We start from the raw sequence: 240,339 nt of genomic DNA, 5'->3' as shown, positions 1-240,339 counted from the left end.
CAGTACGGGGGTTAGTGCAAAGTCATCGCCATACAACGAACGCTCCCAAGCGATGGGGGGAAATGGAGGTTGATGACTAACAAACGGTGGAGAAGGAATGGTATATTGTAGCCTCCGGCAGGGTAGAATCGAATGCCAACAAATCATGGTAATTGAATTAGGTTGGCCAGGTTTCTTTCCTCATCAATTTGACTGACTTGTACAGGAGGGGTATGTGTGTGTGTGTGTTACACCGTACATTTGTTGAAGGGGAATGTCTTTTCTGGGTGGTTAAGGCGTGTGTTAAATCGTTTATTTCTATACGCTATACCTGTTTTGCATGTTAAGAAGAAGAAAGTAGCTATCTATTCCTGAAGTAATGGTAATGTCAAAAAGTAGCTGTAAATTTGATACACTCAAACACATTTTATATAAAATATCATAAAATATTACATAAAATTTGAATTATGGTAAAAATATTAACTTCTGCTTGTTTTGTGCATGGTATTATATTTATCTATATTTTTTTAATTTATTCATTGGTTTATCAAGCACTTATTGGCGATAGTGATATAATTGGCCTGCTTTATGGCTTAAGCGAGATTAAAATATCAGTTGTAGGTGAATGATGATTGAATTAAGGTTTTGATGAGGATTACAGTGCAAAGTATTGAATAACTCCGTTATCGATGGTTTATGAACATTTTGACGCTTTTTCCATTAAAAATCATAACTTTTATTTCGTTTATCCTGGTCACGGCACCAACAAACGTAAAGCTTGCTAAGCTCCATGAAAGAACTTAAGAAATTCAAACAATAATTGAATGATGTGTTTAACAAAATTGCTTTAGATTCTCCGACTCAAACTGATTCAAACTGTTTACATCCAAATTTGTGCACGCTAAAGTGCCCGTGAATGCTGCACGCACTCACATCTACTTCCCGTGCGCTGTAACTGTTCTGACATTTTGACGTGCTAATCTGTTGCTTGCACCGTGTCCATTCCAATTCCAATCGATTTGCACGCCTTCGGCGTCACAAGATCGATGGTTCCCGCGACACCTTTTGATATTGATATGACACGTGTAGATGCAGCATGCGCCACGACACACCAACGCTTCGGTCTCACGCTTCACAACAACACCAGAACGCCAGAAAACCCCGATTCGGGTCCAAGGGGGAGGAACCATCTTGTGATGTCTTCCTCTCGGTTTCGTGTGGGATGTTCCGTGAGCGCATGTATCATAAATATTAATAAACGAAACCGTACCGTCGTGCTCCGTTATCGACCGAAGCAACGGCGCGTGAATCACTCGCCACGGTCGCGTAAAGAATGCAGCCCCAGGTTCGGCGTTCCGATCGATCGGTTTGCGTCGATTCCCTGGCGCTGCAGCACTGCACATTCCTCCCTTCCAGCCTTGTTGTGTGCGCGTGTGCGCTTGTTGTTCGACATTTTTACTGCACAATGCGCTCGCATGCAAATTGCATTGCACGCTACGGAGATCCACATCCGCGAACGTATGCCACACTTTTTCACACTTGCCCGAATGGGGGGCGCGTTGGCAAGGGGTTGGTTGGGGCCGAGATTTGCATATTTATTGTTGCCTGTGACGTTGCCGTACAACGTCCTGGAACGGGGGGCGCTGAGCCATGATCCGACCGAATCAACCCAGAACCCTTCGTCTTCGTCCCGGAAAAGGCTGGCGCTTAACAACTTAACAACGCCACACGACGACACGACCACGGCGTAAGGTAAAGGGGACACGAACGAATTCGACAAAACACACCGCCGCGATGCTAATTCACAAACCAACAGGCGTTTAGACGGGGAGGGGAGGAAGGATGGAAAAACGATTTACCCCACCGGTTCCACCCCTTTTTCTGGCGAGGGCCGACCATTACCGACACTTTTGCGGAAACCATTTAGTTCCATAAATTCTGCATAAATGCATTAGATCGGGCTTTGTGGATCAATTTCTAGCACTGGCGAAAATAAATAATCATTATTTACTGCACAACCCCTCCCTCCCAACACCACAATGCGTGTGTCGTTTCTCGCTTCTCTACGAGTGGCCATGGCCACGGGAACCGGACTGAAGTCAAACGTTCGCCGCCAAGGCTCAAGCAAATGGAATAGGGGTTTTTGCGTGCGCTTTTGAAGATGCATAAAATAATCATAAACCGACACAAATCTGTATCGCGCGTGACGTATGTGCACCAGTCAACCCCCCCCCCCCCCCCCCCCAAACGGCTCAATTAAGAAGAATCACAAAAGCGAGAGATAGAGAGAGTCACGCAGTGAACGAACGGCTTGATAAAGCGATAAACCCAGTCAAACGCCAGTGATTGCTGACTAGTTTCCCGGGTGTGTGTGTGTGTGTATGATTTTCGGAAACCATTCCAGGATTAGCGTGTTTGTTGTCGTTGTCCCCGGGAGCGCGCGCGTTGGCACGCATGGCCCGACGGGATAATGGTGTAATTTATCGTGTGTTTTCCGAAACCGTGCCGAAAGTGCCGAAAATAATCAACATCAACAGCTCTAAGCGAGTGGCAAATCCGCTGGGCCGGCTTATGGGTGGCAGTTTGCATTTAGTTTCCCTATTTTTTGCATCTTGCATAAAGTGGTACGCCATTGTATGCATAATAATGCAGTACTTGCTACAGTGATACTTACTGCGAAAGGATATTTACTTCCAGCGCATGCATTTCACGCTGCAATGGAGGATTTCAGGGTGATTCGGTACGGTGTTAATGGGGATGTATTAATTATGATGAAGAGATAATAATATAAGATAAATATTATTAATGATTGTGAATAACAATACAAAGTTCCTTGAAATATGATGTTAACCTTTCAGATTAACGGTTTTAAATCATACTTGAAATCATCAATTGTTTAAATTCGGGTATGTTTTATATTTCTTTTCTAAATTGGTTTTAAATACTGTGAAATATATTCACTGAAGTACTGGATTGTGATATAAGTTAGTATAAATTTGATGAAAAGCGTGCACCTTAATCGCCGGGCTGTTTGCAACTGTGTATTCGTTTGTGCCATAGTTCATTACAAAATTCATTACAAAGTTCATTCGTGTAGTTCGAGCAGTTCATTTCATGCAGTCCAAATTAGTCAAGCAGTTTTATCTATATCCTATGGTTAGGTTCCTTCTAATTCATTTGTGTTTTGTTATTTGAATTCATATTCGAAATATTGACTGTATAAACTCAAAATCCAATATATACTTAAAAGCTGTTAATTTTATTCTATGCAATTTTATTAACTTTTTTGTAGCTAAAAGTAACGTATTAATTTAAGTTTACATTATATACTTATTTAGAAAGTGTGAGCAAAATGCCAACTAAAATAACAATAAAACACTGTATAACCGTCTAATAATACGTGACATGGGAAAGATGGAATGTTTCATGTAAAGAATAAGCCTGGCCGATTTTTCCTTAAATTCTTAGTACTGTGCAATGAGAGAAAGCGAAATTAAATATTTTAATGCTACATGCAATGCAACTGAACACTTAATTCAGAATGTAATTCAATAAATAAAACAGCATGCTTTCTTGAAGAAATGGTTTACTTTACATATTATAGATATAAAAACGAATATAAATATGTTGAAAATGTAACTATACAGATATCTTGTTTGACTGTCACTATTAACGTAAAACGATTCCACCTTTTACATGCCAACCGATACCCTACGGTAACCGATTAACAACGAAACACCGCCATCCAGCGCACGGTAACGACCATCAAAATAAAGCTCGTTAACTGTACTATTAACCAGAGCACCATACAGAGCTGGATTTGCCCATAACACCCATAACTAATTCATGCACGCGAACCCATTTCGCAAAAGCCCCGAGACCCAATACGCTATCCCAAGACATTTGATGAATGTGACCACTTTGCTAGCCCTCCCCAATCCCAGTCCAGGTGGGTAGATTTATGCGCTGCAAAACGCACCCAACTGTGCTCAATGGTAGCTTCAGCGGAAAGACGTTCAATTGGAGAATATCCTTTGCTGCATGGGCGCACTGGCAAGTCTCGGACTTCTGGAGGCAAACACGTTTGCATTACGATAAAAGCGGTTCAGTTGCAGGCAGCGCAGTGCAGCCGGTTCTCGATCACGTGCCACCATAAAGAAGTCGTATGTGAGCTACCGACCAGAAGTACGGTGCCGTTTTGTACCGTGCACCATACAGCCATTCCGCAAAAACGGGAGGAAAAGGTTTATTTGTAAGTTTAAGAGATTCTTGTTCACTGCACTGGCCAAAGGGAGGGATTTCTGTGAAGGTATGTTCGTTTGCAAGGCAGTGGAAAAGTAAAGCAAAGTAGTACGATATCACTGTGAAAGCACTGCCCTCAGAATGTATGTAAATTTGTGGCCGGAGGCGTATTGGCGTCGTTTGGCACAACCTAAATCTTGCCCGGGCGCATCGTTATGATTGTGGTTTACAATGCCGGACCACGTATTGCAAGGTTTTTTTTTCATGCAATAAGAATGCAACTGTATGAAAGTTGCATTTGGAGCTTTATCCAATCGAATTCATTTCTCCCCAAAACTCTTTAAAACGTTAAATTGTACCAAAAACATCAAACCAAATCCCACACTTTGCTCACTTACTCTTCAAACCCCACTGCTAGCAATCGCCACAATCAACTCTTTCCCTCCCAAAAAAACAACAACCTGGAATGATGAACGACACCCCATCACCATATCTCAATCGACTTCGGATGAAGAAGTCCTCCCCATTGGAACGATCTCTTCCTCCTACGATGGTCACCGCCGGTCCAGCGTCACACGAGCAAGGAAGATGGATGGTTTCGTAGAATCGAATGGAAAGATTTCTCGCCGCACCGGGTTCCTTCTCAACAGGACAGGCTGCGCTGCGCTTTTCGTGTGGGTCTGCGTATGACTTCATCAGTAGCCAGCAACCAAGCGCCGGGAAAAAGCTGCGAAGAAGGGACACACGATTGGGGAGACAATCAAAATGTGACAAAATAAAATGAAATCACAGCACATTGGCGGTGGGAATGGGTTGCTTTTTTTCTTTGGCATGAAGACGTTAAGTCGTTGTTCAGGTTTGAGAAACGTGTAAAAATAGATTTTTTTTTTTTTGAAATTTACAAACAGGTTGATATCTTGAGGCAAAAATATTCGATGAAAAGAGAAGTAATCTCATAAAATATGAAATTTATTTTTATTATTATGATAACGACATTGCATTCCTGCACAATTTTTGTTATTATTTATGCTTTCATCAAATCGAAATTGCTTCGCTAATTTGTATTACATTCCAATTCCTTTTCCACCAACCAAACAAATGAAGCTTGTTCTTTTCGTCATTTTTATTTCAAAGGCAATAACAATCTCCCTTAAAAAAAGCAAACATCAAGGTCTGTGCAAAGCCTCCACCACAAACGCTCATCGACAAATCATCTCTCTCTCGTCCTACGCATCGCAATAAAAAACAATGTACCTTTTCCTTCCTTTTCACAAAACGCGACCGCTCATGTTCTCATTTTGTAGCGTCCAAATCGTCCAACATATTGCAGCGCCTTCCATGCCCGTTGCCAAGGGTAACTCAAAAACGCTCCACCTAATGCCACTGTAGCCCGAAAAAAAACAGCATCCATGTCTTCCTCCCCGGTTGTACCTGCCGAGAAGATTGATGATCGAGATCGAGGCGGCTGCTGCAATTGGGCGGCAGATTGTATTTGGCCGCATGTTTCGCAACGGACAAGATTTATATCCCAGCTCGTTCTGCTGTTCGATTAATTTAATTGTGTTTATTAAATTATTTCCCAGGGCCGGGGCTTTCCATTTGCACGGGCACACGATCGGAAACCGATCGCGTTGGCCGAGCCTTTTCGCTGTAAAACACAAGGCTACAAGGTTCGGTTTCGTCGTCCCACCCGATTGGTGGAATAAAGTTATTAACATTTTAAACCCGCACGCATCAACCACTGCAGTTGCGTACGCGTAGTTGCCGCGCTCTTCGAGAAAGAAGGGCAAAACGCACACCTCTCTCTCTCTCTCTCACACACACACAACGACACGGGAGGCGTGATCGGGTGTGATTAATTTATGGTGCGTAATTGAATCATTCATACGCGATCACGGCCGGCAAGCAAATGTGGCGACAATTTGCGCGAGTCCGCCTACGCAACCGAGTCCGCATGCCACCACGCGGGTGGCGCAGCACATTCTTCTTTGGCGTGAAGTGCGGCACCATAATTGGTTTCGTTGCTTCTTATTTTGTCTAAATTTAATAACCTAACTTATGGAACGTTGGCCACGTAATCGGGGGTCGGAGGTTGGGGAAACGATATTGTCGCAGCGATTAATCATACGCGCATCGTGCGCGTTATTTATTGAGAACGCCGGCGTGGCCGTTTAATTTTGTGCTTATTGGAGGGTGTAAGTCTTGGTTATTTTATGTTTTCTTGTCTTGGGGTTAACGCAGTTGTTCTTTATGCGCGGCTAGTTAGGTTGACAGAAAATGTCATGCAATTAAAATTCAATTCAAACTACAAATCTATCTAAAAACACGACTACAAATAAGATTCTTCCACACAGAACAAGCTACAGAAGGTTCAATTCGACTAGAAAAGTAACGTCACACCTTTTTCTTTTTATCCGTCACTTTCACAAAGCAACACCAACTAAAACCTTTCTAACACACGTGTCTTCTGAGTGGACATCCCGTTCGGAGGCGACGCCAAAAGCCAAACTGCCGCAACAAAACTCCAGACCACGGCAGACTGCCCCGCCAAGAATGCCTGCACAATAATTGTCAATCATCTATTTTTAATGAAGTCGTTTATGTTTACGCGCGGCACAAGTTAAAATATTAATGAAGTCCTATTCTCCCGACATCGGCATGATGTTGACGCACTTCGGTTTCGGCCGTTAAAGACTCACTGTCGCCGCGTTTGATGTAGCGGTGCTGCTGCTGTTACGGCTGCTTGTTCACTGTTGCAGCATGCGTATGCGGTCTTCTAAGCTGTCTGGTTTTTTACGAGCCTCAACGATGCGGCCGCAACAAACTTGTTGTGACGCGGGTACTATTGATGAGCCCGGCACAAACATGATGCCCGGAGGTTCACCTTACACACTGCGAGCACGTTGTAAGTTAGTTGTTCGTCGCCGCGAGGTTTTTCATTCTATATTTTGCTCCCCATTTTTTCCGCTTTTTTCTTGTTGTCATTCCTTTCTGTGCACAATTTTATGATCGATGATACCGGCCAGCTCATGTTGGCGTTCGCCCGTAACCGCTCGTTGCAGCATCGCCTACTGTTCCCCAACACGAACCTAGTCGAGGAATGATAGTTGTTTCTTGTCAGACTCCGCACCGTTAATCGAACAAACTGATGAGCCGTTTTTTAGTAGCTCTCTTTCTCTGTAAACGAAGTAGGCGAAGCAGTACCGATGCGGGCTGTCCAAAAATAATTTACGTCACCCGATCTGGTGCGTGTTGCGGGTATCAACGCTATTTCTGAGGATCCACCCTGTGCCATGTTTGGCGGGAAACTAATTTGGTTTAAATTGGATCAGTAAATCATGAAAGGAAAAGTGTGCGTGAGCAGCAGTCGTATGAGTCATGTGTGTGTGTTCAGTCACGTGGACACGCATCGCAACGCATTCTGGTAGTTGGTTAAGCCTCGTACCGTGCCATTTGCCCGGTGGAGTGACTTAAGATATTCTTAATCAAAATAAAAAATGAAATATGTTCTTATTTTCCGGCACCATTGGTTGAAGTTTTGTTTTTTTAATGATGGTTCTCTAACTAGTAGTTCTTTTGATAACGAGACTGTTTGATAATATTTCAATTTAGTTCACTTTTATTTTATCTTTATAATTCACAATTCTCTTTGCCTGAACCGCGTGCTTCGCTTTTTATCTTACGTCTAACGCACACATACATTGTCCTCGCTATCGGTCTGACGCGTACACCTGTCCTATTGATCTCGCTGTCATAGCATCCAGCGAGGATGATCGATGTGCGTCTATAGCGGTCGGTGCACTACTCACCGATTACATCTAACATACTCCCCGCATTGAAATAGGTATTTCAATCATCAATGGGAAGAACGCATAATTCTGATACTGCTCGCTTATATTCTCCCTTTGCTGTTTTAACTGTAACCACTCTGACAATACCATCTGCTCCAGAATGTAACTGTATTATTCTACCTAATGGCCACTGAAATGTAGGACAATTGGTTTCCTTTAGCAATACTAATGCTCCTTGTGTAATTGTTACTTCATTTTTCCACTTTGACCTATTCTGAAGCTCAGGAAGATATTCGACAGTCCATCTCTTCCAAAATTGCTGTACCATTGTTTGCACAAGTTGCCATCTAGACAGTCTGGATAATTTTAAATCTAAATATGATGGTTCAGCTGCTGTTTGCATTGCTCGCCCTATCAAAAAATGTGCGGGTGTTAAGGCTGTTAAATCGCAAGGATCGTTAGAACAAGGAGATAAAGGCCTTGAATTGAGTACTGCTTCTATCTGAATAAGAGTCGTATTCAGTTCCTCATAGGACAATCGATGGCCCCCTACGACGCGAGTAAGGTGATGTTTCACTTGTTTTACACCAGCTTCCCAAATCCCGCCGAAATGAGGACTCCTCGGAGGAATAAATGACCATTCTATTCCTCGGCTGGTACACTCGTAAACGATTCTCTTAGCATTTTCTTCCTCAGCAAACATCTTAGCCAGTTCTTCCAACTCGTTGTGCGCTCCAACGAAGTTTGTTGCGTTATCTGAAAAGATTCTAAGAGGAAGGCCTCTACGGCTTATAAAACGACGCAGGGCCGCCAAAAATGCATCGGTTGATAGGTCGGAAACTAGCTCAATGTGTATTGCACGAGTAATCATGCACACAAACAAACACACATAAGTCTTTATAATCGATGGCTTTCTTCCAGTAGCACTAGATTTGATTAGAAATGGTCCAGCAAAATCTACACCAGTTTGATGAAACACTGGGGCTGGTTGTACCCGGTAGGACGGTAAATCACCCATCAACTGCTCAATGGTGGTAGGGTTTGCTCGGAAACAAGTAACACACTTCGCAATCACTTTCCTAATAGTAGATTTTACTCTTAGCGGCCAGAACCGTTGACGAACCACTGCTAACAATCCCTTTTGTCCTTGGTGTAGGTTCGTTTCATGTAAATGTCGCACAAGAATCTCCACAAACCTATGGTTTGCTGGTAACAGCATCTGATGTCTACTATCATACGGAATAAATGCACTTTTCAACCGTCCTCCAACCCTCAATAACTTATCCACTGGATCAATAAATGGTCTCAAGCTCAATAGTTCATGTTTCGTATTACCATTTTCTAACGCTCGAAAAACACTCGCAAATGATTCACGTTGAATACACCGCACTATTACCTTCAAACTGTCCTCTAAATCTGCACTTGTTGGTAAATCTTTCTTAAAGTCGCTTCCTTTAGACACTCTGTGTTTCGCAAAACGCACTATATACACCATCATTCGTAATAGTCTTTTATAGTCACTGGTAAATTCAAAATTCAACCTAACTCCTTTCATATTTGCAGCAATCAACGTCACCTTGCCCTTTAACTCAGGAACCTCAAAATCATTTTCTGGATTCACACGCATTTCAACTACACTCTTTGTTCTTAAGAAGGAGGGCCCATACCACCACCCTTCATTAGTCAACAATCGTTTGGGGGTTTCACCACGCGAAATTATATCAGCAGGATTATTTTTCGAAGTTATATAACGCCATGTAAAGTCCTTTGTAAACCCCTGAATTTCTCTAACACGATTCGCTACGTAGGTTTGTAATTGTTCTGGAGGGTGACGTATCCACGCTTCTACAATTTGTGAGTCTGTCCACAAATACACTTTGTTAAATGACACATCAATTGCTTCTATCACTTTTACAACCAATCTAGCTAGTAACTGTGCAGCAAGTAGCTCTGCACGTGGTGTTGTGATAGCCTTTCGTTTTTCTATTTTAGTTGGCAATAGGCGCGATTTGCTACATATTAGATTCGTTGTAACACTATCATCGTCATTGATGCATCGACTATAAACACAAGCTCCGTACGCATTGTCAGAAGCGTCCGCAAACCCATGGAGCTCAATCACCTTAGTATTAATCGCAAAAATCCAGCGTGGCACTTTCAAATGGTTCAAATGAAACAGTTCATTACGAAGGCAAATCCACTTATTAATCATAACTTGCGGCACTATCTCATCCCACCCAGTTCTAAGCTCACTTACTTCTCGAAGTATTAATTTTGCCAACGTTATAACAGGGCCTACCAGTCCTAGCACATCATAGATTTTAGCGACTTCACTCAATATTTTACGTCTCGTATTCGCTTCTTGCTGACTGCAAGTAACGTCAAATGAATACCAATCTTTATCAGGATTCCACACTACGCCAAGCGTTTTCACTAAGATTGGTGAGCTTTTATCTATCACCTCTAATTTGAAGCCCCGATCTCCTTCCGCGATATTTTCTAACACTTCTCTACTATTTGAACACCACTTGTGCGCGCCAAAACAAGCCTTTGCTAGAATCTTTTCTAAGTCTCTCTGTAGCTTGCATGCACGATCTAAATCATTTTCACCAGCGATTATATCATCAACGTATGTATTTTGTTCCAGCACCCTTGCTGCTTCTGGGAACTCATCTTTATGATCTAATGCTGTCTGCAGCAATGACATAGTTGCTTGAAAGGGGGATGGTGTCAAGCCATATGTTACTGTTTCCAATTCGTAAACGTCAATTGGATCTTCAGCGCAATATCGCCAAAGAATTCTTTGAAATCGAGTATCTGGTGAAAGCACTCGAATTTGCCGATACATTTTGGGTATATCAGCAGTTATGGCATATCGAAAACTTCTCGAACTCAATAATATTGTAAATAGTTCTCTTTGAACCGTCGGCCCTTTCCGTAAAATATTATTAAGTGCTATACCATTCGACGTAGCTGCTGATCCATCGAAAACTACTCTTAGCTTCGTGGTTGTGCTCGACGGCTTCAGCACATAATGATGTGGTATGTAATAGGCATCACTCGCATCGCCTTCTTCATGTTTCGAAATTTTTCTCATATGACCCAATTCTGTATATTCACGCATGAATATTGAATATTGTTCTCTAAGTTCTGGTTGTTTAGCTAGGCGTCTTTCTATTGTACTTAGCCTCTTCATGGCTATCTCTTTTGAATCACCTAACTTCTCACAATTGGGTTTGAATGGAAGGCGAACCCAAAATCTTCCATCAGCGTCTCGACGATGTGTCTCATTAAAGTGTGCTACAGTTTCATCGTCGTCTCGTGTTTGAACGTATTCATCACATGTTTCTATCTTATAGAAATTTGTAAGTATATCAGCTAGTGTATCGTTATTCGTTAAACAGAATGTTTGCGCTATTACTTGGACATTAGTATTAATGACTCCTCCAGCTATCCATCCAAGCGATGTTTTGGTTAGTATAGGAAGACTCTTTCCCATCTCAAACTGATTAGGCTTAACCAGATTCCAAAACCATTCTGATCCGATCAATATATCTACCTTTCCTCTCATGTTAAAGGTAGGATCAGCTAGCTCGATATCGGTAGGAATATTCCATTCAGAAATATCAAATGATCTTTCAGGCAATTCGTTCGTGATCTTAGGAGTGATGAGCACATCAATATTCAACATACATTTTTCTATGCGTGATGCTATGTTTATATTCATATCTTGTAAAATACGCACTTCATTTCCATTAAAGCCACTTACTACGCAGTCAATATTTCTTCTTTTTTGTGTCATAATATTTGCCATTCTAGTCGTGATGAAATTAAGTTGCGATCCTGAATCCAAAAGGGCTCTACATGCAAATCGGTTTCCCGAATCATCGTAAATATCAACCATAGCAGTGGATAATAAAATTTGCCCCTTCGATTTTGGAACAGTGCTCGCACTAAGAATTGTTTGTACATGTTCTTCACTTCTACTAATTCCTTCTTTTATAACATTATCTTGTCTCTGTTCCTTTTCTTGGGACACGACTAGGCAATTGGGTCGTTCAATCGTTCTATCAAATGGCTGTTTTCTTAGATCTGTTATGTGCAAAAATGTGTGGTGGCGTTTGTGACATAGGTGACAATTTTGCACTGCCTTGCATTGTGGTACTCTGTGCCCCTTTTGTAAGCAGTTGAAACACAGGCCCAACGATTTAACCGCACCTAATCTTTCCATTACGCTCATCGATTTGAAATTAGTGCAATTTGACGTATTATGTGTGCCTTGACAAATGCCACAAACTTTAACTGAGTTCTCAACAACGCCAACTGTCAATGCTTTAGATGCTTCACGTCTCTCATATCTGGCTACTATTGGTCTTTCTGGAAGTGGTTTTGCCATAAACAACGCTGAGCTTTGATCATCGATAAACTTCAGAAATATGTCCAACTTCATCACATTATCACCTTCTTCGGCTTGCTTAAGACACCACAGCTGCTTTGTTTCAGGATCTAGCTTCTCTATAAGAATATGTATTAGCCAAATATCCCGTCCTTCTTGCTTCATAGCTGCCAGTGCTCGTAGCACTTCGTCGGAAATATCATGCAATGATCGTAAGCCGCTTGCCGATGGTTTAATAATTGCCGGTTGCTTCATGAATCGATCGATATGTTTCACAGCTGCCTCTAAAGGTTTTTCGTACCTCTGCTTTAGTTTCTCTAGAGCTGGCTCATAATTGCCGTCTTCGATCTTTAAGTGCGAAATTAAGGCAGCTGCTTCGCCGGTTAGATTTGTCTTCAAGAAGTACAATCTTTGTGCATTGTGTAGCGATGCGTTTTGATGAATAGCAGTTTCGAACAAATCATAAAAGGATGCCCATTTGAGTATATCACCATCGAACGTGGGTAAATTCATCCGCGGCAGTCTTACATCGATTCTTGGGGTTGTATCTGCTACCGAAGTTGATTCGGCATGTGGATTAAATGAACACGACAGCAATCTTAACAATTCTGTTTGCTGCTCAGCTAACAATTTGATGGCGCCTGCACCATTTTGTTCGTTGCCTTCATTTTGTTCCGACGTTTTGTCTTCGGCAGCTCCCCTAAAACGATTATCAATTTTTAGTAAAGCGGTTCGCATATTTGATGTAATTTCATCGAATGTAATTTGATGATCCACAATATCCTTTCGATGCTGCTCGTTTTCGCACTCATCCACAATCGCTTCTTGCAATTCCACATACTGCGTGGACAGGTCGTTGACTCTCTTCAAGCACACAGCAATGCTTACACTGTCGTATTCGCTCGCCACCACTTCCTCGACCTTTGTCTTGAGCAGCTGTACTCGTGCATCTATCAGTGATCGTTTAATCAATAAACGCTCCATATTACGGGCTGATATTTACTTTTCGTTGTAATTTATCACTTATTGCATCTTATCCGGTTCGAAGGACCATAAATGTTTGATAATATTTCAATTTAGTTCACTTTTATTTTATCTTTATAATTCACAATTCTCTTTGCCTGAACCGCGTGCTTCACTTTTTATCTTACGTCTAACGCACACATACATTGTCCTCGCTATCGGTCTGACGCGTACACCTGTCCTATTGATCTCGCTGTCATAGCATCCAGCGAGGATGATCGATGTGCGTCTATAGCGGTCGGTGCACTACTCACCGATTACATCTAACAGAGACTAAGATGCCATTTTTATGAAAGATTTATGTTGTCTATTTTCAACAAAAATACTCTCCATTGAGCTCGAAACTCCTCATCCCAAAGTATTCTTCAGATCGGAGACAGAACAGGATTTAATCTAAACTCTTTGAGATAGCGTCAACTCCAGCTGCAGACTTCTATCCGGGTTGGCAAACAATTCACCATTCAAACAATTCCACCTTGATTGGTTCCAAACCCCAAGCTCCTATGTCGTTTCTAGCATTCGGCAGAGCAAAAGAAACCATTGTCCAGCCGCATCAAAAGGATCGTTCCAGCCCAGATTCATTACGACCAAACGCCCAACTACACAGAGCCCCATTAATCACACCTTCAATTACGTACAAGCGGCGCGTTAAGATTGTAGATTTTAATTAACAGGCTGGCTCTTTGAGCTCCCGACCTGGCCTTCGTTCGTTGCACTTTGTCGCATAAGTCGCTTCAAGAGTCAACCGACACCGACCAGTCCCAACATTTGCGTTGCCTCAACAGCTCCAGACGCTTCATTCTCTTCTCCAGTGCTCGGCTCCGTCCAACTGTACCATTCCTAGCATTAGCTTCCTACTCCTGCAGGTTGTTTCATTTGCCGTAGGAAAGCACATTACCACCGTAAGCAGTGCGAACAAATCGTTCCACTCCAGCACCTGTTGTTAGAGTGTGACCTCGTCGTTCACTCATTCCGCTCAGAGAACGAGATGCTTCCCACCTTCAAACCGGGCTTGTGATGCGGCAATCCAATAAAATTATCTCGCTATAATAAATTAGCCCATATAAATTGCTTCCATTCGATCGGGGTGAGCAACTGAGACCGGATCCGGAACCCGGGTCCCCATCACCCACACACACACACAATTTCCCAAAAGAAAACGGACCCCCAGGGCGCAATGAGACACACCATTAACGACGACGACGACGACGGCGACGGGCCGGGCACGAAATCGAAACCAAACAAATCGATCTCATTTGAATCGGGGGATTGGGAAAGTTTTAAAATAGGATTTTCAATTGATTAATTTCAGCGCCCGGAAACGGAAATGAGCTGCTCCCGGTTTCTATTCCCAACCCTGGTGGAACTATTGTTCTACTGGGCCGTGGATGGAATGGACGAGGGGTTCGCCTTCCTGCTTCAAATTCGATCTAAAGCGACCGACTGGCAACTGGCTAAAAGGTGCAAAAATCGATCGTCGTGGAGGACGCTGCCTCGGGGTCGGGTCGGGCTTTGCTTGGGATGAAATGAATGAGTTTCCGGTCAGGCTTCCACAGCACAGCACCCACCGAACGGGTAGCTGGGTCCCTGAACTGAATTAGCTTCGGTTATCGGGTATGCGGAAAGCCAATCCGTATTCAAGTCGACCAAGTCCTGGGTGCCGGAAAAAGGATCAAACTTTCTCTCGGTTTGTCAGTGCCGCATTATACGCCGTTTTATCCCCGACTTTACCCCGAGCAGCAGCATGGCCAATGATTTATGCCCGTGGTCAAAAAGTAATGCTATGATAATTTTTGCAGCCCCAATCGGTTTTGGCAAACGGGGGAAACCGTATGCGGAGCAGCTGCACCGGGTCTGGCAGAGTCGAATGCAGAAACAATTGCATAATTGCACAATGATTAAAGTTTGCCTGTGCCCCTGTGCGCTGTGTACTCGCACCGATGGTATTGGAAGAATGAAGGTATAGGTTGGGGGGAGTTTATTTTATTGTCCTAACCAGCAGACCACGTGGTGAGAGGAATATGTTCGAATGCAGCTTTCCACTGGGTTGCAGTGCTCAAACTTTACCCATTAATAACTGTGACCAGCCTAATGATAGATCAACAAAACTTTTGGGCCGGATAAAAGTTGCAGCACGGTAAGAGCGGAAACTTTGCTGGTGCCCTTTTCTGCTGCAATATTGTATAGCTTGCCGTGGAGGATGAACTTCGGGGCATTGCAAAGTCTTGGGCGTAAAAGGTTGGAAAGTCAACACACAACGCATTGTTATCGTGGGTCGTTTGCTGGGTGAATACAATTTCGAAGGGCTTTTATAGACATCAATGTTTGGTGAACATCTTGGTAAAACGCTTCCATTTACGAAAGATTTCTGAACGACGTTTGATTTAAGAATAAGACTCAAATTGTACAATTGACATTGGAATTGAAGATCATTTTTATGTGTTTATAACATTCCAAAAGATCCGGATATACCTCAAGGTTTAGTTTTTTCTTGGTAATACCTAACATTCTTGTTAGGACCACTTATCAACATTCAAGGTTCCTAATATTCTTCATACTTATCCTGTTAATGTGCTTAGTCGATGTTGCCGTCGTCTTCAGTTTGAGAAGATGACCAGAGCTTGATCAGAGGATCTGTCCTTCTCAAACATCAACAACTGGTTCAATTTTAGGACCATGTTTAGCCTTTCATCTCTTTTGACCAGGATCATTTTTAACAGCTGCTGGAACTAACAATATCGATGCTACTACTGAATACACCATTCCATAATGCAAACGCACCGAATGGCTTCTGAATAATAGTGCCTAAACCTAAACTCACACCGCACGAAGAATACATCATCCAACCGCACAGGACATTAATGCACACCACAGTAACCTCAAACATCGACCATGCGAATGTACCTCAACTTTACGCTACTTACTATCACCAGTAAAGTTGACCAAAAAAAATGCCCATACATAATTATAATAAATAACCTCTGCCCTTCCAAACCGAGCTCCATTTGCGTGTCTCTAACACCGTACGCGCAAAACCCCCAAGAGTACCCAATCGCCGCCCCAGGTTCTTGGACGGAAAAGTTTCACTCTTCGCTAACTCCTGACTAACTGCCGTAACAAGCCTGCTCCGAGGGGAATCGTCCACTTCACTGTGCGACAATCACCGGAAGCACCGGTACTGCTTTTATGTGCAGTACCCCTTATTGCCACGGCGTGTGGAATATTGTGTCGCTCTGACCTGGCCTAGAATGGGCATTCCAGGGGTGTGTGTGTGTGTGCTCAGGACATTGCGGTAGCGAAGCAGTGTAAAGTGGTTGTAGTTCTGGTTAAACTTAACCATATCCCACTGCCACTACCGGCGGGATAGATTCGCCAGCGCTTTTTGCTTTCTTGCAAAGAGCCTCAAAAATAGGGGTTTTTGGACGATGGTAGTAGTAGCAGTGGGTGTCAATTTCGGGTAAGTTTTATTTTTTAAAGCACCGTGAGCAAAAGTTACCCTGGTGCTTCTGCAAACTCTATTCAACGGTGGTACGACACTGCTAGTACTTTACAGTCACCCAAAACTTGTGCCCGTAGTCCTGCGGGTGGGGTTTTTTGGGGCCCTTTTTTGGAGCTAGTTTGCGTTCTTTTTCCTGGACGCCTCCTTGCAGCCATATCTCAGAATGTGCACAAGTTTATCAAACTTTACTGCCATTCGTGCAGAAAGTGAAGCCTTTTTTGGGTGGGAGTGCACTGGTAACTCGCTCTCTCTACCAAAAAGCGCCCACAGTGCCCTCGGTTCGTGGTCGTAACTCTTGCACTGGCTGTGGTGGCGGCGGTTGGGGTTTGCTCGAGTACTTTCAACAAGTTTAGCGCTTGCGAAAAATCAGCATAAACTGACAAGGCGAGCGAGTGTGGGGGCATTTTAAGAGGCACCAAATTTAACTTCACAAAAATGGTATCACTCTTCCTCGGGAGATGTTAAGGTAAATATGAAACAATATTCCACATACCCTCATGATGCACATTTCTTCATTTTAAGCATATACATGCCCGAGGGGATGAAGATGTCTTCTTGTAAGACTTGTTCAGTTTGCCTGCTAGCTTCGTCATGTTTCCAGGCAGTGTGCTCCAGACAGTCAAGCATTGTCAATTGTTTCCTGTCTGGCTCGTGCGTTCTGGGCTGTAAGACATGTCAATAGGTGAGCAAGAGCTGACATGAGATATTATGTTCTTTTTTTCGCTTTTCCAGCTCGTAAACGGTTACATGTTACAACTGGTTGTCGGGAGCTGACATGGTACTTTTAGCGAGACACAATTTGCCACTTGCCCTGTAGCGGGAAAAGGGAAAAAGCTTTCCTTCTAACTGTTGCACATGTCACATTCACATTGTTCAGTGTAAAGTTACTTTAGCCTTTAGGGTCAACATTTTCCACATATTTCTTACTCCTTAGGAAAGCTGATTGCACAATAAATCTTGTGCAGCTAATACTAAGCTTAAAAAAGACACAACACCGCGTTCGATTGCCCTTGAAAGCTTATCGGAATCGAATCAGAACGCTGTTGAAACTTACAAAGCTTTACCTAACCAGTACCAAGCAAAAATGTCCCACTTTTTACGTTCGGAAAACAGAAGCGCCACGTATGAATCAAAGCAAATAATTTCTTTCGCATCTCTCAGCTCAACTTTTCTCCATGCAGCATGCAGGGAAGGGTAAAGAATTTATTTGCTTTTACCACCAGCTTCACCGTCAGCAACAACTACATCAACAGCAGGGGAAAGAAGCAAAAAACAAGCCTTCCTTCGTTCGGTTAGCGCGATACTTGCTTTATTACTTGCTAAACTTCGATTTACAGCAGCGCTAAAGTCCGCAAACGTCCCCTGACGGAAACTTTTCTTCCCACCCCGACATCCAAGAGTACCAAGAGCTTGAGGAAAAAGCGCAGGAACAGGCGCAGGTACTATTTTCTCCAACACTTTCTCGTACGCGATACCACCAGTAAACTTGCAGTGAACTTGGTGAATTTGGTTTCGTTTGCTTATTTCTTTTTTTTCTTCTCTCCTGTTGAGAATCGTCACGATAACTCGTTTACACAAGTTCCACAAGCCCAGGAGTGCTAAAAGCGATGCCTTTCCACTTCTCAACCCGAGTTGACGAAAACCTGGAAAATCCTTTTTGCAAAACGGTTCAAAAAAAAACTAAACTCACGCAAAGATTACGCCAAAATTCATCGTGAAGGGTCGTTTTTTTTTTTAATAGAAATGGTAGTTTTGTAATTTACTGCCATCGGAAACCTGTCAGCACCAGATTCGTGGACCGGTTCTTACAGAAGCAGATCTGCTCCATTTTTTTTCTTTTTCTAGTGGCTCACGATCACTTTTTAAATTGTTCGCATTGAAACGGCGATTGGCGAAAGCACGTCGCCTTCCTGTGATTACGCTTTCATGGGACGGGCGAAAAAACGATTAAACTTTCAGTTATTACTAATTTAGTTTGAGACTTTAAGAAGTCCCTTTTCACTTCAAACTAATATAAATTTTTGTTAAACAGATTGGTTCTACTGGATAAATATCCAAAATTAGATAACATACCTTAAGAACCACGGCGGCACTATCCTTCTCCTATTGCGAACGAGCCATACGACTGCAACAGAAAATCCCTTTAATAAACCTACACTCCCGGATTATTATTCTTCATTTTCAAATTATTTAAACGACAAACCCACGAAAGCCTTAATGTTCAGCGTTCTAAATTGTATTCAATATTACGCATTATTCAATTTACAATTACACCATTGTTTCACAACCATTGCCGCGTACAGCGTGTTCCCCATGCTCGTATCTCCCCTGATGAGACTTAAATTAAGGCACCATGCATGTGAATATCTAAATTCCATAACCAAACCCCTCCACCGCTCGGTTAAATGCATAATTCATACCACTGCAAATGCACAACACTACACTATCGAAAGTTTGCACCATTAATCATGATGCACCTCGGGTTTGTGTGTGTTTCGAATTTAAATATTCATAACTGTGCCACCAAAAGCGGCGAATCCGCAGGTTGGTGCGCATCTTTCAGCACGTGGTGTACCGGGGGTTGGGGGGTTAAAAGTGCAGTGGAAAAAGCGCCATCATGCCAAACAAACTTATCCCTTAATGGTGCCATTAAGGTGCCGTTTCGATTAGCGGGCAAAGCGGTGGAAGCATAAATTAACCTCGAAATCGCAAAGCAACCCACGTGTGTCGAGTGGCGAATTTTTGGCTTTAATTTCACCTCGAGAATGGCACACCCTAGCCACGATAACATTGAATGGCCGGCAAACGGTTGTAATTAGCACCCGGGAGGATAGCGACGGTCGGGTTGATGTAAACCCCGAACCCCGATGTGTCGTTTGCATGTTTTCAATTATCTTTAGCACCAGACAACAACCCCGTGGTGTGAAAGTGGAGCGTCACGCACATCTTAAGCAACATTCTGCTTGCCCAAAATATTTCGTGTAGGCGTTAGCATCGCCCCATTTGCTTTGCGAAGAAGGTATGTTTTTTGCTTCGGACATTCACATTTCGCTTCCTCCTGCGGCGGCCATTTATCACACTGCTGGCGACCTGTCGATACTCTTCCGATTTGTCATTTATTTATTGTTTCCGATTTGTGCTACACACGAACATTCGGCATTAACGGCACGAACTCACTGTCGTGGGTGTTTGCTGTGACGGGCGAGGCGAGATATTGAGGATGAGTATTTACCCCGTCGCCCTAGTGATATGACGCGCTTTGAGTGCGTTCCTCAGCATTTGCACCAAATAATCTCGGACGGATTAGGGAACGTGCCCCGGGGTCAGCCCGGGCCGCCAGTCGGCCGTTAATCGAGCTGACTGTCAAACAGAAATGCTCCACAAAAGCAGATTTAATTTAAGACGCCGACTGCACCGACTGAGCGGATTGGTGAAGATATTAAACCGATTATTAAACCGAACTGCACCTTTCTAAGCGCACACCGTGACTTGGTGGTGGTCGCGGACCCGTTAGATGAAGTCGTAATGCAACCACCTTCACACATCGCTGCATCGACACAAAACGCACGCGCTTGTGCTTCTAATCTTAAGACCAGGCTCTTTTCCTACATATGCCATTGATTTCCCTGCTTCCCTCCTTGTGGGTAGTTTGCATCGCTCTACAAGCAACCCAAGTGACGATCGTGTGAAGGAATTCGAATGACTTAATTCCTGGCAACAGCGCCGACCGAGCATCCTAACGGGTATTGGGGATGGATTTTTACACGGATTAGGCGATAGAGCGAAGGAAAAAGGGAGGGGGAAAAAAGCAAACAGAACTGCGGCGCTTGCGGGGTGACATTTATTAAGTTTAATACTCCACAACGATCGTAACACTGACAGCGCACTGCAACTACGGCTATCGTGGTGCGTTTCTTACGCTTTTCTTAACCCAGCGTTAGGGTGTTAGGGCAGCTTTTAAAGCTGGCAGCTGAGCCGAAGGCGCCCATGCCGGACCGACCGAGTGTTTGTGTTTGTTCGGTTTAATGGGATTATTTTTTATTGCCAGCCCTCAACCAGCTCCCTTCGCTTCGTTTGCCAAGAACGCTTGGTGTCACGACGCGTGGTTAACGATTATTGCTACATGCAAATGTTTTGCGTAATTGTAGCAATAGTTTACAGTCGCGCTAGGTTTGTCTCAACGTTCCCGACATTGTGGCAGTGTTACGCAAAGATGGCTTAGAACTGTGCTCTTATATTGAATTTTAAGATTGATAAAAAATGAATAATTTTCATACAATATTATGCTTCGAAATGACTTCTTCAAAGCGATACTTCAGAGAAATTAAATTACAAAAAAAAGTAAAGATTCATCAAAGTGCTCTTTCATTCGAATTAAAATGTAATCCTTTTCAGAGAATCAAACAAAAACTTCTAACCGACAACCCAATTCTGCATACTTTAATTTTTATATTAATATTTTCCAACATGAAAAACAATGATCAACAAGGATTACAACTATATTTTTCTTAACTAAGAAATCAACAGTTTCTTTGACTTTCCATACAATAAATTTGTTACGTTGTAGTTATCATCATTTACTACAATTCAAATATATTTCAGCTCATGCTTTTTGCAGCTACATTTATTTAAAATGCTACTTAAACCATTTTAATACAAAATTTGCCTTAATAATAAGCTTATAAATACATAATTCTATAAAGTGTCTTAGAGCCACTGATCCACCGAATTCGCATTGGCTTAGCGCAACCGATTTTGTTGTTAAACTGCAATAAAACCAAAGGATTTGTACACACAACCCCAGAGGTGTAGCGCCCGAAGATCGATAAATTGTGCAGCTTTATCGTGGTGCCGTAGTTTCAAAAACTTTAATTTATTAACCTCGATTATTTGCTCCCTTTCCAAACTACGTACAGCAAATAGAGACACAGTGTACTGATGCGAAAAAAAGCAGCGTAAATTTGTTTGCTTTGCTTCTTCTTCTTCTTCTTCTTCCTTTTTGCTTTGCTTCAACTTAACAAGCTTTACAAGCTGTAGAGTGTAATTGAAAGCAGCATCCAAAGCTAGAAGTAGGGTCTTATTGATTTTGTTTCTCTCTTCACTGCTCTCGATCCTCTACATCCACTCATCGTAAAGTGATCAGACCGCCATAATCTGCTCTTGTTGTGAAGCTTATGCCAGCGCAACAACATGCCCGAGCAAAGCGGCGGACACATTCACCAGCACAACCAAATAAACGAAAAACAAAAAAAAAACAACGATGAAAACAAACAAAGCTACAGCAGCAGAAAGTTATCCCTTCGTGCGAGCCGAGCGCAAAACACGGGCTCGAATAATGCCGCACGTCAAGGATTTGTGATACGACCGTGGAAAACTGGTGATAGCAAAAAAAAAGGTAGGGAAAACGGGGACGCAAAACTTTCCCCACCGATCGCAACGGGTTGGCGGAGGAGTGAAATTGTGAAAACTGCACCCGGATAACACGGCAGGCAAGCCTTCCGGTCGTCACTTTACTGGGAGGTTTTGCAAATTTTCACCTCCACTGTGTTGCCCCCTGTGTACCCTGTTTGGTAAATGAAAAAGTTAAACCGATGCCCTGGCACTGGCACTGCACTGGCTTATCGGAATCGGCTCGGTGTGTGCAGTGTGGCAAAACTTGTTTCGTCCGGGCCGCCGGGCTGCCTCCAGGCCACGTGTGCCGGCATTAAATAATGTCGTCCCTAAAATGGGCGAGTTTATTTGTGTATCTGATTGAAAATTAGATACAGCCGGGCACGTACATGGCAGCAGTGCAGCGGCACGGCCCGTTGCTGCCCCGAAGCACGTCCACGTCCACGGTTTACTTTCCCACATGCACACACACATGCACACAGAGCCACAGTGTACGTAAATGCTAGCCTGTTGTTGTTGCCACGATCATGTTGCTGTCGGGTGCCCCGTCCAGAGGCAAGTTTGCCCAGAATCCACTTGCTGCATGGCTGCACTCGTCTAACTTTTCCCGATCTCGATTCAATCGATGTGACCCGCTTCTTCGCCACGATGCACCCGAGCGGTCGTTGCAAGTAAAACTGTCCAGAAATGGAACCATTCGATTCTTTCTTGCTTCTTTTTGCTTGCTTTGCTGCTCTGTTCACTTGCCATAGCGAATGCCTGTGCGGAAGGGAGTGATTTTCTTACAGACAATGTACAATGCTATGCAAAAATGTGCTGCAAGGTGATGAAAAATGCAGCATCGGTGCTGCTTGCAGCGAGCAATTTCAATGTTCGGTGGTAAATAATTGAGCTGAGTTACTGCTCAATTGCAACCGCACAGCACAATGCTCACAGGAGACCAGCATGAGGGTGAATTGGGATAGAAATTAAGTTCGCTACTACCGGTACACGTTGAGCCTTCGACAGGACAGGTGAAATCTTGTTGATGGTTAAGAAATTGTTTTTCCTTTCGGGAATTTGTACCAGTTTTCTTTTGGTTCTACAGTTACAGTTTCAGCACCCTACAACATGTCATGCTATAGCTGCTACAGTGATCTCTTAAGTATACATCAAGCATTATAATTCATATAGCACTTTTTTAAAGTCCTTCTACAATAGTAAAACATTTTTCCCCCAGAAATTAGGGGAAAAAACTCTTAAGTGTGTTATTTTTATGATTTTGATCAATAATATGCCTTTATTATTTAAATGTCTGATATGGGGGTATGATTTGTTTGACATTTGTTCCAATATTGTCTGTTTTAACCTCTTTAAAAAAATCGAAAGAACCTATCTAAGGCATGAAATGGGCTTGAAATCCCCATTAAAACTTCCATATTAAGTAGTTTGGTTTCCATACTAACTCTATCTGTGTTTATGCAGCCGCTTTACATTAGATTTGAACTCACGACCAGTAGCGTGTGTAGCCTGCCATTTAACAATGCCTCTATGAGACTGCCATTGCTGACCTTACACTAAAGCTGCATTTAAATAATGTAAGCGACTGGAAAGACACCAAAGGAACACTAATTTACGTGTATTATTTTGTACTTAATCGCAGTAATAACGTGAAATGAAATCTGTTTTATTCATTTTGACATTTCTGTACATGGATATACTTTCCGTTCTATTTATTCGCATTATTTTCAATGTGATTTAAAAGCATCAATAGCCAATGCATCACCTTTCCCGGCAGGCACTGTGTGGTACGATTTTCCCAAAAGCGGACGATTTGTGGTTTTTGCTCCCAATTTGCACGCCATTCTTCCCCGGCAGCCGTTACAACGCGACGACCGTGACGGGGTTGCACCGGCATCGCCTTCCCAACACTGCGATTCATCACCCGCGTGTAAGAAATCTTGAGCTGTAGAAGCCAATGGAACGAGAAAAGAAAAGAAAACCCAACGTACAAACAGTCGTTCCCGCCAATTTAAACGTATGTGCATACATAATGCTCGATAATCAGTGAAGCATGCCCTCGGAATTCTGGAGCAAATCGAGTAAACACACACACACGCTCGCGCACGCGTGCACATTTACGTACTTTTACAATGCTAAACACCCTTCCCAGCGTTGTCAGCTGCTTACAGATGCCCCGCAGATGAAGCCCACTGGAAAGGATCTCTCCCGCAGCTCTTCTTCGGGATCGCGTGGACGTTGCTACTGCAGTGTGCCGAGATTGAATCGGGCTTGCGATCGCGAACTGCCTCTGCACACACACACGTCATGCAATTAATGTATGTGCATTTAAATCAGTATAATCTTATTTCTTTTTCCACCAAGGACAGTGATCGGTACAGCAGGACGGCCCGGCAAGCAGGAGGGTGCATCTTCACGATCGTCCGTGAGCGCACTGCTTAATGTCCCCGGGAGCTGCCCGTTTATGGTGCTGGTCGGGCTGGTGCCCGATTTTAATCTGTCCCCTTTTGCCATCGCCTTGCGCCCCCCCATCCGACGGAATGTAGCGGATAACCTTTACAGTAGCGTGCGTGCACTTGTTCGCTGCGCCCCAATCCAATGCGCCCAAAAAGGGGCAGGGCAAATAAACAAATAGTGCTCCAGAACTGGAACTGCACAAAATGCGCCTGTTAAGGCCAGGGCCAGGGCTGGACGCAAGGCCGCCTCGGCGACTGCAAATTTATTGAACTCTAAACGAAGTCAAATTAATTCAAATTTATTCCCCCCGAGTGTGCACTTCAGGCGTAACGCTCGCAGCCTCCAAAGTGCCCGGATCGGTTCCGCAAAAGGCGTACATTCCGGTTCCGGTAGTTGTGCCCACGGTGCGAGCTAAAAAGCTCGCGACGCTCCTTTGGTAGCATTCTTCGTAGCGTTTTCTTCTGCTGCTTCTTCTTCTTGGTCGGCAGTATCAAGATACACAGACTGCAAACGAAGCACAAAACAGAAGCTGCTTGGGATGCAAAATGCGCAGCGGGAATCGTTCGCGACATTCCGATGCATTAGCGAGACGGGTTTGCTCATTCGCGGATAAGGATCGCGGTACGATGAGTGCACAGAGTGCAAAAAAGAGCGATTGTCGGGGTGATTCAGAAGTGTTTTCAGCTTAATAAGGTGTTGTTGAGGTTTTACTATAAAAATAAGAGTTACCATTAATATAAACAAAATAACTACCGAAGGAAATTTATCAATTTCATCTATATCTACCTATTTCTCAGCGCTATAAATTCCACTGTAAAGCCCAACGCCGTGATGCTTCACCCCTCCCAGGGAATGGCATAGACCGTCGTGATTGGATTGGACACCCATCGACCGACCCCAGTGGGTGGCAGGTCGTAATAGTGCCACCGTCAGCAGCATTTCCATCTTCCCGCTAACGAATCGACTCAAGCAAGACTCAAGCGATCACTACACCGCACCGAGTTGAGCACCATCGTAAGATAATCGCATAAAGGCAGCGGCAGGCAATGGAGGAACCAAATCGACATTCGATTGAATTAATGCGCACAAATCGAAGACATCGCATCGCCGCCCGCGTTCGACGGCTGATCGCTGCTGATCCAGCGCGAGCTAAAACCCAACTTGGAGGGATGGTTCCGCCGCTCCAACCCGTCAGTCAGGGGCGTAGCTGCAGTTAATAGTCGGTGAAGGACTGCTGGGCTTTTTGTTTCTCCTTCATCCTCAACCCTCGCTCACCCGCTGATCGCTGTGTTTGTTTAATTTGCATTGAAAGCAAACCTCTGGGCTTGGCTGATTGGGCTGTTGTCCTGTCAGTTAAAACAAAAACGCGACTGATACGAGCAGGTACGCGGGCGCGCAGGATGCAATCGGAATTGCATTTAAGATTGGTTGGTGGAAGGGTGGAATGCAATCACGCTCAACTCGAACCCCGTACACGGTGTCACAGAAAGAACGCACGAAGCAAACCCTCCTCGCCCCCCCCCCCCCTCCCATTTTCCCATTTCCATATTTGGTGCGTATCAACGGAGTGTGGCGAGTGCGTTTGGCAGCCACGAGCGGGGTGGACACGGATAATCGCAAACATTTAACGTAAATTGGTTCCGATGCGATCGACATGATAGAGAGCGCGCAAAGCGAGGGAGAAAAAGGCGTTTATCAAATTGTGAATAATTGCAGCCCGCGCACAACAACCGTGGCCCGCTGACAAGTGGCTTCCCGGTTGTCGGTTCCACCAACACCACCACACGCAAGTCCATATAAAGCGTTCTCTGCGGTCAGCGTTGGTGTTAGCAATCAAAAGGCGGGGTGTTGCGGCGGAAGATGCATATCTATTGGCAGAGGAATATTTACTTTGGCATAAATGGGTGCCCCACAACGCTGCTCGACAGACGGATCGCCGCGCAGAGGATCGATTTGATCAGAGCAAGAGATGTTTGCATTGATAAAAGTGGAAGGCTGATCGTCTGTGAAAGTGATTTATGGGAATGGTGCTATTCTTGGAAATAAGAACAAAACCTATTGCTTCATTCATTTCTTGGGTTAATTCAGTTAATTCTTATGAAATAACTGACAGTCTGCTTATTTTAAATTTATTCTTTCATCTATCAAGTAGAACCAATTAGTCGATTTTCATTTTTGGTGTTATCTACCAAAAAATAATTTTATTGACGTTAAACTAATCAAAAAATAATGTAAAAATGAAAAAAAAATTGTTAAAACTTAACGACAAGATCACAAAAACAAAATGAAAATATAATAAAAGAAAAACAAATACATAGAATAGTAAAAATTAAAGAACAAAATGTTTTATACTAGAATACCATAACGAATATTCAAAATATTAAAAACTAGAACAATTTTAATTGGTAGTTCTATACTTCTTTGCCCTTTAGATTCAACTAAACAATCTTAAAATGTGTGATTGTGAGACAAATTAATGAAAAACAATTCAACCAAAACTAGAAATATCACACCAAAAGACATCAGCGACAATAAAAACTGAAAGTATCTGCAGCTACGAGAAAAGGATTAGTTAGTATTCTAGAAATTATATAAAACGGTTAACACAAACCTAATGCAAACCAAAAATGCAAATCAATATGCAAATAAAATGAAAGAAACGTGGTACCGGTCGATTGATAGACTTCCAAACTCTCTTTGAAAACAAATTTTAATGAACGATAAATCATTTAGATTAAATGACCATGCATGGTTCATATAAATGCAAAAAAAATCATTTCAGAGATGAATATTTACAGTCGTCTGTTTTTTAGCTTTTTAGCTTTATTCTCGTAAGCTATCGGAAAAACTGATTTGTCAAGAACTAAAATTCAAACAAAAATATAAAGCAATAACTGATCCAAATTGCACTTTTTGTGGAAACAAAGACAGTTATGATCACAAAAGTTAAAACGTGCAAACAAATTGAAAAATACTGGCGGATGTTTTCAGATTGGTAACGTGGCATAACATAAGGCTCTCTACATTCATTGAAATGTTAGTACCTGATATAAAAAACTTGAATTCAACCAAACGTGTGAAGGTTATGAGTCTATTCGTAAATTATATAGCACTTATAGAAAACAAACAGATACAACTTTTATATAAATAAAAATTTCATAGAACATGTAGAAAACAAACAGAACTCAGATAAACTTGAACTTAAAGCTTTGATAGGATAAGTAGTAGATAAGAACACTCTTTTCTATTCTTTTAATAACAAAAAAAGGACACCATTTAAACCACAAGCACTATTCTATTAAAATCCGTAAGTTTTTTAATTATTTTATTAGCTTTTTTAAACGAAAAAAAAATTCATTTTTATACATTCCATTTAATATCTTTCTAAAATAGCAGCATGTCTTTTCAAGTCATAAAGTGTCTAAGCCACCCAATTATGCCAAGGATCGTCTTAATACAAAAGCTTCTTTGGCATTAAAATTTCATTTCTGAATTTCCCACAAAACATTCCGTCAGCCTGCTGATTAGTTAAGCATGCAGCACGACGCTCTGCAGCCGGGTTTTGATTTATCGAATGCATCGCTAAACTATCGATTACATTGTACCGCGAATCACCCGCGAAGCGCACCGGCGGGGATTCCAATTTTCGAGATGAAATATTTGACACCATTACCAGGAGGGCGGGCGAGCAGTCAGTTCGGTTGTTCGAGGGAAAACATAATCAGTCCAATATTAATTTATTCCCCCTCCACCACCACAAAACCATTCTTCGCCGGCACCGTCAAGCTAATGTGCTGCGGCCACATGAAGAAGCTAAATGCTATTGAAAAAAGGTTAAATTAATCTTCACCGAGTCGGAGGGTGGCAGCGACCGGACGGACGGACGAAGATGTTTCACAAAGCATAAAACGAACATTTACAAATGACCCCGCACAGAGCGATAAATCTACAAGCTTTCGGGTCGTGGTGGGGCTTTCTCGTTCGTTCGCCCGGCCCGGCGTTGGCCGAGCTTGGCTGCATTTCCTTTAACGGTGCGCGATGCACAGCGCCACAAATAAAGGCCGATGTCAAGTGAGCGTTGCGTTTGGAGCGAGGCGATGATTATTTATCTAAAACCTAATTCTGACCTCAATCCACGATCCGTCGAGGTAACACGAAAAAGCATTCCCCGCACACGAGTAAGCTCTCGCCAGCCAGCGAACGTTCTTGTTATATTAGATTTATTTTAAATTCCACCTCACACCGTTTCCGGCTCTTCGCAGCGGGGCCCTCAAATCGGTGCAGTTTTTGGCAGCGCACAGTGTCCGTGTTCCGTGTGTGTGTTGTTGGCGTGCTCACAGCATGAAACTCGAACATCGCGTAGCAAGAAACGCATCCATCGTTGCACCGAAAAAAAAAACACAAAAACGTTGACGCTGGTTATTTATAATATATTTCAATGAATTTCGAATGAGTTTTTAAACAATTTATAACAAAGCATAAATCATAATGAAGAAGCGTAGCCCTTTTGCCCGCGGCAATCCGATCGCGAACGCCAAACGCTTGGACAAAGAGGGGACGCTCGCACTCGCACGGGGCCAAGATCCCGAGCCACTTCACCACGATTGAGAAGAAGCTTCCTCTTTTATTACCGAAATTCGAAAAAGAAAGGAAAGAAAAAAACATATCCCGAAAGGGCAGAGTGGCTCCAAACGAAGCGTTCATCATTCGCACAACGGGGCCCAATTTTGTGGCTCTACCCTTTGGGGAGTAGTTTTGAAAACAGAGATGCTGGCGCTCTTTTTTTTTTTGTTCGCTCCTCCTTGGCGTTGAATGAATATTTTCTCTAAAAACACTCACACAGAAAAAAAGCGTCCCACCCCATATGTAGACCCCGACTGCTACTAGAGCCGTTACAATAAAAAGTTGTTAAACCTTTCACACGACTCACACACACACACACGTGGCACTGTCACGAACTCTTGGCGGTGGTGTTACTGCACCGACACGCAACATGGTGCAGCAGTGCATGCCCGCTCGCTGCATTGTTTCCCTTTCCACACGTTCACGTTTTTTCGAGCCCGCTCGGGATCGTTTTCCAAACGAAACTAAAAAACCCCATGGAAGGAAAAACTTTTGTTGCGGTAAGTTTGCGACAACTTTATTTGGAGTGAAACGTGTTGCAGAATTGTTCGCGTGTTTTTTTCGGGATGTGCAACCGTGCGTGCGTGTTGAGTCGCCACCACGTTTTGATAAATTTATTCGACAAAGGATATGTTATTCGTGTTTAATTTTAATCGTATGGCTTGATAAAACCTGTTTAGCCCGATAATCGATCGAATGTGATAGCAACTGTAGTTATGTTTTAATTTAGTTTGCTTTTGTAACGAAGAAAACCATTTGCTTGTGCTTTTTCTATCTTTTATTTTTGGTTTTTGCGAATCCCAAGCGTAAAATACATGGTTTTCCAGGGGTTCTCATAGTTGTGGGACACTTCCATTACTCTTTCCTATTGGAAATGAACTTTATATGATGGAAATTGGCATCCTTTTTGGACAGGATCATTGGCAATTCCTACTGGATTTGTCCAGCAAGGGTGCTATAGAGTCCACTTCCCAATACCTTAAGTTCATTTCACGCAACAAAGAGTCAATAAAGTGTCCCACAGCTATTAGAACTCCTGGAAAACCCTGTAATGAAATTTGAAGTAATTCTACTATTTACAGTACACTTTTATATTCCTTTTCAAATGGTTACTTCTTTTGAGTGTGTTTTGGCCTATTGTTTTTAAACCTATTTTCTTCTTCTTGTCATTTTCTATTCTAATGAATTTTTTTATCAATTTCGCTCTTCATGCTCAATTTTATTATTGGTTTGCATTTACTGCTCTTGTTTGCATTTACATTTATGTTTTCCTATTAACTTTTTGCTCTTATTTTTAGTAAAAGGTATTTACTTTGTTTAATGAAATTAATCTCTTGTTAGCTCCTTTAGAGTGATTATTTTTTTATTCTATCTTTTCATCTTATCACTTTCTTATCACAGCAGCAATAAGTCTTAGCCGTTCTTGAGCAATCAACTGAAAATGTGTTTGCTAAGTAATTTCACATATCTTGGAATGCATACACCTCAAACAGTACCTCCAGTTTAGTAGAATCGATTCACCTCCTCCGCGTGCAAAAAGTCCAAATGTATTAAAATGTCAAAAAATAAAGAACCGGAAACGATTCACCCAGCAATCCGGATAAGACACTACACCGAAGCCACTTATCTGTCCGTGCCCTGCTCCAATACGTCATCTCACACTGCAAATAATGAAGTCATACCTGCCCGTTCCCCTGGTTCAAAATCCCGCGGGATAGCTTCCGGTTCTGGGGGAAAGTACGTTTCTGCCCCTGATCGTGCTCCTGTCAAATCGCACGCACCCGCGCACAAACACACCGGCCAAGATAGATTGGACTAAATTTTATTCATTGCCAACACGTCGCTCATCCCGCGAGCGCGAGGGACGCGTGTATACGAAATGAATTTTAATTTAACCATCAATTACCTCTCGATCCCAGGGCAGGGAATAGTAGGGCTTCCATGTCGGCCTGCCCGTACCAGTGGAAGCCAATTTTCCATTGTGCTCCTGAGGTTTTCCGCAGCCCTAGTCTGCAGCGTTCGACGGCGGAGCATGTTTCTGCGCTGCGGAACAAGAAACACGAACCAGCGGAGCCGGGGCGGAGTGAAAGGGATGTCGATTATGACGGGCGGGACATCTCCCTTCGCTGGTGGGGCAGCAGAATAAATTCAGAATCGTAGATTAATGCCGAACAAACGTGAAACGTGGTTTACGCGAATGATTACCGACGAGGGAAATGGGACGAAAAAGGAGATAGAAAATGAAAGAGAGTAGGAACAAATGGCAAAAAGTGGTATGATCCACTAACCTTCCGGCATATTATCGCAGCGGATGGAATACCTTCCACTTTCCCTGTCCTTGTCCTTCGCTTTCGTCTCACCGCGATGAGAAAAAATTATGCAAACAAGCACTCAGGAGCTCCATTTGCATACTTTATTACGTAACAACAGTATCAGGTATCATGGATGCCGTGTGACTATTGAAATGATACCAGGGGGAGGTCGTTCACAGTTGCCTTTAAAAGCGAGACAGTTTTTCTTCCCTCCTCCCCCACGGAGCAAGGGGAAATCTGTGACATTTACCACCACCGGAGCGGAGAGTGTACTAAAAAAGGGGTAAAACTACACACAGAGAATAGCAAATGAGAAATTAAGATGTTTATCTCGATGCTGAAAATTAACTCTTTTTCCACCCGTGTCCCTAACCCGTCGTGCCCTCTGAACCCGGTTGCCTTTTTCCGGAAAATTTGTGCTCGTTTTTGGGCTGCCATGCTTGTGTTGGGGAATTCGTTATGTTTTTTTTTGTTTTTTGTTTCCCGCCTCCTCCTGAGCAAGCAAAGGGAGCCAAGGATTCGTAACGAATGGCGGTTCCGCATGTTTGCCGACTATTAATAAAGATTACCCTACCGTACGCCCCCGGTTTCGGGAAGGCCACCGTTAAGACATTAAGCTTTACAAGCATACATACATGTAAATTCCTTCACGCCGGGACATACGCCGTTTCCATGGGAAGTTAAACTTTTGCTTTCTGTCGCTTTTGTTTGTACTCGGGGTTTTTTCCCGTCCCCCCCCCCCCCCCCCCAAGCGCAGGGAACGAACGAGCCCACTCGAGACGTCACGCTAGCAGCTCGCTTTCCACATTAGCAGTTCGGCCGGGCAGGCCGGGTTGCGTTTTAAAAGTTAGGGTTAAAATTAAGCATTTTTCATCCGGCACTCGTAAGTTGAATTAAATTGAGTCTCAAGCGTACACCCCCAAGTGGTGACAGCGGGCTAGGTTGGGAGGGGTGAATGGGTAGTTTTTCGGACCAGACTGCTACCTGCTTCTCCTCTGTGATCCCTAACAATCCCCGGTGCTAAAGCGGAAAATTCAAAGGAAAAATGGGACTGGTTGTAGTAATAGGTGTAATGGCTAGTCGAGGGGAAATGAGGCGTCTGAATAAGTGCAATAATTACGTCTGAAGGCGTGTTTATTTTTTCAATTTGTACATTCTAGCCTAGCAAGGGTTCTGGCCCGCAGTATTCGAAACCAATTTGGAATTCCATTGGATGTGAGTATAATAAAAAAAAAAACGGCATCATAATAGGGTGTAGAGTTAACGGATTGTACACTGTTTGTTTTAAAAAGAGAAAATTTAAAATATTTCTTATTGAGAAGTCCACACCGATTCGAGAAAACTAATCCACCGATCAAAGGGATAAAATGTCATCAAGTTTTTTCATCATTTGTATGATAATCTCTTACCAAAGATAGGAGGCTTGACCTTTATTTCTTCTTATCATCCCATACAAACCCCGCAGAAATACAATTTAAAATAATTAAACTTCGCGAATCGACATTCTTGAATATGCAAAACCCTGCCAGGAATTTTTGTAGTAGAACCAACCGATAGCTTTTGGATCGTTTATATTCTCATACACCCCATTCAGATGTGATTGCATACACTTGTTATACCACCATGCTCCTTTGTATACGGTAGCACAGTCATCAGTTGGGTGAATATCATTTTCCCGATCCTTGGTGGAGAACTTCATGTCTCTATGATATTTCAATGCATCTGTTGCCGTTCCGCTGTACGATCCTAGCTTCTTTAACGGATATTGCTCCTCTTCACTGCCGATCTCGAACTCATCATACCGTGCATAAATGTACTTTCCATCGAAATCTTTCAGCTCCACCAGCAGCTCATGCTTTCGCGCCGCGGTAATCCGATGCAACTTCTCCAAGCCGAGCCAGAACTCTCCATCCATGCTCCCGAACCCATCGCGATACTCAGTCCAGTTACGATAAAAGTCCACCGATCCATCAAAACGATACTGGAACACTAGCCATCCCCCTCCGAGAGTAGTCTGGTCACAGTAGCCCACGAATGGATAATCATTTTCGGTTGCCTGTATGATGTACTTGCCAGAATGCTTTGACTGCTCCTGCACGCACGATCGAGACGAGACATTCCGGTATAGTATGCCTGGATTCACCTGAAGCATAGCTAGATCTTTTTTAGTTGCAAGCACTGTGATCTCCTTCCTTATCTCCTCATGCTTAGCGCAAGCCGTCAGCTGAGAGATAACTTTACTTGACTGAGTTTGTAGTGCAATGTGATTTTCGACCATCGTTTGATTCAACTGATTTATAACCGAAAGTAATCTTTCCAACATCTCTCGATCTTGCCTCCTGGTGAGCTCCATCTCGTTTAGTTTGGTCTGAAGAATCTCCAGCCGCGTGTCCAAAATTTCGTACATAAATCCCGATATTGGTGATTCCGTAACATTGTGTTTTAGACCGCGCACTTTTGTCACAATCAAAAATAACGACACAAAATATATGGTCACTCTAAATGCCTCCATACTCAACACACAGCTATACGTTCGATGGTTTAACTATGCTGCACAAATGCTGATGCAGCGTGCTTTTATAGTGGTTTGCCAAGCTTATCAGTATTGGCACGTTATACTCCAATTCTTTGATTGCTTTAAGATTTTTTGCTCTCTGTTTTACTTCGTTCACTGCACGCCAGTATGAAACTGGTAACATAATGCTGATAAAGCGTGGCGTAAGTCACAGTAACATTCAGCAAGCAAGTTTGCTGGTAAATTGTTTTGAGTGCGATTTTTATTTGCTTTTTTTATATTTACCGAATGTGTGCAAAATTTCTAAATGTTTGCAATATTCACATGACTGTCTAATGGATATTATATCTGCACAAAACCAAATACAGATATCGGTTTTTAAATTAAATGGTAATAAACGCAATGATGCTATTCCGTTCTGCCAGTACACTTTATATTTCATATCAGATTTGCTCAATCGAGTAGTGAACATCCTCAAAAATCCTGTAAATAATTTCGAACGCTTCAAAAATTGTGCACAGAATGATCATTACCGGTGCAGTAGCGCTATCAATGTCGAGGTTAAAGTTCTATCTATGATTCAACAAAGTCCTGGGAATTCCTAAATGATACGAGTGGAATGAAATAATGTAGAGCCATATTAATAATAACCATGCCGTTGCTTACCACCCAATTCGTTATCGCCAGTGAGCTGCCTGACGTCCTGCAAGGCAATGGTTTGCTAATGACTTTTATGTAGGATATGCCATCTCAGCCACGTGTTAGGGAATGGATTAAGGAATTTCACACCGTGTTGCTTTCATCAAAACACAGTAGAAATGGAACCTGACGTGATGAAACGAAAAGTTATGCTTATATTCAATGTGGTTATTCTATATCGCCAATGTGTATTGCAACAATGTGTTGGTATTGCAACAACCAACTGCAAATTTTCGTCTACACCCACCTATGGGACTTTCATCCCCTACAACCTTTTCTGCGACACAAAATACGCGATCACCGCAATCGCCGAACCGAACAATCCTGTCGGCACACACTCCACGAGCCTCATCCACACCGCAAACGAACTAATTAGTGCTTGTGTGCGTGCACATTCTGCTCCACCGAATCCTGCACTAATCTCTAACGTCACGCACACACACACGCATATTTATCAAACGAGGACGGTACTTGAACACAAGAACACGGAATCCGGCTCACCTATGATTAAAAGTGATTGCTCTCACCTGAATATTGCTCCTCCATCAACGAATGAATGCGCTCATGTTCTTACCAATAGCAAAATAAGCTTTCACACAAATGATCACGAATCCGTAACAAATCATGAGCAGAACGATCAAAACAATGCCGATCCAACACTCACACAAATACGTGGCGCTAATGTCAATCCAGCAGGGTTTGCCTCCACTATTTTTCGACAAAATTATTCTTGCATATCTGAGCTTTCCGTGTATTACCAAAACACCCGAGGTCTACGGACAAAACTCTCGAGTTTCTTCAGTGCATCTTCAAGCTGTTCTTTTGATATCATCGCGATCGTAGAAACCTGGCTCAAGGATGACATTGCCTCGTCTGCACTCTTCGATGACCGATATGATGTTTTCCGAATGGACCGTAACTCCTCAAATAGCCAGAAAACCCGAGGGGGAGGGGTACTGATTGCGGCTAAAACCATGCATCGTCCCTCAGTAATCACTGTTGCGAGCTCATCAACCGAAAGTATCTGGATCCGCATGCGTGTTGGCACTTCATTCGTAATAATCGGTACCGTTTACGTTCCACCGATTCTTAGTAATAATACCGAATATGTTGCTGCTTACTGTTCATCTTTTATGGAAATTTCTGAGAAATATCCACAAGACTCGATCCTCGTGTTGGGAGACTTCAATCAACCAGGCCTTTCTTGGCTATTTGACACTTACGGTTCTCTACATGTCAACATTCCGAGATCCCGTGTATCCCCAGCCTACTCCCAACTGCTTGATACTCTCAGCTTTGTGGGACTATCTCAGGTCAATAATAATGTAAACAATCATGGGTCTTTACTTGATCTTATATTCGTGAGCCCGCGTATAATTGAGAATGGTATGAGAATTTTCCGTTCCATAGATTGTTTAACTGAGGAAGACCGATATCATCCGAGCTTGCTGGTCAATATTACACTTCCATCAACAACCCAGACTGCTACGGAAGTCACTGGATCGAACAGCCTGAGACATCTCGATTTTAGAAAAGTTGATTTCCCAAAAATGGTTGACGCTTTTGCCAATACTGACTGGTCATTCCTTAATTCTGATAGCAATCCCACCTTATCAATCGATTCGGCAATCGACTCCTTTCAAATCAAGGTTGGTCTAGTCCTTCACAAATGCTGCCCTACTCTACAAGAGCGCGCAGCTTCCGGTCCCCCGTGGGGCAATAGAGAATTAAAAAGACTTAAATCTGCGAAAAATAGAGCTTTGCATTGTCTCGTAATGTCTAATCTTCACTCCGACAGACTATTGTTTAACACTGTTAGTGGCAACTATAGAAGATTCAATAGGCATCTGTATAGAATCTATATCAACAAACTTCAACGAAGTATATCCACCGATCCGACTAAAATATTTTCATTCGTTAACCGTAAGAGGAAAAATGCAAAAATCCCGTCAGTAATGTCACTAGACACCGAGAAAGCCTCAAGTGAACTTGAAATCAGTCAGCTCTTTGCCAAAAAATTTAGTTCAGTTTTCGACCTTCAATCTTCGTCACCAATTAATATTGCAACTGCCCTGCAGCACACACCCGCGGATGTTCTAGATATGTCTATAAATGATATTGTCATCACAAATGAATCGGTAGAAAATGCAATCAAACAAATTAAACCCTCATTTATCCCGGACGGGATTCCAGCAATAGTCTTACAGAAGTGCTCAACTTATCTTTCAGAGCCACTGGTCCATCTGTTTAAGCTTTCTCTGCACAGTTCTACATATCCTACTATGTGGAAGTCTTCGTGGATGACACCCGTTCATAAAAAAGGTCCGAGACATGTTATATCTAATTATCGTGGCGTAACTTCCCTATGTGCATCAGCAAAAATACTCGAAATTCTTGTCCAGCGTTAGTCAGGGGTGGCGAATTATATCAGTCCAAGCCAGCATGGATTTGTTCCCAAACGATCGGTGTCGACCAATCTCGTTCAATTCGTGTCTGAATGCCTTACGGCAATGGACGGCAAGTCACAGATTGATGCAATTTATACTGATTTCATGTCAGCATTTGATCGGATTAACCATGACATACTCCTTGCGAAACTGAGCCGGCTTGGCTTTCATAATAATCTAGTCATATGGTTAAAATCATATTTAAACCAAAGATCATACTGTGTTAAAATCAATAAGTGCTTGTCCAACGTGTTCGTTAGTTCGTCCGGTGTACCACAGGGAAGTAACATTGGCCCAGTATTGTTTATCCTATTTATTAATGATGTTGTATTTGCGCTCCCAAATCAATGTTTGCTTATGTATGCGGACGATATCAAGATTTATGCGACCATTAGAAATGATTCGGACAGCTCGACACTCCAGCACAGCCTAGACGAATTTAGCAATTGGTGCTCTGCGAACTCGCTATCCTTGTGTGTCAATAAGTGTTGCGTGATTAGTTTTACTCGTAAAAAAGACCCTATCAAGCGAGACTATAACCTTGACTCGTGTTTAATCCCACGTAACATAGAAACTAAGGACCTCGGCACTATTCTTGACTCATCACTCTCCTTCCGTCAACAATATTCGTACGTCATCGACAAAGCATATCGGCAGCTTGGTTTTATTCATCGTCTGACATCTGATTTTAATGACCCTTTCTGTTTAAAGCAACTGTTCGTCGCCTTAGTCCGATCCGTACTTGAATTTAATGTTGTAACATGGTCTCCACAAACTAACAACTGGTCCACACGAATTGAGCGATTTCAGAAAAAAATCACAAAAATAGCTATAAGAACCTTACGGTGGAACATGGACCAGCCTCTAACCTATCAAACTAGACGGCTTCTTCTAAGATTGCAGTCCTTAGAGAGACGTAGGGAGGTAGCACAAGCAGTTTTTGTAGCAAAATTAATAAAAGGCGAAATTGATGCTCCCGAGCTTCTCCTTAAAATAAATTTGTACGCCCCTGACCACGCACTTCGTCCTCGAAATTTTCTGATCAAAATAGACCGGGCCCGTACTTCCAGAGGAGCTCATGATCCAATTATTTCAATGTGTAAAGCTTTCAATAAGTTCTACTGCTTTTTTGACTTCAACATTACAGTTGCCACGTTTAAATGTTCATGTCTGTTTTCAAATATATAGCAAGTAAGGTTATTTTTAAGTATTACTTTATTTTAATATTGCAAAGGCCCCTGCGCGCGCCACGCAATTATCTTATCTTCAATATAAATAATTCAACTTTGTAAATAAATCTAGATATGATTGCTTACAAGTTGTACGAATCAATTAGAATAAATTACAATATGTCAAAATAGTTCACAGCGAGATTGTAACATGGTGATTAGCATTAATGAATTTTGTTCATCGTAAATATCTCATCAATAAATATAATACTTCTAAATTTTTGTCAAATGTCGCCATGCATTGTCATCAAAGGTTTGAAAATCACTTGTTTCAGAATGTATGTTTAGGCTACCAGTAACTAAATTTCGCGAATCGACATTCTTGAGTATGCATAGCTCTTCCAGGAACAATCGTAAATGTGCCAGGTAATATATTTTCGTTTATTTATATTGCCATGCCCTCCATTCAGATTGGATTGAAAAAACCCTTTGAACCGCCATGCTCCCTGGGCAGATTCAGTGCCTGTGTTATTTTTTTCTTATTTGTTAGATTTGTTTGTTTTATTTTTTAATAAATTTATTTGATTATAATTCTTGTGATTATTTATTGATTAATTTTAGGTGTTTTTAAATGAAAATGAGTCTTTGAACAAACTAGAATAAAGTATCAAGTGGAATGAATTTGATAATGAGCTGGAAAATGAGTTGATCGGGTTTTAACGGTTTCATCGGACAACAGGTTACTGTTCATAGAAAAAAAAAATATTGGAAACCCTTCGCTCCAGAAGCTTCAATCACATGCCACAGTTATTATACTTCGCGAATCGACATTCTGGAGTATGCAAAACCCTGCCAGGAATATTTATAATAGTACCAACCGATGGATCTTTCATTCTTTGCATTTTCATATATCCCATTCAGATTTGAATGTTCACACGCTCTATACCACCATGCTCCTTTGTACAGGGTAGCACAGTTGTGCTTGGGGTGAACATCATTTTCCCGATCCTTGGTTGAGAATTTCATGCCAAGGTGATGACTTAATGAATCTCCTGCGCTTCCACTGTACGATCCTAGCTTTTTTAACGGATATTGCTCCTCTTCACTGCCGATCTCGAACTCATCATACCGTGCATAAATGTACTTTCCATCAAAATCTTTCAGCTCCACCATCAGCTCATGCTTTCGTGCTGTAGTAATCCGGTGCAACTTCTCCAAGCCGAGCCAGAACTCTCCATCCATGCTTCCAAACCCATTGCGGTACTCTGTCCAGTTGCGCCAAAAGTCCACTGATCCGTCGTACCGATACTGAAACACAAGCCAGCCTCCTCCGAGAGTTGTTTGATCGCAGTATCCCAGGAATGGTTTGTCGTTTGCGGTTGGTTGTATCAAGTACTCTCCTGTTTGATTTGATGGTTCCTCCTTGCACGATCGAGCCGATACACTCCGAAAATATAAGCCCGGATTCAGCGTCAGCAAAGCAAGATCTTCCTTCGATGCAAGTACTTGAAGCTGTTTCCTCATTTGATCGTGATTAACTTTGGCTATTTGCTCAATGAGCATTTCATTCGACTTCATCAGCAACGCGATGAGGTTATCAACCATTGCTAGATTGAACTGATTCATAAACCTTTCCAGCAACACACGATCATGCTTCCTGTTGGTCTCCATCTGGTCCAGTGTGTACTGAATATTTGCCAATCTGGTTTCCAATAGTTCATACGCAAATTCGGATATTGCGTTGTCGTTCACAATTTGATCGCCACCTCGAACTTTCGCCATGATAAGCATCAGCCACACAAAATAAATGTGCACTTTATATGTTTCCATGACCACACTTCTCACCAATAACTGTGATTTAATATAATGAAACATTGCATTGGCTGTTGCAGCTGCTTTTATAGTGCTCTAGCAGCGTGCAAGGTTATCAGCATTATTTTGTGTTGAGCCAGAGCGCCTTGTAAAATTAGCTTATTTCATCTCGTTCGTTGCGTGCCGATACGAAACTGCAAAAAACATACTGATATAGAATTATTCACCACACATATTTCTGTAGCACGAGCTTAACATATCTTCTATTACTCACTTCATTCGCCTGGATTATATTATCTACTCCCAGAGTATGCAAACAAAACTGAATGATAAAAAATTGGTCGTATTTACTGCAACCCGTTAATGGTAATGGATACACATATGCTCAAACTCATCATGTAAGGTTCAGTAAATATGTACATTGGCAGTTGGGTTGTCCATCAATAAGGTACAGATTAGGCACTGTAGTCTAGAGAAAAAAAAACATAGATTTGTAATAAACATTTTAAATAAAGTCTCAAAGGAAATAATCGCAAAATCCTCCAATAGTTAAAGATGACCCCGCTCAACCAATCCATCCTTGTTTCCTCACCGATTTCCATGCCTAAATGGTATCAGCAGCTGCTAACACGCGCAGCACGATTCCACTTCAAACCCAAGCAGCAGATCGTTAACACCATCGGCTTCTGCCATCTTCAGAGTCGCCCGTACCCACCATTCAGGCAATTACCATTTTGCACCGATACGGCTTCTGCTCACTGCTCGTGGCAAGCTTTCCGTTTCATTATAATGCAACCCAGCTCGTGCCAGCACTCGTGGTGTGAATTTAATCATTTACAATCGCGCCAACGATTGCAACACGCCTGCACTATCCAACCCATTACACTCCCTGTTTTAAGCTGGTGGATGGTTTCTGTGGGTATTTTGTTGTTTCTTGTGTGCCACTCTCATTGCCTCCGTGACTTAATTCGTGACGTACGGGTAAATGAATGCGTGAGGCTTCATCTCACACCTCAGCGCCTACCTGGGGCGCATTCCTTACCATTTGCCTTATTTTCTGGCCGCTGGCCAGGAGTACAGGAAAGCAAACGTTTTCTTTTGCCCTGGCAAACGGTAGGTCGTGCCCACGAGGCTTCCCGTGAGAGCCAAACAGCGCAAAACCGTTCCACCAACCAAACGTGCCCGACCAGCTCGTTTAAAGCACGCGCTTTCCCCTTTAGGACTTGTGCGGGGGGAGGGGGAGGCATCCAGCATCCTGCCATCGGACGTCGATGCCCGCCGGGTTAACAGCAAACACCGAAACGGGTCGGGTCGGAGTGAAAGAATTATAATTAATTGTGGCAGCAGCGATGATGAATGGTGTCTGGAGTAATTAAGAGTAATGAGGTGTCTGACTGCGTTTTTTTCTTCTTTTTTCTGTATCGAGCGAGTTTGGAACAAGGACAGAAGGTGTTGAATCCCAGAAGCCCATAACGCTCGCAACCACGGGTGCAGTTCCTGAAGGAAACAATCCCACCCGCGCTCCTTTTCCAATGGAATCGGATGCATTTACTAGCTCGGTAAACCAGTCCCGCGCAAACGTTTATGGGGTCGCGACGTAATGCAACGAAAAAAAAACAATACGGAAGCTTACATCGCAGAAGTTTGCCTTAAGGCTGGATGCTTCGAGCGGTCCGCGCGCAAATGCATCTCCGCCCGCCTAATGAGGCCGGAAAGATGGAAATCCTGTTCGCAACGCTTCTTTTTGTTGCTGCGAGGAAGATTCGCTCGAATCAAAGCACCGAATGTGATGCATAATTGCAGGATGCAATGCGCTTATGCATGCGCTCATCTCCATTCATGATTCGCCACGCTATTTTAACCGTGAGGGCGAACTCAAACGATGGCAGATGCTTACATTCGTAACGACTAGACAACAGTACTCAGGATGTGGAAGGAATGAGTTGAAGAAAAAATAATATAAATATAATGAGAAACGGCGATGCTGTGTTTGCTTTATCAGGTAAGCAAAAAGCTTTTACTTGAACTAGTATTTCCTGAATATGTACTAAATATTAAATGACTACAATCAACGTTACGAGATCAACTTTCGTGTTTTATTTCATTTATTCTACGGTACAACCTATTCAAATATTCAATTTTTGGTTTACTGTCAGCATTTTTGCCGTAGAATTAGTATCTATTATTGCAATAGCAAATTCATACAATCATAACGATTGTCCTATCGCACCGGGTGCATCGAACCTACTCCCTAATTTTCCTTCACTACCATAAGTACAACCACTCACACCAGCAGGTCCTGCACCTTGTAGGAAAACTATTTCTACCAGCCCAGAATGTGATAGCGTAATCATAATTTTAATATCAGTCCCTTTCATCAGTTTACAGCCGGCGTCTCTATCGCTGCTGACTTGGCATTCTTACGGAAACCATATATTTTTGCTCCACTGGCCATTGTTGCTAGCAGTAGTGAAGCGAAGAAAAAATACCCATCTTTAATAAGACACACTTATGCCGTTCGTTATCGATTTGGGATCGGTATAGAAGTAACAACAGCAATGCTCTAACATACACCCACCCTTCTCTGATAAGAAGATGCTGAGTGGAACAGTTTTGTATATTTTCTTTTTATTTCCTTTCTATTATCAAAAAAAAACAGGATGAAAAGGATACGTCGTAGAGGCAGAATTTCCCGTACGATGTTTTTCCCCTTTCCCCAATGTTCGAACCACCTTACAATGACGCATCTCATGTTTTCTTCGGAGTTCTGTAAGAAGGGCGGGGAATATTGGAGAGGCCGCTTTCGTTCGTTAGCGGCCTGCTTCCGGATGTATCGTTTCATGGGATAACCCCATGAGATGTTTGCTTTGGAATGGAAACATAAAGAATGCATTCTCTAAAATTTGTAATGCATCAACTTGAGTGCATATTATGATACTCATTCTAGAAGCAACCATACACAAATTCACAGAACAATTTAGCTCATTTTTTCATAAATTTTAAATGGTATTAACTATGATATAAGTTATCATTTCATACCACTAGCTATTACTCTCGTTATAGTAAAAAGTGCTTTGATCTATCTTTTTTTGAAAAAGCCGAGTAATCTCTCTCCACACCAATGGTCGTTTTTCACCGGAATCGTCGTAATTGGAGACCGGAAATGGTTTCGAAACACCAAGGAAATAGACTGCCCGATCCGACTTATAGCCTCGGCTCAATCCACCGATTGGTTGGTTGGATGGCAAAAAAAGGGGTGAAAGATGAAAGTGCAACAACGACCCGGCGAAAAACGTGCTCAATTAGCCCGAGGAATCGAAGTAAAAGGCCGTGCTGGATTTGAATCAATCGGTAAAATGCTAGCGAAAAGGCCAACGCAGCCACGTTCACGAATTCCAGATAAATATTTCCTACCCTTGGGAGGAATTTTAACTACACAACGGAAGTAAGCAGAGGAGCAAAAAGGAGGATTCAACTACACACCCGCAATTCCCGGCGGATGGTAAGGGTTTTTGGGCTGCCGAGCTGCTCCTTGCTCCTTAGGGAACAGCTCGCGTCATAACTCAACGGTGTGCCGGGTCATAGATCAACGCCGCAAAAGACACTCTCGGAAGATATGACACATTCTTGTGATTAAAACCACTTGCCCATATATATGCTTGATGGTAGAGGTATTCTTGTAAAGTTATATGACATCTAGGGTGGTCCATAGATTACGTAACGCAAAATAAAGATATTTTTTTCCTCCGATAAGCATATTTAATAAAGTTTACAGCACCTCAACTTAGTTCAATGTCCTCCTAAATAAATGTTATTTTAATGATGATAAATTTCTGCATTAAAAGATTATCTGAACCATCAAAGCTGTTGTCGACAGAAATGTGATCGACACATTTTTACATTTTTGAGTTAATTTATTATGTGTTTTTCTAATTATTTTTTTTGTGATAAATTTACCACTGACTTTTAACATAGTTTTGATGAAAAAAAGATCATTTATACCAATATATTTCAATCAAAATATGAACCTTTATAAACATTAATATGTAGTTGAACAAACTATGCTATGTGTTACGTTTGTCACCTTATCTCTGCATGCAGTCAACCCTTCTCCCTCATTGTAAGCGTTACAGAGTTTATGGATGGCCCCCTAAGTAGAATGAAGGATTGAAAATATTCTTTAAAAAAAATGGTCCCAATTCTATTACGCGCGTGAGCACCTGATTTATAGCATGTCGAATGATTTCACCGGAAGAATTATTGCATATTTTAGGATATTATCCAGCACCAACGGAGGAAACCTGAACTGAAAAATGTTCTTGAAAAATTCAAAAATCTATAAAACAGTTGCCAACTATTGTCGTTGAATAACACTAAAGCAAAATTTCCAATTCTAACCAACCCTTTTGTTCTCTTTTAACTACACACTCTTTGCGCTAAGTACCCGCATTGCAACGAACCCGCTACGAGATTACACAGAACCATTGCGCTGTGATAATTTATTTTCTCACCACACTCGCCGTGTCACTCAATGATTACTTCCACTCGCATGACACTTGGCTGGCGTAATTTCCGAGCTCATATTTTTCGCTTTATAGCCAACCTATTACTATCATCAACCATCTCAGAAAGAGTGACCCGCAGAGGTTTTACGGGTCACCTTTTCCATCCCCTGTGTATGTGGAGAGTCAGCCGACCTTCGGGCAAAACTAAACGAATTGCACCAAAACCGGTGGCCGACGAAAGAAAACATAAAAAAACCAGAACGACACACTCATAGTCCATGTTCTACTGCTCGTTACAACCACCAGAACCAGACCCAACGCCGGCACTCGGTGATAAATGGCACGAGTGTAAGAATGGGAGCTGTTTTCTGTGCACACCCGTTCGTTCGACTCGGTGCCATCTAATACGGATGCAATTTTGCAGCAGAACGGCGCGCGGTGCTGGATGAAGATAGCCCGAGCGATTACCGGACTCGAGGCTGTCGGGCGGATGAAGGTCAGCGGGCGCAATCGTACCTTTCCGGAACGGAATGAAATAAATTATGACAAACTAATACTTTCGATATTAATGACTTGTCAGACACGGCAGCTAAGCTGCGGGTGATGGGTGATGATCAAGTACTGGGTCTTTCTGGTTTTTTTCCCTTTCGTCGGCGAATTTCTCAAGCACTCGCGTTTGCCCCTATCTGCCGAGTGTTAAGAAACGTTCGTCTGCGGGATTAAACTGTGCTCTGTGAGGAGCAAAAAAACGGATTGAACCTACGTTGATTTGATTCGTTCGTACAGCGCCGCGTTACTGTAAGAGCAACATTACATTCAGCCTTCGCACACATGTATAGCTGTGTGAGATGATGATAAAAATTCCAACTGCAGCTGCATTCCTCACGACACGACCACTCTCACCCACTGATTACACTAAGCTGCACAGTTGCACATCACCGGACAAATTGTCGTCCATATTTCACTTCCGCCGTACAAATCATTGTATTTTTGACGCCTCACAGTGCCAAATTTATTGTATCTTGTGCAGCATTTTTCGCCCGAAACGGGTCGTTCCCGCTGCTGTTTTCCCTGCTTTCGGTTGTTTCGCAATGCAAAGGGAGCGTAACCACGATACCACGGTGTGCACGAATTTGTCAAACCCGTTCGCGCGGCGCAAATAGTTTAGAAATGGGGAGGTGGCCAGCGTGTGAAAATCGTGTACATTTGCTATTTACGTGTGGGTAAGCATGATGCTTGTTTTGCTCTTGCTTGGAATCTTTTTTCTGTTCGAAAAAGCTTACATATGAATGTGAAAATGAAGGTTGCAAAGGGAAGGGACCGAATTTATGGAAATATCAGATTATAGGAGAAGTTAAAAAAAACATACACACACGCATAGAGTCACAAGTTTACAAATCACGTTTTCTCGACCATTAGTGCGGCACCCGGAAGCGCTTCTGTTCGGTCACTGCGCGCACTTCAACGTACGTTTTGCAATGGACAAGCGTTGCAGCTGAAGGAGAACTGCAAAACAATAAAATACTGTTTTTGATTAATCTACCATTTGTTTTCCAATGAACAAAAACCTGTTACCATTTACAAGTGAGATGAAAAAAAATCAGTAATGTGATAATGTTCTGCATCACTGCACGGATGAAATGCAACACGGGTGCAATAGGGCCTGTATGCTGCTGTAAAGGGGAGCGTCAACCAAACTGGCAGCTTGTCATCGAGCGAACCAATCCTGACACATTTATGCAGCGGAAAGCAGCGTGTGTAATTAACTAGCAAAGCGGAATTCAACAAAGAAAAAAACTACACAAGCCGTTTCAATTCCACCCACGGTTCACAGATGCACGGATACAAAATATATTTAATTAAAATTGCCCACTAATAAGTTTCGGAATCGGATGGTGCATTCTTTTTTTTTTGTATTTTTGCTTTCATATCCGATCCTCGGAACCGATTGGATTGCATTGAATGGGTTGAATGGAAATGGGGGGAAACAGGGTGAAATAAAATATGCTGCTTCCGACACACGACTGATTAATGTAAATGAAACGTTAAACGTTTATCCAAGCGGCTATTTTGAATTGTTTACAGCTGGACGTGTATGTGCTTTTGTAATACCTACACAATGATTAATTACATGTAACTTTAATTGTATTCAATTACTAGAAGAAAAATATAAAAACATCGTTCGATAACTGTTTCACTTTGATGTTTTATAATATTTTACGCATATCATTTGCTTTGTGTTGTAATTCATCGATGTATATGTACAGTAGTTTCATATAAATCCATCTATGGTTCTGAGGTCATCCTTTCAGTTCAATTTTCACCGCTTTTCTTACGAAAATAGTGTACAACAACGCAACTATATTACAATGCTGAAATCAAGAGGAGCCTATAAATTACGTAACAATTTGCCAAATTTTTATTCTTTATTGCATTCATCGTCGCTTCTCACTTAAAAACTCTTTAATATCTTAATAAAAATATTTATTCCACATACGAGTTTTTTCTCACAGATCTCAAATTTGAATCCTCTCCGTTTCCCCGTGCAGGGCATTACGTAATATATGGATGATCCTGTAAACACAGAATACCGCAGAAAAATACACAACAAATAACGTGTAAACATCGCACATACTCAGCTTTGAGCATCCGCTTTAGAAACTAAAACTCTCTCCAGCAACACATCTACATATTGATTTTTCCTACCCTGCTACCACCATTCACAATAAGCCCCTTCACACGGCACAGGCACCATTATCAGCGAACTCAAAATACCATAACCACTTTAGGGGGATGGCGAGGGTGTCAAAGCCTTGAGTGCCACCGAACAGCCGTCCCAAACGGCCACAAAAGGGAAATGCAAAATTTGTTTTCCCTTCAAATCTCACACCTTTTGACCGACGGGGGTTAGCATCCGGTCCGCCTAAACACGAGCTCGTTTACAGCCTCTCGGAGAGGGAGCCTCGAGGCGGAAATGGACACTGGCCATACTATTCAGAAGAAACCAGAAGGCTGAGGGCGGCTAAATTTGTATGTATGTTTGACTGCTGTTGGGAGATGGGAAAAGGAAGAGAAAGGGACACCCTCACGGAGTCGGGAAAGCCATTAGGGGCAACCATCACATTTAGCATCGTTTGATGATGGTGTGAATGTACCATAGAGAAGAGCGAATATAATATGCGAAAGAGAGAGAGGCATTTTTTGTCAATGCCGTGTTATTGTTTGACGTAATCTGACGTTAAGAGCATAATTTATAATTTTCTTGTAAAGTAATATCTGTGCATATTGATCTCTCAACAGTGAGTTAATGTTTTATGCATGAGCTTTCACTTGCTTTCAAGACGTAAGTGAAATCTTTGACTCCTTTCCCCACATTTGTTATCAACCACCAATCAACTTACCCCCATTTGCAAAGCGAATCGTTTTGATTGCCTTCTCGTTTACTACCGATATCGAACGCTATTGATATTAGTAGTACACTCTTACACACACACGATTGGACCGATCGGTGACATTCGCTCAAGAAAGCCCCGACACGAGCCCCCAGAACACCCGCCGGCTAACCAATGTTCATTTGCCGCTCTGTTAGGAATCACTTACACCGTAGCTCGCCCTCCGGGAAAACACCACAACCAAGCGGTTGGTAGACTGCAGCAAGCTAGAAATGGGTCGCAACATCAGGGACACAAACAGACCGGCAGCGGCAGATCATGCCTCGGGTGTGCATTTGTTTGAAATACGATAGTCACACCAGTTGTTCGCCGTCCCGCAGGACCTATCCACCGTGGCACCGACGACCTAAACAACGAAGGAAAATGCTACTTTTACACCGCCTCACCAATTTTCTTTGCCGAATGCGTCCTGCTCTCGGTGCTTACCGTTTGTAGACGCTTTTTTTATTTGTCATTCCTGCATCTCACCCAATAAAAACAGGCATAGACACCCACAACACACATTGGGGGATTGAAATCTGACTCTGACTCCGAGTTGGATGGTGGTTGATGTGAAAATGAGATTCCATTTTTACAATTCCCCCACATACACAACTTGTGGTCTAGTGAACCTGTGAAGGGCCACACGGCCACATTACACTCGTCTATGTGATGCACGAATCTCGGAAGCAATTTCGGGGGAGGGTTCGAGGGTTGAAATGCAAATGGTGTACATTTTCCTTTTTTTATCCTCCTTCCCGACGCAAAAAAAGGCATAATAGCTCCTGTTCCTAAGAGCTGCCAAGTGTGGAGGGCTTAAAAAAATATGTAAATGAGCTCTGGATGTGTGTGGGTGTGCAGGAATCCGCTCGTTTTTTTTAAATGGCAAGGGAAAACCGGAGCTCAGCTTTGTGCAATTTGAGGGGAATCCCCCGTAACGCGAAAACGAGTAGGTAAAAACATGTGTTAAGCATCCGTGTTTATTGATTTTTAATACCGTGTGTCCTTTTCCCCGCTCGCTTCTAATATTCAACAGCCACAGCACAGCTCTCAAAGGGAATATGATTTCACATGGTTATTGGACACTTTTTTCTATTTTTTTCATTCCAGAAAAAAAACTGTCACCAAAAGACACTCCCGAAGTTAGGAAGAGAGCAACTGTGAAAGGGAAAGGATGTTATAAGATAAACTTTCACGATAAGTGTGGAGATGCAGACACCGTGCACATCGACACAGTAAGCTGATTGCGGTGCATCTTCACACCAGACACACACACACACGTACAGGTAGCTGACTGGCTGGCTCCTTCTGCGTCTAGGAAACTGATTCTGATATGTAAATTGGAAACGAGAACCAATAAACGATCCAGAAAGCCAGCAAAAAAAACATACACGTCAACAAACTCTTACCGAGGGAACGCGTGCGGGCTGGGCCGTGTCTGTCGATTCCCGAGGCCAACATCAGGACACCCGGGGAAGGGTGCTGTGTGCTTTACATAATTTCTTGCCTGATTTGACATTTCGATCTGCTAAGCGGTGGTAATTGGGTTTTTACATCGATCGGTATAATCGCGCTTTCCCTTGGAGAAGGAGCATCCCAACAGGATGCACATGACATTTGAGAAAGGAGGATGCTTTGCAAGGGGGAGTGTAAAAGTGGCGGATGCAATTATGGTCACATTTCGAAGGGGATCTTTCTTGATGGGGAAATTAACAGAGCGTATTAAAATGATACCATTATTCATTTTGTTATATCAATTTTTAAAAATGTCAGACGTTACAGACGCAGCTGAGCTTTTAGTTTAGTATTCAGCTTGGAAATATCTATAAAATCAAGGTATCGTTATCCAGAAAGTGATAAAAATCATTGTAAAAAAAAAGGTAACATAGGAACGGATTTTATCATTTATTTCTGTTTATATTTCTTTTTCTGCTTTGGAGATTTTCAAATAAGAAAGTTTACCAAGTCTTGTACAATCCAATGCTATTCTCATGACGTTGCAAGACCGTAAGCATGACAAGTAAACGTGTATAACCAGGCTTGTTAACAAATTATCTAGTATGTATCTTGATTTTTATTGTAAGGAATGAATTTAATATTATCAGGTCGTTAAAACCTTAACTTAATGATCATTTCAGCTACTAAAGCGTATTTATTTGTAAATTTATCAATGACTACACATTATATTATTGTATAATATTAAATGAGATTTCTGTACGGAAGAGAGCCTTGTCTTCTTATTACTAAGCCCCCTTTCCCAACATCTTGATTCTTCAAAATCTTTTGACGAGCAGTTGCTTGCTTCCTGCAAATTAAAACATTTCTGAATGTATTGCAATCTCTCGTTCGTAGAGGTATTTTAACGACACAAAGGAATTTCAACCGCTACAAATCATTGCACTCGCACTAAATTAAACGTTGGAACGCCCTTCCCTGGGCGTCAAATCAACCCTACTCATTCCTAGCATTTCCCGTAAGCAATAGAAAAAACTGCACCGTCCATCATTTTCCTTCCGATAAGAAAGCGGGCAAGCTTATCGCTGCTCGTTACCAATGATTTTATGACACCCGGGGATACCCTTCCCCCGTGGCCGACTGACCGCCTGAAAGTCCCGGTCTTTATCCCGACAAACTCGCACGCACCGCACACGACACGCTGTGTCGACCGGAAGAAATTAAAGAGTACAATGACCGACGCTAAAATGTTGCCCAGCGTTTTGCCTCCCCAGTTGGAGGTTTGAAATACCGGCTTCCTGGGGAGATGGGGAAGATTCCCTATTACAGAGGGTGAAAAGGTACCAGCTACGCTACCATATCAACCTAAAGTTTTCCCTCCCCGTAAAGTTTGACTGGCAATGCTGGGAGGGTTGGTGGTCATTTGGGAATTCTTATCATACGGCGTTCCAGCCGCACCCTTTAGTTGGTATTGTAAAACATGCAAGATTAGAAAGTGTGATAGTGACAGCAGACTAAGGCTAATAGGGAAAGCACGGCACAGAGTGTAAGTGGAAAACGCCAAAACTTTCGGGAAGTGGAATCCTGCGTTTTCATTTACCTTGTGTTGACACAATGTTGTGAATTCACCCCAAAATATGAAAAGGAAAGGAACGAATGAATGTATTTTGTGGTTACAGCAGTCCACCAAACGAGTAGGCAAATGGAAAGCCAAGTACATCAAACACACGCTTCCCCTTCTACGAGAAAGCCATTAATTACCTTGATATGGCACACGGTTCATGGCTTATTTGAAAAGAAAAGCCTCACGCTAATCAAAAGAGGGAAACTCAAAGCTGAAGGTCCGTTTTTTGCGCGCAATATGCGCCAGTTTTCTTCGTCACTTCGCGTACCGGCGTACAAATATTGAAAGTGAATATAATTATCGATGTAAAAGGACCATTTTCATGCCACGGACCGCAACCCTCCAGCAGCAACAACGGTAGTCATGCTACGGCTCATGAACGCCGCGACGAACGAAAGTGCCACCTCATGACCGCACTTTGGTGCCTTTGGTGGGTTTTTTTCCTTCCTGTTTTGACTTTTTTGCCCCACTTCCCCGGTGCGTTCCAATTACCAATCTAATGGAGCATATTTTAGCAGGGAAATTACTTTCTCCAGCACTGCTACCACCACTTCGTGCCTCCGGGTGGACACTGATTCTAATGGTTGGCGCTGCTGCTGCATTGAAGCCCCCTGGATGGCGTCCCTTCCAGCTCCAGCTTTGCAGCTTGAGCTGGAGGTTTAGTGTAAAGTTTTCCCCTGCAGGAATCGTTAATCTCAAACAGTCAAGGGTGGCAGGGAATGGCCATGCGTCATGGATTAGGGTAAACATAATGAGGGCATAGTTTTTTTTTTGCCTTTTTTGTTCCGCATTCCATCGTGGGTAGTGTTTATGAGTTTGCTTGTTTTTATTTCCAGTTTTCACGCTTCATTGTGGGATGGTGCTGGGAAAGCGGAACGAAAACCGCTCACACAAACTCGATTAATTTCCGGGGCAGAAAAAGTTACATCACACGATGATTTGTTGTTCTTTTTAACTATATTTTAACGTTTTCACTTTGCTTTCAAAGCGAAATGAAAAGTGTCTGATGAAATAAATAGAGATAAAAAATAACCTTAAATTGTTGTTGACGAGAATTGTGAAAAATACATCAAAATTCTTTGCTAAATGTTGCTTTTCAAATATTTCAATTTTCTACATTACACCAATACAAATTACCTTTCCCGGTACACCACACAATCTCTGTTACCTGCGAGAGGCTCACTGCTTCCAGCTGCTTCCTTGCATGAATCATTCATCATAAGCACTCTGTCACGCACGTGATATTATCGATAACAGCGAGCCTGGCAGGTCTCTTGTCTTAATTAAATGTTTATCTCCTTTCAACACTACCGACTACATCGACAAACCCGTGCCTACGGCCGGTATTTTCCGAGCCTTTGCCCCAGTACGCACACGGTACACGCCAGTCAGCCATAAATCAACCGACAAGATTGTCCGCAATCATTTTAAACTTTCCACCCATGCACACCACCGTATGATGAATATTCTGTACGCTGCCAGTGGAGCTCACACCTTCCTGCGCTGGTGGAAATGGAACAGGCAGAAACCGAAAAAGCCGAAACATTTCCGCTCGAAGGCAATCATCGTCCAGCAGCGCTGAAACTCCGAGGCTTCGGCGACGTTTCTCCACAGTTGCGTTGCATTCCGTCCGACAAGGACGGAGACGTTGTCTCTCTCGCCATCCAACCCCAAGTCCGCCAGTGTCGTGAAATTTGAGAGCGAAGTAATTAATAGCATTCCCCCGGTTCTTAATCGCCATTAATAATGCACGTAATCTAAACGTGACATCATTCCCGGGAAAGGATTAATACGTGAAGCTTCCCTCTCCACCGATCGCCCTGGAAGCAACGACACCCGAGCGCGCATTTTACGAACGATTATTTATCTTGTTCCGGTGTACCCCGGACAGAAGGGAGGGCTTCTTCACGCCGACTGCAGCCTGCATGGAGCCTGCCCAAAAAGGTGCCAGTAAAGGAGCTGACGGAAGCAGCGCGTAATGAAGCGGCAAGATGAAATTAGTTTCGGTTCATTTGAATGCCAGCCAATGTTCTTCTCCGCTGGGCAAGCCGGGTTTGTGTTCCGTGTTCCGTGTGGCAAGCGCGTTCTTCGTGATGTCATAGTTTGGGGCCGGAGGTAGCTGACAACCTCATCATGATTTCTTGCTATCGTCATCTCCATCTTTGGGAAGGGTTATACGGCACGAAGACTGTTTGTGTTTGTGTTCTTATGTGTGTGTCCTTAGAGAGGAAGTAAGGAAAAGTTAGTTTCTCGTCCCAACGGGACCTGCAACACCAAACCAGTATATCCGGTGAACCTTCCAAACAATCTTCCTATCTGATGGATATTCTTACCTTTGGAATCGATCCATTACAAACGACCAAGCCACGAAAGGTCAAGGAACACCAATCAGACCCAAAGTGGTGTTTATATTGTTAAGATTGATGATTGCAAATCAGGTAAAATTCTACTCTCTATGGCTTTGCGATTTGATGAAGGATGACATTCTCAAGAGAAGTATAACTTATTAATGTATTCTTCAATATTTTCACTGAATCTTCAATACACACCTTATGTTAAAATACTCAAAAATTACATCTTATTGTCTTCTGAATGATTAAATAGAAAATATTTATTAAGGCTCTTGGTTAGTACATTACTCCACCAACCGCAAACGCCCTTTCTATAGCCATTGAATCACGCGTTTGATTAATTTGCCCCACTCAGAGAAAGAAATGCAAGCGATAACACTCAATACACCAATTCGGCGGAAGTTTCTTTCCGCCTTTATCAATAAAATGATAAATCCAACCGCTAAAGTATCTGGTCACAAAGCATGCCACAAGAAACGAGAGGTGGGAAGGAAAGCTAAACAATACATCTTGTTGACGTCGGTACGCTCATCATCCGCTGAGTTCTTGAAGATATCAGAGGGCGAAAAAGATCTACAAAGATGAAACATTGCACACAAACACAGAAAAAAAAGATCATTTGTTTAGGCTGCGGCACAATTGTAACCCCTAGTCCATATCTTGTATCTTTTTCCCTTTCGATAGCGTTATGGATTGGCGCTAAGCTAAAAGCTATTCTTCTTGCACAGACAACTCTTGGTGGAAAAGCATTGTGGAAGAAGGAACTCCGCTGCATCCTTGAGTTGTTCCCCAGTACTTTCACCCAGAATCGTTGACGAACGAGTATCACGAATAAGAAATGGACTAATCATTAATTTTGATTTCTCATTCTTACCATCCTATTGTGTGGAATATGTTTTGCGCAAAGGGGCATCATTATTGACGCATACAGAGACGGTAGGCGGTGCTTCTTTCTTCCTACAAGTGGAAGGAAAAACTTCCCATCCAAGCACGCCGCTGCGAGTGGTGCCGTTTTAATGGAAGTGTGGGCTCGTGCTAGACTTGTTTGTGTGTGTGTTGCAATATCTGAAGGATTGTTATGATGGATGCCAGATAAAACACTTGATACACTTCACCGGCCCGGTTCCTCATGGGAGTTTCCCGGGGGACAACTTCCGGGTGCGCGCGAGCACTGGTGGCTTTGAGGCTTGAGGGATTGAGGACGAAATACCATTAGTCATTCGGATTCGTAGGTGAATCCGATGCCATATTGGTCCATAGAGGGGGAGGAGGAGGGAGAACTAGGTCCCAGGGTTGGCGCCGGGGTGTCGAAAAGCATCACCACTCGTGACCGGATGGATAACATCCCAGATGACTCGGTGGAATTCGAACCGACAGTGAGCGAAGCTTTCATATTTGACTTTTGCGTTGTTTGCGATTCGTTGCGTGGCGTGTGAATGGACGTTCGTTTTTAAATAATTGATTGATGTTTGAGTTTTTCGCCCCGACTCTGGGTTGATTTGGTTTTATCGCTAACTATTGGAGGGGAAGTTTTACTTTCTCTTTTCCAGAAACGTTGGCATATCGATGGGTCGAGCAATGGATGCAAAAATCGAAAAAAATGTCGGTTGAAATCGTTTGGAATTCTTTTGAATTTGAATAAAACTGTCACACACTATAGTTACACAAGTTTTACTGTAGGATCTTCAGAATTTTGTGAATTCGGTGGGAAATAAGGAGTTATTCTTCAACGTTCTACAAAGCAACAATAATCAATTACAATTACTTCTAGATCCATCTGCTAAAAACACTTATCCTGAAGAGTTAAGCTTAATAAATCATTTATTGTAAAACAAACATACGCTCAAATGTAAATAAAGTCAATTGTTTTCTCCGTACTCCATCGAAACCGATTACAAAATTCTGTTATTTTTTAGATTTTACTTTGTTTATTTTTCATTTCGAGACAAAAAACAAACTCTGTAGACAATCTCAAGTGCTTGATCGCTCTGACATTGACACTCCTTGTAATAATGCTCTACCTCTTCCTATTTCCCTCTTCAAAAATCAACCCCATAAAGCATCTACCTCGCGTTATGAATCAACCCCGAAATCAGCAACCGGAACAAGGACACACACAAAAAAAATACAACATACTGATTCGCAATTTTCCGTGTCAACGATCCGCGGCACTCGCTCAGTACACAAAAGCCCTCTGTTCGGCGTCTTCAGGATTTGCTCCCAGACGGCAGGAAAGGAAAGGAAAAAAATCACTCCGTGAAATACATCACAAGCGAGACGAACTTGGCAAGTACAAAGAACAAAAAAAAACAGTACAGCTCCGTGACGATCTCATCACTCACGCGGGGCGCTAGATTCCACCGAGACACCAGGCTCCTAGAAATTCAACCATTTACAATTCAAAGCGCGACGCAAAGCGCCCAGCACCAGCACGAACGGACAGGACGCGTCCCTAGGAGGGATGGAATGTAAGAGCTGGTGGGGAACAATTGCTCCCGCACAAGAACCCACGACCGGGGCACAAACGGGGGACTTTCGCTTTCATTGTTCAAACATCATTCCGCGTAGCACAATATTTATGAATTCCAATGCCCTGCGGGCAACCTCCGGCCCTGCGAGAATCTGTCGGTGAACAAATGACACGCGGGAGCCAGGCCCCAGCGTGGCGAATCTTTGCACGGGATGCCGAGAGCTGGTGACAATACAGCATGCTAGAGAGCGAAAGAGAGAGTGGAAAAAAGAATACATCAACATGTCTCATGGCTCCGGATGAGCGAGGAAGTCCTAGGCATCAGCGCCGACAGGAAGCGGAAGCAACGCTACAACGAACGCCACTGCTCGGAAGGCACCCCGCCACTCGTTCGGGAGATGATGAATTCGATTCCTGTTAGTGTGTGTGGCTGTGTGTGTTTCGTGAAGCTGTCGTAATCGCCTCCGGGTGATCGAGGGTTGCTGTGCCACGATGCCGAGAATGATGGCACAAACCGGGATCGTGTACATCGACTTCCGGCCCATGGACGTCTACCACTGTGGCGAGGACCCCCTGTACGAGAACAATACACACCACCGTCTGTCCCATCTTCCACACCAACCTTCTCCATCAAAACTTCTAAGGCCACGTCGAAGAAGTAAACAGCGTGTACAGGAATTGCCAGACTTCCTTACCTTTTAATTTCTCCCAGCCGGCACCGGGTCGTCTCGACCAGCAAATCAGCTACCCCGGGAAGAAGAATGGTGCCAAATCGTACCGATTTGTGCGCGACGCGGCAGAATCAAACTTTAAACACGCATCCCATCAGGCTCCTCGTGCCGGGCGCCGGCATTGCGGCAGGGCAACAACAGGCAACAAGGGAAGGCTGGTGCTCCATTCTGCCGCGAACGGCAAACGAGCTAAGCCATTGTACTTGCTTGCACCAACCAAATCCCGTACGCTTACAAAACCCCTTAAGGGCTTTTTGGGGAACTTACCCAGTCATGAATCATTTCGACAAGGCACTAGAGCCTCCGCCCTTCCAACGGTAGGAAAACTTGTATCCTTTTGCTACTGCTGGTGGTACAAAGATACAAATTTGCCAGCACGCCCTAAAACCATGAACAAAAAAAGAACTCTCCCTTTGCCTTATGATTCCTGGGGAAGGATTTCCCTCTTCTCGTCCTTCCTGTGTGTGTATATATAGTTTCAAGTCCTTAAGATTTCTACCCCCAAATCCCCTCAACTTTCTTCGCCACTCTGGAGCACAAGCAAAAGGTAAGCCGAAAGGTGCAGATTGGAGGGTGAACGGAAAGCCACAGGCGGTCCCGCCCACAACCCATATCTCATGAATATGTAATCAAAACTCGTAAGAAAAGTCGTTGCATATCATCATCGTTTTTGGCCGCAACCTGTAAAACGGGGGATGGGGGTCGATTTTTCCCTTTTCAAGAAATGGCAGATTTGCTTTTTTTCCATTTGGGGGAGTTGTGTAGCTTCTTTTTTCTGGTCTTCTTCTTCACAAGCAATCACTCCAAGGATCGCTCCCGCACAAGCACCCTTTTCAACATATGGATTAAAAGCGGCAAGTAAAGTGGCGCCAAACCCTTAGCTTGGAGTGAAGTAAGTGTGAATTCATCATTCAACGGTTTCGCTTACGGGCGATTCCCTGGAAAAAACGGCACTGGAGAGGGAGGGAGGAAGAAAAGCTTCCCGGGAAAGTGGCCCTATGCGGGGTTTTTTTTATTACCTCATTCAACCACCTCCAAAACCCCCCCGCTGGTTCTCGGTTTAATTGGGGGGATTTTTATGATCTCGCCACGATTTGCTTCACAGATTGTTTTACACCATCGCCACAGCGCAGCAGGGCAATCTGGCGACAAGGGAAGTAGGAAGTCATCATAAAAACCCCAGGTTCAAAGATGTTTATCGAATATGCTTTGTTGGAAACAGATTTATTGGTCGCGGTTTAGACGGTACGGTTTCCGATAATACACAACCATGGAAACAATTGTGGCATTATTGTATGTGCGCTAGGGGTTGTTGTTTTAATTATCAGATAATACGAAACAAAACACGCTTCTAGCGCTACTTATATTCATCACAGCAAGCGGCAAAACAATGGCCAAGTAATGGTAATGTTTAACGGTACGCGCAATACGATGCTGTAAAAGTCTACCATAAATACATTAATAATAGGAAGCAATTTGGCAAAGCACTGATAGGTAAAAGGGGAACTGTTTCCGGTTTTGTTTAGATCAGTGCGTTTCATTTAATAGCTCTATTGTTAGAAGTTTGCAAACTTTACGAAAAAAAGGGCACAATTGAAGGGAGTAGAAGAGACTTATTCAGGGCCAATGTTCTAAAATATACATTCATTCGCTATAGAATGCATAGCATTGTTTTCCTTACTTATCTACTGAAAAATATTTACAAACACTTTACTTCTACTTGTGAAAATTTGCTTCTCTACTGAGACAAAACAGACTTCTGCAATAAGTTAACAGAAAAGTTTTTGTTTCAACTTTATAAAATCTCTTTTTGAATATGCAGACAGATATTACAGTCGTAAATTAACCGTTGATTAACGATTATATCAATTGCGAACACTTTTTGGTAATTTACATCGTAGTAAGAAAACTTTAATTCTTACTAGATAAGCAGATAAGAGTCTCAAAACATGTTTAATGGGATAATAATTTTCTAAAGAGAGATTCCTGAAGGTCTAAGTGGAATTTTCAGAGCCTATGACATGATTTTATAAACAAAACAATAATCTTCTTATTAATTAGTTTATTTATTTTTATTTACGTATTTATTTATTGTTGTTCGTTGTCTCTTTTCGTTCTCATCCGCTCCCTGACGTGCTCCCGTAACCTGCGTAACGCGTGATCATATACAATTGTATTTAGTGACAAATCGGGAATCCAATAAAAAATGGTCTACCCACGAGGTAGCCAAAACTGGTTGTTAACAACATGCCCGTCATGGGTTCAAGTCCCGAATAGACCGTGCCCCCATACGTAGGGCTGACTATCCTGCTATGGTAACAATAAGTCACTGAAAGCCAAGCAAGCTCACTTCACTAGTGGGTAAAGCAGGCCTTGACCGACAGCGGTTGTTGTGCCAAAGAAGAAGAAGAAGATTTATTTATTGAGTTGTTTATGTATTTAAATTGTATTACTTTTTCATAATCACACTACAATTTGTCAATTCGTCATCTGTAACTTATCTATTTCAATGTCAGTATACAATTGTATGCGCTGATTACCACTCCCAGTTACACATCTCGGCAGCAGATTTAATTTGGTAACTTATTTAAATCCTATCACTGTACCGTGATTACTTACGGCACACCATTCAATTCACCGGCTGCATTGATCATAATCAAATCCGCTTCATGTTTCCATCCAACACAACCACACTCCAAAGTCGCACATTACAAATTCAAATACATTTCACCGCTTCATTAAAACAAGCGAGCCGATCCATCCCGCGGAAGGGTACCGTTTTGGAGATTAAAATTTAATTTTCTCACCCAACACACACACATGCTAGCTGCGCTAAGTCTAATGAATTAAATTCGCCCGTCTACCTTCACTAATCACAGCGATGCCATGCACACATTCTACCCAGCAGCGTGTGCATTAGCAAATAGAGTCGAATCCTTCGCCGTCACTCGCAAAGACGCTCACGGCGACTCAAGATGAAAGTAGTCTCGCAGCCGACTGCTCACTTCTCGGGCTGGCAAATCCATCGCCTGCTTGGAGCACAAAACCACCAATGCGCCCTGATCAAAAGCGTGGCCACGCCAAAATCCCGTCGCTGGAACGATGGGCCAGATGCGATTCCATCGCACCTGCAGCAATTGCAATGCACGTGCGTCCCGTGATGCAAATAAGCAAAGGAAGATAACAAAAAAAAACACACACACTCAGCTAAAGCACGACAATTTGCTGTGGTTTCGCAATCTGACGCCCGTTTGAAGTTTGAAGCAGAATGATGATTTATCTCCCACCGAATGAGGTCACATTAACTTCCTGTGCAGCAGAGTGGAGCAGGAGATGTCCGCTGGCATTCAGCTTCCGCCTGCAGGGAGATCTTTGCAGCTTGGAAGTCGTAGCACGCGCTGTGTGGAACCCATTGCCCAAGTAAGTAAACCCTATGGAGGTTAAATTAACTGCCAACCCGGTTCCGTAACCGACGGGAGTCTTCATCCAGGAAAAGCATTCCAGCCGGGGCGGATAATCTCCTTCAACAGCGAGCATTAGAGCCGTACGGGTTCGCTTTATCCCCAACGCAAGAAGTCGGCAAAGATGGCTTCCCCTTTTGTGGCCCTGTGTTGCGGTTCCTTCCGGGTTGCCGGAGTGTGCGAATGTGCACATGCTTTCGTAATTAGTAATTACCAGCAACAGATTCTATTTAAATTCTTAATGAAACTTTTAAACGAAAGCTATCAAGGAGAGCCATTTCGAGAAAATATTGCTATTTAGATAATGCCCGGGCGCAGAACTTGCCACTTTGCCGAACGATGATCGCAACCCTCTTCTTTTAGCTTTGCTACTAAACACACCCACACACACATACACTTACTCGCACACATTTGTCCCTTTTATTTTTGTGAATATGAACCAATTCCACTGCGACGTGCGAGTACACCAAAATGGCTTTTCCCACCGTCTTTACCCTTCCATCGCTGCGCAATCCTTTAGGGCGTAACTTTTCGACAAACTCACCCAGCAATGGTTAACACCCGTTCCTCCTCTCCCCCCCCATCCCCCCTTGCAACGACCATAATGGCACTGCACAGAGAAGACCCACAGGCGCTTCATTTAACTTTAGCACCCGACCGAAAAGGGCGTTAGTTTCTGCCAGCTTCTGCCAGTTTGCATCCAAGCGTAACGCATCGGTTTTATCCCGTCGTCAAATTAGCGTGCCGCGTCGGAATGGAACCATCGACCGAAAGACGGGGTAAGCGTGGAGATTTGTAAGGTAAAACCCGACGACAGAACTTTACGGCAATAAAACAAACGGCACACGGACCGACAGGGTACCGTTGTCATTTCGTGTGAACTTTGGCCCCGCGGGATGACGAGCGACTCATCATTCTGGGCATAACGGGAGGGAGGGAGACCTAAAGTGACGATGCAAAATGCAAAAAAAAACATACACAAGTTCGCTGTGTAGTGTAATTATGGACAGATGCTTTAGCAGTTTGGCAGTTAAAGCGGCGGTTAGGGTGTGCTTTTGACTTTTGCAATTTCAAAAAGACGAATGACTGTTGAAAAATGTTTGAGTTAGTCGGGTTGGGGAAATAGGGTTTTAATGTTTAGCAGTAGTCGAGGTTTTTTTTTGTCCATGAAGAGATACATATTTGGTTTTTTTTAATTGAATCTGAGTCAATATCAAATTGTTCGTTTAAAAGCTCCCAAAAAGGTCAATTTAGTGAAGCGAGTTTGCATACTTTCAGGGGGTTTGATTACGGGTTGCCATTTAGCAGCAAATTGGTTATGCAGGCTTATATAGTATGCAATTTACTGCACAAAACGCTTGCAAGCACGCACCTCATAATGTGTTTGGAGAATCCTTTTAGTCATTAATAGTTTCTTTGCCATTCTCCCCTTTTCTGCCATGCCTGCCGGGTAATAACGCATGATACGGTACAAATTGCAACACGCAGATACGTAATTTACAATACGCCAACAGTTGGTATTTAATTTTAATATCCCCCATCGGTACACAATTCAAAATATTACAATCATATCCGATGATCGACGAGCCGTGTGTCAACAGCCTCGCCACTGCCCGCCCATAAAACTCTTAACCCAATGGGTGCGCAATGGACACCGCTTGATCGCGACCACCCCCCGGGGGTAGGCAAACTGGCCGATAAAACACATCGACTGATTTATCGGTTCAATTTGTTTTTCACGCCTTTGACACTCACAGCGCAAGTGCGTCCGCGTGCGTACGGGACACACCCTGGCTGTAGTTGGATGGCGCCTTCCGGCGACAATAATCCCACCACCAATCCCGCCGACCGTAGTGTCGGTTATGCTCGATTAAATGCGCACAGCCTGAGCTATTTGATTGCTTTTTACCTTCACCCACGGAGTTTTTTCCTTCTTGCTGCTGCTGTTGCTGCTGCTGCACTGCTGTCGGTTTATCTTCTGACGGCGAAGGAGAAATAAGCAAAAAATGCACAACGAACATACCGATCATCACGCCCATCTGAGACAAGGGTGAAAAATTTGAATTTATGATAGCGACAAATGTGCAATCGGACGTGTTTTATTAGCGCGAAATGCTTTTCCATTTGGCACGATTGGTTTCTGCTTTTTTTGTTGGCTTTGTGCTACTGATCGGTGTAAGAATTTATTTACATAAGTGATGTATTGCCGTGTGCAGCACTATAGTGTTCGATTGTGGACATGATATCAGCTCCCTTTCGTTTTATAAACTATTTCTTTTCAATGTTCAACCTTATTTTATACAATTTTTCTTTCAACAACCAACAAAAAAACAGTCTCACATGTTTCCAAATTCTCCCTCCGCAAAGGAAAAAAGGATTCAACCCCTGCTGATTCTTGTCGAGACAAGTCACCGTAAAGAACCATCTCCACCCCGTTAAAACAAGGAATCCTTGTACGTATTTTCACCGATCCGTGATCAACCCCCGCCGCTTGTTCCCCCCTCCCAAATTCTTGTAAGCATCAGCGTAAGTGGATTTTGGCGCCTTGTTTTCCAGATCATTAAATGAATTTGTTTATGCTGTTTGCTCTTGCATGAACGAACCCCGTCCTGGGTCCTGGGCATGTGTGTGCAGACGTGATACGTGGAGCGAGCAGACTAGCCCGACTACTCGTAAAAAGGGGTTGCACGGTACTATAAACTAAGAAGCCGAGAGAAAGAGAGTGGAGGTTGGGGTGATTCTTCTACGACAGGATTCAAGGACCGACGCGTCAGATGTCGCTATTTGTCGATATAGTTTACTTGCGGCTCATCCCCATTTCATGATGCGGTGTCGTGCTGATACATCCGTGAACAGGATGAGTCAACTGAAGGGGATGTAGGTTTTTGTTTTTTTTTGTCAGTGCCACATGTTACATGATAGAGATTTAGTCGAAGAAAAATACAGCAAACTGTTTGCAGCTATTTTGCTTATATTGATATTCATTTTATTGACATAACAGCTGCAGAATCACGTAGTTTTGTTTGAAAATGATTTTTTTAGCTAAATTTATTGGGTTATTTGTTGCTTTTTTATGTAAAAAATACTTTCAAATCTATTATAATACTAGAAATTTTCATGTTTATTAGTAAATCCTTTTTATTTTTCTATTATTTCTTCACATTTCCGTAATTGTTTTAGTGTGATTATTATAGGATGTCAATCAATTCTTTTCGATAGCAAAAACCAAACAATTGTCCTGTAGAATCCAAATTCATACAGCTTGTTAGCGTTAATCAAAATTTGCTTCACTTATTTCAAGCAAACAAAACCATTCTAACCACATTTTTCCATCCCAATCGTTCGTTACCCTTATCAACACTTCTCGAAATTCTCCAATTTAAATAAAATAATTTGCCGCTCAAATAACACATCAAAACCACCAGCCCGAAAGCGCCCGAATCATTGAATTGTCCTCAAGAAGTCGTATTGACTGATCCTCTCCAGACGAATCCTCTGCTATTTGCTCTTGTGCCATCCATAGAGCAGACGCGTTCGAAAATACTATTTTCCCAACACTTCCCGAGCGGATATAACGATCAACCACCCGGCAACTCACCGGCACCAGCCGCAACCACAAACAACCAAACCGCCAAACCAGCATAATCGGACAATTGGTTTGAGGGGGGGGGGAGAGGGAAATTACGAATCGAAACTACCGGTAAGCTTAAGCCTTAACATTCTCAAGCATAAGGTACGAACGTGCTGCTGGGCTGACATCAACCTTCAGGGGTCCTCCGGGGAGAACCTTCACTGGCACAACTGAGCTGCACACACAAAGACACACACAAAGGAAGTCCCTCCCCACGTTCGCCATAAGCCAAAAAGAAGAAATGGGTGTGCAGTGTACAGCTGTATCGTTTGCATTTGCATTTTGGCCTTCCCTCACCGCGCACTGTGCGGACGTTCGAACATAAATGTTTCAAATGGTTTCGCTCCATCCCGGGGGCGAGAAATTGCCCGGACAGTACATGCAGGTTATAATAGTTTTCATTCAATCCGACAAGGCTAGCGAGCGACAACGATCGCCACACAACGCCCCCCGCTGGAAAAGGGGTTTCCTATCGAAACAATTCGGTTGTGCCCGTTGTGACGGAAAGTCCGACTTTCTATACGGCTCGGCTTGGAGGCGGGTTGTTGCATGTTTGTATAATCCGTTTGTTGAAAATATTTCACCACGAGAACGTGGATGCTTTTTCCGGTGTTAGATTCGTGCGATGGGGCACTCGGTCTCGGTCCCGTTCCGGGAGTGGAGAAATTGAATTCGAAACCACGAAACCTTCCGGGTTGCCTCTCGAGACGGAAGAGAAGTGTTGGGGAATGGTTTAATTTTTCAACCGTATACCGGGCTCTACTTTAACATGGAGTTAAAGCTGATGACATTAAACATGCCAAGGTGTGTTGCAAGGTGCTTGAAACACTTGGAAGGGCTTAAGGGTTTTGTTAGAGGAGAATTCCCTTGCTAGGATGTAAAAAAGAAATAGACTAGACTTCTGTCCATTTAGAGCTCTTGACTATGTGCAATATACAACTTTGCTAAAATTTACGAAAAATTAGGCTTTTAATGATTGAATACAAGCAACATATTCATTAAGAAGTCCCAATGAAATGTTAAACTGAATATTTAAAAAAGATTGCATACCTTCAGGCGTTCTGCACTGAACAAGAAAAACATAATACAAAATGTTGCAACAAAAAGCGACTGTTTACAAATGGTAATTTTGAATGAGAAATAGAAAAACCCAACAAAATACACCAAACAACCAATCTGATATGTATAACAACATCGAGCTCTCCCTAACGTTTCAACGTTACACCCAACCGCAGCTGAAATTATCCCTTTTGCGGGGCATTATCGCAAACAGGACAACAGTTTCACGTCCGCCTTAATCAAACCGAGCCTCGCCGGCAATCATCTTGCCTAATAAAACACGATACGAATCAGACGGCAGCAACACGGAACCCGACGGAAGCGCAGCGCCCTAGAAGATAGGAAGTTTTCCATCCCCAGGTTTCGGCGTTTCCCCATTTGCCATTTGATGTGATTTGGACACCTTTCGGGCGCGTTTTCGACGCTGCAAAACGTCATCCCTCATAATACCTTGGAATTTGAACGTCAACTTGACGAGCGGGGGGGGGAGCGATAGACGCAGCGTGGTGAAAGCAAAAACAGAACACGCAAGAATGAAGGAAAAGCTAACGGTCGTCGCAGCATCCTGTACCTTCACGGTCGATGCAAAAGGATACGCATCTCGTGATAAGCAAAAGCGTGTGTATGTGTGTGTGTGTGTGTGTGTGTGGGGGGGGGGAGACGGAGTGGAGAGGGATTTTGATACGACGCATTCATTCATTTCCTTTTCTATCCGTCCATCCCCGTGCCACCCGCAATTTGCCCAGGAGATTATGTTCGTAAATCCTTCCGCTAGAGTGACACTTTAATCGCCGCGCCGTTTCAGTATCGAATGAGTGAACCAGGGCAGGGCCGGAGTGATATGGGTCCAGACAGATTACTCACATACCCTCCCTACCCTTCCCAGAATCAAACAACCGTGCAAAAAGAACGTAACGTCTGACAGAGCGCGTATATTGTGGGGAAGAAAGGTCGCAAAAAGTAAACGGAATTGTGGTTTGTTTTCATATGCAGTTCCTATTGTGTGTGACTCTGTGTGTGTTTTTCCCCACACAAAAGAATATTAAAACGCCTTCCTTAAACGCATCCCGCTTGTTGTCACTTCATTCGGAACCAAGTGGGGTGGCGAAGAAAAAAAAATACAAAACAATAATAACATAAACTGAACATCCTTCCGCAATAGAACCTTCCCATAACTGCATTATAATCTCGCTGTATAGTGTCTTATTTACGGGGCCAACTCTTGTAAAAGTAATGAAATAATTCTTATGACCTGCAAGAGGTATTTTCATTACCTAAATTTTATTTCAGTACCCATGCTCAACCATGACCAGGGTCGCCAGGAAGGGAATGAAAAGAAAAAATTAACTTTTAGATCCTTTTTTTATCCCCCCCATTTTACATCTGTCTCCTTTGTTTCTCGGAACTACGTTATAATAATACGTAAAAAACCAAAAAAAACCCTGCAAAAACCCAAAAAAGCAAACCAACCGTCGGTGCCGCATTGAAACACGGTCGCCCCCACTGCAGGACCATTGGGGCTCGTTGAAGTGGAAAATTATACTTTTGATTTCTTTCCCCCTAAGCTGATGTTTTTCCTCATTTTTTCTTCTGTACGTGCGCCATCTTGCTTTGGTGTAGTACTTTGACTTTAGCCAATGGCCAGTAGAAGTTGGATGAGAGTAAGTTTTGCACCATTTCAGTAAAATTTACGTGAAAGTGAAAAAAGGAAAACTCAAATCTCCCTCCTACGGTCCTACCAGCTTTGACGCAGTTTGAACGCAGTGATTTTTGTGGTTAGTGTGCTTAGTGGACGTGTCCAGTTTTGCTCTCCCCCGCCTTATCGATATCATTTATACATCCCACAATATTAAATTTGTGCTTGAAGTCTTCTCCTTTCCTATGACGATGAGCAGACTAATCGGAGTACATATCCAAAAGTGCCTCCAGTACATGCCAGCCGAATGGTATTAGGCATCTCTCTCCCCAGGCATGTAAAAGCGTAACCAAATGTCAGCTCCCCAGAATCGTATCGTGTTGTGTTTGTTATGCAAATAATATTTTGTCATTTTTATGCGAGATTTAATATGATTTGCATTTTTCCGATTGCCGTATGGCGGCGCTCTTGGCCCTTCCATTTCCCTATCAGCACGAAATGATGCTGGCGAATCGTAATCAAAACCATCTGCTCCGTCTGAGTGCTCCATTCGAGTAGCCGGACGGTCGTCGGGATTAAACGATCTCCACCCACAAGCGCCCAAAAGTGGGGTAGAATGTAGAATCGTCAGAAATCTTTAAGCTCGATTTTCCTCGACATCGTCGCAACGGTGCACGAGCAAAGCTGAGGTTTTCCTTCCAGAATTTCGTCTCTCGCTTTCTCTCTGTGTGCGCGTCCACTCACACTCCGCACGCATCCATCCGAAAACTTGGAACCTTCGCTACCGCCCGCCATAAGCAAACCTTTTCCAGCTTTGTTCCTTTTTGCCGCAGCGGGAGCAAAGCGGAACCGTAACAACGTATAAAGTAAAAAAATAAAATAAATAAATACACCTCCAATACGCGTACGTACCCCAGCAGCGTACCCAACGGAAGATGAAAAAAAAACGAGCAGTCAAAATAAACGGTAAACATTTTACGTTAAATGTTCATAAACCGTTACGGACCTCGAACGCGCGCGCGGCTGATGTTTTATGGAGTGTTAGGACGGGACCGACCCGGCCTGCCACAAATCAGGAAAGCGAACCGTTCCGGATTAGGGTCTGATTTGATTGGCTCGCCTGTTTGCAAGGGACGACGGTCTCGAGGCGCATGGAAGAGAATGTGCACACAACAAAAACAGTCGCAAATCCAAGTGCCACTTCCGGTTTGAAGCACACAGCAGCAACAGAAAGAGCAACCATTTTCACCAGCCACCATTTAAACTGTAACATTTGGAGAGGGGGGACGTCTTTACGCACCACGTCTGGCACGTAATATTTGCATGTTTACTTATGATATTGAGACATCAAGCACTAGGGGAAGGAAGGATCATCAGACGTGGTGCTATTTTTATTGCTTTGCTGTTTTGTGCTCCACCGACAGCAACCGAGCATGATTGTTCAATCGAACGAAAACGTGTGCTGAAATGAAGCGATGCTGTTTGCTGAATATTAGACTCACGGCCATCAGACGGTCGTGATCGGTGTCGTGAAGCAGATAGGAACATTTTGGTTATCTGGGATATCATAGGAGGCTGATATCAACAATAATTTTCACAGGCATGATACTAATAAACTTAAGACACTTTTCAGAAGATAAAATAAAAAAAAAAACAATTTGAGGGTATCATTATCATCATTATCCACGAAGCAATGGAAAACTTACAGCTTGTGTCGAAATCAGATGGCAAGTATGATTGTCGACTAGTTTTTGGCTCCAAGAGACCTAACAGATATTCGAATAGAGGCTAAAGCATAAAGAAAATGCATCCCATTTGCATCATTTTCATTAGATGCACATCTGTTTTTTCTTCACAATTTGATTGTCTAGCTATTCCAATTCAGAGCTAGTTGATCCTACTCAACTTCTTAGCACCATCTGGTATTTTCCATTTAAACTATTCAAATACTAAGTGTTGATTGATGTTAGTTGTTGTTAGACTGTCCGTCAAACTAAATGTGGTCAATGTCGAGAACTCAACCATTGGGCATCGGACGTATCTAAAAACTTCAACAAAATCATCAAGAATATTGTAGGAATTAAACTTAAGTCACTATTGCCCAATATTTTAAGGTATTTTAGAGTAGTATAAAAGATTTCGTTGAGATCTTTATATTTGTACGTAATCTTGTAAAGAATTGAAAATGCCTAGTTGACCTTTTACTAAGATGATCTTAGCGGATCTTCTTCTTTTTGGCTCAACAAACCGTTGTCGGTCAAGATCTGTCTGTACCACTTGTGGAGTTGGCTTTCAATGACTTTTCGATTACTCCCTGTAGTCAAGTCCTACTGTAGCATATCTGCTATACAGAACATATTGTAATACACACTATCAGCCATAGACACATAGTAACACACTTTGGAAAGCCAAGTCACACCATTGTAACACATTCATTATAACACATTCAGTAAATCAGATCATACCATACACACCCGGAAGAGCTCAGGCCACACCGTTCATATAAAAACAATTGTGACACACTTAACAGAACCAACCGAAACGTACAACATAAGCAGGAACAGTTTATGCTTTATAACCCAAAGCAGGAACAGTAGAAGCATTAAACCCAAAACAGGAACTTAGTGACAAGAACCATCGTTCTTGTCAACAAAAGACAAACGTAACTAGCTGAGTGAAAACAATAACTTTCCAACATAAAACCCGGAACCAAATGTGCGAAACCCTTAACTTCATTTGAGTATAAATAAAACCAATTCCAACCGTGTCAAGTCAGATTCGTTCGGACTGTCAGGATAGGACTATGCCCATCCTACATCTATCGACTTCTCATTTAAAGAGTTTAGTTATGTCCCCCTTCCCAAGGTAAGGCTTCTAAACTTCAACGTTTCCAGTAAGAGAAACCTCCTAAAGGTTTCTATGATCGCCTGGACGATCAAGTGTCGAAAAGTCCGCTCGAACGAAGTTTTATTCCACCTCGGCTCATGTCAGCGAAACACTGACCTACCGCGACGGTACTCGAAGTACAGTTGTACGATCATCGCATTACATGGCGACCGTATCTATCGTCCGAACCCATTACATGGCGACCGTAACATTATCCAAACCCATTAAACTACGTATGGCGACAGGGTCTATTTGGGGCTTGAACCCATGACGGGCGTGTTGTTAAGACGTACAAGATGACGACTGTACCACGAGACAGCCTAAATGTACCATGAGACATATCTTAGCTGATCATTGTGGCAAATAAGTTATCAAGAAGCTTCCAAGAATTGAACTGAAGTCCCTATCACCCAGTTTTGTTCAGTAGACTTTGACAATGCCTAATCACCTTACACTTAGAAAATCTAAGAGGATCACAATGAGATCATCTGAATTTGAGAGGATCATTCTTCAGTAGCAAACGCCAGCCAAAATTGTGTGGAGTCCATGTTGGATATCATTTTTGAGTTATCCATCATTTGCGGGTATCGAGTGTGGTCAAATTCGAAGAAAGAGCAACTAATGTAGAAACACGGATAGAACTTTTACGGTAAAATTCTCTGGAGTGCAATGAAATTTCGATAGACGTCTTCAAATGAGACATCACTGAACATTCTGTAGCATTTACATGATACAGCTAATGTTACAATTTAAGAGGTTCTACATTCCCCGAAAAAAACGTTGTTGGTTTTAAAGCCATCATCTTGATTATTTAAATATGTCCAAAAGTAAATCCTATATATATATACAATGTTTGAAAAAAAAAGCAATCAAAACTCATATTCTTAAATGCAATCAATGTAAGACACTGAGTATCATTTGCCGCTGTACACATCATTAAACAAATGAAGCTAAAATGGAGCGAGAAGCGTACATAAAATATATCCCATTAAAACAATCCCTCAGGCCATGCAGCAACCAACATTCAAATGTAAGCGCTCAGTTTCCAATCAATTAGTTCTACGATCGAAATTCGCATTAAAAGAGTATTAAACAAACCATAATCTATCGTTGATAGAGTGAGTGTATGGCAAAAACGAAGAAAGAAAAAACAACCCGATTGGAATAACTTCCCTGCAAAAATCTGAATAAACTTCACGCTCCAATTGGCGCGCGGAAACTTTGGTACTGGTGCAAAACTGATGCTGGCATCGTATTTAGAGCGTAAAGCATTTAACCGTTTGCGAATCCTGCCCATTACACGCATGCCGGAAGCTCGTACATCTTTGCGTTAGTCACCGAAACTAGTCACCGCACCGCAGAGCCGGCACCACACAAACAAACAAATTATCGCAAACGCTTTCCGCTGCACCGAGTGTGTAATGTAACGATGGCACAAGCAGGACGACATCGCCCGTCGTTTGCATTGTGTGTGCGGGGATGAGCCAGTACCACCATAAATGCACTCTCGTTCATTCGCTCGCTCCCTGTCACATGTGTGCCATCATCATAACTTTACGGTTGGCTTTGTAACGATTTAGAGAGAGAGAGATAGCGAGAGAGAGAGAGCAAAAACCACACACAATCACCCAAACAGCCACCAGCTGCTGTGTGCCAAAGTTTAATTAAACCATTCCTAAAAGTTTCCAAAAGGACCCGCCTGGAGGGAAAGTTCGCCAGCCAAGAATTGCATGTTCCTTCCAGCTGCGCACTCCCTTCCCCACCCCACATGTACACACATATGGCCTCGAGTCAAGTTAGCACCTCCCACGATAGAGCGGAACGCTGTCAAGTTTACACTGTCATCATCATGCAATCGGGGATCGGTTTTTCTTTTGCAAAACCCTCCCCTCCCGGAACACTCTCTAATGGCCCCAAGGATGGCACTGGCAGATGAAATGTACGCCTTTCCGGCTGCAAAACGAGCTGCCGTTTCAGATCGGGAGCTAACTTTGCATAAAATGTTGCCTTCCGTTCCAATGTACACACATTCCAGCGGTGGCACTCTAGCAGGTGGGCCCCTGGCAAAACCCACATGCACACCACACACAGTGTGTGTGAGTGTGTGGATATGCTCAAATATCATAACTTATTAACGGCATAAAATATGAAATTGTCAAAAGCACTTAAACCCCGATAAGGGAACCGATCCTCTGAGCCGAGTGCCGAGTGCCTTCTTCGAGATCCTGTTGATGGCTTTTGAGTCGGGCGCCCCTTCCCATTCGCACCCTCCGTCCTGATTCATTATGGCAAATAATTAGAAGGAACAGAGCAGCAAGGGCTGCCAAAGGAGGGCGCATTATCACAGGCGACAGAATCGAATAAGGGGAATGCATGACAAAACGGTAGACCAGACTCGAAGCAATTTACCGAGTCTTGGAGACGAATCTCTTAAAAAGGCTGCACCTTCCCTCCCCTGTGTGCAAGCGCGTGGAAGGAGATCTGAAGGATCGGAAAGAAAAAGAGCTTTTATGCCTGCTCATGCTCCGAATGGCTGAATTAGTTAACTCAACCCTTCAGCAGTTTCAGCCCTGCTTTTTTGTGTGTTTGATCGATATAATAACTTAAATTAAATCTACAGCCATTAAGCTTTAGTACCCGGCACTAGTTTGGTATTAAAAATCCTTCCCCCCCCCCCCCTACCCTGCAGCCTTGCACCCACATTCCTTCCGCACGGCAGACAGGTGAGCGAAGTGAACCGACGAAGTACGTCATTTCTTGGCAAGCTTTTCATTCGATAGTAGCTCCGCGCGGCCCCGGAAGGCAAACTCTCTCCACAATCGTTCTTTACAGCTACATTAAGCGCTGCCCGGCATATGGATATGCATATTTATGAGAGGTGGAAAATGAACCAGGCAGCAAGGGTTGAGCGCGGGAGTTAGTTTTCCCTGCCCGGGACACATACTACACCATCATCGTAAGCGGGCGAGCTGGTAAGTAACCTGGAGTAACGCTTTGGAGCGCCGATGCAAGCATCCAGATGATGGATGAAATGGTGAAAGATGCGAACAGAGAGATTGCTTCTTTTCATTAAATATTGAAATTCAATGGTTTTGCAGCTGAAAGGCGAACGGTGCGGCTCCACTGCCGCTTGCATCCCCCGCAGCAGGATGGATGATCAAACGAGATTTCCGCTGGCTGGCAGCTGCCAGCTGAGATGGCTTTTAACACAAACGGCACAGTGGGCACGGCTGGATGTCTTAGGTGAAGAAATGGAGAGCAAAAAAAAAACACACCTCATTACTGCCGTGATGTTGGGAGCAATAAATTTAGAGAATTAATGCAGTCACCGCTAAATTATTAATTGCAGCATTAACCCTAAAGCCTTCGAACTAACTGGCAGCAACACTATCACTTTCAGCCCTTTACCCAACAAATCCATGGTGCTTTGACCAACGCGACCAATCTCCCGTGGCCTGCTGTGCACTTGTGGGAGGAGGAAAATGCGCTGCCACTCTTAAGCCCATAAATACACCGCCCCAACCGAGCCACAGTCTTTCACAGTCCATCTGGTGCTGGTTCCGACCGGAACCGTCATAAATAAAATCAGCATTTTATCAATATTTGTGCGATATGCATCTCATCCTGCCCGCTGGCCCGGAGGGGACCAAAGCCGAAGTAATTGAAAATTATTCCTCTGATCTGCTTCCCATGGTTTTTATCTCACTGCACCTGAGCGGGGCTGCATGCCCAAAGGGTAGTCTTCGTGTTTTTTGCCCTTAATTCTTTTTCAGCTTCAGTTCAGCACACAAAACCAGAACTGCGTTCCAACGGATACGTTCCATTTGCTTTGCCCATTCCGTGCGTTTCCCTTGGGGAGCGGTTCGAGGATTCCTACATCCTCATCCAATGGTTTGTGTGTGTATGTTTGAGTGTATTTCAAATGTACCGGGATAAGCAAAAACCAACCCCCATCAACCTAACATACCCGACTAAACACGGCCGGAGCACCGGAATGAAATCTCACCCGCCTTATTGCCGGAGGCTTTCTTCGTGGTTCCAAAAAACTCATTTCGACTAATTTCTCCCGGGAATGAGCTGTCCTTCTTCGCTGTGTTCTCTTCCCTGTTGTATACTTGCGCTCGTAGTACTTCTGCAACAGCAACAACCAAACAAAAAAACACACACACACATAAACACAAGCCAAAAACATTATTCCCATTAAACGAGTGACCCTATCGTTGCTCCCTTTCTCTCTATCTCTCCCCTTGAACTTCGGAATGTTCGTCATTTAAAGTTTTTGCTCCAATTGGTACAGGCAGGGAGAGGGGGAGGACGGTGGCTTTTGGCACCCGGGAGACCGACCCCGCCAAACCTTTGCATGCACAAGACAATGCGCCCCGAAGGCACGTTACTTTCGGACAGAGCAGGCCGCACTTCGGAACTGGAGCTTGGCTAGAAGTTTTGCCATTTGGTGGTGCCATTTGTGCTTGGGGGGAAGCAGACGATGCCCGGTACTAGCAAACCGACAGTTCCGGCCAGCCTGCCTCTGTCCGGCCAGGGTGCAATCGGCGCACAACTTCTTGACTTGGCACCGGGCAAGCACTGACGCCATGGCCGGACTCGGAAGAAGCACATCTTCCGAAGAGTTATGCAAATGTGTCAGACAATTTATGTTTATGAATAACATTATGATTCCGGTCCGGGGAAGATGAGAGAGAGAGGGGGAGAGAAAGCACAAGAAGGGAATGATCTCAACACAACAACGTTCGCTTGTGCCGTTTCGATTATTTATGATTAATTGTTCGGAATCACTTGGCAGCCTCGGTTTGGGGTTGTTGTGCGCTTTGCCACAGTTTGGCCAGTTAATGGACCATTTTCTAACAATTCGTCCAATGGGCCTTTTCGAAGATTGGACGATCGAGTGAGTAGGTGCAAATAACATACTTCTCTCTCATTCGCTCTGTTTATTGCTCTCTATTTTGCTGGTAAGTTATTTGGGATCTTTATAAAAGGCTTTCGAACCTCGCATGGACCACTCACCCCAGAAGTAGTAAATCATCACAAGCGGACAACAGGGCTGGCTCATTTTTCTAACCGCCACCGGTCTAACTCGTTTGGTAACAATACATTTTGAATAAGACAGTAAGGCTATGGGAAAATTTTGGGTAGCTCTTCAAAGTTAATTTCGGTATACATTTTTCACTTTCAAACAAATCACAGCTCAATCAACCGATCATAACTCAAGATCATAAGGTTTTGATAGCATCATTCAATGCATTACATCCACAATCGATTGATACCGTAATTGAAACACGTAAAGAAAATTGGTTATTTTTTATTTATTTATTGCATCCTAAATGGTAACTCTCTCAAACACTGATTGAGTTTTAATCAAATGGAGATAATAATTGAACTGACACGCATTAAATACATCAGTCAGTTTGGCTTCAAATGATTATGCATGCCATACAATATTTCTTACATTCCCGCGTATTTGTTTTTGGACAAATTGGACTAACTTCAACCTTACAATTGATAAGCTCTTCCCATTGGGTGGACTTAGGTGGACTCCGCATTGGAGGCTTGATTGATGTTTTTGCTTTTGCATGTTTCACATTTGTTTTAATCACAATATGCTATATGGTGCCTCAAGACGCTCTTTCAGCTGCAATTAATTGCACTGACCTTGACGTTTGGTGAAGCCAATGTTTTTATTTGCCCTGTTGCACAACTGATAAGCTTTTCTTTCTGTGTATTCTTTGCGATTTTTTCCCATCCCTAGGTTACTATAAAAACCAGCCGTTTGTGAAACGTTCCTCTGTGTTCTTTTGATAGAAGTTAAGTGATCGGTAGCAGTGCACCATGTTAAATACTAAAGTGATATTCTTCCCTCTGTTAGTAGTATTTCTTACACCAACAATCCACTGTTCCGAAGAAAATTGTAGTAATTCGTCCCTCACCGGCTTTGGGTACGAGATGATAACGGCAAAACTAGACCATATTCAGTGCAAACTAACCGCGATGGAGATTGCTATGAAAGAGGATCGGGAAAGTATCGAACAGAAGATATCTGGAGCTGTGAGCCAACTAGCGTCGAAGGAAGATCTAGCTCAGTTGAGGGTCAGTAAGCAAAGTCCCATTCGCTCGTGTAAGGCAGAGCCATCGAAACTATCTGGCAAGTATCTGATACAACCAACCGAAAATCATTACCCATTCGTGGGACATTGTGAACAAACACGTTTTGGAGGAGGTTGGTTAGTGATCCAGCATCGGTTTAACGGTTCGCTGGACTTTTATCGCAACTGGACCGAGTACCGGAATGGGTTTGGAAGTGTTGATGGAGAGTTTTGGCTCGGTTTGGAGCTCGTGCATTGGTTGACATCGGCTCGCTCCCACGAACTATTAGTGGAGTTGGAGGATTTCTCGCAAAACTACGCGTACGCACGATATAGTGAGTTTCAGATCGGCAGTGAGGCGGAACAATATCCACTAGCAAAACTGGGATCGTACACAGGAACAGCAGGAGATTCATTGGTAAACCAAAAGGAGATGAAGTTTTCAACCAAGGATCGAGACAATGACATTACAGAGAGAGAAAACTGCGCTACCGAGTACGAAGGAGCATGGTGGTACAAAGATTGTCACTATTCCAATTTGAATGGAGTTTATATGAATAGCGCTGACGCAAAATCTATGTGTTGGTTTCACTACAAAATATCTTTCCAGGGATTGGCATATTCCAGAATGCTGATACGCGAAACATAATCACAGTGTAATGTACAAATAACAGTTTGTATCAATAAAAGTCAGGAAAAAGTGTTAAAAAAAAAAGAAAAGTGGACAACTGCTCTTCTATTAGGGTCTCTTTTTGCTGAAAAATTTCTAAAATGTGCAATCTTCTAGGAAACATATACCATTCCATCTAAGAAGTTAAACGATCAACGTTTAAATACTGTGTCTCCTTTATTCAGATTAGCGACATCATCAAAATAGAGCAGAGACAACTAACCATGTAGTTGTAAAAGTCTATCACACTTTGCAGACGTGCGTTAGGCACTCCATTACACCGAAATCTGTAACAAACATCGTGAATCTGAACATACACCATTCTCTGTGTTTACTCCTGTAGGGAAAAAAACTGTCTCCCTAGCATTAAAAATCACCAAGTAAACAAGCTTCGAAAAAATGCCGTACAAAATGTCCTTCCTCATAACAAACGAATGAACAAAAAAAAAGATTCATGAAAGATATTTTCCATCCCCCTAACTCCTCTTCCAATAAAACCAACCCGTTTTCCGCCCAACTCCAAGCCTTCATCTCGCCGATGATCGAAGGACAGAAATATATCATCTTCGTACGCTTCTTCACACTCCAGCAAGCCGGAAGCATGCCGATATCCTTGAAAAGGAGGGAAAAAGGGCTATCAGTTCGCTTACATGATGCGTTTAGCCTTAACGAGTGTGGCTGTATCCTTTTGCCTGCTGCGTTGCTGATATGCCGTTCGCGAAACACTTTCGGGTGTGAACACATACACAAACGAGTCAACAACCATTTCCTGCTGTGCTTCCAAGTTTCCGGCCAAGGCAGAGTGGAATAAAAAAGATCCAAACTTCACAAGCCACCAACCCACTGTATCGGCTGTATCCTATCGAGGATAGGAGCGCAACCGCTCAATCCATAGATCATTGCATTGGAAGTTTTCGAGGACAAATTGTTTGCCCATCGAAGGCAGCACGACCAGTGTGAAACCCCTCTCGGGACCAAAGGTGGCTTTCGTGGCAGCATAAATAGTGAGTGACTTCCGAATCGGCAGCTCCTGCGCTCTTTTTTGTTTGCTTTCTTTCCAGGGTTTTTGAAGTCCATCATGTAGACACATAGGGTTTAGAAAATATCTAGCCTTATACTTGTGTTGTGCAAACGGTTTTCTTGGTTGTTGTGTGTGTATGTTTTTGCGTCATGTTTTTTGCATCCGTTTCGCATTTTCCCTCCCCCTTGTGCGCTTGTTTTTGTGTCACCATGAATCTTGAATACACCGAGTGGGCCCGGTAGCGCACATAAATCACATCGGTATAGATAAATTATGAGCGCGCACCCTTTCGATCTTTGAGTGGGGCCTGAAATATTGTTCCACCTAAACCATCCTAAAACACTCACGTGTGAGGGTTTGTAGAAAAAGAGAGGCCTTCATTTTTAAGCTTTTTTATTATTTTCGTGCTCTTAAGCATGCCGATAAACTTCACTCCAAGAGGTAGTCATAGATCAACAACTTTTCGAACAAAAACCAACTCGGGAGGATCGATACGGAAAATGATTTTCGCCATGGTAGAAAAATATTATGCAAATATCTGGAACCTTCATCAAACATGTAAAGGTAAGAAAAATGAAACTGTATAATGCACCGTAAGCAATGCAATCTCGTTACCGGTCCAACTTATTTCGTTGAATCTATTATGCTCACAGCGATAGAGTCTACTCTAAGCGAGTTGAGTTGCAACCAAGTAGAAATAACAAACGGACTGACACGCATTATTTCATTCACAGAAAGTGACTTTAAAAGATTATGCATGCCGTAAACATTAGCTTACTTCAAATGGGAATTCCCGCGTGATTATTGGACAAATTGGACCACCTATAACCTTAACCAATTGATAAGGTCTCTTCGTTGAGTGGGCCTTTTGGACTTGTTTGATGATTTTTACTTTTGCATGTAGTACATTTGTGTAAATCATAACAAGCGATATGAAACATTAGGACGCTCTTTAAGTTGCAAATAACTGCACTGGCCCTGGTGTTTTTTTTTTATTTGAGCTTTTTGTTTGCTTCTTTACACAACTGATAAGCTTTGCTTCCAATGCCTTGTTTCCTATTTTTCCTCTTCCCAAGGTACTATAAAATACCAGTCGTATTCTCCGTTCCTCAGTGTCATTCTGGTAGAAGTAAAGGTAACAGTTCAGCATGTGTGATCATCAAGTAATGTTCTACCTTCTATTACTAATATTTCTTACAACAAAAATCCACTGCTCAGACGAAAACTGTGCTAATTCGTCCCTCACCGGCTTTGGGTACGAGATGATAACAGCGAAACTGGACTACATTCAGTGCAAGCTGACCGCGATCGAGCTAGCTATGAAGGAGGATCGGAAGAGCTTCGACCAGAAGCTGTCTACAGCTGTCAGCCAACTGAGCGAAACGATTGGCCGCAATCTGACCGCACTGAGCACACAAACAAATAAAATGCTCACTGAGGAGACCGCCAACGCCAATCACGAACGGATGCGAGATGAGATTCAAATGCTTTTATCGAAGCAAGAGCTGGCTCCATTTATGGTTACTTCTGGCCTAAATCTTCACAGTGTTTCGTTTCAATCGTGCAAGAACAATCCATCGAAGCGATCGGGCAAGTATCTGATACAGCCTACTAAAAACGATGAGCCATTCATAGGATATTGCGAACAGTCTAGTTTCGGAGGAGGTTGGCTTGTGTTCCAGTATCGTTTTAATGGATCGGTGGACTTTGATCGCAACTGGGATGAGTATCGGAACGGGTTTGGAAGCCTCGATGGAGAGTTTTGGCTCGGCTTGGAACACTTGCATCGTATTACGCAGGCACGACAACACGAGCTGTTGGTTGAGATGAAAGATTTCGATGGAAACTATTTTTACGCACTGCATAGCGAGTTCGAAATAGGCAGCGAGGCAGAGCAATATATGTTAAATAAGGTGAAATTGTCTTCAGGAACAGTAAAAGATGGATTAGAATATCATAAAGGGATGAAGTTTTCGACCAAGGATCGGGACAATGATGACTATCCCGATAAAAGCTGTGCTCCCATATACGGAGGAGCTTGGTGGTATAGTTGTGCTAACACTTCAAATCTAAATGGTCGTTATATGAATAGTACAAGTGGAAAATCTATAAGCTGGTATTTTTACAAATCTTCCTATTTGGGTTTAGCATACTCAAGAATGTTGGTTCGCGAAATTTAACGCGTTTTAATCAATAAAGTAAAATAAACATGCATCCATTCCAAGCTCAGTTTAATTTCCAGAACCAGTTAACAGTTGCATATGTTTGGTGTATTATCGATGCATCTTCATTCTTCGTCTGGTGACTCGCCGGAACGCTGTGCGTTATGATAAGGCATCAACTTATGAATTCATAGACGTGATCGCACTACTAAAATAAAAAAAACTACTATAAGCAACACATTTATGGAAGAGAGTCTATTCAATGTTACAATAAACCTCACTGACCCTGCCAATAAAAACAGCACACTAAACGACTGATAAGGCAGACCGCATTATTTTTGCATACGTTATCGCACTTTTTTAGACCGCATCCAAACGTTTCATGCATAGAGCAGAACGCAGATGACCAATCAGATAATTTACTCGCTATGATGTGCTGAAAGCCAAGTCGTGGGAATCAGTTGCTGTCTTGAGAATTTCAATGCCACCAGACCTACAAAGCGGCACTATAAAAGGAAGCCACATGCGCCATTGCTCAGCATCATTCCATTGTGATAATTGGTTCTAAATGACCATCAACGTTTATTCAGTGTTTTTCTGCCTTGTGGTAGTTTTGTTTTCAACACCAAAAGTGCACGGTATCGAGCAAAATGATTCACATTCATCCCTCACCGGCTTTGGATACGAGGTCATTACAGCCAAGCTGGAATACCTCCAGTACAAACTGATCGCAATGGAGCTCGCGATGAAGGAGGATCGAGAGACTATCGAGCAGAAGCTGACCCATCAGGAGACTCTTATGGATGAACTATTGTGGACCATCGACCAGAAGCAGTCGGAAGTTACGGGGGCCATAAGCCAACTGAGTCAAGCGATCGGTCACAATCTAACCGCACTGAAGACACAGTCGCATAAAATGCTCTCGCAACAGGAGGCCTGCGCCAACCACGAACAAATGCGGAACGAGATCCAAATGCTAGTGTCAAAGGAAGATCGAGGTCAATTCAAGGTCAATTTTTGGTCTACATCGACGAAAACCCCCGTTCGCTCGTGCAAAGAAGAGCCATCGAAGCAATCGGGCAAGTATCTGATACAACCGACCGAAAACGATGAACCATTCATGGGGTACTGCGATCAAACGACTTTCGGAGGAGGCTGGCTAGTGATTCAGCATCGGTTTAACGGATCGCTGGACTTTTATCGAAACTGGACCGAGTACCGGAATAGATTCGGAAGTGTTGATGGAGAGTTTTGGCTCGGTTTGGAGCGTTTGCATTGGTTGACTTCAGCACGCTCCCACGAACTATTAGTGGAGTTGAAAGATTTCTCCGGGAACTATATTTACGCACGCTATAGTGAGTTTGCGATTGGCAGTGAGGCGGAACAATATCCACTAGCAAAACTGGGATCGTACACAGGAACAGCAGGAGATTCATTACATCACCACAAAGGGATGAAGTTCTCCACCAAGGATCGGGACAATGATAGTACAGGTGGAAACTGCGCTACCGAGTACGAGGGAGCATGGTGGTACAAAGAGTGTCACTACTCAAATCTGAATGGAGTTTATATGGATAAAGTGGATCCAAAAGCTATATGTTGGTACCATTACAAATCTTCTTACCAGGGATTGGCATATTCCAGAATGTTGATGCGTGAAACATAATCATAACATCAAATTTACACGAATAAAATTAAAAATCTGGTTATCTGCATTCGCTACTTCCAATATCCAAACTATCACATATGCATTTATAACGTGTGCTGCTATACTGGTTCTTCTGTCGAGATCTATTTTAAGATAAATTTCAAGAAGATCTCGAGTTTGATAATTCATCTAACTTCCAATTCTCGCAGGATATCATGCACGAGGTCGCAGGGTTTGAAACGGTTGCTTATAATATGGGCTCTACTTTTGTTAAAAATAATCTGTTTTGTTACGCGATGCTTTATATCATGTTGCCTGATTATTTCTTAGCTCGTCTTAGATCATTTATATGCTCATACTTTATAAAATAAAATCTGCGTGTGCATCAATTCATACAGCCACCGAATGCTACACATCCATCGTCGTTAGTGTGACCCCATGAACCGCTCAGACTTCACCGTGTTCCATTACTATATGGTTCAATTGTGTAAATGATGTAGTAATTTGGGTACCAAAAATAGCATTTCGTTACTTTTTTTCGTCCCCCTTTGCAACAATCCCTTGCTGCCAGTCTAGCTTCAGTACCTCATACAATAAACGGCCAATAAAATCAGAAAAATCAACCCAATCAAACTACTGTGCTGTGGTTCCGTCACAAAACGACACCTATTCCCGCCCTCCCCAAGGATCGTGCTAAGTTCATGCATCAAGCACGTGAGCATACGCTAACCGTAACACCGATTCCGAACCAAAGCTGGCACAGCTTCGTACGCGAGTGCCAATCAAAACCTTTCCCTGCTGCTGCTGCTGCTCCATCTTGCCCACCTAATGCAGTCGGTGCAAATGTTTACCCTGTCGACTCACGTCGACACACTGTCCCCGGGGTTCGGGGGAAAATGGTTGCGCTTCCAGCCTCGAATACGCGAACAACGTGATGTACTACTGCTTGCCAAACATAGTCACACGAAACTTTTGATGCACCACTACCCAGGCACCGTATGTGTGTGTGTGTTGAAATCGTTTAGCTCCCCCTTCTCAGCTTGCCAATGTGTTTTCGTGACAGCAAGCTCTAAAATCCCCAGCGTCCCGTCTTCTGATACCGCCTTATTTCAGAGGATGACAGCAGAAGGAGAGTCCCTGAAACACTTCACATGCGGGTTAAGCGGTGCCCGGTGTCTTTTGCTTCTTAAAACGAGCTTCGTGCAAATGATCCTCAAAAGAACGCATCGCACACTGCTAGCTTCTTTGTGAACTTATTTGACGAACGTGACTATTAGACAATTTTATTTGTGTACGTTGGTGCCGCACCACCACCATCACTCGCTCGCTGCGTCGTCTTGCGTCGTCAAAATTGGCCCACAGGCGTCATCTTCATCCGCACGTCCGTCCGTTCCCCGGGATGTACGAATGTTTCAATGCACTAAAACAAAAAAAAAAAACTTCTATCACTTCCCACCCTTGCGACAAGAAGCTGTACGCAATTGGAACTGATATATCTCCACAAACAGACAGACTCACACACATGGGAAGCACTGACTGCATCATGTTCGTGTCATGGATGTCCTCCTTATGCTGCTCCTTATGCCTTGCCAGTCGCAGTCGCTGCATTGCTGCCTACGGCGTATGGCAGTGTTGCAGGGTTTTGGATACACCCCCCCCCCCCCCCCTTAAAAAGTTTTCATGGATGCACAATATTTGGCAAGCATGCCGCTGGTGCCGTTTTGCAGTGAGGTGAACTTTTCCCGAGCGCCATTCTTCGGGGCAAAGAAGCGGCTCTGCTGGCTGGCACGACGGTACGATTCCACTGGTTCGCTGGTAACGATTGGCTCCGGGCGGTGTTTGCCTGGAAAAGTTTTAATGGTCATGTAGTGTGAATGGTACCGAATGAGGGAAGGCATTTACCGACAAAGTGTACAAACATTTTTGCGATCTGCAAGAAGGATAGTGCCATATGCAGGGGTTTGATTTGCAGCGATGATATCGTTTCTAGTTATAAGAGTCTGTTAACTTCAAATGGAGGCTATTTAGATGGATAGATATTTGGTTTTTCTTACATTTATATTTGGCACTGTACATCCTCTAATGATAATTAAACTATATCCAAGGTATATGCTTAATGCATTAAGATATCAAAGATATCAATCTTACTTGAATTTTGGGTAAAACTGAATTGTTTTTTTTACACATAGCGTATTAGACACGTTCGATATGCTTCAAAATCTGTAACTACGTATTTTGAAATACAATGCTAAGAACCGCATTACAAATGAGCAGAATATTCGACTGTACAAAACTGTTCAAATGTTAATTAAATGATCCAATATTTATAGTTTACAACCAAACATTCATCCAATAAAACTTCCCTTTCTCTCTATTTTTATAATTTACTCTTCCCCTACAATATCCTCGTTTGCGCAATCGAATGAACAATCTTTTGCTGCAAATAAACGGCTCCAGTTTTTCATTTACCCATCTATTCAAGGAATCATAAATTTAGCTTCTAATGCGACTGATAACAATCATCCAGCACGCATCATCCACCGTGAAGCCATAACGAACGAACGAAGACCTCCGCCCATGCACCTATTACGAATCATTTCACGTCCGACTGTCGTCAACCCAATTTCCCCAAATCTTTGGCACACAGCACACAAAATGCTGTTGGGGAAAAATCACCAATCGCACCCAAAACCAAGATCAGAAATAAATGCATCGCACCAATACGCAACGCGATGACCAATCAAGAATTTCGACGACTTGTGACCAGTCGCCCTTTTACTCATGACTACTTCCCCAAATGATTCCACCGAATGCCGCACTCGGTTTTGGGGATCTTTTGCTGTTCCCCAGCGTTTCTTGCGTATTGCCATTTATGGGAAAGTGTCTACCGGTCACTCAGTATCTCAGTATCTGTTTCAGTATCTCTCTCTTTCTCTCTCCCTAAGCCGGTAAACGAGAACATTAAACGGTTCGGCGCTCAGTAACTGGCGCCAAATGTGTTCACCCACCCATTTCGATTTCCTCCCCCCCAGTAAGGCTACTGCAGAATCATGATTAACTTTTACTCTCGCTCCGTTGAGCTGATGCTGTACCCGGTCCAGGGCCGATGCTGGTTCGAGTCTATCTTTATTGGAGTCAATAAATTTAATTTGCTATAGCTATTTCCGGTTTACGAGCGCAGGATACTGCTGCCAGTACGGTAGCAAACGGTCACTCCTCCGTTGGTAAGGAGGCCAAGCTGGCACGCACTTGCAAACGTTCCGACTAAGCATCCGAGGCAGCAGGCCCCCTAGAGTACGTAGGCTACCGAAAGTAGGTACCGTTAACCGAGAACAAAACAGGACATAAATTAACGGAATAATTTATCCAACTACACTCCTCGGTGCTCGAATAAAGAAAAATTGCCCGGCCCGCACCACTGCCCGTGATGAGTGAGTGATGCTGGCAGACGGATCGTTTCCACGCTCGATCGTTTCATGTGCGTGGAGTAGTAGCCGTACTGTCTGTTAGGATGGATTCGTCTGGTGTTAAACGATGCAGAGAGCGGCAGTGCAGTGAGATAGGTTGTAGGAAATTTGCTAGAATTAATTCAATTTCATTACAGTACTGTTTGATACCGTACAGGGAAATTCTTTGTTATGGTGCTTTTTTTTGGAATGATAGTATCTGTTCAAGGATGTTCCCTGATGCACTCTTTAGCATCTAGGAACAGTAAATGAACTCAAAATAAGATAAGAAAAGCGATCAACTTCAAGAATCATAATGTTAAACAAAAACGTGGAGTTTTTAGGGCTTTGTTTTACTCCAATTCCAATATTCTGAGCATCTATCGTACTTATGTCTATAGCTTTTTATATTCTTGTCTGTTTCAATGTTTCTAAATCTCTAGTCTTATTAGACCTCGACAGCAAAAAATAAACTGTGATAGCTGATAGATCTCGACATTTTCTTATGTCTGAAAGCTCTCAGAATGTCCTACAAATGTCCTACTCACAACTAATATGATCATCCTTCTTTCTCCCTATTGTTTTAAGGTATAATGGGTACCTCAAATAAATGTTCCTGTCTAACTGGGTATACACAGATTCCCTAAATGGACTTACACGGTCTTACTCCTAGCTACGCGACACAATTTTGGACTAAAATAGTGAATTTATTACTTAATTTTTCTCTCCATCAAAAAATCAATAACCGCTATAATTTGCAACTTTGTACATGCGTCCTCAACAAATCAATGACCCTGAAGAACCCCATTTTCCCTTCACCGTAGCATGCCAGGGCTGCGTTTTTCAAACCGCACTAAATTATTCGTCCCGGATACAACTCTTCCCAATCACCTCCAACGTTCCTATGCTAGACTTTTGCTTTTGCTCACTGACCGATATTGGAATCGCGGACGAATCGCTTTCTTTGCAATTAATCAGCAAAGCAATCCAAACCTCCACCATCGGTACAGGTTACGGAGAACAAATACAAGGCTTACTCGCACACAAAACCCAACGGCACCGACATACTAGGCAAATGGCAAATTGCTTCAAATTTACGAACGACATTCCACCGTACAAGCGGAACGCAACAAGCGAAATTTTGTTGTTTTCATGTAGCGTGAATCTATGTGCCAGTCGTGCGATTTAGCGCCAACCCAATGGCTAAACGGTACCGACTGGTAACCGTTTCTTCACGTGCCAACCAACCATCCATTGCGGTGTTACACGAACAGCTGCTTTTGGATAACAATCAAACAATTATCTGGCACAGCAATATTCACTTGCTTGGTTGGGTACACGGTACAAGGTGGTTTTATTTTTAACTGTAAGGTGTTTTGTGTACCCACAGTAGGGCTAGACTAGTTATTTCTAGGTAAGCAAAGGTTATAAATGTAAAATATAACATTTTTTAGAAATTCAGACATAATTAATCTCTTTAAGGCCATATTTAAGTGTCTAAAAACACCAATAAAAAAGAAAAAAAACATGTCTTATCCGTATCTTGAGATGAATTTTTTTTTACTTCTCATCATTCATCACTCCCTCCCAAAACCGCGATTGATGGTGAAAAATTTGCCAGACGAATATGGGCTCAAACACCGCAAACCGATTTAGCCCAATTTTCTTCCCATTTCCATATCAATTTCCAGCAGACGGGCAGAAAAATCAGAAGCAGCAAAAGCCCAAACCCAGTAAGACCGCTCAAGACAAAATCTGTTCCTCCTTGCCCGTTCCGAAAGGTCCGGAAATTTGGGCAATAAATTTCCCTGCTCCATCAAGCGGACACAATTGATGGATAAAAAGCTATCCATCCCGAGGACAGTGCGGTGAAAAAAGTTGGTAAAAACGGTAAAAAAGCAATAGTAGAAATGGGAAGGAATGGGCGCAAAGCGGGCCAGCGGAATGCGTGTGGAGGTGCAAAAAATGAATGATGAGCTGATCGGTTTCGGTCCGTTCTTTAGCCTTCCAGCGCTCATAAATTAATTTTCAATCGTCACATCACTCACTCACACAAACACACTGTGGAAAAGCGATCGTGAATTTGCATAAAAATTAAGGTCATCCTTTGTGAATTCGAAGCGGACTGGGATATTAGGATGAAGTTTTATTCCACGGGTTTTTTATTTTCCTTTTTTTTTCTCTCCATTTCGGAAGTCCTTTTTCATTCCTCTGCCGGCGATAATGACTTCCATTTCGATGGAGAGAAGCTTAGCCAAACAATCGAAACTGGTGCTGCGGTGGTTGGGGCAATTTTCTAAAAATGCCATTATGCATCCTCGTTGCTACCGGTCCATCAATCCATCAAATATGTTCGGTGATTGATAATAAAAAAAAACCTCAATTTTTCCGAATAATGAAAAAACGGCTGGAAAAAAACTTAAATGCAGTAAAATTTGCGGATAAAAAAAAACCGTTCTTTTCTGAGTTTGCTTCGTGCAATAGGGTAATTGAAATGTGCAGAAACGCGCCAAGAATGACTGAAGAAGGATTTTGGGAATGGAAAATTAGTTTTTTATGTCTTTTTTAATCCATTATTAAAACATAATTATCCATCCTTCTGCAGCCAGAGACTATGGTAACCCATTTCATAGAAACCCTTTATGAAATATGCTGCTTCACGTTTAGAATGAAAATAGCTTACCAGGAGAAGAACATGTCATTCAACGACACTAAATTATTATCCAAAGGTTTCATTAGTTTTTAAAATCCAACGTGAAACGCTATTGAAGTATAAACTACGAAAAGGTTTTCCACTGATGGACGTCATCTACGATATAATGGACTTCCCAAAAACTGCACAAACGCTATTAAATCTTGTCCGAACAAAGCAATACAAACGCTCAATACCCTGCTAATCGGAGCTAATTTAAACTCAACCGAAAAACATGAAAACAGCAATCCTGACCAACAACAGTCACCAACTCATCCAAAACCATCAACAACAATCATATCTTTTACTACGAATCATTTCACAAATCGAAAGAACGTCCATTGTGATTGTGGTTCATCCTGGTGCAGGCCTTTCGCAACTCCTGCTCCTGCCTCAAAATTGCCCCATAAATCGTCAACTTTCACCCGACGAAGCGTAAAATTGCCAATACTCTAAACTTTTGCCCATCGCTCATTTAGCCGGCTATTGTCCGGCACAGACCGGGCCTTGCTGGGTTACTCTTGAGCAAAAGATTCGTTCAAGTCAAACCTCAGAAGCGACTATGTGTCAAGCCCCTTCCGTTTGACGGTTTCCCAATCGCGGAAACTTTTTAGCTCTCCCCCGCAAAAACCATTACCGATCGATGGACCCATTCGGGTTGGGCTTTCTTATTCTTTAAGCGCAATGACAGAGCCAGGGATTTAGCGCTGCCGATAGAGCAACTTTTAGCTAAATTTGATTTCCAACATGTCCCACAATGTATCATTTATGGTTTTTGGTGTGCCTTTTGCACGGCTGAACACGAAGAACCGAAAGGGACTTGTTTGTAAGCAACAATGGTGCTCAAGACATCCATTGCAGGACCTTTTTCTTGCTGAAACAAAATTCAGACTGTCTGGCTTGCTATTCTTTCTGAAAATAGCCAGACAAGCGTAACATGACTAACGGAGCAAGTTACGAGACAGGGCTGCAACTACTGTAAACATATCAACAACAAACAAGGACGATGCCATTCACTTTGCAGACTATTTATATACTGGAAAGCGAATTTTCAGAACATGATATCTTTTAATATTTCTAACAATAAATTTATGAGACGATGTTGATATTAGATTTTTGCAACTGTAATTCGAATTGAGGAAAGTCTTAACTTTTTTAAATCGTACGACAAAACGCCAACTTTTCGCATCCCAGGCCTCGATCGTAAATCACACGACACCCAACCCGCCCGGCATGATTGTATTTAATTATACACCACAGAACCAATTTCGCCGTGCAGGTAAAAAAGAGCTAAAACCAGCGTCCGAAAGTTTGCTGGAGAACCGTGAAGGCACACATCATCGACGGTGTGCACTCTGACCGCTTGCAAACCCGGGGAAAAGCGTTAGAAGTCAATAAAACTCAATCAAAGAGTAAACGTGTGTAAAATAATTCAATCTGCGCCAAGCACCTTTCGTTCGCTTGGGGGCGAGCGAAAAGTATCAGCCAAGTTATCGCAAACCGATCGCCGAGCTGGAACGATCCGAAAAACTGGGAGCGATGGTCACCCTTGGAGCTTCTGCTAAACAGTTGCACCAGAAAAAAAGGAGCCGAAGCAGCACAACAACAACAACAACAAAAACACATCATCTGCCATCACGTCGTCGCTTTTGCTCGTTTTCACATCCAGCCTCAGCGCAAGGACGTGTGGCGGGGGAAAGTTTCCTTTCCCTTCCTCCCCCATAGAGTGCATGATCGGTGATGGTCGCTGGTCGTGCTATTGACTCGCCGGTAAAACTTTCTTTCGTTCGCTCGGTAAAAGTTCAGCCTCGTCCCAACCACGCGCCCACACGCGAAAGTATCGCTGGTGGTTCACTATCATAAGAACCTGCAGCCGCAGTGGGGTTTTTGCTACACTCTGGTGTGCGATCCAGCAAGGGGCCGGATGCTTCTATTGGCATTTCGTGACCGAATGTTTGAATTGTGGTTATGTGGAAGCGTATATTTAGCTGCACGAACGTAAAGGCACGTGTATCGAGAGAAGGCATCGTTCGCTTTGCTTCTTTTTGCCCCATTTTACAATAGCTCTAGCAGCAGCTGGCGGGAAAGGATGTCTTTCTTTGTGCTATCTACGCATTGCATACTTTCAGGCGCATTTTGGTTCAGTTTCACCAAGCGGTGTGGGGGATGGAATAAATTCACCACTTTTGAAAACGAATTCAGCCGAGATTGAACTGAACGCTTCTATGCGGTAGGGATGATTGATGATTTGATAAACTGTATGCATACGTATGATGGGCAAGATTTGTGACACAAGAAACATTTCAATTTATTGCTAATCAATTCATCGTAAATCACGATTTCGGATACACCAATCGAAAATACCACACTCGCTCTTGTGGATACCTTTCAACCACATCAATTACAACCGCAACGGCTGCTTTCGAACTAATACCACAAAACTCTACTAACTTCAAGGATTGCGCACACAAGCACACAAGCCAGGATCAGCAGGCTCTATCGGTAATCGGTTAAGAAGATGAATGTATCGTCTGCTTTTCAGCCAAAGCTTCCAAATTTTACCCCGCCTTAACCGCAGATACATCATCCCTTTGTTTCACTCAAATCAGCAGACAAATTGTTTGTAAGTGTTTGTTTGATTTTGCTCTTAAAAGATCAATTATCGCTTTCTGTGCTAACAGCGTGCTTGTGTCCCCTAAGGATGAGTGTGGTTAATGGTGTTCAGTCACAAATTCAGTCAAAATTCGTACAAGATTCTAGAATGTACATTGGTATTATGTTCGTTTAAGTTCTAATGTCAATACTTTATTTCATGCAGCGAATAAAGCATTGTAAATTCAAGTTGGAATTGAATTGATTTATCCAACCAACCACATTTCATTACATACCTTTAGGCGCAAATCATGTATACCTACAAAATTAAAAAAATAAATAATTTTTCCATAACACTTCTTCAACTAACTCAACCATCGACCCAATGACCTTAAACGGGAGAATGTTCAAAGTATTTTCTACCCATTTATACATCTCACATGCAATGCTATCTGAACAGCTGCAGTAGCAATTGCGTCATGATCATGATGATAGCTTTACCCAAACAAATAGACATTTAACTTGCATCTCGTACAAAACACACCCAAAAGAGAAGAAAAAAATGTACAAAAACAGCAACCGAACAAAGTGTCTACTAACATTAAAAATAAGAACCCCTCTTTGTTCGAAGGCAAAGGAAGCATGGGAGAGCGTCAGTGCGGAGAAGCTGCACCAGTAAACAAATAATCTCGCAACGGCTTCCAACTAGCCTGCGGAAGTGCAAATGTTTCTTCCTAATGGTCACACCATACACAAAGGATACTAGCGCGCACCCCTCCAGAACAGCACAGAGAGCAGGGGAAAAAAATAGCAGCAGTGGACCGATTCCAATCCACACGGGTAAGTAAGAACACACACGGGAACCATTTTTATGATGCCAAAAAATGATGCTGCCCTAGGAAATGCGATGCCTTGGCACAGACAGAAACAGGGAGAGAAAGAGAGTCTAGAAAAGGGGGAAAGAAAATATATCGCACATAAAGCTGTGGAGCAGTAAAAGCAACGGAATAGCTGCACAGCATACACACTCACACATTCCCGTAGAAAGCATCAAGGGATGGAAACACTGGCGGACCATGATGCTGCCAGACGCGTTGCAGCAGTGGCATGGAATCGGGACTCGGGCATTCTTTCCCGACACCATCCCATTGCGCTGGACGTCATAGTTCATGTTGGATGAATTTATGAAACGAACCAGTCACCAGCCGGGGAACGGGGAAAAAAAGTTAAAGTTTGATTCTTTTAAACAGCACCAGAGCAAGCAAAAAGCTTCATGAAACATTCGTCCTCTGTTGCATATATAGCAAAGTTTGATATTGCAATTTTTTTTCTTATTATACGTCATCTCTAATGCGTGTTTTATGTTTAGCGAAACCTATTTTCGTGTTGATGATTAAAATTTTACTACAAACAGCTAGCGACGCACAGCGTTGCGTTCCTAAATTGAGCATCCTGCCTGGCGCCACATTTGGCGACCATCCAGAGGCAGTAAATGCAATTCGCCATTGCAGTTCCCGTACTGTCCGCAGCATATCGTTGCGGAATATCTTTTTTAAGGGGGCTCTAACCCTCCAAAAAAAAAATCCAAAGTGCATCCCGTGTGATGCGTGTCCGAATTGTGTACTTCTCTAGTGTTCCATTCCCCGTTGCAAAGTTATGTCCTAAAAATGGCGCAGTAATGATCATCGGGCTGTCAAGCGCCTTTCCAATGCACCAATCGAGGTAATCAAATGTGCACTGGATTCCGTTTTTTTGGAAAAACATTTGAAATTGGATTTCGTAAAAGGATGGGAGAAAACGTACCGATCGATTATGCCCATTTCCTGGTTGCACCTTTACGATGTCACAAATCTAAAATAATCTTATTTTAATGTACCACTCGTTCAACATTTTCTTGACAATCCGGTTACATGTTCTCTGTCAAATATAAGTTATTTCAATCGCACAAAAAAAAGGGATCCTGCCCCCAAAATACGTCGAACTCGTTACACCAGCGACAAACTGCAGCCCCGGAATGGAACTTTTTCTTCCGACACGTTCCTGCTTAATTTAACAAAGCGAACGAAACGATCCAGCGTATGCCAGCAGCAGAAGCAAACGCTCTCTGCACCATATGCACCACCAAAGGCAACGTTCGCCGAAAACTCACCGTACTTCCTTTCTGGGGCGGTTTTCCCGTTTGGCGTAGTTGTTTGCGTAGTTTCGTAAACCGCCGCGCCAGAAACAATCGACAATCCGGCAGTACGGGCGGAAATTCAAAGTCAAAGTTTTAATTTTGTTTGCACAGCCGGGACGCACCCAGTGCCGCTTTGTACCGCCGTGCAATATGTTCGGTTTTATTTCCTGCTTTTGCTCCGTTTTATTTTCTTTTAGTCTCTGTTCTACTGGCCTGTGTGTCTGTATCTGTGGGGTTCCCTTTGTAGTTTTTTTATGTTTTTTATTCAACTTTTCTTTCACATACAATTGTAAAATATTTTACTTGCAAAAAAACGACTTTTAAAGCGCCTCAAAAAGCTTCACAGGGGTAGAAAGTTTATGATTTTTAAGATAAACATCTGTACCTCAGCAAGCAAGGCTTATCGACAGGAAGAATTATTTTCCAACAGTCTCCAGCTGTAAGGATGCTCAATCAGTTCCGTACAGCACCTTTTCCTAAACTGTCATACCAGCCACAACCGGGAGGAAAAATCAGAAGGAGAAAACTTCTCAGCCCCAGAAACAATGGCGAGTCAACGAATCTCGTATCTGCGTAGCCCAGAGTAGTCGCCCGCACAATATCTATGCAAATTTGTTAATTAAAATTCTAATTAACTTCATAAATAATTATACCACCACTTCATCAAAGTTGTAATTAAATTATATGTACTGTTCACGTTTGACTCTTTATGTTTTGCATTTTTTTTTTCGTCTCCTTATTGCTCCGTGTCTACCCTCACTGTTCTCGGCAATTGCTTCAGCGGTAATTGACTAGCGGAAGCGCAACGAAAGAGTTTTTCCATTCTTCCATTCTTGCCGGTGCGTGTACAGCTCGAAACAGGAAGAAGCTAGCCGCAGCCATTTTCCTCACTATTCGGTGCGTGCGGTACGCTTTCTGACACTCCCTTTTCCCCGTCAGCATGTCCAGAAATTCCGCATGCACTTTGAAGGTGAATGGTGAAAATCTCACCACGCGCCATTCAGCGCAAAGTACACAACAACCGTTTTCTGCCGCTGACTGGTGAATTGGCACAACAGTGGAGAAGGAAAAATTTATGCTTAAAGCGTCCCGTGTTTACTCAACCAAGATTTGAAGGCCATAGCCAATGAAGAAGGCGAAGGACAGGCACACGAATAAAACGACGTCTGCCGTACAATAAACTTCAGCCACCACTCAGCCTCAAACCATCCAGAGATTGAGCCGCTTTTCTCTTCGTGTGTACAAAGGCTGGTCTCGATCGGTGTCTTCGGTGTTCAGTCAATTCACAGTGTGGGGAGGAGAAAACGTGAGTACGTTGCTTGCGATTGCCCTCAGAGCATCCGAGAGCAAAACCACCTGCAACGAACCTCGCGCACTATCTTCACCACACAACACCGCACCGCTGAGGCGAAACAATGATAAAGAAATGCAAACTCCTGCACCTACCACCTGCACCCCCCACCAGAAGCAGGGCAAGGCTGCGTTTCGCGAAGGTGCGAATGATAAGGGAGAAAGTTTTAACAGGTTTAGTGGTTTCTTCATTGAGGCGTTAATTAAATTAAGCTCCGATTATCACGATTATCTGCCGTAGTGAGCGCCGCGCCGTCCCATGCTGCCGCCGTTGCTTGGAAGAAAGAAAAGGGATCCCTTCTGTTGCAGCCTGCTGGTGTGCTTAGCCTTTTTCGCTCCACCACAGCTCACCTTTTGGGTTGGCACAAGTCAATTGTTGTGGTGTTGCTTTTTTTTATTTATTTTATTTGCTTCTTTTTCTTCCGACAAGGCAAGTGCTCGCTTGCCACCCCGCCGAGCGCAAGAACGTTTGCTGGGCAGGTGTATTAGCAGGTAATCGTGGGGAAAACTTCTCGTGCAGAAAGGAACGGAAAAGAACAGCACAGGGCAGCCCTAATTAGGATATTGCGTTCTTCAGGTACGGCGGGGTTTACTTTGGAGATTCTCATCGATTGGGTGTATGTTGGAATCTGTATTGTAGTGGAATTTTGTAATATTATAAAGGCCTTTATTTCGACAGGCAAAATAAAACGGTTAAAGAATTACTTTTTGTGGCAATTCCGCATTAAATATTAGCAAAAAATCTGAACAAGGTATCTTACCGTTAAAAAATTGAAAATGTACATAATGCACTTTAATTCCTTACTTTCAAATAAATAGTTTGACAAAAAACAATCCCAATGGAATAAAGTGTTATCAATCATTTCAGCTAGCTTTTGTGGCTCTAACACACTTCTCTTAAACACCGGGTTTAACACACTGCTCCAATTAGGATAGTTCTTATCGAATCGATAGGCATGGTGCTCCCCACCTCTTGACCAAACAATTGTAAAATGTGGTCTACCTGTCGTCCCAGTTGGCCGCATCATTGAAAACTTCCAGCTCAGGTACATCGGCACCGTAAGCTGCCTGGCAGATACCTGGCTTGCCATTTTGTGTGTTTGCCCCACGTGTTATCATCGTCCCAGCTCCCTTGATATTGAGCGAGCCCCCCAGAAAGCCCGACCCGGTAGCATTGCGCACGAAATGTGTTCCCATGTTTGTGAGCAGCTGCCGTGTGCAAATTACCGAAAACCACAGAAAACTTATCTAGCCGACTTTTCCACTTGGTGACATGGTTGTGGTTCCGTTTTTCTAACCCTCCTCCAGGCTCCACTTGGACAGCGTCAACCTCTCTGGGAGCTCTCACTCTCCCTCTCCCTGGTGATGTTGACCACCTTCAGCAAAAAGGCTACCTCCCAAACCATGTCCGATTGACCGCTTACTAATTCTCTAATTTGCTACGGTTACCGAAAAGGGACAACCCTTTTGGGTTAGTTTTTCTTATTTTCTTCCCATGGATCGACGACAACGTCGCACAGGAATGCTGCTTTTTTATTGTTTTTTACTGCTCATCGGTAAACTACAGCATTTAACTGACAAGCTTAACGAAGAGCTGGTGAACACTGGTGGTCTCACTACCCTTGCTTGGGAGAAGCTTTTTTCTCGACTTGTTTTGGTATTGTAACCCGACCTTCGACATTGACCGCAAGAGCAAATGGGGAATTATTGGATGCTAAAATGGCTGTCGGCAGGAAGTTTCGGTTGAAAACCACCCTTGAACACAACGGATGCTTCGGGTTAGTGTCGCAGAGGTAGATTGGTGTAATTAAAGTGGGTTGATAGTTTTACACAGATCTTACAACGTTAAAAAACTGTGGTTAAAACAAATCGATAAAAGTACACACTCCTTTCTGCAGCATGTTAAGACAAGCGCCACGTGCATTGCATACATTCCGGCGTTGTTGAGCAACCAATAAAAAAATGTTCGCCAAGCACTTCGCAAGCTTTTTGAAGGCATTTCTTTTCGGGCTCTGTTCCTATTTTTTGTCGGGTCAAAGTTACTGGCGATAGAAATAAATCTACCTATCATCTCCCAGCTTTCGAGCGCCGGAACGCTTGAAACTTTCATCATAAATTCCATCACATTCCTCCAGCCCTCTGATCAGCAAATTTGAAAATGTTTCGAACACTTGAGGCTACGAAGCTGCCTCTGCCACTTTTCTTTTTCATGCATCCAACAAAACACTGCTTACGCGGGTGCGGTTACGTCCAACCGCAATCTTTTGGCTTTTGCTTGTCTCGATTTCCGTGTGCCGGTGAAAGCCGCCCCGCGTTGGCGTGCGTTGGCGAAAATGGAAAATTATAAAACAATAAAGACAATAAATTAACGTGATTGTTCGCACACTCAGTGCGAAAGTTCCTCCCCGTAGCCCGTATGCGAAAGATACATGCACATCAGTGCCGCTTCGGAGCGAGCAGGGATTCGCAGCGTTCGGTAGCTGTCGGCAAAACGGCCGCCCGCCATCGACAGGGCCGCCATCAGCCATGCCCTGTGAGGACGCCTGTGCTGTGCCCCCTTTTCATTATAATGTTCACCGGCGGAGACAGTAAATTATGCAAATTTCTATATCCTTGCTGCCATCCCGGCTGGTGGCGTACCGATGGCAGCTACCAGCTACGTCACTGCAAAATGCTACCGGTTCGATATAATGTAGATGGCCCGGAGCGATGTGTACCGCTAGTGGTAGTGCCGTGCAGCATCGTGACGCTGCGTCACCTTTCGCTCGCTGTGTGCAACGGGGCGGGGCGGCAAAGTGCTTTCTTGCGGTAAAGTGATTGTATTTTCGGGAAACAATTTCCGTACAACCGTGCCACCAAAAACCATTTCCCTTTATGCCACGGGGGTTTGAATGGCATTCGGGACATTGTCGTTTAGCAGCGCGTACAGTGACGAGTGCAACAGTCGGTCACCCCTTTGCCAGGGTAGTGTGACAATCTCATATTGATTTTATATTAATTTTGTGAAATGCAAACATCAAACGAATCTTTCGGAAAAGGATTACGTTCGTGCTTCGCCGGTTAAGGATACAATTATCACAAACATCCTGCCAATGCCAGCTTAACGTACCACACTGTACCCTCAACCATGTGCCACGTTCAATCACGACATAAAGCCTTTGCTTTTCACATCTCTCGTCTCGTACAAAGTGAAAGTTTCCACACAACGAACCAACGGGTGAGGTCCTCAGAAAATTGTTTCCGAGGAAATTTTACCAATATCAGCGTGTGTATGTGTGGGCGCGCCCACCCATCAATACATATCTCACATGCACATGCTTCGCCTCACAATTCCGTCGGAATTTTCCCATTTTGTACCACGGCTGCGAAAACGGCCCCGAAGTTCAGGCTTCGACACACTTCTCCAATTAATCATCAGCAGCGAACTGGGAGTATCGGTGGTAGCGGTACTCCTTCCATACTCACCGGAACTCATTGTGTTGTTACCACCGCACCCCGCCTCGCCACCTAGAATAAAATGCATTGTTCGTGCTTTTAAAAATGTATGTTACCACATTTTTTAACCCTGCTTCATTGTTGGTGTGGTACTTTCTTTCGAGAAAAATTTCTGCCTGCCTTCCCTGCAAACGATTACTTCTTCATTCTGCACGCAAATTTGTGCAATTTTATTGCGCGACTGTGCTCTGCGGGCAAATTTCTTTCCGGAATTAATCACTAAACGGGCACTACTAAACAGAATGGCGGGAACAGAAGGGAGGAAGGAGTTTATCCATAAAGAACGTTCGGGTTCCGATAGACTGGGACGCTTTGTACCGTGATCGGTCGGGGCACTGCCGGTGGCCGCTGTGAGCGAGTTGCTGCGTCAAGCTTTTCAATTTCCCGATCAATCCATGGCCGGTAGGTGGTAAGGTTGGTGAACAGATGCGGCGCATGATTGATGTCGGTGGACCAGGTCAGCAGACCCTGGACGGTGCGCCGTAGTTTGCCATCTTCCAGGAGCTGATCGCATATCAGGGGAGAGCCGCTGTATTCCTGTAGAAAGTAGTAAATTGTTAGAATAGTTTGCATTTGGAAAACAAGACCAGAACAATCATTAAGCCATAAAAGATAAGTACATATTAACATGAAGTGTCGTTCAGAGTTAGTCTTTCATAACCAAAATACTTCATAGAAGTTCAAAACGTTTTTTTAATCCCTTAGCTGATTCAAAACTTAATGTAAAACTGCACTTTTTACAGAAATTAAATCATATTAGACTAAACCACAATACAACAACTATAATATCGCCTAGAGTGTAACAAGCTGCCAGAGTTTTGCAATAGAGGGCGCTATTACTGTTCAACTTATGAATGCATTAGCAAAACAAATAAATAAAAAAACTTGTTAAAAAATGTTTCTAAACAATTTCAAAACAACCTTTATAGATTAATAAGCTAAGAATACACGTTCCATATGAAATCGCACTGTCTTTCACGGGGCTTTAAATTGACCAATCGTCACTAACAATTGACCAGTTCATCACACACAGCCGCACGACCTCGTTGCGAGCGTACACTAAACCACACATTCGTGAGAGACCAAGAAAACCGCAAATGTCGAAAGCTGCATCGTCCAACTCTTTCCTTTGCGAGCGAGCCAAACCGCCAAACGACACAGTGCCCTCGAAACGAACCGTCCAACTAGCTCCCCCCAAAACACGGAAACATGGAAAATCCTTTACGCAAATGTGCCCGCACCCGCACCGTTGCCTGCCCGGGCGAAAGCAATCTACGCCATCGCCAAGCAACAGTGTTCCGATTGCTGCCGGTCCGTTTCGGGTTTCGGTCAAGTACACTTACCACATCTATGCTACGGTTTTTGGCCGCACCGTAGCCGGCGCACAGATTGCCATCGTGCTGCAGATACTCCCGATGCTCCGGCCGGCACTCGGTGGCCGGAAAAATGCTAATATTTGTCGTAACGTAATTAGTGCCATCGTTGGCCAGCCAGTCGTCCGCGCCAGTGCTGCCAGCTGCCGGTGGTGGTTGTGCGGCCGGTGCCGTGCTGCAGATTTGGATACACCGATGCACCGAACGGATTGTGCGAACCCAGGCAGTCCGGTATGACCATGTGTGTGTGTGTGTGTGTGTGTGATGCACCGGGAAACCATGGTGAGAAAACCGAGAAAAGATAGACGGTGCTAATTGAATAAACGACGTTCTTTCGATGAAATTATTTAATTCAGATTTTAGTCAAACACGAGCTGCAGCCACGGCAACCCCTCCGGGAGGAGTAAAGCGTTGACCAAAAGCCCGGTGGCGGTAGCCGGCGTTTCTCATTAGTGCTACGTACGGTGAGGTTTCCAACTTCCCGAATGTTTACATTTTACGAGGACAAAAGGATAAGATGGACGATTCGTTGGTTCGCTGGAGGTTAATTCATAATGAAACCGGAAGAGTGTTATTTAATCAAGAGAATAATTGTCACCAAACAAGCTGCAGTACATCACGGTTTTTTTTTTTTTTGGTTTTGTGGTTTTAAGAAGCTAAAGTCAACCACCAATGGATGGGCAATGGTTCAAATTGCTTGTGCAAATAACTCATCTCTAATGAGCATGGATTAAGATGTACATTGTATGATGGGACAAACATTCATTATGAATAACGTTTGACGTTACAATTTACCATAAAATTGGAGTAAAATAAATCTGAGGAACGATTAAGACGCGATAAATGCAGATATTTTTACTTATTTACTCATTAAAAATCTTCAAAAATTACTTTAAAAAATTAAAAAATTTAAAAAAAATACTTCATTAGATTTCAAATTTCAATAAAACAAAAAATAATGTTTTGTGTAAATAGCTTTACTAATTAAACTACTTTGTGCCCTAAACAATGTGCTATAAGAGAAAGCAGTTCTTATGACAGGCTAGAAAAGCATTGGATTTCTGTCATTTAGTGTTTAGTGTGTCATTATTATTACAAAAAATATGATTTCGATCACCAAATTTTAAATTTTACTGAAATAAAGGATTACATGCGCCTGCTTCGATATCTCTACTGCAATCCTTAAATACATTTTACTATTAAAGTATCTATACATTCACTTTGTATTCAAGAATGCCATGACTTGAGACGAGAAGCTTTTTGTTATCTCTTACAAAGAAAGTTTAAGTAAAGCTAGTAAAAAACCTCTTTCTTTGGCAGGAAACTTAAACAAACCTCAGTCGAAACCGTAATCCTCGCCCAATGTAAGACACAATCCCGGAACGTCCCGATTCCCTATTCCCCACAGCACCACAGCACCCCCTCCGGCGCTCTAATTGCAAAGTCAAACGAAAGCCCACCAGCGAAACGTTCCAATTTTCAAAACCGCAAAAACAAACGAAACGAAAAGGAAGGGAAAACTTTCCTGCTCAGCTCAGCCCTCCCCTGACCCTTTTGCGCGTAATGCCCTCGGTGCGATTACTTACGTGCTTGGAAGGTTCGTCTTCCGCAGCGACACGGTGTAGCAGGCGTGCTCCAGGGGGCTCCGGGAGCTGGCTGGCGGCGCGGCGGCACGGTCTATAATTGATGATAAGCAAATAGACGCCGGTGTCCGTTTCCGTTGCGCTCGGAAAAGTTGCGTCCTGGCAAGATTTGGTCGTGGTGCGTCACCACCAACGCCACTGCCGCCACCGCCACTGCTCCGTACGCTAACTGGCCGCGCTCGCAGCCCACCTGTCGAACCGATCGGTACGGGAGCTTCCGTTGGCGGAGCGTTCGGCGGTGGCTCGAGCAGCAACAGCAAAGCCTGCAATTGGTTAATAATTTATTTTTATTCTACCAGTAGTATCATTGGCAGTCGGGGGTGGGCTACAATTTGTGTTCTTTCTCATCGTAAATATCCCAACTGCCTATAAGAGTGTGTGCTGTGTGGGTGTGTGTTTGTGCGTGTGTACGTGTGCTCATCGAGTGAAAGGTTTTTAGTGCGGCATCCTGATCATCCTGAGAATGGGATGGAGCAGCATTCTGCATCCAATATTCATTAGCAGAAGCAGAACTGAGCTCAGCCTCGGTGTGCATCCGTAACCAGATGGTAGCGCTGCTGTACAGCAATCGGGTTGTACGTTTCAATTAATTTCATCTTTCACTTTCCGGAGCGGAAATGAAAGAACGCTTTTGTGCCCCTGCACTGATCCATCCTGCTACTTGCTCCGAGCGGAAGCGCCGCAAGGGGAGGCGTTCTTTCATCTCCACCCCAAACCTTCGCAAACGATTCACCCCATACGAGGATGCTGTCCCGGGTGTTTATTGATATTGCACTTCCGTTAACAACTTGTCATCACACCGAAACATTCTGCAGCTGCTAAAGACCACCACTGTCGGGACGGAACAGACGACACAATCACGCACGCACGCATGAGTTTGTTCCGCCGGGTACAAGTGGCGCACTCCTGTCCCCATACAAAATTGCAACAAACACCGCCAGCAGGACCGGTGAAAGATTTCTGATCCCACACACACAGAAGATCCCGAGGATTGCACTTCAGCCAAACCTGTCAACCGTCACAAGCCGTGTCAACAGAGCGAACCAAAGAGCGAAGCTAAAAGGGAAAACAGCATCGTGCTGCGATGGATGCTACGCAACACAGACACACACAAGTCCCAGCAAACATCAAAGGATGCCATCACATGCCACCACAGAAGGAAGTGGCACCCGGGTGGGTAAGGATCTGTTCAAAAAGAAACAATCATTTGTCAACTGGGTCGCCGACACGGGGTAGACATATGAGGTGAGTGCTGTTGCAGGAGGGGTTTTTGCAAGCTCCCCCACTGCCCGCTTTCCAACGCGCTCATCATTCAACATTCAGCACGTCCTTTTTCCCAATCGGAGGACGTCGGAGGACATACCCCGGATGACAACTACAATTCCATTCTGTAGCACTTTGTGTACGCATTGTTACCTACAACATTGTTCTCGAGCCGCTCGAAAGTGGTGGCAAATTTCTCCGGCAACAGTATCCTGCCCACGGGCCACCGCGTCGCTTCCTCGGGCCGCTCCGGTGCACGCTCGCTCCAGACGATCAGCTCTTCCGGTTGCTTGCTGAAAATTTAATTACAATTCCATGAATGTATCCACTACTGGTATCGTATGGTAAATAAATGTAGAGTATGTAAAATAAATCTGATTGGCTAAAGAGAGGGACGCCCGGATACGTGATTGTTGGGATGCAAGGGATCGCCTCGTCAGTACTGCACCCGATTGTTAGCAAAGCAAAGATGTGTTGTGTGTTACGGATTAAGCAAAGGGAAGGAGGGTGGACTGGGATTGGCCACGGTTGCCATGCCATGCTACTCAAACACAAATTATTTATTGTCCAATGGATGAGTGCAGCGGGAGGAGGAGGTGAGTATGTAATTACAAGCTTATGTCATGTTCTTTGTATGCGAAACGTTTAGCCGAACAACAGGATCTTTTGACATGCATTCTAATCGGCCAAATCTGGAGATAACGTACGAGAGCAGTTGGAAAATGCTTTGTTGGAATGGTATGTAAAAATCATACATATGAGATAAAAGTTACTACATTTCAATTGAAAAATGATGATTGAAGCTTCAAATAACTTTACAAATAACAAAAGAAACAATATTTAGACAGTAAATAACATATTTCATTAAAAAAATTTCCTCTTCGTATCTAAAGCATGCAGCCACGTTCAAACATCATCATGCCGATCTTTGATTAAGCATCGTTTGATCCTGATATGCTGTGGTAATCGTGCGCCTGCAAGGTAGGCTAAACACACAACACTCTGCACCTGCTGCTAATGAACGCTTTTAATGTGCTCTCAGATTGCATACCTTCGGGGCGGTGGAAGGATAGCAAAACTAGTAATGAGTGTGGTTTCATTTGTTTGCACACCATTATACGGCGATTGATCGTAGTTCAGTTATCTACCTGGTCGAAACGAAACATTTTCCTGGGAAAACGAATCTGAAATCAATTACCTACAGTCCGAAGTACTTTATTTTGATGGGGAAAACTAAATAAAGAACATTTCATTATGTACTCAATGCGAGCAAAAAAAAAGTACGAGAGATGTTTAATAAGATCAGTTATCGACTTAAAACGACTTAAAAATCCTTTTGCTTTTTTTCACACTACCCTTTGTTTATACCCTGCTTGGTGGATTTTAATCTAGCTACTTTCAATTTTCCCGTGACAAAGCCCCGGCAAAGTGCCGGTTGAAATATTGTCGGCATAATGATACTGATTACGAAGCGCGACCAACCCCATCGACTCATTTTTCGTTTCCCACGAGCGCACTCGCTGTCGCTTCGCACGCCGCAAAAACCCATCAATCCAACGCTCGAACGGCTCTCGAAACGGCAATATTCCCAAAATCACACAAACCTTGCCCGCGTCACTTCCACCCCCATACTGAAACCAGTCAGCGCAAACGCAAGCGACCGGAAACGGATGGAAACGCATCAGTGCGAAAAATCATTCCACCGAATGGAGCACAACAGGATGGCGTTCCGCGCAAACCCTCAACGAGCTGTTGGTGCGGAGAGAGAGAGAGCGAGAAAAAGGGAAGAAAAAATTTCTATATCTATATACAACAGAAACGATGTGAGATAAGGACTTAGCGCAATCATTATTCATCTCTCTATCCTCTAACCGGGAGCAGTACTAATGAGTAACGAGCTCGCAAGGTCGGTATGCCGCGCACCACGGTACCAGAAAGAAACGACGATGGTCCGTAGAAGCTGATCCCGGATCACTGCCGTGGTGGTGGTGGTGGTGGTGGTGGTGGTGGTGGTGGTACGAGTGAGAGACCCTCCACCAAAATGAAGACAAAAGACTACTAAATCGTAAGTAGCGAGTGCTTGGTGAGGGACAGAGAGCGAGCAAGGCAGCGGCGGTGAGATAATGGAAGGAAAACATCACAAAACGCGCGTCTAATCAGAAAAAGGATTTCCATAGCACCGGCACCGCAGTACCGTAGTCGTCGTTCGGTGAAAAACTCATTTCCTGACAGGCGAACCGAAACCTGGTTCCAACACTCACAGAGAGAAACACACAGACACACAACCAGAGTTTGGTTTCATTCCGGTTTTGCCAGAACAAATGAAGGAAACGAATCCTACAGCCACCGTTAAGCCGATGCCACGGATAACTTCACTCAGCACCGGGCGGCACAATCGGAAGAACCGGTCGGTCGCTTTTCCGGCAGTGTGTGCGAGTGACGAAAGCAACCGCCGCACAATGCCGCACTGGCTCGAAACCCAAGCAGCAGCAGCAACACGGCGAGGATTTGGGAGGGAAACAAGTATATTACTTTTAATCAATCATTAGTAAAAGCAGCTTTCATTTGTCTTCGGTTCGGCGGTTGGCGTGCTCCGGCGTGCTCTGTTTGCCCCTATTATATGCCGACAGTTGGCCGACAGCCCACCAAGCCTTACCACCGGACGAGTACCACGTGTGCGCTGCTCGAGGTGGCCGGTGGGGCCACACACAAACATTCGCCATTGCCACAAAAGCGTTAAACACGGCGCAAGCAAACAAACAACAACAAAGTCAACCACATGAAGGAGCGTTGCTGCCGGTCACCATCACCATTTTCGGAAATGAGAAGAAAAATGATGGATATAAATTTTCCTTTTAGAGGCAGCAAACCATTGTAACCAAACAAATGAAAATAAACATTCTGCTTCCAGGCCCCCTCTTTTGTCGCAGCCTCTAGTAGCGCCAGTGAAGTACGCATATCCTTTACGCCAAGCGAAATGAGTCCTGGCTTACAGAGAGCATGGGGGAGGTGACTGTACAAACAGTACAAACGGTCGACGGTCGCCGAGTTGCTTGTGGTCATTTTGTTTTCCTTTATATCACGTCTATTCTTTCTTTGCTTTTTTGTCCTTTTCCCCCGGTATCTTCCCCATTCACAAACACTCGGCTGACGGCTGACAGATTTGCACCGCACAACGGACCTCTCAGACGGATGAAAGCTGGCAACGGGAAAAAAGGATTCCATTTTTCTTCGCCAAGTCCCGCACTCCACATCCGCAAGGCCTCGTTTGTATCATGGATTTAGTGTTTGATGCGATTCTGTCACACGGTACATTCATTTCCAGTGCTACCAGAGCTCGACCAGACCGGGAAGCAGCGACGTTTGTGCGCTTTATGTAATTAATGCGCGTAAGTGGTGTTTGATGCTGTGTACGTGTGGCTCCCGCTTCTGTATGTTGCGCTTCACGATCCGCACAATTACAATCTATTCGCATCATTACTTGGAGGGGTGGACGAGAACTACATAGATTAACTGTGTAAGCGTCTGCAAGTGATTTGTCTTCGTAGTGTATGCGCGATTAAAATCACTTTTGGGTTGTTTTGCGTTCTCTGTACGCGGCGAATGAAACTCTAGGAACTGGTTGCCTGGTTTGGAAACAGTTTGAAGTCACTAGAACTTCTATATTCCACCTAGAAAGCTATTCCTGTAGGATTACCTATTGACTTCTTCATTTACGTCATTTGAGGATGTTGAAGATCGATTAGGCTTTGAGCATATAGATGTAACGATAATGTCCAAATCTATCTATCTATATATACAGTATCTATCTTTTAATGTAATACACATAGTGAAATCTCCCTAATCTGCAGTCTCTCCAAAATGAATTATTTCCTCGGTAGCTTCATTATATACAATTTTAACTGAATACCTGCGTAGGTAGATTTTTATTCAGCTGGATTTTTTTGTTTTGTTTTCCGGACTTTAATACTTCTTAAGCTGAAGCAACCAACGGCATTTCAAGTAAGGTTTTAATTCTTCAAAAGAAGTAATGTGTTAATATCCTAGTTTATTAGATACTCCTTTGGACCAAGTTAAGTAACATTCTCTGAAGATGTAGGTCACACTGAGCTGTAGGTTCCTTCAAGGCTAATTTTAAAAGAAACTTCACTGTAAATCTTTGGCACGACTAGTAGGGTGATATCAGGTAAAATCTTTAAGAAGAATTGTGGTATATTAGCTTAGAATTGTTTATTTAATACTCAGAACCTGCAAATCGTCTTATCCCAAGACTAACTACAGGGTGTATTAGATTACTTATCAGAAGTTATTAGCTATCCAATCAACTCCCTGCCTCATACGTTCCGATGTATTAAGTTCACTATGTCCACGAACTACTACACGATAACTCGGGACAGGTATCACTGAGCTGCGGTTGTATCACCTCATCATCACTCAGCTTCACCCATCGCAGTACGACTCTTTTATTATCATTTTGTATCAAACAAGATCTTTACTACATCCCGTTAGTACAAGAAAACTCTGGAAAGCGATTTATTAAAACAGTTTCAACTTCACCGCTGAAAGTCCCAACAACCTGTATATTACATTTTCCTGTTATGGTTCTACATCTTTCTCACGACTGACTGGTAAGCACCTATTTCGAGGCTACACTGGGCTACTTCCGTACAGCTTATTACACAAACTGCGTCTGCCAACCTGTCCACCGGCAGGTCAGAACATGTGCTTTTAACGACATACTCACGCATAAGAAGATCAACAAAAGAAGAAGAAAAAAAGAGCACCGAAGAAAACATCATCTCAATCTACCCGTAAGGTGCCAACCATTGTGCTTCCTGCCAAACGGACGAAAACTTCCTCGATTACATGCTGTAATTAAAAAAGTTTCCGGCACTCGCCCCTCTTCCACCCATCCCATCATCCGCACTCCCACTCCGTTCGAAAGTTTAACCCACTCAGGAAGCATCCAGGAAGTTGGTTATTTTTGTTCCCATTTACTCGCCGCTCGCTGATTGTGTTTTTTAGTCTCACTCCGATTTCTTGACTCCCTGGCAAACGTTCGCACAACAGGAAACAAAAAATCGGAAAACAAATTTCACCTCCACTTTGAGTATGCACTTTGAAAGAGCAAAAAAAATAACAAGGAAAGCGAAACTCCAATTGGAATTGTTACGTTGCGCGCGTTACATGCCCCGAAGGCTACTGCTTGCAAGCTGTATGCTGTAATTGCATGTGCAGCAAACATTCCGTTTCCGCATCAATTCATTTACGTTCCGTGATTGATTTATTTTGCGAAAGCAATAGGAAAATTGCTTGCTACGCTTTTAATTTCAAAGCTGCACAAAATAGCGGATAACTAAGCTTTCGTACCATCATGTTAGACGTCCAATAAATTTGTGTACAACAATTCGCAGAACAACTGTTACCATCGTTTTGGGTTGCAGGAATACGCTGTTTGACTGTTTTAATTCCCATAGCACCGGCAATAAAAGCGTCCCCGTCGATCCGTGTGTGATGAATCTCGGAGCTGTTGAACGAAACTCAACACCCAACTGCATACACTGTCCCGGTTTGCCCGTTCAATTTATTATCTCCAATATCTCCTGGCCGGTGCAGGGAAAGGTGTACGTAAAACCCATATCATCGCCACACCACTGGAAGCTTTCACGAGGCCGGGACGGTTTGTTCAAGCAAATCACGTCATGGTACCACCACACACAACAACAGGCAACAGCTAGTAACAGCAGTCCTGTCCCTCCCCCTCCAAGAGACAAAATGGAGTTAAATCCCGGACAGACGTAATCATTTCAAGAGTCATCGACCATGTGCTTTTTCGGGACGCATTGTGCATTGTGCGCTCCGTTTAACCTTTTGCCTACCTTGCAGGCGCACGGCGGACCGTTTGTGTACGTAGAATCGTCCTTTTCCTATTGTCGCATGCTGGTTCAATTGCTCTCGGTTGCTCTTTCTGTGCCCGTGTGGCCCGTGTCGCTCATAACCCAGGGCTCATCTCTAGAAAACGAGGCCAGTGTCCATTTCATTATGTACGATTATGTGGTTTTAAACTCGTTCGCCCAAACCACAGTGTCTTACCCGTACGGTAAAGGCTACGGCAAAGGATAGCGAAAGGATAAACGGACCAGCGATTGCCAGCGATTTGTAACGCAGGTTGGGCTGGATCTACCTGTCCGCTGCCGAGGCTGCCCTTTCGCCGTAATGCGGAACATATTTTCGAGTGCAATCGAGTGCAGACCCCACGACGGCCATGGCGCACGCTTGCGAACCCAAAACGCAAAGCCCAACCGTTCCGCTGGTCGAGCCGGTGCAACCAGTGTCGCAAGTGTCATTTATTTAAAATTCAAATTAATACTTTCGTACCATGCTTTGTAAGCAGCGGACCATCGGCAACAGAGGTAGGCAGACTAGAACAATATTGGGCCCACTATACGTACGTGGCATGGCAGGATATTCGTACGTACACGAGCAGAGGACCACGAATCGCATCGTGTTTGCATATTGCTTTGCGCCTGAGAGGATAGTGGTCGCTTTCCAATGGGGCGCGCCCATACGCTCCCGAGCAAATAAACATTTAAGCAGCGGAAATGCATCTTCAAATCCAATATTCGCCGGCTTCAGTGGGGAGATCAGATAAAAAAGGGTGTTTTCTTTTACTGAACAGGAAGAGCTACAATGTGCTCTCAGTTTTTTTTTTTTTATGCAGCATAGTTGAACATTATTTGGGTGGAATAATTAAAATAGTAAAAACAATGCATCGTTTAACCCATGCCCTAGCACATTGCCAAAACCTGTACCGTTGAAAGAGCAAAATATTGTAAACCTTTCATTTTTCTTTCCCCATCGTAAAGCTCGCAGTAACCTCTTAAGTCGTACAACTGAACGAGACCGTACATCGTCAGATAACGGATGCAATAACGTTTTAATTTCCCTTGCATTCCTAAGAGGCAAACAGTCAGGGTATACATACGGCCCCTAGAGCTTGCTGCACAACTCAGCATACCGGTTTGCATTGTTTGCGAAGAATTGTCCAGATTCTCCTGGCCGGACTTTCGAGTACGGCGCCGGACGCCATCGTCAAACGGTACAGAACGTAAAAATCTTCATAACATTTTAGCTTGCACCCGAGACCCCGAACGGATGATATTCGCATTTCAGGTGCTCACTGCTTGGCCCCTGGTACGGCTCATGGCGATGCTTCCAAAGCAACCACTTCTGGGAAGCGTTTACCTGTACTAACTACTCCAAACTACCACCACCATATTTCCCTTAGAGTAGGGTTAGTTTTCGATGTGTAAGCCATGTACTTACTTTATAACACACACTGCAGTTGTTAATATCAAACTCGGATGGATTAAAGCGCCAACGCAGACGGGATGCTTCGTTTCAATTAAACCGACCCGGAACAGCCACGGTGCTCGATTGCTGGCAATTGAATTTTGCTGCTACAGAAAAGCGAAGGGAAGAGAAGGAAAACAAACGTGTGCAACGTTGATATTTAGTGGAAGGATTATTGTCATGATGGTGGCAGAATATTGCAGGTATGGAAGGTTTTTTTTGTATATTTGACGACAGTTGTGTAGTGTGATGGGAAACATAAAATAGCATTTTCATCGTTTAGGGTGCTGCTGAAGAGGCATGTGCTGAATGTGTAATTAGATTCAGTTTGACAATAAACGTTCCTCATCTGAGATGGTGCGATAGCGTAATTGTCTAGGGCAAATCATTTTAAAGACGATCATCATGACTTCAAGCCTCAAATGGACCACACTTCGTTACATGAACTGTGACCTTCTTTTGAGCACAAATAAACTCAAGACATCCTTACAAGAAGAAATGTAAGCATAGAAGTTCAAAACGATTGCTGCAGGGTTTTTCACCTACTTTCTATAGTTTTGAAACTATCCCTAAATCATATTGCAGTTCAACTCACTACAGTCATATTGCAGTACTACATATGAGAGCGAACGAATTGAATTCAATCATTGAATAAATTGAATTAAATCACGATCTCTGATAACTTTATCAGTGTGTATTATCTGTGAGTACTGTGAATCTGTGTATCATGTGTAGGCTACTTCCCACTCACTGAAGTAACTCACGCTTTGAGTGATGATCTTCAATGTGAGTATATAGATATTATAAAAATTGTTATCTTTAATGTAACAAAAGCTATTGACAAACAAAGATCTTTCGTCGACCCTCAATAATTACAGGACCAATTAATTCAATTATAGTACATGCGTCTCTCGTCAGACAACAATGTACGCCAAACAATAACAATATCTATTTTACTCCTCCTTTACAGAGGAAAAGTGCGGCCTCAAGCAAGCGGATAATAGTTTTTAGCAAAATGATCATGTCATGGGACAGATTAAACCTGAAACGAAATGACCAGTAATAGGAATGATTGTATTTTTTTCCTTCTCTCTGTTCCGTTTTGTTGCACCAATCATTTACCACCGTAACTGTGGGATACTTCCCAACTTCCCAACTGCAGCGCGCTGTAAAAAGAGACCTTCATCTTGCGATACAATTACATTACCACCTCCCGGGCCGAGAGAGTGAGCCTTACATCGATCCCATCGCTGTTGCATGACGATGGTGCTGCTGCTGCTGCTGCCGGTCGGTCACGATGGTCACGAACGCTCGCGGGTGAAGGTGAACCAGTCGTCCGCAACCGAAACGATGCCGCTTCCGACGGCTGCATCCCTTTCCTGGCAGATAATGACAGCGATCCCATCGGTGACCGATGAACCGCGGCGGGAGTCGCCACCGTGTTGTAGCGCCGGACCGGCCCAAGCGCCGGTGCTACCACATTCTCGAGCGCGGCCGGATCGATCGAGCGGTTGAACTTCTTCTTCCGGCAGCAGTGCTCCCGGCAGGAGGTGTGGATTTTTCTGCAAATTTTTACAAACACAAAAGCAGAGAGAGTGAATACGAAAGCAAAACAAAAAATATCAGTCCCAGGGGAAATCGTAAACCGAGCGTAAAAATTGCGGTAAGAAGAAAATAGTAGAACAAGACTCATCATCATCCTGCCTTTCGCAAGCCTTGGAACCAACCATTCCATCATCATTAAACGCCCATAAATGGTTAATTGCACGCATTATCTCATCCTTTGCAGGCCGAGTACGTGCGTGTGTGTGACTATTGTCGGTGCCTCCGAGTTCGGTCCGGCCGATGTGGTCGAGTTGTCCGGTTGAGTGCGTCCCGGTGTCCCTTCGCATTCAACGATCGTTCGTTCCCATCGTTTGTCCGAACTACTTCTATTTAATTATCTAGCGTGTCGTGCCACATATTGACACTTGACTTGGTTCTCGGCGGCTTCCTCCGTCACCCGGGCGCAATGTGCGAACATGCTCAATTAGCAATTGTAGCACCGATCCGCCAATTCCCTCCCCGGACCCTGTCCGTGCGGCATTAAGCCTCGGGCTCGGACCGCTGGATGGCCAATGAACCGGTCCCGAGCCCCTCGGACGACTGTCCCCGCTGCCTTCAGAGATAATGCACGATGCAACCGCATCGCATTACACAGATTGCGTACCCGCATGTACCAACATTATCACACCACTTTAGTGGCCGTCGAAAGGAATGGACATTAAATTCAATATAAAGTTTAACCTCCTCGCAGTCTTGCGGCTCTCGACCACCGCGCCTAAGCTCCTGCCCGATTACACTGTCTGTTGGGGGATTTTGTGGGCTCGGTCGGTAGTAAAGTTTAATGACGATCAGCTGTAATTGCTGACAAATGTGCCATGGGATACATGCAATCGGTAGAGATCGCGTTGTGCTTACTTGGATGGTTGAATCTTTAGGATTCTTGCGTCGAAGGCTCTTATGTGAAGAAGCTTTCGATACGTCCTGACTAAGGACTAACTTGTCCATTTCCTTTCGGACATTTGAATTTGACATTTGACAGTTGACTAATGACTAACAGCTATAATTGTTCTATTTCAGCATCATATTGACCATTATTGGAAAGCTACGTGGTCATTTTGTTAAAGAATGAAGACTATCCGACTTTCAGTGGATCTCACAAATTTCCTTTTTTTTGCGAGGGTTTCCGAGATTTTTCCGAAGATGTTAGCCTGACGTTCTCCAGGTGTTCTCAAGAGTGTTCTCAATGACAATTGAAAAAAGATTAAGTAATGCAAGGAACTGTCCAGGATACGTCAAACTTGGTAGATGGACGAAAATATGAGCTGCTCGACCTTAGGTAAGGATCGTATTTTAATGTATTTTTGAAACAGATTTGGCTTTAACAAAAAAGATCCATTGTCCAATATTACTTCAACTATTAATACTGAAAAAAAGATATTTCAAACCATTCCAGGAAGCAAATAAAATGCTCACGTACTCTTTCACTTTCAATCGAAATATCCACGTGTAAGCGTTATTGCCTAGCGATGGCGAAGCACCTGAAGCCTGCCGACAACGCAGCATCGATAAAATCAATTAGCATTCGCAGAACATACATCCGAAATCAATTCCGCTCGACTGCTGCCCAAATGGGAAGGAACATTTTCCGAAACCAGAAATCAACCCGCCCGATAGACAACTGACCTTCATCAACGCCAACGCGAACACCAGCGAAAACAAAACCGCTCCTAATCAACCCATACAAGGAAACGCGGAAGAGAAAATCACTTTCAAATTCATCCGGCCACGCGTGCAGTCTCCGATACGGTCGATATGTTCTGATATACACAAAGAGCAGAACGGAACCGAACCAACGCTGCCGGATTGAAAGCAGAGTTTGATTTATTATGTATGAATTAATTAAATTGATATTTGAACAAAATCAACCGGTGTAGTGCAGGCGCGCGGACGACCAGGGTCGATTCGGTGCTGCTACGCAAACACACACACACACACATTGCACTGACCAACGAGCGACAGGTGATATCGGATGTACGGACAGTGATGGTACGCGCGTGACATGGCCACCAACGTCGAGCGGTCCCGAGCTATGGATGGATGGATGGCGTCAGCTGGCCCGCAAGGACGAGCGATGGACAACCACTGGACGCTGATGTGATTTCCATCGCCAAAGCATCGCTTTTCAACTTCTACCGGTGGTGCTGTTCGAGGAATCCTTTCATCGCATCCAGGCGAGAGTAGCTGGTCGGAAGGCAGCTGCATGTAAAATGGATTGGGAACATTTGCGGAAATTGGGACAGTGTTTGAGCAGTGGCAGCCCATTTATGCCATTGCACAGGTGGAAGGAACTACACCGTGTGTTTCATTTTGTATCGCCAGTTTGTTTGCATAAAAGCAAAGTTCAAGGTGAAAGAAGGAATATCTTTTGAAAAGTAAGACCAGTAATCTTGAGCAGCGAACTTCATTGAAGCTTTCACTGAATCTATCCCCCTTTCGACAGCTAATCAGATTGATTGAAAGCAGTCGAGCTTTTGTGGCTTTAAATTACGTTTATTCATGAACAGCAGGATGTTTTCACAGCCTTGCCCACAGCGGGTCCAGTGTACGTTCGAGATTGTGCATTAAAGCGAGTGCATTAGCCCTAAGTGGCCGCTCATCGAGTGGTCTGACCTGCCCCGTGCTGTTTACCAATTTTAAGCCCTGCTCGACATAGTTGTTTTAACGCCAATGTACCGGCTAATCCATCCAAATTGCTACCATCGTTAGGGGAGGTCGCCAGGCACCGATGCTATCCTCGGAACTTGGAACAGAGGCTCGAGAATGCTTCTGCTCGTCGTTTGATGCATGCTGTCGGTTACAGGCCCGATGTAGGCTTCCACAGGAGGAGGCCTCACCGTATGTGTGCATCGGTCCAAGCCACTCCCAACCGTTGATGAATGATTGAGGTCCATCAACGCCCTTCTCTCGCTCTCTGTATTCCCGCGCTGTGGGGAAGGAACATTGTCAGTCAAACGCACCACGATAACACAAAACCGCAATCGCATGTCGGCATGAGGCAGAATCAGGGCAGGTTGATGGCATAATTTATCGAGGCCTCGGGGTTTCGCTGTGATACGACAAATGCAATGCACTTATCATTCGAAAATTATCAAATAATGTACCATTACATTTTGACTAAACTTTCCGCTAACGCAAAATGACATCATCAAGGTACAGCAACAAAAACCGGGTACAATAATTACATCATTCATCTAATGCTCGGGATGTTCTACCACGAACAAAGAGTTCCGAGTCGTGTTCGCGGGCTGTGCGATGCGTCAAGCATGGCCCTGTTGGCCTTTATCGAAACAATCGACAAGCCTCCCGACAAGGTGAGATCATGCGGCGCGGTACTACATCATCAGCGAATCTGTTGTAGGCTTCTTCGTGCTCTGAGCTTACAAAGCCTCCACGTGCAATCGATTTCAGCTAACCCTTGCATGCTCAAGGGCGCTTGTTATGACCCAGTAAGAAAGGGAGGAGTAAATTAAGAAGCACTTAAGACGAATTTTCTCCTACATAAAGTTTTTCCAACTCACTAAACACACCCAAATCACGCGAATCAAAGACGTGCAATCCTGTAGCAATACTGTAGGTTTAAAAATGCAGAAGCCCTTTCATCTCCAGCACGACGCTTTATCCAAAGCGGGGAGAACTCGAGCGTGTGCACGTTCGGAAGCTAATGGATAAGAAATAATAATAATCAAACACCCATTAATTCCCTGCCAGCGCAAACAGCAAGGCGTCCGCGTTATCGCACGCTCGCCAAACGCGAAACCCCGCACGGCGCTTGCACTGCGCAAAGGATGTAAACTGCATCCTGGCCGCTTCCGTGTAGCGCTGCCAGCGGGTGCATAAATTTATGGACTTGTAAATCAACACGCGATCGCGCGTAAAGCACAATTAGCAGCCGGTGCTGGATAAAGAGTCGATACAGAGGGGTAGGAATAGGAAAGGAAGGATGGGGTTACAAGCGAGGAAGTAACGCTAAGCAATCAATTTATTAATTTCACAATCAAAGCAGCTACCCAGCTCGGATGCCATGCCGGATGGTACACCATCTCGAAGGGCAGCGGATGCGGCAAAGGAGACAGCGGGCCCTTGTGTGTGTGTGTGTGCACAGGATTAGCACAGCGTTGATGACGCAATCAGGCACCGGTGGGGTTGGCATGGGATGCATCTTGAAATCAGGTCCTGCTGGCCGCTGATCGGAAATGCAAGCAAACGCAGGTTGGATGGTTTTGCGATATGCTCGGGCGAACAAGCTCGGGTGAACCAGAGGCAGTGGCAGTGATGAGTTGTGGCAGCGTCATTTATTTGCTGCTTATTTGCTAACGTGCCGATAAGAGGTACGACCCGGGCCTCGGGGTGCATTAATGCGGCGATAATTCAGCATGAGAAATGGGCTTAAGAAAGCTCCGCCGATAAGAATGCGTGTGTGTGTGTGTTGCGATGACAGTAATAATGCATAATACAGGTAGGGAATGGTTGCAGCAACATGAAGAAATATTTTTTTCATGGAAAAGCTTTTGTTTTGTAAATTCTACAAAATAACATCAAGTCTTTGCTCATCAAAGCTATCTTCTTCTTCTTTGGCACAACAACCGCTGTCGGTCAAGGCCTTCCTGTACCCACTTAGTGAAGTGAGCTTGGCTTTCAGTGACTTATTGTTACCATATCAGGATAGTCAGTCCTACGGTCTATTCGGGACGCTATCAACGCTATCTATGAACTGATAATTATACACTGCATATTAAGGTCTTCGAGCTACAGCTACCTACATTCTATTAATTGAATTGTTGGCGTAATAAAACTATAATATGAAGAATGTCTGAGAGCCTGAACTTCCAATTTACAATCGAATCACTATTCAATTTCTCCGGAAGTACCAGAATATTCTTTCATCGATCATAGACCATAGATTTCTATTTAACATGGTTCGCTTGTATGTAGTCTTCAAACTATATTCAATGAATAGCCGAGCACTTGGATCTACCAAATACCAAAGAAACTCTGATCCAATTTCCCAGAAGATGTCCTAGGCTCATCAAAGCCTTTCATTCAATGCTGAATTCCTGGGAATCATAGAGTTACATAAATTATATTGCATCATTTGACGTCTTACTGTGGTCTGGTATCTGTGAACTACGGTTGGATCATTCAACTTTCAACTCCAGTAGCTCTTTTCGAATCAACTCCGTGCCAATCAGCCGTATCGGTGAACTCGTTCGTCGAAAAACGTTCGTCGCTCATGAGTGGACAGGTTTGTACCACTAGGTTGAACAGCACAAAACCTAGACGGTCTTTTTAATTTTTTTGATCTAGAGGGCTATGAAATGAATGAAAATGAGCGTCGCGGCGAACGTTCCCGGGAACGAACGAGTTCACCGATACGGCTGAACATCTACAAAATTGACGTAGGCTCTTCAACGTATTTCACGAAGTGCTTAAATTATTCTAAAGGGCGTCCATTACATGAATTATGCCTATAACATTACAAAAGTCAACATATGTGCATCGGGAGCAATGCGAATCCGCACTAGCACATAGATTTCCTCTTCAATAACTGATCTATTTTATCGCTGCTCCTACCGAACAGCACATGCAGCAGGTACGCTCTGTCCAATATGTTTGATAAGAGCCAAGAACCATCCCGTGACTAATGGAACCTCAACCAATATCGTCCATGTAACATTCAATACAGTTAATTCTAATGGACTACAACACGAACCAACCATTCCCCCGGGCAAGAAACGCGCTGCAAGATGTCGCCGGTCGTTCGCTAATCCCTTCCAAACATTCAAACCACACCACGTTCACCAGCATTGTCCGGACGGCAGTGCACTACGTTCTGGTGCACAAATTGCAACGGTGTTTATTAAACTATTCATACAACTCACACGGAGCATTAACCTTCGTCCAGGGGTTGACGCGCGCGTTCTTCCCACCCTTTACAGCCCTTTACAGCATCTTCGACATCTTTCCATCATCACCACCACCACCACCATTCGATAAACCGCAAGGACACGCGTGCTTCAATGCCCGAAGCGTACCTGGAGGTGTCTCGGGGAACCGAAACCACCCAATATCCAACACAACCACCAATCATCTGCCAGTGGACGCTGGCTTCGGAAAGTCAGACCACACAACCATACGGTCGCTCATTAGTGACGTCCGAAAGAGACGATCGGGTCGGACCCGGCCTGGTTGGGTTTGGTTTGAACGCTGCGACAACTATCGTCACCATCACTTACCTCTTCGGCTGCAGGGAGTTGAGCGGGGATGGGCTGGAGATGGCCAGCAGGTCCTTACACGAGTAAGCCTCACAGTCGCAGTGCTTCGTGGTCACGTTCAGCGTGGACGAGTTCGCCAGGCAAGTAATTAATTCCGGTTGCGGTGCTGGCTACCGATGGGGATGGGCCGGGTTTTTGCAATTGCGTTGCGTCGTTCATTAGTGCGTGCCGGTGTTAATGGATGGAAAAGCCGGCGAGATGACACACCAATCGGGAGAGCGCGGGAAGTTGAAAATAAACCAACAAAAAAGACATGGGAAAAAGAACGAATTATTTGTATGACATCGCGGACGGTGTACCTTGATCTGCATCATTATCGCCATCATTACTCGGAACGTGCGTGTCCTGACGAGTGAACCGATACTCAGACATTACCCCCAAAATATCTTCTTCGCTGTTAACAGCAGATACATTGTAGGTTCATCAGAGTCAACTAAAACAACTACCGAAACTTTATCAAACGAGTCCCATTTCAATCAACATTCCTCCCTTGCCGCACGGAGATTGACAGGGCAGACAAGTAGGCAAAAAATTAGTTATTTTTACACCCGATTACATCGCTTCAGAGTGTGTGAGTGTGGAGCATACCATTACCGGAGACAATGGACTACGATAATCACACCGCTAAAGACGACAATTTAATTTTCTACCACGCGGAGCACAGGGTCGTCTCTGCGCCAGTTGATTGAACGCACCCATGGTCTCCTCCCAGGTCCCGCCCCGAACCAACCCGATGCACCGGTGCATCCCATTGCAGTGTCATCCAGTCAGTCAGTTTTACGTCACCGAAAGTCACGTTACGCATTCACGGCAAATAATGAGACCGCGGGTGCCGACGGTACGTGTGCAAAATCCTTTCAGCTCTCGCGCAGCACGCTGGCGCTGGCGGATGCTCATACAAAAACAAAGAGCAGGGAAGAGCAATCACTTCCCCACATCACGTACGCCGTGGCACGGATGATTGAATGGAGGAAGCGATAACAACGGAAGATTAAAAAAAAAGAGACGACGTCTGTTCTGAAATAAATATTTCTCGTTAATCGAAACATCCTTGCCAACAGAAGGGAGAGACGTTGCATACTGTGCAAAAGAATGTGCCCGTTTACATTAATAATGCTTGTTGTAAGCAGTTAACTTGTTCGAAACTTGCTTCTACCGATCGGTAGCTGCCACTGCTCCTTGCTACCACGAGGGGTTCGCGTAGTTTAAACAAATAGTAGCGATTTTTCATACACTTTATTGAATGTGTTCTGTGAGCGGCTTGGAATTCCAGCCTATAAAGCGCGAAAAGCGCTTAGTGGAAAGTATTCCCTAAAGGACAGTGATAAATTGAAACATGGTGGCTAGGGGTTAACCGTTTAAATGATTGCCCATTAAGTCGGATTTACATGCCGGCTGCTTATAACGACTAGACGCAGGTTTGCATTTTTCAGCCTATTAGAAATCGTTCTTAAACGGTCACAAAGGGCAAGTTCGTCATTTTTCAAAATGAATATCAGTTGAAGATGCAACTTGGAGGTAGCGAGATAGTACAAATGAAAATTTGGTACTTGGGTTGTATTTAGTAAAAAACAAATTTAACTACATTATGTTTAAGGACATTAGATTATCCAATGTTTTATATAATTTTATGTCGAAATTAAGGCGCTCAAATACCTATAGTATCATTCCCTATAATAATACTTGGATACTTGGAATCTACGTAGGCGTAACGTGCGGATAGGTGAACGCATTTTTGAAGTCGTCCCAAAATTCACCTATCTGGGGTCAAAGGTCAACAACGACAATAGCATGGAAGCTGAGTTGCGCGCAAGGATGCTGGCTGCCAACCGGTCATTCTACAGCCTGAAAAAGCAGTTCACCTCAAAGAACCTGTCGCGCCGGACGAAGCTGGGAATATATAGTACCTATATAGTTCCGGTACTCACATACGAATATAGTACCTATATAGTTCCGGTACTCACATACGCCTCTGAGACATGGACACTGTCCAAATCCGACGAAACCCTCTTAGCCGCGTTCGAGAGGAAGATGCTCAGAAGGATACTTGGCCCCGTATGTGTGGAAGGACAATGGAGGAGCCGCTATAATGGCGAGCTATGCGAGATGTACGGCGACCTCACTGTCGTGCAGCGTATCAAGCTAGCCAGGCTCCGGTGGACTGGCCATGTTTTACGCATGGAAACGGACGACATAGCCAGAAAAGTATTTTTAGGCCATCCACAAGGACAGACGAGGCGTGGTAGGTCCAAATTGAGGTGGCAAGATGAAGTGGAGGCGTCCGCCATTAAGGCCGGGATAACGGCCTGGCAGATGAAGGCGCGAGACCGTGAGCGGTTTCGGACACTCCTGAGGCAGGCCAAGACCGCAAAGCGGTTGTAGCGCCGGATAAGTAAGGAAGTAAGTATGATATCTAGTTGTGTACAAAATTAAGATTTCTTATCGATCTTGGGTTCGCTTTAGTGCTTTCCTCAATAATTAGAAATGTATAAATAGCATAGCTGTGTTAGAATGTGTCCTTACTTGATTTTAACTTTAAGTATATGCGAAAAACTGCAAAAAACCACGTGACTTTAACCTTAACCTACAAAAAGGATTTTAACCTACCCTAATTTCTAACCTACTTTATTAAACCTATATCTTAACGCTTGGATATAATAGTTTATTTTAATTGAACTAGAACTTGATCATTGGGTAGAGCAATTATCTATCGTTTATTTCACATAAGTTCATGAAATTTCATCCATTTTCATATCTACTTCTGCACTACAGAAATGCTACCACAGGAATTAAGCCTTTTTTAAAGTGTTGAAACGTTTACAGGGTTATTCAGGGGTTCTCATAATTAAAAAAAACACTTTCTTGGCTCTTTCTTACAAGGTTTCCCGCGATTTATTGACTTTCCATTAAGGTTTTGGGCTCGTCTTACAATATATTCATCGTGTCCCAAAGATTTTTTGGTTCATTCCCACGATTTCCTCAAAATTCTTCGTGCTCAACTCTGATATGCTTCCTAAAAGACTTTCTTTCGCGCAAAGTTGATAGTTGTAGTCGCTTTTTATTTTCTTCCTTTTATTTTTTTTATTTCTTTTTATTTGAATTTAAATGCTTATTTATTTTCTTGTAAAAATGTACCAAACATCGGTAAATAGACCAAAAAACTGGAGCAAACAATTCGACAGAAAATAAACCCATTTCGATACGTTTGACAGGGTTTATCATGTCAAAACATGAACCTAACAGGAAAAAAATAAATCCTTATAACGTCATTAGCCTCCATTCTGATAAGCCGTTTCGCTATTTCAAAACTACTACAGGTAAATAAATCATCTAAAATTCATCCCATCAAAGCTTTTGCACTATTCCACGAACACTCATTTCCAACCCCATAATTATACCTTAACCGAAGTCGGTTTAGATGCAGGACCACAACGTTCACCTTCTTCCTGCACGAGTACCCAACTTCGGACCCCCAGCAGATTGGCCCGGAACGGTGATTGTGTTGTCCCGTTGTCGGGAAACAAGTAAACAAAATTTGCAATTTCACCGTACGCTGGTAAGGTCCATAAAGGACCACGAGCGGCTCCCGAAATCGGTGCACGGTGGACGCCACTGCCTCCCCCCAAAAAAACATATTTTCAATTTTCCAACCGACCAACCACCGCCGGCCGGGACCGGGGCCACCACTGCACAAAGATGGTGCAAATTTAAATCCCCCGGTTTGGTTGGTGAGGTTCGAGGAGCCCGTTTACGGTGCGGGGTGACGGTAGCAAATTTATCAAACAATACCTCCCAAAACGCACCGACGGAACGCGAAAAGCCGGAAGTCATGGCCACAGAATTGCCGCAGATTTTTCTCCAAGGGACGTACGTGGCGGTCACGGGAAAGAGCGCATGAACTGTGTGTGTGTGTATGTGTCAGTTCGGTAAAATCACAGCCAAAACCAGTCAGTTTCATTATTGCACGTAGCACGCTAAAACAAACTCATGAATAAATAATTTACATTTTCCGGACGCCCGAACACTCAATCCCGGTGTGGGTAGTTTGCCATCAATTGCAGGAAAACGCGCTGAGCGCTTTCAAACAATTTGCCAATCGTTGAACAGGAATGGTCGGAATTCGATGGCACGATGGTGGATGGATGAATTAAAAATGGAAAGTACGCTCATAATAGAATTAAGCTATATCGCCTGCGCCCGAATGGCCCCCCAACCAGAGGCAGCCGTGGAATGGACATGATCTGGATATCTGGTGCTGACGGGCCGGCCAACTTCTGTTGCGAGTGTCCTTTTTAGTGGAAGTGGGACGGGTAGTGTGCAATAGTTTATAGTTTGTGTTCAATTTGCTGACTTCAGAAGGACGTTGTAAAATTAATCTGTTTTAAAATAATCATTTAAAGAGTCATAGAGCCATGCTACATTTACTACTCCACAGCGCCTACTTTACAGCATCTGTGATAGATATAATTAAACACTCGTTCGAGCAGCCAGACAATACCATGCGAGCATACCGTCCACCAAATGACGCCGATGTGCGCCAAACCGTACGGTTGGAGAAGCCGGCGGGACCAACCGTTTCGTGCTCTCGCATGAATCCGTTAACAGACAAACAACACAGCACGACAATTGTTGACAACCACTGAAAGGCAACATAAACCTTCTGTCCTCCGCTTACTGCTTCTCCACAAAACACACATAGTGAACGGGTTGTTTTAACAGAGCGGCAGAGAGAGAGAGCGTTGTTGTACAGCGAAAAAAGGCACATTCAAGAAAAACAAGAATGAACACATTGCACACAATTCGTTCGGGGAAAGTGGACAGTGGACAGTGGAGGGACAGCGAATGGAGTGATCATTTCTGTACAACGATACCAGACGGCCTGGCTGGCCAGACCGGGCCCGTTTGGCCGTGGTCGTCGTATTGACCAGTTAAACAATACCTTCTGGCAAAGCCTCACCAGCCTCTGTGTCTGTGCTCGAAAGTCTGGGTCATTTCACCGTACGCTTCCCGTTCACTGGCTTCCCGTCCCCGGTTTGCGGATTGCAGAATTGCACAAAACTGCACACAGCCACTGTTTCGGGCAATCCTTTTTGCAACCGTACCGTAAATCCTCAGCCCTGCGAGCCATACAGACCTCCACCTTGCGCGATACCAGCAAAACTCTCACAGCCACCGTGGAGCCGCCTCATCCGAGGCTGGATGCGCTGGGAAGCACACGCCGGTGCTAGTAAGCAAACACAAATTTTGAACACATTCTGCGGAAACAAACTGGTGTGTTGATTGCTATTCCTGCGGACGATGACCTTCCCGGGCCGTCTTCCTGGCGGATATTGCGTTCGCATGCGTCCCTTGCTGGTGCGCGCTCTCGCAACGCCATCGGAAATGACGCAATAAAAACCTCGGATGAGCATAAAAGGATGGGTTAGTGGTAGCAAACCAAGAACACACAAAAAAACGAACACCTAGAAGTACACACAGATTTAGCAGCCGTACGCTGCGTTGATTTATGGAGCACGCAAATGGTTTCCACCGAAAGTAAGCAGGCACGGTAGTTGGCAAACGGATGCCAACGGGTGCAACTGGGCCGTACGGTTCACGCTGTATGGTGTTCCGCGTTAAGTGTGCAAAGTATTGCAACGTAAGGGGAACAATGCGTTTACTTTGGAGCATCAGGATTGGAGATGGGAAATTGATGTCAACTATTTCTGGACACTGTCCACGATGTGAGATATTGGGTCCTAAGATATTTGGGCTAGGAAGTGGAATACTAAATACTTGAAGAGGACGCAAATGTGACATCTTGGTAACATTCCAGTCATTTTTGAATGGAAACTTGTGTTCAATTTCAAACTGATTCTTTTTCGACTAAGTTTCAAATTATTTGTCCCAATTGTCGGGATCTCACTCCAATAAATAGGTCAAATTTGAGATATTCAAGAGCGTTAGTTTTCCAAGAAAAGCCTTATGTATGTTATAGCCTTTCCTTATGTATAAGATTATTTTACAAAATAGTCAACATAATTTTGCTTCACTGAAGTTATTCAGATTTGTAGTAATGATTTTTCAATTTCCTCTTATTGATGTTCACATCGGATCTGAAGTAGACCCGAATTACTAATTTCATATGCAACGGGATGAAGTTTACGGAATACTGAAGTAAGGACAAGAAATCAATAAATGGCACTTTAAACATGTTCTTTCCTTCAAGGAACTTAAAGGAATTTCACTCATTTTTGTGTGAATCCCCTTTAAATCCTCAATGTATTGAGTCAAAAACTGAACAGCTATAGAGGACCTCAGAACCATTTTACTAAGCAACCAGCTCGATACAATGTAAGTGATACAATGTTTGAATTCCAAACTAAATCTACTCCTTTGGAAAGCAGATGCGAACTAAAATAACTAAAGTGTTTAACGACATACCTCAATGGAGGAGAATTATTCGAAGACAAAGAATCACTGTGCTGCCGCTTTGGTCACAGATGTTTCCAAATTAACCTCAGAGAATTCAATTTCTTCATTTATCGAACAATTTCAGTGGTCTCTTGCTAAACCACAATCTTCTTCAATAACTTCCTCCCAAAAATAAAATGAATCAAATAACCGCACTCACCATCGGACACCAAACAACCGCAAGAATGTGCCGACCAAATTAGAACTTTTTTTCTTGTTTTTGGTTTCCTTTCCTCTGTTGGGTATTTAATTCCTCTTTCCCCTTCTCTTCCACCTCGGCTTTTCATTGGTGCGAGAACAAATTCCACAAATGACACAAGTGTATAAAAAACACACCTATAGTACGCATGCATGCGCGAAACCTCAAACATCGGGCGGTCAGTTTTGTGGTTGTCTCGTACCTCTTTCGAGATTCTGTATTCGCCACCACGAGCGCACACCAAATCGGTACCCCTTCAGGTCAAGGACACGGAGACCGAAAAGGGTGTATCGGCACCACCGGCAAGCCATGCCAAAATATGGACAGAACCCTGGCCTCGGTCAGGAAGGCGGACGAGCACGTGAACGACGGCTAACCGCAAAAACCGGCTCCACACCAACCTGTCCGGGCTTGATTTAGCCGTTGCCGGTTCGATCAGCCCGTCGTCACTTTAAAAGAGACCAGCCAAAGGCGGGGGGGGGAGGTGATGGCAGCGAGCAAACCTCACACGCATCCAGGAACGCAATTAACGCCTGTTACCGGTAATCGACCATCAACGGTCACTTGCCCTTCCTTTGCTCCTCATATTTCGATGATTAATGAATGGTCGATAAGCGTCCAGCTGGGAGCGGGGAGAAGAAGGAAGAACAAATTTCTCAACTAAATAAGCGCAATGAAATGGTAGGACAGGCTTGCCTGGATTCTGTGGTTGAGACACGGTGCGCGAATAGCTTGTGTATCCTTGCGTATATCTTCACGACAGCGACAGCATCTACGCAAAAGGATCGTCTCTACGCCCATACTAGGTTACGGGGCGCAAGATTTACCGATTCGGTCGCAAGATCAGCACCGACCCGTCCGAAGATGAGGCCATGTTCGGCCATCGACCAGCAGAAAACCACCGTCACCATTTCTGGCAAAAAAAACAAGGCAAGGGGTCATTGACAACTTGGATCAAGTGATCATTTTTGCTTTGCGATTCTCGCTTCGCACTCTTCGGGGACTTTCCTCCACCGGAGAGAACGGTATCATAAAATGTGCCATAAGCCCGGCTGCGCACCCGGCTCGATTAGCGAACCTAAGAAGATTAGCTGCGGTTTGTGCACACACACAGAAAAGGGCCATCGCGGTTTGCACGGAGAGTCAACGGGGGCCCGGGGTTCCGGTGGTCCGATTCGTTGACGAATGCTCCGCAATAATTCAGCTGCATGACACCACTGCCGCAACTGATCCCGGTGACCAGCACACAAGCGTGGTAAGCTTCGAAGCGCGCTTGACTTTAAACCCCGCAACGAATGTGCTTAAGTCGAGAGGGGAGAAGGATGGTATATTACTGATGGTGGTCGATTCACTGATTCGATGTAAGCTGGGATAAGATACGTGTGTTAAATGGGTTGTGTAAAGATGCTACACAATAAATTCTTCACCTTAGTAGGAACTCTTGATATGATCATGATATCTCCTCAAGAAGCTGGTGAGACATTCATTCTTCAAAACAATCTCATGCGTCTATCGTCTATGAACATTGGACAGGTACTCGCTCTACTTTTACACTTCTATGAGTTTAAATAAAGCAAATCCGGCTCGAAGGACCAAAGTTTAGTAAGTTTTAGGACAACATTTGAGACATAAATTGAGGAATTAAGGACTAAAATACTACAACAACGACTGATAAGTAAAGAAACTAAAATAACAGAGTACTCCGATCCGACTAAATAAATCGGCTCCCGAAAGTATATCCGGAGTCATTCGGAATCGTCCGAAATGGGGCGGAGTCGTCAGAAGTCGTTCGGAGTCGTCAGGAGTCGCCCGAAGTCTAGGGATAGGTAGTGCAAGCGCAAAGTGAAAACCAAAAAAACACAACGAAAGGAAATAGCTGATCATAAGCACATTTAACCACACGGCTCCTGTTGACTCCGACCAACTCCGATTCCGAACGACTCCAGACGACTCTGAACGACTCCGAACGACTACGAACGACTCCAAAAGACTCCGGACGACTCCGACTCCGGGCGACTCCAGATGACTCCGTATAAATCCGGATGGCTCCGAACGACTCATCACAATTCCGGACGACACCGAACGACTCCGAACAACTCCGAACGACTCCGGACAACTCCGGACGACTCCGGACGATTTCGGGCGACTCTGGGTGACTCTGAACGACTCCGGGCGACTCTGAACGACTTCGACTCTGGGTGACTCTGAACGACTCCGGGCGGATCCGGACAATTTCGGGCGACTCCGGACAACTCCGAGCGACTCTGAACGACTCCGACTCCGGGCGACCCTGAACGACTCCGAGCGGCTCCGGACAACTCCGGGCGACTCCGGACAACTCCGGGCGACTCCGGACGACTCCCGGCGACTCCGGACGACTCCGGATGACTCCGAACGACTCCGACTCCGGGCGGATCTTGTGGTTCCATTTTGCCGGAGTCGGAATCGGACTAACAATAGTCGTAGTCGGATCGGATTCGTGGGTGCACTCCATACAGCACATCACTAGTTTGTTGAACCATTGTAACGCAAGCAAATGTTTTTAAAACCATTTCAAAAATATCAATTGAAATCTACACATACTAGACTACATCCACATCTGTATGTTTACACACAAGTGAATCTGAAAAAACTCAAACACTTGTCATTAACTTATGATTATGATTTGATGAAGAAGTTGAGGATCTCTGAAATATTCAAATCACTCCCGACTTCGTCAGTTGCTCCCCCTGTACCTCCAATGCCTCAGAGCACACTGCCATCCAACGCCACCCATCACCCAAATCCTTTTGATGTCTTAATCTTTGTCACATCATTATGTTTCAATTAGGCCCGTGGTCCACCGATACGCCCTGCCCGTGCCCCCCCTCGGGGTACATTAACTTCTTTCTCACGCACTTAACAATAAATTATGTCACTGTCAAAAACCGGTCCCTTTTCCCGATGCCCCCTGGTCTGGTGCGTTCGCTACCGGACACATCGAAGCACCCCCGGGACACGCTGTTTTGACATGCGAAAACTAGAAGCCGCCACATAACCGGTTGCCAGACGACAAAACGACCAAATGATTCCAATCGCTTTAGAACACGACCGCCACTTGTTTCCGTCAATTGGCTGCCAGCTTTTGAGCTCGGCCCCGCCGCCTGGTCTGTCCGTTGCTCCGCGTTCTCCCCGCACCCAACCAAACGCGAAACGAGATAATAAAAAAGCGCATTCCAATCAATCCATCACAAGCGCGCGGCGGTTGATACGCGGTTATGCAAATTCGCGGTGACATTTGTCGAACCGTCCCGGCGCATTGCGCTGCTTTTCGGTGAAACCCGTGGAACGTGGGGTGCGAAAAGGTGGGTTCGGATGGACGATTTGTTTGCTAAATTGTCAAGAAGAGTAAATATCAAATCTTGCTGCATGTGTACTGTTGCAATGTTTGGCGGTTGGAACAATGAACCAAAAACAGGAAAGAAAAAGTGGAATAAAAATAGTTCGATCGAGCAGAAACTAAAGCAGCATAAAATAACCCCTTTCCTGGTTTCGTTTTGTATCGAATTTTCGCCACACAACGCTCTGGAATGGTACGCCATACCACCACGTCTAGTTTCTTCCCTCGAGGGAACAATAAATTCCGAATTAAAAAATACACAAACACACACACACACACACACGCAGGGAGAGAGAAAGATACTTCTTGTGCTGGATGTGCCAAAATAGATACGAATTCGCACCGTCACCGTGTTTGGGGCTAGCAGTAGCAGCAGCATTGCAGGAAAGTCCAATACAGTACAGCAAACAGCAACTGTCACCACAGGAAAGGGGAAGGACGGGGCGATGGCACGACACACACACACACCGGGTTGTTAAAAATTCTATAAATTTTCAAATTTTCTCTCTCACCCCACCAGGAATTGTGCCAAAACATGTTCGGGAACAGAATACGCACGCATCCGTATCGCGTACAATCGTTAGCAAAGCAAGGAAGAGACCTCGTTGGATACGGGGAGGAATGAAAATTTGTGCAAAAATTGTGCGTGCGCGTGCATGCCATTCTAATCAATGCATGAGCTATATTTTGCAGCTGTACGTGGCGAGCCTATTTTGGACTGTACAAGATTATTTTAAAATGTTTGTTTTTATTGTCCAACAAATGGATAAATCCCATACCCTACAGGGAGAGTTTTTTGACACTTTTTTCAGCCTTTGTAAATGTTGCTTTAACTGAAGCAGCGACAGTAAAAGCTTAACAAAAAAATTGTTGTATCCCAATATAAGCCTAAAAATATAAACAAACAACTGTAATAGCATGATGTTCTGTATTTGCAATGATTTTTAGCAACTATTTACTGGCGGTTTTGTCGAAAAAAAGCATAACAACTTTGTTTGCAAAGCGACCCGACGACACGAGAAATGGCTTTTTTTTTGCTATGTTGTTTTTTTGCTATGTTTAAAACGCAATTCGTCTATAATTAGTCAGTGTCGGCGGCCACAGGCTAGAAGGTGACAACAGAAAAATGTTCTTGCTTCAAGAATAAACAAAAACGTGTGTGTGGTGACATAGAAGATCCAATCGAGATTTACACCCAGAACCGGTTTTGTTGATAAGCAACGCGATAACAACTGGTCTATCTATCAGGCACACTGGGACGCCACTAAAACCGGAATAAAAGCGACAATCTATGGCGAAGGAGATTTATGTCCTAAACCAAACTGATGTAGAAGTTGCAAAGATTTGTTATAAAGTTGATAGAAAAACTATATTTTAATTTAATTCCCTTCAACACTATTGTTCCCATTTGTCGGGCAACTAAACAAGCTGTGTAATTTAAGATGATAAAAACACTATCACAATTAAACAACACACATCAAGTTAAAATATTGCTAGCTTTTTTATGTCAAACGATCAGCTAACAGGCACACACTCAACTTATATGTGAACCATTCTTCTTTTTGCACAAATCCTCGTTCCATATTCACTGCTGATCCGTAAAGACCTGACCAGACCCTGTGTTATAGAGCCATTAAAGCCACTCGCGGGGCCATCGTCCAGCTCGTTATGTTGTTCGGGCCGCGCTTGTTGTAAATAATCCGGCTGATCGGCAAAATCTTGACAATAAACCCCCGTTTACACCCCATCCACTAAACCGGTCGCAGGATAATTAATTTTCGATTGGATTGGGTAGCTTAAAGAAGATCAAGCAACAGCAACAACAACACAATCGATTCCCAACCGAACCCGCTGCCGTTGTGATTGGCACCGATCGTTCGCGGTCCCAACGGCGCACGATGCTGTACATGCTAATAAAAGTCAAACTCGGTGCCCATGCGCAGATTCAATAACCCTCGGCGGGAGAAAGCGATCTCGTTGGAAGGGGTAGAATTCCCCAAACCCGTTTTATGGTTTTGGTCTGCCGATCGAGAACGAATTGGGCAATATCGATCGTACGGTGTGCTGTGCGTTTTTGCTCACATTCACGATTCGCAGCACAAGAACGGTGAGGCTTTAACATTACTATTAGCAAGTAAATATAAAGCTGCTCTAGAAATGGAAAAAGCTGCTTGAAAGAACTACAAATTAATTTCCTACACTCTAAAACGTAAAGCTTTAAAAATAACCTTTATACTCACAATGTCATTAAGCATATCTGCAAGCAGAATCAACCGCAGCTTGGACAGCTTCGTCCGATACACGTTCCGTTCTGGCGGTCCATTCGTGGCACGCTGCTCCCCAGCCACGGGGGGACCCATCATCGACCGTGCCATAGGGCTCGGGCCGGTCACGAGCAACCCATGGCGCGTCCAGAGTCCAGCACCAACACCACCACCACTGCCGGTGCTCGCATAAATTTGTACTAAAACGCTTAAAATCACAACTAATCGCATTATCGTCGCTAAAATTTGCATCTCATTTGCAAATGCAACGGGACAGTGTGGTTGTGGACAGGGAAAGAGAGAGAGAGAACGGTCCAACACTTTGAATGTTCTTGTTGTTTTTTTGTGCCGCCCGTTTGTTCGTTGCTTCTTTTCTCACTTTATCGATGTTGTTACGGCTTTTAATCTTCACCTTCGCAGCACTTCAGCACATCAGCACTAGGGCACGGGTTTTGCCCTGATGCCCCACTTGATGAAAGCCGCCCGCCGACCTTTTCGGTGCTACTGGGGAGGCTGCTAGCACGCCAGAAAGTCCCTTCACCGCGCGGTTCTTTCCTTTTCTTCCCACTCTGTGCGCTTTCAATCACCGTTATGCTGGTCGGAGGCCGCACGGAAGACAGGTGACACACGTAAGGCGGATCGATGATGATGTTCGTTTTTTCGTTGATGATGCTGCTACAGGGCGCTGGTTTTACACTGCACCAATCACTACCACACACGCGTGTAAAGCAAATCACTATCAAGTGGAACAAAAGACAAAAGGCACACGCGGTCAGAATAAACTGTGAAGCAAATGGGAAGATGCCATCAGGGAAAGAAAGTGCCGAGATTGAGTCGGTCATTTTTTAAGGGTTGTTATTTAAAAAAAGAGTCCCAAATAACACATGCCAAACACTGAGGTGTACGATAGGGTAAGGAAAGGGAGCCAAGAACCAAGACCAAGCAGAAACAAAAACACCGTCACGCGTCCAGAACCGTTATCAAACAGAGTGATCCCCCACCGGAGGAGTTTTCGGGGTTTTTTAAGGTGAGAATCGCCCTCTGAATCGCCTTTCGCTCTGACCATATGTGGCCACTGTTAATGCATTTTTTGTTTTGTTTTTGATAATAGTAGAGGATGGAATTCAAACCAAAAGCCACTATCCATAGTCACTTTAAATAGCGCAAAAAATGGTTAATTTACTAAATACACTCTTAAACATTTTTATGCGGAAAATTAACCTTTCTGCCATTTAAACAAATCGCTTCTGTTATATACAATAGTATTATACAAAAAATCGTAGATTTTTTTTTTAAATATATATATCGCACGGCTAATGTACACAACATGTTTTAAAAACAGGACGAACAGTTTGAAACAAGCTACTGTTTTTCAGCATGTGATTGAAACTCGAATTTCGCCCCATTAAACCGTGTTCGCAATCGAATTAAAATTAAAACCGTTTTCTTCACAAAAGGAGCACAAACACTTTTCCAAACACTTCTAGTAGCACACACACACTCAAAAGCTTCTTCCTTTTAACTTCAACGGTCCCCAAAAGCTCTGATTGACCATTCGGCGGGCAGCAACTCAGCGCACTGCTCGGGCCCCACAGCTTCAGTTTGCTTGTGTACTGTTACCTGCTCGACCGGCGACTGATGCCGCTGCTGTCCGGGTGAAGACGACGTTGGCCGTGGATCCTCTAGTTGGCGAACTGCTGCTGGATCGCCGCTAACGCTTCTGCTTTCTGCTTGCTTCTTCACGTTTGTTCTTAACGCTGCGATGACGATGATGATCAGTGTGTGTGCGATGATTATCGCAGGGTGGGGGGAGGGGGGTTTGTGATGCCATACCAACAACCCTGCAGCCGGGGCGCAGTTATCGATCACGGTTGACGGTGGAACGGCCCGACCGAGTGTGCTGGCTCCATGCTCTCCCTTCTGCCTACCAAGAATGGTACAACGGAGTGGAGCAAAACGAAAATAAAACAGCACACTGTAAAGCATGTTCGTTCTCTCTTTCTCTCTCTCTCTCTCTCTCTGTATCTCTCCCTCTGTTCGGGCCCAGTGCTGACCACCAAACACGTAATCGAACCGGACCGTCAGTGTGAGTATCACTTTGTGTCGAAGGAAACGGGGGAGCGATTCGGGATTGGAATTGAGTGGTTTTGTTTTGCCTCATTTGTTGCCGGTTGCTGGTTGCTGCCTGTCCCCATCGCCAAAGGGGAAGGGAGAGATGGTTTAGGGCGTCGGAATTGGCGTTGATTATGCCGGTTTGGGAGGCTCTCTTATTATTATGTTGAGTCGTACCGAAGAGTGCGTTCTCCAGGGCGGGAATTGTTATTGTTTACGATCGGCCCCAGAGAGTTCACCAAAGATGCTGTGCTTGGCTCGCTTTTCCCCCGCCACTCGTATCGTTTGAAGGGTTTCCTCCCGCAACCAATCCGGCAAACGGAAGAGGCAACGTTCAAGGCCGGTACGCTCGGAGAGCGCTCGGGAAGAGAATAAACAACGAAAGACTTCAATGCCGCATCAAGCGACGAACCGTACGTGTGTGCAGTGTGTGCACGATGGGTCGTAAAAGCACTTAGAAGCTTTATTGACGCTATTACGCTATCCGATACGATTCTTGTTGCTCAGCTGCTCTAGATTAAATTGCCCGTTTTGTGTTTCCTTTTTAGGTTGAAAGAATCAAATTAATCATAGACCGGCAAACAAGCATCGTATCTTGAGCGATAAATCATTCATTTTGTTAAATCATTTAATATTTTCACTTACCAATAAATTGAAATGAACTTAAACGGAAGCTTTCGAGAGAAGTATTTTCTTTAAAATCGTTGGAGAAGAAGCATCAGCTATTAAAATAAAAATTAAATCATTTTATAAACTCGTGACATCCACAGGTCCTACACGACTATCGCTGACGCGATATAGCTGCAATGCGGAAAACTACGAAAGCATTCGCAGTGCTAAAAATCAAACCTGCCAGTTGACCCTTACAAAAATAATAACCAACCCCCGGATAGGTAGACCTCTGCATGTGATCCTCACTTTAATATCACACGAGCTGGCAAGAACGAAGGACTGGGAAGGAAAGGGAAGAAAAACATAACCATAAAATAATCATCCGTACAAGATCCAAATACGAAGCACTGCAACAAGCAGAAGAACAGGTACCACACACATCCGACCTTCCGAACGGATTGGCTCCAATCAGAGCTTCTTCATCCCTTCTCCAATCTTGGAGCTCTTAGAGCTTGGATTTAGACTCAGCGTTAATACCAACCCGAACGATCTCCTTCTTGCTGCCCCCCCAAACCCGTATCATCGTACACAGCACAGCAAACCAACGGATGGAAGGCCAACGGATGGAAGTAAAAGTGTAATCACATGCGAGGAGTTGGAGCCGGGAGGAGTACATGTGATTCCATCACCAGTTCAAGTTCAAATTGTGGTCAAGGATGCGCGATCGTTGGACGGCAGGCAAACCCCTATCTGCGGTCTAGGATCGGGGCATTATCTATCCATAGCTTAAATTGCTCGCTCCGTGATCGCGTCTGTGCTCATCCTACCTACGCTGATGATCGCTAGGATGAGGGCGAGGGAAGTGGAGAATCACATTTAAAAGGCTCCCATGTAGAACCTCCCCCAGCAGTGACCGGCGAACGTCAACCGGCGCGTGTTGTTTATGATTACGAGACCACATAAAGCGTGGTAACGAACCTTAAACGAAGCACATCGACTATTCGAGAGAGAGAGAGACTGCTCACGATCGCTAATGAAATTTAAGCTTCGCTGTTGTTCGTTAAGCGCGGTTTAATTGAAAAAGAGGCGTTGTTTTCCTAAATGACATTATACGGCTAAAGGTATTAGTGTAGGTATCTTATTGCTATAGAGATAGGATTTGCTTCGCAAATCCAGTTACAAAAAACATATATTTTCAACTCCAATCGCCCTTCCGTGACAGTGCATTTATATTCTCCCAACTCACACCCCAACATTAGAAAGGCTTTCTTTTGAAGGATGAGTGAGAGAGGAGAGATCAGCACTGCCGTGACCAGGATTCGAACCTGGGTTACTACGGCCACAACGTAGGGTCCTAACCACTAGACGATCACGGCTACAGACGATGGCTTGCATGGCTCAGCTTAGACCACAACCAGCTTGCAAAACCACAACCATGCTGTTACCATTAGCGTGAAGTGAAAGTATGTGGAGCGGAGAAATTGGTTTAGGTTGTCACAAAAGTATCGTTGTAAGATTCCGATCAAAAAAAGTATGGAATTTTGATTTGTTTTGCATATTTTTAGATTTTTTTTTATCTTGTAAGTTAACTTATCGTATGGATAAATTAAAATAGCAATAACATTACTTAAATTTCTTTTTTTTTTATTTAAGGTTATTAAACACCATTAGTATAAAACTCTCTTATAACATGGAACGAATTCACTCAGAGCAATTTTTCTATATAAATAAATAGACTAAAATGCAAAATGTTAAACATCAGCAAACTTATTTATCAACCCAATCACGTAACAATCACGCCAAAGAAAACGCATTTGGAGCATGTTTAAGGTCTTCCACCTCTCTTTCATAGCAAGTATCTAAAAATAGACTCGTTTGTCCGTTGATGTACCGTAAAAAGCAAAGAAGAGAGATTGAAAACATACAATTTTATCTATAATTTAAAAAAAAATATTCTACCTCTATAATTTCACCATCCAAATGGAGGCAAATACTGGCAAAACTGCCAAAAATGTATTTCTATAAAATCAACCACTAAACATTCGTTACAACTTTATGAAATTATGACATTAAGTTACATGAAACAAAAAAAAACTCCTTACTTATAAAAAAAACCCTCAGTCGTTCGTCTTCTTTTCTCATTGCGGTATATCACTGGTTCTTATTGAAGATGCACTCCTCCGCATATTGCATCACTTTGTTCAGGTTCGCCTGCAGCTTCTTCAGATGCTCCAACGTCGCGTAATCGATTTTCGGCAGCATCTCCCGATCCATGTCCTCCAGATCAGTCGGCTGCAGCGACAACATCCCGTCCGGCACCGGTATGTTTACGTTTGCCGTGTTTTTCGACATCACCGTGTTTACCACCGGGCTGCCGGTCAGCGAGTAAACGCTTTCGCCCGCCCGCGGATAGCGGATGAACGCGAGCGGCGTGTTCGGTTCCACCTTCAGCATAATCTGGCTCATGCCCCTATCCGCACTGACCGCTTGGGTGGTGCGAACCTTCCTGCTACCGTCCGGCAGCGGTGTGCGCAGCTTCGGGCGGGAGATTCGCTCCGACTGCCCGAGGAAAATGTTTTTCGCCACCGCCGGCGTACCCCGCAGATCCGCTTGCTTCGTCTTCAGCCCGAACAGCATCGACGATTTGCTGGTCGGTTTGCAGGGTGTGCCGATGGTGCTCTGCCCGGACACGGAATTGCTGCGCCGCCGCGCGTAACTGCTCTTCATTGCGGAAGCAAGCGGTCCCATCGGACGCTTCGAGGGTTTGGCCGAGGCCATCACGTCCAACGGTGGCTGTTTTGCATTGTCCTCCGTCAGGTAGCCTTCGTCGGTGCGGTACGATTGCCGCATGCTCGTTTGTAGGTCTCCGGAGCCGATCGACAGCTGGCTCGAGTTGGCCGCACCCCGTTCCGGTACGCTGTCTAACGGGGCCGCGGCCGCATTCAGCACATCGACGAACATACTGCAGCCACGCTTTCGCAGATCGCCCATCGTCATCTGGAGTATTTCCTTTGGTATGCGACTCTTCATCATGCTCGCCTGATAGTCCAACTTTTCCAGGTCGGCGTTGAGCTTTGCATCGACCGACATAAGAAAGGTTTCCGCTAACGCCGTCGAAAAAGAAACAATCAATACGATAGCAACCCTTCATCCGACTCTGAGCATTTGAACAGCGTAACTTACATATAATATCGAACTCGCGCATTACGTTGGCGAAGCGCTCCTCCTGGTAGCTGGTCCGGTTTCGCTTGGATGCACTGTTTTTGGATATTTTGGTACGAACCATTTTGGCAAGAATTGCTTATCACTGGAAATGGAAGAAACCCTATTGTATTGAGCACTGTCTCATCAAGCCATCGCATAAGATGGTGTCCGTTGAACGACCAGACATACCAGGTGTTTGAATGTAAGAGGGCTTTCCTTCACTTACACTGCCAAATAAAACGCGTAACCTATCTTTTAGTATCACAGCATCTACTTGAGTTAGTTGATTATTCCCTAAAAATGCGGAATTGAAGCAATAGAACACAATACACATTTACAAAATAGCAAAATGGAAATGCACTTGTTCAGAAAGTCCTTTGCAGTTTCGCCGTAGCCGCCATTATCAACGTCAAATGGTGACAGCTCCAAGAACGCGGTTTGTTTACAATTGCAAGCAGCGGAACGCGCTTGAAAACGACTAGCGCATCTGATCGCGTGGATGACAGTTTTCAAATTTCGCTCGTTATGCGTGAATTTCGTTTTATTATTTTGTTTTTAATCATTTTAATCATTTCATAGCCTAATACTGCTTTTAATGTTAAATATTCGTAACTTAACACTAGAATAAAACCTGAAAACGGTTCAACCGCTGCGTGATTACGTGTCCGAAAAAGGTTTTGTTTTTATTGCGCTACTGCCACACACGGGAGAGTGTTGGTTGGGATTCAGGTATTTAAAATGTAAGTACATATTTCTATATATTTATTTACACTATAGCGTACATGAAGCGTGCCGAACACGAGGCCGTGTTCCGGTGGAATTGGACTCGATCTTACAGCGACTCCCAGGACACCCAGGTGGAATGCCCGTCCGACAAACGATGCTGGTGAATTCACGCGCATTGCACCTCGCATTCCTTCAAGCTAAGGAACCACACCAATCGTTGCCCCCCCCCCCCACGTTCGTTCGGGGGTCTTCCCTGGACCGAGCCGTCTCTCCCTTGTCCGCCCTAACTCTCCAACGGCTGCAAACCGTGCACCGTGTACTGATGCTGCACCAGCTCGGTCGCGTTCGGGCAGCTCACATCGCACAGATGGCACTGTATCAGCTTGTCGTCGGCGTGCGTCCGCTTGTGGCCGCGCAAGCTGTCCGAGCGGCCGAAGCACTTGCCGCACACGTCGCACCGGTACGGCTTCTCGCCCGTGTGCGTGCGCAAATGGATCTTGAGCGACTTGGGCCACGCAAACAGCTTGTCGCACATGGGACAGCGGTGCTTGCCCTTCTGCCCATTCGGCAGCAGTTCCGAGCCGGCGTACGCACCACCACCATGGCTGCCGGCCGTGACCGGCCCACTCGCCTGCGATGCGCTGTCGTCCTCGTAGCCATTGTTGCTGCTGTCGCACCCGCTCGTGGCCGGCAGGGACGGGCGGTTCGGGGTGCGCGAGTCCTTTGGTCGGTTTTTTCGCTTGCTAGCGCTCTTGCCTTCCTTGCGGTCGACGCTGGCGGCACTGTAATGTGTACACACAGTGGAACGATGAAGCATTAAAGAGCTGATTTTAAAAATTCATTTTTATTCGCATGCTTACGTTGTGTTTGTCGCGATTCGGTTTGTACTGTTGTCGGTGGTCGATTGGTACAGCGCATGCTGCCCCTCCTCCCCATCTTCTTCATCCTCTTCCTCGTCCTCGCCATCATCTTCCTCCTCTTCGTCCTCATCTTCACTTTCAGAGCAGCTCGCTTCCTTCACCATCACTTCAATAACCTGAAATTAAATTAAAAAAAAATACGTTAAAAACACTTCCTCACCTGCTAAAAGGTTTCTTCCACCGTACCTGCTCATCCTCGCTCTCTTCCGATTCATCCTCCTCTTCTTCCGCCTCTTCTTCTCCTTCCTCCTCATCCGTATCATCATTAGGCTGCCCTCCGACACCATTACCATTCTCACCAACATGACCGCGCGCTCCGTTCACCGTCCCACCGGCCGCGTCCATCAACGACCGATTGCTGCTCAGCTCACCAAGCTCCCCGCCACCGTCCGCATCGGAGTCGCCCGCCTCGGAAGCGGTGCTCGGTTCCTTGGACGTCGTCAGCGACAGCATGCTGAGGAACGATTCCTGCCGGTGGCACTTCTCGTGCGTCTTCAGATAGTCCGAGCGGATGAACGCCTTATCACACTTGTCGCACTTGTACGGCTTCTCGCCCGTGTGCAGCCGGATGTGCATCTTCAGCGTGACGGCCGTCACGAACGTCTTGTCGCACTGGTTGCACTTGTACCGCCCGTCGCTCGTGCGCTCGTAATCGGACCGATGGAACTCACCCAGCGCCGACCGGGACGCCGGTTCGACCACCTCGCCCGCCTCGCGCTCGGTGGTGCTGCCGGTGGCCGGCGGCTTGCTTTGCTTCTGCGGGCTTGTATTAGGCGTTGCAGTACCGTTGCTTCGACTGCTGCTGCTACTTCGGCTGCTGCTGCTACTACTGCTGCTGCTGCTGCTGCTGCTATTGCTGCTGCTACTGCTGCTACTGCCATTCGCAACCACACCGCCATCCTCAAACGTTGCTTTAGTGCCACCACTTTTGCTTCCCACCGCAGTCAGCAGCTTTACCCTGCTGGTCGATCCATCCATCGTTGAATCATCGCCCTCCTCTTCGTCCGGCCGAGCTGCGGCAGTAGGGCCGGTCGTGGGCGCCCCGTCAGCACCCCCGCCGGCGGCCGCCGCCTCCGCCACCAGCTGCAGGTGGCGCTTCGACTTGAAGTGTTCCTTCAGGTAGTCGACCCGGTTGAACGACCGGTCGCAGATGTCGCAGTGGAACGGTTTCTCCTCCGTGTGCGCCAGCGCGTGCTTGCGCAGTAAGGCCACCTGGCTGAACACGGCGTCGCAGATCTTGCACACAAACTGCCCGTCGTTCGACTCGGTAAAGTGGTAGTTTTCCGGCGCCAGCCCGGCCCGCCCGATCAGCGGTTTGCCGGTGGAGCCCCCCGTACCAGCAGCCGCCGGCGTGGAGGGACTCGACTCCGCGTACGCCAAATCCTCCTTCACCGTCGCCAGTGCCGGTGGTGGCGGCGTGGAGGCAGCCGATCGACTTCCCCCGCTCGATGCGGCCGCTGCGGCTGCCGCCGCCATGCTCGCGATGGCGGCCGCCGGCAGCATCCCATCCTTAAAGTGCACCTTCAGATGGCGCTCGAGATAGTCCGACCGGATGTACGACTCGTCGCAGAAGGCGCACTTGTACGGCTTCTCGTTCGTGTGGATGCGGAAGTGGATGCGCACCGTCTGCTGGTGCGAGAAGAGCCGCTCGCACACGGTGCACATGAACTTGCCGTCGGGCGTTTTCACGCAGTACTCCTGCTGGTGGTGGTCAGGCGGTTTGCGCTCCTCGATCGGTTTCAGCAGCGAGATGCCGGTCGAGGGCGGCTTGGACGTGATGATCGGTTTGGGCAGCTTGGCGGTGGAGGGCAGGAGCGTGGTCTGGGACGGGCCACCATCGCCAGCAGGCGGTTGCCGGCCGGTCGGTTTAGTGTCGGCGGCAGGATTTACCTTCAAATCGATCGCCCCCGGTGCACCCGGATCTTCCCCGTTGCCGATCACGTGCTTTTTCAGATGATTCTTCAGATAGTCTGACCCGATGAAGGTCAGCTCGCACAGCGGACACTTGAAGGTTGGCAAATCTGCCGAGAAACAGACAAGGAGGGTTAATTCGTTAATTCGAAATTATTAAAAAAAAAACCGACCGATTTCCTACACTTACCAGGATGCGATCGCACGTGCAGCATCAGTTCCGGTTCGCGGGCAAACCCTCGATCACACACCGGACACCGATGCTTGGCGCTCTCTTCCACCGCCGCCGCCGCTGCCGCCGCCGCCAGCCGCTTCGAATGTTGCTCCTCCATCGCGGCCAAAAACCGGCCATGCACCCCGCTCAGCCTCGGCAGCAGGCTACGCCCACCGCCCACCGACCCGCCCTCCCTTCGCTGCAGGAACCGCTGGTGCTGATCGCTGCTGTCCGCTCCCGTGCCCTCATCGTCGCCATCCTCATCGTCATCGTCGTCGTCGCGCCGATCGTCACTCGAAATGCTCGTGCCGGTGTGCGAGGTGCGCCGCGACACCGCACCAAACCGGCTCTTCAGCGCCACACTGCTGCCCCGGTCGTCCACCAGATCCTCGATCTTGCGCACCATCAAGCGGGGCCGCTTGGCACGATGCTCGTACTGCTGGTTCGCGTCCGCTTGATGGTGCTGCTGCTGCATCCGCCCGTAATTGTTTCCCTCCTCCTCCTCTTCCGCATCCTCCTCCTCCTCCTCCTCGCCCTCACCGCCCCCCTCCTCGTCCTCCTCGTCCTCCATCGGGTGGAAGCTGTGGTACTTCAGGTAGTGGCACTGCAGGAAATCCATCCGGATGAACGCTTTCGGGCACATGTTGCACTTGTACGGCCGCTCGCCCAAATGCTGCTGGTGCAGGTGCTCCTCCAGCTCGACCCCGTCGCCGTACGCTTTGTCGCAGTACGTGCAGGCGAAGTAGTTCGCCTCCGTTTCCGGCACCGGGGGCAACGCGTCGGCCAGCCCCATCCCCGCATGCTCCGTCCGGATGTGGTGCGCAAAGGCGGGATCCGATGCGAACACGCTAAAGCACAGCTTGCACTCGAACGGGTTGTTCTTCTCGTGGATGCGCATGTGGTAGCGCAGATGGTCCGGCCGGTGAAAGATCCGCGGGCACACGTCACACTGGTACGTGCGTTCTGTGGCTGCAAAAGAAAAAAAGGATGGAAAAAAGCAAGAAAATGGCGTTAAATCGAAAACGGGACCGCAGCACACTGTGATTCAGTGGAGGGCGGCACAACTTACCAAGCAACGATGACCTCTGTGCCGTCTTCGATAGGATGTTCGCGGCGACCACCATCACGTCCTCCTCGTCATCGTCATCGTCATCGTCGTCGTCGTCTCCATCTTCGTCCGAATCATCCGCACTGTAGTCGGCTGCTGCTGCTGAGCCGTTGACAAGCTGCTGGTGCTGCTGGTGCTGCTGCTGCCGGTGTTGCTGTTGCAGCTTTTGCAGCCCGTTCAGCACACCGCCATTCCGGTGGGCCGCACCGTACAGCTTCCCCCCGGTGGCGTCGCTGGCGCCGTCCTCTCCTCCACGCCCATTCCCTGTGACCCCATTCGAGGCGGCAGCGGCTGCAGGGCGATGCGGCGCCCCACCTACCATGCGCTGGTGGTGCCCCCCGTTCGACGGCTCCTCGTCGCCCGAGTGCATGCTGGTGAGAAACTTGATGTGATCCTCGTCAATGCCGACCTCCACTATCTCCTGATCCGACGACTGTTCGCCCCCATTCGCTACCGCCTCGACATCCATCGCGACCGATGCAGCTGCTGCTGCTGCTGCAGCGTGTCGCCGTACACCACCGCCGCTTTCATCGTGGTCGTTGTGGTCTTTTTTCTCCGCCTTCAGCTCCATCGCGCTCGCAGGCACACACGGGAGAGCGGTGTATCCCGTCGAACAGGCCCCTGCCTGCAGCTGCTGCTGCTCTGCGCGGACCGCACGGTCCGGTTCCACTTCCCTTCTTCTTCGCTCACACTCACTCACACACAGGCTCGCGCGCGCTCGCACACTGTTTCGCTTCGCTCGGTGTGTGTTGTTCACTTTCTCGCGATTGCGGCTGTCTCTATCTCACCGCGGAACCCGCAGGGCCCCTCTGAATGGTGCGATGGTGTGCGGTCGGGAGTCGGCTCGCATCGGAAAGGGGAGGGGGAGGCACTGTGCTGTGACGCAAGATGGAGAAAGAGAGCGTGCACCCGCACCCGCAGCCGATAATCTAAAAACCCCCCGCACACCCAGATTCCAACACTTTTCGCACGTCGGCCTGCCGCCTAAAAACGCCAAACCCCGCACAAGCTCACGTTCTACACCAGCTACGCGGATGGATGGGAGGGGGTGCCGGGACGGTAACTGGCAACGAAGGTAGCAGCAGCACGTCCAACTTTTCCCCCATCACACCTACACATACACACACACACGCAGACACGCGCGCGCGCTCGAGAGCAACCCGCGGAACCGTCCAACCCACGGCCGTGGCAGGGCGGCGGCGGCAGCGGCAGGTTGTATTACACAGACACACACGGCGTGTAGGTGTCCTTGGTGTGGCGGGGTACGACCTGGCGGCCAACACACAAACCAAACACTCAAAACACTCGAAAATCGCCTCCACTTCGCGGGTACGCCTCGTTGTCGTCGTCGTAGTTCGGATGTTCGGAAAGCACCACAGCAACAAAACCCGAATGCCGACTGCTTGCCAACATCCGGTGTGGCCGACAAAAGCGGGCAGCGCTGCTACTGCTATACACACGCACACACACGCGCGAGCGTCGAGCACACCACACCACCGAAATGACCCGTGCAGCAGAATCCGTCCAGAGAACCGCACGAACCGAACGCGCACGGCGGAATGAATATCGTCGTCGTTGCAATCCGCGCACCAATACACACACACACGTACACACATAGACGCACGCACACACACGCGTGTCAAGCACACCCGGGGCCAAAACCCGTCCCACCCGTCGTCGTCGTCGTCGTCGTGGATCCGCCTGTTTCTGCACTTGTGCACATTCAGACGTGCCGAGGCACGGCGGGCGAAGCGAACAGGCGACGGCGATGATTGCAATCGGTGCGGGTACGGGCGGATACTGGCGGTGCCCTTGCCACCCTGTCTTCCATTCGTCCCCGTTCTCCCACCGTGCGCTGCCGACACACGTCCGACCAATCCGGTTCCTTCGCGATGCGATGCGCGATTTCCAGGCACAGCGGGCAGGCAGACAGACGCAGTGGCCCTTGTATGTTCTCCCTGCTGGCTGCGTGTTGTTCCACACGATTTTTCCTCCCCGTACTCGTACCCGTACGCCCGCCTCTCTACCCCCGTGCGCTTTCTAGGCAGGGCAGGGTACCCTTCCCGCAACTGCGCTGCTAGCCCGACATTCGGTGCACATACACCGTTGGTACAATGGGAGGTAGAGAGATGGTTGCCCTTACCACCCGGCTGTTCGCTCGCTACCCCCGCTCACTCCATCGCCTACGTTTCGTTAATGCTTGCTCATATTCGAGCAGTTATGCTTTCGGCGGGTTTTTTTTCTCCCTCTGCCTTCTTTATAATCAATTACACGAGCATAACGGACCCAAAACAAGTAAGTTCACTTTATGTAGAATTGTTGCGATTTTTTTAGTTTGTAAGTTTGAAAAACAATATCAAACAAAAAAAAACAAAAATAAACACGTCCAAAACGTTGCAGTCGTCGACCACTGTGCATCTGTCAGATGAGTGAAAAATGAGAAAATAACTCGAAATAAGATTGACAAAAGGGGTTAAAATATTGTTTAAGTAGTTTTTATACTTTTTTATAATTGTCTCAATAACTTTATTAATTATATAAAATCATTTCAATTTTATTATTCAAACAGCATTCGAGCAGCAGCAGCAAATATTCGAGCAGCTCCCGTTTGACAGCTAGGAAAGCGAGCAGCAGCGGCTGCTCGACCGCGCAGCGGACATAAACAAAACTTCAAACTTCAAACTCGCATCGCCCAACGCATTTCCGCGCTCGTCAGTTGTACCCAGCGAACCCTCCCTGCATCAAAGACGCGCTTGGAAAGTGCGTAAAGTTTTCTCCGAACAAAAAATAAACCACAAAAAGCCCCAAAGATGGTCCGCACCAAGGTGTCCCGTGCGGCTACCAAGCGCGGTCAGAACAGTTCCGACTCGAAGCTGTACATTGAGATGAAGCTGCGCGATTTCGACGTCATATGTAAGTAAGCTGGGCACGGGTGCGCGTCCCAAACAAACGGTCCCTCATTGCTGTTGTCCCTCCCCCCCCCGGTTTCAGCCGATTGCCATCTGACCAACATCGAGCTCAAGTTCCAGAACGATATGGACCGGCTGAACCGGGCGTTTGAGGTGATGCGTTCGCGCATCCCCAAAAACTTGCTCTCCCTCACTATGGGCGAGCTGCGCGCAATGGTAAGTTGGCCATCTTTGGTCCACCTCCTGCCGATATACATCAAGAAAATGCATCCCTATTCTCTCTGCGCAGCAAAAAGCAACGGAAGAGCTGAACACTTCGCCACAGCTGAATCAAACGGTTAGCGCTAACATGAGCGCCCTGCTGGAGAAATCTTGTCGCAAAAAGTCCAAAGACGATGGTAAGTGTGCCTGAGGCGGGCATTAATTAAATTTTTTTAAAACAACATGTCACCATCACGTCACTAATCAACTGCTTCATAATTTGTAACTAACCGGTGTTTGTTTTTCGTTTCCCCCTTTTTTTCTCTCTCTTCGCACCTCTTTTCATACCAAACATACGCACATGTTAACGCTGGGTGGCTGGTATACACACGAAAACACACACGCACACTCACAAACACCCACTTTCCGTACCGTGGATCATAACGCTCAGGTTACCTTACAGAGGAGAGCGAGCAGGGCGACATGTACCGGATGGGATCGCTCAAACCGTCGTCTAAGGCACGCTTTGGCCCGCTGATGTCGGCCAGAACACGGCGCCGCAGCAAATCTACCAGCGCGATCGCGACACCGACCGTTAACCGCACGCTGTTCATGCCCCAGAGTGCAATGGCCGGACGAATGCAGCAGCCAGGATCGACCGTGAAAGCCCTCACAGCGGCCGCAGTAGCAGCACCACCGCCGGGATCGGAACGTACTTCCCGTTCGAAGCTGAAGATCTCGCTCGCAACAAATCGGCCCAAAGCGATCAGTGCCGATCGGGGGTACGGTGTGATCACGCCAAAGGTACAACCGTACGCCGCCCTGGCCATGATCCGGCACGCGAAGCAGGGCGAGTCGGTGTTCTCGCTCACGGGCAGTCCGGTCGTTACCGCGAAGTAAGTGCAGGCTTTAGAGTTTAATAACGTACGGTATTTTAATGCTTTTATGTTCTCTTCCTGCAGCATGCTGGAGTCAAGCGCCAACGTGAATATCCCCGTGTCCAACGGTATGATTGCCATCAGACCGACCGAGCTGGACGTGATCGATGAATCGCTCATACGCAAGATCGACCCGAACGTGCTGATGGAGCTGAAGCAGCTGCAAACGAATCTGGACAAAATTATGAGCACGCTTAACCTTTCCTGAGAAGAGCGAGCCGCTCAGCCGCCGTGTAAGTGTAGTAGTAGTTGCGCGGGCCCTTTTTTCTACGATTAGTTTTTAACACACATCAACGTCGTGTTTTATGTTGATAAATCATTTCTCTCTTTCTCGTATTAGTATTATAAGCTATTTTATTCAGACTGAATAAACGTACCAATTTGAATCACGATACAAATTTTACTCAATTTCCTACGCTAATTCCTACAGGTATTATATCGGTTTCATACACGGTACCAGGTCCAAGTATAGTTCCGTATCCGTATTCGGAACAGTTCCGGGTACTGTTCTTGAAAATAATGGAAATCGGAAGCTATTTCTGGATTATTATGGGTTCATGATCGGTTCCAGGACCGGTATGGGTTTAGTATCAGTTCCACGACCAGTATGGATTCAGCATCAGCTCCAGGTCCTTTATGAGTTTACTTTCAGATTCAGAACCTATATGAATTCTTGATAGATTCCAAGCCCAGTATAGGTTCAGTATCAGTTCCAGGTCCTGTATGGGTTTAGTATCAGTTCCATGTCCTTTATGGGTTTACTTTCAGTTCCAGGACTGATATGGATTCCTGAATGGTTCCAGAACCGGTATGGGTTCGTGATAGGTTCCATCGCAGGTATAAGCTCAAGATCGGTTCCAGTACCAGCATGGGTTCATGATAGGTTTTATACCGGTAGGACCGGTATAGGTTCAGTACCAGATCCAGTACCGACTTTAGGTCATGTAGAGTTCTCAGACCAGAATATGTAATGTATTGGTGTCAGGACCAGTATGGGGTTGGTTTTGGTCTCTTAAGGGATCGTCATAAGTATCTCATTTTAATTGTCTTAAGAAGACATTAATTTCAGCGCACTCTTAAGAGTAAAAGGGAACTTTGAAATGTATTTGCGCAGCCCTGAAACCTGACCAAATTAACTAGTTACAACAAAATGCAACAAATTAAGGAAGCTTACCCGAAATAATCCAGTGCTATCTTTTATTAAAGAATAATAATTAATATCCAATCAATTAATTTAGGTCAATTTTGCATGATAATGTTACTTAATACAGGCGAAGAACTAATGCATTTTCCCACCGATAGCACACACACACACACACCTAACGTACTAATTACAATATATCGTGGTGCGGTATCTGTTACCCAGATATCTGGGTTTGCAAAAAACAAGACTTTCCCTCACTAATCTGCGCCCTGTGCGCCGCGTGCATAGTAAATCTTTCCTCCACCGTTCGTTCGCGCTCTATCGATTCGGCCTAGCCCCGAAATGATAAGATTTCCCCCCTCCCATCCCCCCATTCCTTCCTCTTCGCCCCCACCCTCCTCACCCTGTGTGAGCGCGTGAGCGGCAAGGGCCGAAACGTTTGCCAATAACCACACCTCGCGCATTAATACGCTCGCAACCATGGGCATGCACACAGCTGTTACGCAGCCGAACACGTCGCTGCTCGATCAAGTGACGCTGATTGTGAAGATACCCGCCGCCACCGTGTACATCGTGACCCGCGGGCTGCTGCTGATCGTCAAAACGTTAACGCGTGAGTATAACAAAAAAAGGCAGACAAGTATGTGGCCTCTCTCTCTCTCTCTCGCATAGAAAATTGTGCTTTAATACGCATTAATTCTCCCTTCCCCAGGGCTTGGAAGGATGTTGCAGCAGTGAAGCGTGTCCAATAACCACCATCCATGATATTAGCCGGAAACCCCCGCGACAGGTGCGAAAGCGCGAACGAGTGAACTTATGCTTTAAGTGTTGTATTAGGTAAAGTTTAACATTAAGCTAAATTAATGCGCTAGCTAATAATAAAACGTGTCAGTAATGTGCTACAGCATTTAATAAAAATAATGCTTAGGTGCTCGTTCTCCAAAAGTCACGTCGCGTATTCAACCCAGACACACACTCGCACCCTCGCAGCTTATCTTCCGCTTTTATAAAAGCAACAATATTTAGCTACGGAATCCGGGCTTTTATCTAAAACCACCTTATCGTTTAGCTCCGGAAGGCGAGATAGCGCTAAAAACGTGCCGTTTTTTCTTCCTTTTTCCACCTTTAAAGGGCACTTTTTAGGGGCAAATTAATCATTGCACCGAGAACTGGCTTCGCCCCGTTGGCAATAGTCGTCAAGTGTCTCGCCTACTGTGACGCATCCGCGGTTGAGGCTGAAATTGATTTGCAAACCCATACACACACCCAGACAGACCGTTTTGTTGATGGTTGTTTGTTAGCCCCCATTCAAACGAAACATGTCATTCCGCGGCGGGACAGAGTGGCAAAAGAGAAAAAAGAAAAAAAACAGCAGCAGCAGCAGCAGCATACACTTTACGACGAAAACATATCGAAACATACCGAGTCGTGTCGAAAGTCGAGCCGACTTGTGTGGGAGGCGATGTTGGTGTTCACCCCACACGGAAGGAAAACGCACGCGCAGGACAAACGCTTTTCGAAACGTCAGTCGTCGGCAGCAGCAGCTGTGTGCATATTCCCTTTTTCGCGGAAGGGTCGTCGTTGACATTTCGCACCGCGCTCCTTTCCTCGCCTATTCCTTTTTTTTAACCCCGCAAGCGAACAAAACCGATCAATAATTCGTGACCGTGTCCGCCACACAGCAAACGGGGGTAAATCATCTCGCCAACTCCGGACCACAGCTCACCACAGGGTATTGTTTGCGATTGCAGTGAAAATAATGCATAAAGTGCGGCCGGAAGTGCAGAGCATTGCTATACGGTAGTGTGATACCATCAGGCCTGCAAGAACGAAAGCAGCTTTGGCCCAAAACCACCAGCCAAGCTGTTAGGAAAGAAGTGAGCAATTTTTAGTGTGCGTGTATGTGTGTGTGCGTGATTATGTGAGTACCATTTTTTGGGGTGGATGCACCGTCACCGATAAGTGGAACTGAAGCGAATCCACCACCATACCCAGCTTGCCAGTGAGGACTGGAAAAAAGGTACGGAAAAAACTGCAAAAGCCACCATGCGTCTCCATCGGGTCACGTTTTCCCATTGGTAGAAAGGAATTGCAAGAGACCTCTCCTACCTTGAAGATGTCTCCCAAGGGGACATTGACATTTTTCGCATTCTGTGAAAAAGTATAAAAAATGCATTCCATGTTGTTTTGGCTTGATTGTTATCTCCTCATCATCGAAAAAATGGCCAAAATTCCCCAGTGCATACATCATCATAGAGAAAGAGCCCGGATTGAAATTGGGTCAAGTTTGCGTCAGACATTCCCACTGTGGCATTGTGTGTGAGGCCGTTGTGGGCCGATTCTACAAGTCCTAATGACATTGGAGGTTAAATAATGCCCTGCTCATCCTTAATTTACAATAAAAGCACCCAAAGCCTACTATGTGGATGTCTTCCCTCGTTTCTCTGCATTCCTTGCACGCTACATTCGTCCCTGAGCACACGAACCGAGCCCTTGAGCTACCGTACAGAGCGCGTTTGTCAATCAATATTTTGTCGCAGGAATCGAATTCGACGAGACGCAAAAGCGAATGTGTTATCGATTGAAATTGTTTTTTTCTTCTGTTTTTATGTTTTGCTGCACTAGTGTAATTGATTGTGTCCTTGTGTGTGTGTGTGTGGGTGCATTAAAAAGGTTGTGTTTATTTTTAGGTAACTTCCGCTTTGAAAACCAAGCGCAATCGAAGGAGACAAGTGACACCGCAACGCCTCTCAGCCCGACCCGAGCATGCCGATCGTGAATATACTGAAGCGCGCCTCCAGCTACATCCTGGGCAGCGATGACGACGCGGAGGAGGGGCCGGGCGAGCTGGTGTACGAAGACAACGAGATACTGTTCTGCAAGAACAACATCTGCGTCCATCCGCCGGCCGTAGTGCGGCAGGAGTCGGACATACTGCACTATCCGGGCTACCTGACCGTCACGACCAAAACGTTCATCGACCAGTACAACAATGCCAAGCGGCCGACGCTCTTCCTCACCTGGATACCGAACTCGACGCTCCGCAAGTGCCCCTCGACGGTGGAAAACGTGGGCCTGGCCCGGGCGGCCGCGAACGGTGTGGCGCTGAGCGAAAGCAAGCTAAAGCTCCACCTGCAGCAGCTACAGCCAGCGCCGAAGGGTAATGGGGCGGACCGGGGCGCGGCCGGCCAGCCGGAGAAACCGACCGGCCCGGTCGGCGAGAATCCGTTCACAACGACGATCAAGATCGCGAACACGAATCCGTTCCTGGAACCGTACAACGAAACGATCGCCCAGTCGGCGACGAGCGACAGCAAGTCGATGAACTGCTCCGACTACTCGGAAACGATCAGCATCAGCTCGAACTCGGACAAGGCCAGTCTGTGCAACAGCAACGACTACGACGGGCGCGACGACGGTCCCGACGATGAGGACGACGTGGATGAAGGGTGCATCGTGACGTCCGAAGCGCACCACTCGACAGCCTCGGTCGGGGGAGGCGATGGTGCATCGAACGATCTGCTCGAGGAGGAGGAGGAGGAAGAGGAGGGTGAAGATGCGGAGCTAAAGACGGAACTGCAGCCACTGCTCGAGGACGGCACGAAGCTCTCGGCGGCGGGCGGCACGGGCGCTGGCAAGCTGCACCACCATCACAAGCTCCCGTCCCAGTCGTCCGTCACGTCCGTCAACATAACGATCGCGAGCCCGCACATCCAAAACGTGGACATCTCGCCGCCGGAGGCGACCCTGCCGGCGACGGAGCGCTTCCTGCGCTCGCTCTCCATCACCTCCAGCGACGAGAACAACCCGAACTGGATGTCGCCCGAGCTGCTGGCGTACAAGCACAATCTCGCCTTCCCGGAGAGTGCGTCCGCGTCGCCGATCGTGAGCCGCAAGGCGCCGCTCAAGTGTCGCCGCTTCTCGGTCGACCTGAGCCAGATGCGTGCGCTGCGCCTGTTCTTCAACGACGAGCAGTGCACCTCCGGCCAGCTCGTCATTGCGTCGCGCGAATCCCAGTACAAGATACTGCACTTCCATCACGGCGGGCTGGACCACCTGGCCCAGGTGCTGCACCAGTGGCACTGTCTGCTGCACAACATCAAGCTAGCCCCCGGGCAGGACGAGCCGGCCAACGTGCCGTACCGGCAGTTTATGGTGTGCCGGCCGGAGGTGCGCCCGGCCGAGCTGCACCCGGAGGAGGGCAAGGTGTCGAAGATTACGACCGACTACTTCTACGGCACGCTGCTGAACGAGCGCGGCCAGATCGAGGACGATCTGCAGCTGCGCAAGTGCGTGTTTTTCGGCGGGCTGGATCGCAGCCTGCGCAAAACGGTGTGGCCGTTTCTGCTGCACTGCTACAGCACCGGGTCGACGTTCGAGGATCGGGCCGCGCTCGGGGAGATACGGCGCCAGGAGTACGAGGAGATTACGCGCCGGCGCCTCTACTCGATGTCGCCCGAGGCGCAGGCCCAGTTCTGGCGCACGGTACAGTGCGTGATCGAGAAGGACGTGGTGCGGACGGACCGGGGCAATCCGTTCTTCGCCGGGGACGACAATCCCAACATTGACACGATGAAAAACATACTGCTGAACTATGCGTTCTACAATCCGGGCATGTCGTAAGGAGCGCGTTTCCAATGCCGGAGACACACGGGAAGATCGTTCGATTATCATTTCCTTCCTTTTTTTCCTTCAGATACACCCAGGGCATGAGTGACCTGTTGGCACCGGTGCTGTGCGAGATCAAAAGCGAGTCGGAAACGTTCTGGTGCTTCGTGGGGCTGATGCAGCGGGCGATCTTCGTCTGCACCCCGACGGACAACGATATCGATCGGAACTTGGTAGGTATAGGGGAAGGATCATACCTATAGGAAGAAGTATACTAAATGAGAGGGACTTCATATTGCATGGAATGATCATTAGTGCTTTGCAAAATCATTGACTCTGCGCCATTATCTATCCACATGATGGATCTTATGCTTCAAATTAAAGATTAATAATTCTGATTCAAATTCTTGGATCTAAATTAATCTTTGAATTTCAATATCAAGATTTGAGATTCACGGATCTTTCAAAGTATATTCCGTAGCAAGGATTGATTATCAGGCTGCGTGGTAATGAATTAAGTCTTGAAAGCCTGTATAGACCGGCATATCCGCGTAGGACGTTACGCCAAATAGAAGAAGAAGGATCTTTCAAAGAGATGCATTAATATCTAATGTTTTTTGAAGGTGTACGTAAAGAATTCCTCTCGTTTTAGGCTCTTGAAGAAGCGATCCCTTCTTCTTCTTCTTCTTCTTCTTCTTCTCCTCCTTCTTCTTCTTCTTCTTCTTCTTCTTCTTCTTATCATTTCGAGGTTATTCTCCGGTTCGGTAATGGAGTTCAGCTTCCTGGGCCCTCCGCAACTAATGCGATCTATTATTAACCTCTTTGGCCAGCTGTTCTATTAGAATCAATTGCTAAGGCTATATGTCCTGAAAAGCGATTTGAATAGAATTTCAAGTAATCCCTATCAAAGTTGTTTTAACGTATTTTTTGGGTCGTTGCATCGAGTGTAAATTCTGCCTCTTTTTGCGTGTCTGTGTCAGAACAGATATTCAGATATTCATTGGTTACTTCAGATTCATAAATTATTAGCAATTCACTAACTTTTAGTGATTCATGAATCTGTGGAGATTCGATTCGAATGATATCCCCTAGATAACTTATTGCTTAGACCTGGTCTTAAACATGAAACTCTTTTAACCGGCTTGCTCTGTTTGCAGTGTTACCTAAGGGAATTGATTCGGCTCATGGTTCCTAACTTTTACAAGCACCTGCAGAAGCATGCCGATGCGATGGAATTGCTATTTTGTCATCGTTGGATCTTACTGTGAGTAAAACGGCTAAACAATCATGCTTCTTCGCTACAACGATATCTGATTCTTTCACCCTAGATGCTTCAAACGTGAGTTCACCGAAGCGGTCGCCATACGCATGTGGGAGGCGTGCTGGTCCAACTATCTGACCGACTACTTTCACCTGTTCCTCTGCCTGGCGATCATTGCGGTCTACGCGGACGATGTAATTGCTCAAGATTTGCGCACGGATGAAATGTTGCTACACTTTAGCTCGCTGGGTAGGTGGTGGCGGTTTAAGTTGGTTGCAGGATGTAATTTATTTATTTTTTCTCTGTTTTTTTGGTTGCAGCAATGTACATGGATGGACAGTTGATACTGCGTAAGGCGCGCGGTTTGCTGCACCAGTTCCGCCAGTACCCCAAGATACCCTGCACACTGTCCGGGCTGTGCAAACGGTGCGGCCCGGGCATGTGGGACTCTGGCCACCATCCGTCGATCGAATGCATCGGCCATCTCGATCACGAGACGTGTGCACTAGCGATGGATTAATTGGCGAAACCCGGGTATATTTGTCACCACATCATGAATCTATCGTTTCTCTTTTGTCGTACCACCGTTGCCTCTCTATCTCTAATGTAGTGGGTTTGCCGAACCAACAAAAGTTTATGGTCACACCATTTTAATTCGCTTGCCGCTTTTGTATAAAACAGAGGATTTATTCGTATTTGATTTTCTCTCACGATTAACGAATGTGTTTATAAAACTTTTCGAAGTACAAGAAGAGATTTCTCAAATATTTCCGATTGAGATTTGATCGCAGGATGAACGGGATGTCAACTGGAAACGATAACAAGACGCCACTCAGCCACGAACCGTAAGGGAACGTTACAAAGCAGTCTAGTTATATTCCGCACACAGCTTACTTATGCTTTTCGTTGACAGGGTGACAACAGACCCATGTCTACTACACGCTTCGGTTGTGTTTGGTTCCATAGTAAGGCGCCAAAAGTAGCTCGTAATGTAATACTAGTCTATGATGATAATATTGCCAATATCTGCTATAGAATATCGAATCATTCCCGGTTTTCACTTTACCAAAAGAAACGTTAATTTATCCAGCGTAGTTTTAAACCAGAGCATCCGATCGGAACAAACCGTGCTAGACTTAAGTTGTAATATAGTGCAGCCACAGCAAACAAAAAACTCTATTTTCATTTCCTTTCAATCTCCTCAAATCCTACGACGTTTAACAAAAAGGTATAAAAAATAGCCAATCCATTTTGGGACAGCAAACAGTAAAAAGTTGCAAAATTGTGAAGGCGAAAGGGATTGTTATTGGATCAAAAGTAGCAGAAAAAAACAACTCGTTCAATAATTATACATAGAAATTATCTATTGTTGATGTTATACAGAATCTAATGCTATAGATATACCGAAAATTTTATAACCAATTTAACTGCTATCCAAAGTGTGTGTGTGTGTGTCGATGCATACATAAACAAACAGGACGCTACGCTGTATGGCTTTCCATGATTGAACGTAATCGTGCTGCTGTTTTCTTTTCGCTTTACTAGTTCGTCTACACTAAGCTCAAGTCAAACGGTCACAGTCAAAGGAGAGTTAAATAGCATTTAAAAAACCCGATTCCGATACGAAAAAGACACACACAGTTTCAACGCGTATTAAAACTAAACAATTAGCCGTTTTAAGTTTAGCAATAGAATACAACGCAAACAATGTAATCAAAATCGTCTACACGCAATTACACGAAACACGCTGTACGCTTACAGGCATGAGTTTACAGTAAACAAACAGTAAAAACAAACTGTTGCAAATAAGCTGGCAAGCTTACTATTGAAAGTGCTGTACATTATGAAAAAGAATATAAAACAAAAAACAGGCGTAAGATATGAATGAACGGAAATGAGAAAGAATGAAAGCTACACAAATGTATGCACTATGAAGAGCAGAAAACTGAACATGTTAAAAGTAAAAGTAAACATTACAAACTAAAAGAAAGTAACAAAAAGACACGCTTAGGACTAATGATGATGAAAAAATCGAACAAACCCAGGGTAGGGACAAAACCATACAACTACAACACAGTATATAAAACAACACCTGTAATCTGCAATGTGCTAAGGAAAATAAAACAATAAGCAAAACATAAAATGCTACAAATGGCGTTTACGATTTCGGGATTTTTCGATTCAAAAACAAAATATTTCAATTCTAGTAGTTAGATGTACCTTACACTCTTTATTTAGCCGATAAATTTTGGAATACGTACATTGCGCGCAGCCTGGTTTACCCAACTCCCTCCCACCCCGGTGGTAGCTCCTCGAGAGACACGGCCCAGGCTCGAGGGAGAAGGGGGTTAAGTGCATATTAATTCAAAGCTAAACCCTCGCCGCCTGTGCATCGTTTAATACAGTTTCAAAATGTACAGAGTATAAGAGCTGTTTTCGCTTTGCTATTCTTCCGTCTTCCGTAAAATGCTAAGGAGAGAGAGTGTGTGTGAGTTCAATTGCTAGCATTACTCTTGTGTCCGTCACGGAAATGGGAAAATTACTAATTATCTACTATCTTCAAATTAATTATCATAATATATGCCCCCCGCGCCCTCCTTCTGTGTCTTCCATTATTTCCGCACACTCATATTCAGACCAAGAAATGCAAACTACGCCCCTATAATAATTCCCCTAGCTCTGGCCGTAGTGGTACATTAGACAAAATCCTGCTTGTAAAACGATGCTCACCCACACACCTAACTCCCTTCGTCGATCGATCGATCGGATCGTCGGTCAACGCACGAAGCACGGGAGGGCGAACCTCCCTAAGCGTGCCCAAGTAAGCATGTACGTAAGTATCATCCGTACGCACTACCCTACGCTACGCTCTCCTTCCCCGTCCCGAGCTCTAGTCCTTTTTGTGTTTGCTGGATTTTTTCTTCTTCTTCGACGATTTCGATTTCTTTTTCGACTTTTTGCGCTTCCCGCCGGATTCGTCGTCCGTTTCCGTCGTCGCAGCGGAACGTTTGGCACGCTTGCGCTCCTTCTTGTGCTTTCGCTTCTTGCGCTTCTTGCTGCTGGTGCCCCCGCCACCACCACCGGCATCCGTATCGGGGCTGCTGTCCGTTGAGGAAGATTCCGAATCGGAGCTGGTCGTATCGCTCGAGCTGCCCCCGGCAGCGGATTTGTTCCCCTTCCCAGACGAAGGTTTTTCCACCTTCGTGCGCTTACTGCTACTGCTAGCGTCCCGCTTCGCTGCCTCGTCCTGCTGACCGCTGCCCCGTTCAGGCGAACCCTCCCGCAGGTGCTCTGCCGAACGTTTGCGGGACTGTCGCTCGGCCGGCGAATGTTCACCCCTTTGCCGTTCGCCACCGGTGGTCGAGCCCGTCGTCGAACTGGGAGCCGTTGCGTTCTTCTCGTCTCCGCGGCCTCCTTTCGCACCTTCCTCCCCCCGGTGACCCGACTTGGACGATGACACACGACCGGCGGACGTGTCCTCTCGCTTGCCACCCCGTTGATGCGTGTCGGCGTCCTTGCGATCGCTGCCCTTTTTCGCACTCGGCGACACGGTACCCTTACGATCGCGGCTGTCCCCACGGCGACCACGATTATCACCCCGATCGCGATCCCGCTCTCGATCACGGCTACGTCCACGTTGTTGCTGCTGCTGCTCAGTTTTCCTATTGTCACTCCTTTCCCGGCTGTTTCGCCTCGGTTCCGCATCTTTACGATCACGCTGCTGTCGATCGTCGTCGCGCTGCCGATCATCGCGTCCCCTTCGGTTGGACGATTCCGATGGCTTTTTGCTGCCACCGCTGCCACTCTCGTGCCTTCCGCCGGACCGGTTTCGGTCGACGCGCTTCGAATCGTCCCGCGTTCGACTGCGGCTGCGGGATGAACCGCGGCGCCGGTCCGAGAACGCTTTTCCGCGACCGTTGCCATCGTTGCTGGTGTTGTTGTTGTTGTTGTTGTTGTTGCTCGAGGAGCCGCCCGGTTTGCGGTTGGTGGGTGGAGTTCGTGACCGACTGAACTGGGACGCATTGTCCGGCACCTTGCTGCCCAGGCGCTCTTTAACAGAGGTGCGCATCGGCGAGGAACGGGTTTCCACCTTCAGATCGGCCATCTGCTTTATCTCCACCGAACGTTCCGCTCGCTCGTCGTTCACTGGTACAGTAACCTGAATGTTGAATGTTGAATGTTGAATGTTGAATGAAATGTAATGTTAGTATTCTTTTTAGAGAAATCATACACACAAACGTCTTTCACTTGTTCTTAGAAACTTGGCACACTATCTCGAATCTTCGTGACATGATCTCGAATCATTTCACAACAAATTTGTTCTGCGTGTGGTAAAATTGAAAAGTTTGAGTATAGGTGACACTGTTTCGAGAAAGTTTGCCAACGCTTCGAGATAAAGTGACAAGCATCGAGAAAATCCGCCACCATTACGAAAATAGATGAAAATCTATCTAAACTGTTCAAAACATGTTTTTCACCTTAACTATCCTCCACCACCGTTCCATTCACTTACCTGGAAGCGCTTCAGCTCGTCGTGTTCCTGCGCGTGCTTCACGTCCAACGGTAACCGGGTCGGCGAACCGTTGCCACTGCCACTGCCGCCCGTGTACAGCTTCTGCCGATCGCCGCTGATCTTCTTAATCTCAATCGGCCGTATCGCGTTAATGGCACGCGTGAAGATTGCATTTTCGGCTCGCTTCAGCACCTCGCTCGTTACCTTGCCGCCAGTGGCCAGCTGCAGGCCGTCCCCGTCCCCACCGGCCGATCCATCCTCGGGTGAGGCGCCCTCCTGCCCATCCTCGCCGGTGGACGAATTAATCTGTCCGTCCTCGTCCATCTCCCACTTGGACAGCTCGGGCATGACAGTATCGTGGTCCTCCTCCTCCTTCGGCTGGGATGAATGCAGCTGCAAGCTTTCGTCCAGCTCCTGCTCGTAGTCGAGATTGGCGTGCAGATCCAGTACAGAATCGGACCGCTTCATCAGCATGCCACCCTCGCCGCTGGCCGCGTCACTGTCGGCCACCGGTTTCTCCTGGCTGTCCCCGGTACTGTCTGCCAGCCCTGCCGCACCATCGTCCTCGACTGGGCCGGCCTGACCGCCCTCCTCCGCCAGCACGGACAGCTCCAGCTGATCCGCTTCATACCTATCCGGTATGTCCGAATACAAATCGCCATGATCGTGACCATCGATATGCGCTTCCTGCTGTTGATGGTGCCGGTGCTCTTCATGCTCCTGCTGTTCCTGTTCCTCCTCTTGCTGGTGTTGCTGCTGCTCCTGCTGCTCGTCTTCGAGCTGTTCAGCGTTGCTACGATCGTCATCGTCTGCGCCAGACTCACCCGAATCGCTCTCCTGCTTGCCATCCTCACTGGCAACACTTCCCTGCCGCGCATTATCGTCTCCCTCTTCAGCCGATCGCGCTTCGTCACGCTCCCGCTCGTCCCGCCGCTCTTCGCCGGCCTTGCCGCCTTCCTCCCGCTCCCGTGCCGTCGGTGTGGCCGGTTGCTGCGAGCTATCCGGTTCCTCCTTCTCAACCGTTTTGCGCTCCTTGCGCCTATCCTTCGACCGGCGCTCCTTGTCCTTCTCCTTGCGCTCCTTTTTGTGCTTGCGCTTCTCCACCTCCTTCTCCTTCTTGCGCTTCTTCTTGTCGCGATCCTTCTTCCGGTCACGCCGATCTTCGTCGCTCGAATCGCGCGTCTTCTTCTTGGACACCTCCTTTCCATCTTTATCCTTTTCGCGATCACGCTCCTTCTCACGCTCCTTCTCACGTTCCTTCTCGCGCTCCTTCTCGCGCTCCTTCTCGCGTTCTTTTTCCCGCTCGCGATCCTTCTCCATGTCGCGATCCTTTTCCTTGTCGCGATCCTTTTCCCGCTCTCGATCCTTCTCACCCCGTTCGCGATCCTTTTCCTTGTCCCGTTCCTTTTCTCTATCCCGCAGCCTTTCCTTCTCGCGCTCCTTTTCGCGTACCTTTTCGCGCTCCCGTTCCTTCTCCCGCTCGCGTTCCTTTTCCTTCTCCTTTTCGCGCTCCTTCTCCTTCCTTCGGTCCCGGTCGCGATCATGATGTTCGGCGTGATCGCCCCGCTCCTTCTCCTTGTTGCGATCCTTCTCCCGCTCACGGTCCCGCTGCCGGTCTCGATCGCGCTCCCGCTCGCGATCACGCTGGTGATCACCGCCGCGCTCATTCTCGCCCCGTTCCTTGCCCCGTTCCCGATGATGATGGTCACGCTCGTCTCCTCCCCGCCGGCCGTGCTGGTCCACCGGCTCGCTGCGCTTGTCTTTCTCCGAGGGCTGATGTTTGCGGTCCTGCTTGTCCCGCTCATGTTCACCGCCGCCGCCAGCCGAACGGGAGCCTCGGTTCGATCGTTCGTGCCGCTCCGCCGACTCGGACCGTTTCGATCGGTGCCTTCTGCGATCCGCACCATCCCGATCGGACCCATCCTGACCGGTCCCGGTCGGGGGAGGACGCTTGCGGTCGCGCGAACGTGATCTTCCCCGACCGTGACTACCGCTGGCCATTGACGCTGGCCGCTGTTCGGACGTACCGCGGGCGCCCTTCGACTCGGGACTCGGCCGATCAGCGTGATGCTGCTGCTGCTGATGGTGTTGGTGGTGGTAGGCGGGATCGTCAGTGTGTTCTGGCCACTCGCCCTCCCTACCACGCTGCGCAGGATCTTGATGTCCGACGCCTTGCTGATGAGCACCACCCATCGGAGAAGATTGCCGGCTGGACTGTCGGCTTGTTCTGTGCCGTTGCTCGCCGCCAGGCGGTACGTTCGGATGCTGCATATGATGCTGCTCCCCTCCTTCGCCAAAGTCCGACGATTGCTTGGCACCTCCGTAGCTACCGACACTTCGTTCACGCTCATCACGACCCGGATACCTAAACCATCCATAGATGGAAGGACGTAACGCAGTTGGGAGTGGATTAAAAAGAAAAGAAAGAGAAAAAGAGAAAGAACATTACAAATTAGTTGTGGCACAGGCGCGCGCGCTTAGCGCTCCGAGACTTGTACAATGTGTCGCAGGTCCTACAGATATATTGCGGAGATGGAAAAAGTTGTTGTTATTAGCATCTGGTGGTGATACAGTAAACAAAAGCACGACCACTTTACCTCTATCATCGCTCATCATGGGTTGGTGTTTGTGGAGAATGGGGGGGTGTGGGAGGGCTGTAGCACGAACAGTAATACTCCCAGTAACGATCCAACAAAAACGCTGGAACAAATCCGAACCGCCCGTTTTGGATGCGTCGAAAAGATAGGAGGAAGCTGGCCGTTCCGGTGCTTCAGCTTTGGGTTCAGCTACTCTTAACCGTTTGAGCGGCGGCTCGATTGTAGTGGTGACGAGGAACGTTACATCGTTTACTCCGATACTCTACCCTCGTTTTGCACAGGCGATGATTTAGATGAAAGCACTTTCGCAGGCGCGATTCTTGCCGGAATGCTACAAACGACGAACCTTTTCTGATGCAGATTATGGACAACGAACCGCGATCCAAGCTGCTTATGCATCGAGCATACTTTCTTAATCACTAGCGCTTAACTTTATGACAACAGCAACAAAAAACGAGAAGCGATCGACACACATCGCAGAAAAGGGATTCGACAAAATAAAGAGAAGATAATAATGTCTATTCAACAAGCTCTAGCCTCTTACCCGGAATAACTTTTCTTTGTTTATTTCCATCCTCTCAAAATCAGTCACTTGTGTGAGGTAGTAGCCAGTAGTGCACTAAAGACTCTTTTTATATCTTTCTCGTTTCAAATGCATCTCTCTCTACACACAAACATAACGCTAAGGACGGCAAAGTTTAAACATATTCTTTACATGATATGTTAGAACTGAGCATTGTATGTTTTTGCCATCATATTGTGCGATCATCTTAGCTTCGTAGCTACTTTCTAAAGGTAGAGCCGCTAAACAGCACATAAACGCATCTTCTATTCGCATCAAGAAACGAGCTTTTCTCTTCTGCATCCGGTGAGCCTTTTTGTCAACCGACAATGACGACGATCTTCACTTCTGTGTAAACTGTTATACAAGGTAAATTTAAAGCTATTTTAACAACCAGGCACAACAAGGATACGATTTTAAACAATCGCTAACTAGCATAAAATTTAGATAATTAACAACGGGGGTTTTAATGGAATTTTGGAAATACAATCTTAACTTTGCTCTATTGTTTGTTTGTTTTTTTTTTTGCCGTTCTGATTATATTGTTTACACTAAATGGCAATCTTTAGGCGTGATTTAAAAGAGGCACCATTCATATCGAAAGTAATTTAAAATAAAACTTGTTCAACTCAGCCACAATGTGACGAGAAAATTCTACGATTAACATATACACATTGCGTACAATCTGCTGTGTAGCTTAAGTGAAATATTTTTACTTTTATCTTGTCACCAAACAAACAATAAATATATAAAAGGTGTATGTGTATAAGATAGCTTAAAAATCATTTAAAATCGTTCATCATTAAGAAACTATGAAGTCTGGAGTACACGAGCCGAATGTGTTAAGGTACAATTGTTTGATATACCTGTTCTAGATCAATACTGTGTGTCAATTTCAACGCAATTTCTTAAATGTACATTATGACTTATTACGAACTACTTATCACAGTATTGTATGTGTGTACCTTAATTTGACCCGATACACATAGTATCACGTGTAGCTAAGTTAACAGGATTATTATATCACAATTTGATGTTTTTTTTTACGTTTAGCTACTCCTTAAAAGGTTTCCACAAGCGCGCACGTATTCAAATTACAAATACTGAACGCCTCATTATATCTTTACACATTTTAGGTTCAATATATCACAGGTTTAGGTCGAGTTTTGTAAAAGGTAAAAATTAAATTTTCCGCACAATAAATAGCTCTTTTGCTTTGCGCGTTCGCGTAGGCGCAACCGTTACCGGCGGCACCCGAGAACATTGCAAACCAAAGTACACCAAAATTACTAAAAAGTTTAATGACATGAGAACAGTACCTGTTTGACTGTGTGGCAGCCATCGCGCCACCAACACCGCCACCCGATTGCATCGAGGCTGTTGCTGGCCCACCGCCGCTCATCATATTGCCGCCGTGCTGCTGCTGCTGGTGCTGCTGCTGCTGGCCCCCGCCCGGTCCGTCCCGGTAGTCGTGCAGATGATGCTGCCCGTGCAGGAAGCCTGGCTGCATCTCGTCCGGCCGTCCGCCCGGTAACGGTAACAGGGGTGGCTGGTGACGATCATAGCCTCGGGGCGGGAAATGCTGCATCGGTCCACCAACGTCCCGACTGTTGCCACGAGCCCGACCACCTCCTCTTGGGCCACCGCCGCCTCGGGGAGGACGATTGCCGTAGCTGTTGTAAAACCAAAGAAAAAGTCGTTGTTAAATAAACTGCTAGAAAGGGAAAATTGTATTTAAAGTGCTTACCCAAAGTTTTGATTAAATCCAGGCGATCGATCGCGATTAAAGTCGCCCGGACGTCGATCATCACGACGGTCTCTGTATCTGTGTACAACGGAAAAAAAGAAATAATTGATCAATTATAAGCCATTTGCAATCCTTTGAAATATTTCTTCTATCGACAAAGCTTACCGCATTCCTCCCGCAAACGATCCCGACCGACTTCGGCTTCGTCGATCTCTGTAGCCGCCCGGTGGGCTGCGTGACCGTTTCCGTGGCGACTTGTTCCGCTTCATGGGCGACCTTGATTTGGATCTGGAAAAAAAAAACAAATCGTATTAAAATACATTGCTCTTTCTCTACAACAGGGGTCTCCAAACTACGGCCCGCGGGCCGCATGCGGCCCTCAAGAGCTTATAATGCGGCCCACGATGACTTTGCCAGAGTTAATATAAATATTACGTTATTATGACTTATTCAAATAAAAATGTACGTTTTACTTTTCTTAGACAAAAATCAAGCTTTAGTAACACGAAACTGTATTAGTATCGTTAGTATTTTGTTGTAAAAACGAGATTTAAACGTTCACTCATCATTTAAAGGAAGCGTCAAATGGCCCTCAATATAGTTATTTTTGAAGCAATGCGGCCGGCGAGCTGAAAAGTTTGGAGGCCCCTGCTCTACAATAATGGGGACTACTGCTGCAAAATGTCATGAGCATCACGAAATGTTCACCAACGAAAACAATGAGCATATCCGTGGTAGCTTGATGCTCATTGATGATACTCAATAAAAGTGCGTCATGACATGTCGATCACGACATGCGAGTGCTTGAGTCAAACGCGATACTCTGACCGACAAGCTGAGCTTAATGCCGTCGCAGGCATAATCATGACTTTTTCTGACTATGAACAGTGCGCCAAATGCCACTGTTTCAGGCACCAACACTCATGACTGAAACGACGCTCAAATCAGATCACGTACACAATTGAAATGATCAGAGTTGAGACTCAAACAGTTGGTCGACTAATCACATGGTTGGTAACATTTTGTTTAGCATCCAACTCTTGATCACTCACTTGGTCATGACATTTTCTGTCGGTGATATTCACGGCATTCTTGGAACATACTTGGCGTGTGCTCCTTAGCAACAAAATGGGCATTCTTTCTCGCTCTGTTTGCTTTGTTTGTCTGTCGGATCAAACAGAGCGAAGAGTCATGCTCATTTTGTTTTTTGGAACTATTCGCATGCACCGCCTATCTCCCATGACTAACGTGATGATCACCGACTAAAAATGTCGTGACCAAGTGACTGCCCAAGAGTTGATTGTACACAATGTCACCAAGCATATGATGGTCGCAACAACTGTTTGAGTCTCACCTCTGATCATCACAGTAGAGCTCGTGACGCTGACATGATTTTGATTCAGCCGAAATTTGTCATAACTATGTCTGACATTTTGCAGAATTGATCACAGTAAAAAAAATGTCATAGTGACTGTCCAAACGTTGGTTGCAAAAATGTAACGAAGCATGCATTGATCACACCAATTGTTTTGAGTATCACAATTGAATACGTGACGCTGACAGGGATTTGTTTCAGTAAGATTTTTGTATAACATTGACAGTGACATTTTGCAGCACTGATGGGGACTGGCAAATCGCTTACCTCGTGTAAGAGCGCGAGCGCGAGGAGCTGTACGAGCTGGACCGATTCCGGCGCCGCTCTCGCACCCGGTCCCGCTCGTCCGGATGGTGCTTATCGTCGGGCGACCGTCGCCTATCCGGTGACCGCTGTCGCGAGGTGCGTCTCCGATCGGAGGAATTGCCCCGTGGGCCACCGCCCCGACCACCGTTGTCGAAGGATCGTGAGCGACGGCCCCGCTCACCCATCGGCGAACGGTTGCGGCGCATTTGCTGCTGCTGCTGCTGTTCCTGCTTTTTGCGCAGCTCCTTCTCGCGCATGATTCGGTTGAACGCTTCGAGCGGATCGTCGATGACGCTAGAAAAAGCAAAACAAAAAGCAACGTTAATTGGGCGCTTTTCTACGCACGGAAGATGTTCTCTGTCTTACCCTGGCCCTATCGTTTGAAGTACGGTCTGATAGCCGCCACCCATCGGTCCCGGTCCCATCGGACGCTGTCGCATGTGGGGTGGATGGTGCTGCATATACCCCCCACCCCGCATCGGATACATCATCCTCGGCGGACGGTCCGCGGGATACATTCCGCCATGATGGTCGTATCCCCGCTGCTGTTGTTGCTGCTGTTGCTGCTGTGGCGGATAACCGCCTCCCTGCTGCATTCCGTACGCTCCTGCACCTCCCGCGCCCGCGTACTGTGGGTGGCCGACGTGGCCACCGTAACCACCGTTGCCCGGTCCCATGTACGCACCACCGCCCGGGTGTCCCATGGCCGTTCCGATCGCCTGCACGTGCTGCGGATGATTATGCTGCGGATGGGGCATCAATCCTCGACCTCCTCCTCCTCCGTGCATGTACTCCGGCGATCGCTCATCGTACTCACGACCCCGTTCGCCCAACAAGCCCGCATTCGGGCCGGCTCCACCGTACCCTTCGCCTTCCTTCTCCTCCATCAAGATTCGACGGCGGTGATGGTCGTCTTCACGCTGCTCCCGCTCCATCAGCTCGTTGCCGCGGCCACCATTGTTACCATTCCCGCCAACACCACCATAGCCCTGCTGTAGCTGCTGCTGCTGCTGCTGCTGATTCGCCACCATCTGCCGCTCGTTCGGTGGCGTATCGTGCCCGTGCAGCCGTCCGCCGTGGCGCATCGGCCGCCCGCCATTGTAGTGGCCGCGGAACGCACCCCGGCTCTGGAGGTGGGCCGGCGGCACCGTAACGGTAATGTTGTCCTCATAGTCCGACTCATTGTCAAACCCGCCGGTCGGTCCGCCGCCCGCCACCATCGCCTCCTTCTCTTCACGGCCCGGCGAACCGATGTCATCCTGCTGGGAGATTTCGTCAAACAGCTGCGGCTGCAGATTGCTATCCGCATCGCGCGCTCCACCACCACCCGCACCATCCTCTTCGTACGTGGACGATTCCACCAGCTCGGTGGTGGTGGTAGTGGTGGAAATCGTACTGACGATGGGGGCACCCTGCTGACCCCCTTCACCACCGAATGGTATGGAGGAAGAGGACGTTATACCACCACCGCTGGTCGTAGTGGTACTGTCCGCAGTCGGTGTTTCTTCCGGTTTGGTTTGTTTCTTACCAACGTTAGCTGAAGAAAGAGAAACAGAAAAGAACACTTTGAACATAAAGAAACATAAAAAAAAAACAAACAAAAACGAACATACCCTTCGGTTGGGACTTCGTGTAGCCCGTCTCGTTGCGGAACGCGTTGACCGAGTTGCGCAAAAATCGGTTCGGTATGAGCGACCCGGGCGACGAACCCTTCTCCTTGCAGTCCGGACACTCGTTGTCCTCCGATTCGAGCAGCGCCGTCCGCACACACTCGTCGCAGAACGAGCTGCCGCAGCACGGTATCATGACCGCGTCGGTGAACAGATCCTTGCAGATGCCGCAGATCAGATCCTCCGGGATGGACTGCTTCTCCTCCGGCGGCATCTGCACCGGCTGCATGGCCGGATTGTTGCCCACCTCCTTGTCGCGCTCGATGAACGAGCGCGGTATGCCGGACGTGCGCTTCACCTCGATGCTTTCCTTCGGCAGTGGCCCCAGCGGGCAGTTCTTGATCCAGTGGCCCGGCTTGTGGCACCGGTAGCACTTGTAGTTCATCGGCACCTCGCCCGTCTGCGTGCCGCGCACCTTCTGATAGCTAAGGGGGGAGGGAGGCAAGAACGAAAAGACGCTTATGAGTTGTTTTTCTTACAGGAAATTAAGAATTGAAAATGAATGCAATTGAAAATGAGAGCGAATAAATTAAGTAAAGTAGGCGGAAAGTAACTTGATACCTGTGCTTAAATCTACATCCCACAACCAGTTACCAACAGTTAGCCATTGTATGCATTGTGAATGGGAAATTGAGGGGAAAAGAACGCATTGCAGTTGTGTTAGAACGGTTAGCTTCTTGTACGCTATGCGGGAAACGAAGGCCCAAAAAAAGGCCCATAATACTCACTTCGTCGGGTCGTATTCGGCCGTGCTTTGAAACATCATCTCCCGGATCTTGTCCTCCTCCGTCCCGTTCATCATCGACAGGTCGACGTTGGTTTGCGAGCTGGCCGCATCGTGCTTGCCGCGCGGTGCCGACGACGGTGCATTCGCCTCGGCCGCAGCGGCCGCCGCCGCCGCGGCCTTTTCCCAGTTCTTCTTCCCTGTGTTCTTGACCGGCACGCGCGCTATCGTGAGCGACGTGTTTTTCGGTATCAGCATATTATCATCATTGTATTCTGTATAAAAGAGAGGACACGTTAAATGGTGGTAAATTGACTGCCATGATCAGGATGAGGATACGGCCATCGCTTACCTTCCTTCGTTTGCGCATTCGTAATCTGTAGATCGAAATCGACCGTTTTGCCCAGCCGCTTCTGCTGGATGATGCCCTTCTTCAGGTCGGCCACCGAGATGTGCAACCCGTCGAACGTGATCGTGTCAAAGTCGAGGGCGCTCTTAAACTTGTAGTGCACCGACATGTTGACCGCGCTTGTTGGGTGGCGACACACACGCCACCGTATCGACGCTGTGGAGTGCGGATTATCACTGAATCGGGAGAGAGAAGGGAAAAAAACCCGAAAAGAAACACAAAAACAGGACAAGATTAGATTCCACCAGTCGCAAAAACACTCGCTACGAACGAGATTCCATTTCTGGCAAACGAAAGTTTGTTTGATTGGCTGTCTTGTCTTGGGTGTACCATATTGATATTGATTTTAAATCTTGCCGGCCCCTGCTGAACAGTCGTGCTTTACACAATCAACCACCCTCTCTTGTCATCGGACAAACATCAATTTCAAAGCAGAAAACGGGGTTTCGGCTGTGGTAAGCAGGAATCCCTGCGGTTAGAGGTTATGTTTATCAAGCAAACGGAGCGAACCCAGATGCACACAATCCGTGTTTCCGTACATTTTTTTGGACACTTTCACGACAATCTGGTCCGTTCCATCTCACAGGTCGTCACAACCACTTTCACCACAGCCAGGATGACCAAACACTGTTTTCGCATTTTCACCCTGCTACTGCTGCTGCTGCTGGTCGTCCATGTTTGATGGAAGTTCCGCACCGCTCATCCACCCGGAGGTACCCGCCGCACCAGCACACACGGGCGATTTCCCCCACACTAGGCAGGAACCTTTTTACACAAAACTTACGTAATAAAACGACCCAGTCCCATTTTCCACACACGCCGACGGACGGTATTACCTGTAACGCGCTGCTAATTCACCGTTCTGGTCAGCTTTTGCTGCATGTTTTGTCCTGACGAGTTCGCGAAAACAGCGCGTCGAAGATTACAAGCCCGATGGGTTTCTTTACCTCCGCAAAAAAAAATGAAAGCTAGCGGTGGCCTTGTTGCCAGCAGCAGCAGCTGTCATCTGAAAAGGCTGTGTCAAAGCAGGCATAGGGCGGGTTTGGCAGCACTGCTCGCGCACCCAGGCGGCGGTTTGCTGCTTCGGGTGTGTTGAAAGTGTTATTTTTACCAGAATTTCAATAATACGATAACGAACGCACAAAACATTCTTGGAGAGAGAGCTTGGGATATAGGAAGCACAGCCATCATCATGTGGTATTATAATCATCGTCAATTTGCTCATTTGTTCGTTTAAATTCTTTATTACTTAGCTACTAGATAAACAAGGGATTAACAAGGCAAACAGACAACAAATTGAAATGAGAAAGATCCATTCCAGATCCATTTTAAAAATGCTTGTGAATTATGAAGAAATTAATTACGTTTTTCATTAGGTGAAATCTTAATTCTAATTATTTAACATAACAACTAACCTATGGAATAGTTACGTTTGATATTGTGTTGGGTAAAGTTTGCATAAGTCGACTCAGATTTCGAACATTTTGAAACCGGTTGCGGAAGATAGGTTCAATCAGCGTTATTTGGAGCTGGCAGGTGTTTTCTAGAGTTGATATCGGTCATAGTCGGAATTATCTAGAAACCCGCCACTTTCTTTCTTCTCCGTTAACATCCGGTAAGATAGGTTCAACCACCATCATTCGAAGCTGGCCAAAATCGTTCAAAATCATAGTCCGCCGGGATCGAAGACATTCAGAGTAGGAGCCTTTCAGAATCAGAGTCAGCTCCAATTTGCTCTGACTCTTATCGACTCCAGCACTGGCTTGTTCCGACTCTGGATGGTTCTATTTACACCGGAACCAGAATCGAACTGACAATAGCCGGATTCAGTTCGGAGCAGTAGGTGTCCTTCTAAGAATAATCATGATTTATTTAAAATAATAAACCCTTTTTAACACTTATTGATTGAATGCATTGTATTTTCGAAAACCTACACGGTAGTTCATAAATTATTCATTTTCCTACTAAAGTACGCATGAAAACATCCGTTTTTTTCATTTGAAGAAGCTATTGTACAGCTGATTGGCAACGATTTTGTTGTTCTGGCGCTTCATCAAGCGCAACTTGGGACCGCGCTTCACCAACTGGGTCGTCCACTCGTCTTGCATAAGCACACCCGGCACTATCCGGGCATGATTGTAGATGTTCTCTATTTTGTTTATTAGCTCAAAAATCTGCACGCTGTGCTTCGATCGCTGTAAAATGCTGCCAAATATAAAAAAATCGAATGATAACATTAGTGCTGCACAATCAACTACCTGATAGATAGCGCATGTGACTACACTTACCCATCGAACACTTTTATGAAATGATCGAAAATGAACAAAAAGGAGAAGAAACTTCCCGACACGAATAAAGATGTCTTATTTTTCATCTTATCGATGATTTCGCTCGTTAAATCGATCCTACAGATCAATCTTGCCTGCTCAGTTTTGATGTCATCTGAGGGATGGAAATAGATGTGTTTGACTTCGCTACTATTTTACCAACATTGAACCGTTGGATCCCTTGTTGACTTACCGTTTCCTATTATTTTTATGGTATTGGAAAAATCTTGCTGCACCTCGCTGGCGTTGCTGAACGTACGTGCCAATACCAATGTCTCGCCCTTTTTGATCGATTTTAATGCCCGAAACGCGACGACTCCGTGATCCAGCAATCTACCGATACAGAAAATAAGTAAGATGGCTATTTCTCGTGGCCTGTTTTACAAATGGCAACCCACAGTGTACTTACATAGTGATAACATTTGATTCCTCGTCAGAAGATTCAATTTCACGAACGAATCGGTACAAACCACGGTACTGGTTGAAGGTCGTTACTTTCGGTGCCGATTTGCACTGGGCCAGGTGCTCCAGAAAGTTGAACGTAGCGTGATAACCTTCGCTGTATGTTTGCAGCGCACACTCCACAGCGTCTACATTGTCCGCCTGTTGCGCTCGGTGATTTGCCTCGGTCCAACAAACGTCCCAAAACATGAGCAAGTTATCATGGGTTCGCGCGTATGCGGCTGGCCGCTGATGCGCGTCGAATGGTGCCTTCGACTCTGGCGCGTTTGTGTGCACTGCGTCCTGCGCGTCCGTCGCTGACGAGCGGGACCTCATCATATCGTCGACATCTCCCTTGTCGTACGACAGCTCGTATTTGAATCCGCACATAAACGTGTGCACTACACACAAAAGCCGCAGCAGGACGCTTTCAAGGAATATGTTCCGCTCGGCAATCGATAGATTCATCCAGCAGGACTTGTAATCTTCAACCAGCCTTTTGTCCATCATTAAGTAGGACATGATGAGTGAAGCCTTTTGGATCAGCACCGGATAGCTGCCGGGTTCCTCCACGTAATGATCGCACGTGCACCCTTGCAACAGCGAAAGCAAGTCTTCCGAATGCGCATGGTGATCCTCGAGCAAAGCTGCCCACAGCTGCTCCACCGTCCTGGGATGATGGGTGGGCGGTTTGCGTAGCGATAGGTTCGTTTGCAGTACATCCAACGATTTCACCAGCAGACGGATTGTAAGCATAAAATCCATCAGCGGAAATAATAGCGACCGGTAGCCCCGACACTCGTACTGGTGGTAATGCTCATCCTTGCCCAAGCATTGCACACTGCAGTAAAATACCTCACGGCAAACTATACATCTGAGATGGAAAGGGAGTTATTATTGGGTTTTGCGATCAGGTACCCCAAGCTGTCCAACACACTTACGGCACGGTGTAGAGCGTCTTCAGGGTGCACCAGTTACATTGACCCATCGATTCCGCAACGTAACCAACCACTGGCTTTTCGACGAATATTACATCGCCAACATTAAAGTCACGCTTGGCCACCAATGATCCGTTGATTCTGGAAAGAAAAAGCAAAAATTGTGATCACACAAATGAGTAGGAACTCCGGTTCGGCTTCAATGGCTTCCGGTTAGTGTCTGGAAGGGACTCACATTTCGCAGGACACGGCACGGCTGTTGCTAGTGCCGAACAGTTCCTTTTCCCAATCGACAGCGCTGCACGCTGCATCCTCCTGCCAGACGGGGAATGGCTTTTTAAGAAGATTGTTTAAATTCTGCTCCTGCGAATGCGGATCCTTCGAGCGTCCGAGGAATGTGAGATACTTCCGGTACTGTTCGGTCTTTCTGTACGCTACGGTAAGCAGCAGGTTAATGGAGGTTTGCAACACGTTCCGATTACTTTCCAACGGGATGACGTATGCAGCCTCAAGGTAGCGTATCGAGTCCCGCATCCTTCCCGCATTCTGCAAACGCTTGCCGGCGTTGTTGTAGTACACCTTCAAGTGGGCTAGATTGTTGCACTGAAACACTTTGTCCTGCACCAATGCGGATCCGTTCAGTAACAGCACCTTGTTATGGCGCGACTCCATTTCCTTGGCCGCCTTTTTACGACGCTGCTTGGCGAGGTAGTCCAGCTTTTCAAAGCAATGTGTTGCTTTCCTGGTTACGTGGGTTAAGGGGAGCGATAGAGGGCGGGGGAGCATGAATGTGTGTACATGGCTGGAGATTGCGCATCGATTTCAAGATACTTACTGCAGCGCCGTCGTGTGGCAACTATTCTCACAAACGATACTGATTTCGGGAAGCTTTTCATCGTCACCACGGCCTGTAAAGAATTTGCAGTCGTTGTTGTAGAGGTAGTCCATTTTCTTTGTTTCAACCACGCAAGATCACTCCCTTTTGATCGGCAAGTACGATTCAGAATGAATGCCGCGATTTGAAAGTTCTGTGGAAATGGCTCAATTTGACAATTGACAGCACTATCCTACCCCTCGTTAGGAAAAACATCGATTGGATCGAGGGCTCAAAAACCGGCTTTAGGGCGGTGGCAACGCTCCAAATCGGTGCAATTTTCCCTCGCTGGTGATTGTTTTTGTAAGTCGTTGTGAGTGGTTTTGAGGGTTCAAGATGGCCGCCAAAAAGCTCGCGCTGGTGTGCGATTGTGTTGGTAGACAAAGTTAAATGACAAAAAAATGCACTCCATCACTCGTCCACCTCCCCATCATTCCACCCATTGCCCTGCGGGTCAGCGATTTGGAGCGTTGACGATTCCTGAAAGCCGGTCGAGGACTATTCAAATGAAAACGGACCATTAATTCAAACTCTGTAGTTTATTTAACTTTTTTTAAAATTAAATTGAGGTTAAATTTAGACAAATACTCCCTACGAGTAGATTACGACCATAATCACGCGTTCGAGAGAATGCGCAAAAAGCGAAAAGAAAAGAGAGCGTGACGCGTGGACAGGATGTCACCTCTAGGCTGACGGTAGCTATTAAGCAGCGAAGAACGAGCTGCATCTCATGTGTTTCTTTTATGTGGATCTTCAAAATGAATTAATTTTATACAAACCAAAGGCCCAACGATGCCTGCTGGTAATCTTGTAGCAAGTTTTACAACGTACAAACCGTCTTTAAACATTCAACTTTCAAGTTACCAACGCAAACGGCGCCTCGTGCATCCAAAATTATACTCCCACAGGAAGAGAGCGAGCTAAAACCATCGTTCGAATTGCACACTGTTGTGGACAGACCGCTGCCTCATCCTGAGGGCTCACTGTTGACAGCAAGGCTGTCATCCGGTGACGTCCTCAGTGAGGATCGCGGCGCGAGAAGGACCAGTCGTCCTCTCCCCGCATTGCGTGTGTGTTGTTTATATTATTTATTACCAATGTTAATTGTACCCATACCAAAGATAGTGACAAAATATATATTCTGTTTGTGCCGTACACACCACCGTCTTTAAGTATCATTTGTGCGGACACAACAGTGGCGACGAGGATGGGATCCTCCTCGCGTAGGGGGGGATCCTACTAACGAACCGACGCAGCACCGAGACCACCATCGCGGTTCCACCATCGCGCAACCGCCATCGCGCAGGATGGGCACGCTCAGGGCTTGCGCGAAGCCCCGAAGGGATCCTCACTCCGCTGCAGCACTATACCGGACAAAGCGAGGGGACATTCCGCTTTGGACCGTCGTCACACGGCATCACCGCCACCCGCTGCAGCGTCATCGGACACACTGGTGCAGCAGCGACGTCGCGGCACCACAGCCGCCCTTGCTGCACCAGCATCATCGTCGAGCCCGGTGAGCAGGCACAGTGCTGAGGCATATCGGCTGCCCCCTGTCCATCTTCATCGCCGGCGCTCCAGCTGCACAGGTACATCTCGACGGCGACACCACTGTCGCCCCTTTGCAGCAACGTCGTGTGTCCCGGGTCACAGTCGTCGTGCGCGGCATCACGGTCGCCCCCTGTGTACCCTCATCATCATCGTCAACGTCATCATCATCCTGCGCGCCCTGCACAGCAGTTCACCGGTAGCGATATCACGGTCGCCCCTGTGCAGCGGTTCCGGCTGAGCGGTCCAAGCGCGCGCGGCACCACGGCCGCCCCCTGCTCAGCCGCACATTGACGTCCCAACGGCAGCAGCATCCGGAGAGCTGCCTCATCAGGATCATGGGCGTCCGGTGCAACGGCCTACGACAACAGCACCAACAACAACAACAACACCACAGCGGCTGCAACGGAACGAGCGAGCGCAGCACATCGGCTGCCCCCTGTTGCAGCCCCCAACGCTCCTTCCGTTCGAGCGTTAGGCACGGAGGCCGGTCAACACTCTCCTCCCTCCCGTTTTACACAGCGCCACTTGAGCCGTACGCTTGCCACGCCGGTTTTAATTACATTAAAACCGCTGCGTCGGCTTAAGCCGTACCGGCTTAATTAAAACGGGGAGATGTTGTGGACAGACCGCTGCCTCATCCTGAGGGCTCACTGTTGACAGCAAGGCTGTCATCCGGTGACGTCCTCAGTGAGGATCGCGGCGCGAGAAGGACCAGTCGTCCTCTCCCCGCATTGCGTGTGTGTTGTTTATATTATTTATTACCAATGTTAATTGTACCCATACCAAAGATAGTGACAAAATATATATTCTGTTTGTGCCGTACACACCACCGTCTTTAAGTATCATTTGTGCGGACACAACACACACCATTTTGCAGTGCTCTAGCAGATATACCGTGACGGTATCGTACAGAAATAAAAATCTTTCGCAGATGTGCGATTTGTTTGTTCAGCTGAATGCAGTTGTGTTGTGGTACGTTTTTGGGGACATTTTTTTATTGGCTTACTTTGCAGATACCAGAGCTTAGTCCAACAGAAAAGGGGGCTTTCAAGTACACTCTTCTACACACGCCATGCCGCCAGATTGGGTACGGGCAATGCGCTACACGCCACGGGTGTGTTATGTGCCGAGGCTGGCTCAAAAGCATTCGGTTGAATTTTCGATATCGTCGGTAGCGCTCCACACATCAGCCGTGCTAGACTAATTTTGCGTATCTCCGTCAGTTGCGCCGCCGAAAAGCTGCCCTGCTGTCTGCCCGCTTCGAAGAAGTAACGATCGCCGGCACGCGCTGCCAAGAACTGTTGCTCCATGATGGCGTAAAGCGTTGGGCCAACTAAAGCTCCGGCCACAGGCTCTTCAAAGGCAGCACCAACGATCAGGTCAAGATCATCAATCTTTGGGTACAGCGTGCTGAGGTATTGAACGGTTTTGATGCACGGTTGTCTTAACGTGGCGTTGAACGCTTCCCACGTCGTGTACCGGCTCAATCCGAACCGGGACCGATAGTCATTGTACCGCGCAAAGCCAAAGTCCCGCATGCGTTGAATGTCGAGCGCCAGCTGATCCTGCCCGAGCGTCTCGCTACCACGGTACATGAAGTTTTTCCACTCAACACTGAAGCTAGCATCGACCTGTTTGGCCGATTGGGTGGTCAGTCCGTTGAAGAAACTGCTGGACATGCTTTCCAGGAGTGTGAGGTTGCCCGTTAAGCTGCTCAACCGCAACGTTTCAGTTACGCCGTCCTTGTAGAAACTGGTAAAAGAGATACAAAAAAGGTTGGCCGTTGCTATTAGAAACTGTCTCTCCCTCTACATGCCAATTTGACCTACTTTATACCACCCGGTAGTTGGGATTGCATGAACGGCATCACCACGGCTCCAAACTCGCTCACGGAGGAGGGATTTTGGAACTCATTAAAGTCCGACGCGAACCCAGTGCCTTCGAATATCAACCGACTACTTAGCATGTTGGACCGTCCCAAAATCCGGGGCAGATACTCGTAGTACACGATCTGCTGGTACTGGGCGATGTTGATACGTCTTGCCTCCTGAAATAGCACCTCATCCGACCAGCCGGCATTGAGCAGACGCAGCTGGGTGGCCAGCCGGTTGTGCTCTCGCAGGAACAAAAGATGCACCGTCGCGGCCATCGGCGACTGATAGCTCCGTATGTCCGCCACCAGATAGCACACGTTGGACCAGGTACAGCCGGCCGGATCTATTACCGGCCACTCGACTCCATTGCGCCTTACCGATTGCAGTCTACCGCCCGAGAATGCTCGCAGCCGATTGCTTTGCGCAACGCTCGTGCCGTACAGGAAGGACAGATCGAGCAGGCTGCTAGCACTGTTGATCGGTTGAACAGGCTGTGATGCCGGTGGGTTGCCCGGTTTGGTGAGCACACGTGCATAGTTCAAGCACTGGATGTTGAAAAACGAATACAGCGCATCACCGCTCGGGATGTTGACGGGATAGCACCTGCTCGGTGCGTTCGGTACAATCTGCCCATCGACGCAGCACGGCACGTTGTCGTTGGAACCGGCTGGCAAGCTTAAATCGTTTGCTATCGCCTGCAGGAAGAAGATGCTGATCAGCGTATTGCTCGGATCGGGCGTCTCGTCGATCGGGAACACGGTGGATGAAATGGTTCGTGCGTTGACAAACTCGCTGCCATTGCTCATGACCGGAGGGCGCGAGATACCGTCCGCAAAGCTGGCCGGAAGGAGGCGAGCGTAAGGTTCACCCGCACGGCCCAAGCTGGGATTGAACGGGTTGGCGCAGGACGAATCAATCGAACGGTACTTGGAGCTGGGACAGCTCCCTGTTCCACCGCGGGTGGTCGTAGTGGTTGGGGGCTTCGTGACCATCCATGCTGCCACGCTGCAAACGGCCAGTGAGAGCAGAATCGCGCGAACCGTAGCTCGCTGCCGGGGGCGTTAGAAAAGGACGTCAGTTGAATTTCAAAACGAGATTTTTTGTCGCTCTACTTACCTGCATTCTATCCATGGTGTGGGGGTCTGTCAGCAAAATTGCACCGTATCGATCGGCGCTAAGCGTAGCACTGTGCGGAACAGATACCAGATATTCGCTTTTTATACAAAGAATACACGCAAATTCGCGGTTGTCGATCGCACTTCTACAGCCAGCGTGATCGTGCACGAACATTGGAGAGACCCAGTGTAACCGGCGAAGGTTGCAAGCGTTGCGGCTGTTTCAGTGGGGGAGAAAACCATATTGTAACAGCTGACTATTAGCTCTTGTTTTTTTCCTTTTTTGGGATATGCTTGTCGCTGGTTGATTTTTTTTTCCTTCTTCATTAGTCTGCTTCCGATACGTTTCATGATGGATTGTAAACATTGGTACTGGATGCGGCAGAGCCTGACCCCAAAAACAAGTAAAATTCTGCACCGGTCCTAGACATAATAATGAAAATGCTCTGGTACCGGAATTCAACCCAAATCTGGAACTGCGATTAGACATGATTTTCTCACCAAAATTTAAGAAATATGATAACTTTGCTGCCCAACACCCAACCCTTTGCTGATAACTCATCCAACAAAAAGTAGCTCAATTTTGCAAACTTGAGCTACTCGCGCGACATTTCTGCTTCATCCGAAATATCCAGTTTGTTTACGAACCAGACTAATCAGAAACTAACAGACTAATCAGACTAACTCAGAAAAATAAATGTGAATACGTTTTAACTTATTTTTTTATGTTTTTAAAGAAAAAAACATGTAGGTTGACTGTATAAAATGAGCTACTGTGAACTATGCGGAGTAGTTGTATGTGGAAATGCGGAACTACAGTAGAACGTCGATTATCCAGGGGCGGATTAACCGGCGGGCGGCTTAACCGTGCTTATAAATGTGACAGCTGTTCAAACGTTCGGCGAATATTTGCAGCGATAGTCAAGTGGAAACCCAGCGTTTGTGCATCTCTGTAGTGTCTAGTGGTATATTCAAAATTCATTCTTGTTCATGAACAGCTGTTAAACCTATAGTTATTGATTAAAATAATATTCTACTAACGATTAATCCATTGATTCAAGGTGAATTTATCATAAAACTAGTGAATTTTATAAATTTTATATGGATTTGACATTTCTTGGACGATTATCCGTGCAAATCGATTAACCGGCTACAGTCCGGTCCCGAGCTGCCCGGATAATCGACGTTCTACTGTAAATTGAAACGAGTTCATCGATCTTACCCATCATCGATCTTACTGTAAATTGAAACGAGTTCATCGATCTTGGTAAGGCCTGCCTGTACCACTAGTGGGCTTAGCTTTCAGTGACTTATGTAATACCTTAGCAGGATAGTCAGTCCTACGTATGGGGGTACGAGGCTTGAACCCATGACGGGCATGTTGTGGCAAGTCGTACGATTTGGAGACTGTACCACCAGACCGGCCCAAAGGTCTTTAGCCAGCAAGAATATTCGCTATTCAAGGGATGCTACCATTCTAACTGCTAAATCTATGGGCGCAAAAAAAACTGCTTGCCTTTACAATCTGCTTAAATGCGTTGTGGCGCTGGGGCTATGAAGTTGTATGGAGTGCGAGGCACCTCGAGCGAGCTCTCAGACTACTTGAATTTGTTTTGCGGGATGTTTGAACATGTTCGTTTGTTTCCGTTTTCAATTATGGTATATTTTTCACAGGGCATGAAAGGGCTGTCATTTGCGCTATGCTGCCATGGTCGAAAAGTTTCAATCATGCAAATGCATTTTTGCATTGTTTGTTACATTACGCTCACTTATCCTTACCAATTAGCAATTACAAAAACATATTTTGTATCGATATTTAGAATAAAACGATCCAAAGTTGCAGCGTTATCAATCGAAAATGGAACTTTTATCGCTCGACCGTGCACTGTAAACGCGAAAATCTTCCCCACCCCACACCCCCACCCAAAACTTTAGCTTTGCTGGTTGTCATTCCTCCGATGAAAGTTCCAACTTGGCATTCATTTCTTGTTTTCGACGGTGAAAAAGGATATCAGTTTTTCCCCGTTCTTTTCCACAGTGCGAAATCTGTCCCGTCGGGATCGAAACGGGACGGGACCAGCGACTGCTCCCGTCCTCTCTCGGTGTGTGTGTGCGCGCGTGTGAGTGTGTAAATTGTGTGCAATCCCTTTTTTTTGTTCGTAAAGTATCTGTGTACACACGAGCGGCGGGGAGAGGTCAGTGTGTCGAACGAGAGGAGGGGCAGTCAGTAGTCAACATCTCGCGCAAGAGTGGCAACAGAGAGCAGGAGGAGAGGAAAAGGTCGCAAAGTGTATCGAAAAAGGTACGTGAAAAGTTGCCACTGGAACCGTGCTGGAGTGGAAAATCGGATGTGTTGGAGGCTACAAAGGGAGAGAGAGAGGAAGGCGAGTAAAAAGCAATTGCCCAAGGATGCCAATGTTATTGGTCAAGCGAACGTGGAGAGGAGGGGGGAGAGGTCACGACGGACGGCACAAGTGTCAAAACCCAATCAAAGTGAAGGTGAAATAGATTTGGGCCCGAGTCTTTTAATCACTTTACGTCCGGGACTTTAGCTTTTTCAGTGCTTTCCCTAGCTGGCCATCGAGGTTCGCTTGATAACGCATCCAGCAAAATGCAAAAAAACCCTCACTCGTGGTTTCCGCATAATACGCTGCGGTGTGTGCATGTGTGCAACCCCTTGTAGCTCAGTGTGCGTGCGTGTGTGTGTTTTGTTCGTTGGTTGCATTCTTTTTCCAACCAGTTTCTTATGCCACTCTCCATTTCGATCGATCGGTGGTTGGCCCCCTTAAAGAAAAGAGTGGAGGGGGGAAGACGGTCGACTGGGGGGTATTGGGTTGGATCAAAATCTCCCTCCCTACCCCAGTTTGGCACAACAATTTCTCCTGCGGACGGTGCCGAGACGATTACGAAAGTCTTTGCCCGACTGGACTCGTCGTCAGGGCAAACGACGGCAGAATAAATGATCAAAATTCGTGTAATTGGTTCCGTTGAACGATATTTTCGAATAAAAATCCGGAAGATATTCGTTGCTGAAGCAATCGAAGCTTCCGTACGGTGGTGCCGATACAACGGGCATGTGCGGCAGGTGTGACACGTAGCAAGTTATCCAACGTGTACGAGAGCTGTGCGACCAGCAGCGTTTAGATAGCGCAGGTGCTGGCTGTCGGTGATATCTGACATGTTTTTTTTTCTTTTGATAAACTGTCCGTATGTTTACACCTGTGCCATTGAGAATTCATAATTCAAACTGAAAAGTAGTTTACAGGGTCTTTCAGGGGTTCTCATAGCTGTGGGCTCTTTTCTATTGGTAGTGAACTTCATATGATGGAAATTGGACTCTAAGGCACCCTTTTTTGACAGACGCCTTGGAAATTCCGATTGGATTTGTTCAATAAGAGTGCTATAGAGCCCAATTCCCATTACAACAAGTTCATTTCCCGTAAGAAGGAGTCAATAAACTGTCCCACAGCTATGAGAACTCCTGGAAAACCCTGTAAATAGACCAAATCCATCGAAAATTCATCTAATTTCTTTTTTTCTTGATTTTTTTTGTAGCTCTATACCAACGACACCACAACGACTTCGGAGAATGCAGCATTTGGACAGTGTCTAACGAAACGAGAAAAAACATCGGAATCTTTTCCTTCCCAAATCGTGCGTGTTTCTGTGTGTATGTTTTGTGTGTGTGTGTGCCGTGGGACAATCTGGAACACACGGGAAAGCGTCTGATCGCTATACGGGAACCCGACCGTGCTGAAGAATGGCGGAACAGTTTTCTGCCTCGACCGCTTTTACCAACATGAACAACAACACGGACGGCTGGGGCGATGATTGGGGCGACTGGAGCGAAACGCCCGGCGATCCGGGACAGCTGAAACCGAACGCTACCATGCAGCCACCGGCGAATGCTCCGTCGACTGCTTACTTTCAGCAGCAGCAGCCGCAACACCATCCAAATCACCATCAGCATCAGCAGATGAATACTGCCGGACCGTATATGAACAGTGGGGCAAACCGTATGGATCAGAACAATCACAACTATCTGCCAAATGTGATGCCGCAGGGCAACAGCAATACTTACCAGCAACCGACGATGCCTCCGAACCCCTACCCGCCTGCTAACTATGGACCGGCGCAGCCGTTGGCGTACGGGCAGCAGGCAGCTAGCTTTTTCAACGCTCCCCAGGCCGCTCCCCAGCGTCCACCGTCGCATCCGGCACCGTCCACCACGCCGCAACTGATACCGACCTTCAGCCAGACGATTTCGGACAGCTTCGATACAGCGGCCGGTAACAGCTGGAACTGGACCGTGCCGGAACCGACGAAGCCGAGTGTGCCGGAGGCGCAGCTGGAGGCAAAAGTACCTCCGCAGCAACAACCGGCACCCCCGCAGCAGCAACAGCAGCAGCAGTACGACCCGTTCCCTCAGCCAAGCAACATGCAGCTGCAGCGGCTCAAGGCGGAAACCCTGTCACCGCAATGGTCCATCGAGAGCCAGGTGTCGTCGAGCGACCGATCGACGCTCGAGAGTGACCCGAGCGGCGATAGCAGGGGCCCACCACCATCCCAATCGACCACCGTGCTGCCTTCGGACGCGGATGCGGGACATCGCAAAACGACGGACGGCATGGAACATGTCGACCGACAACAGCAACCGTACTCGGCAGCACCGGCCGGGTCCGTTCCCGACCGGCTGGATGAGGTGCTGGAAGCGCTAAGCATCAAGCAGGAACCGGCCGAGAGCAGTTACCGCGCGGAGCAAACGTTCCCGCCGCCTCCGCCCTCGATCGTCGGTACTGCGGCGGCCGCCGGACCGCTCGTGAGCGACTCGCACACATCCAAGTCGTCCTCCACGACGCCCCCGTTGCCGCCGCCACCGACGGATAATGCCACGGTAGCACCACCGGTGTCCACCGGTCCGCCACCACCGTCTTCCATGATGTCCGGCCCGCCGCCAATGGCCGTGGGCAGCAGCAGCGGACCACCGAAAGCGATGCAAATTGCCGGTTCTAACCCGTTTAAGCGTAATGGGCCAAGATCCCATACGGCTACGCCGGGCTTGGGCGCAGGAACAGCGGCAGCAGCAGCACCACCAACTGCACCCCCTGGTGGGACATTCTTTTATCAACAACAAACACATCAGCCGCTGCTGCTACAGCCAGCGCCGCCCAGCGTCGAGGAAGCGAACAACATCGAAACGTTGACGCCGGAGAATCAGGAAATTCTGGTCGAAACACGGCCCGAGCAAGCGGTGGTGGAAAATCAGGAAATCGCCCCGAGCAACGATCGCAACCAGTACCTCCAGACGGGACACCTGTCCGAGGATGGGTACGGTGTGGACGCATCGCCGGGTGGTGGTAACGGGCGTGTCCACCCTGTAGCTGAAGCCGGCGCTGAAGCTGGCCACGGCGATGTGAACGATAGCCGACTACCTCCGCCGGGACTGTCACGGTACGTGCCGGGACAGAACGAGCAGCAGCCGGAACCGCCGATGCCGGTGCCGGTGGTGCAGCAGCAACCTAGCCCCGTCGCCGTGGGGCAAAGCTACCCGGAACCACCGCCCGGGCTGGACCGAATGGTGCCGGGAATGGATCTGCAGAACGCGTCGGACCTTTCGCTCGAGCGCCAAGCGGACGGGGAGGTGTCGGACAGCACGTCGGCGGCACCAGCGGCACCGATTGGCGCGCGCAACGAACATCTGCACCACCATCATCTCAACCATCACGGGCACCATCATCACGAGCGGGTGGACATGAGCGACCGCAACCGGTACCGCGTGCCGGGCGAGGATGACAATCACACGCATCACAACCAGCAGCGGGTCGTGCCGGGCGGTGGGCCAGAAAACGAGCGCCCACTGTCGACGTCCGTGCCGAGCGTCGTTCCGATGGTCCCAGGCAGCGCTACCGCCGCGATGGCTACGCTGGACATGCCCGAGGAGCAGCGCGAGCTGGTGATGGATGGGGAAAATCCGGACGATCGCCGAGAGGATCCACTGATCGGGGGGAACGCCGGGCCGGCAATTTCAGCCACGGGGTCCGCTTCCAGTGCTGCCGGCGGACCGAGCGCTGGCGGTGGTGGTCCCGTTGCAGTGGAGACGGAATCGAACGTTACAGCCGATACGTCGCGCATGGAACCGTCCAACACGTCCACCGCGGACGAAAGCGACAAGGGCGGCTTCTATGGGGCTGGCAGTGGGCCGAAGGGAACCGGCCGCCGGGAGGATGACGCATTGCGTCGGTCGAACAAGAGCAAAAGCTCGCGCGATCGGTACGACACGGAGGATTCCGATTACAGCGAGCACGAGCGTCGTCGGCGCGAGACTAGTGTGGGGGTGGCGGCAGGTGGCGGTGCTGCCGGTCCGGCCGACATCAGCTCCCATCGGCACGAGCGGTCGCGCCGTGCCGGCGGTGGAGCGGAACGAGAGAAGGACAAACGAAAGGATAACGGGCGCGACCGGGACCGTGACAGGGATCGCGAGCGTGACCGGGATCGTGATCGCGATCGTGATTATGACTATCGCGATCGTGATCGTGAACGAAACAGGTTAGTAGGCGAGATAGTGACGTGTGCGTGTGTGTGTTTGTGGAAGGTAAAATTGAATAATTGATTTGTCTGGTATACCCTCTGTTTTAGATATGACCGCGATCGTGAGCGCTATGGTCGCAGTAGTAAGTACGATCGCGAGAGTCGCTACGAAACCGACGGTTCAAAGTACGAAACCGAACGATCGACCCGGTACGAGAAGGAGGACAAGCGGTACGGCGGTGCCTCGCGCGACGACTACTACCGCAAGCGGGACGGCGAGCGCGGTGGCGAGGACGGTCGGGGGCCCGGTGGGCGGGACCGCGATCGGGACACGCTGGAGCGGCGCCAGAGGAAGGAGAAGGAGCGCGCCGAGCGCTACCGGGGCGATGAGCGAAGGAAAGGTGAGTTACATTTTGCTTTAATACTTACGTAGGAATCAATTTGGTGAAATTTTAAACGTTTTTTTGTTATGAAGAGGTAAGAATGTTCGAACAGCTTATTGATTGACCGCGTAACAAGTCCCGCAGCACAGCCGTTGAAGTCCTTGAGAGCATGAATTCAAATCCAATTGAAACCTTTGAACAAGTGTTGTGCTCTTTGGAGCGCACCCACGACTCCGATCCGACTCCAACTATTGTTAGTCCGATTTCGACTCCGGCAAAATCTGAACCACTAGTTCCGCCCGGAGTCGCGGAGTCGTTCGGAGGCGTTCGGATTCGTTCGAGGTAGGAGTCGTCCGTAGTCATCCAGAGTCATCCGGAGTTATCCGGAGTCATCCGGATGTAATTCGGAGTTATCCGGAGTCATCCGGAGTTATCCCGAGTCATCCGGAGTCATCCGGAGATATTCGGAGCTATCCGGAGTCATCCGGAGTCATCTAGAGTCATCCAGAGTCATCTGGAGTCATCCGGAGTCATCCGGAATCGTCCGGAGTCTTCCGAAGTCATCCGGAGGCGTTCGGAGTCGTTCATAGGCGTCCGGAGGGAGTCGTTCACAGTCGTCCACAGTCGTCCGGAGTCTTCTGCAGTCATCCGGAGTCATCCGGAGATATTCGGAGCTATCCGGAGTCAACCGGAGTCATCTAGAGTCATCCAGAGTCATCTGGAGTCATCCGGAGTCATCCGGAATCGTCCGGAGTCATCCGGAGTCATCCGGAGTCGTCCGGAGTCGTCCGGAGTCTTCCGAAGTCATCCGGAGGCGTTCGGAGTCGTTCATAGGCGTCCGGAGGCGTTCGGAGTCGTTCATAGGCGTCCGGAGGGAGTCGTTCACAGTCGTCCACAGTCGTCCGGAGTCTTCTGCAGTCATCCGGAGTCATTCGGAGTCATCCACAGTCATCCGCAGTCATCCGAGTCATCCGGAATCATCCGGAGTCGTTCGGAGTCGTTCGGGGCGTTCGGAGTAGGAGTCGTCCACAGTCGTCCACAGTCGTCCGGAGTCGTCTGGAGGCGTTGGTAGTCGTCCAGAGTCGTCCGGAGTCGTCCGGAGTCGTTTGGAGTCGGAGTAGTCCGGAGACTCCTGTTGACTCCGAACGACTCCGGGTGACTTCGGACGACTCTGGATAACTCCGGACGACTCCAATTCCGAACGGCTTCCAACGACTTCGATTCCGAACAGCTCCGGACAACTCCGGGCGATTCCGGACGATTCCGAGTGACTCCAGATAATGCTGGGCGGACCTACCTTCTAGTGTCGATTTTAGATTTTAGTCAATTTTACCGATATCTACTATGAATTCCATTCACTCCATTGACCATACTTTTGGACAGAAAAAAATAATCAAAATAATCAGTAAGGAATATGAAAAACAGCGCGATTGTCTTTATCTTGTTCCTTCTATGAAAACTGTTGCTTTGGATGTACTTTCCGTCATATTCCCACATGTTTCCATCGAATTGTATTCGCTTTACAGCTTTGCCGAAGTGGGTGTTAATATTTCGTGCCACCAGTTGGCACGCCCGGTCACATCCTGGCCCGCCATTAGCTCCGACTCCATGCGTGCGTAAACGTTCCCGTCGGCAGCACCGAGCGGTGAATTGAGCACAAAGTCTGGCGGTGCCAGCGAATCGATCATGGCCACCGCGTCCTGCTTAACGATGGGCAGCAGGCGTAGTATCGATTCCTGGACCAATGGTAAAGCGTCGACCGTGAGGTAGCCAGCACTTTGAAGGGTGGCCATATGCTTTAGTAACAGTGTCGCGCCGTACAGTTGGGCCAAACGCGTGAGATAGGTTCGTTCCGGTCCTTGTTCCATCGTGTCGAGGAAGGTACAGAATGCGTTGAATATTATGCGCTAGAAAGGGAAAGAAAGGTACGTTAGCGTGCTATGCTCATGAATGATTTTCTCTGGGCTCACCTCTCCAAAAACGATGGCAAGATCTTTAGCGTAGAAAATCTGCGTATCGTTGCGGACGTCGAATTTGCTGTCGCCCCGCTTAAGTAGTCCCTCCGCTCGTCGGTAGGTGCGTTCTAGTGTGTAGGCCGTCAACCAACTCAGTGCGTTCAGTATAACTGCAGCATGCAATGAGAGCAAAAGTAAGGATCAGATTGTTCTTCGACTTCCGCGTACTAAACTACCAACCTTTCGGATCCTCAATCTGCTCCACCGTAATGCGCTCGTGTCGCTGCTGCATTATCTGCTCGTACTCAGCCAAAAACGTCATCGAACCAAGCGGAGACATCAGCGCGAACGCACCGTACTCGCCCTTGCTGCGTATGGCGACCAGCTGCTGCGAGACCTGCTGCAGCAGCACATTGTTTTCGCCCTCGTACGTGATGTTTGCGTCGTTGTCTACCCGCAAGTCGGCCAGCCCGGCCAGCCGAAGGTACCCGTGGCCACCACACGCTTCCCGCGCATCCTGTATGCCGTCCCGGGCCGCCCAGCTGCAGATCGGCTTGACGGCGGACGCAACAATGTGCACCTCGAGCAGCAGCTCGCTCTCGATCGGTGCGGCTCGCAGCATGCGCACCTGCGCATCGCCCGACGCGCGTGCGAACCAGCGATGGAACAGCTTCAGCGCCACGCAGGTGGCCAGATGGGGCAGCAGCCGGTACTGCTGCGATTGGTACTCCAGTATCGGTAGCTCCCGGTCGTCGCCGGTCGGCCCGAACTGACACCGCACGGCCGAGTAGCGTATGCCGATCGTGAGCGCCTTGGCAAGCAGCGTCTGCGACACGGTACAGATGTTAATCCGCCCAATCACGAGCGGACCCATCGAAAGGGCGAACCGTTCGGTGGCGCTCTTAGCGGTCGACTCAAACCTACCCGTCGCCTCATTCACATCACCGAACCGCGCTAGCAGATTTTCGCGCGGAATGCGATACCCCCGGAACAGCACAAACCCATTGTCGACCCCGTTCAGGCCCGCTTTCTCACCCAGATCGCCCACCAACAGACCGGGCAGCGGTTGCAGCGTGTAGCGGTCGCGGATCGGCACCACAAACGCACTGACCCCGTGGCACGCGCCATCCGCCGTGTACAGCTGGGCCCACACGATCATGTCCGTGCAGCTTTTTGCTAAATTGCCCGCCCAGCACTTGGCGGCTTCGAAATCGGGCGTCTCGAGCACGAACTCCCGGTGCGCCGGGTCGTAGGTCGCGCGCGTTCGTATGGCCCGTGCGTTCGTCCCGTGGCCTACCTCGGTCAGCGCGAACGAACCGGCAATGTGGCCGGCTTCCGCCTGCTCGATCACGTGTGCTAGCCGTCCGCTAGGCTCGTCGAACATGCGTATGGCGCCGGTAAAGAAGAGATAGTTGACGGTAAGGCGCACCAGCAGCGCCATGTCGTACTCGGCGATCGTTGCGTAATAGATGGACGCAAGAGCGGGCCGCTCGATGAACGTTTCGTAGTGGAATAGACGTGCGCGCTGGAGGTGGTGGAGCTGCACCATGGCTAAACGGCGTCGCTCGTCCGTCGATTGGTCGCGAACGGTGCGGCCCCGTATGAAGGGTTCGCTGGTGCGAAACAAGCGATACAGCCGGTGCTGCAGCTCCAGCTCGTGCTGATCGGTAAAGGTAAGGCGCATCTTGCGCCAGTCGATCGTGGCCGCACGGCGATAGGGTGCTAATGGTCCGTGCTTTGGAAGGGGGCTGAACAGATTCTCATCATGTAAAAGGCCTTCCATTTTCGATGGACTAGGTAGTTGAAGAGTGAAATTAGAGGAAAGAGGTTCTCATCTAAATTAAGCTGAACGATCACTTGCTGAACGATCACGCAAACTAACCGGTTAGCACTGAAATCTGGTAACACCATTTTTATGAAGCAGATCAGTGCGAAAGAGGGGAGAGAGAAATGGCACACGCGTATTGGCCGAAGACACTAAACTAAATACAGGACGATCCAACGAGCACAACCCTCAGTTAACGACTGGCCGCAAGTTCACTCTCGAGTGAGGCATCAAAGTGGCACGTTTGAACATTCTTTCTAGTAATTTCTCTTTAGGAGAAACGAAAAGCTTCCACCGCAGACATGCAGACTGTTCTGAATAATGTTTTATCGGTAGCAATAACCACAGCTAGAGTGACTTTTGGATGCATTTTTAGCTTCGTGCTACAAAATATTATTTATGTGTGGTGTGGCGCTCTTGAAAACGGGTGAACTTTGGGGTGCAAACCATTCATTATGTATTCAGTCTGTATGGTTCAATGTGCTACACCACCGATAAGCCGATAATCATGAACATTGTATCCGTTTGTAATTTCGTTTTTTGGCTTCCTTTATTGCTGGAAGGAACGGTGTGATATAATTTTGGGAAATTTGATTCGTTTAATTGTTGCGTTGATGAAGTTTCATGTCCAGGGCCTCATGTAATGCTTCATAGGCGGTTGCTTTATACCCGATCTAAGTTGCCATGTAGCTAGAACGGTTCCGTAGTTTTGTGGATAGACCGCTGTCTCATCCTGAGGGCTCGCCGTTGACAGCAGGGCTGTCATCCGGTGACGTCCTCAGTGAGGATCGCGGCGCGAGCAGGACCAGTCGTCCTCTCCCCGCATTGTGTGTGTTGCGTTTATGTTATTTATTATCCGTGTTTATATTTCCCATGCCAAAGAGTAGAATAAATCACACATTCTGTTTGTGCCGTACAACCATCTACGTCTCATTTGTGCGGACACAACACGTAGTACAGCTGTTAAATGCATGACCCGCTGACATCCCCGTCTTGAGCTCGAATCTAGTTTGCAGCAACTTCTTCCGAAAGAAAACAAGCTTGTGTGATATTTTCTGCAAAGATTGGGACGCTTTATAAGCGATCTATGAGTCTAATCTCATTGAAATCGAATCTTTGATTTTGAGTTATTTTTTGTTTGACATTTCAAAACAACCGCTTATGTGTTGATCGTGAATCGAGTCTAATATCCTATTGCTTTCTGCAATTTTACAGATGATCGCTACCGCGAAGGTGAGAAGCGTCGTGATCGACACGATCGTCGCTACCCGGACCCGGAAGACTACCGTGCGGGAAGCCGAAATGGCACCGAACGGGACCGGGCCCGGGACAGCCGCGACCGGGACGATCGCAAGGAGAAGGATCGCAAGTACATGGGTGGCGGTGTGGCACCAGGAGCTGCTGTGGCATCGTCCGCTAGTGGCTACGGTATGGTGGCCGGTGCTGGTGCCGCCGGTGCTTATGGCCCCGCCAGCGGTTACTACGATCCGTACAGCTACTACGCTCAGCATCAGCAGTATTACGAGCAGCTGCGGCGCACGAACCCGCAAGCGTACGCCGAATGGTACCGTACGTACTACGCGCAGATGCAGGCGAGCCAGCTGCAGCGCGACCGGCTAACGACGGACGGGCGCGAATCGGTCCACTCCGGTCGCAGCTCGGCCAACGACAAGGAACGGTAAGAGTAACGGACGACGGCGTCGGTAATTTATGCCGGTTTGTATGTACGCGTGTGCGTGTGTGTGTGAGCGTGTGGGTGTGTTATTTACTCTGTACGTGTGCGTGGTTGGTTGGTTACTTATGTTTGGTGTGTGTGTGGTGAAATGTTTCCTTTGGCGACAAAAAAATAATTCTTAAATTGTTTTAAATTGTTTACTAAAGAATGAATAATCTATCATTACTTTATTGAAGGAGAACGATGAAAATTCGGATAAAAAATAACTAATTTCAATATTTTAATTAATTCGATTGAAATGCGGAGAAAACCCCTGTAAAATTTTGCTTTTTAACAATTCTGTTTTAAATACTGATCGCTCCATAAGTAATGTTAGGTTATTTGTTTATAATCAACCACTTCCAAAGTTACTATAGAGTGGAATTTTATTTAATAGTATATTTTATTCTGTGTGGTGTGTGCGTGTGCGTGTGCCTCTCTGGTAATCCCTTTGCGAGTTTCTAACTTTTCTCAAACGTGAATCTGAGTTATTTTTGGTTACTTTTCTTTAAAAATCAGATGCATTTTTGTTCCATTTGGATTACTCTACACTGCAATATGCTCTCTATCCCTGTCTCTATCTCTATCTGAACTGCATTTAAAATATATTTTCCCCCAACTTTCCGTTAACCCAGCGAGAGGTTCTCTTACTTTCGTTCTGTACTATGTTTTTCTCATGAGTTTTCTACTTTACATATCATTATTTAATTTATTTAATTTTTGTGGTGCAACTCCCCTTTAAAGCTTTGATCAAAATTGAGTGCCAAAAAAGAAGGGATTTTTGTTTGGGGTTTGTTAACACTCAAAATTGCTCACTATCACACAAACCACATGCTGGTCGGGGTTCGCTTCGACTAATAATCATCCCACCATCGTCTCCTTCCCATCATCTCATTCCCTAAACCTATCGCCCTGGAACTCAAGCGCACCGCCAGGACCGAATCACTTTGGCTGCACTTTTCAGCTCTCACTCTCTCTCTCTCTCACGGTGCTTCAATGCTGCGGCAGGGGTTGCTCTGTCTGAATGGTTATTTGTATTGGGTAGCTTACTGTTTAAATGTGGCTAATAATGGCCCGCGTGCCCTAAGCTCGCACACCGAACCACACTGTGGGAACGTACATAATTCACCACCATCAGCACATCTCCCCACCCCAAAATTTTGAGATGGGGAGTTGCAGCTGAATGAGCCAGCTGGCAAGGACAACGCTACAGCGTGTGTACATGTCTGTGTGTGCGTGTGTGTGTGTATATCTGCAGGTTTAATCGGACGACACCGTTTATGCATCCGCCCGGTGTGTACACCAACCCGGAGGAGTACCATCGTCATTACAATAATCAATCGCTACCGTCGGCCGCCATCGCCGGCGGTGGTATGGCCGGGCCGAGCTCGCTGCTCGACCAAACCTATCTGACCGACGTGTCCGGTCATCAGCCGACGTCACTGCCCCCGATGTACCACCAGGCGTACCAGCAAGGGCCACAGTCGCTCCTTCACCATCAGCAGCAGCGGGCAAACACATCGCTGGCCATGGACCGCACGTACCATAGCGAGGCGGGCGGATACTTTCAACCAAGGTGCTTTTCAACTTTATCATTTCATTTATCATTTCTTTTACTTACTCCTCTGTGTAGTTTCCCATTTCTTTTTTTTTGTCGGGATATATTATATGTTCGTCCTCTCGTTGCGCCATTTTCCGGGATAATGCACTTTCTTCTTCATTCATTGTACACACAACATGCTTTAATGCGTCGTATACCGAATTATGTAGTTTTGTTTTGCACACATTCTTATAATTATTCGTTTTTTTATTATTATTAACGTTATTTCTTTATTTAGTTGGTCTTGCATCTTCTTTTCTATGGGTTACGTTTGTAGTGCATGTTTCGTATCTTATTGCTTGATATGGTTAAACCATCCTCTTCCTTTTAACGATACAAATTACAAAGTAATAACGATGCGCATGCTTTCTTGTAGTAGATTACGGTTGTGAAAGTTTGCGTATGGCTTTGTGAAGTATGTTCTCCCCCCCTACTTTTGATGAACCCGTTTGCCCGAAAATATCCAGCCCAGCTCGATCGAATTGGGAAAGACGATCGAGCGGATTATTCTTGTAATCTTTTGTACACTTAAACTTCCATCCAGCCGTCCCTTTTTGTTTGTGTAACCCTTAACCATGATCATCTTTTAATGGATTCCCATTCAGAATCGACCAAATTGATGCGTCCGCCATCAAGCAGGACGCTACTGCCGAGCTGTCGATGATGGAACCGGAACGCCTGACGCCTCGCAAGTTCCCCGAAATTCATCCCATCGTCAGTGTGTCGGCCGGTTTGCTCATTTCCACCAAGAACCGACTCACAATGAACGGAATGGCGGACACGGTGAAAATATACAGTCTAGGTAGGTGAAGATGAACACCAAAAACGATCAAGAACGCAACCTAACCATGATTCATTCTGATTTCAGCATATAATGACGCTAGCAGGAAGCTGTTCCAAACCTACCCGGGCCCACTGGTGAAGGGTGTGACGCATAAAAAGTCCGTCATCGAGTTCTGCGAGGAGCAGCTACGCCACGGCCCACAGTACAGTGGTGCGCTGGCGCTGATCAAATCGCGGGGCAACTCGATCAACAGTTTGCACTCGTCATCGCTTGCCGCCGGCGCCAACCGCAGCTCGTTCGCTTTGCTGTGGAACTACATCATACTGCTGCTGAGACAGAATGGCGTAAGTGTGTGGTAGCTTTATTTGCCTTTGACTTTTAGTACAATCCCTTTCTTTTCCTTCCACCCACAGACGTTCGTCGGTACCGATATCTCCGAGCTGCTGATGCAAAACAAGGAAGAGTATCCGTTCGAGGCGATGCAGACCAGCGTGGCCCGGTCGGCCAACATTAGCGGGCGCAACTCGTCACTGTCGCAGCCCGAGCGGGAGGCCGATGCGCGCCAGGATGGCCAGGAAAGCGAGGAAGCGGCGGCCGATGCTACCGGCGAAGCAGACGATGGGGCTAAGGATACATCCGCCCAGGACGTGGCACCGAAAGCACTCACCGAGCAAGAGATTACGGACAAGTTCCGGAACTATCTGCTGTACGGCAACATTGGCGAGGCGCTCGAGTGGGCCACCGAGCATAACCTGTGGGGCCACGCACTGTTCCTCGCCTCCAAGGTGGACTCACGGCAGCACGCGAACGTGATGATGAAGTTCGCCAACAAACTGACGCTGAACGATCCGCTGCAAACGCTGTACCAGCTGTTGAGCGGGAGAACGCCCGCTTCCGTTACGGTAGGGCGAGCAAACCTTAAACTCTAACCCCTTGCAGTGCTTTCCAAGTCACTTTCCAATGTGCACATCATTACAGGGTTTTCCGAGTCAATTTAGAATGTTAACAATATTCTTCATTGTTTGCGAGATGTTTTTCAACAGCTGTCAAAAATGATGTACTTTCATCACAATCATAATCTCAGATCTTCCACATGATTTTCAACACTTTTCAAACTGGATTGAGTTTGGCAGTTATTTGTGATCTGTTGAAAATCATGTGTAAGAATTTAAACTTTATTGTGATACAAATACAATTTATGACAGCCGTTGAAAATCATCGTGCAGGCGGTGAGTAGTGATGTGCTGACGGAGAATACAGGGTTTTTCAAGTCATTTTCAAATGTGCACATAATTATTCACCACATCCAAGATGTTTTTCAACAGCTGTCAAAAGGTGTGTTTGCTTCATAATGAAATTTTAGCTTTTAAACATGATTTTCAACACATCACAAAGAACTGTCAAACTCAACCCAGATTGAGACGTGTCGAAATTCATGCTTTTACACATGATTTTCAACACATCACAAAAAACTGTCAAACTCAACCCAGATTGAGACGTGTCGAAATTCATGTTGAAGAAATTAAAAATTATGTGAATGAAAATGAAATATCAGATAAATGTGGATTAACATCTTGCACGCGGTGCATTGCAAGGGAAAAACCCTGTAATGGTGTTCAAATCTGACTTTGAAAACCCTGTATTCACCACTTTCAAGTTGTTTTTCAACAGTTGTCAAATTGGTGTATTTGCATCAAAGTAAAATTTGAGTTCTTGCACATGATTTTCAACACATCACAAATTCAATCCAGTTTGAGACGTGTTGTAAATCATGTGGAAGATCTGAAACACTATTGTGATGCAAATACACCAATTTGACAGCTGTTGAAAAACTTCTTGCAAGCAAAGGAAAATGTTATAGACATTGGAAATTGAGTCGGAAAACCCTGTATTTCTCTTTTGCTTCATGTTCTATTTTGTTTTACCCCATTCCTCAGAGCGTGCTGGACGAAAAGTGGGGCGACTGGCGGCCGCATCTGGCGATGCTGATGTCGAACAGCTCGGCCAAGCCGGAACTGATCAAGAAGTCGATCACCACGCTCGGCGACACGCTGCTCAATCGGGGCGATCTGTACGCGGCCCACTTTTGCTACCTCCTGTCCGATGTGGCCTTCGGTCGGTTCGCCGACGTTAAGCCGGATGCGGCCGGCGGCAGCAACAGCAATGGGGTCGTGCGGCTGGTGTTGCTCGGTGCCGCCCATCAGCATCGTACCTTCCGCGAGCTGTCGACGAACGAGTCGATCATGATGACGGAAATCTACGAGTACGCACGCTCGCTGAACGAGGATCGCTACTCGATCGCGGAATTGCAGGTAATGATGATGGTGATTGGAGGTTGAAGTACTAATCAAATGGCCACTAAAACCGGGATTTCGTCATTTTCAGCGCTATAAATATTTGCTTGCTTGCCGTATGCTCGATCAAGGCATGCAGCTGAAGTGTTTGCTCTACATGGAGCAGATAGCCGAGCAAATACAGTACGATCCGTACCGATTTGATGCTGATTTTGTAAGAAAGGTAAGCGAGACACTTGATTCATTTTCTAGTCAGTGTCCTAATTGATTTTCGATTGAATCAACAGGTGTACACGCTCGGCGATCGGCTGAAGTATTACGATCCAGTCATGGAGAAGGCTCTGGACGAATCGGTCGATAACACGGGACGGGGCAATATCTATGCGAACGTGGAGGATCCGGAATGGCTAAAAAGATTAAATGAAATTCTCCTCAATAGTGTAAGTATTCGAAGCTAAAAAGCATTTTTGTTGATAGCGAAAAAGAATTATTTTTAATACACTTTTTTGTTTGTTTCAGCCGTCGAATGCGGTCTCGAATTTTAGTGCCGTCAACGAGCCCCAAACAGGGTACGACTATAGCAGCTACGGGTATGGAGCGGATCAAACACAGGCTGCCGTCGATCACGAGCAGCAACAGTCGCAGCAACAGCAGCAGGAGTCTGCTTACCCTACCGAGTCGAGCGACATTAACAAGCAGTTCAACGAAATCAATCAGCAACTCGGTCAGCTTAATCTGCAGTACAGTGACCAACAGCAGCAACAACCGCAAGGGCAGCAGTATCAGCCCAATGCCGCACCGTACGAATTGAATCCCGCCATTCCAAGCTACGATCAGGGGTACGAGTCAATCAATCAGCAATCGCTGATGGATCCAACAGTCGAACAAGCGGCCAACCAGATGCCGGACAGTTACGAACAGCAGCAGCAACAGCAGCAATTCAATCAGTACAACAGCTACGACGAACATCAGCAGGATCAGCAGCAACAGCAGCAACAGCAGCTGGGCGGTCCTACTTTTTTCACTCCAGCTCCACCGAACACTGATGCAATGCCGACGTCTTACGATGGCGGATACTGGGGCGCTGCTGGCAACAGTGAGGTAAATTAATCCAAACGTAACGTTTGTTGTTAAAGTAGCCCAAAATGGTTAAGTTTTGTAGCGTTGTAGCCCTGGTTTAAGCCGGGTTTTTTTTATCGTTTTTATTCCGTGTAATATACGCCCTTAATTGAAGGGGCCGCCATTATGCCTTTTAGTTGACACGCCATTGTTTTTGGTTGATTATATTTTCATTTGTGTGGCTTGTTTTGCCCCCCGTTGGGACTTTCGGTTGACCACCTCCCCGAAACAGTAGTAGTATGCGTTTGGTTTTTTTTTCTTCTGCCTATCGTTTGGTTTGCTTGGTTTTTGAATGCTTTGGTTTTGCAACGACCAATCACGCACCCACCCACACGCAACTTGTGTAAACCGCTTACTTCCTTACCTACAACACGGAATGCAGCTACGATCGCAGGAACGCCGGTGGCAGCAAGAGAAGCAGCATGCTCCACCGCCTCACCATCATCATCATCACCATCACTTCCACGAAGAGGAGGAGGAGGAGGAAGATGAGGAACAGGATGTGGACGAAGAGGACGACGAAGAGCAGCAGGAGCGAAGCTCACTGTCGCCCTCGCCAGCAATTGGACCGATCGGCCCGTCGGATCCGTTGCCCCCGGCTGCCTTTGACTATCATCGCGCACCACCACCACACCAGCAACGGGATGCGTGCGTAAGTAGCATTAGAAGCGTTGGCAATCGCTCCGCCGAGAGTGCTACCAGCTCGTCGCCACTCTCGGAAACGTTTCGTGGTGATTATTGTGCTAACAAGTGTACCGTGCGGCATGTGCAAAGACGGCAGCTTTCGCAACAGCAGCACCAGCAGCAGCAGCAGCATCATCGCCGGCAATCCATCACTGATCGTGTAGCGCCGGCCAAACACGTGCAGTTTACTAAATCGCTCGCAAAGGTGCCGGAACCGCTGGGTGCGATCCGCAAGGTTCGAAAGAAACGCCGGAAAGTATCGAATTCGAGCGCAGCCGCCGGCAGCGGGAACGCTTCCTCCCTGCTACCGCCAAAGCAACTGCCGTTCCCGGAGCGTCGGCCCGGCAGTGCGATGAAACTGTCCAAAGCCTATCTGTATACGGCGCGCAGCAGACGGGAAGGGTTTCTGGCGCATCGGGACGTCGTTTACAATGGGACGTACCCGATCGATTTGCCGTTCTGCAGCCGGTTTAAGGATTACAATTACAGTGGCGAGAGTACCGATTCGGCGGCGAACAGTGAGGAGCGCGAGGGCCGGAAGCCCGCTATCGATGAGGGCATACGGGACTACTTTGAGGGGACCGAGCTGGGCAGTTTGAGGTGTAGAAGGCGCCCGAATGCTTCCCACGGCAAGGCCGGTGCCGTGCTGACTTATGCGATCGACGAACCGCTGTAGAAGATAGAGTTTAACGCCATTGTTGATGCTTAGAATGAAAGAGTATAGTAGGGCAATGTTATGAAAGACTTCTTCAGCGGGTAGACGACGAACCGCCGATGGCTTTTTTTGCTATATCAAAATATTCTGCTCGTGCTTCGATGTCGAGTGTTTGTGGGGCGTAGGATGCATTGCAACACAGATTCAGCAATCTACGCGAAAGTTTTGTCTTATATTGTAACCGCTTTTACATTAACTTTCCTGTTAAATTAAGCTTCAGTTTTGCTTTCGTGTTTGCGCATCTTTCGTTTTTTTTATTCTTCTCCGTTTGTGCGTTACATTTGTTACTTTAGGATAGATGTTCAACTTTCCATAGCTTTGATATTAATCTTTGTCTTCCTTCCTTCCTTCACCGACAACCCTAGGCACCGGCACCGACGATCTCAATGCCAAACTCCGTCGCGAAACGGCCCGGATTCGGCGAAGATACGGACGATGAACAAAGGGGAGGAGGTGGCAAGGGTGCCGCCCCAATGCAGGCAGGAAAGCAGCAGCAGCAGCAGCAACAGCAACAACCCAATGCAGCAGCTGCACAGGTGAAGAAAGCGTCCGGACCCGGCGGAAAGGATGGAAAGGGAGCGGCCGGTGCAGCTGGTGGTCAAGGGTATGACAAGCGACGTTTTGTTTGTTGCATTAAAATAGTGACTTACAGGGTTTATTGCTTCTTTTTTTTAGATCCGGATGGTTCGGTGGAATCTGGAACAAGTTTTCGCTGAAACCGAAAAACCAGATGATACTGCCCGATGATAAGAATCCAAAGGTATGTGCGAAGAAACTCATGATTGTCATGTACACTCTCACAGCATCGTTTTCTGCATGTTTCACCATCGCTAGATTGTTTGGGATGAAGTGTCGAAGCGTTGGGTCAACACGGACGAGAGTGAAGCAGCAACGGAAGCGTACAAGCCACCGCCTAAGATGTCGGATCTTGCCCCTGCTGGCCCTCCTGCACCCGTCCCATCGGGTGGTGGTCCCGCACCAATGGGAGGACCATCGGTACCGCTTATGCAATCCGGCCCCCAGGAGACGGGTCCAGCATTTCAGCAGCAACCAATGGGCAATGTGATGAGTCAGCCCGCCGATAGTCGCCCTGCTCAACCGATCGGAAGCGGTAATGCTGGTGGTGCAATGCAATCGAATGCACCGAATGCTGTCGCCGGTGGTATTGGTGGTGGTCCGGTGGCAGGCCAACCAACTAAAGTTCCCACGCTGCAGTCAAACATGTACAAAATGCAACGGAATCGAAGTATGTAACTTTGCGCTGTTGGTAGCACGAAATACGTGATCTTTCTTCTAAAATTGATGTATTTTCGCAGCGCTGAAACGATCGTACGTCGATGTGTTCAATCCATCCGGAGCGGCACCGAGCAAACCGACGGAACCCGTGCTAGCGCCGGCCGTCCCAACGTTGCCTAATGCTCCGGGAGGCTTCTTCGTGCCTGGAGGTGCTCCCAGCGCTGGCGGAGGAGCAGAACAGCAACCGGATGGTGTACCGGAGGTAATGTGAAATAGATCAGAGCAATTTTATTTACGGAATGAATGCTTGAAATTTTTAAATCAAGCGAAAACTCAGAACAGGCAGGGTTTGTTGCCTTATGCGATATTTTTGTTCTTGCAGGGTTTTCCAAGGGGTTCTCATAGTTGTGGGACACTTCCTTGGCTCTTTCTTATAGGAAGTGATCTTCATATGACGGTAATTGGACTGTATAGCACCCTTTTTGGACAGGCGCCTTGGATTTTCCAAATGGATTATTTCAGCAAGGGTGCTATAGAGCCCAATTCCCGTTACATTAGGTTCATTTCACGCAAAAAAGAGTCAAATAGATGTCCCACAGCTATGAGAACTCCTGGAAAACTTTTTAAATCATTCAATGTTAAAAAATGAAGCGTAAAATGAATTTCTTCAATAAGATATTCAGTAGAATGTTGTAAGAATTATTGATCTTTAGAGTAAAAAATATTTATTCAATATTCGAAAATCATGATTTATTAGATAATCAATAATTCAAGAATGTTTCAAAAATAACGACCTTTTTTGTTATTACGCATGTCTTTTGCCATCTTGCTCACCAGATTGTGTGTTTTATTTCTTTTCTAGGGAATGCCACAGTTTTACAACCCCAATCAGTTCGGTTCGGGTGGACCCGGCGGTTACCAACAGTAGAGACCCTATCTACAACAAAATGACCGAGATCAACTCAGGAAGATGAAACTGGCCGCTCCAACACAGTAAATATGTGCTGCTCCCCCCTGTTGCGTAACCGCTGGAGGACGGGGGACAGATCTTCCCAATTTATTAATTATCATTTCGCGTCCGCGCACCCGCCGGTTTGTGGACGAGGTTTGCTAAACACGGAAAAAGTATCACAGTCAAACATTCAAAAACCCCACAGTTAAAACGTTAAAGTAGTGTGCATCCCCTCTTGGTTTTCGTTTTTACCCCTGATTTGTTTCGTTTGTGTTGATTTTTTTTATGTGTATGTTCAATGTGTTATCGCGTTACAAAAAAAAGGCTTTCCCCTTTGAATTTGTGTATTTGTGCGGCCCGTTTCGCGTTGCTTAGTTTTTTCTTCCCTTTATTTTAAGCGTAAGCACGTGGCCGTGTTGAAAAGTTGCAACAACAAAAATTAAAAAAATAATAATAATGCTCTGCGTATATCATGAGTTTCGGTTGCAAAGCGTGTGATGCATTTGACATCGTGAACGGGTGCATTTTGAGTGTTGCAACGGTGTATCCAATTTCTAATTGTATGGGCGGCAACCCCTGCGTTGGTGCAACGAACGTTTACTACCCATTCGATCGTACACAGAACAAACAGAAGAAGAAGTGGGACAAGTGAGTCATTACTGCTACTTCTACTACTACTACTCTACCATATTGCTTGTCTCTTGCGTGTGTTTTTGTGATGTGTGTTCCCTAACTAAGCCTAGAAGCTGCGATTATGTCGAAGAGGGTTTCATTTACCACGGTTTTGCGTTCCCTATCGGTTTGGTTAAGCTGTTAAATTGTTTTAGACCACAACAAAAAAGAAGAAGAAAAGTATAAGCGTTATGTTGTCCCTTTCGTTCCATGTATAATCAGCCAGAAAGCAAATGCATATGATTGAGCAGAAGTAGGCTAAGAGCCTGCGCCCGTAGAGACGGTGGGACACTTAGACAGACTTAGTGAGAATTATGTTTATTGTGTTTTTTTTTATTTGTTAACGGGTAGAAAGGAAATATAATCAAAATATCGCCTCCACCTTCCTGCACACTTCGTTCCCACTTCGTTTAGGCGGGGGTGTAGGTAAGCGGATAATTTTTGTACGTATGATTTAGGCTTAGTAGATTTGACGCGAGTGAGCGTTTGTGTGTGGGTTGTATGGGAGGGCAAAACAAAAAAGACGATGCACCCACAATCCGGCAATAAAGAAGGGTGAGAGCGCTCCTCTAAAACTGAGCCAACTGGTGTAGTGAGCGCGTGAGCACTTGTGATATGGCATAAATACGTTTGATCGATTTTGCTTCTTTTACATGCGTGTCGTTTGCCCACCTCAAAACACAAGCAATCTGTTCGTTGTTTTCGTTCTTTTTGTTTTTAAAATGATGCTTTTCGTTGATAACGATTCGATTTGGGCGCTAGTGAATGGCGAAAAAGACACACAAACACTGCGACACTCGGTGACCCATTGGGTGCAAAAAAAAACGGGCGGTTTGAACAAGTGCGCAAAGCAAGAAGGGATATTAAAGCAGGAAAATTGTAATGTATTTAGCCCAATTGTCGACAGAATAAATTACGCTATAAAATATTAACACCTCTTTACCGTCCGCCATTCGAACGCGTCTTCCTATCGCTCCTCTCCCCTCCGCTAGGACCCGATGGATCCGCGAAAGATTTTGTTGGAAAACTCCACGATCGTTTGCTTCTGCAGCGTGTTGAGCTTCAGTATGCCGTCAATGTCCTGCAGCAGCTTGTTCGTCTTGCGCTGCACGGAGGCTACCCACATCGCCACGTCCCGCACCTGGTTGCCGTCGATTAGGGTGCCGATACGATCGAGTTGCTGCTCCAGCGCAGCCAGCCGCTCGTGTTGGCTGCCGAGCGTACCGAACGTTTCCTTCGATATTGCGCTCGGCGGCAGGAAGATGATTCGTTCGCGCAGCAGCTCGCCAAGCGTTTCCACCTTGCTCTCGAGCCGGTCCAGTAGGGCGGCCAGTTCGACGGGCGGTGCAGACACCTTGTTCAGTCCGTGCAGTATGCCGTGCTCGAGCAGCGCTAACCGGGCGAGCGATTCCCGGTACTGCAGGATCGTGCGACCGTACAGCTCCACGTCCGACTCGATGTCCTTCAGGATGGTGTGGCGCTTGCGGTCCAGCTCTTCCGTTGCCGTTGCGGTGACCAGCTCGTCGGCAAGCTGTATCGAATCCGCAATTAGCTGCTGCGTTTCCTCGTCACAATCTTCCAAATCTAACGACATTTTGCTTTCCTTGGGTGGGCAAAGCGAAATTAACGAGTGCGATTTGTGTTTCCCCAACAGCGGCAGAATGTTTACGTTATTTTAATTTTGACAGCAGCAACTAGTTCGAACGTGCTGGCAACCAGGTGGCCAGATTATTTTGGCGGTTTTCGGTAGGCGCATTAAAATTTTATCGGTAGTTTTCGGTAGGTTAAAACTCAAAACTTAACTGAGTTAAAAAAAAGTAAAAGCGAAAGAAATGTTAAGTGGGATGGGGTGGGGGGGGGGACTAATGCGCAAAATGAAAGTTCCATCTCACGAGAATATGCATCCTTTATATAAGATATGCACACTTAAAAATGTTCGCCGAATCTCGGTTAATTTTTGCCGAGATCTGCACAACTGAGATCTCGGCAAAAATCTCGGTTAAATTTCTGTTGCCGAAATCTCGGTTAAAAATGCAATTGACATTTTGTTTTGACGTTTACGTTTAACCGAGATTTTCGGTTAGAGCAATCCGAGATTTCAGCTAATTATAAAAACAATCGTTTTTTTAATTTTAGTGGTTTTATTTGCGTAAAAAGTTAGTTTGAGTTATAAATACAAACACAATTATTTATTGAGCCACAACCATAACAGCCAGAGCCCATGCTGATTGCCGATGTACATTTTCTGCAGCATGATGCCACCATCGTATCTGTAGTTGGACGGCAGGAAGTCACCTCCCCCCCAATTGTGAGAGTTGTGGTGGGATGGGAAGCGCAGGGACGGGCGCCGATACAAACCTGGAAGTCCGAACGGGCCGGCAAAGGTTGGTCCAATCGGACTAGCATCCGGTAATCCTTGGATAAGGACTGCTTCGAGCGACGATCTTATGTGCACTGGCTACGTGCGTTGACAGAGCTTCGTAGCCCACCCGTGTCCGATCGTACGCTACTGGTGATCGGTTTCTTCACGCTGGGTGTCATATTTTCATTTATTTTTCACACTATTAATTTTATAACACAAAATCACTCCGAAAGGTTTCTGCATCGACAAAATGATGAATGACAGATAGAAAACCGAGCCTCGGCTAACTCAAATAGCATGGCCGAAATTTCGGTTATTTTGACGGATGACCTCGGTGACAGCAGTGTTAACGTACGTAATCGGCATGTTGTGTTGCCGAGTTTCGGTTAAAATATTTGTTTAACTGATATTTCAGTTTTAAATGGTACTGATTATCGGCAATGGGAAATTTTCAACTGACATATCAGCAAGAATCGAAAGAGCCGACGAATTTCGGCAGTTTTTTTAACCGAGGTCGTGAAATATTTTTAAGTGTGTGGATTAGATTTGGTTCAGCGGCTACACAAATGAAGGTCTTTCTGAAGTGTCGATGTGAAAATTGTACTGGGAATTCTAAGCCAAAGAAGAACTAAGATGCACATTATTTTTCTCAGTGGTGGCAAGTTCTTTTTCTCGGGACCCGACCGCCTAGGGCCGCAGCAGTGCTTCATTTGATACAACTTTATCGTACGTGCTGTCATTTGATTTTCGCTGGATTATTTAGATTGATATGATTGTTTGGCTGAGTTTTATATTTCAATGATTAAAAAAAATGAAATTCTAGATGTATATATATATATACATCACTTTTTGGCGGCCACCGTCGCAAAACCGTCGCAAAACGTCAAAACCGGCGTCGCATGCAGAGTGGCCAGATTATTTTTGCGGTTTTCGGTAGGCGCATCAAAATTTTATCGGTAGTTTTCGGTAGGAGTTTAAAATTTTTCGGTAGTTTTCGGTAAGCTTTGAAGTGTTGAGCGGGGGGGGGGGGTTGAAAATTGTACTAGGGAATTTAACCCAACAAATGATTGGGACGCTCTGGCAGCAATTGCATGCGACATCAAACATGAAAAATATATGGGATTTTACATGTTCGATGTGATAACCCACAAATCGAACATGTGAAGTCCTGTGCATTTTTCATGTTCGGCTGGAAATAGACGAACCGAGATCATCGCGGCACCGCGAAAATCGCGTATGACTTGAGCTGCCAATTAAGTTATCAAATCTGACAGATAGGCGAGATAATCGCGGTTCGTGTATGGAACCATCCGAGGTCTGGTGACGATTGAATGTGCCTAGAAGAAATATTTTTCTATCAATTTGCGAATCAAATTATTTATTTCACATAGTGTATGTAAAATAAAATACAAAACTCATTTCTCGACACGAGTTTTCACACAAATCCGCCAGAAAAAGTAAAAATAATCCAATAACCGCGAAAATCTCAGCAATACCGAAGTTGGGTATCTCTGCGAAACAGCAGGCGCGGATTGGAGGCGCGGAAGATTTGACAGTTCAACTGTTCTACAACTGTTATAAACAAGGCGCGAATTTCGCGGTACCGCGACGATCTCGGTTCGTCTATTTCCAGTCTTCGATGTCGTGTTCTATTGCTGCTAGAGCGCCGGGTTACATTATCTGTCAAATTGCATATAAAATTTTATCAGCGCGTTCGACTTCATGAGGTGCAGACACGGGCCTTAGTTGTCTCTGTTGAACTTCTGGTTCTGGTTGCTAGTGATTTCCATATAGAGTTTTATACATTAATAATTTGGGAAATGGTTATATGACTTTTTGGTTAGTATTACGAAAAAAAATCTGTGATTTTCGGTAGGATAAATGAAAAATCGGTAGTTTTAGGGGGCTCATCTGTGAATCGGTAGGCATATCAAGAATCGGTAGGAATACAGATAAATCGGTATTTCTGGTCACTCTGGTCGCATGTACTGCAAACCGACGTCGCCGGTGAGCGAAACTCGCAACGATTTCGAGGCGCTGGCGACGGTCATTTTTGAAGTTTTGCGACAGTTATTGACCTTTCGAGCGAGCTTTTGCCCTGCGAGCCAGTGTGGCCAGATTATATTGGCAGATTTCGGCAGGAGCACTGTTGAGAACGCAACCATTTAAATTTAATCAATTATTTTAACGATCAATTTCTTCTTCATTTTCTTCAATTTCTGAGGAAAATACAATGAAACAGCGCGAGCGAGCGTTCTTTTCAGTGGCACTCACTGGCGCTCTGCCTCGTGCATTTTAAAGGCATGCAATAGAGCGCATTCTCTCCGTGAAGGCGCTCCATCCGCCATTTTTAATTTTCAGCCCAAAACAACGGACTTCGGATCCGATCTTGGGCCGGAACCCCACCGTGTGTTTGTATCTACCCCTCGACTGAAAATTTAATTCTCTTTTTCTGACAGGTGAGCTTAAATCGCGGACAGCGAGATTCAAATTCAAATTTAAATGATTTTCTTTGACGAAAAATTATCGGAATCCACGCAACTGACATTTTCTACTTAATATGAACATAAGGCTGGAAATAGACGAACCGAGATCATCGCGGTACCGCGAAAATCGCGTATGACTTGAGCTGTCAATTCTGTTATAAAATCTGACAGATAGGCGAGATAATCGCGGTTCGTGTATGGAACCATCCGAGGTCTGGTGACGATTGAATGTGCCAAGAACAAATATTTTTCTATCAATTTGCGAATCAAATTATTTATTTCGCATAGCTTGTGCAAAATAAAATACAAAACTCATTTCTCGACACGAGTTTTCACACAAATCGCCAGAAAAAGTAAAAATAATCGGTTCGCGCTACCGCGAAAATCTCAGCAATACCGAAGTTGGGTATCTCTGCGAAACAGCAGGCGTGATTGGAGGCGCGGAAGATTTGACAGCTCTACTGTTATGCAACTGTTATAAACAATGCTGAATTTCGCGGTACCGCGACGATCTCGGTTCGTCTATTTCCAGCCTAACATTTTAACGGAGAAAAATAAAAAGTGCCAGGCAAACAAACGTGCATCAGCGCGATAAGTAACAAATGAGGTTAGCAATCCTTGAAACAGCAACCCAAGCGCCACAGATTAAGCTGAAACGACTGAAAAATGAAATATCTGTGATTTTCGGTAGGATAAATGGAAAATCGGTAGTTTTAGGGCGGTCATCTGTGAATCGGTAGGCATATAAAAAATCGGTAGGAATACAGATAAATCGGTATTTCTGGTCACTCTGCTGGGTCGCGCGGAGAACTGTCAAACAGACGGCATGTGCGTTTGTTTGGTAAACAAAGAATTCACACCGCGCCAAGGGCCAGTCGATCGATTTCACCCCGGTTTTTTGTGTAAAATATTCGCATAGTGCAGCAATGAACTCAAACGTGTCCATCCGGTTAGCTTGCGACCGGGTAAACATTCCACTCATCAGCGATGAAAGCAAAAGCCAGCGTCTATTCACACCCGGCGAGGTCGTGACGAGCCAGCAGGGCTTCATGCGGTAAGCAAAACAGAGTGCAATCGGCAGCTCTCTCCCCTTTCGATGTGTGTTAATAGCGACTCCGTTTCAGCGGCCACGGCACGTACATGGAGGATGATACGATCAAATCCTCCGTCGCGGGCGTGATGGTCCAGGTGAACAAGCTGATCACGGTGAAAGCGCTCAAGGGCCGGTACGTGGGCGAGATCGGGGACGTGGTGGTGGCGCGCGTCACCGAGGTGCAGGAGAAGCGCTGGAAGGTGGACACCAACTCGCGGCTCGACTCGATGCTGCTGCTGTCCTCTGTTAACCTGCCGGGCGGCGAGCTGCGCCGGCGCGGCGTCGAGGACGAGAAGCAGATGCGCAAGTACCTGCAGGAGGGCGATCTGATCTCGGCCGAGGTGCAGAACGTCCACTCGGACGGGACGCTGTCGCTGCACACGCGCAGCTTGAAGTACGGCAAGCTGGCGCAGGGCATACTGGTGAAGGTGTTCCCGTCGCTGATACAGCGGCGCAAAACGCACTTTCACAACCTGCCGTGCGGTGCGTCGATTATACTGGGCAACAATGGGTTCATTTGGATCTCGCCGATGATGAACAGTGAAGGAGGCGGTAAGCAAGGGGCACGTTACAGCGAAATTTGTTCAACTTGATGGCTGTTTATTGCTCTTTTTTGTAGAAGGAGGAGGCTTCACGCAAAACCTGGACGATGTCGTGACGAAGGAGGATCGCCAAACGATTGCGCGGCTCAGGAACTGCATCCTAGCGCTGGCCCACTGCAAGATGATGCTGTACGACACCAGCATACTGTACGCGTACGAGGAGTCGCAAAAGTACGAAGTGTCCGAGCTGCTGCACCAGGAATGCATGACCGACATTGCCTTCCTAACGCAGCACCGTTTGCGGGTGCTGGAGGTGTGAGGCGGTGTTGAGAGTGTATTGCAAATAAATTCATCTTTTATCCCCAATTGTTGTGGGTAATTCAATGTATAAAAATAATAATTTCTTCAAAATAAAAAAAAAAAATTCAATTTCACAAAAACAAATAAATTTAAATAAACGTCAATAAACATGTCCGCATCGTGCATTCCCTCTGTGCCCGTGCCGTGTTTACGAATGCGCACAAAAGCAAACGGGACAACCGGTGCGAGCGAGAACGCAACACCAACAATGCGACAGTGGTGGTCTCGCTCGCACTGATAAATGTAAACTGATACCGACCGTGCGACGTCCGGCCATGGCAAGGCGCAGGTTTGCCTTTTCGCTGCGAACGCAACAAATTTTCACCCACAAATTGTCACCGTGCACCGTACGTAGTAGTAGTGTGTGAAATAGTGAAGCAGAAAGGATAAACACACCCACACTTAAGGTAGGGTAAAGTCCTTGTTTTCCGTAGTACAAAGAAAGGATAAGGATAACAGGGAAGGCTAAAAACACCGACACGATGGAAGGCATACTGGTGTTTGACCAGACGAACGATTTAATCTACCACAACTTCAACGAAGCGATGCGGGAAAAAATGTCCAAGCAGGCGTACGATTTGGGCCTGCTGGATGAGGAATCGGTGGTGAGTAGTGCGACGACAAAACACAGGAAGCAGTGAGCAAAACATTCAGCAGGATCATTTTTCCTTTTTTGTTTTATTATTTATAGTGTCCAACGCAGGAGCTGAACTCGAATGTGCTGATACAAATCTTCAGCCCGCTGCTGGCCTCGCAGCGGATCATGATGTGCCAGTTCGACAACGCGTACACCGCGATCCAGATGGAGAACAACCTGAACGTCGTGTTTGACGAGGTGAGCCGCCGCTCGGAAGCCGTACGAGTGTGGCGAGGTTTTAGCGCAATTATTAGGGAAAAAGGAGCAGGAGGGGCTGTGTAAAGGAACTTGTATCTTTCCTTTGAAACCTCGAAAAGTCCTTCAAGAGGGGGGGATTCATATAGAACAAAACTGGTTAAAAAGTAGGTTGCCTTGTTTGTCCGTCTGGCTGAACAGAGCGATACAAGATTGGGCATATGAGATAAAGTTGTAGAATGATAAGAATATTTACATTTTTTTTTATCAATCTCACGACCTATCTCCAAACCATTATTTTCATTTTTTCTCCTTGGTTACAGTTTTTAGGGTATATTTTCCTTGAGATCAGCACCAAAGAAGTCGATCTGGTGAAGCGCGAGCTGGGAGCGTTCATTGCCTTCATTAAGTACATCTGTGGACCAAACATTTTCACGTAAGTGGCGGCACAATTTATCGTGTTAAACATCCACTGTAGAATTCGCCTTCTTTTTTCCCCAGAATTAAAAACGATACAACAAAGGCGGAACACCTAACCGAGCTTATCCTCACCTACCGGGAGCTGTACGCCATCAACCAGGGCGTGCTGATGGAAGCGATCGAGCAGCTGCTGGTGAACGTGGACGTGAAGAGTACGGTGGTGAACGCACTGCAGGCAGCCACCGACCGGTTAAAGCAGGACCCACACTCCCAGCGCTCCCATTCGCTGCTCTTCGTCGGCAGCAAGTTTCTCGCCCGGTACAGCACGCGCCAGGCGCAGGAGTTGGCCGCCGTCGACATGTTCTTCCTTAGCCTGCTCTGCCAGATGTACAATCGGCGCAGTGCCGCCCATCGGCAGCGCATTGAGTCGCGCATCGTGTTCCTGCAGGGCAGCGTGCACCAGTCGTACGCCGGCTGCGTACCGCACATCGTGCACGTGGTGCAGCTGTTCGAGCACGTGTCGCTGGTGCTGGTGATCGAGCATGCTCACACCGCACTGGCCAGCCACCTGTACGATGTGTACTTTGCGCTGCACAAGCTGCAGAACCTGCAGAGCCAGTTCGATCTGGACAATTTGCGCGGTGCGTTCGAGGCGCTCGAAGCGTACGCGAAGCACACGCAGGATGCGCTGCGCAAGGTGAAGGCGCACAATGCCGAGGTGGACGAGTGCATTCGCACGTTCGGCGTGCGGTGGGACACGTTGCGCAAGAAGTACGCGGATTACTTTAAAGCATCGGACAACGCGCTGATCGTGAAGATTGAGTCGAACATGCCGATGTTTGTGGAGTCGGTGAAGGAGCTGTTCCGGTTGCTGTGCGCCAGCTGTGCCACGCTCGAGCATGGGTTGCAGCGCGTGAGCGACATTGCGGACGTGGCGGAGGCGAGCCTGAAGGAGGTGTTCGTGTTCCTGCACGCCAAGTCGCAGAAAAACTTTACCATGGGATCATATCCTTTTCAAAGTTGAATGTTTCAATGGTGGTTAAATTTATGGAGATACTTTTTTCCTTAACATTAGTTGTTTTTTTTTTGCTGAGCACATACATGGAGGAGTTCCCGGGCATGGTACACTTCATGCATATAGATCGGTACAATGGCCGAATCGTTGCCCCATCACTCGACGATCACGACCCGTCGGACATTCTGAAGGACAGGGTAAGATGATTACAGCCCAACAAAACGTGCCAATTCCCAAACATTCTAATCCAATGCTCGATTTCTATGTACTCTATGGAGCTCCATGCGTTCCAGAAATCTCCAAAAATAGACCCCCTTTTGATAAGAGTTTATTTATACTAATGCAAGATTTTTGTGCCCTGGATTCACCCCTCCCCGCATTCACAGATATGGTCGATGGTCGACTTTTCGCGCACCTATCTGGACAAGGGTTACATGTCAATGATCTGGAAAGATGTGACGTTCAGCTACGCGTACTTCCTCTGGTTCGAGGACGAGCACGGTGCGACCTTGAAGCCGAACGAACCGGCGAGCCATGGGGCGGTACTGCCGGCCACGAAACCGTCGCTGACTGCCGGCATCTTGGCCGGTGATTACTATCAGTAAGCTGTCCATCAGTAGTAGTAGTAGTATTAGTAGTAGAACGGGTCGTCATTTACTGGCTAACCGATGTTGGTGTCATTCGCACAGGCGCCTTATCGAAAGCTGCTTCCCAAGGACACCGTCGAGCAAGGTCCGCTGTTACGAGCTGTTTCTCGTGCACCTAGGGCTCGTCACTTCAACGATCGTGTTGGAGCACTGTCGCCGGCTAGCCGTTACCATTACCGATCTGACGGGATGCATTGGGAATCCGATCGATCTACTTTAAGGGCATGAACAAGCGTAGCTTTACACAGCGTTGTATGTTACATCCGATTAGTTTGAAGTTGTCTTAGTTTATATAAGTAATCTTTTTCTCACTTTTCTTTCCTTTCTACACTATTTATGATCAATTATTCTCGTCCATTGGTTTACTTCACTAATGCTGGCCAACGATAAAGGCGTACATTCCAGCAGATTAGCATAACGCTACGTCACATGGACAACATTCCAACCTTCATTCGCCGGCTGCATCGGTCTGCATCCAGCAACTGCACAGTGCAATGTTTATTTATTAGAAAAGTGCCGCCGAGTGCGGCCATGCATACCAGATGGCTGCTACTACTACCATTACTGCTACCACTACCACTACTACTATCGCTAACTAAACTTTATCACCACCTTGAGACGACCACCAGAAGCACATTTACATACATATTTATCAAAATTGATCGTATCTTTAGTACACCCAGACACGGCCAGGGCACGGTCGGCTCACACTTTCTGTGCCAATTCTTCTTTAGATGGCGTCGTGCGATCATCAAGGCATCACCATCATCATCATCTTTATGCAGTGTATCAATGACTCCACCGAAATCAACGTACTAGGTACAATCTTCGTTTGCATCGTATCTTTCCACCATCCCACCCCGTTCTTATCCCTCAAAAAGGTTCCTTAGGACGTAGAGGTTTGATTGAAAGATTTGCGTTCGAAAGCAATATACACACACAGTGTGTCCCCGGATGTAGAGGGATATCAAAGATTTGCCGCAAAAGTGTGAAAGTTTACTTCATGATGACATGTAATCTTGTTTATTATTATTATTATTTTTTTATATCTATAGTTTGAATTTTCTTTATTACGTCCATGCTGTATCACATATTGTCTTACCTTAATGTCTTAGCGTCTTAAAGCCGGATGGAAGATTCTTCGTTTATTTACGATCACAAATGTAACATTTCTCTTTCCCCTGGGGATTTGCCAGATGTTTTGATGACGTGATTCATCAGTGCATCCGTCCGGTCGATGGGATTCACCACTAAGAGTTCATCAACGTTTGTTATCTTATCAAGTGGGTTATTTCTGAACTCTGGAATGTAGACAACCAAGATACTCACGTAACTGTACCGTACTTTCTATCCAATGATGTCGTGTGATTCCATTTTGATTCCCAACTGAGCATTTCTAGGCACTATCGACACCATTAGTCAATCATTTCCGTTAAGATTTCTTCTATTTGGTGCACACTGAAAGTGCTATTTTGTAGCGCATCGGATGGTTGATGCGTTTGATCTCACGTTGCGAAGGTCAGGTTAACCGTGCTCAGTCCTCCCCGCACCCAACCAGCACACGCACATGCCCCGTACTCCACACTCCAGAGCAGCAGTCAGTTTGAAGATTGGCACAAGGGAATTGAAAGGTACAACCGCGCACTGCCCTTAATGCCGTATGATTAGCGTTGATAAGACCTAATTGCGATGAATGGTGGTCGGTGCAGTACGGGCAGGGCAGTGCGCGGTTTGTGCGCTTGCAAAATTTCAACACAAGTGTGCACAAGAGCCATGGGTTAGATGTTGGTACTTGCAATCGTGGCGCACACATCTTGATGACAACAACATCGATGAATGCTGCAGCTGGGGAGTTGCCCGTCTCCTCTCCAGGCCTACATTTGGATGTCACTTAGGTTGTTTTCCAACACTGTTGCCCGCCACTGGATCGTGTCACGGGACAATTATAATAATAATCATTATTGATAGCGATAGTGTTGGAAGAGGGAGAGAGAGAGCGAGACTCTGTATTTGAATAGTACAATCCACTTCCGCCCGTGCGCTGACACGTGCGACCCAAGCGCGCGTGGATGTGTTGGATTTGTATCAGTAAATTACCGGCTTCTTTATTCCTGATAGAGTATTTGCAAATGAAAATTAATATTTTCAGAAGAATTATTTTGTGTTGAAGTTGTTTTGGGATTGCAATAGAAATACAGGAATTACAGCAGATGCAAATTTTGTCAGCAATAAAAGGTTTCAAGGTGAAATTTCGTCAGCAATCATTGGTCACGTGTTGGAATTTCGTCAGACATAATGACGCAATGCATATTTTCCATCCTTTGGAGAGTTTTGTTGACTTGCTAGGGACAAGAATTGATCCCATGTGCGAACCATACACAACCACAGATAGAATCTCTTTAATGACTTGCATATTGTCTGTGTTGAAGGTGTTTGAGCGTACGTGACCTCAAGGGAATTTGAAACATTTCTCAGCCTGGGATTCCTCGGCCATTTACGCTGATTTGTACTATCGCATTTTGTCCATATTCAAACTGGGGAAGAACCGCGACAAAATATTACAACAAGAAAAGGTATTTTTTGTATAAAAAAAAGAACGTAAGTGTATCAAGAAGATCTACTAGAACTAAAATAATTCACTTCAGCAGCAGCAGCAAATTTATCTTGAAAATGAGTCAGCAGCAGAAAGTATATTTCAACGACATCGAGATGTCTGAAATACACATTTTAGTAAGTTATAAAGTTTTGTAAGTAATGTACAAACTCATATCTATCAGTTTAACATTTAATTATTATGTTTCTCATAGTTAAACTACATTAATAATAACGAAAATATTGCTAGTTATTAGTTAACTAGCAATAGTTAAAAAAAAAACAAAAAAAAAAAACGTATGAAACGTGTAGATATTCTAAATGTAGAACATAAGGGTTAATATAGTAGAGAACGAACATAGAGTTAGTTAAAGAAGTGGTGAAAATCCAAAAGAAGACAGATAAAACGATTAAACTATCTAAAACAAACTATAGAACAGAGGACGATTAACTAACAGGGTTCTGAAGATATTCCAAAAAAATGATCAAACAGTTGTTAGAAAGCATAAAAGTGTTGGGTGGACTTTACATGGTAACAATTTGATTTCAATCATTTATCCTAACTGCTAGACGTCATATCCAACAGACTAATTCAGCTTCATTCATCGACCCGAAGACACGATGCGCTTCTTTTCCACAGGAGTCGAGATCAGTCGAGGATCATGTGTGAAATGAGTGTTTGTGTGTGTGTGTATGTGAGCCAACCGTTATTTTCTACGCTTACTAACATCATCCACCCGAAAACCCCCTAATCAATGTGACTACTACTACCACTACTGCTACTACTACTAGGCACCACCTTGCGAAGCGAACTCTGACGCGGCGCGCCTTTGCTATGACCGCGATCGTGCAAATCTTCGGCACGAGCAGCACGGTATATGGGGTTAGTAGAGGGCCAGAAGGGTGCCGTTTTTTTCAACTAACGACCATTGGCCATTTAGCTTGCGCATCCGATCGTTTTCCAACCCCGGACTGGCTCAGTCGAAACTGTCCGTCATCGGGGTACGATCGTCGTCAGTAGTGTCGTGGTCGTGCTGGTTATCGTCGATATCTCCGGAAGTGTGTGCGGGTATTTTGGAGAAGTTTGGTCAGAAAAGTGTTCTAAAGATTCGGCGCAAATTAGTGCCTTTCTAGCATCTCCGGGGAAGTCATCTACGATTACCTCAGAAGGTTGCAAGGAAAGAAAAATATCGATTGTGTAACATCACTGTGTACCGCCGTGCTTCAAGATCACTTTTCCTTGCGTGAGAAACAGAGTTGTTTTGTGTAAGCAAAAAAAGTTGCACTAATTGCTACTCTTTTGCTAGCATCACTTCACCAGTTTGTTTGTAATTTTGAGCGAGAAAGAATAAATTCTTCCACAAAAAAAAGTTAACTTCTTGTGATACCGTGAAGCGTTACATAAATCGTTGCACGGTGTTGTTCCGGTGCACTCGTTCCGCTCTCACCGTAAGCGTTCTGGATGAATTCTCTCTTGCTGCCAGTGCCAATGCTCTCGTCCCCATTGCTTCAATGTCACAGTGATAGTGATTTTATGTAATCAGAAATATCGCCGATCACTCGCAAACACCAGCCGGGCGCGCACCGATCGATCGTGCGAGCTCGAAAGAACCTCGATTCCGCCCCGTCCAAACCGTCTGGCCGATTTGAGGGAACAGAAGAAAAAAGAAAAACAAAACACTGTAACTCGTCTCGTCGCGTAACGTCTGGTCGCCGACTGCCGGTACAAATACAACAACATAGAATTGCGCTAGAAGACGGGCTTTGGAAAGTTGTGTGAGGAAAAGTGGCGATCGGGTAAAAATAGTCAAGGGCCCACCACCACCTACGCGCGCCTACTGTTGGGAGTGGAACGGAGGGGGAACGGTTTCGTTAAAGGCCAGTCGCCAGTGTCGGGGTGCATTCGCGTGCGAACAGTGTAGTGTTTGTGTGTGTGTTTGTGTGTGTGTGTGGGTGTGTACAAAGTTGAAGGCTTACATAATTACACCCAACCCCAGAAAGCAGAAAGCCCTAGACGACGAGAGCCTGCGCGGAGGAGAGGAAAAGTGGTTCGTTTTCCACGATTATAGGATAGGAGAGAACGAACGAACCGATTGGAAAGTGTTGCCGCTCCTCCACATTCTACCCAGCCGAAGGTCATCTGCATGTCGGAAATGGAAGTCCTCGAGGAGGTAAGTGGCAACAAATGGCATTGGGGATTGCCCGAAAAACCGGACCTGCGTAAAAACCTGGATGGGTGGGTGTGTCTCGGTAGACCGGTCGTGCTTCGCAAATGCATCCACTCACTGTCAGAGCAGGTAACGAGTACCCAAGATTGCTTATCGACAGCTGATAAGTATCCGCACAGGAAACCGGAGCGTCATTTTGCGAAAGGGGTTGTAAGCGATCGTGCTATTTGTAAACGTTTTCCCCCTTTCTTTTCCCTTATCAAACAAACCCTTGAAATGAATAGGTGGGAGAGGGAGAGAGAGAAAGGGGTTAGATAGTTAAGAACAAAACATGTTTGCTATCACCAATAAATGGTGACAAGTCGATCATAAAACTCTGGGGAAACCTTGGAAACGATGGGAAAAGTGCGATAGTGCAAAACAGTACGCACCAGCCAGGACCGAGAACAATCGAATCGCTTCAATTCATGGGCTAATCTTGTTTAACTATTTACCGAATCTACTTCACATCCGGCAGAGGCAGTATAGTTTCGCTGAGCTTACGTTTAAAAATCCATTGTTTCGGATGATTCTACGCATTTCAGTTGATGTCCATCTTATCTGCACCATTGTAAGACAATTTCCTCTTCCTTGGGGAGTGTTATTTATGATCGCAATAATGGGGATGACACCTACGAAGAGTGCACCGCGCACCAAAGTGCAAAATATTGAGCACAATAACCCCTGCTTGATTAAAGACAAACGCCGCACGCGCAGCTCAATCCTTTGCGCAAATAGGGCCAGGGATCCTTTTACTACCGCCGGCGCGGCGCACTGTAAGTTACGCCAATCGATCCCGGATGTGTAGAAAATAAAACGATTAAGCGACACCAATTATCGGGGGATTTTACGGGACCTGGGTAAAGCGCTTATCGCCGCTCTTAGGGGGCGCTGCCATCGACGGCTGTGCTTGTTAGCAAAAGGGCTAACTAAATTACACACATCATGCAGCAATGTCATCACGTGAAGCGTTTCGTTTTTTTTGTGTGTCTTTGCACGATTTGCGGTAGGATTTTGTCAAGTGCGGCTAAGTGGATGGTGCTTGAGAAGTATTGAAGATCGTTTGAGGTTAGGATTGTTTGTTCTTTTGGTTTATATATCCTCTGAGTCATAACATCTATTGCAAAAACATTGAATTAGCGACAAAGTGATCATGAAAAGATTCAAACAATCAGTTGTTCCCAGAGATCTAATCTGCTAGCCTTAAATCTAATATGGGGGCCCTTCACGATTCTAGTCAGTTTTTTGTAGGGATTTTCACAGTTGGAGGCTGAAGAAATCATGTAAACATTCCATACAAAACCACACACAAAACTAGCCTGCAATTTTCAGTTTAGATTATTCTAGCCTGAAAGCTAGAATTAGATTCGAGTACCTGCTCAAAAAAATAGCAAAACAAGGTGTTGTTCACATTTATCCCAAAGTGCATTAAAGAGATCTGGTGATGGAATCCAGAATAGAAGTGTATGTAGTTCAGGTGGTTCATACCATGTTTTTTTTATAACCAAATTTGAATATAAATTGTTGACAGAATGGGTGAAATATTTTGTTCAAACAAGCTTTCTGGAGGTTAAAAGAATACATAAAACACTCTTAAAACCTTCATTCATACACCTTGGGATAAGCCTACCTGTATATTATACCCACTTAGATAACTGCTCGAAAACTGCTATACAATACAAACAGCTTACAGGCTGAAATTTCAGCCTATGAACTTACAACGGAAAGGGCCCCATTAATATGATTCAGTTCTAACATACCTTACCGCAGACCTACCGCGTGGTCCAATGGCAGACGTCTTAGGCTGCTGTAAAGGCCTTCCGTCGTTCAATTCTCCCTACAACAGGATAGAGCTTAACCATTTCCGAATAAATATTATTTGGTTAAGGTTGTTAATTACCTTTAATGTTGTGATTTACAAATATGTCTTAATTAATAACAGTCATTTATTTTATATTACTACGGTTCTGGCATGATCGTTATTGTGTATGTGTGTTGCTGCACGAGTGTGTTGCGCAAGGAAAGAGAAGGAAGAAAGAAGAGTCATGATGAAGTTAACGTGGGTTTTGTACATTTTGCAACATTACTGATGCAATTGCACTATTATAAGTATTAATTTATTCTCATCTTTGTACGGCTTAAAGCTGAGAGTAAAGGTTCCCTTGACAGTATAAATGATTTTTAAGGTTTTTAATCTTTTTAATCATTTTACAGCCCTAAATATGATACAAGCTAAAATGTTAAGCCTGATGCACCACAGTACGAAGGCCTACCTGAAAATGAAATAATTTTCTTTTTTTTGTGTAATTTGTTATATGCTCGATTTAAAAAAAATATAGTAAATTGTTGGAGTAATCGTGTCTAACCTTCAAAATTAATGATACAAATGATATCTTTCAATTGGAAAATTCAAACTGCACCGAACCATGTGTATGCAAGCATTGCAACAAAATGATGCAATTCGACGCCGAATTTTATTAGATCCCTATAGAGGTCCATCTTTTGCATTGGTGAGAAATACCACTCGTACTTGGAGTGGGGATGGTTCTGTCGGTAATTTTGTACAGTTTAAAAATTGCATTAATGTTACAAAATAGAAACCCAAATGTCCTAAAGGTTACTCCCCACACGACTCAACGGCGAAGGGGAGCAGAAAGGTGCCAAAAAACCGGATTACCTGTTCCCCACTCTGCTCGTGACGTCACACCACCCCTGTTTTGGAGGTGTGTCATTCGTTGCGTCTGCGCGCAGCGGTACTGCGCACGGTTCGATGTGTGCGTGCTGGGTCTGTTGCGTACCTTAGGATGGGGATTTTTTTTCTCTTTGGAAAGGGTGCAACACGGAATTCCTCCATATAGAAGGGCTAAATACAGCTGGGGAGGGGCTAATGAAAGCAGAAGGGAGAAGGTTTTTGTGTCTTTCCCCTCTTGCGTTAGAAAGAACGACATTAGAAGGCAATGTCTTAAGGCTGGCACTGCGTGCCGCTGAAACAGTGCCGTTAAGTAAACACCGCGTGGGGGTTATATCGCACCCAGAGGCACACCGAGCTGTACAAGTGCTAGCACAATTAGCATTTCACTTTCCAATGCAATTCGGTGCGCTCTCCCGTGCCACCGTGTGAGTGTTTGACGTTGTTTATGCAGCGTGTCACTTGAGCATTGTCGGTGTGTTAGTGCGGCTGTCATAAAGCGATTAGAAATGTGTTTGAAACCTGATATCTCTCCGCGCTTTCTTTGTGTGTGTGTTTGTGAGATATTGTGTATTATCGTACTTACACACACACACACACACACAAATAGTTTTCTTTCATTCCTTTTGACGCACATTGGCACATGTTCCATGTGGCGCACAGTAGAGTTGGACAAAATAGACAAAATTGTGGAGCTGATTCCGAATCGAAGGAATCGTGTGAAACGCCATTGTAGAACGGTTTCGTATTTATTTCCAAATCTGGACACGTGTTTGGCCCTTAAAGATGACTTAAGATTAAGGTGGGATTATTTTGTATTCAGTTTTGTTAGCAAATGCGACTCCAAATGTTACGATTCCATTAGTTTGTCAGTTCGTCGATGATACGATTCAGCAACCAATACATTTTTAAAGTCTTCTCAACAGACCATTAGAACTGACAGAGTAAAAAAGTATGTTGATTTTGTGATACTTGGGATACTTTCTACCAAATCGACAAGAGTTTTATAACGTCCAATGTAATATAGACTACTGTAGAGCCTCACTGGTTTGATATATTTTAGTTGTGCTTCTCATTGGTTGGCGTCTAAATAGTTGGTTTTTATGCTAATCAACAAGGTAAAAATCATCGGAATTTGGAGGATGTTTGTCTTGGGCCATTAACCATACCTCTAAAAGTGTATGGAGCGATCAGATGGTCCAGATGGCACGTTCCTGTAAAAGATAAAAAAGGCTATGGCTATAAACCTGGCATCTGTTTTACTAATTCTTATGCTATTAATTTCATTTTGACCAGATAGTCTACAGGTGGATTTATGGCTCCGATTTGATCGCCATTATGAATGGATATTTATATAGAAATTGACGTAAGAAGAGAAATTGTTGACGAAGACTTGGTGCTGAGAAGCACCTTGTTCGCGCAAACTATCAAATTTAACTAGACAGACCTACACAGGACATGTAGTACTTTATGGATCTTGCTTCGGAGGAGAAATCGGAGCAGTTTCTACGACGCTTCAGGACGATTCAGGACGATTCAGAACGTGTCCAGGTTTCAGATGATTCCAAAAGATTCCGGACAATTATAGGTATTGCCTGGTAGAGTTGGCAATTCATTTTCACCAACGGAATCGGAGCCGGGACACTAGCTGGTTCCGCGGTCGGTCCGAGAACTACGGAGTACCCATCACCAGCGCACACGCGGTCTCTTTCCATTCAAACGTGTTTCTGTGGGTGCGTTTGTGTGCGTGAGCAGTCTTGTCTTTACAATACTAACACCATCGTCACAGACGCCTGCCTTTGGAACACGTTCAAACACGTTCACATACACACACACAGAGCTCCCTAGCACACTGTCATTAGGTTACGTCCATCCCCTTCGCACTAGCGGGCCGGAATCAATGTGCAAGCGAGCAGCTCCAGGGGCCGCGGCCAAGGTGACCTTACGCAGTCTCTTAGTGCTGGACGAATTTTTCCCGTAAAAACATATATTCGCCCGTCTGTCCGCGCCACGGCGAGTTGTTTTTGAACGAAACCGCACACCGGGTCTAAGGGTACGATACGCAACGACCGTGTAACTGTAAGGCGCAGTGAACCTGGACTGGATCTGGATCGGTCTCGGCACGCTCTCCAACTCTGACAAGTGCGTTTGGTGAATTTTCAGCGTGTGTGTTTTGGTGTGCACGCGTGTACGCGAGCAAACATCGCTTCGTGACACGCTGCACTGTGACACGGTGGATTGAAAAAAAAAAGGGAGCAGGATTCTCAGCGCCTACTACTATCCAGACCGCAATGGTTCGCATCTGTCATATGGGGCTTGAAGTGTGAAAACGAAAAGCCTTTATGACAGGTGACAATGTAACCAACACATTAGAAAAGCTGTAATCAGTGAAATGCAAGTGATAACTGCATGCACAATGAGAAATTAAGAAAAGTGTGTTATTTCGAGGATTCGCAGTGCACAACTGACTCCTCTTATTACCTTTATTGTTGTGAAATTGTGGCTCCGGTAACGATCGCAACGGAGCAACACCCGGCAAGCGGATTATAGGGCCCCTTTCTCCCTTCTAAACCCCCCACCCCTCCCCCTTCCAACATTAGACCGATAATGGAACTCACTCGGTCGCTCCCTCTCAATCTTCAAGTTGGTTGATGTGCCACGCACGAAATTATTTGTGACGTCTCTGCTGCTCGTTTCATCACCCTTTCGCGGGCGGCTTCTGGTCTTTCCCTTATTTCCCCCTTCTTTTCACTTACATTTCAATTGCTCCTAATTTGCATAGGTCGCAAAGTGTTGTTGTTCATGTGTGTATGTGTGTGTGTGTGTGTGCGATCGGTATTTTGCAAACGTTTGCAAAATTGCAGCGTGGCCACAGGAGCACATGGTACGACCCAATTCAAAATCATGCCAATCTTTTCTAACACATTCTCTAATTACATCTTTATACAGTTCGTTGATCTGTGCGTTGTGTGAAATTCCTTCAAAAAAGTTTTGAAGAGGAAAACCAAAAGTTAAACCATCCGAGCCACGTGTGGGGTTTGCGCGATTGGTAAAAGTGTTGTAAAAGTGTGGTGCAAGGCACGAGCCAGATTCTTCAACGGTCCCTTATCTCGCTGCCCTGCCCTTGGAGTGTGTATGCGTGTGTGTGTGTGTGTGTGTGTGTGTGTGACAAGTGAGCATTAAAAGGGAAAGAAAGAAAGCAAGCAGCCTCGCAAGACAAATCCGTCCAGTCGAGAAGATCTGACTGGAAATACGGCGATAGTAAGGCGCGACCTGCAGGCACACACATTATCGGTCGTAACATCGGCATCGCTTAGCAAAGCTGTCCGGCCCGAACACTGTCCCAGCATGGATTTGGTGAAACCGTTCATGGGACTGCACGTGGATCGTGTCAGCAAGGAAGTAAGTATGGCGGGTGCAACATCCCTTTTGGGGCCTGGAAAACTCCCAACTCCACAACTTGATAATATTGCGCCCCAAAGGCGATGTACAACATAGACAACAACACACGTAGGAGGGAAAGTATCGAGACAGTGTTAGGTAACAGCACAAGCCAGTGACACATGACAGTTCACAGGTGCTGCTACTCCAGCAACGGGAAAGGGCGGCACGGTGGGAGAGTCCTTAAAGAACGAACGGGCAAACGCAGAACCAACCAACCAACCCTGTGCCTAGCAAGGAGACGTCACTGACCTTGGTGGGTTTCACTGAAGGACACCTTGAAAATGGGAACTGACGAATGTGTTCCTCTCTGTATGTGTATGTGTATATGTTGGTTGGTGTTTTTCCTTTCCTTCTAATCAAGTGGGTGGAGGCCGGTTAGAATTTTCCTTCGCCGTACCTTAACGCTCCGTCATTGATTACATCAGCAAATGACACATTCTTTGCTTCATTTAGATACAGTTGGATGCAGTGGATTTTTAATGCGTTTATCCCCTTGGAACGGCTTTGATTTCAGTGCATTTCACTGCACGAGTGTATTTTTCTCGAAAGCGAAACCTATTGGCATTATTATTGAACGGCCTGGAGCCCGGAGTACGCATGTCAGCTTTAGGGGCATTCCATTCATGAATCACTAGCGGGGGAGTAGAAATACGTGCACGGGATTGCATCATCGGATGGCTGGTGTAGTATTGGTGGATCATTTATCCATCCATTGCACTAAATGCTGGGTTAAATTAAATTATTCCAGATAAGAACTTCTATTCCACGCAATACAAGGCAAAGTTTTTTGTGGAGCAAATGTAAGTCATAACAATGTCCTAAAACACTCAAAGTGTCAAATGTCACTGTTAGATTAGGTGAATCTTTGACATTGTTACCCGGGTTACCATGTATAAAATCGTTGTCTGAGCTCACATAGCAGCAGAGAGCAGGGAGTCAATTTATGATTGAGGATCATTCCAATACTTCATTTAACTTTTCTTGATAATGTCAGCCAATATCTAGTCGTCTTGCCTATTTTACCCTAATCCTATTGAAAGAGTTGGATATCATTTACACTTTGAATTGGACTTTTAGGAAATACCTTAATTCGTTCTGAGTATTTTGACTAATCTGCTTTTGGCAGCTGGAAAGTATACAAGGGTCAAAGGGTCAAAGATTGTCCCCTTAGCAACCATTTCCCCACACCAGTCAACTCATTTCATCAGCATCAACAAAGTCAGAGTGTCACAGTCCTCTCTCCCAGCTGTACCCTATCTAGTTACCTTGATTTTGTGTAACAAACACAGTTAAAACTTTTAAATTTAGCATCATAATTACAAAGTTCGCCATCGTACTTGAATTATAAAGTGCTGTAAAGATAGTGAATAGTCGCGATTTGATCCAAGTACCGTTGTGGTAGTAGCGCTCCACGCTGCTGTCTGCACTATTCGGCCGCTCTCGACTTACGCCATCTAAATGTCAATATAAGCAACTCAATTCGCCTATATTCATACGCTACACGTAGTTTCTCGCGTTTTTGGATGGTTAAACAAGGTTTCATTGCTAACTTATTTCCACCCCTTTTAAAAAAAGCATCATTATAACGCTCTTGCAGATGAAATCGGTGTCAAAAACCAATCAAACCACGCAGCCATGATCGAGAACAATCATGCTCCACGTTGTAGGCCGGGCTCAGCCTGATCAGTTTGCGTTTCACTTTCGTTGCGGCGTTTGCGGGCTCCTAAAGGACAGAGGAAAACAAAAAAAAGTCAAAAAGAAACCCCCGAAACAAGAAGGTTTGACCTTCGCTTATCAGGCCTGCCTGCGGGGGCAAAATCTATACCGCTGCTTTGCGCCGGGTTCGTGGTGGCGATGATTTCTTCTCGCTGGTACAGTTGATTTGGCTTCGCTGTTATTTTTCGTACCGTTCCGCTCGAAACCGGTTCACCGGTTTGGCCGTGTGCGGTTTTGGTTGCGGGGCTCCTCCACGCATGGCGGAATTGTTGCTTAATAAATTAAAGCTGCGCACGGGAGAGTGAGCGGCGCGCGATCGCATTGAGCGATCTGTGTGTTGTGATCTTTTGGGCCACGCGAAATCGAGCAGCGCGAGCTGTGTCTGTGCTCAATTCCACTGGTGGGATTGTCGAAAAGTAGCCGTTCGTGGCAATCGAGCAAATGTGAGCATTTTTTTTGGTGTGGTTTGAGCTTGCAACACCTTAAAGTTGACACGCCACCTGACAGTTAGGCCTGCACGCCGGAGACCCTCGGTGCACTGACCCGGGCACGATTGTTGCCTTCGATAGCACCGCCGCGGGGGGGTTTGTAGAGAAGGTCGTTCCGATCCGCTGCATCCCTTCGCTGGACCCAGCTAGGGTCCGGAAGTATGGTTGGGCTTTATTTAGTTTTTTTTCTTCTGCAAACACGACCGGTGAGCGGAAACCCCTTTACTGCTCGCGCACGGAAGGTACGTCCGTGGTTAGGTGGACGGTTCAATTCCGCGTAGTCGTATAACCGGGCGTCCTTCAGCGAATGGGGGAGTGAAGTCAGCAGGACATCGTGCTACGAAGGGGTGGGCTTGTCTACGGTTTGCCTGTGGCGGCGAATTTAAGACCGATTTTTCACCTGCACGAGAAGACTGTACGCGGACTGTAAAAGTGTGCTCACTTTAATTGAACAATGTTTAATGTTATCGCATTAGAGTGTGATTAGCTTAATCATGAGCGAGATTGGCGTTGAAGCATTATCGACGGGGAATGCGGATTCGCTCTGCTGAGTAATGTAATGAAAATAGATTGGGGTGACGTTTGATCGGGGTTCTTCGAGAAGAATGTTTAATAATTCGATAAGTCATATTTTCTATGGAGTTGTACACATTAAGGACCATCTATAAACTACGTAACGCGCGTACGGAGACGAGGGAACTCCATAAAGGTATTCTATGGGTTTTATTACATCAAGGAGAGGTGGTCAAAAATTTGGCTTCTGTGAAGATTTGGCGTTTTACGTGATTCATGGATGCCCCCTGAGACTTTTGAAAGTAATCCAAAAACCTTATTTACTTATTTTAGTCAAATAAAAGAAGTTTAAAGGTTTTAAGTCACATCCATAAAAGCTTCTGTCCAGATAAGACTTGATCCCACGACCTGCGTTGTAGTTGTATATGGACCGCGCACGTTACCACGGCACCACGAAACAGACACAGCTTACTGTGATTCAAATTCTAGTTTGCTCCTATCCTGTGCTGTAATGAATCTCCCTGCCCAGGAAACTGGGTCAGTTGCTTGGCCTAGTTTTGTGCCTTGCCGAAGATACAGGGTTTCCCACGATTTATTGGTCAGTTCCCATGATTTATTGGTGCGTTCCCACGATTTTTTGGTCGTATCCTATAGATTTTTGGTTCGTTCCCATATTTTATTGGTATTTTCCAATTGGATATCAATACAATTGGACCAACAAATTCTGGGAAACGACCAAAAAATCGTGGGAACGCACCAAAAAAATATGGGAACCCACCAAAAATTGATGGGAACCAACCAATAAATCGTGGGAAACCCTGTAATGCTTCTGCTTACGAAAGCACACAAAAAACGCCTTGAAAAGATGACCAACTAGCTTTTTAAAGAAAAAAGAGAGCAAAAAACAATAACAAAATAATCGATTGATGGGTTGTGTGTGTGTATGCATTTGTTTGGCTGATTTTTTAACTGCGTTCGCTCATTGCCTAAACGCAAACGATGAATTGGTTTTGGGCGGGCGAATGCTGACCAAAACACCACGCCGTTGCGTATGTTTTCTTTTCCTCCTTTCGCCCCCTTTATTGCTTTGCGAGACTGATGCACCTTGTGGAGCAAAGTTCACACACCAACATTGTTGCGCCTCCACTACGTTCTGTTGCCATTTGGAGCAGTGTTTACACATCGCCCGCCTTTTTATTTTTGAAATGCCGAGATTGCCCTGCCTATGCTGACAGTTCGTTTTGGGCGGCAAAAGGGGTGTGTGTGTGTGTGCGTTTGCTCATACTGCAATTCAACCGTCACGTTTTTAGTAGTAACGCACAGTGAGTAACGCTGAGTAATAACACGACACACTACCAGTACACGGTGGCGGCTCGTTATGTGACGTTCGGCACGTCGCAAACCGCATTCGATGAAGGGTTTTCATACCGATACCGCTGCCCGGCATCACCCCACGCACTGCACCACACTGGTGGTTTTGGGGCGGTAGAGGTAGAAGCAATGATAGAGAGAAAGAGAAAAAGAGCTGGTGCAATTTTACGTTCATTCATTTCAATGTCACGGAGATACTTGGATACTTGTTGCATTGGCGCTGACAGGCACCAGCACACAATCTATTGCGCGTCTTGGTCGCGTTCGTCATCTGCTCACCTAATGGAGGGCGGTTTACTGCACCGGAAGTCTTGTTCTGTTTGTAGGTGAAGGGTGTTTTATTTTCTAATTAAGGGATCTTATTTTGTGGCGTATCCGATGCTGACGTGTCATTGATTGATTGATTAATGCAGTGATTTTTACTTTTATTTTACGGTTTGAAATGTCATAGCTAGCTTTACTTACTCTTTCAAAGATACAAGCAGGTAGATTTTTAATGATTTTTAAGAAGTTTGTTTATTTTTTATTTTGTCTTTTTTTATATAGATTATAATTTATTTATATCTTTTACAAATTTTTGAAAATTGTATTATGTAAACAGAGTATTTTATCAATACGTGGGAATTTTCGTATTTAATACCTGTAGATCATGTGTACTTGTTGCTTCTATTTTTCCAATAGATGGCGCTCACGTCCTTTGATACTAACTTAGTTTTTTTAAACCTAACGTCACTACAAAATGAAGTATTTTGTTGCTGTAAACCAATTGCCTGTCTAATCTTTAGTACATTAGTGGTTACCTCCAAACGTTTCGTACATTATACGGAAGAGTTCTTGATCTTTAAATAAAGCGTTCTTGTTTTGCTTGCAACTGATCCTCTGGTGTTGATTTATGCTTCGAAACAATTATGATTCTTTCGCTAATTCAGAGCAGCTCTCGCGTGTGTGTGTGTTCCCTTCCTATTTTGCTAGTGTAATTTGTTCTGCCTTTGCTTTGCTCTTTTCCGAGCCCACGCGACTTATGGTCAACGAACTATCCTTCACCGATGTAGGTCGTGATTCGTTGATCACATCGTCGGTCTTAATTGTGATTGATTGGTGTGCGAATGATCGAGCCTGCGCGAATGGCCGTTTTATTCAATCTTCACGATAAAAGTATACTTCTAGGTCGAAAACAGTGAAATGAAGGAAATAGTATCTAATTGAAGGAATGACTAATAATCTGGGAAAAAATGTGTTAGTGAACGTGAATCAAACGATTACTACCGATTAACAGTGCATTTAAAGCACAACGCATTACCACTGCGTCACAAGCTGTTGTAGGCAGGTTTATGCATTCAATGGTTTTGTTCTTAACACAGAAACAACGTTCTACATTCACGTGTGACTGTGCGTCACATGCATAACGGGGCACGGGGTAAAACAACACCGTGGCGAAACACAACCATACATCGATGGGGTTGACGGTACAGAACTGCCTTCATTTTCGATGACGATGGCACACACTCACACACAAACACCGGGGGCCGTAACGCGATTACATTACACGTCCCACACAGCGGGGCACACAAAAACAACCCTCTGCCCAAACCCATACACCTTCCCTCGTGCCCAAACCCAATCGATCTCACAGGATGCTTATGACAGATGTTTTTGCTTTCATCCGTTTGACGTTCGTCCGCTCGAGACGTTGCTCGCGACGGAGAAGTCACTAGTTTTGAGAAAATAATCTCCGTGTGTTAAACCGTATATTGATCTGGGAAGGGGGGCCTCCGATGCATTGTGCTGCAGGCCGCCAGCCTGTACTTTGAACGAATGCCACGACGGCGCTGTACAGGCACCGATGATGGTTGTGCTCCTCGATGCCTGTCTATTTTTAATCTCTTTTAATCCGATGCACGAGGAAGCGCCCGTCCGTAACGGCTGGCCGGGGGGGTGCTCTTGAGCGGTAATCGGCACGATGTGTGCTGCACTTGAAACGGGGTGGTGCTGCTGCTGCTGTTACTGCGTTGGAGCAGAGGCCTCGGTCCACGGATGGGGCGCGCCATTTCGCTACGCTACTACCCAATCAAGGGCCAACCAACTGCGTCCCCGATGCTCGATGGGGGCTCGTCCGAAGAGGATTTGAGTGGGCCGGTTTCAGATATTTTTAAAATTATCTTCCGCCGGGCGGACATTCCTACGCCGGACGGGGGAGAAAGGTATCGGAGATGCGTAGGCTTTATAGTTTCTTTGAAGAAGCTGTTCTCTTCCGGGCGTTCGTCCAACTATTCTTGCCCATTCAAGAGCGCAGAGCAATCCATCTTAGCCGTTATCTATGATTATGCTAATACTGCTTCCAGCCTTTCCTTTTCTATTCACCGATACTAATCAACACCAGACGCTCGTGTCGGTGTCCACTGGGAGGAGGGGTCTTTCCGACCCTGGAGCCGGTTTCGTTTCGGGCTGGAATGTGGTAGGACCACCTTAGGCTTTGGCGCCTGCCTACAAGCCGCACCGCTGGTACCGCTAACTGCGTGGGAAGTCACCAGTGTGGCCCTCGCACTGCATCTGGAATGTGTGTGAATGGTATGGAAACCTTTGAAGAGATTTATCGACCGATCATCACCCGTCCGTATGGGACCGAGACGGTCCTGGAGGTGGGAGAGAATTGGTGGTACACACTTCTGGCAATGTCTGTACGCTCTAGGTGGCACTCGCTGTGTTAGTTTGTGCCCCGTAGCAGACACATTTTTCTTATTTACTCTGGACCAGATCCACAAACGTACATACATACACAGTTAGTTGTATCGTTTCTCGTTTTTTACAGTTTGCACCACTACATCTAAGGGCTTTTATGTTCGATACCGTACTGATCTTTGGGAGCTGTATGTTGGAGTTATATTGCCTTGGGTTTATATTAATAGTATCGATTTGTTTTTAGTAAGATCTATTACTTCAACTGGCTGGTCAATTAGGTAGTCTCGTGAATGTTAGGAACTTAAAATGTGGGATTTAACAAGTGACCAAAACCATTCCCCAAGCATCGTATGGTACAATGGGGCTATATGGTCACCACCACATGCTGGTCTTATTAAGACGTTGATAAGGCTGTCATTTTATTATAATCATGTTGGTTTATTAAATTTATTTGTTTTTATTTATATTTATAGATATATTCTTATACGGCATCGGTCGTATTTTATTTTTTTATGTATGTATTTATTATCCTATTTTTTATTTGTTGTTTTATTGTTTATTTGTATTTTTTTTAAATATGTTTCACTTTTGTTTAAAAACAGCTTAGAGATTTAACTGTTTATCTGCATTAGTTTTTTAGCATTTTGCAACAGCCTTTTTTTATTTCTCGTAAAGACTTCATTAGGTTGGCTGTATCATTACAACAACAACAACAACAGCCTTTTGTTTATTATTATTTTAATGTTTTTTATTTTTATATTTTTACTATGTTTATGAATATTTTTATATTTTTAGTTTGTTCTCCTTCATGCAGTATATTTTATACCAGTTTCAATTCAGCAAAACATTAAGTATTTGTTTAATGTATATGTTATCTATCTTTTCTTTATATTTTCCCTGTTTTTCGTTATATTTTTCAAATAAATTGTCCGCTTCATACCGATTTTTTTATTGATCTGCTTTTAATTGAAGCCTTTCTCCTTAAATTAGTCAACTATTTTGTGAGGTTAACAATATTTAATCAATAAATAAAATTATTTGTATATTCATCACTGATATCGCCTTTAATGCGTTATGAGACCTTGAGCAAAGCTTTTTTTTCAACGTTTTTTTTTAAATTGTATTATATTGACAACAGTTATAAAATGTCATTTTAGGCCATGTGATTCTATTGTTGAGATTTAAATTTACTTTTTTATTATTTGGATGTCAACTACCACTTCCAAAGCTAGCTCTATGATACACAGCAATCTTTAATAATATAGATACTATCCTAAAAATGGCCACATTACCCCTTGCCGCCATATACTAAACTCTTTGCCCCAATCTGTCTTTTTTCACATCGTGAACAGATACCGATAACGTGGCGGGGGAAACGCTTCTTGGGTCGTCTCTTTCACCAAAAACTTGTCGCTGCACACTGGTTTTCTTCTGCAGCGAAGCGTTGTGTGCGAGCCTCCCCTGCTTCGCGAGTGGTTCGGAAAATGTATCGGCCGAAAAAAAAAAACATCGACCACACGGTCGCCCGATCGCCAGCATCCTTTCAGTCAGTGTCGTAACGCCACTCGGACGGATTGGCCACGCCGCAATCACCTTCGTTCTCGGTTAGCTGTTTTCTTCCTCTGTGCGTTCGGTTGTTTGCAGAGTGTGTGTGGTGTATTCGATTGTATTCGCACAGAAGGTGTTTACCAAGCATTCGATTTCGTTGTGTTATAAGTGTGTAGTAAAAGTTTTAGAAGCTTTCTATAAAAAAAACAAGTGGAGCTGTGTTTAGCGTTAAATGTTTAGTGTTAAATGATTAAAAAATCCCCCGTTGCACGACATAGATCTTTTAATTGCTTTCAAAAAGAGGGGTTTTCCTTCACACAAAAAATGCCCACCTTAACTTTTCTCCTTCAACATCGTAAAAGCCGTAGTCGAAAACGAAAATAAATGGCAATATAAAAAAAAACACAGAAAAAAAAAACAATGAACATGAAGGTAAACCAACCCCCAAACGGGTGGCCGCCGGTGGCAATAACCGCGACTCCGTCGCCCTTCTTCGTCCGAAGGTTGTTCGAATGATTAAGCAGTGGTCAACGGGCGTGATTTTTGTTGTTGTTGTGCGTCGTTTGCGGATTTTTGGTGTGATTCCCTAACTGAACAAAAAAAAAAACCCCACCGACACACAAACATCCCGGTAGTTACGGACAAACGGTCACAAAAAAGCATCAAAACACCAACCTGTGCGGGCAACAACGACGGCGGCGGCGGATGACGAGTGTCGATCACGAGTGCCGGTTATTTTTGGTTGCCATTTGCCATCGGGTTCTGCTGGTTTCGCTAGATCGCGTCAGCAGACGGTGAATCGAAAGGGGCCCCCCCCTTTCGAAGGGAAAGGGGGGGGGAGTTCAATATTTCAGTGGACAGTTCAGTGTCTGTAGCTTACCTCCATTCAGAGTTTTGTTCTTGTTAAATCGATCCGTTTACCATTAATCATATGTTGAGTTGTCCAGACACATTATCTCTGCCCTCAAATATTGGTTGAGGGAGGGGAGTGCCGATAGAGGGACACTGTGGGGGCACCTGGAACAGTCAAGAAGTTTAGAGAGAAGGTAGTGCAAACAGTGAGCGCCGTCGTTTGACGTCCGCTCGAAACGCGCGACCCGTTAGAAAGGAGGAAGCACGTGAGAGAACGATTGCTTTGAAGCATGAAGGAGAAGTGGGGGGAGGGGGGGAGTGAGAGTGTACCTTAGCACTCTTGTTCGCCCGCCATTATCACTGCTTGTCCCCATCGCTGCGTCAACACCAGTAGTCGATCGTTTTGAGAACGAAAATAAACATCCCTCCCCCCACCGCAGCAGCATCCTTTCCTTCGGTCCCTTCACCATGACGCGTCATGTTACCGATCGTTCGCGATGTTTGCTGATTGTGTGTGTGTGTGTGTGTGTGTGTGTGTGTGTGTGTGTGTGTGTGTGTGTGTGTGTGTGTGTGTGTGTGTGTGTGTGTGTGTGTGTGTGTGTGTGTGTGTGTGTGTTTGTGTGTTTGTGTGTGTGTGTCACTCACAGCCGATCGTCGTCACGCGTAATTATTGCGGCGTGATCGGCAGTAAGCCCGAGTGGGTCCGCAAAACGGTCGCCCACAAAGTGTTGCCGGTGACAGTCGTTCGCGCACTACCTTGACAAACGCACACGAACGCACGCACGCACGCATTCCAAACCAAGATCAGTACACGGCGCGTGTCAGCATTGACAGTTGGAAGGAGCGTTTTAGTGTGGAAAGCAATTAAAGCAGGCTATGTGATTGCGTGGAAAAAGGCTTTGTTTTGAAGTTTGAAAATGTACTGAATAAAGTTGGTTTGTTTCTGTGTTTTTTTTTAATAGCAAGCACGAAATAGTGTCACATTGAAGATAGAAAAAGGTGTTTGCGGTGTGTGTGTATGTTGTGAAAAAAAAACGCCCCGTCCAGCTGATAACAGTGTGCATTTGTATCGTCCCATCGCGGTAAACATCTACAAACGGTCTGAGAAGTGACACTTTGGCTCGTAGTAGGACGCAAGAAAGAATCCATTACTTACTTGAACGCCTAAACTAAGATCCTTTTAACCGCCATTGCTGCCACTTCGTCCTTCGTCCCAACTCCCCGGTGTATGAGCTACTAAGATTGTTGTTGTGCGCCGTCTCGAAATGGGTGTCATCAAAGATAGCTTCACCAAGGTAAATAGTGTGTTACGCGACATACATAGTAGCGCTTTACGTCCAAACCGATCTCGTCAATCATAGGTTGGAAGCTGCGGAGGGGGGGGGGGAGATTCGACACACAGTCAGAGCCGGCTCGCGAAGCGGTTGGCCGCAAAATGCTTTTGCCGAAATATGTTTCGTGTCTGGGTGGTGCTTGTGTGCATCGCTCGTTCCGCCCGGTGACCTTTACTAACCTTGGCGGTCGATGGTGTTTGAGAAAACACATACCGGCAACCATGCAGAAGAGAGTGTGTGTGTGTGAGAGAGAGAAGCCGGTGATGGCTTTTAGTGTAAACAGAGAAAAAATCGGGTAGAAAAAGCAAAAAAGCCTTAAAAACAAAACCTTTTAGGTTGACCGAAGAGTGATTATTGAAAGTTTTATTTTCATAAAATTTTGTTTAAGCTCGCTGCAAATGATTAAAACCCTTCCCTTTGTAAGTAAGTAGCACAAGAATGCGCCCCGTGTCAGGCCCGCGCGGACGTCAGCAGCATGAACTCGGCATTGACGTACACGATGGAGGTGCCTGGTGTGTCACAGGCGTTGCTCTCGCTAGAGGAAGATAATCGTTAACACTTTCTCTCGCTCTCTCTCTCTCTCCTTGTCTCCCAATTCATGTCTCCCATGTTTTCTACTTACAATTGTTTTTTTTTTTTTGTTTCTGCTTTGCAGTCCGATACGGCAACAGATCCGTGCGCATTTTGTTATTTATTTCTGTCCGCACCAACAGTTGTGCGGAGAGGTGATGGTTTTGTTTGGTGCCGAACGGCCAAACGCTGCTACGAACTGCGTAGATTCCTATCTACTGAGGAGCGGGTTTTTCCTCCTGTTTTTGTTCCGGTCGATCACGGGAGGGTTGAGGCTTTCCGGCAACGGCTAAAAAGCAAAAATGGAATGATGGAGTACGAATCATCTCCCTATCTCCCGGCAGGATGAAACCAAAACCGCACATATAAAAGGTTTCGCCGGCAAGTGTGTTGCATCGATTTGGCTTCTGTGTGTGTGTGTGTGTGTTTGTGTCGGGTGCGCCAAGTTGTAATTCGAAGCATTGGGGGACACTTGAGACGCATTGAGGGTTTGGGCGCATTTTGCTTCGATGAGGAATAGAAATGGCGCGCCGAAGTGAGAAAGAGTGAGAGATAAATCGTCGATGAGTCGCGCTAGTAATTGATTTCTAATTATAGACCCCCTCCGAAACGAAACCAAAAGCAAACAACACAACGTGAAATCATCCGTATCTGTGTGTGTTCGGTTGATGCTTTTAGTTTGATTTGTAGAGAGAAAGGTGCAGAAGAGAGAGAGCAGAGGATAGAGATGCTTGAAAGACAGCTGGGACGTGTATGCTTGAAACATTGTTTTAATTTAAATGCTTTCGAATTATGACATAATAATCAAAATGTAATAACAGCCACTGTATCTATCAGACGGTTGATAGGAATTCTACTTTGTGTTGGTTTTAGCTGCCTGTAGGATCAACATTGTGGGATATTTAGTTAAGAATCCAAAGCAGACGATCCAAGCAATCCAAAACAGAAAACCCTGTTATGCAACTGCATCAATGTGCCATCACTTCCTCGTTGCTTTGCGTGCAAAATAACAAAAACAAAAACACAAATGACGATGCAAAAACAATCCGCAATCTGAGAGGTGCAATCGACAAACACAGTGCTGCTCCATTAATTGCTGCACACTTTAAACATGGCCCTTTGCTGGTATCATTTTGCACTGATAAGTCCGTAGGTCCAGTTCCGCGAAATTAATGGTGCAGCGCACTTTTGCCACCAGTCACACACGATTTATGATCCTGGCTTCTAAATACAGAGCCTCTTGCTCAAGGTTTTGATTGCACGAGATGTGCAGTGGGGTATTATAAATCCCTGGACCTGTCGGAACTTGTCACCGGAATGGCAGCGAAATGGTACTGGTGGTGTGGTCCCCTTTCGCCACTTGATTGTCCACACTAACGATCGTGCTGCCGTGGGACGGGCCCACGTGAGTGTGTCGGGTTGATAGGTTGTTTGCAAAACCACCACCACCATCAGCAGAATCGCTCTCTGGTTTGGTGGTAACTGACAATGCTGGACGCTGAGTCAAGGATCGGGGTGCGGTGCGCTACGGTGAACGGTGCAATCTTGTAAACAACCTACTAACCCACACACACCGCTGCATTGGAGTCTAAACAACTGTAAGTCCTCCCTTTCTACATGATCGGATACTACGCCTTAACCTTGCCCGTATCGACGCCGTGTTGGGCGGGCAATTAGAATAGTTTGCGCTTCGATTATGGGTGAAATTTTTCGGAACAGACATGGAGAAGATTGTTTTTCTGTTAAATCATTTCTAATACATTTGCTTCCGCTTGCTCGGAATAGTTTGCTGGAGCCACCGTACTCTTTGCAAGCAACGGTATCAGCATCCAACCACCGTCAATATTGACACTCACGCCGTGGCCTGTCAGCGGGTACGGGGCACCTTGTTGACGGTTCATAACGAAAGGTCGAACAAAATTCCCCCGCCACACTCTGCTCCGTTACGGACGGCTGGGATCGGGCGATAGTGCGGGCGCCATTCATTGATGCAGGGGATGGAACGCGTGCGCGCGCACACTCGCCCTCACGCCAAACTAATCGCACGATTATCACCGGCCCTCGCACACCTCTCGCAGGCCGAGGAAGTGGATTGCGTTTAGCCCGACACGCTCTAGCGCGAAGCTGACCGAGCCTGTGGCTATCAGTAGAGTACCGTGTCTCCCTGTGCACCGGTCGCATCCTGGTCGTCCTCCGTTACAGCTTCAAAGTATCTTCGCAATGAATAGGGACGGTGGTGCAGCGACTTGCAGTAGCGAGAAGGTGCGAAACACGATCTCAAATCTGTGCGGCGTCTTTTGGGGAAGACGATCCTCATCGTGTCGATCCTGCCCGAGCAACACCGGAGCTACTGGTGCCTCCGTACATGTAGCTAGTCTCTTTACCTCAAAGTGTCGCTGTTCTGTGTAGCTTTTTATGATCTCGCTGAACTATTTGCTCGATGTTGTGCCGATGTTCGATGGATGGTGTGATTTGTGTCGCAGATTTTCATTAATATTTATCCTTTGTTTTGTTCTTCGTTACTTTCCGTTCCAGATCCGTGAACAATGCAAGGAGCTCATCCTCACAGACAAACAGATCGAGGAGATAATGCGACGGGTGATCAAGGAAATCAACCGGGGGCTGAGCAAAGAGACGCACGCCGAAGCGGACGTCAAATGTTTCATCACCTACGTACAGGACCTGCCAAATGGGAAAGGTAGCGCGGTCGTCTGCTAGCTTACTAGTGTTCAGGAAGTGCAGTGGAAACTAACTCGTGTGAGTGTTTTTTTTTGTTTTTCGCCCTCTTTCCAGAGAAGGGTAAATTTTTGGCCCTGGATCTTGGCGGCACCAACTTCCGGGTGCTGCTGATTCACCTGAAGGACGAGAATGACTTCGAGATGCTGTCGAAGATATATGCCATTCCACAGAGCATTATGCTCGGCAGTGGGACGCAGCTCTTCGACCATATTGCCGAATGTTTAGCCAACTTTATGAAGGTGAGTAGAGGAACCGTAGTTTAGATCAGTGATATCCCCAAGTGATCGCCAACGCCTGTCAGAGAGCGTTTGAGAGTAGGAAGAGGAATGATTCATAAGATTGGATGAGGTTTGAAGACACATTATCGTATTAAGCGTTTCTTACTATTTTGGCTGAGGCGCTAGAATTCCCTCAAAACAGCTCAAATCTTAACCTGATCAAGAATTCGTGTGATAAACATAATTGTACGATGTGTTAAATACGATGGTCGCTAGGCACATTGAGTGCTGTACGAAGAATTTTTCGGAACCAATGCTATTAAAGGAAGTTGTTTGTCAAAGCAGAAGTACACAGTTTAAACAATGTATGGCTGTGATCGTATCTTTATACTTCCGTTAAGCGCAAACGATAGCCATTTCCGATAAGAAGTAACAAGCAATGGCAGGAGCTATAGCTTGGAACGTAATAGAAATGATTGGTTTTTATCTTTTAATACCAAAATTCCTGAACTCTTTGGTGTCAGATAATGAAGTTCCAATCTTATCTGCTTGTCGTTAGCTTGAGATCTGTTTCCCGGTGCGCAATGTCGGTGAATTTATTTGAACGTTAATGGTTTACAGCTTCGACACATTCGACACAAGATCACGATGACTCGGACAAGCATCACAATGCAAGTGTCAAAATTAGGAACGATAGACGCTATCTGTAGTCATCGCAGAACACAATCACGAATCTTCTAGGATTTATAAAGTTTTGCAGTAATGATGCAGTAATGCTGCTATCAGTAACTAATATCTTCCGGGTATTTTTTATTTATATTGCCGTTTCGCAAACCAGGAACACTCCGTGTACGAGGAACGTTTGCCGCTAGGATTCACATTCTCATTCCCGCTAACGCAGCTGGGCCTCACCAAAGGTATTCTTGCCCGGTGGACGAAAGGTTTCAACTGCTCCGGTGTCGTCGGCGAGGACGTGGTGCAGCTGCTGAAGGATGCGATCGCCAGACGCGGGGTAAGTGTGTCGTCTTGACAGTCTTTGGATCTACCAGAGGCTATCTTAATACCTTCATCATTTGCTACTGTCAAGAGCTATGGTGTGGCTCTACCAAAACTATGTGAGAATTACCTTCAACGGACTTGTACTTTGTTTTTGACTGTGATCGTTTTGTCATTCTGGGAAATTATGTCCAATTGTTTCCTGTTTGACTTCCTGGTCCAATCGACCCAAAACTTTCCAGTATTATGACAATATAATGTTCACGAAATCACACTCACTCACATCTGAACTGATATTCATCCCCAACTCCCCCTCACTGATTGGCCAAACAACAACAACAACCACTACACCATTATCGCGTGCGTAGGACGTAAACATAGCGGTGATGGCAATTCTAAACGATTCGACCGGAACGCTGATGTCGTGCGCGCACAGTAATCGCGATTGCAAAATCGGCGTGATCATTGGTAAGCCACCGATATCCGGATTGGGTTCTTTATGCGATCCATTTGGTGTGCTTTGTTGCCGTTTGGGATCCGTTCCATCCGGCAGCAAAGTGGCACAGTGTACATAAATTCTAAAACCCCCCATCTTCTGCCGTTATCTTCCTACGTTTTCCGTTTTGTACTCTATTTCTGTTCTACAAAACTTTCCCATTCCGTTGGTATTGCTAGCGAGAGCCTGATACTTATCAGCAAGTTCTTCAACTGTTAATTTTCTTATCGTTTCTTTGTATTCGTTTTTCCTTTCATACACACACAAACATATACACTTTTTACTCTGTCGTATGATAATGGAACATCGCCGGGTCCTTTTCTGCTACCATCATCATCCGGAAACTGTCGCTCCGGCACCGACATCGTTGCCTTCGGTGCTATGTTGTACCGCAGCCAGTACGGGAAATGAACAATTATTTTCAGCTATTTTTGATCTGATGCGTATTTTTAGCCATGTCTCTTGTCCATGCTGCACGGTAGTTTTATTTAAGGAATGCTGAAGCTGCTAAACTTTTCCACACACACACTAGCATCGAGATGCATGGTACATAAAAATGCATTCTTCTTCTAAATACCTTCAAGAAGTACTTTTTATTCATTTTAGCACCCAAACTCGATGTTGCTCTTTGATTTTGGCTTAAAAGAGAGTTCATTATTGATTAAGCGCTCTATATCATAACAGGAAATTGAAGTTGTTCAGCACAGTAATAACTTTGTTTATGGTGCGATATCGCAACGGTGCACCTTTTATGGCCAGTACTCTACCCGTGTGTAGGATCTTTAATGACCACTATTCGCCTATTTTTATGACAGTAATTGATAGCGAGCTGTTTGAGACAATCGACTGATACTGTCAATGATAGTGGATTAGTTTATTAGCGAGCAAAGCGGCGAGGTTGATAAGAGTTTAATGCAGCTCTTCCGAGGGACCAACCGTGAGGAACTTGTTTGCGACTTTTCTATCCCGCTCAGGATTTACGATCGGTTTTTTGAATTTGCGATTTGCGGTGCATGATATGCCTGAGCAAGAATGAAGAAATGAATCTAGAAACACATAAATGAACCGTCTCTATTGTATTGTATTGTATTGTTTATTGTATTAAGTGATTGGCCAAACAAGCGGCCTTATCACTGAATTAAAACTAAAACTTAAATAACTAACGCAGTGTACAATGACAAAACGGATCAACAAAATCTAGTAGGTAGGTGCCAGTCAAATGAAATGTAACGCTGATTAAATTTACGGGCCATCGCAGTCATTGGGTCGTTCTCGCTGTATGCACGTCTTGTAAGGTCAGTTCTTATTAGTCTGTAGTTACGGAACACTCTAGGAGGGACATTTATGTTGACTCTAGCCAGTAGTTCTGGCGAATCTATCTCACCGACAATAAGTTTGGACAAAAACGTACATTGGGCATTATCACGTCTCCTAGCAAGTGTGTCCAGACCAAACAACAAACAACGAGTATGATACGATGGACGAGGGGTTACATTACGCCACGGAGTGAAGTGTAGGACAATACGAGTAACTCTCTTTTGGACAGCTTCTATTCTATTGGACCAAACACTAGAGAATGGACACCAAACTGTAGAACTAAACTCGAGGATGGAACGAACATAGGACTTATACAGAGTTAACAGGCAGTGTGGGTCATTGAGTTCTCTCGAATGGCGACGAATAAATCCTAGCATTTTGTTAGCTTTGTCTAAAATATCACAGTAATGTTGTCGGAAATCTAGTTTGCGATCCAGGGTGACTCCTAAATCCCTGACCGTATTGCACCGCGGTAGTTGTGTCCCTGATATGCTATAGATATACCTTATCGGACTAGCTATTCTAAAGAAAGACATTGACGTACACTTATCAACAGAAATTAGCAGGTCGTTATTGATACACCAGTCAGAGAAAACATCAATCGATCTTTGCAGAGAAAGAGAGTCGGAAGTGTTCCGTACGATACGAAACAGCCTAACATCATCCGCATAAAGCAGACAATCTGCTTCCGTAATGGCCAGTGTGACGTCGTTAATAAAAAGCGAGAACAGCAGTGGTCCCAAGTTGCTGCCCTGAGGGACGCCAGATGAACTCTCGAAAACGTTAGAGGAGACACCATCGATTTGTACGTAGTAGCTACGTTCAGAGATATAGGACCTGAACCAATTCACCAGCGGAGTAGAGAGACCGATCCGGGCGAGCTTAGCCAACAGCAAGCGATGGTTCACACGATCAAACGCAGCCTTAAGATCAGTGTATACTGCATCCATCTGAGCTCCGGAAGTAAAGGCTGCATGGCAGTTGGAGACGAATTCCACCAGGTTTGTGGTAACACTGCGTCGAGGAAAGAAACCATGCTGGCGTGTAGAAATATAAGAACGACAGTGATACATTAGCGAGTTTTGTATGACGATCTCAAACACCTTGGCACAAGAAGGCAAGGTGGTTGTACCGCGGTAGTTCTCAGCAGAGTTTTTATCCCCTTTATGTTACCACATCAAGAATTCATGGTCGTCGAGCTTCAGAGAGTCCAAAGATCTTGTATCTTTGATGATCTATGATGATCTTAATACGATATCTTCTGGAATGTAAAATCCCATACAAGAAAGACTTCGATTATGTGCAATACATCATATTTCATCCACTGATAACCGATTCTTTACACCACTATCATCGATGATGCACACAATCGAGTATGTTCGCTATATTAACGTGTTTATCCTTATTTCTTGTTTCTTTCTTTACGTTTCGCTCATCATACAATCTCATCACGATACACTGACATCAATGCCTGAACTTTGAACAACACATGCACACCGATACATGATTTGCCCGACATTGATGCATCGATCACACCTTCATACACCTTCCAATATCTTGCCTGTTACACGACGAACACGTGCACGTCTGCTGATGATGATACTGATGATGATGCTGATGCTTGGGTGGATGCATTTCCGCCATACCTACTGTACCCATATCCCTTTTTTCGGTGTTCCGGTCCACTCTCTTCCACGAAATCGGTTGTACACACAACTAGGACGTACAAATTGATATCTGTGCCATCCTGAACGATACGACCGGCACACTGATGTCCTGTGCGTGGAAGAATCACAACTGCAGAATAGGACTGATTGTCGGTATGTAGTCTGCGTGTAAGATGATCCGTACGTGCGTGTGTGTAACGTCTTATTCTGGTGTGTGTGTGCCGTACTACTACTACTACTTAGCATAAGGAGCAAAAAGAACAAATTGGCTGCTTTAGTATAATGATTTGTTCTTAACACAATTGGTTGATATTTGGTGGTTTTATTGTGGAGCATTGGCGAACAACAACTGAATTGGTTTTTCATGGAAATATTGGGTAGTTTCTGTTCGGTACGCGGTGTGCAGGACCCCCTTACTAATTGGTGATGGTTTTCCAAACAATATTACATCCTTTTTCTTTTTAAATCAACACACAAAAACCAAATTCTCTTCTTTTTTTTAAATTTATTAATAAATAATGGCTCTTCCTTGATGCTTTGTAGTTTTCTAACTGTTTTACTCTTTTGTTTGTTTATTTTTCCTTATTTCTTGTTTTATTCTGTTCATGTGTCTTATTTTTCATCTTGTTCTTCTTAATTACTCATCTTTCTTGTATGTTTTTAAATCTTTACTTTATTATTGTCCACTTTCCCTATCCTTCTCTTTCAACTCTTCTTTTCCCCTTTTTATGTTGTGTTCTGTTTTTGTTATTCCTGCATGAAGTTTACTATACAATTCTGAATTTCTAATTACTTATTAAACTTATCTAACAACGATTTTCTTGTTTCGTGTTCAACCTGCTCACCGACACTGTAAAGGTACGGGCAGCAACGCGTGCTACGTCGAGCGAGTGGAAAACTGCGATCTCTTCGATGGGCCCAAATCGGGCCCGAACATTAAGCAGCACGTGATGATCAACACCGAGTGGGGCGCGTTCGGCGACGACGGTGCGCTCGACTTTGTCCGCACCGAGTACGATCGCGAGATCGATCAGCACAGTATAAACCCGGGCCGGCAGCTGTAAGTATAGGCAACTAGATCGGTCGATCGGTTTTTTTTCGGAGCCTTGTTAACAACATCCTCCTTATCGCGTGTGTCACAGGCAGGAGAAGATGATCTCGGGCATGTATATGGGCGAGCTGGCCCGTCTGGCGATAGTGCGGTTCACGAAGGCGGGCCTGCTGTTCGGTGGCGTCGGGTCGGACATTCTCTTCAAGCGCGGCCAGTTCTTCACGAAGTACGTGTCGGAGATCGAGTCGGACAAACCGGGCACCTACTACAACTGCCGGGAGGTGCTGGAGGAGCTCGGGCTGGAGCACGCGACCGACGAGGACTGTGCGAACGTGCGCTACATCTGCGAGTGCGTCTCGAGCCGGGCGGCCCATCTCGTGTCCGCCGGCATTGCGGCACTGATCAACAAAATGGACGAACCGAGCGTGACGGTAAGTGGAGGAAAGGAGCACGGGGATCGATGATTTATCTTACCAATGGTTTTGCCTCACTTTGCAGGTCGGCGTGGACGGTTCCGTGTATCGTTTCCATCCCAAGTTCCACGATCTGATGGTGCAAAAGATCCGACAGTTCGTCAAGCCGCACATTTCCTTCGACCTGATGCTGTCGGAGGACGGTTCCGGTCGCGGCGCAGCCCTGGTGGCGGCCGTCGCCTGCCGCGAGGCACAATAAGCGCGGGAGCGTTCCGCCTGTTTGCGGTTTCGCATAGAAAAAAGGGCGCCGAGACGAAGAAACGAACCGACACTACCTTACACTAGAATCGCACCGGCCCGCGCGCGCGCACGTGTTTTTGTATCCAGTATGGATGGTGCACTCATGTCGCTGAGCAAACCGTTCATACCGTTACTCGCAGCATTGCAAATTTTGCGCAGAAAGGATCCGTTGGACTGCAACTGTGAGCGTACCAACACCGTCTCCTCACACTCAACTCAGTCAGCGCTTGACTGCGGCATGCGTCGTGCGATATAGTTGCGTTCACTCTTCTCACCCTAGCGTAACTAGTGATTTATAGAACATATTATATATACAGACACACACACACAAACATACATATTATATATATAGTGAAAGTGAAACCATGTTGATCAGTGAGTAGGCAAGCGCAAAGAGATTGCGCATCATTTTATTAGCAAAACCCCCATGCGAAGCGTAGCTTCCGTGCTCCCATGTCCTAAAAACAAACCCCACCATTTATTCTAACCCGCGGTAATCACAAACGTTGGTAAGCAAAACGCTTGGTACCTTTGGCAAAACAAAAAGTTGTTAAAAATGTCCCTGCCACGTGGAGAGGAAGCAGGTACAAACGCCCCTGTTCCTGTTTGGGAAGGGAATTGTGTGCAAAAAAGGCAAACTTAGGCGAAGCAATGGCATTGATGTAAAGCGTGGTATAAGCGCTTTTCGAGGCTGTTGTCAATGCTGGTTTCGAGAGCCAGGGCGAGCGTGTTGCTCTGTGGGCACAGCCCATTCATTGCCATAAACAAGACGCGTCGTCTGTTAGCTAATATTGTCCACTATTTTGGAAGGGTGAGCTAGATGTTATACATTCGTTACAGCAACGCGCGATGGTGATTGTAGATCGGTGCGTGGATGTGTGTTCGTACGTTTCAGTTCCCAAAATAATAGCACTAATGGTTACGCCAGTTACAACAACGACAGAATGGGGGTGCTGCATCGTTTCTGTAGCAGGTGGAAGAAAGCACGCGAACACACGATTATTTTGGCCAACGGAGGGTGCGTGCGCGCGTGTGTGTTTGTTTATTTTTTTTTCATTTGAATTAGTTTAGTAGATGTGTACATTTGTTTTAAATTAGTTAAAATTATTAATGTTGCTGTATTTCTCAGTTTTTTTGTTTCATCTGCGGAATAAGAAGAGCGAGAATGTGGCAGTGCTTGTCGGTAGCGCGCAGTCGGAGAAAACGGGGTGAGGGAAAGAGGTATGCTTTCGGTCGAGCTGAACTGGGTCCGAAAGACAGGGATTAATGGGTGTTGAAGCATATAGGGCGTATCAATACATACAATGATAAGTTTAAAAAGAAAGCTGCAAAAAAAAAAACAAATAATTAGTGTAGAAATAAAACAAAAAAAGCAGTAGTAGTATCACACGCTAAAAACAAAACTAAAAAACAAAACAGGATCAGGCAGCAAAGTGCATACAACAAAAATAAAACAATATACAAGCGTGCGTGTATGAAGCTGTAATAAAGTAGAGGAATGTGAAGAGGAAAATGAATGTGAATTGCCGAATGGGGAAAAGAAACTGAATTACCAAACGGGGGTGGGAAAAGACAACAATGCCACAGCCCATTTGTGGTGGACTGATGATGCACACCAGCAAAGGGACGATGTATACCGGTCGCACTTTTAGTATGCTGCCTTGTTGACTCTCCTTTTATGCTCTTTTAGTTAGTCTGCTTTATAGAATTGTTTTGCTTTTGTCTCTATTTTCGTATAGGATTTTCTGGGTTTAGTGGGACTTTCTTTTCTTTTGCGCAATTTGTTTTTCCTATTTGATTTCTCGTGCATGTTGGCATGGCCGCGTGTACATATCTTCCGGGCAAATAGTAAGCTTTACGTCTATTTTTATGTGTATAGCTTGGGATTTGCTCCTTTTTTCTGCAAGTAAAACTATTTGCTTCAAGGTTTTAATTTGCTTGTACCACGTCTAAATGTACATTTCCAATAATTTGCAATCTGTCTTGTCTGACCAGTAACCGGTTCGGTAGAAAGAAAGAAATTAACTAGACAGGTGATGGGTGTGTTTGTGCGTGCAGTGAACTATTGTTTCGCTACGATTACGATACGGTGGAATAGAATATGGAGGAAAACAATTGTTAAACAACAACGGAGTGCAACACAATTCCACAGCGCCAGCCACACCAGTCATACTTTAAAGTGAAGCGGAATGGTAACCGTTAAAAATATGTATGAAATAAATTGAATTGAAAGTATTACTTACCTCGTTTCTTTTTGTGTTTTTCGATCGGATCTTGTTTCCTCTTTATCTCGACATTTTGGCACCCTTTCTCGAATAATTAAAACTTGTTTTCAATTAATTATTTGAACTAATACAAGGCACCTAAAACAACTTCAAGTACACCATGATGTGACAAAGATTCGAGAAAGCATGCCAAAAGCTTGTGAAACTATGTGAAATTTGCCGTTTTTGTTCAGGCGTACATTTGACCGTTTTGGATGATTTGTTGATAAACAAACATAAACAACCTTCCTTTCACCTTCTACTTCCCTTCCACCCTTCCTCCAAGTTCAACATATGATTGAGTTCGACAGATCCAGTGAGCTTGCGCTCAAGCGACACGTACACGTCCCGTACTCCACGGTTCGTGCGGCGCTGAACTTTGCTCTATTATAAGGAGCGTGTAAAAGTTTGTGTGCTTTTTTGTGTTTTTACACCCTCTGTTTTTTTTCAATGCTCTTTAATTGCTCCCTCTTTCTCTTCTTCATTTCCGCTCGTTGCTGGATTCAATTTTGACCTACCCAGCCCCTCCAACTTGACTTTATTCACAGCAGAATAATCAATCCTGGCGTTCAATTATGTGTGGTTCTATTGGGGTTTGATGCCTGTTAGAAATTAAGCCATTCTTCTACTTCTTCTTTTTGGCGTAACGATCTGCCTCACCGCAAGGCCAGACGAGGTGAAATATACAGCGAAATGAACTATTTGACAGGTGAAATATCTGTCAGGTAACGCATCACAGCAACCAACTGATGTGCAATGTAAGCAAATAACGTGTACAAAATCACAACTAAATCTATTAAAAAACTTCCATTTTAAGTATTTTGTTAATTGTCAGCCAACAGTTCATCATTTCTTCCCATTTGTGAATGTTCCGCTTAAGAAGATACTCTTTTAAAGTGATTTTTGAAAAACGGATGTTGTATCTCCCCCAACCCTTTAGCTTTATCTGTCAAATATTGCGCTTGTCAAATAGTTCATTTCGCTGTATATTTCTTCTCGTCTGGCCGCACGGTCACG

General features: G+C 45.7%; 18 protein-coding genes, 1 long non-coding RNA gene and 1 other non-coding gene across 47 annotated transcripts; 9 read left to right on the top strand and 11 right to left on the bottom strand.

Annotated features, from left to right (window-relative positions):
- Window positions 1-33,147: 33,147 nt before the first annotated feature.
- On the bottom strand, window positions 33,148-34,241 carry LOC120901979 (fibrinogen-like protein A). The gene has a single exon (XM_040310386.1). It carries the CDS (start codon window positions 34,223-34,225, stop codon window positions 33,197-33,199), a length of 1,029 nt encoding a protein of 342 aa, XP_040166320.1. The 5' UTR covers window positions 34,226-34,241; the 3' UTR covers window positions 33,148-33,196.
- A 4,767-nt stretch (window positions 34,242-39,008) lies between these two features.
- Window positions 39,009-40,798, bottom strand: LOC120901731 (microfibril-associated glycoprotein 4-like). Its single transcript, XM_040309888.1, has 2 exons — window positions 40,630-40,798; window positions 39,009-40,549 (listed from the first exon to the last, which is right to left on the bottom strand). The coding sequence occupies exon 2, from the start codon at window positions 40,416-40,418 to the stop codon at window positions 39,354-39,356; it is 1,065 nt and encodes a 354-aa protein (XP_040165822.1). The 5' UTR covers window positions 40,419-40,549; window positions 40,630-40,798; the 3' UTR covers window positions 39,009-39,353.
- A 34,641-nt stretch (window positions 40,799-75,439) lies between these two features.
- On the top strand, window positions 75,440-76,342 carry LOC120902022 (microfibril-associated glycoprotein 4-like). The gene has a single exon (XM_040310465.1). The coding sequence runs from the start codon at window positions 75,440-75,442 to the stop codon at window positions 76,340-76,342; it is 903 nt and encodes a 300-aa protein (XP_040166399.1).
- A 2,176-nt stretch (window positions 76,343-78,518) lies between these two features.
- LOC120901619 (fibrinogen-like protein A) lies at window positions 78,519-79,854 on the top strand. The gene has a single exon (XM_040309697.1). The coding sequence runs from the start codon at window positions 78,533-78,535 to the stop codon at window positions 79,562-79,564; it is 1,032 nt and encodes a 343-aa protein (XP_040165631.1). The 5' UTR covers window positions 78,519-78,532; the 3' UTR covers window positions 79,565-79,854.
- Window positions 79,855-80,093: 239 nt separating this feature from the next.
- Window positions 80,094-81,261, top strand: LOC120903971 (microfibril-associated glycoprotein 4-like). The gene has a single exon (XM_040313656.1). The coding sequence runs from the start codon at window positions 80,115-80,117 to the stop codon at window positions 81,210-81,212; it is 1,098 nt and encodes a 365-aa protein (XP_040169590.1). The 5' UTR covers window positions 80,094-80,114; the 3' UTR covers window positions 81,213-81,261.
- A 15,823-nt stretch (window positions 81,262-97,084) lies between these two features.
- LOC120903187 lies at window positions 97,085-130,618 on the bottom strand. Of its 6 annotated transcripts, none has more exons than XM_040312453.1 (9): window positions 130,370-130,618; window positions 128,726-129,485; window positions 116,416-116,564; window positions 109,815-110,139; window positions 108,551-108,684; window positions 101,382-101,517; window positions 99,905-100,224; window positions 98,289-98,493; window positions 97,085-97,482 (listed from the first exon to the last, which is right to left on the bottom strand). In XM_040312453.1, the coding sequence occupies exons 2-9, from the start codon at window positions 128,999-129,001 to the stop codon at window positions 97,216-97,218; spliced, it is 1,812 nt and encodes a 603-aa protein (XP_040168387.1). In that variant the 5' UTR covers window positions 129,002-129,485; window positions 130,370-130,618; the 3' UTR covers window positions 97,085-97,215. The 6 variants fall into 6 exon arrangements, with proteins under 6 accessions (XP_040168387.1, XP_040168384.1, XP_040168390.1 ...); XM_040312450.1 differs by lacking the exon at window positions 130,370-130,618 and adding an exon at window positions 130,247-130,363; XM_040312456.1 differs by lacking the exon at window positions 130,370-130,618 and adding an exon at window positions 130,247-130,363 and having other exon boundaries at window positions 108,551-108,681.
- Window positions 130,619-132,777: 2,159 nt separating this feature from the next.
- On the bottom strand, window positions 132,778-132,849 carry Trnah-gug. Its single transcript has one exon. It is a non-coding gene; the product is annotated as a tRNA-His (tRNA).
- A 586-nt stretch (window positions 132,850-133,435) lies between these two features.
- Window positions 133,436-135,098, bottom strand: LOC120901481 (borealin-like). 2 transcript variants are annotated; one of them, XM_040309461.1, is made up of 3 exons: window positions 134,867-135,098; window positions 134,657-134,780; window positions 133,436-134,577 (listed from the first exon to the last, which is right to left on the bottom strand). In XM_040309461.1, the coding sequence occupies exons 2-3, from the start codon at window positions 134,757-134,759 to the stop codon at window positions 133,625-133,627; spliced, it is 1,056 nt and encodes a 351-aa protein (XP_040165395.1). In that variant the 5' UTR covers window positions 134,760-134,780; window positions 134,867-135,098; the 3' UTR covers window positions 133,436-133,624. The 2 variants fall into 2 exon arrangements, with proteins under 2 accessions (XP_040165395.1, XP_040165394.1); XM_040309460.1 differs by having other exon boundaries at window positions 134,657-134,773.
- Window positions 135,099-135,333: 235 nt separating this feature from the next.
- LOC120901480 (zinc finger protein 236-like) lies at window positions 135,334-141,744 on the bottom strand. Its single transcript, XM_040309459.1, has 5 exons — window positions 139,518-141,744; window positions 138,425-139,417; window positions 136,510-138,344; window positions 136,264-136,439; window positions 135,334-136,185 (listed from the first exon to the last, which is right to left on the bottom strand). Exons 1-5 carry the CDS (start codon window positions 140,125-140,127, stop codon window positions 135,687-135,689), a joined length of 4,113 nt encoding a protein of 1,370 aa, XP_040165393.1. The 5' UTR covers window positions 140,128-141,744; the 3' UTR covers window positions 135,334-135,686.
- Window positions 141,745-142,223: 479 nt separating this feature from the next.
- LOC120901476 (borealin-like) lies at window positions 142,224-143,990 on the top strand. Of its 2 annotated transcripts, none has more exons than XM_040309452.1 (5): window positions 142,224-142,469; window positions 142,548-142,681; window positions 142,755-142,863; window positions 143,130-143,562; window positions 143,629-143,990. In XM_040309452.1, the coding sequence occupies exons 1-5, from the start codon at window positions 142,367-142,369 to the stop codon at window positions 143,810-143,812; spliced, it is 963 nt and encodes a 320-aa protein (XP_040165386.1). In that variant the 5' UTR covers window positions 142,224-142,366; the 3' UTR covers window positions 143,813-143,990. The 2 variants fall into 2 exon arrangements, with proteins under 2 accessions (XP_040165386.1, XP_040165385.1); XM_040309451.1 differs by having other exon boundaries at window positions 142,225-142,469; window positions 143,118-143,562.
- Window positions 143,991-145,202: 1,212 nt separating this feature from the next.
- Window positions 145,203-152,760, top strand: LOC120899738 (TBC1 domain family member 16). 3 transcript variants are annotated; one of them, XM_040305911.1, is made up of 7 exons: window positions 145,203-145,361; window positions 145,461-145,585; window positions 147,439-149,367; window positions 149,445-149,589; window positions 150,514-150,620; window positions 150,685-150,866; window positions 150,938-152,760. In XM_040305911.1, the coding sequence occupies exons 3-7, from the start codon at window positions 147,515-147,517 to the stop codon at window positions 151,135-151,137; spliced, it is 2,487 nt and encodes an 828-aa protein (XP_040161845.1). In that variant the 5' UTR covers window positions 145,203-145,361; window positions 145,461-145,585; window positions 147,439-147,514; the 3' UTR covers window positions 151,138-152,760. The 3 variants fall into 3 exon arrangements, with proteins under 3 accessions (XP_040161845.1, XP_040161846.1, XP_040161844.1); XM_040305912.1 differs by lacking the exons at window positions 145,203-145,361; window positions 145,461-145,585 and adding an exon at window positions 145,917-146,625; XM_040305910.1 differs by lacking the exons at window positions 145,203-145,361; window positions 145,461-145,585 and adding an exon at window positions 146,632-146,768.
- Window positions 152,761-152,818: 58 nt separating this feature from the next.
- Window positions 152,819-165,495, bottom strand: LOC120899736 (zinc finger CCCH domain-containing protein 13). Of its 3 annotated transcripts, none has more exons than XM_040305907.1 (12): window positions 165,357-165,495; window positions 164,464-164,696; window positions 164,116-164,386; window positions 163,949-163,960; window positions 163,331-163,812; window positions 162,084-163,254; window positions 161,679-162,011; window positions 160,202-160,324; window positions 160,037-160,114; window positions 159,609-159,962; window positions 155,131-157,495; window positions 152,819-154,776 (listed from the first exon to the last, which is right to left on the bottom strand). In XM_040305907.1, the coding sequence occupies exons 2-12, from the start codon at window positions 164,627-164,629 to the stop codon at window positions 153,508-153,510; spliced, it is 6,624 nt and encodes a 2,207-aa protein (XP_040161841.1). In that variant the 5' UTR covers window positions 164,630-164,696; window positions 165,357-165,495; the 3' UTR covers window positions 152,819-153,507. The 3 variants fall into 3 exon arrangements, with proteins under 3 accessions (XP_040161841.1, XP_040161842.1, XP_040161843.1); XM_040305908.1 differs by lacking the exon at window positions 165,357-165,495 and adding an exon at window positions 164,851-165,221; XM_040305909.1 differs by lacking the exon at window positions 163,949-163,960.
- Window positions 165,496-166,424: 929 nt separating this feature from the next.
- On the bottom strand, window positions 166,425-169,217 carry LOC120901650. 2 transcript variants are annotated; one of them, XM_040309769.1, is made up of 7 exons: window positions 169,062-169,217; window positions 168,462-168,968; window positions 168,230-168,367; window positions 167,257-168,162; window positions 167,041-167,180; window positions 166,809-166,962; window positions 166,425-166,725 (listed from the first exon to the last, which is right to left on the bottom strand). In XM_040309769.1, exons 1-7 carry the CDS (start codon window positions 169,172-169,174, stop codon window positions 166,515-166,517), a joined length of 2,169 nt encoding a protein of 722 aa, XP_040165703.1. In that variant the 5' UTR covers window positions 169,175-169,217; the 3' UTR covers window positions 166,425-166,514. The 2 variants fall into 2 exon arrangements, with proteins under 2 accessions (XP_040165703.1, XP_040165705.1); XM_040309771.1 differs by lacking the exon at window positions 166,425-166,725 and having other exon boundaries at window positions 166,843-166,997.
- Window positions 169,218-171,624: 2,407 nt separating this feature from the next.
- LOC120905175 (peroxidase-like) lies at window positions 171,625-173,893 on the bottom strand. Its single transcript, XM_040316029.1, has 3 exons — window positions 173,642-173,893; window positions 172,481-173,574; window positions 171,625-172,403 (listed from the first exon to the last, which is right to left on the bottom strand). Exons 1-3 carry the CDS (start codon window positions 173,813-173,815, stop codon window positions 171,713-171,715), a joined length of 1,959 nt encoding a protein of 652 aa, XP_040171963.1. The 5' UTR covers window positions 173,816-173,893; the 3' UTR covers window positions 171,625-171,712.
- A 1,686-nt stretch (window positions 173,894-175,579) lies between these two features.
- LOC120905173 lies at window positions 175,580-197,029 on the top strand. 4 transcript variants are annotated; one of them, XM_040316022.1, is made up of 18 exons: window positions 175,580-175,942; window positions 177,196-180,186; window positions 180,277-180,569; window positions 185,547-186,009; window positions 187,304-187,621; window positions 188,251-188,447; window positions 188,514-188,773; window positions 188,843-189,331; window positions 190,367-190,741; window positions 190,815-190,946; window positions 191,011-191,163; window positions 191,243-191,824; window positions 192,225-192,494; window positions 193,607-193,845; window positions 193,917-194,001; window positions 194,076-194,487; window positions 194,558-194,739; window positions 195,340-197,029. In XM_040316022.1, the coding sequence occupies exons 2-18, from the start codon at window positions 177,401-177,403 to the stop codon at window positions 195,403-195,405; spliced, it is 7,302 nt and encodes a 2,433-aa protein (XP_040171956.1). In that variant the 5' UTR covers window positions 175,580-175,942; window positions 177,196-177,400; the 3' UTR covers window positions 195,406-197,029. The 4 variants fall into 4 exon arrangements, with proteins under 4 accessions (XP_040171956.1, XP_040171960.1, XP_040171959.1 ...); XM_040316024.1 differs by lacking the exon at window positions 175,580-175,942 and adding an exon at window positions 176,142-176,225; XM_040316026.1 differs by lacking the exon at window positions 187,304-187,621.
- Window positions 181,965-184,293, bottom strand: LOC120905174 (peroxisomal acyl-coenzyme A oxidase 3-like). The gene is made up of 3 exons (XM_040316027.1): window positions 182,747-184,293; window positions 182,522-182,676; window positions 181,965-182,458 (listed from the first exon to the last, which is right to left on the bottom strand). Exons 1-3 carry the CDS (start codon window positions 184,287-184,289, stop codon window positions 182,072-182,074), a joined length of 2,085 nt encoding a protein of 694 aa, XP_040171961.1. The 5' UTR covers window positions 184,290-184,293; the 3' UTR covers window positions 181,965-182,071.
- Window positions 197,030-201,764: 4,735 nt separating the features above from the next.
- LOC120902942 (exosome complex component RRP4) lies at window positions 201,765-202,968 on the top strand. The gene is made up of 3 exons (XM_040312038.1): window positions 201,765-202,003; window positions 202,074-202,594; window positions 202,662-202,968. Exons 1-3 carry the CDS (start codon window positions 201,876-201,878, stop codon window positions 202,901-202,903), a joined length of 891 nt encoding a protein of 296 aa, XP_040167972.1. The 5' UTR covers window positions 201,765-201,875; the 3' UTR covers window positions 202,904-202,968.
- A 171-nt stretch (window positions 202,969-203,139) lies between these two features.
- Window positions 203,140-206,834, top strand: LOC120902940 (Hermansky-Pudlak syndrome 1 protein homolog). Of its 3 annotated transcripts, none has more exons than XR_005739513.1 (8): window positions 203,140-203,549; window positions 203,636-203,779; window positions 204,100-204,212; window positions 204,278-205,205; window positions 205,298-205,408; window positions 205,598-205,812; window positions 205,901-206,150; window positions 206,251-206,834. XR_005739513.1 is itself a non-coding variant. In XM_040312037.1 (8 exons), the coding sequence occupies exons 1-7, from the start codon at window positions 203,427-203,429 to the stop codon at window positions 206,076-206,078; spliced, it is 1,812 nt and encodes a 603-aa protein (XP_040167971.1). In that variant the 3' UTR covers window positions 206,079-206,110; window positions 206,251-206,834. The 3 variants fall into 3 exon arrangements, 1 of the variants encoding a protein (XP_040167971.1); XR_005739512.1 differs by having other exon boundaries at window positions 203,143-203,549; window positions 204,278-205,201; window positions 205,294-205,408; XM_040312037.1 differs by having other exon boundaries at window positions 203,427-203,549; window positions 204,278-205,201; window positions 205,294-205,408; window positions 205,901-206,110.
- Window positions 206,835-209,424: 2,590 nt separating this feature from the next.
- LOC120905053 (hexokinase type 2) lies at window positions 209,425-238,571 on the top strand. Of its 11 annotated transcripts, none has more exons than XM_040315707.1 (10): window positions 215,286-215,399; window positions 216,296-216,748; window positions 230,397-230,559; window positions 230,655-230,839; window positions 231,657-231,830; window positions 232,706-232,708; window positions 235,348-235,447; window positions 236,153-236,354; window positions 236,437-236,776; window positions 236,844-238,571. In XM_040315707.1, exons 2-10 carry the CDS (start codon window positions 216,695-216,697, stop codon window positions 237,015-237,017), a joined length of 1,395 nt encoding a protein of 464 aa, XP_040171641.1. In that variant the 5' UTR covers window positions 215,286-215,399; window positions 216,296-216,694; the 3' UTR covers window positions 237,018-238,571. The 11 variants fall into 11 exon arrangements, with proteins under 11 accessions (XP_040171650.1, XP_040171641.1, XP_040171643.1 ...); XM_040315708.1 differs by having other exon boundaries at window positions 215,380-215,488; XM_040315714.1 differs by lacking the exons at window positions 215,286-215,399; window positions 216,296-216,748 and adding exons at window positions 225,117-225,238; window positions 226,920-227,252.
- Window positions 214,077-215,290, bottom strand: LOC120905054. Its single transcript, XR_005739861.1, has 2 exons — window positions 214,794-215,290; window positions 214,077-214,560 (listed from the first exon to the last, which is right to left on the bottom strand). It is a non-coding gene; the product is annotated as an uncharacterized LOC120905054 (long non-coding RNA).
- Window positions 238,572-240,339: the final 1,768 nt, after the last annotated feature.

This window comes from Anopheles arabiensis, chromosome 3 (genome assembly GCF_016920715.1).
Source record: "Anopheles arabiensis isolate DONGOLA chromosome 3, AaraD3, whole genome shotgun sequence".
NCBI lineage: Eukaryota > Metazoa > Arthropoda > Insecta > Diptera > Culicidae > Anopheles > Anopheles arabiensis.
The sequence above is the reverse complement of the archived record's forward strand: the minus strand, read 5'-3'. Positions and strand labels throughout refer to the sequence as shown.

What these genes read in the sequence shown, in the direction of transcription:
- LOC120903971 (XM_040313656.1), top strand. Translation starts at nt 80,115, where the DNA reads ATGACCATCAACGTTTATTCAGTGTTTTTCTGCCTTGTGGTAGTTTTG.
- LOC120905175 (XM_040316029.1), bottom strand. Translation starts at nt 173,815, where the DNA reads ATGTTCGTGCACGATCACGCTGGCTGTAGAAGTGCGATCGACAACCGC. An exon ending in ACACCATGGATAGAATGCAG is followed by an intron (nt 173,575 to 173,641) that starts GTAAGTAGAGCG and finishes CGCCCCCGGCAG; the next exon opens with CGAGCTACGGTTCGCGCGAT. An exon ending in CAACTACCGGGTGGTATAAA is followed by an intron (nt 172,404 to 172,480) that starts GTAGGTCAAATT and finishes CTCTTTTACCAG; the next exon opens with TTTCTACAAGGACGGCGTAA.
- LOC120899738 (XM_040305911.1), top strand. Translation starts at nt 147,515, where the DNA reads ATGCCGATCGTGAATATACTGAAGCGCGCCTCCAGCTACATCCTGGGC. An exon ending in ACGATATCGATCGGAACTTG is followed by an intron (nt 149,590 to 150,513) that starts GTAGGTATAGGG and finishes CTCTGTTTGCAG; the next exon opens with TGTTACCTAAGGGAATTGAT. An exon ending in TGTCATCGTTGGATCTTACT is followed by an intron (nt 150,621 to 150,684) that starts GTGAGTAAAACG and finishes CTTTCACCCTAG; the next exon opens with ATGCTTCAAACGTGAGTTCA.
- LOC120903187 (XM_040312453.1), bottom strand. Translation starts at nt 129,001, where the DNA reads ATGCAAATTTTAGCGACGATAATGCGATTAGTTGTGATTTTAAGCGTT. An exon ending in CAGATATGCTTAATGACATT is followed by an intron (nt 116,565 to 128,725) that starts GTGAGTATAAAG and finishes CCCCATCGGTAG; the next exon opens with CCAGCACCGCAACCGGAATT. An exon ending in AGCGGCTCGAGAACAATGTT is followed by an intron (nt 100,225 to 101,381) that starts GTAGGTAACAAT and finishes AACCAATTGCAG; the next exon opens with GCTTTGCTGTTGCTGCTCGA.
- LOC120899736 (XM_040305907.1), bottom strand. Translation starts at nt 164,629, where the DNA reads ATGTCGGTGCACTACAAGTTTAAGAGCGCCCTCGACTTTGACACGATC. An exon ending in GAATGCGCAAACGAAGGAAG is followed by an intron (nt 164,387 to 164,463) that starts GTAAGCGATGGC and finishes TCTTTTATACAG; the next exon opens with AATACAATGATGATAATATG. An exon ending in CGCTCGCGCTCTTACACGAG is followed by an intron (nt 160,325 to 161,678) that starts GTAAGCGATTTG and finishes TTTTTTTTCCAG; the next exon opens with ATCCAAATCAAGGTCGCCCA.
- LOC120905174 (XM_040316027.1), bottom strand. Translation starts at nt 184,289, where the DNA reads ATGGAAGGCCTTTTACATGATGAGAATCTGTTCAGCCCCCTTCCAAAG. An exon ending in GCAGATTGAGGATCCGAAAG is followed by an intron (nt 182,677 to 182,746) that starts GTTGGTAGTTTA and finishes TGCATGCTGCAG; the next exon opens with TTATACTGAACGCACTGAGT. An exon ending in TTGCCATCGTTTTTGGAGAG is followed by an intron (nt 182,459 to 182,521) that starts GTGAGCCCAGAG and finishes TTCCCTTTCTAG; the next exon opens with CGCATAATATTCAACGCATT.
- LOC120902940 (XM_040312037.1), top strand. Translation starts at nt 203,427, where the DNA reads ATGGAAGGCATACTGGTGTTTGACCAGACGAACGATTTAATCTACCAC. An exon ending in AAAAACTTTACCATGGGATC is followed by an intron (nt 205,202 to 205,293) that starts ATATCCTTTTCA and finishes TTTGCTGAGCAC; the next exon opens with ATACATGGAGGAGTTCCCGG. An exon ending in TTGGCCGGTGATTACTATCA is followed by an intron (nt 205,813 to 205,900) that starts GTAAGCTGTCCA and finishes TCATTCGCACAG; the next exon opens with GCGCCTTATCGAAAGCTGCT.
- LOC120901476 (XM_040309451.1), top strand. Translation starts at nt 142,367, where the DNA reads ATGGTCCGCACCAAGGTGTCCCGTGCGGCTACCAAGCGCGGTCAGAAC. An exon ending in CAAAAAGTCCAAAGACGATG is followed by an intron (nt 142,864 to 143,117) that starts GTAAGTGTGCCT and finishes CATAACGCTCAG; the next exon opens with GTTACCTTACAGAGGAGAGC. An exon ending in AGTCCGGTCGTTACCGCGAA is followed by an intron (nt 143,563 to 143,628) that starts GTAAGTGCAGGC and finishes CTCTTCCTGCAG; the next exon opens with CATGCTGGAGTCAAGCGCCA.
- LOC120902022 (XM_040310465.1), top strand. Translation starts at nt 75,440, where the DNA reads ATGTTAAATACTAAAGTGATATTCTTCCCTCTGTTAGTAGTATTTCTT.
- LOC120901650 (XM_040309769.1), bottom strand. Translation starts at nt 169,174, where the DNA reads ATGGACTACCTCTACAACAACGACTGCAAATTCTTTACAGGCCGTGGT. An exon ending in AAGACGCTCTACACCGTGCC is followed by an intron (nt 168,163 to 168,229) that starts GTAAGTGTGTTG and finishes TTTCCATCTCAG; the next exon opens with ATGTATAGTTTGCCGTGAGG. An exon ending in CATAAAAATAATAGGAAACG is followed by an intron (nt 166,963 to 167,040) that starts GTAAGTCAACAA and finishes TCCATCCCTCAG; the next exon opens with ATGACATCAAAACTGAGCAG.
- LOC120905053 (XM_040315705.1), top strand. Translation starts at nt 230,082, where the DNA reads ATGAATAGGGACGGTGGTGCAGCGACTTGCAGTAGCGAGAAGGTGCGA. An exon ending in GTTTAGCCAACTTTATGAAG is followed by an intron (nt 230,840 to 231,656) that starts GTGAGTAGAGGA and finishes TTCGCAAACCAG; the next exon opens with GAACACTCCGTGTACGAGGA. An exon ending in CAGAATAGGACTGATTGTCG is followed by an intron (nt 235,448 to 236,152) that starts GTATGTAGTCTG and finishes GACACTGTAAAG; the next exon opens with GTACGGGCAGCAACGCGTGC.
- LOC120901619 (XM_040309697.1), top strand. Translation starts at nt 78,533, where the DNA reads ATGTGTGATCATCAAGTAATGTTCTACCTTCTATTACTAATATTTCTT.
- LOC120901731 (XM_040309888.1), bottom strand. Translation starts at nt 40,418, where the DNA reads ATGTTTCATTATATTAAATCACAGTTATTGGTGAGAAGTGTGGTCATG.
- LOC120901480 (XM_040309459.1), bottom strand. Translation starts at nt 140,127, where the DNA reads ATGGAGCTGAAGGCGGAGAAAAAAGACCACAACGACCACGATGAAAGC. An exon ending in ACAGAGGTCATCGTTGCTTG is followed by an intron (nt 139,418 to 139,517) that starts GTAAGTTGTGCC and finishes TTTCTTTTGCAG; the next exon opens with CCACAGAACGCACGTACCAG. An exon ending in AAGAGAGCGAGGATGAGCAG is followed by an intron (nt 136,440 to 136,509) that starts GTACGGTGGAAG and finishes ATTTAATTTCAG; the next exon opens with GTTATTGAAGTGATGGTGAA.
- LOC120905173 (XM_040316022.1), top strand. Translation starts at nt 177,401, where the DNA reads ATGGCGGAACAGTTTTCTGCCTCGACCGCTTTTACCAACATGAACAAC. An exon ending in ATGAAATTCTCCTCAATAGT is followed by an intron (nt 191,164 to 191,242) that starts GTAAGTATTCGA and finishes TGTTTGTTTCAG; the next exon opens with CCGTCGAATGCGGTCTCGAA. An exon ending in AACCGGATGGTGTACCGGAG is followed by an intron (nt 194,740 to 195,339) that starts GTAATGTGAAAT and finishes TTTCTTTTCTAG; the next exon opens with GGAATGCCACAGTTTTACAA.
- LOC120902942 (XM_040312038.1), top strand. Translation starts at nt 201,876, where the DNA reads ATGAACTCAAACGTGTCCATCCGGTTAGCTTGCGACCGGGTAAACATT. An exon ending in AGCCAGCAGGGCTTCATGCG is followed by an intron (nt 202,004 to 202,073) that starts GTAAGCAAAACA and finishes ACTCCGTTTCAG; the next exon opens with CGGCCACGGCACGTACATGG. An exon ending in GATGAACAGTGAAGGAGGCG is followed by an intron (nt 202,595 to 202,661) that starts GTAAGCAAGGGG and finishes TCTTTTTTGTAG; the next exon opens with AAGGAGGAGGCTTCACGCAA.
- LOC120901979 (XM_040310386.1), bottom strand. Translation starts at nt 34,225, where the DNA reads ATGGAGGCATTTAGAGTGACCATATATTTTGTGTCGTTATTTTTGATT.
- LOC120901481 (XM_040309460.1), bottom strand. Translation starts at nt 135,011, where the DNA reads ATGTGTATTGTGTTCTATTGCTTCAATTCCGCATTTTTAGGGAATAAT. An exon ending in CTCTTACATTCAAACACCTG is followed by an intron (nt 134,774 to 134,866) that starts GTATGTCTGGTC and finishes TCCAGTGATAAG; the next exon opens with CAATTCTTGCCAAAATGGTT. An exon ending in GCGCGAGTTCGATATTATAT is followed by an intron (nt 134,578 to 134,656) that starts GTAAGTTACGCT and finishes CGACGGCGTTAG; the next exon opens with CGGAAACCTTTCTTATGTCG.